Source organism: Lepisosteus oculatus, chromosome 13 (genome assembly GCF_040954835.1).
Source record: "Lepisosteus oculatus isolate fLepOcu1 chromosome 13, fLepOcu1.hap2, whole genome shotgun sequence".
In the NCBI taxonomy this organism is placed as follows: Eukaryota; Metazoa; Chordata; class Actinopteri; order Semionotiformes; family Lepisosteidae; genus Lepisosteus; species Lepisosteus oculatus.
Window position 1 is genome coordinate 13,672,849 of NC_090708.1, and position 279,779 is coordinate 13,952,627.

Below are 279,779 nucleotides of genomic sequence, written 5' to 3' on the forward strand. Positions count from 1 at the left end.
TTCAAATATACATTAAATCTGACTATCATAAAATAAGTTAAATACAAAATTAAAGAAAAAATAGGGTAAAATATAATTCAAAATATTTTGCTAACAATGTTAACTGTTTATAAAAATAAAATGTATTAACTAAGGAATAGGATGGCACAGTTGTTAGTATGTTTTTTATTTTGTTTCTTTTTCATAAATACAACAGTGGTACCAGATGTCTCGGTGGCTTTCAAAATTAAACTATGAATGCAAAAGATAACTAAGATATCCATCCATTTCTAATGGTGGCGAAGTGGTTAGCATTGCTATCTTACACCACTGGGGCCCTAGGTTCAATTATTGCCATCCTGTGTGTGTGGAGTTTGCATCTTTTCTCTGGGTTCTGTGGTTTTTCTCCATATGTGTGATATGATTCCCTCTTGCACTCCAAAACATACTGGTAGGTTAATTGGCTTACGGGAAAACTGGCCCTGGTGTGTGTGTGTTTGTGTCTGTTTGTCTGTCCTGTGATGGACTGGCGCTATGTCCAGGGTGTATTCTGCCTTGCATCAGTTGCTTACTGGGATAGGCTCCAAATCCTCTGTACTGGATAAAGAGATTAGAAAATGGATGGAAGTAAAGACACTGTGTGGATGGAACTACAGTATACAGTGTTAGAAACCCACTATGAGATGGCAGCATCTCACTGAGGATAAATGATTTTATAGTTCTGGCTTAAGGAAATAGCCTTTCCATCTATCAGTAATAAGGATGACTTCCCTTCACTTATGTTGATCTACGAGAACTTGTCCTGTTCACTCTTTCCCGCGCTGTCTGTCTGTCCATCACTGATGGAGAAGGACCGCCAGTTTTCTATTAGTATTACACGTTCATTCATCACAATCTATGTGGTACTGTCAGTTGTGCTCTGATAACAAATAATATTCTGTTATACAATTGTGCACTAACACTTTGGCCTTATATGTAATTTTTATTATATTCATTAGGAATTTGGGGCTCTTGGTAGTTATCTTCGGAAAACAGGGGGATTATATTCGTGTTACGGTATTCTTGCGCAATACAGCCATAACCCATTAGGAATTCGTTACCTATTAAAGTGTTATCAATTACTTTTAGTCGAATAATAAAATAAATACAACACTAGGTATTGGAAAACACTGCAGATGTGTACCTAATAAATGTTAAAGGTATTTTATTAATTAAAAAACATTTTAAATCCAGAGGTGTACTGTATACTACTACTGGGCTGGTTAGTGGCTTGAAATATATTCCTGGAACTACATGAATGGCCAAGGTTTATAGCTTACGCAGTATATAATATCACATCTCCCAACTAAATTAAAAGGGAAATTAAACCTGCACTGGAGTGTTAGTTAACATCTCAAATGTAAATTAACTGCCAGATTACCCTAGGGTGAGTCCAACATTTTTTTATCGATTGTCATCATCGACAACAACTACAGTATAATGTGCAGCATATATCAGAAAGCAAATCTTTTGTTCAGTCAAAGCTGAATAGCTCCTCACACTCTGCACAAAACTCATGTCTGAATTGACATGCTGAATCATGTGAGCACAGAATGAAAAAAGTTCAAATCAATGTTACACCCCGTTTATTATGTGAATCCTCCATTATTTGTTGGATATACCCTTTTGCACGTATGCAGGTGCTTGTGTAAAGCTCTTCGGTGTAATTCGTATGACTTTAATGGGGGGGGAGACGATAAATTTGCCTTTAAGATGTTAAATATAGCCACCACTTAACAGCAACCCTCCACTGTTGAGGGCGGATGCACTCCATTTCCTCTGGGAGTCTAAAATGAAATGGTAGCTGGGAGGGTTTGACATTTTCAGATTGTGTAAAATTATATTGCAGTTAAAAAAATAACAAATAAGGACTATAAAAAAACAACTCATATTAAGGCAATGAATAATGGAAAAGGTAAAAATATAATGGCATTGATGACCTGCTAGCTACAGAAACAAAGATTTATTCTCGTCTTCATCTTCAGAACAATGTGTGAAATATATTAAAACGGTAAAGAGAATGTTTGCCATGTAGTATTTTAAGGTTTGTTAAATGGTACATTGCCCCTGTAAGATCTCATTTAGAATATTGTGTACAATTTATCATGTTACAAATAAAATGCTGCTGTTCTGGAATCAGTTCAGAGATGAAGCAACTTGATTGTTTCCCAGGATTAAAGGAATGCCTCCCTTTGACAGGCCAAAAGTTCTGAAACGTTTTTGTCCTAAAAGGAAAAAGGATACGAGGCAGTCTGATTCAAGCATTCAAAAGCCTAAAAGGCATTAGGCAAGTGAACCCAGTGGATTTCTTCTGAGCCAGCAGTGGAACACAAACCTACAGGGAAGTGCATTTAGACCTCAGATCATGAGGCACATTTTTAAACACAGTTTAAAAGGGCTGTGGGAATCTTGAACAAAACAAACTACCCACATGTATTGCTCAAGTTAAACCCCTGGCTTCCTCATCCTCAGATCAATCTGCTGCTAGCAACAAGTTCATCAAAGTTGACCAGCTAGCTCTTGTTTGTAATCAGTCTTATGTTCTTTATATTCTTATTTATTTCCCCTCGTTATGCACAGTTGCCGCATCCTTTAGAGGGTCTTGTTAAGATGGAGACTCATCCAGTAAACAGAGTGGAACTGCACCCTGGATGGGACACCTGTCCATTGTTGGGCACACAGATACTCAAATAATCTGTACAGGGACAAGTCCTTGCTGGTTAAAAAAAAATTACAGTTAAGAAGTTCCAAAAAAAAATTATCTTAACTGAAGATTGAAAGATCCGCCAGAAGTTTGCTTTTTCCCTGAAGCAAAGAATGTTTATGTTGCAGATTGGTTCAGGTATAGAAAACTGTGAAATCATGGACTAAGTAAATTTCATTCCAGGGTGTTTAATCAAGATGGGCAACTATACACAAGGGTCTATTACAATTAGGAACATATAGAACAGAAAACAGGAGACACTTGTTTAAAAAAGGGTCATGGGAGTCTGAAACTATCTCCCTAGGCTGTTGTTCACGCCATGAGATGACGTTAGCGTTAGATGGAATTCTTGGTCTCTAAGCTACTAACAGCTAAAGGATCATGATTCACCACGTGGCTTGTTTTTTATATAAGTGTTTTAAATAATCTAGGCTTTTAGACTGCTAAGGGAAAAAAATTGATGTAGGAGTAAAAGTTATAAAATTTCTAAAAATGCTATTTGAAAATGAAGAAAGACTGGATTAATCGTATTTAGTAATCGGTAGTTTAATTCCCAATATTCATTCCTTTGTGTGAGATCTTTAAGTTGGAAAAAGAGTTCAAGGGTTGCGTTGTGACCAGTCCCTCAATGTCTGCCTTGTCAGTGGTCTCTTTACTCCACTGATGTTTATATATTTAGAACCACACATTAATTTTCACAAGATAAAAATGTTAAATATACAGTGTATATACATCTAGCTAAAAAATAATGTTTTTAAGGTGCACAAATCAGTAAAATATCAAATGATATCAATGACTTTTTGGTTTGTCACACATGCATTTAATCTATTATATGTATTACTGATAAAGTACTATTTTGCAAACTAAAGACCATGTTTCCATAGAAAGGAAGAGGAAGCTGCATGAGAAGTCCAAGCATAAAGGATATTTTACAAGTTGTTAAAGACGTCCAGTGAAAATAATTAGCCAATGTCAATTTAGGCTCAAACCGTTCTGACAGTATGAGAGGCACGATATGAAAAAGATGATAAGCTGTGTTTGAATGCAGACCACACAGCACATCACAATGAATGCATTAGAATTGCAGGTGCTTTCAGAGATAGCTTCATTTTCAGCTTTGAACTTGTCTCGTGTAAGAAAAAGGTTGCAATACATTCTTAGAGTAAATGGATAATTATATGAAATCAATGTCAAACAAAGTTATATATAGACAGGTGTGCAAAGTAAAGCTTAATCTGCTTGCTTCACTGAATCCAGTGTGTTATATTTTATCTAAATAAAGTGTTTAATGAAAAGGGGAGTGGACAGCAGGAGTTAAGTACATCGGACTGGGGGTAATGGGAGCAGGAGAATCTGGATGGTGCCCTTTTAAATTAAAGAATCTGGATGGTGCCCATTTTGGCAGGGATAAATATAGGGTGACAGGCAATTGATGAAAGTTACACATGGTCTGCAAGGACAGTGAGAGCTCCTTGACTCCCAAGCCAACAGCCATTTGTACAAGGAAGAATCGTGGTCTGTGGGTAAGGAATTGCTGCTTTCATTCACTTCATCAATAGTACTAACTGCAGACAGTACTATACTTTCTTTATGTTCTACAAAATACACATTTTGCTCATTATTATTTGGTAGTTGTTAATGAGTGATCAGCATGTAGTAAATCATATACTGTATATCCACCAAATTATGGTTTGTTATTTGTTTGCAATGATGATTCTCAAACAATTTTCTAAAAGGCCTTTTTATGAGCTTCAGTATTGTGCTTTTTTTCCAGTTTTAGAATAACCTTTTAATAGCTTAAAACTGTAGTTTCTGTTTCACTCAGGAATTGTTTGTGACACAGATTTGATCTGAGAACATTTGTTTGTTCTACATTTGACGTTTGGTATTTCCTGTCTCTAAATGTGGGCTGCTTTATTTGTTTTACATTTTTATTGTTTTGTTTTGAAGTTTTTGCAGACCAGTTTCCTGCTCAGATAATAGAGATCAGCTCACTAGTAAGAGGAGCTGTCCTACAACACTTTAATTCTCTGGCTCATTATCAGAAATTCACAAGTCGCTCGTGAAAAGATCTTGAAAAAAAACAGTAACAACATTACGTCAAATATTTACTTTTTAAAACATAAAAGACCAGCAAGTGTGTGTTGTGGATATTGACTACATCCAAATGAAAATTGCGTGGATAGTTAAGAACCCATTACAGGATATTCTGTTCAGTTATTGTATCGGAAACAATAAGAAATATGCGTTTCATTTCAAACAGCTGATGGAACAGTGTGGGCGTATGATTAACGGCTGGTTATTTTTACCCCCCCACCATGCAGTGCTTTAGTGTACGAGCTGACACCAGCAGCCAGTGGTTTAAAAATAGTTTTTGCTAAAGGAGGTCTTAAAGGAGGTACCTCTGGGTATTCATCTCGTCTAAGAAAGGTGATTTTGCTGTGCAAACTATTTTGGTTTGTCGCAGGAGACCCAGCATAATTTAGATTGATGCTTCTAACCTGTTAAAATATGTTTCACGTGCCTCTTATAGTTATGAATGTGGTGTCTGCTTTTGTGGGAAGGTAAAAGAAGGTATCAGTTTTGTTCTGTACAAAAATACTGTATATACATCATAGTATCTGAAATAATGCCTTCTTAATTTAAAATGATCCAACTACATGGTCAAGGTATTAAGCACATAATTATTCTCTCAGTGCATATAAGAGTTTTTTTGTTTCACTGATGATGTTGTAAGCTCTACTTTTAAAATATTTCAAGGAGGGAGCTGCATCGGCATGCGTAGGCTGCAAAGGAACAAGAAAGAGGTTTACTCCATGCTGAAAAGAGAAGAAAAGAAACGCAACGTTTCGGCTGTGGAGCCTTGAGAGAAAGAGAATTATTAAATATTTGTTCACTTTGATTTGATGGAATTGGCTATCCAGGCAGTAATTGAATATGTCCATTCAACAGCACAGTATCTACACAGTTCCATATGATGGTGAACAACTGCAAGCCTAACACAATAGCTTAAAAAAGGCTCTAAATGAACTACAAGTCCTGCTTTAGATACATCTGCTCAGCAGATACCTTTCAGCATTGATGATCTCTAACCGATGATGCTGGTTACCTACTGTGTACTCAAAGCGTTTCTCCAAGTCACTGAGAAGTGAAATACGTGGGCTTACTGTATGGATGTGGTAGATGCCTAACGGCACTAACCGCAAGTTTAGTAGATAATGTGACTCCTTAACAAACGGTCACTAAATAAGGAACAAGTATTCCAAATATTCTTAAGGGCGGACAAATGAATAAAAGTTATGCAAGTGTACAAGTACTGTACAAACATGATAAAAGTGTCCAAGTGACTGATGCGTCCTACTCCACGCGGCAGGTTCCGAGGACTGACTCCTGTCGCCATGAGGCTGGTCTGGGTGCTGCTGCTTTGCTTCTCGATTGGGGGGGAGCGGTGCTTCTCAGAGGAAGAAGAAGCAGCCCTGTCCCCAGCTGCAGGCCCAGAGGCGGAGGCGGAGGTGGAGGCAGACAGCGCTGTGGCTGACGAGAGAAAGCCCTGTGCAGGCTGGATGGGAGGAGTCCCAGGCACTCCCGGGCACAATGGTGCGCCAGGGAGAGACGGGCGAGATGGGAGAGACGGAGAAAAGGGAGAGAGAGGAGAGCCAGGTAACAGACGGAATAGTCGAGAGACAAGATGCTGGAAATATTTGTATAAGTGATGTATAAATTGTCGGTATTGTGACAACGTGAAAGGGAGATTATCAATAAAAATAAAAATAGACCACAGATATGCTGCAGCCCTATATAAACTGCACTATAATAGAACAGGTTCCAGTGCACCCAAGTCAAGATTGAAGAGAGCGATTGTCTGACTTCTTAAGAAGTCTACCTGTGTCGATGAGCTTGAAACCCCTTATAATTTGAGGCAAAGTTTTGGTGCTTTGGAGGAGCCTGTGGGTTTGTGCAGGGGCACTGGAGCAAGGTACCCTGGGAAGAAAATATGGAAGTTTTCATTCATCTATGTAGTACGCGAGTCTGTTGGCCTTTGCATATACAGGTAGCTCTTTCCTTCACCTCAGGTGCACCAGGAGAGAAGGGAGACGGTGGAGAGCCAGGGGCCACAGGCCCGGAGGGTCCTCGTGGATTCCCAGGGACCCCAGGGCTGAAGGGCGACAGAGGGGAGAGCGCTCTTCTCTACCGCTCTGCCTTCAGCGTGGGCTTGACCGACCGCACGCCCATGCCCAACGTTCCCATCAGGTTCAACAAGATCTTCTACAACGACCAGCTGCACTACGACCCCAGCACTGGCAAGTTCCGCTGTGTGATCTCCGGGGTCTACTACTTCACCTACCACCTCACCGTGTACCTGAAGGACGCCAAGGTCAGCCTGTACAAGAGCGACAAGACCATCATGTTCACTTTTGACCAGTTCCAGGAGAACAACGTTGACCAGGCCTCGGGCTCCATTGTCCTGCACCTGGTGGGCGGGGATGAGGTCTGGCTGCAGGTCTACGGTGAGGACGACTACAGTGGAATTTATGCAGACAACGTAAACGATTCCACATTCACTGGGTTCCTTCTGTACCCCGACATTAAAACTGTAAATGGAAGTCGCTAGAAGACAGGAGTGCACCAGAGGCCGGTGGCCTAACAAATTAGTTTCTTTAATGTTCAAGGTCCTTGCTTCCTCAAACCTCAGTTAGAATACCTGTGGGGACTCTCAGAGTCACAAAAACAAAAAATCCCTTTTAAGGCCTGTTGGTGAAATGTATGCATTTAGAGAGACTGGGTGTTTGGAAATGTGATTTTGGTTTGTTGTTTGTGTATTTACAAAAATCACTAGTGTTTTGTTGTTGTTTTTTTAAGGAAACTCCTGAATATCCAGACATTTTTTTCATTTCAAATATTTCTTTTGTTTACTAATGGGTTTATCAAATTGGCGTAGACCTCTTGAAGAATTTATAGGGGAGGGCTATTATGGTTTGCAAAACAATGAAAAAATCAACACTTTTAGTGCGAGAGTTTGTTTGATCATTCACCAGTGTTTTTCCGAAAGACAATACCTTCCAAGTGTAAGATTTCCATTCCAGAATAAATCCTGTTGGATGGGAGGAAAACATGTTTTTGTGTTTTTTCTGTGCTCCCTGGCAGCGTGAAAGTATTAGAAACACTGTGAATTTGGTGAAAGACATTTTATATTAAGGTAAAACTGACACTTTTCCTATTTGACACAATAAATCACAATATATTTCATGATTTCTTATTTTTAGTGTTGTCACTAGTTCTATAGTTTAAAGCACATCCAGTTGCTTATAATATTCTTTCTTTTTTCAGAATCATACCACACAATTTACATAGTACTTTACACAGTTTAAATTTTATTGAACTATAAATACAATGTCAGACTTAAAATCAAACTGAATACAATGTCAGGTAATATGCAGTGACAATACAGATAACAATACACATCTTAAGATATCAGAGATGCTGATGATTAAACTTCAGACTGAGTTTCCATTTCTACAGCTTTGAATAAATGCCCTAAACCATGAAGATACTTGCTGGACTTCAAGGAAATTAATGAATAATCTTCTTAATAATAAATAACCCTGTTGAAACAGATATGAAAGCTGCAGGATCTGTCGGCTCACCCACAGCCTGATGGGGGATTGCTGCAAGCCCATTACTCCCAAGCCAGTTGGCCCCAGTCCCGGATTCTAGTTGTTTGAGCCTCTCAAGCATTTTTATGCATTTTTATTCAAATGTCAAAGGTCAGGAGAATGCAAATTGCGTTCTCATGCTGGTTACACTTGGAAATTCCCGCTGACACGAGCTCAGTAATGTATAGTGGCCAGAAAAAATGGCTTTGAGGGTAATCTTATTATCTTCATTTGAATAAAGAAATGTGCGGTTTATGCCATTTTAACAGTCGCATGCAAAATAGAAATCATTATTAGTTAACCTAAATTGGAAAAAACTGTGATTTTGCATATCAAAACACTGGAGACCAAACTTGAAGTAGCGCTTCTAAGGGGATTTTCCTGTGCTGTCTGCTGTAAAACATGACTTATTATGGCTAAAGTACTCCCAATGTAACATTGCACTTGTGTGATATTGTAAATATGACATCCCATTTTTGGCACAGGTAGATTTAAATGGACTCTTGAAAGGAACTGACCCATGGAAAGACAAGAGATCATTTTGTCCTAATCCAGAGGACATCCCTCGTGTTTGATAGGATTTAAGTTTTCACACAGGAGTTCAGCTTGTCAAAATGACTCAAGGTTTATAGATGTTGAATTTACAGGTACATTATTCAATGTACATGTTCAGAAGCAATAGTGCTCAATGCAGTATCTTTCCAATACTTGTTTTGTTTGTTTTTAATCACGATCTGTGTCTTTAATTTAATGTTAGAATTTAAAATAAATTGTACTTCAGGCTTCTAATGTGGTTTTTAACCTTGCTGTGGGCTCCTCATTTAGGACAGGGTTCTAAAAACACCAGTACCACATTCTGTGAAACCAAAAATAGATGTTACAATTGTTACAAAAAATGTATGTTTTGTTGCACATATACTGTAAGTAATTTGCAATTTTGTTTTCCTGCAGCAGAGGGCAGCCAAAGGTAGTGCATGGCTCTGATATATGATATGCAGATCATGTGGACATTAGTATCCAGCAATCCAGAGAAGTCTTGCTTTTTTTAGAAGTCTACATCAGGGTGTTCTCTATCTTTGCTCCTGTACTATACCCTTAGGAATTGTCACAGTTTCTTAGTCATTATTTATAATCAGCGATTCAAATCATTAACATATTGCCGCAACCACAAAGCTGAGGTCCCATACTCCTATGCCTGTACACTCCAATTCCCTATTATAACCACACGAAGCTGACAATAGTGGATTGACTTAAAAAAGGATACATCTGTTTTATAGGTGTGGCATAAGCAATTTTTACAACTGATATCATCTGATATAAGAGATAAAAAATAATTGACTTCAGTTTAACTGCATGTCTAAGACAGTAAGATTCATCAGTCAAAATGATGGCACCTCTGACAGTGCAGTATTACAGGTAACCACGCCTCGGTCACTAATTTGGTCATTCAGATCCAGAGGGAAGATTGCAAGCTTCTCATCCATCAACACTACTTAAATCAGCAACTTGGTTTTCGTTAGAGGTTTTCCATCCCCATCTGAAAATAGACTATAAGTTGGCAAATGCTGTAAAAAAAGACAGTGGCTACCTAATCCTCCCTTATATGCTGATGCAGCACAGTGCATCTTAAAAAATTAATTTATCAATCAGATATAAACTATTCTTGGAAGATAAAAATGGCAGACACTGTAAGAAATACAATTCTTCTTCCCATGTCCATGTACTGATAAAATCATGATCTAACTGAACAATTTACATGACTTTTACTTTCACAGTAATAATAACTTATAAATTTCATTACAGTTCAATTACAATTTGAATACAGTTCAAACTTCACAGTTTGATACCCATACACAATGTGGGTGGCATAACCTTTTTGCTTTTGCAAAATATTGCATGAGAACACAAGAAACAGAAGAAACAGTTCAAGGTTGAAAGGAGGCTTTTTTGCCCGTCTTGCTTCCCTGGATGTTTATTAGCTAAGAAAATAAAAAATAATCTTTGTATCCTCAAGCAGTAGCACATCTCAGCCACAAGCCCAAACCACAAGAAGGGTGTAGCAGACCGGATTCTCTAGTTGTGTACAATATTTCGGCTTATTTCTTTATTGATTTATTTTGACAAATACCATCTCTCACTTTAATTTATTTACTTTTATCTTTATTGGAACAAGGGCCCAACAGGCATGTTCTGAATGAAGTCCCCATGTATGTAGGAGGATGGCATATTTAGGGAGCTGTGCATACACGACTATACCACTGGAGCTACACAGGCAGAGGCTGCAGGCTGCAGAGACAACACAGCTGCAAAGCAAAACCACCTGAAACATCTTCAGGGTCAAAAGCCCATTATATCAGATTGAAATGCATATTTAATAGATGTATTGATGTGGACAAATAAGAACATGGTAAGCAGTTTGTATTCTAAGCATTCTAAAGTATGTGATGTATCTAAATAACAAATATTCCATGTTGATGTCTAGTCATTTTATTTTGCTGCCTTGTTATGTCAAGGCAAAGGCTTCTAATAACTTAATATATGTAACTGCAGCCATAACCACCCACCTTCCACACAACATCTGTTCAGGGCAATTACTGACGAGGATCTATGTACTACAGTACGCTACACTGCTTCTGCAGGTACCCCCGATTCAGAAAAGCTTGAATTTCTACACTTTATCAAGATCTAATAACAGTAATGGGATGAAAAGTTGTTTTTTACATAAATACTTATATACAGATTTGATATAATATTCTCCTGTAATTAATACTATTGAAGAGTTAACACACGTCAGCTAAAACCTGTGGGTGTATTCTGGAAGGAGACCTTATTATCTCCATTATGACTCAATGTTTCACAATTATTCACAAGCTGTGGTGGCAGAAGTGGTTCTGTAATTAATAAAACACTGATATCGAGAACATCCTGAGATAAAGTTATTTAAATTAAAAAATAAAATTCAGGTTTAAACAGATGGACAGAATAGCAATTCATTTTAGAATTTAGTACCAAATACTATTTTCTTCTTATTTATTTAACGCTGTTCTACATCTATCATCATGACTCATTGAAATGTCTACATATATTTGACCAGTGAGAGCAATTATTTTTGGAGTAAATCAATTGTATTAAATGTGTGATAATTAAATATTGCATTTGTTTTATCCAAATGAGCTGTTCCACAGGACACGCTGTGATGTAGTTCAGCGACACAACAAAGTAAGACAGGCTAAACCAGAGCTCTCAGACAGCTCTGTAAATTAACTTACTTGTGCATTTCTTTATAGGCTCACCAAATGTTTGAAACTGTATATACCGCACGCTTCTGGTGTATGAAAGCACACAGAAGGTAGAAGACAGCACCTATAATTACAAAATGTTTCCATAAGTCTTTACATGCATAAAAGCATTTACTTGCTGTGAAAAGGTTATTATTAAGTTAGTGCACGCTCCATGAAGTTCATTATCAGACCATCCCCTTTGCAACTCAGTGCCTGAGTTGGAATGTACAGTTGGTGCTGAAAAACAGCCAGTCCCAGCAGCTGTAGCTAAATCTTGCACATGGATTGAATGTCTGTATTTATTTTATTTTTTTATTAAACAAGACTAGGATACAAAGCTTCAGGTGTGGATATCTCATGTTCTTTTCTTTATAGTTCTTCTTTTGGTAAACAGTTTTGGTGAATAAGATATTTTTACATGTTTTTTAGAAACAATTTGAGCGTGTGTGTTTAAGAACATGTGTATTTTTTTTGGAAAGTAAGTTGTTTTTCTTCGATCAGCCAGATGTTACGCTTACTGAGATTTAGGTAACCCACACAAGATTAAAAACCTCTACATACACTCCTGTAAGTTTTTATTAGTGGAAACCCAGGAAACATCTGCCTTTCAGTTATGCTTATAGGAACTTCATGTGTCTGCACAAAAGCTTGTAGAGATCTGTAAGCTATGAAGCTCTGTGTGTGTGTGTCTGGGAGTAGTTTTTGGCTCCAGTGGCTATTTTCCTGAATATTGTGCTCTGTCTGGAGCTGCAGGACCCCATGTTAGCCTGGTGCTAAATAATTGAGGCTAAAAGCTTCAATTAATAAAACAGAATGGAATTAGTGTTACCCAGGTGTGATTCATTCTGCAGGGTATTGAACAATTTCAGGATAGAACCTTTCAGAAGAAAATAAAATCAGGACCTGGATACTGTATATGGATTGAATAAATGATTGATGGAAGATTTATTGCTGAGGCATATGACAGCATTAAGTCTCAGGAGGCCATTTGAAAAGTTTAAAATTTATTTTGGGTGGCAGAAAGCAGGAAACATTGATTCCGGAAAAGACAGGAGCTACAGGATGTCCAAACTGATTGCACAGTGCCGGTGGCTGTTACTTGGTTATTCCAGAATGGTGAGAGCTTGAAGATCTTAAATCAGACACAGTCTTCCAGGCATAGAATAACTGCTGCTCTCCCTTACCATAGGTGGCCAACATGTGTCATACGGTAGCTAACCACCCAGAGCAATCTCAATCTCTGCGTCAGAGCAGAAGTGCTTTAGCAGACTGATCTTCCATAACTGTGAGCTCTGTAGCTACAGTATGTCTCCCAACATAAAGCGAGTGCATGAGATACGCACCCCCAACAACCAAAACCACTTATTATATCTTTGAAACCATACATTTGCATTATTATAGAAATATTAGACTAATTGCTGTCAATAATCACCATTAACTCTCTTCCTGCAGTCAAGAAATGGTTTGTTTAAAACTTTCAAAAAACAGCTTTTATTGTGGTCTGGTATTATATCTGATTATCTGCAATACTGTGATATTGTTGAATATCCTTGAACGTATATAGGCAATTAGGCAATTACTGTGTTAGTGACAAATTCCTGTTACCACTCCCAGTTTACACATTAAAATGTAGAAGAGAAAATATTAAATTGTTCAGATGCTTGAAAACAGATGTAAATCATTTTGGATTTTGTTAAAAACATAGCTTGTTGTGCTGTGAGATAAGTCCTTTGAAGGAACTGAGTAAATAATAGCAGGTTTACTCTAATCATCAATAGTAATATTACAACTGATGTTGATTTGGCAGTAGTTCACTGTTGGTAATCCCATTATTTCTCACTGTTATGTGCATGTTTGTATCTCTCCTGTATCATTCTGGTCTAAGTTTTAAGATATATGAAACTGACATCCCTCATTCTTCACGTTTAAGAAGATGTTACATAACTTGTCCAGAAAGACTTAACACAGCCCTGATGGAGGGACATCAGTGGGTAGTGCACAAGAACATATACAGTAGATAAGGGCTGGTAGAGACTGGCTTTATGAAAAACATCTAGGATGGGGTGCACTGCCCACAACAATTTCAACAAGAGGACATCTTGTGGTTGCCTTAGTAACCTCCTTGTATGACCACCAGTTCCTGTGATGAAGATGAGGAAGACTAGGGAAGAAGAATTATAGATGGGGGGGTAGGTGGGATAGCTAAATGATAAGCGATTGTGCAGTGCCAATTTTTATTAACCAATTAGGGCTAGGAAGTTACAACTGGGGTGGGGAGTAGTTAGCCAGCCATCCCCACCTGAAAGTGTGTTTAATGCCAGACGCTTGCTCCTCTTCTTTGTAATTCCTGTTGCTTGCACACATTAAGAATCAGAAAATAAAGGATGAAATTCACCTCACTGCTGTCTCATTCTGGGGACGATCCTTACAACTTCACATGACAAAAGTTGACTAAGTTGCATAGAAATGTTCTTGCAATAAAATGAAAACGACGTGTCATCTTGTTTTATTCAAAGCCTTTTATTTGTAACATCAAAAAATCTTACATCGTGTAAAAGGGGTTTGTAAATGCAAATTTCAGGAAAATGAAATTTATTAAATATTCCCGGAGAGAAGTACCCACACAATACAAATGGAAAACAAATTAGAAAGAAAGCTCAGTAAAGAGAGCAATGTACGTATTCAAGTACACTGCACATTATATCAAGATAGTACAAAGGCTCTTAACTATGGACTTAGTTTTTAATGGAAACACAAACAAATAGATTTCAGAAGAACATCGCAGGCTGTGATACACATTGGCAATGTTCACCACAGGGGTAGCTACCCATATTATGCAGTAACTCCACAGCATCAGACAATCGAGCAAATTCACAAATTCAGAAGCATTGTCTAATCCCAATCAGGTGCTCGCACACTGCTAGAACATTGCACTTTCCAATGATTGCTCTGTTTTGCAGATGGCATGGCTCACCAATCTGGCTTGTTCTATGCTTTTTTTGTTGGGTTGTTTTTATTTTTTCTTGTACTCCCCAGCGCTGTCATGGCTCGATGACTCGTAGTGGCCGTGCGACTCATCGTATCTAGGATACTGGTCCTCGTACCCTTTCTGGGCCGCTTCGTACCTGGGGTCATGGTGATCTTGCCCTTCGTACCCGGCGTATGGATTGTAGGGATCTTCCTGCCTGTCCTGATAAGGGTCATATTGTTGCTGCTCATAGCTCGGCTGTGGGTCCTCTTCTTTGTGCTCATCAGCTGCTTGGCTCTCTTGGTGTGGTGCATCCTGGGCAGGCTTGGCCCCACTCCTGCGAAGGCGACAGTTGTGGTCGTACTCGGGGTCGCAGTCAGGGTCAGGCTCAATCACCCCTTCTCTGTAACCAGCAGGATTGTGCTCAGGGTGGTAGGTCTCAGGGGCCCTGGGTTGTTGTGGGCTGGGCTTCCGGCAGGAGGGATCATAAGGATGGCACTCGGTGTTTGGGCTCTCATTCATCGACCGTCTGGGGTTGTTTGCACTGTAGTAGAGTGGGCAGCTGGGGTCATAGGGATCACAGTCTTGCATGGTGCTGGCAGCGCTTGCACGGGAGGAACTCGAGCTGTGCACTGGGTAGCACTCTTCATCATAGTACATGTAGCAGTCATAGCCCTCTTTCGTCTTGCCCTTGATCCTGGGGTAGTGCCGAGGGTCATGGTGTGCCTCAGTTTGCACAGCACTGGGGCTCTGGAGGCAGTAAGGATCGTATCGAGGGTCGCAGCCATTGCTGGGTGCTGGCTCATCCTTAGGCCTATACTCCTGCCTGCAGCTGGGGTCATAGTAGGGGTCACATTCTGGTTTGGGGGGCACAACCATCCTGGTAGCAGTCAGGGGGTTACAGTTTTCATCGAAGAGGGGATTGCAGCGATTTAGCTGGGAGGGCATCTGAAGCCCCTGGGCTCGTTCTGGGGTACAGTAGGGGTCATACTCTGGGTCACAGTTTGGGTACTGGTGATAGACTTCTGCCTTCTTTTTCTTTTGCATGCAGTAGGGGTCTTTCTCTGGGTCACATCCAAGATATGCATAGGATGGAGCAGACACAGTGGGCACCACAGTCTTGTACCCATAGGCAGCTCGCAGGTGATACTGCAAGCATTCGATATCAGAGGGGTTGCAGATCCGCAGCAGCTCAGCTTTTTGCTGGGCAGACAGGAGTGGCTGGGGGGCTGGAACATAGTAGTAGTAGCCCATAGGCGTGGACTTGTATGGTGCAGGGAACATTACAGGGGCTCGAGAGGCCTGGCAGTTGGGATCTCTGTATGGGTCACACCCCTTAGTTGGGGCGGGCTTTGGTACCTCGGGTTTGGGTTTGGGCTTGCTGGTGAGCTCAGAGATACACTCGGGGTCGTCAGAATTGGCACAGGCCTTGTACACCTCTGACAGGTGGCGGAGATAGAGGTCATAAGAACGGCGGCCCTCCGCCCGGTTCTTGTTCTGCAGGTACTGCAGGTAGACACGATCCAGCTCATTAATCTGAGAATGCAAAGCAAGCGTTAGGACTTCCATCGATGTCTACAACCCATAAAGGCATCAATTAACCCCTGTCCTTGCCTACCATGGAATGAAGTTCTGAATACTGAGCTTAGCAAAGACTTACAGTTATCAGTCTTCAATTTGGAGGATATTCAAAAACCTTGTGATTCCTTCTGTGTTATTGAGTTTTGAAGAGTATGTTTGTAGATAAATTACTTAAGGTACATATGAAGGTCCTCTTTTGCCTCTTTCCATTTTATTTGAATTTGAAATTCAGCTGCCTTCCAATGTTAAGTCAAATAAGGAACAACCCCCTTTTCATATGTTGTGCACATGAGGTCAAAGTAATAGTTCCTTGGCAGAGGGGAAAGGAGCAATAGACTGACATGGAAACTATACTCACTCCCTCCTGGTTTCCATTGTCCGTGAAGTATTTGTACCAGCCCCAGAAATCAGCGTGCTGTTTATACCAGCTGATATTTCGTCTGGAGCGAACCAGCTTTTTGAGAAAGCCAGATGTTTGAGCATTTTCCTCACCCGCTGTCTCTTTGTCCCCCGCTGTCACAAAAGAAGGGATTTTTAAAATAATTTACTTGATTAACTTTACCATTCTCTTCTATGTATTGAAAAGTATCTGGCTTTCTAAATCCATTTTTTCACATCTTTTAATATTGCTTGTCTGACTGAACAAAAGATGGAATAACATTTTATATAGAGTACATTTTAAAAAAGAATACTCTATTCAAAGTACTAAGCAAAAGGAGAGTATGAAAAGCCATCATTAAACTTTTTTTTTCTAAGCTCTTTCTCCCAAGAGTTTGGAATTTAGAATTTTTCCAGGTCTTGCTTTATATTTGTTCTCCTGAACTGCATTATGATGCAGGGTGTCCATTCCAAAACATGAAAAACACTTCAAAAGATAATACAAAATTAAATATGAATAAAATAATTGGAATGAATACAAACTAAATGGTATACGACAGCCAAAACAGCCTTTGAATTTGTACAGCTCTACATTTACTGAAGTGTTCAATGACCAAATTTTGGAGTTAAGAAATGATCAACATCCATAGACCAAAAACATTGCAAGGCTGTATGTTAAGACAACTTCTTGGTATCGGAGGAGTGTAAAATAAAAGGAGGTTCGTAAAACTATGTTCTAGATTAACCGAGTTGGGGGATTTTTGGCCTCAACAGCTTATGACACTGTGTGATAACAGCAACTGAAATATTTGTTTCAACTCTCACTGGCACTTGGAATGGCAGGAATTCCAGACGAGCTATATTTACCATCCCCCTTGAGGCGCTGTCCTACTGGACTGGCCACCAGCAAGTCTGCGAAGAGAGAAAGAAAATCACACTGTAAGAAACAAACAGATGGTGTGTGTGTTTCAAATGAGCAAAATGTTGGCCTGTTAATCACCCCTCCTAGCACACAGCAGGATTTTTCCGCACTGGAATAATACCAGTAGTGTCACGTGGATTAATCTTCAAACGATACGAACTACAGTGCTTTGAACATGACCAGCAGGGATTGCATATTACTGTGCCTAACTGGAGAAACACCTATAAAACTACAAACACAGGGCAATGTGCCCAAAGGCAGCTCCCATTAAGATTATCTTGTAAAAAGGTGGCAGGGGGTGTGCTTCTGCACACAGCACAGCATTTTCCATCATTTAGTCCCCCCAATGGCTGACTGCAGGGGTTTATGGCATAAGGAAAAGACTGCAAGCCAGCAGTTGAGCTTTAATGTTAGTTTTTACATTATTCTAAACCCATCTGTGAGAACAGATCCTTCCTTTCAAAAAAATTATTGGATGTTGAGTATATCCGTCATGCTACTTTTTACAAGTAGGAAAGGCATGTGGGTCCAATATTACAAAAAAACTAATAGGAAAGCAGACCCTTCTTGCTGGCAAGCAGTTCCTTTCATCTTTTTAATTAAAGACGACGAAGAAGCCCTGGTGGACAATAAAATGATACTAGATATTTTCTACTTTTTTGCACATAATTGGTTTATACTTTCTTTTTCTAGATTCTTGTGTGCTAGGAATAACATTTTTTCAGTTACATTGATAGTGGCGGCACTTCCCGTCCCCTCCTTCACACTTATCACACAAAAGGTTTCATAATTAACTGTAGTCACTATCACTTGGGTAATCAGTGGCACTGGATACCCCTGGAATGTGCTCTGAAATAAAGGCGGATTTCCTGAAGTTCTCACAACAGGGACAATGCAGCTATCCTGCTCTCCATCATTCTGCACTACAGCTCTTGTTCATGCCTGAAAGTACAATTATCTTTCATAGCTAAAACCAACTAACGAAATTAAGAACCAAATTCTATGATGATTAAGAAGATATTTTCCCTATTGTAATAAGTTCAGTCATAAATAGCATATTGGTTGTACATCTGTATTGTTAAGTGACATTTCCTTCTGAAAAGACACATATCAGAAGTGAGTGGCATCAAAGGAAAGAAGGGTGTTATGCTTACACTGCTCAGTCAATACATACACTGTGAGAGTAACAGAAAATGTAATTACCAATTACTGTCAAAGGCACACCAGAGTGGTGTATTTGAGCAACAAAATATGAATTTAGATGAACACGTTACTGTTTATGAACGTTTTATTTTCATTTTATAAGATCTTTAGGTGAATATGTAAACTTTAAAATACATGGAATTGAAATGTTAGAGTAACACTTTACATCTGTTTGTTTTTAAAAACTGTTCAGTGACATCTGTGGTTGTTTATTTTGGAGTTGTGTAGCATGAGTGAAAGGGATATAACCAGCAAGATTCACTTTATATTTAAACCACTTCAGTGACCTTTTTTCGTTTTCCTTGGAAGACTTTCCTCTGTTTACTCGGTTTCTAGTGAGAAACACATTCTTATCTTGCACAGTTCCGGTTCTGTACTGGGTGGCATGGTGCATAGAGATGCATGCAGGTAGATTGAGGGTCCTGGGTTCCACTGTACCGGGGTGGGGTTTCTTACTCCCCGTCTGTGTGACCCAAAGACAGGCTGTCCAGGCTGAATGGTGACTGAACTGTCCTCCCGTCTCCCACTCTGTGTGTGTGTGTGTGTGTGTGTGTGTGTGTGTGTGTGTGTGTGCACTCTGCACATAACCGACATCCCAACAGGGGTGAGGACCAACACAACACCCTTTGCCCGCCAGGCAAAGCTCTGTCTCGCAGTGAGCGGGTATTGTGGAGCTTTTTTTTTTATGGTTAACTTATCGGACTCACCAGGCAGTAACGCAGTTGCCAGCAGCACTCCAGCGAAGACGCAGGAAAAGGCTTTACTTCCTAAACACGCCATGATCTCCGCTCTTCCAAATTCTAAAGACAGCAACGTTTTGAAAAAAAAGTAGCAGTTTTGCCCCGATTGTAAAAATATAAATGCGAGTGAGTTAAATTCTTTGTAACATATGCAACAAAAGAACATTGGAGCCATCATGCTGAAACAACAGCCCCTTTTCGCATCAGTGAACCTATCAAATTATCAATTTTAATCATCTTAATGGTATACAACTAAGAAGAAGCGTTTAATAATGTATTACATTTAAATCTTCCGAGTACACTGGAAGGCGCTCTCCTTTCAGCACCTCATAGCTGGAACACAGCACAGAATGTCCTGAATCCTTAAACCTTTTCTGTAAAAACACTACCGTCGCTATTGAAAATAAATGGACTCTTCATAGAAAGTAGGCAAAAAATCTAAAAGTAATCTTATAAATGTTAAAATTAAAGGTTTGAGCATTATATTGGGTTTAAGATTTCTGGAGCTTTCTAGCATCCTGTTTAGGCACTTGAAAGGCATCTTATAACAGCCAAGCATGGATGTCTTTTTATGTTTGCTATATTTTATGGGAAGTGCTATAGAACAAAATCCTTATTTAATTATTTTAACATGAATCCCATGTAGGACATTTAAGAAACATGCCCTGTTTGGGATACAAGTTACAACCTCAGAAGACAGTTCTTTTGACTAGCTTCTGAGCACTAATGTACATCCCATGCCTACTGATCATGGCTGAAACTAGGAGACCCATGTTTAACATCGTTCTCTACACTCATTTATTTCTGTACCTGTAAAGCCAATGCAGTAGTAACTCAAAACAGAATGGAATATTTTACTGTGCAAAGGTGCTATATTTGCAGATGTTAAAAGAAACCAATCTACTAAACCTGTTTTTGGAAACCTGTTTGGTTTGAAACATCAGAGAAGAACTGAAAAAGTACTTGCCTTCAGTTCTTCACAACAGTTGGTCATACTTCAATCCCAGCATTACACTCATTAACAAAATAAGTATCAGTGGCAGTGCTTCCTTTCTGTTCAGATAGACAGATCTAACTAAAACTTGACAAAAGCACAACGTCTATTAATGGATTCATAAACTCTTAAACTGTCATAGTCACAGCAGTTGTAGTAAGAAGATTGTTCCTAGGTGAACAAAATGGAAAATGTCTATACCGGGTTGTGAACATTTTATCCATACCTTTCAAAGACATTTGCGTATTCAAAACAGAAATGTAAGGACAGGCTAAACATACCCGCGATAGTAATTTGCACAATGCAATGGAGGTCAATAAAATATTGGCTTACCTGCGAAAAGGGAAAATGGATACTTGACTCCTTGCAGATGAAGGAAGAAAACCTTTGAAGAGCCAGTGGCCCTCAAGGTTCAGCTCTGAGGTGTTGCAAATTAAGCACTAGGCGCCAATGTGCTTCCCTCAGACCTTCTGTGTCAGAACCGAAGAGGGGAACATCTTAAATGGCACCTCGTTAATTAAAACCAAAAGGTGCATCACATGGCAAGCCCATGCTGCTAGCCCAAAGGAGATTGGCTCCTGCCATCACATTCATCTGACCAATGAGGTCCTGTAATTAGGCAACCAAGCTCGGGGGGGAGAAAGAAATCATAAAACCGTGGCTTTTGGGGATTAATAGGCTGTAATTTACAATTGCCACGTTCTATACGGAGCTGGAACAAGAGCTGCAAAAATGTGCCACATAAGCGGTTTTGATATTGGTCACCTTCCCTGCAAGGGATACTTAAAACTTAAATACACACTACCTCCTGCAAAAACAACTTTCCTTCAAAAACACAAGTTTCTGAAACAAGTTTTGACAAAGTAACACCTGCAGGTCTCACCGAAGGAATTTTGTTACTCCAGCAGCAAAGACACTTTCAGTGTGCGTTTACAGTCCATGATTGGGGAAAAAAACAAAACAATTCATCGTTAGTATCCTCTAAAGGGAAAAGAATGTCCTCTCTGTGTATTTAACTGTAAAGCAGTGATTGCTATAATGAAATTTCACGTTTCTTGTTTAATATGGAATAAAACATTATTTCTTGGAATATGGGAGTACCAGATTATTTTTAAATGAAAGTTCCTTAATGTCAAAGCCCCTACTGTATATAAAAAACATTTCATTATAAACGCTATTGATAGATGTTTTAATGTGAGGCGTGAAACATGAGCTTTTTATCTCAGACCTTTAAAATATTTTTAAAACATTTTTTCATACACTTAAAATATTCTGGATCATTTTGTTTTACAATGTTAAATCTATTTTCCTTTAGCTGCTTTGTGAAATATGGCTGTCCGATTCCTCCTTAAAAGTTCAGTACAAAAAATAAATAATTGATTTCCAAATTGATACCAAAATAGCACATGTATATAGAGTATATGAAAAAAATAAAGGACTAACAATATTATCTTCCTCCTTTACATTATATATACCTTTATAAAAAATGTTAGATATGCAATTCATGTCAAAATGTACAGTATTAATCATCCACCATCTGTTATATCGAACTGTATGTCTCCTCTGAATACAGCATTCTGGAGCTACATGTATAATTAGAAACAAAGTTCAGCACCTTTACAGGTGTTCTGAAAGACACATACCCTGCAATCTGAGTTTGAAACAGTTTTAGACAAGAAAAAGATAGACTTATAATTTTAGCATAAAACTTTGGAATTTTTAGAATTTTCCAACACCTGGCAAAAATAAAATGGTCTTTTTTTCAATAGTTTATTGAAAGAAAATACAGAGGGAACACAAACACAATCCAGCTCTCCACTGAGCAGAACAGATAGTATCCTTAGCTCGGTCAGCAGGAGACCTTACACAAATTCAAACTCCACTCGCATAATTATAACAAACATGAACAACTGTTTAGTAGTATTTACAAATGTCTTCATCGTACAGAAACTTCATCACTGGATATCATCATCATCAAAGAGGTCTTCAAAATCTGTTAAAACAAAGAATGAAGGAACTTAAAACTACTAAATAAAAGAGTCTGGGATCATTTTTTTTTCTCCGATATGCAGAAACCTGGTCAAACAGAACGCTAACTGTACAAACTCGTGGCTTGCTGCAGTGAAATTTGACTGTCACAACAGTGCTGGGATTTCAGGACATGGACATACATATTTTACAAGATCTTCTGCACAGATCATATCCCAAACTATAAAATTAAAAGTATACTCTTTACACACATTTAAAATAATTAAGGCAAAAACTAAAATAGGTAGGAAGCTGAATCAGGATTCTATTAAACTCAGAGTTGGACCCCTCAGAGAAAGCCTGAGTATGGCTTGTGCAGGCCACGTTGTCAACTGCTTGGATTGAACCCCACAGTTAAGTCAAGACTCCTACAGCAGGACACATGTTCAGCTTTGCGAGCTACTTCAGAAGGATAAATTGGTGCAAAACTAGGAGACATGCTGAGCTCGTGTCTAATAAATGCTTGTTAAATGTTTTACAGCTGATTCTTTTCCTTAACACTTTCAGAATCAGTTTCCCTTCTAGGTCATCATCTCTTAAAAAACATAAGTTAACTCTGGAAACATTTTTTGCTTTCTTTTTGATTACGAAATGGTGAAATTCTAAAAAAACATCCTTGCTTTTAAACACTACATAATGTGTATTTACAGTATATACTGTCTTAATTATATAAGATATTCATTCATTTGCATTACATTATATATATGAAACTGAAAACTTGTCTTTTTAATCAGTCATAAACAGCAATACTGCAGTTGTTCAGAACAGGACTAAAGAGAAGTAAAAAGAGAAGAAAACATTAGACTGATGAGACCCCAAATTTAAACGCAGAATACAAAAATATATTTATAATGAAACAGAAGGAAATACCACAGTCTAACACACCATACCTAACCTAAATAATGAAAAACACACTTCTAGAAATTGTAACTGTGGTTAATACCGACAGTTCAAAACACTACACAGAAGTCATCACAATGTAATGTGTGTGACACAGGGGAACTACATTTTCCCTAAATTAATCCCTTTTATGTTCTTTCGCTCCAGGACAGGGATCACACTACATTATAAAATTCTCCTCACTTTGTAAAAGAAGGAGAAAAAAACATCAGTGCCTCTAATGTTGCAGATGCCTGCTGATCCAAAGCTAGCAGCAACATGTAATTGTAAAGTTCCGGCTTTATCAGGGGAGGCCCAATAGTAGCACAGGTAACAGCTGCAAAATTAAACACTGGTAACTGATCTAATTTTATATTAGCACCTTGCTCTGGTGAAACCCTGTAATGAAACTGAGTAGTAGAAGGGCCAGTATCTGAGTGAAGAGGGACTCATTGTATGAGATATTAACCTGCCCCGACAAGAGTAACACTGCTAAAATGCAGATCCCAACATACTGTATTTGGGTTCGGAAGTGTACTACAGTTAGTGAGAATAAATGCCCTAAAATTTGTAGATTTCTCTGCAGCCAAACAAAGTTCACCAGGTTCATGAGTGCAGAGCCGTTACCCAGATTCCTGTGGTCAGCCGACAGGGGCAGCTTCAATACTGACTTTACTCCATGGGTTAAAACATACAGATCTAGCTTAAACAACAGTAACACCTGGAAGCTTGTGTTACTGTTTTGTAATTTTACTTCATGTAATTGTGTAGGCCTAGACATACAGATTTTTATAATCATGAGAACATGTGGTGTTGCTACATTTCCATACACAACATCTGCCAAGGGATAACACCATTATACTGAACCATAAAATCATTACTAAACCTCATTAACATATTTAAATAATGGAAAGCACCGCAAAAATTTACAAATTCTGAATTAAGCACAAAATCGTGCTTTTTTCCTTTGTGAAAATACCGGATACCCACTGTGTTCTCACAAACCCCTAGTCTCACCAAGGACGAGAGCGAGAGTTTGTGTGAAATTATGGTGACGTGGCCCTTCCTGCTCACTCACTAGTCACCATAATTTGGTGGAGTACAGGTTGTGCAGAAGATATTTCACTGCAGAAATGTTCCAACATGAAACAAGGAGAGATAACATGTAAAATGTATTGTGATGTAAATTTGAGGTTTTACACGTTACTGTGTACATTTTACTTTCATTGTGGTTTGAAATGCAGTCACCAATACCAATTCTACCACTGAAATATAATAGTAATATAATTGTAGCTTTGCTCTTCCCCTTTATGAAACAGTGGAACATGTTCTTGCAACCAAATAAAAAAAGGAACTCATTTTTTCCAAACACTAATTCTCATTTACTGTGTAGGATGTCTCCTCTTTACTATCACACCATGATACACCATATTGCCAAAATTATTTTAGTGTATATTTTCCCTGGAAATGTACTCTCTACATTTTGGTGCACTTGTCCCCAAACTTCAGAACTTCTCCACACTGAAATAGTAAATTGGGGTTGTTCTACTACTCTAAGGTATGTATACCATTCCAGCAGCAACTTTTATAAAAAAAATGTAAAATCATAATTTCACAAATAATCATTCAATAAATGAACACTAGATGAATGCTTACATGAATGGCAGCTACCTACAGCACCATTGCACTGCAGTAGATACTGTGGCATTGCTGTCTTGTAGTGCTGAGGCCCTGGGTTCTATTCCTGGTGCGCTACAGTATATACTTGGAGTGTGTTTGTGTGGATTTCCCCTGGGTGCTCCTGTTTCCTCTCACAGTCCAAAGATTTGCTGGTAAGTTAACTGGATTCTGGGAAAATTGGCCCTGGTGTGAATGTGTGAATGTTTGTGTCTGTGTGTGCCCTGTGATAGACTGGCATCCGGTCCACTGTGTCCAGCGTCAACCTCAGCCAACTTCTGGCTGGTGAGGATCAATCTGGAAAAGTAAACTGCTCTCTCAAAGCTTTTCGGGATTAGTTCTCAATCTTATGTCTTTGATACTTGTAAACCTGTTTGAGAAAATGATCTACATAAATGCATTTCTTTAAAATAAAAAAATAAAATATAGGTAATAGATCATGTAAAAAATGTTAAAAGTGTTACTCCCTGGCATAACAAGGAAGGGGAAGATTTAAAAAAAACATGTATTGCCAGTTATTTTCTTATATCCAATAATGTGTGTTAAAGTTATCAACAAAGGGTTATACAGGGATTGTTAAAAGACCATTGCAGGGCCTCACCGTTGAAGAAGTCAGCGTGAACAGCTTTCTCGTTGGCTGCCAGATCCATTAGAAGTCCTGTGCTTCCCCCTGCCTGTGGAAGTCGAAAGTATACAATTTCAATTTAATTGCTGTCGTGTACCATTTGTCTGTAAGCATGGAAATGAAATGAACTCAAATGATCTGTGAATCAAAGTCAATCAAAATATGAATTCATGTTGACATATAATAACTGATATACCTATTTTCTTATGCAAAAAAATAATAATAATTAAATAATTTAAAAAACCTGATACATTACTGTCTCGGTCATATCAACCCCTCGGTTATCTAGTTCCTAGCGTCAAGATTTCACAAATATAAGCACCCCGTCCTTAAGTTACGCGTAGGTTTTTTGAAATACAAATTTAAAAACAGTACTTTATGATACTAATACAAGACAGTAACAGCATGCCCGAATCCATCAAAGTATTTAATGCGCATTAATAAAATAATTCAAAAATAAACCTCGTCAAGATCGACATAGGGTCCAGCCCCTTCAGGGAACATCTCATCTACAGCAGGCTTCATTATGATCAATTATTTTCCCGGGGACGTTTTCTCTGGAAATAACACAAAATAAACACTCCCGGAACTTATCTTCTAAAGCTGTCCTTCCGTTTGTAACACCGAAATGTCTCCCTCTAGAAACAAATGGCAGTGGGCGACTAACAAGACTTCCTGTAGGTGATGCAAAACCGTTCCGTTATTTTATAATCTGACCAACTGTGAAGTTCGTCAGGATCCACAGGCTTCATTTCTGGGTATTATGGGGGAGGCGATTAAACTAGGATAACCTTCAACATATAAAAAACAATGTAAGAAAAAAATGTTACGCAGTGTATGAAAGACACATCTGTATTTCGACATTTAAACAAACAGAAGAGATCCAACAAAGGTTGCTTAGCTATGAGCCGCATGACTATAAAGAAAAAAAACAGTGTTGTGTCAATAGTTGCACATACAGTGCAACCATTATAATTTAAAAAGAAATATGACTTTACCCAAGGTTGGACGATTTCCTTTTCGGGGGGGGGGAATGGTGTTATAGAATCAAGCAATATAATTGGGGTATGGCAAATCTGTTTTTAATTTAAAATAAACATGGAAGAAACCAAACTAGTTCAAAGAGCTAGACTCTGCTGAGTCGTCGATATTTTTTCCCTCTTGCAGAGAGCAGAAAATGTGCTGAAAGAGATCAGCACACTAACGAGGCTACATAGCAGCAAGCATGAACTACATTGTATAATGTATGTGAACATAATTGTTTACGTTTTCTCACTTTACGAACGTGTGTAGACATGACGTGCGTGTAATGTGCTTCGTAGATCTGTAAATTGATTAACACCTTTCTAATCATGTTGTGTATTAAATATACAACAACGCACCTGCATTTTCTTTTAAAACTTTATTAGTACAGTATTGCATTCTTGTGTCAACACAATATTATTACATTGAATGGCATGCTTTTTACATTTTGTATCAAGCTAAGCGTATAACTGTAAAAATTGTTCTACATTCATTTGTTCTAACTCTACATTTTGTTAGAAATCCTGTACTAAAGCTTCTAATATTATAGCGCCATGAAGCCTATCATTAAACAAGTGGCAAACGTGGTATTAGGTTTTTAAGGTTCCTGCTGTGCCGCCTCGAACCCCAGGGTGTCTCCAAGCGATTGGTGAGCGAAAAATGTTCTGGCCATTTCATCGATGTGCTTGTAGGCCCCTATGGTGCGAAAATATTCCACATATCTCCAGAAGTCACTGGTGCTGTAGGGCCAGTAGGGCACTGCCGGTGGTTCATCATAAGGCACTGAGAGGGGGACAACACAGTCATTCATTCGTCTTAACTGCTTCAGAGTGTTGTACTTCAAATAACATCACTAGCCTTGTGAATACCATGCAATTGCATTGTAAGTAACACACAGCTAGTGATATCTAAGTTGTGCTGTACTTAGATTGCACTACCGTTCGATTGTCTAAGTGGATGTATATGAAAAGGCTAAATTGGCCGAAGTGTGTAAAAAGCATTAATCTTTTCTGCATCTGTCACTTTCACTTTTGTTTCATAGAGCTGTAGTTGTTTTAGTTGTGTCTGTAAAAGCAACTGGTATCACTTTATTAATGCAATGTTTACTGTTTTGGTTTATATCAAGCTATATTTTGAAAAAAATGATATTATATACAATATTACTATATATCTCTCTCTCATATATCAGAATTTGTTAAATTAGCTAAAAAATATTTTTTTACCTCCTTCCGGAATATTCCTGGCATCTGAAAAAAGGGGGAAAATGTGTTTTAGATATTTAGAGCCCAGCACTCACAATGAGGTAATTCAAGTTCTTGAGGTTAGGGTCCACCCATGGGATTTCAAAAAATGTGTGGAATAATATCAATATTATTCAAACTGTGTTTGCCCTGTTCACTGGATTGAAGACCTGCACAAATAGCTTCTTCAGTGCTATTTCATTTACAAATTACAGACCTGCACTCTTTCCTCCCAATTTATAGATTAATTTGAGTTAGCATTAAGGTAAATTAATAAAAATTCGTAAAGTGCTCAGTGTGCCAATGTTTAAGAATACATTTAATTATTTCAAAGTTTCAGAAGATATTACAATAACTAAAACAAGAAGCTTCTGATGACTAATACATGATGTAAACATAACATTTTCCAAAGAAACAGTACAACAACATACAGTTAAATATTTTACCTATATTTATATATTTAGACACATTAATTGAATTGACAGTAAGAATAAGTTTGGAATTTATTATCCAAGTATACTTACAGGCTACATGGTTGGCCAAACAGATAAAGAAGATTCCCACACAGATGAACCACTTCATGCTTCCTAAATTGAAAAATCAGAAAACAGAGCTGGTGACATAGAACTGTTCGCTATCAAAAGACACCCTGTCTGAACATCAGTCAAGAAGAAAACATGCTTACTATGCCAGTTGTTACAAGACAATTACTTAAACCAAAAGTTTCCTAAATAAACATGTCAGATAATGTGTACAGAATCTGGTAAAAAGATTGCCTTAGATTTTTACCTGTTTGCTGCTTTCTGTAAGGCAGAGGAAAATGGTAAGTCTATCTCTGTAGTGCTGAATGGATCCTTGTACTTGGTGCAGGAATGTTTAAACTGGACTGTAACGTCATATATGTCAAATAGCTGCTGTCCTCCTCCCCTTGATAGGACGTTTTCTGTATATGAAATAAAATAGTTTTGGTTTGTGGCTGATCTTAAATTAGTGTCTTTTTTGCAAGTTTCATTGATATTGTTATATATTGTGCATTGCACATATTAACATAGCAAATACAAGTTTATTTTAATTATTACTATCATGCTGTAAGGCATGTTCACAGATAGGAGTCAGTTTTCATGAGCGTTGCTGGTTTTGTTTGCTTCACAGAAATTACTATTTTTGTTAAAATCTGTAAATTGATCCAAAGCCATCTGTACATTTCTGCATATTGTTCTTTTAATAAAAACAAGTTGGAAATCCAAGAACATAGTGTCAATTGGAAATTATAGAATTTTATCATGGATCTTTTGAATGCACTTGCATTGAACACACAAAGTACAACAATTACAGTTTAATGATTTTTTAGGAACAATCTAAATATATTGTTAATTTTTTATAAAATATGCACTAACTAAAGAAAATGTAAAATCTATTGGATTTTCAAAAACATGTTAAAGCCATTTTAAATTCTCCTGTATTTACAGTACATCACCTCCATTTTTAATACAGCCAAATACGTTTTATCAGAAAAGAATCCTTCAGTTGAAGCTATGTGATTATAAAAGTTAGTGTGACCATTCAACGTCATTTATTTTTGTTATTTATTTGCTGAATGTTATTTTTACACAGCCAAAAATAACCAATAAACAGTAACTGGAAAAATGTGATACGAGCTGCATCTGATGTCCGCAAATCCCAAAAACAAACACAGCTAAGAATAAAGTCTGTCTTGTGTTAGTTTTAATCAAGTCCCTGAAAAAAGCTCCCGTCTCTATTGTAATTGCGAACATGCTATACATCATTCTTTCATTTTTGTGTCTGATGTTTCAATTCAAAGTCGATATTTTATTGCCAGTTAATACACGCAGTACATACGGCTTGGGTATTTCCTTTTATTGTTCTATATGTATACATATATGCAGCTTATACAAAATGAAAGTAGTCGCAAAAACAGAAGAATTGAGTTCTGTACTAATAAAAGAAGACGGAGACTAGAACAGACTGATCAGATTCATCATACAATTCTTCTTGGCACCACAAGGTGTCAGATGATACTTCCACTGCGGAGCAGACTCGGCGTACGTCAGTTTTGCAACAGCGTGGTACGTAATTGTTCTTGAAAACATAAATACACTGGGAAACGTGTGGTGCTGTAACAGAAACAAAACCACGAAATGCATTTGGTGGCCCAGTAATATTCAGGGAGACTGTATTTAACCGGACACTGAGGACGACAAGAATAAATTGGCAGGAGCACAACGCGAATAAACACGTTGTCCTTCATATGTTCTTACTGTAGCCTTCATTAAAAGTCACAACTTTTTCCGTGATATGGAACGAGAGGCAGCGAACTACTTTGTTAATGTGAATACATTTACAACACATTCACATGGTTTTGAAATGTAGGCGCGTATGACACCTAAAGTGTACTCAGCATTCGTGATTTTGTGAGTTTCCTTTGTTCTAAAACATGTTGATCTATAAATGTTGATCTAAGGAGGTACTTTAGTGAAATAAGTCAGTCTGACGTAATAGCATTGAGCCTGTTCACAATGTCTGAATGAAGACTATGATGAGCTGAATGAAGCCTTTGTCAGAAACATTTCAATGAGCTATGTGGACACATGTAATGAATGCTTTGTTAACTAAAAGTTTATTTTTCTATGACGCAGTGTAAACAGCAACTTCAGACTGAGGAAAGTACAGTTACATTACAGGTTATAATCTTTTGTCAACTGAATTGTCATCACACAAATTAGACATGGAAAATGTTACTCTGAAAAGCATCATATGGCATTCTGTTATGCATATAAATACAGATATAATGTTTCATGCATAGTTATAAAAGGATTTTCTGGATTTTCAGTTAAGGTCTCATTCACATCAAGAACCGACCAGTAATTTCAGCTAAACTGAGACCTTCCTTTCATCCGTTTCCAAACAAACGTGCACACATCCCTGTCTAGTAACCATTTAAGCTTGTCCACTAACATCCTGTTTTATTGGAGAACTAGATCAGGCATTTATTTACCTCTTCTATTATTTAACTCTTATTTGTACAGCCTTCTTGCACAGTTGCAGTCATTTTGCTAATGTCGATATTATGAGAAGTGAAGTGCGCTTTAGCCGCGGCGATCGTTTCTGCAGGCAGCGTTCGAGAGCGAGCAAGAATCCAGGCGAGGTCGAAGTGAAACAGGCTCTTGACACCAGAGCAGGAGTAGACAAGAGCGATGTTGTCATAGTCGGTAGACAGTACCCAGTATGGACTGTATGGCTGAACTGAAGAAAAAAAAAACAGACAGAATTTCAAAGAGAGGTAAGCACCACAAATGCAACTATTAATATTTATCAGCGTTTTTTTTAATTGAATTAACAAATATTGACTGCAACATGATGGGAACCAGACAGGTAGTTTTCGGTGCCCGTTTGCTGTATGATAAAATTTGCTTCTAAATTTCTGAATTTTTGCTGAATAAATTAGATTTGTTGGTCCTTTGACGCAAAACAAGCCAAATTATTTAAAAGCACCTTTTTTACTAGAAACTATTTATGGAGAGTCCTTGTTTCCATGATTTTAGATTTGGCAACTGAAAACAATTTGTAGCAAAACAACTCATTTTGGATTATGTCTGTTGAGCGTTCTGCTGCTTCAGCTGATGTATTTATTACTGCTTTCTTCCTCTTATGAATTAGTCTACATTTGTGCACGAATCTTCAACTGTCAGACACCCACTTCGTATACTTACAAAAAAAGAAGCTAACTCCCAGTTTTGCCGGTTCGTTGGCATCTTTTACTACAGCACTCCCTTCAATTGAGTTTATCTTGCCATCTCTAAAACAAGTAAGGACAGGTTTGACTTACACAAACACATTATTGACAGTAGCTGAGCATATGTGCATATTTATGAGCAGTATTGGTCTTTTAGACTCTTTTAGTGTGTATTTTAAGCATTTCAAAGATAAAGCACTCAGAAATAATACATTCAGTTAGAAGACCAATATGAACAGTGCTGGTCTTTTAGACTCTTTTAGTGTATATTTAAAGCATTTCAGAAATAATACATTCAGGTCAGAACATACAGTAGGGTCCCAGTTCCAGTCCCGGAGGTACTAAAGAATTTTGTCATTCTTTCTAACTGAGTTCTTAACACCACAATTAAACTAATTATTGGCTTAATTTGTTTTTGTATAAACTGGTGTGGTTTCCCAGCTCTTCTCTGATCTTGGTACTGCTGATTTTAAGTGGCCTATAAATCTTGACAGTGCAGCCCTGCAGGTCCGGAAATGGAAATGGGTACCCCCTGGATTATAAAACAGATACTTACATGAGTTCTTCATTCAAAACCTTTACTTTACCATCTGCTCTGAGGGAATAATTAGCTTGAATACAGATTCCCTTTTCAAAAGACGCTGGCAGTTTCTCAATTTCATACCATCTCCCAAGGTACTGTAAAAAGGATTACACAATTAATTGGGTGTATAACAGGATCCAGGCTGATAATTACAGGTAGATCAATTACTGTAGGTGCTTAGGAGCTCAGGTGGAAGAAAAACCTGAAGACACAACATACCCCTGAGGCTGGAGCTCTACACCCCTGTATTACAATATCCTACGACATGTTTTGTTCAGCTTATTGTACATTCATAATGCTGTTCAGACTCCGAAAAGAGAATTAGGAACAGCAGTGGCTATGTGGATAGCACAAAATTCCAGAAAAGGCCATTTAAATCTGCAGAGGTTAGTTAGTGCATCATTAAAGCAGGCCTTTGGACTATAACAGCAACAGAATGTATAAATTAAAGCAGACAAACAACTCCTTGATACATAATTTTATAAGGAACAAATAATTGGTTTATTCTATGCTGAAATGTATTCCTTCTTACACCTGAAGAAGGCTCCACAGCCGAAACGTTGTATTTCTTTCTTGTCTTTTCAGCATGGAATAAAACTATTACTTGTTCCTTTGCAGCCTACGCATGCTGACGCAGCTACCCACCTGATAATTTTATAAGGCATATATGGAAAGGAAAAATTTCCTGAAATGAATGTAGGACAGCAAATGGCAAATTTAGTGATTGGTAAAATCACAGCATTTAATACATTCCTAGTTATTCTTTCAAATATTGCTTGAAGAATGTACCATAATTTTCACAAAGATAATAGACCCCCTGTGATATTCGAAAAACAGCTGGAAGTAGTGTCATGACTCTATTTCTGTGTGATCATGAGCAGGGTACCTTTTGTAGATTGAAGTCCTTTTGAACAGGCGGATCTGGGCAGGATCCCCAGTGGAATGTCTGGCTTCTGGTCACAGAAACGGACACCAGGGTCAGGAACAGGACAAGGAGAGCCTTCATGTCCACAGGCAATAACACACTGCAAAAATACAGTGACATATTCTTTCAACAGTTTTCTGATTACAACACTGAAATATACTGATAGGTGAAGTGGGAATCTATTACTTATCCATCCATCTATTTTCTGACCACTTCATCCAATTCAGAGCTGCAGGGGAGCCCGATCCTATCCCAGCAAGCAACAGGCACAAGGCAGGGTACACCGAGGATGTGACGCCACACACAGACACTCACACTCACACCATGATCAGTATACCCAGAACCAACCAGTTAACCAATCAGTATGTCATGTCACTGTGGGAGGAAACCAGAGCACCTGGAGGAAACCAACGCAAACGTGAGGACAATATGTAAACTCCGCACAGACAGCACCCCAGGTCTCCTGGACACCCCAGGCCTAAGGGAATTGAACCCGGGGCCCCAGCGCTGCAATGCAGCAATGCTAACCCCTGCAGCCTATGTACCCCATCTGTTAATTATAATTATTATAATACAAAACAATTCATGATAAAACACTCACATATCAGAAAACAGAGCTATTAAAAATCATCCTGTTCTACTATACACAGTGAGTGATCCATTAGTTAAGTGAAAGTTGAATGATTGATTTTCCTGTGCTTATCATCACTGAAAGCTGCAATTAAATGAAGAACCTATTATGTTTAATGTTCACATGTTCCTACAGTGGACTGTTGAGGTTTCAGAGTAATACTTTTTTTTGCTCAGACAATACCCCTTGCTACAGTAAGTGCTTCTTGGAAACTGGGTTAATGCAATAAATGTACTGTGCCTATTTGCACAATTTCAGATCATGAATAAATAATAATCTATTACACTTTTACATTTTAGAAGCATGATCCCTACAAATCCTAACTAAGCTTTACATCAGCAGCCATATCACCCTGCTACTCACAACTGGCAGCCCACTCAAGCTAAGCAGGCGTGAGCCTGGTCAGTATCTGGATGGGAGACCTCCTGGGAAAAACTAAGGTTGCTGCTGGAAAACATGTTAGTGGGGCCAGCAGGGGGACGCTCTTAATGCCCCAGTATAGTGACGGGGACGCTATACTGTAGAAAGACGCGGTCCTTCGGATGAGATGTAAAACCGAGGTCCTGACTCTCTGTGGTCATTAAAAATCCCAGGACTTTTCTCGAAAAGAGTAGGGTTACAACCCAGGTGTCCTGGCCAAAGTTTACATTGGCCCTTAATAATCCCTGTCTATGAATTGGCTTCATTACTCTGCTCTCCTCCCCACTGATAGCTGATGTGTGGTGAGCGTTCTGGCGCACTATGGCTGCCGTCTCATCATCCAGGTGGGGCTGCACACTGGTGGTGGAGGGGATCCCCATTACCTGTAAGGCACTTTGAGTGGAGGGTCCAGAAAAGCGCTATATAAGTGTAAGCAATTATTTTTATTAATTAGTGGAGTGAACTAATGTGCCATGCTACAATGAAAAGATAGTGGTTAAATTTCAAAGGCAGAGACAGTTTTTCCGACTGAATGAAACATCAGCACACTGTAGAGTTGTTCATACAAAAGTTCTTTGTGTTTTGAATTCCTAGCTGGGCTTTCTACCATATCTTCTTATGGGTGGATATCAGCAGCAGACAAAAGGTGATTTCCTAAAAATGTATCAACTCGCATGCATTAACCCTTCTGGTAATTTGATGAGGTTGTCTTAACTTCAAAATAAGATTATGGTGGGGTGTTTATTAATGATTCATCCCAATGGGATTTTTTGACGAAATGAACGAAAATTACTTAACCAGCTGGTTAAGTAATTAAAATTACCTGCATTACACCACATCAAATTAAACCGGGATTAGAATAGTCTAGGAAATAAATGCTGTATGTCTTTAAAAACATCTTCATGATGAAATATGGCGTGTTCATTTGTAAACCATTAGAAACACCCATTCTGTCTCACCTGATTTCTCTATCAAGCTAACTAATAATAAACAACGTCTTTGATTAAAAAGTGAGTTTCATTTCCAATCTTATTTTTAATGTTTTTAGTATAGTCAATGAAGATCTGTAACTTAATGTAAACGTGTTTAAGCATTATGCAATAGTCAGAAGGATGCACTTGATTTCATTCTAATAAAGTATACCTATTATAAGAACATCCATCCATTTCCTAACTGCTTTTCCAATTCAGGGTCAGGGGGGAACCAGAGCCTATCCCAGCAAGCAACAGGCACAAGGCAGGGTACACTCTGGATGGGACGCCAGTCCATCGTAGGACACAACAGACACACAGGCATTCACACCAGTGTCAGTTTTTACAGAAGCCTACCTACCAGTAAGTCGATTAAGTGGATCGTGGAAGGAAACCAGAGCACCCGACAAAAACCGACAAAAACACGGAGAGAACCACTGCATCACCGTGGCTGCTTCAGTATAACTATATACTGTAGGAACATGACAAACTAAATTACCCGAACGCTACTAGCCTTCCTTTTACTAGTGGTGTCACAGCAATATACCATAGAACTTAAATTTTCATACCTGTCATAACTATCTTTCTAGTCACACTAAAAACACAGCGGTTAGATTTTTTTTTATTTGAAATTCCCGCACCACTTTCGAAGTAAGCATTCTGTGAAAACTACGAAGATAGTTTCTTAATGTCAGATGGAGCGTCAGATTCATTTGGCTAAAAGAAACACCTACTTTTACGATCTTTGTGCTTCTAATTTATATGTGCTTTAAACACGACGACACCTTTCATTCTGAGCAGCCAAATCGGTTGTTGAATTCTCCGTGTTTTTATCTGTGGCTATTAGGGCAGAACACAGCATGCAGGTGTCGAGTCCTAGAAGAGAATCACTCCCTTGTCTAGCAAAAGACCGTCATAAAACAAGCTTTTTAAAAAAGGATATTTAAAAAAAAAACCAACACTGTCACACTTTACAGAACGAGACCAGAATGTTATGCTAGGTCACATGCTAAAATACTGTAGTTCGTGTATTGTTTCGAGATTCTTACCCGTCCGTAAAGCTTGGTAGAAAGCCCGTGTAGAATATGCAGCGAGCCGAGTGATCTGCACGGAACAGCAGTCTCTCCGAGATCAGATTACGAAGGACAAGACGCTACTTGAGCCGAGCTGCAGTGTCTGGTACAGCAGCAGCGCGTCCTTATATAATGTGGATGCTCAGTCAAACTGAATGTCATGAGACTTCCCGAAATACAGGTTACAAAACAGTCGTGCTATTGCTCACTTGTTATAAAACATTGGTTTTGCTTTGTGTGCATTTGAACCAGTTTCTGGAAAACATGGGGGAGTTAAGAAATATTTCCCAATCCTTAACCTCTAACACATCTAACAGTCATTGAGGTTAAATGTTGTGTTTGTGATATCTGCAGCCAGCTGCTTATTTTATTTATTCAGTGTACTGTAAGACAGAGTTCTGCATGTTTCAGCAGCAGGGAAGGAATTCCGATTTCATTTCCTGTCTTCTTTTATTCTTCCGTTCTGAGATACTGTATATAAATATTTGACTAAAAGATATTTAATGTCTGTACCAGCCTCAGTAAGAAGATTTTTAAAAATACTTTCATTTTGGGAGTTTATTGTTTTATTACAGCACACAGAACATAACCCTGTAAGTAATAAAATGAATGTTTTGGTTGTTTCATAACCAGATATATTTGTGCCGTTCACCTTTCATAAGAATAAAAAGTCAGAAGCTTATTGTTGTTCTTTGTGTAGTACTCTGTTGTAGAGTTGTGGATTATGTAAATTTGGGCGGTTTTGTAACATGTTTTTAGTTTCACTTTCCGTCTCCTTTTGTAACAAGTTGAGGCCAGTCCAGTCTTTCAAACGAACAAAAACCCAGAAATGCAATGAACATAAGAAAAGTGATTGAGTTGCACATTATTTCTTTTAAGGAACAATTACAGCTTTCACACTGGAAAGTAAAGAAAAAAGACGATGCATTTGCCATGCCCATCCACCCACAGTGCGCGCACACTGCACTCTGTGGTTATGAAATCTGAAGCCTTTCAGCGCAGAGCAGCGCTGCGGCAGGCTGTCAGGGTGAGACCCCAGCGGTCAGTCTGGACACACCACTCAAAGCTCTTTACAGGTAATGGGGACTCCCCTCCACCTCCACCCACGTGAAGCCCCCACCTGGGTGAGGCCTGCCTGGAGAACCAGTCATCAGAGCCAGCTGGATGAGGGCAGCCCAGAAAACCAGACAGCAGGGCAGCTGGACAACGATTGTCCGAGGACGAGACATCTTTTCCTGGTCTGTGCAGAACTGGGTTTTTAGTTGTTGTTGTTGTTGTTGTTGCCTTTTAGAAATCGGAAATTATACCTACAGAGCTGATTGCCAGACAGCTTTCAGTAGCTCACTTTCTGAACAAGAGGGCAGTTGACAGTTGAGCCTTTAAAAGGAGGTTTAATTGGGAGCTTAATTGGAAGACTGGCCGCCTGATTGGAAGGCGGACGGACAGACAAGTCGCCCGATCTCGTTCTCACGGAGCCGACAGGAGGGCGCGCGCTCGCGAGAAGGTCACGGTCTCCCATGGCAACAGCGGGTTGCCAGCCGCTCCCCGCCCGGGCTTAACATTAAGAGGATACAATTTCATTTCAACTCAATTATTTAGTAACTCCTCTAACAAAGCATCGGAAATCCATAGCAAGGCTTTACATGTCCGGAACAGAAAATTATGCTGTAGACGCTTTTATGTTTTTTAAATTTACTTTTTTGGTTGTGGTAAAAGTACTGAGCACAGTCTAATCAAGAAACAGATAATATGTGTTTAATGTATTGCCCAAAGTGAAATAAAGGAAATGCATGCTGGCTCTGTTGGTTTTCTCTTCCATTTATTGTAACTTCATAGAAATGCAACCATAATTACAAGCAAAAAAGTCATGTGGCTTCTTCCTTAATACACATACAATTCCAGACATATTCTATAGGGATATGAACCCCTTACATATCCGTGGGACAGTCGGTCTGATCAGTCATGGTCGTCCTAGCTGTGTCTATGCCATTGGAAGACAGAAGGAGCTTCAGACGGTGTATGGTCTCTGCTGGGAGAGTGCGAGACCTGCTGAGAATCCAAGCAAAGTCAACGTGGAAGACGCCCAAGACATCGGCGCAGGAATAGACCAGCGAGTAGCTGTCACAGTCAGTGGACAACACCCAGTATGGGCTGAGCCCCTCCCCTGAAACAGAGCAATGCCTTATGAGGTGACAAGAGTTTGACATGCAGTGTAACTGTAGCTACAGTAGAACTGCCATTTCTGTCATGTCTGACCCGCCAGCTTCCGTTTCACATGCGTCCTTGCCCCGTACTGTACGATTCTTCCAAGAGCGCCTGTGTGCGATACCGATCTGCTCCCGGAGCACTTCCTGACAGTTAGGCAGGACAGATTGGCCGACAAGTACCGCGAAGTGAGTTTGTGAGTGAAGCGCCAGGTGCGTTTCACAGGTGGTCTCCTCTTGCCCTTCCTCTTCCTTCTGTCACCATTTCATATCACTGGCTTACGTGAAATCGCACAAAGCCAACGTGAGGCCCTCGAAGTAAAATGTGGGTTGGACCCCAGTTCATTTCACTTTATCCTTGTCTATTAGGATTCTGCTACTGTTGGGACTTGCCTCCAAAGAAGCTCACTTCCAGTATTTCAGGTGGGGAGCTGCGTCCGCATGCGTGGGCTGCAAAAGAACAAGTCATAGGTTTATTCCCTGCTGAAAAAAAGAAGAAAGAGAACACAACGTTTTGGCCGTGGGGCCTTCTTCACCTTTTCAGCAGGGAATAAACCTATTACTTGTCATTTCCAGTATGGCTGTGTTAGCTGCATTCTTCAGCTCAGCCATTCCCACAATTTCACTGGGCTTGCCATCAGGCCTATAAAAAGACACAATTCCTTCTCGAGGATTAAAATAGTATTTGAAATATTATTTTGATAATGTTAGTGGTGATATTTATGAATTATGTAATGATGAGGATGAACACCACCCTTGTATTTAATTAAAAAAAAACACGAATTCATTCTGATGAATCCTTAATGTGGCTTTGTCAATAAGAGATTAGCATAATTAATAATAACAACAATAAAAACCATAATCATAATCATGAATAGTAAAAGAGTAACCCTTACAGAATTTCTTGGTTCAAAACCTGAACTTGTTTATTGCTCTCCAGTGTGTAAGGGGCCTGGTTGCACTTTCCTTTTTCAAAAATTGCAGGGAGCTTTTCAATCTCATACCACCTGCCAAGATACTGTTGAAACAGAAAAGAGTTTGCACAGATTTAGTGGTGAGAATTTATCCACACATCATTTAATAACAGCCTCATTCAATTTAGGGTCATGGGGGAGGCGGGGGTCATCCTGGCAAGCAATGGGCACAAGGCGGGTTACACCCTGGTTGTCCCGCCAGTCCATCACAGGGCACACACAGACACAGAAGTGCACACACTCACACCAGGGCCAGTTTTACCAAAAGCCAAGTAACTAACCAGCACGTCTTTGGACTGAGGGAGGAAACCAGAGCATGCAGAAGAAAACCATGCAAACACAGGGAAAACAGACAAATTCCATGCAGATAGCACCATTGTCTGCATCTGAAGACCAGGCCTCAGTGCTGTGAGGCAGCAATGCTAACCACTGCATTACTATACTTCCATTGATCATTTCTATTAATTTTTTTATAATTCCTTTCTTTTTGTTATTCTGTCATTGTGGTTGTGGTAGTATTAGCTACAGTTTAACAGTGACAACAGTTCATGAAAAACAGGAAAAAAAACCTTGCTTAAGTCAAAGTTACGCTGAACTGGCGGTTTAGGACATTTTCCTGTGTGAAATGTTTGACCATTTGCACCCAAAAGAGGGAGGAGGGCCAGGAGCATTGCTTGTACTACTTGCATTTTCACAGCTGATCTTAAACCTTCTGCAAATAATGGGGACTCCCCTCCACTACCACCAATGTGCTGCAACCACCTACTGTAGTTGATACCATGGCAGTCATAGTACATCAGTACACTCACCACACACCAGCTCTCAGTGGGGAGGAGAATGATTAAACCAATCCATAGATGGGGATTATTAGGAGGCCATGACTGGTAAAGGGGTAACACCTCTACTCTTTTCAAGAAACCTCCTGGGATTGTTAATGACAGTCAGGACCTCCATTTTACGTTTCATCTGAAGGATGGCACTTTTTTATTTTTACAGTATAGTGTCCCCATCCCTATACTGGGGCATTAGGACCCACACAGACCGCAGGGTGAGCGCCCCCTGCTGGCCCCACTAACACCTCTTCTAGCAGCACCTTTAGCTTTCCCAGGAGGTCTCCCATCCAGGTACTGGCCAGGCTCGCACCTGCCAGCTTCACGTCAGTGGGCTGCGAGTTGTGAGTTGCAGGACGATATAGCCAGGCCTGACGAGAGGGGGGGTGCGTGACTCCGGGGCCCGTTGGTCTCTGAAGGGGCCTTGGCCTGTCCTGTTATTATTTTATCATGGACAATGTTTGCACTTTTCCAATTACTGACTTTTTGAAACGGCCATCCCTTCGGCAATTAACAAGGTCATTTACTAAGTTTTGACGTTTATCACTCCGGTACATTTAAAACCAATTTTACAACGCAGGGGGCCAGGAAAGGTTGTCTTCCCTGGGGCCCGTGTTGGCTCTCAGCGCCCATTCTATACGAAGCACCTCACACTACTCAGCTCTTTGTCCGTATCGACCTCACGGATGTAGGCATCCCACGACCGAACCAAAACCCAGTTTTTACATTCAACAGACACGCCCGAAGCCGTCAGAGGTGGGGTTTCTCCCAGCACTCCCTTTACGTCACCTATCACGAGGTAAATGCCTCGTTTTTGGTTCAAGTGATCTGAAATCCGCTTAAATCCCGCTATCGTGGTTCGTCAACTTTTTAGAAACATTGTTTTTGAGTTCATATTCTTAATATGCTCTGCACCCACTTCGTGCACTCGAAAAGTATCTAGTGTTAGTCTTAAGTTGACTTTGATAGTATTGTGAGCTTCTGGTCTCATGTACCACGTTGAAATACACTGTGTTAATCTTAAAGGGTTTAATAAACGGGTTTCAGTGTATAGATCAAAACAGAAGACCAGTCCATAATATTCTCTTCTTAATGACCAGAAACAGAATTAGTTGCAAACGCAATAATTCCTCCACAATGGTTTGTAGTACCCTGGTAATATGAAAGCCTCATTATTTATAACTATTTTATTAATGGCCGTGCAGACCTGCTGGCGAATGCTATGCAATGGAGTGGAGACGACAGGAAGTTCACAGGAGGAAAGCTAGAAACGTGAGTTACTGATTTTTTGTCAAGCCCAAAACTGCGCAAATCTTAAAATGCATTCAGAACTGTAGAGTCGGATACTTAAATGGAATAACCATAAGAAAGAGAAAAGAATAAACGAAAAATGTTTCAGACTCTTAATGCCCGAGTTTGGAAATGTAGGAAAATTGCGTTGCGCGGAAACAACTCATCACGGGCATATCTTAAGGTTGTTACAGAAAAAAAACTGGCCTCCTCTCAGCTTCCTCCTTATTCACATCTCTAACCCCCAGTATTCAACTCTCACGTAACCTGCAATCCCTGTACGTGTGAAGACAGGGAGGGGTAGTGTGCTGTGTGGTAGATAGCTATTAAATATCAGCGACCGATTGCATGGTTGATATTCTTATCCTACATCAAACAGAAAGTAATCCAATAACAAGTTATGAAACACTAATGAAACCCATTAATCATTATTGGGATTTTCAAGGAGTGAAAGGCAGGGAAATCGAGAAATACGAGGGTCGCTGACTTAGTTATCGCTGAATAACATACACGTACGCCGGCAGTTTAGATTAACAGTGCACCAGATCAGTTTTAGGACTGCTCATGTTTTATTACCACTTTAGGGAATTGTGTGAGTTCTGCGAATTTGTTTTTTGGTCAGGCTGTTTCGCTGTTACATTCATTGCGAAGCAGAAAAAAAAAAGTAAAGTCCCTGGCCTTGTGTTCCATCATTGAAAGTTAGAAAAAAACACCTAAAACCCATCTTCAATGTATTTTAAAGTAAATAAGTGACAGCTAACATAAATCCATATGGGCAAGTCTTTGAATGTGGTTATTAATAGAATAGTTCTGGCCTTTCTGATATATGTTTTTCATTTTAGATGCAGTGAAGCACAGCGGAATTAATTAAACCGATTACTTAAGTTCACGACAAGGTGGACTTCAAAAGTCGTTACGGCAGTTGCGAGTGACAAATACAACCCGAAAATGTAAGATACGTTGTGAGGTAAGACGTTTAGTTCTGTTTGCATCTGGGAATTTGAGGGATGTATTAAAAACTTTATGCTGGCTCAGTCGTACCCTGCGCGTAGGTCGACGATAAAAACGTATTATGTTTGTAGCAGGCAAAGAAACACCGTTATTAGTTATTTTTGGATGTGGGTAGGGAGACATTGTTATTACTTGTGACGTTACAGTCACAGACAGTATTAATGCCGTATTTTAACGTCATAAAGACAAGGGGTATGTCATAGAAATCCAGTTTCTTCGATGGTTGTGAGAATTTTAAAAACCGTTGTGAGCTGAAATTGTTTCAGGTTGGCACCCGACAGGGCGTCGTTCACGGTCCAAGCGTAAGGCATCAAGAAGTGTTTTGGATGTTCCGCCGAAGTTTCTCTTTTCCGGTTGAGACGCGTCGCCTCCGGATCGGTTTGCTCTGTGGGAATGGAGGACCGGCAAAATCAGTCCAGGACCTGCAGGCCTGTCATGCCGAGAGCCCTTTTCGGCACCTAGCCGAGGACCTGGGCAGCTGGGAGCATCTTTGCCGTCAAAACTTGCCCCCTGACCTCTCAAAACTAAATCTTTCTGATGACAGAAAGGGTTGTACTATGGCACCGGTCTCCATCCAACAACCCAGTGGCAAGTATTGAATATGTGTCTTCATTTGGTTCAGAAAAGGGAAATGAATGCACACCCAAAACTACTGAGGTGCTGTTTAATAAGATGGATCAAATTTAAATGGACATGAGGCACATCACTCCACAATAATTAATTATAAGCTATCAATATTTTTGCCCAAAGAACCATGGCATGGCAAACATATCATGTTCACAGTGTACAAGAAATTATGGAAGGTGGGTGTCCCACTTTTTTCTTTGCTTATTTTTTTTGTTTACATTTTGTAACATCAAAAAGGGACAGTTTACACTGAGAGATGATCGGGGGGGGAATTGGCCGAGAATCGACTCCATCTTCTTTGTAGTTTAAGTTTGTTTGATTTCTGTCTTTTCTCCGGAGCCTTGTACCGATTTCCCCCAGAAGAGATGTTAAATACAGACCCTTTCGATATTCACAGTCTCTCTCTTGCAAACATGTCCTATGAAAAACAGCCAGCCCTTCAATGCCGTGTGGTTTCCAGGACAAGTCCTGCTTTTGGGAGCGTTCGAGACCCCGAAGGATGTGACGGAGGATGGCAGTGACCGTCTTTGTTTGCTGGAAGAGATTGTGGACACAGATTCGAATGGGAATGATGTGAACCACATCAAAGAGAGCAGGTGACGGGGGGGACAGGGTTCATCGGGAGCTGTACATCTAAATTCACATGCTGCTGTAGCCTTTAGATAGATAGATAATACTTTATTAATCCCGTAGGGAAATTGATTTACAGCTATGGTGAAAGATCTCAAGTGCTCTTACCTCACGGAACACTTTTTAAGATGCTCTTAAGAGGTTTCTTGGATTCATTAATTTCGTTTGAGATTAGAAGCAGTACTGTAACATAACAAGCTCAGTCCATTGTAAAGTCAGGCAACCTCTGGTAGCCAGTCAGTTGCTTATTGTTTGGAGATGACAGTCAGCGCTGGAGCTTATACTGTACCTGAGAGTCGACTGAGGTTTAATCTGCGATGGCTAGAGTAATACCAAGGATGGAAACGTTGGAAAATCATTGAATTGAATCACTATCACTAGATCCACTGGTAATTTTCCATTAGTTCTGCTAGTTAAAGAACCAATTGTATTTGGTGACCTATAAGTTAAGTATGAAGTGCTAAGAGACATTTGTACACCATATGCACATAAAATCAGATTCAGGGAGGTAAAGGTTTTCATTTTGCTTAACTGCGTCTGCCTTTTCTCTGTCATCCTTTGTAGGTTTTTAGAGACCATCGAAAGCATCTATCAGCTAGAAAATGGTAGTTATTTGAAATTGCTCATTTACCATCTAATAACCTGCTCACAGTGTTTTGCCTTTGCCTCAAAACAGTTTTATCTCTTTGACTTTTTTGTGCCTGATCGATCACCCATGAAAAATCATTGAACATAAGAAAAGTTAGAAATAAGAGATGCTCATTCAGCCCATCTAGAATGTTTAGTAGTTTGTAGGTAATTTGATTCAATGGGAACATAAAAATACAGACAAAAATCTTTTGTACTGTAAGGTATTCTGTCCTCATACTTATGGTGTTTCTCTTTTTTTCTGTAGATAAACAGAACGATTGTCACTACGATCACTTAAAAGAAAAAGAGAAAGTCGTTAATGAGTCTAATTTGTAAGTCTCTAATTGGTATTCTTTTGTATGCCAAGCAATGTCTAATACATTTCAGATGTGGTCTGGCAAAAAATATTTGCTTGTAATCTTACTGTTTAGTTGTTGTTTTTTTGTTCTATTCAGCCACACTTTCTGAATATCTCAAAGTTGGCATCTTTTTGTTTTAATGTCTGTCCCAAAAGGAGCATGGCATCAAAGAGCTACAACATGGCCGAACTGGTGCATGCCAGAAACCGGCTCGCTGAGGAGAACGCAGAGATCCAAAAGTCCATAGAAATGACAGAGGAAACTAATGCACAGCTCCGCAGTGAAAACACTGCCTTGAAGAAGCAAGTCAAGAGGTAAAACTATTATTTAAACTTGCTTCTTGGTAATTCTAGAACTATTAAGAAATATGCCTTTTTTTTTGTCGTTTTCAGTCAGACATCAGATGTCAATCCGCAGGAAGGCCAGTGTAGCTAGAGAAAGTGCCTCTTGCCAAAAAAAAAGTAAAAATAAAATGAAACATGAAGCTCTCTTAAATTATTTTTTGTTTTCTGAAAAGAGGATAACAGCTCTTAAACGGGGAAATCTTGGAACATTTACACGTTAATGGTACCGAGAAATAAAAGTGATCCTGTACTGTCAGTTCATATATTGCCAAGAGTCGTGTTTTTAATGTGCTGCATTTGTTTGTCTTTCCTTTGTCTCGTGTTGTGTGTATGTGAAAATGACACCTGAAGTATAAAACAATCCATCCTTCAGGCTGAGGAACTTGGAGTTGAGCTAGAGGAAGTGCGGAGTGCCTTATCGGAATCAAGCATCACAAATACCAAGTTAAAAATGAGTGTCAAACAACTGGTAACTGAATCATGATTCATACTCAAACACAGTATTCAAAGTATGTGCTTCTTATTCAGTTGTTTGCTGTTGATGTAAGTCACAGAGATACCTCCCTTGAATTAACGTTCTTTATTCCCGTTAGTTTTTTACTCTCCAAGCAGTCTCTGAATGTGTCTTCTAACGTGTTGTTTAATAATATTGGTAGGAAGAAAATAGCCTTCAGAATTTAGATTGTGATCTGCCATCAATATACGACTTGCCTTGGGGCAAAGATTTTATATTTATTATAGTGGGGAAACAAACTACACAATTGGCCTTGTGAGAGGTGGCAAGAGAAAGACAGAACATCTATTTTTTCATTTGCAACAACTGTATATTTTTCTTCTCCATGACAGGAAAGGGAAAATGAAATTCTGAAAGACAAAATTGATTGTGTTACTGATGAGGTATGTATAAATTAAATCAATAGTCAACTTCAAGATTTACCAGTGTTATGTATCATGTTCATTGATTCTTCCTGTGCATTCATATTATGCAGTGTACCTGTGAGTAGTCCCAGAGAGTTTGTTTTTCTGTAGTGGGCTTTTGGAACACCTTATTGTTGACTTTTTATCAAACATTAGTAAAAAAAAAACAGAAAAATACAGAAGTTAGTGGGAATGTTGCTTTGAAACAGTTTGGTCTCTTCACAGTTAATGTTTCTAAACCAGTTAATGTTTCTATAGACTTTACTGAGAATAAAGTATGCATACTATTCTTTATGTGAAAGGTTTTTTTGTATTACAGTATGTTTGTGTATTCTTTATGTATTAATGCATAAAAAGAAGAAACTAAATATATATATATATGTTTGTTTATATTCTAGATGGATAATATGTTGTCAGAAAGAGAAGTGGATAAGAAGAAAATTATCCATCTTGGCAGTATGTTAAAGGTTTTAGAGGTACTATTGATGTCACTGATTTAACTTAATAAATCAGTTACTGGGGTCTGCTGCCTGTTGTCTTCTGTGTCTTTTACATCCGTCCAGAAACAACATGCACAGAATGTTAGATCCTATTATATTACATTTGCTACAGGGATTTTATTTACCTCTTTTTATCTTGCTCTTAACTTTAGTTATGTAATAAAGGTTATGAAATATAAGCTACTAGGTATCACCGGATGTACTGTAATATCATTATTAAAATAGCATTTAACGTTTTATCTGATTCAAAGCTGGTTAATTTATACAGCCACAATTAACTTAATAGAGCCAGATGCCACAGGACAACAGCTTAAATATTCATGTAATGATGGTAATTATGTAAACCAGGTTTGTGGTATCTTAGGGTGGCTGTGTAGCATTACTTAAATTTAATCAACATCTGTCTGATATTAAGAGGCTTTGTGTCCTTTCAATGACAACTATTAGTAGTGGGCTTTTTCTGATTGTTGTCACATTTTGTAACCATTGCTTTGAAACCTTAAAGCTTGTTGTTTGTTTGTTTGTTTGTTTGTTTGTTTGTTTGTTTGTTTGTTTGTTTTTTTAAGAACCAACTAGAAGAAGAAAGGCTAGCTCTAAACCAAAAAGATGAAATTGTTTTAAAGGTAAATAAAATGATGCTTTCATGAAATGTTGTTTTTTATTATTAAGTATATGGGTATGGTTTACAAATATTTACTTGCAAATAAAATTGTTTATTTATGTGGGCATGTTTTAAATGTGTTTCCTCTTAAAGGAAAAATTGTAAAACATTTTACTTAAATCTGAAACATTTAAGGTAAATTTACAGCAACAGTATCTAACATTCAAAAGCAGTTGGACCCAAATGTTTCAGGTCCGAGTTTAATTCTAATACGTTAGAATTGTATTTTTTCATTCAAACCAATTATTTTCATTCTGCAGAGCAATTCTCTATAAATCAACAGATCTATTGCAGCATTTCATTTATTGTAATTGACATTTCTGGTTATGGGTTGTTCCGTGCTGTTACACAACTGAAAAAGAGGAATTTTCTTACTTTGTCAGATTTTGTGAGAAAAATTCACCTGAGGAATTATGGATCCTCTGAGATTTAAAATGTAATTTGACTCCCCATTTTTTTTTACTAAATTGTTTTCTCTTGAAGCTTTCTTCTTTCACCTCTAGAACTCTGTTCAACTCTTAAGTGAGAGTTTAAAAAAATGAGTGCCTAAGTTAATTAAAAATTAATTTTGGGGAGTTGCCATATGAGGGCGATTAGTAAGATTTTTAAATTTAAATTCAGCCTCGCTTTTTGCCCAGAGAGAAAGGTAAGTGGGCTTTAGGAACCAGTCTTCCATGTTTTTGGAAACATTTTTTATTTCACATTTTCCAATGAGTCAAAAACCTCCCTGGAATATTTTTGTTTGGGTTTTTATTTGTGCTATTTTTACCAAGTTCAATTTGCAGTAGATTGCTTGGGTGGGTCTCTGACACCACCCAAGATTCTTTGGATAAAATGTCAAAGAATTGTAGTTTTTTGGATGGGTTCTGAAGTAGCATTTATCATTTATTTGAGCATTATTGACGGGCACTGTGGCAGAGCTGCAGTAGCAGACAGGGCTCTCCAAACTGCCAGTGTTCTTCATTTCTTCACAGCCAGGGGGAGCTGCAGAGCTGTGCCAGCCTCCTGCTCGTGAGGGGGTTAGGATGGGTTGGAAGTAGTGCATTCTTTTTCCTAGGACATTCTGTCCCTGGCATCTTTTAAAAATAAGGGATTTGACCCATTTTAAAGAAACGACAAAAAGGGTTATAAATGACAGGAAACTATTCAGTCTGTCTAGGACATTTGGTTGCTAAATGATTCAAAGACTTCATCCTGCTGTGTCTTGAACGAAGTCAGGATATCGGCTTCAACACCATAGATGGTTAGTTTCCCAATGATTTGACTGGATAAATCAAATGCAAATTTTCATTTACATGATTTCGTAGAGAGTTCCTTTTTATACAGCAGGGCAAAATGGAGTAATCTGACTGAAGGAACTTGAAGTACCTTGCTCAAGGGCAGACCAGTATTGTCTCACCTTGGATTGGAACCCTCAGGCTGGGGTTATAAGTCTCTAGTGTCCCAGCTGCAACTCCACACTGGGGACCAGCTAGAGTAACACATCACGGGTTACTCAGCCTCAGACAGGAGACTCAGTGCTGTTTAGAGGACGGGTGTCCTTCTCTGACACCACTACAAGCCAGCAAGCAGTCAGGATGTCTCATATGGTACAACAGCCTCTGGGGAGACCTACTGGAAGAAGTGGACGAATAGTGGGGTGTGCTTCCTGCCGCTCTCTCTGCTGTAGAGCAGGCAGGTTATGGCCCAGTCTGTGGGACTTGGGTTTCTTTCTGGAAGCAGTCTGGAGTGACAGCACGAGATGATAGACTCTGAGCTCATTTTTCTGGTCAAGGTTAGCATGACGTTTTCTAGTTTTGCATAAGAATTTTTTTTGGGGGAAAAGAGGAAATATATTTGAGATCATTGCAATTGCTGATTTTTAATTAATTCAGACTGAATATCTGCTGTTTTCCAGGCAAATATTTTTCTTGTTTCTTACCAAGAGCACCTGTTACAGTATATTGTTTAAACCGAATGCTGTACTGTTATTTGACTTTGCATTTTTCTTCTGTTGTAGAAAGATTTCGTGATTGAGCAGTTGAAGAATTCACTGAGTGAATACTCTTCAGTTGTGCAGGTACATATTCAGCATGAGCAATTCAAGAAAGTGAATACCCAGCAAGCATTACACTTCTTGCAGTTTGCACAGCGATGTCTCATGAGAACTTTCCTCTATAAAGGAATATGATACTTTGACTAAAGGAACTGAGTCTTTTTAGCTTGGAACAGGAAGGACTTGATTCAGCTGTTCAGAATGCCTGCATACTTGGCAAGTCAATTCTCAAGGGAGCCTCTTCACGATTAGCAGCAACAGCAAGGCCATTGAAGACTGAAAACAAGAAATGTTTCTTTATACAAAGAATTGTGGGGGAATGGATCAAACTTACATCATGTGGTCGAAGCTTACTCGTGTAATCCTTTTGAAAAAATAGAGAACTCATCAAATGTGAAGCTGCTAACAATAAAATGATTGAGATGGGCCAAATGACCTTTGTTTGTAGCCTGTCTTGTATTTTAGGAGCCTTGTTCTCAATTTTCAAGAAGCTTGTTGAATATATTAAAGAAACACACAGTTAATGTTCATGCTTTGAAATAACTTTCATAGCACATTTCCTTGAATGTAATAAAAGAAATCATAAACTTGCCAGACATTTTTTTAAAACTGCAGTTACAAAAGGTCTGCTTGACCTTAATGTGGAGTTAATGAAGTTATGCGCTGTAAGTGAATACATGTGACTTTTAGGCTTGAACTAAAACCAGACAGTGGAATTTTGATTGGCTGCTGGTTATTTTGTTATTTTGCAGGATCTGCGTGACAAGGTGAAGGACTTACAGAATCAGCTTGCTGAAATGCAACAGGAAGCTGCTCTGTATGTATATGATTTCAACAGTGAGCCTTTGTGTAATGACAACATTCACCAGCTGCCATTGCAGCACAACTTTTCATTTTCATAAAAATAATACAATAAACACTGTTTCTATTGTTACATTTAATAAGCCCGTATCCCTCAGCAAAGTATCATGTCAAAAAATATTTTAGACAGTTTTGATTTAGTTGAGAAACAGGCATGCTGGACCTGAATCAATGGCCAAAAATGGATCCATATGAAAATTAATTGAAATGTTCACATTTTCGAAATATTATTGCACTATAACTATTCTGATAAGTGATATATCCTTGTTACTAAGTACAATACACAGATGCACAATGACATGACTGACAAATTAACTGCATGTTTATGTTATAGATATGCTGATTAATTTAAAGGGACAATGAAAATGAACCTGTTAGAAAAATGAACTAGTCAATACGTAGAAACATACAGCCTAAGGAATTTTGAAACAGCATTACTCTCAAAGCTTTGACAATTAAAGATATTGCTTTGGTTCTCTTTGGTTCTCAACTGGCCATTTGTGCTGAATTCAGTGGCGATCTCAAACGTCAGGTGTGCCTGACACTAGGTAGAAAACACCTAAGCAGAATTCTGACAGGAGTATTATTATTATTTGCTGAGCAGATGCTCTTGTCCAGAGTGACGGAGTTACTTTACATTAAGCGCAGACACGAAAGGAAAGAAAATCTGTGGTTCCGAGCAAGTAAGGTAAAATTATGAGAGAAATTAAAAGGCAAGCACAGTCATGCAGGAAAAGAAAGTGCAGGTGCCACACCAGCACTCGCACAGCATCGGTGCTGTGCAGATAGTGTGGCTCCCCACCTGGAAGAGGAAACGTATGTAGTGAAATACGGTTTAGTAAGAGTGACCGAATGAAGTATTGAGAGCCTGGAAATCACGAGTGCTGTCTGAATGAACGCCTCGTGATACACTGGAGATTAAATTAAGTAATTTGGTCCTTTTTCTGTTCCTTATTTTTCAGAAATGCTGAAAGCGTTGCTTCGGGAGGGTTCAACGATAATGTTGCTTCAGAACCCTCGCTAGGTTACGAGTTAGAACAGTGCACAAAGGTGAGGAATTATCAGTGTGATATACGTTTTTTAGGTAAGGTCCCCTTTTCAGGCTGTAGAGGCCCATGGGGGAATGGGGGCAAGGGCCACCATTTTTCTCAACCATCCAACACTGGAGGTGATGTGATCAGCATCACGCTCCGGCCAGCCTGTTACTCCTGGAAGGATTAACCCCCGGTACTCACTTGGCTCCCAGGTCCACACAGCCTGCTTTCCGCCTGGAAGGAATTAGAGCAAGTTACATCGCCTGGGATTGAACCTGGGACGCCCTTGCCGACTGAGCTACCATGGCTCCTTCAGTGTAGTATCTTCTTCATCCCAGCGTTAGTCCCGCATCAGCAGGGTCCGCTTGTCGGACCGCCCGTCTCCATTTGGTGGTTTGAACCAAATCTTTGAGCTGACGTTGCCATTAACTGCGACCGAGAAATAGTCCAACCGGCATGTCGCTCCACCTGCTGTCGGAGTGGGAGGGGGGGGAGGAGAACAAAGTAATGTAGCCGATTCATGGAGGGGGTTATTAGGAGGCATGGGAAATTTGGCCAGGACGCCGGGGTTACACCCCTACTCTTTTCGAGAAACACCCTGGGATTTTTAATGACCACAGAGAGTCAGGACCTCGGTTTTACTTCTCATCCGAAAGACGGCGCTTGTTTTACAGTATAGTGTCCCTGTCACTATCCTGGGGCATTCATGGACCGCAGGGTGTGCGCCCCCTGCTGGCCCCACTAACGCCTCTTCCAGCAGCAACCTTAGTTTTCCCAGGAGGTCTCCCATCCAGGTCCTGACCAGGCTCACACTGCTTAGCTTCAGCGGGCTGCCAGTTGTGAGTTGCAGGGTGACATGGCTGCTGGCTCCTTCAGTGTAATATATTCTGACTGAATTTTGGGTCCATCTTGTGGCTGTCATTGGAGTTGCAGCTGCAGCATTTAGTAGGCCTTACTACTTGCTGTTTTGGAGGAACACATAAAGGTTTATTCCATCCTGAAAGGAGAGACAACATTTCGGCTGTGGAGCCTTCTTCACACCTCACACCTGAAGCAGGCTCCACAGTCGAAACGCTGTGTTTCTTTTCTTCTCTTGTTCCTTTGTAGCCTACGCGTGCTGACGCAGCTACCTACTTCAACTACTATCCTTTATGAAGTGTGATTGCAAAGACTGAATTAAATATTCAGTTTTTTTTTTACCATAGGAAGCCAAAATAGATGAAGAAGCAGATGACTTTGGCATTGTCAGTGGCCCATTTCGAAGGTGAGACCAATTTTATCCCTTATTCTGTGTGTGGGAGAGGCAGGAAAGTTTTGTTGTACCTCCATCTGCCCTGTGCAAAGCAATAGCACTTTAAAAGCTGTTTGTGAATTCTGTAGCCCATGGCTGACACAGAACCTCTAACAAAGTCTGCTTGGGTGCCATTCACAGGAGAAAAGCAATGTAGTAACATATTAATCCTACTTAATTTTTTTTCATTGCTGTCTGTGGTTTCAGAATTGTGTTTTTTTTCCTGCACCTGGATTTGCATTGACATAAGTCTAGTCTGTTTACGCGTGAAGGACAGGGTTGCATAGTGTGTCGCGTTTAGTATGAGTGTGTCCAGCTTCTGTGTCAGCAGGCTGTGGCAAAGGTGCGTGAGGCTGAAGACGGCGGCGCTGTCTGCAGGCCTGCTGGGATTGGGCTTCCTGCTGCCCCTGGGCGTCTACACTGCCCTGATGCCCACCGTTCAGAGCCACCTGGGGGCCCCCTGTAGCGACTCGCTCTGGAACGCGGCCAGGCACTACCTGAAGCCTTACTGCAGCCTGAGTCACGTAACCCCTCCTCCGTGGTGACTGGCTCACCGAACTCTGAGAGAGAGAGGACCCATCGCTGTGTGTTTTGGATCAGTTCTGGATTAAACCTGTAGTGAACTAAGTACTGCTTGTGAGACAGCTGCCCATGTCCCTTCCCTGCCTCCCCCCACAGGACTTGAATGCTGTAAAGAAATAAAGGTTCAGACAGTAGTGAAGCGTTCTTTTCTTTTGTCATTTTTTTTTCAATTCAGTTATGTGGGGTGAATCATATGAGATGCACTAGATGACTAAATGACATGGTGAAAATTACTAAGCACTATGTAGAGTATAAATGTTAGAATCACTTCGGGGCACAAGAGAAAGTGGGTAAAACAGCGCTGAGTTCATCAGTCTCTGTCCACGACCTGTGAAAACCCTACCGGGAATCCACGTGTCCACGCAATAGCGCCTTTTTTTGGAGGACACACTTCGCCGGAAATGACGCCACATCGTCACCGAAAGGGTTAAGGGCCTTGCGTCTGACGTATTCGCAAAATGGCTGAATGAGAGATTAAAAATGGACCAAACCTTTTATCAGGTTAGTTTAAAAGAGCGGTGTGCATTATCTTCAACGCGAATCTCATTGTTTAAGCTTTAAATAAGTTCCATCGGTGATAACGACCTGGTTGCGCATGGATGAGGCGATAAGTGTATTACAACTTTGTTTTTATAGGCAGTGTCCGGCGTGTCTTTTCGCAATAAGAGCCCTTTGTTGTGGAAAAAGCAGTCTGACCGGGAGACTACTAATGTAAAGGACAGATCTGCAGCTTATGAGCTTTATGAGAGCGGACCATGCACACAGTTGCTTATTCAACATTTTCCTTAAAGCCAGAAAACGTAGAAAGCGAGATTCTGTTACATATGAGCCACATTACTGTTTGTAGCTCTACAATCCAATTTGCTGTGAAAGCTGGATTTCGTACTAATGACAAATTTAAAACTTGTGTTTACATTTAAATTGCTTAAACAATATTGCAAATAACACTGAATGAATCTTCTGTGACTTTAGCTATTGCATATGTTGTATGTAAAGCGTAATGTTTTTTGGCTTTTCCTACAACTTTATGTAGACCACTTTGTGTATTGTCAGTGCAGTGTAAAAATATTTTTGCGTGTCTTTGATTCTTCACATTTCCACGCTGGGTTGGTTTACAATGCATTCACAAGCTTCGCCTGTAGTGTTTTGCCTATGCAGCTGAGGTTGTTACAGCTGCTTTAACGTGTACTCTTAACTTCGGGATTAATATTTACACTCCCTGAAGTGTGATCGACTGGCTATAAACCGTAGAGCCCATGTCAGCGTTTGTGTGTCACTGTTGTGTGACTGAATATTTGATTTTTAAGTACCCACGAAGTTTCCACATTTCATGCCGTGACGGTGCATTTCATTCGCACGTTGTGCTACTCTGCTTTGAATCAGGAAATGTCTAACGGAAGTCTTTGACTCATTTCGGATGCATTGTTATTATTTTTTTTAGTAGCCGATGTCAAAAGATGATTTCTTGATATCCAAAACTGAAATGCCAACATTTTTGTGGATATGACAAATGTGAAAAAATACATTGATATCTAAGTTTGGAGTTTGGCATTGACCTTTTTTTCAACGTCAGTAACTGGTTTTGTTTTTGTTTGTTTTTTTTAAAACAGATCTAACGAAGCCCGATTTTTTTTATTCTAGTAACACCAAATGTTTAGGTCTCAAAACTGTTTTGCGATGTATTGTATGTGTGTGTCTGGGATTGGGAGTTGAGCTTTGCTGCTTCAGAGCTCTTCCATCCTGGTGTATTTCATCCTGCCCCACGGAGACGGCATGTTTTCTCCACGGCTGAGAGGGTTTTCCCCTGAGCGCCCCGTTTTCAAGAGACTGGCATTCCTCTGAACCTTTATAATCTTAGATATAATTGTACCTATTTTGTTTAAAAGGAGAATTTTAAGCTTTATCCATTCTGTTGAGGTATTAAGAACTGGTTGTGTTGTGGTAAGCCTGCATGTACACAAATGTCTGCATAGTCAAAAACTAGTAGGTTATGCTTATGTTTCTAAGATAAAACAGCAATACATTTCCCAACCAAGTATCTTGCAGTTTTCTAAAGCCATAGAAACCCAAGAGTGCATTTTGACATGAATAACTGTGCATACTCCCCAGGTTTAATGGAGTGACATCGGTGCTTCTTTACCATGCAACCCCTACATCACTGCAAGCATCTTCTAGACCAGCTGAACAAGCAGCGCGAGGCAGGGTTCCTGTGTGACTGCACCGTTGTGATCGGCCAGTCCCAGTTCCAAGCTCACAGGAATGTACTGGCAGCATTTAGTGAATACTTCAGCACACAGTGTGGGGATCCAGCTGGGAACAGCGTCATGCTTCTGGACCCAGAGACAGTGGACGCAGCGTGGTTTGAGAAGCTGTTGAAGTACATGTATACTGGGGACATTGAGTTTGAAAGGTAGGCAGCTGTGAAAAATGTTATTAAATAAAGAAGCACTACGGGCTCACCAGTCCTCCTCCGAACTTGTAGCTGATTTATATCAAATGTCATGAAAATTACACCAGAAAATGTCTTGTGTATAGTAGGCGCATCACCGTGTATCTCTTAGTAGAATACAATCAGTGTACTTACGGTTGTCAATTTGTGTAGAACTCTCATTTAGTTGCATTTTTTAATATTCTTAAACCTGATGGTAGCCTCTCTGTGCCAGCTGTTTTTCTTGAACGCGGTCGATCTTTCTGCAGCTGCAATGTGAGAGAAGTCCATAAGGCTGCCACCTTCCTCAAAATGGAGGCACTGGCTGCGCTGTGTGATTTGACCCTGGGCTACCTGACATCAGACGCCAAGCCTGTTTTTACTGAAAGCTTGAGCGCTGCTGGGGAGCACGAGACCGGCGAGCACGAGACCGGCGAGCACTCCGTGGCGTTGACCGGTGACGAGTTTTCCGATGCGGATGATGCATTGATGGATTCCTCACCGGAGAGCCCAGGTTCTGTCCTCTCGGCAGCCGAGAGTACTGAAGTCCACACGCAGGGGCCCGAGAAGATGGGAAAGAAAGCCAGGAAGCCCAGAAACTCGGCTGATGGCGACAGCCAACCAAAGAGCCATCAGAAGGAGAAGAGACAGCAGAAGGCTGGGGTGCAGCCCCAGCAGGGAGAAGCCTTCAGCGATGCCAGTAACAAGACAGCTGATGCCGCTGGACAGGGGATCCAGAGCCGGGAGGGCCCGGATGGTGAATCCTTGTTATCCGTGGACAATGGGACCCCGGCGGACCAAAGTCCTGCTGCTCCCAAACTTTCCTTAAAGCGGGGAAAAACGCGGAAACATTGCACGCTGAAGGAAAACTGTGCCACCGACCCCGCCAGCGAGGAGAACAGTGACATTCCCGAGGGCGCCGAGATGGAGGACTTGTCCGACAAGCAGCTGAAAACGAAGCCGGCCTGCAGCACCTGTGGGAAGGTGTTCTCGGAAGCCAGCAGCCTGCGGAGACACATGCGGATTCACAAGGGCGTAAAGCCCTATGTATGTCAACTGTGTGGCAAAGCCTTCACGCAGTGCAACCAATTGAAGACGCACGTCCGCACACACACAGGTATGGCGCCACTGCACCTTCCTCCTGAGCTGCAGCCTGCCCAGACCTCGGTAGAATAAATCAGGCACAACCTGTTAGTGCACACTTATGAGGGTAATGGATAAGTCTCTCCTTACCTTGCAACGTGGGCGTCCATTTAAAGATTAAATGAAATTATATCCAGTAATTGGTTTGTGTAACATTGGCGCAATTAATAACAGACCCCGTAGCTCAGATACCAGTTCCAGGTCACGCATGGAAGTCTTATAGATTTTCTTGCTTGTATTTTGGTATAGGTTGGTTTTTAGAGGAGGGTTTTGGTAGGCCTTCTCCAAGGCCTGCGATATTCTCTGAAGCCTGCAATTACCTTCTTATCGCTTGCGGTATTAATTTTTTCCCAGTTTGTTGATTTGCGTAGGTACAGGGGTCCTTAGGAGAATGCAGAGTTGCGTCTATAACAGTCCGATTGCGAAATGTGGTTTTTGTAGGGGAGAAGCCTTACCAGTGTGATCTGTGTGAAAAGGGTTTTGCTCAGAAGTGTCAGCTGGTCTTTCACAGTCGCATGCACCATGGCGAAGAGAAACCATACAAGTGTGACATCTGTGGCCTACAGTTCGCTACATCCAGCAACCTCAAAATACATGCCAGGTGAGCCTCTCAACAGGGGGCTTTTTGGGGTCCTTAAGGATAATAGTTCAAGTTATTAAGGGTAATAGTTGTAAACATTTTTCTTTTATCAGCGCTGAGGGTCTAAGGCAGGTACTCTTACCCATTTCGCGGAGGGCCCAGTATTTTCTGGTCTTTCTCCTAACCTTTATTCTAAAAACTTGAACTCTGGGCCTGGACATTATGCTGTCCAGAAGATTGTTTGAAACCCCTGATCTAACCTGAGAGTCAAAACTGGAATGTTTGTGTTCATCAAGATTTTATTCTAGACAGAAATGCTTTTTTGGCAAAAACAAAAATCCTGTATGTTTCTAAAAAGTGCAGGTATAAGCCAGATGCATTTTGACCCTTATCTCACCCTTATTCATAAGTTATTTAATTTGTCTTTAAGCAGTCCTTAAATGTATCCATAGAGGTCATTCTATATGTGATATATGTCTGCATGTCAGGCAGATTTGTTTGTTTTATTTCTTGCTTCAGTAAGAAAGAGCACAGCTATTCTTTTTAGATTGTTCCATTGTGGTTTGTGATGTTTGTAATGTTGGTCTGCTCGCAGAAAGCACAGCGGGGAGAAGCCATATGTGTGCGATAGGTGTGGTCAGCGCTTTGCCCAGGCTAGCACACTGACCTATCACGTGCGCCGACACACGGGAGAAAAACCTTATATCTGTGACACCTGTGGGAAGGCTTTCGCTGTCTCCAGCTCTCTCATTACCCATGCAAGGAAGCACACAGGTAGGAGAGAGTTTCCCTTGCTGTCTTTTATACTCCACATATTGCAAAAGGTAAATCATCTCAGCCAATCACTGAGTTATATTTGGCAAATTATTTTTTAATGACAAAAGTCCATCTTTAATTGTTCTTCTTTCAGCAATAGTGTTATTTTTCTGTGTTTAATTTTGTAGGGGAGAAACCATACATGTGCCGTACTTGTGGGAAAAGTTTCATTTCTTCCGGGGAGCTCAATAAACACTGCAGGTCCCATACAGGTAGCTATGGTGCGATCTGAGTACCTTGTTTAAAACACAAAGCGGGTAAATCATGTGTTGGAACAGTTTTTGTTTTCGTGACTTATGTCTCCAAAACGTATCCTTTTCCTTTCTTTATTTCAGGTGAAAAGCCCTTTGTGTGTGAATTGTGTGGAAACTCCTACACAGATGTAAAAAATCTCAAAAAGCACAAAGCAAAGGCACACAGTGGTAAGTCAAAGCCACTGTCGATAGAGGTGCACTTTTCTTAAATAAATCCAGCTCACTAATCATATTCTAAGTATAGGATGTGTAATAAAAGTGTGGCACAGTGCTGAGTGGTTAGAGTGGCTGCCTCACAGCGCAGGGCACCAGACCTGTTTGTACATTTCTCCCAGTGTTTGCACGGATTTCCTCCAGGTGCTTCAACTTCTTCCCACAGTCCAAAAACATACTAGTAGGTCAACTGGCTTCTGGTAAAATTGGCCTTGGTGTGAGTGTGCGCGTGTCTCTTTTTGTCCGTGTGTTCCCTGCGATGGACTGGCTTCCTGTCCAGGGTGTGTTGTGCCATGTGTGCTTGCTGGTTGCCGGGTAATGCTCTGGCTCCATATTGGATGAAAAGGTTAGAAAATGGATAGATGTTTTTCTGATATACGCATCAGAATATAACTAAGCTGTTATACATTGTAAATGATGTATAACAGCTTAGTCATGTCAAATACATTTAATTGTACTGTTTCAGAGCGATCTTAAAATATTAAAGGTAGAAACTACACCTGTAGAGAAAACCATATTGTGTTTTGCTCTCTTCATTTTCCTTCTGTAGTTGACAGAGGCCTAGACCCCAGCTCGAGTACCTTTGAGGAAGGACACGTGCAGCAGAAAGCCTCCTTGCAGGACACGGTGGAGCTCAAGCCTGCCGACGTACCTCTTTCCCTGACTCTGCCCATTGCCCCTGAAGAGCAGCAGATGCTGCTGTCGGGCACAGACAGCTCCTCTGTTCCTCCCGATCAGCTGCTCCGACCGATGGTGACAGGTTACTCGGAGCCCCAGTACATCTTTCTGCAGCAGCTTTACTGAAATTGCGCCAGTAACGTACCTGAGCTACAGTTCGGGGCAGAAGGACTTAGATTCTGATCCTGTCTGGGGGCATGATGGCAGCTCGGTGCTGCCTTTGAGTTTTGAACAACATCAATGTAAGCACATTAAGTTAAAGAACACCGATACTGTGGGGAATTTAGACATGGGCTACATCCCATTTAGGTTTTCAGCAAGGAGTATAAAACCTACAGTTGCTCCAGCTGTGATACAGTTGAATTACAGATGAGGCCAGAATTGCGATAAAAACATAGCTGCACCCTGCTGACATTTTTAAAAGCTTTTGTTTCATTTTTTGCTGTCGAGAATTTGAGAGTGTTGAGAAAAAACATAGCCAGTAAAATAAAATGTTGTAGCTGGTGTTGGCTACACTATACATTTTGGGAGCCCTGTATACTACTAAAAAGTGAGATGTTCAAATTTTCTCCTGTTGTAACTCTGTTTGTCACCTGGACATTTTATCTCATTGTGGATCTAACCGATTTAGTTTAAATCGAGACTGTGCTTTTTGGAAAGTCTACATGAAAAGCCATTTGTTAAAGGTTTTGGAAAGGTGCTTGAAAAGACCATTCCTGATGTGAAAAGTAAGACCCCCTTTTGGCAAGACACCTTATGGCCTTAAGATTGTCTTGCCAGCATCTTCCTTACTTTGAAACTGATGTGAAAGTTCATTATCTCTTCACTGTGTATCAACGTTGACTGGCATAAGGGAACATGGTGGACTGGAGGTGAAAGATGTAAATGTTCTTATTCTATTTAATCTAGACGCGTAATCTAGATAACAGAGGAGGCTCAGTCCCTGACACCATAACAAAAATCAAGTTCCTAGTTTGAAAGAAGCTTGCACCTGCAGAAAGTGAGCATGGCACCCACTCCTACCTTCAGATGGACAGTGTCTCTGGACTGCTCTGGCCCTCACCCTCTTTATTTTTCTAGATCTTCACACACAAAGTGACACTGTACGCCTTTTCCAGCTTCTGTCTATCACAGTAATGGAATGGAATGGTGCGTCTGGAATGAAAAGCAATGTAAAAGCACGAACACAACCAGTATAAAATGCAACACGCTCTTGATTATGGTGTTCTGATTATATTGATTTTGCATTGAAAGAAAGCTGAAAAATGTTTTGCAGAGGTTAATGGTTTGAGCTCCCAGATTATCACTAAAAGCCTGGAAGCAGATTTCTGCAGCTGCAATTGTTAACATACAGTAATATGTCATATCAAATCCAAAATCTCAGACATTCCCTGTTTTTAATACCTTTCTTTTTAGATTTTGTTTTTCTGTGTTTTGATTTGTGGATAGGCCATCATATGCTGGGGTTCTTTCATCATTTCAACCAGTTCTTCAAGCTAAATGTTTGTGTGTTTTTTAATTCTATTTTCTTTTTAAAGCAGGGGGAGTCTCATCCAATAATGTTCTTCCTTATTTCATTTTCTGACAGCATGTTATCAAGAAAAGGACCCTGAACCAAAGTTTGTGATCTTTGTTTTTGATAGATGACTGATAGGGTGCTCCCGTATGGACTAAATAAAAGTATTTTAATTAGTCAAGTAATATGGAAGAGATATTAAAAAGAATATCAAGGATTGATCCCTCATGTTTTGCTAAAGCATTCATTACATCCAGCGTCATGGTCTGCTTCAATGGTATTGGCTTGAGCATCACTGAAAGCGCAGGACCGTGCAGAACGTCTGAAGCAGAACTGTGCTGATGCTGACCATGCTATCAGGCTGTGAATGTTGTACAGAGACACTACTTCTCTGTGCTGCTTTTATTCTAGTCTGGTTCTGCCAGAAAGCTCTTTCACTAAGTTCCCAGTTTGTCATCGTCTTCTGTGGGGGGTGATAGGAGTATAATGTTAGTAATTCTCGAAACCCAGTGCTGTTTGTGCGATGAGGTTTAATGTGCTGTGACAGAAGTCTGGAACAACAGGGCCAATCTCGCACAAAGAACCTCCATTCCAATATCATCCCAGTGCTTAATTCTTTCATGTGACATCTTGCATTAAGAAGACATGTGTACCATAGATTGACCCTGACATTTTCTACATATAAAGCTAAAACATTCATAAATGTTTGCATCTTGCAAATGTTGAATTGTCTTAAAGGCAATGGAATATTATCAAGTTACAAGGTCTCGAAGTAAGAAAACTTGCTACAGAAAGAGATTTTTTATCTTAAAAATGGATGCCAAGGCACAAGTCTATCTGAGCTGGTGTGGTTTTTAATGCACCTCTAAAGACAAGATAGATTTCTGTTAGACAGTGAGTCTGATAGACAACAACTGACAAACCCAAGTGGCTGAGTGGCTGGGTTTAAATCAAACATAGTATACCAACAGCCATCATAATATTTCTGGAAATATTTCCACTACTTCATTATGATGGGAATCATATCACTCTACCTGCTGTGGCCTAACAAGTCTGACTGTTAGAAATGTTGTCATTAAATCATTGACACCTGGTATGTTGTAATTCACTGTGGTGATGTTGTTTTTGATCTAGATTAACATTAAAATGTGCCGAGGTTTGAAACAAGTGGTAAACCTAACCACTTGTATATGTGGTCAGAAAGGACACTTGGGAAAAAAAAATACATTCCCATTTAATTCCAAAGGACCTGAATAACAATTAAAAAAGGCATAGAGAAAAAGCCTGTCATATGGTATACCAACATTTTTCTGCACTTTTTGGTGAAAATATGTGGATATTTTTGTAATGCAGAAATGACAGAGACTTTTGAATAATCATCTCAGTTTTTCTACTGTCCTTTCAAATGATCACTTATCTGTGTAGGGAAAATTCTCAGTGCAGAGTGTGGATGTAATAGAGGATGCATTTATTTGTTGTATTCCTAGAGCGAACATTGGCGACCCTTTTATTTTCGATTAAATAGCACTCACAGTTATGAAACAGTTTATGGATCTATCTGAGAAACTAGAACTGTCATGCATTCAGCTTATGCAGATGCTTTTTTAAGTAATAAAGTGTCGTGCTCTGCTATTTTGCATTTTACTGTGTAAAGCATTCTAGGAATTCGTGCGGAATTGCTGGAGTACTGAAATTTTCGAACGGAGACTGCAGTGTGTAAGTGTTCGTAAATGCAAATATACTATATGAAATCGACAATGTATTTAAAATAAGCTGTACATATATTTTTTGTTGTCATGCATTCAACGATTTAAGAAATGATTTTGTATATTTTCCGAGCTATTCTTTAATAAACCAGGTTTTGACAGTTACAGAAGGTCTGCTAAAGATTTTGGCCTCTTTATGTTCAATTTACTAACTATAAAACGACGTGAGTGCGCAGCGCTGGTGGTGGTTGCTATAGAGACAGCAAACACTACCGCTGGGTCCTGGGTAATGAGCCTGGAATCGAAGAGCTGACGAGGTAAGACAGAAGGAAAACATTTTATGTACGGAAACTTACTGGCAACTTTATACTGAAGTTTATCATGTTGTAAATTTAGTAAGGAAAGCGAAATAAAAAAAAACATACACAATTTGTCAAATACGTATGCGTTCTCTTGCCAGATAGTGAACCGAATATGATCATATCGACTTCATGGTTTCTGTACGATTAATTTCTTGATCCGCAGTTGGGACAGTCATGAGCAGCATCAGGGACCGTTACTCGGCAGTTTGCTCAGAATCCGAGTTGCCCACAAACCCCTACATATTGCATGTGTTGCATGACACGGACGAACGAGTTTCACGGTAAGCACTTCGTGATCTGATTTCGGTAGTATTGCAGTTACTGCATTATACTGTAGCTATACAGCATGCATCGCTCGTTTTTACTCACTCTAAGCATTATTGTATCATTCTAAAAGTACACGTTTAGTGATTTTCTTGTTATAGACCTTAAAAGGACTTCTACTAATCCTTGTTTAAGTCAGGTTGTCTCCTGAAGAAGGCGTCGAAATTAAACTCACCGGGAACAACCGCCTTCTGCCAGTCCAGAGGTTGTCAGATACAGACGTGCTAGCTTTGTCGAAAGCTCTGGCCGACAATGTGTCTGTGAGAGGTGAGCATGAACCTACAGCTGGCACATATTACCAATCCATACCGGAGGCACAGCATTGAGAGGAGCTGTAAAGCAGAAGAGCAAGTCTTCTATTTTAACCGCTTCTAGTTTGATCTTCTTGAGATTAGCATGTTCCACTCCCTCATTCCTCTAAACACCTGTGCGTGCAGATCTTGCAATGTGCTGTAGATTTGATGCTTCAGCATTCCGCAACATGCTCTTGTCAGATGAGTTATCTTCTGTTGCGCTGGAGCAGTGAATTCAATTTCCCCTGATATCTGTATGCAGTATGTATGTTTTCCCTGTGTTTGTGTGGGTTTCCTCCCACAGTCCAAAGACATACTAGTAGGTTAATTGGCTTCTGGGAAAATTGGCCCTGGTGGGAGTTTGTGCGTTTGTGTTTGTGTCCCGTTCCCTGAGTGTACCCTGCCTTGCGACCCAATGCTTGCCAGCACAGGCTCTGACTTCCCCAACACCCTGTATTGGACAAAGCAGTTGGAAAATGAAAGGTTGGGACACTTTTACAGGATTTGCTTTTTCTTCACAGGCCTGGACTTGAGGTACAACAGCATAACTGATGAAGGAGCAGCTCATCTTGGGGTCCTCCTTCAAGTACAGTAAAACTGAAATGTTATTGTCTTAAATCTCCAAAATGGGTAGAGATAAAATGTTTAATTTATATATTAGGGAACGCTCAGAAAAGAACACACGAAAAAGGAGTAGGAATGTAAACTATTAAGAAAAAAGGCGCTTATGTCAGGAAAGAATCTTTCCAAGGAAAATTTTAGTCAGTAGCTTCTTATTGCATAAGAAGTAGTAGAAGAAATATTCAGAACAAAAATTATGTATTTTTTTCTGCAACAATCAAATTACTGTTAGACACATTTTTCTAATAAAGACACTAAAATGGTGCAGAGCAGCACAGCACTGGGGTCCTGATTTCAATTCCAAACCTAGGGTGATATTATTTCAATAGAGTAAGGATGTTCTCACCGTGTTCATGTGGATTTCATCCCACAGACCACAGACATACTGAAAGGTGAATTGGTTAATTCAAATTGTCATATGTCATATTTCCAAAAATGTTTTTGCCAAAAACGTTAATAGTTATACAGTAAGTTGATTTTTAATTAAAATTTCGTTTAATTTTAGAATTGACAGATATTTTGTATTTCACAAAATAGCCATACAAATATTTTGCGTTTTACAGATAACATTTTGAACTATCCTTTAATGGTCTGTACTTTGTTTAACTTTGCCTTTACTGTAAGCTTCTACATTGAAAGCAGTTGCTTTTCTCTTGTCCAACATTACTAATGCTGTATTTTACAGGAAAATGCCTCTCTCCGTTGTCTTAATCTGATGGGCAATGACATTGAGGTCAGCGGAGCAGAGTTCATTGCAAAAGCACTTCATGTAAGTGAAATGGCACCTGACCTTATTAAAATTAATATGGAGGGGTATTATAAATTAATATTAATGGAATGTGCAACATTCACAATGCTGTTATTTTGTAATGACAAGAAGCAAAAGCATATTTAATGGTATCATCAAAATCATGAAGGCGCCTTAAAAGATGTGATGAATATACAGCTTCTTAAACAATTTCAGGAATGGCTGTGTTATAGAGAACATTAGAGCAAACATTAAAGACAATCCAACACTTTAAATCTGATTCATTTTCAAATATTCAGTTAATGCACAATTATGTATCCATCTACTTATTTCATGGAACTACTAGCTTTTTTGTTTTAAAGCGGAATGAGACTTTGAAGACATTGCAGATGACTGGCAATAAGATTGGAGATAAGGGTGGCATGCACTTCGCTGCAATGCTACAGATCAATTCATCACTAGAGGAGCTGGATCTTGGAGACTGTGATCTGGTTAGTAAAACAATAGAAAGAAGAGAGCATCTGTTCCTGTTTGAATGTTGAACACAATTTACACTGATAATATGATGTACGGATAATGACCTTCTATATTTGTTCTCCTTCTTTTACGCAGGATACACAGAGTTTAATTGCTTTTGCAATCGTCCTGAATCACAACAAAAATGCTCATGTCATTAACCTCAGTCGCCCCCTACTCTTCAGCCAACAGGTATGTGTGATGAGAAAACAGGGCTCCTGGAGCACCTCTTTTGAAAACACATGTTGTACAGTATTACATACTTGCCCTGGATGTGCACTAAATGAAATGCAAACTTCATTATGCATATAATAATAGACTGTGTTTAACACCGTTCATACTGAAAGGAGCTCCAAGCACATTACAAAGAGCAAGAGTTTAAAATACACAGAAAAATGTACAAACTAATACATAATAACTCTCAATGCTAACATTCAAGACATTGATCATATCCTGATATTGCATTTATTTTTTTAATTTAGTTTAATAGTGCAATCTGGCAAAGCTATGATTTAAGTCTTGATTTAAAAACAGTCATTGAGGTATCAGTTCTTACAACACATGCCAGTGAGTTCCACTTCAATGTTAAGGAACAAAGTGGACCACTGTCATTTGACTCTAGTGAATGTGCAGGCTGTTTGGATTTAACATCTTGGATAAACAGGTACCATTACATTAAGTGCTTTAGATGTTGGTAAAATAATTGTAATATCAATTTTATGTACTGTACACCAGTAAAGTGACTGCATTCTGCACAAGCTGTACATGTGACAGAGCGTGACTTGTAATATGAGAGAAAAGAGTATTATGATAGTTGAGATACAATGAAGATATTTCTTCATTTCAGCCCATGTTCATTAGATAAGTAGATAAATTATATAATTTTATCTGTTTCTAACATGATTAAAAGTACATCTCATTTGTTTAAAAAGATCGATGCCAAATCATATGTAGCCCCCACATTTCTCACCTCAGATTTCACATTGCAAGTCATGTCAGTGGAAACTCAGTTCTAAGAAATAGGTTCTAAGAACCTGTTTATAATGTTTTTATGTTTTATTCTAAATGCAGGCATTTGAGATGTGCATTTTTTAATATCAGAAAGACACTCAAAACTGAAGTAGCATTGAAGTAGCCATTTATTTTAATGAGACATAAATTTCTGTTTCATTAACACAAATAACCTCATGTTTACGGATAGTCTCACCTAAAGGTAACAAATGAAAAAGAAAATAATGTATGACCCATAACAGATCCCTGAGGCACACCACAATATTAACTGATTTTGATAGACTCGCCTAAGTAAAGAAAGTACTGCATGTTGATAAGATACTGTATGATCTAAAGCTGTCCAGTACAGTTCTAGACAAGACATTATTTTTAAGACAATTGTAAACAGTGGGTGGAAAGTATTGCCATTTAAAAAACATTTAAGTTCTGAAGGGACGAAATCCTTTTGTAATGTTCTCAGGAGGAGACCACAGTGCACATGGCTAGGATGCTGAAAGTAAATCGGCATTTGAGGGAGCTCCACCTGGGGAAACATGAGATGAAAGATTTTGGTGTGGAGAGACTATGCGACGCGCTGAGTTTCAACTCCACCCTGCGCTACCTGGACCTACGGTGGTAACTGAGCCTCACTTGTTCTTCTTAAAAGTGATGACTTTAGATGGCTTTAAGATGACATTATAAATGTAACATATATATGACTAACAAAGAGTAAAGATGGGGTACATCTAAAACTACAGTACTACAGCCCAATTTCATGTTTATTCAGTTATTTTTCTAGGCAATTTTGGAGATTTATAATTTCTTATTATGATAATAATAATTGCTTACACTTATATAGCGCTTTTCTGGACACTCCACTCAAAGTGCTTTACAGGTAATGGGGACTCCTCTCCACCACCACCAATGTGCAGCCCCACCTGGATGATGCGACGGCAGCCATAGTGCGCCAGAACGCTGACCACACATCAGTTATCAGTGGGGAGGAGAGCAGAGTAATGAAGCCAATTCATAGAAGGGATTATTAGGAGGCCATGATTAGTAAGGGCCAATTGGAAATTTGGCCAGGACACTGGGGTTACACCCCTACTCTTTTCGAGAAACACCCTGGGATTTTTAATGACCACTGAAAGTCAGGACCTCGGTTTTACGTCTCATCCGAAGGACGGCGCCTGTTTACAGTATAGTGTCCCTGTCACTATACTGGGGCATTAGGACCCACATGGACTGCAGGATGAGCGCCCCCTGCTGGCCCCACTAACACCTCTTCCAGCAGCAACTTTGGTTTTTCCAAAGTCGTCTCCCATCCAAGTACTGACCAGGCTCACACCTGCTGAGCTTCAGTGGGTTGCCAGTTGTGAGTTGCAGAGTGATATTATTAAATCCACATTTTTTCTTTAATTGTAAAGAGTAGAGATGCCAGGTGTGCATGATGTGTACAGTGCCAATATCACTCATGTACTGTACATCATTCACATACATCTCTGAAAACACTTTGTAATGTGACTTGTCCAGATGTGCACGTATAAATATAGCAAGAAATATTTTTATTTTTTTAAAGTAACAGCATCACAAGGGATGGGGCAAAATGTCTTGCTGAGCTGCTGAAGCAAAACACAGGACTGGAAATTCTGGACCTGGCTTCGAATCGCATCGAGGATGATGGGGCTGTGTATGTCAGTGAAGCTCTTGCCATGTACAACAATACTTTGAAAGCGTAAGTCATTGTCATGAAATTGTTGAGGAAAAAAAAGTCTAAGATGAAAAGAAGCTAATCTGCATTTCAAACCTGCCCGAAGAAGACAAAATGCACATGCCATTTGAATCCAGTGTACGCATTATGTTGTTGTAAGTGATAATATTTTCTTTTTTTCTTTTTCAAGGCTTTCAATTCCAAGCAATAATATTGGTGCACGAGGACTAGTGTCTCTTGCCAAAGCCTTAAAAGTGAACACCACACTGTCTCACATTTATATTTGGGGCAATATTTTGGAGGCGCCAGCCTGTTTGGTGAGATATTGTCTTAGTTACTGTATACGGAAAATATATCAATAGCAACAGTCAGTTTTACAGTAACAGAAATGAACTTACCAGGTTTCAGCTCAAATACTGTAGTATTGGACCTCATAGTTCCCCTTCACTAAACTCAAAATAAAACTGATGATTCCTTACTTATACTGAGAATACTATTTAAAAGGCAAAGTATTGCCTTTGTAAAGTATAAAGGACGACAGCAATGGGTATGAATGAGACAAACCTTGAAGAAATTGTAGCTAAACTGCTTACATTTTTCAGGATTTTAGGATGTTGGCCTTCCCCATTTTGTTGTTTTCTCTTTTCAGATTGGAATTTTAAATTAATAAGTTAGATGAAGAGAGTGATAGCCTGTTTCCTGTTTTACAGCATGTTTGTTGTTTAGAAAAAAAAATATTGAAAAAGTATCTTTTATCTTTTCGCAATCCCCATTGCCCCACCCCCCCATTCGTTTCCAGGCATTTTCCAAGCTCATCGAAAGCGGGCGGCTGTCAGAGGAAGACACGGATGTTTCTCCGTATGAGGTGGAGGGTCGTGTCTGCCTCTCAGAACTATTTCATGGCCTGAGGCGGCACTATTACTGGACACCCAGTTACAGGCAGGATGGAGATCCGGCCAGCAACTCTTCACTGGCCCTGAGAGACACTGCAAAGGAAGGAGTCCCCTCAAGTTTTATTTAAAAAGATAAATTATTCTGCTAATGTGTATACAGGTGGCTGAATTCAATCAATGTGTTCTATTAAAGCAAATGCAATTGTGCTGGCAGGTCTCCATATGCTTTTCTTAAAACATGAGAGCACCTTACACCCTCCTACAATAGGAATCTGAGTTGCCACTGACTACACGTCCCCAAAATCTCTTAAATACAAGTATTATTGTGTAGTAATATTTAAGTATTATGCAGTATTGGAAACTGCATTGACAACTGGAAACTAAGCTGGTAATACAAAACAGTGGGATTTTATTTTTATTGTACACTTTAAATTTATTGTAACACATTGTTATGCCAGTCATGAGATGACAGTTTGATTTAATTTCATTTCAAGTTTGTTTATTGACTCTTTAAGGAAGCACTGCAGCACATGGACAGAATAATCAGGTCGAATAAAAAATAGCTTAATGTACGTTGTACGCTGCCAAGTGTTACGTTTATCGCGATTGCAAATGATATTATTTGTAATAATAACTCAAGTCGGCAATGCTGAATTTAAACAACGATTTCAAAATAAAGGCAACGAAGTGTTATAATTTTATCGGTAACGTGCACACTTGACACAATACGTTAATCTCCTTTTGAATGAAACGAGTGAGCCCGTAGTTGGATGTTACTAGTCCTAATATGTGTGTAGCGCGGAGACGTTCCCAACTCAGTTGACCTCAACATCGCAGCCGCACTGAAATCACAGCTGCCTCGCCCAGGACAAAAGTGGCAGCTTCCCATCACACAAGTATCAAACCTTTGTGCTTTTCACAGTCGCTGACCGTCCGGATGACATGAGTTGTTTTTTTTAAGCCACTTGTCTTACGTACGCGTTGTACCCATGAGAGAATGTAAACGGTTCTGTCGAGCTGTAGCTACTGAGTGTGTCTACTGCGGCCATGGCGACCAGAACAGCTGAAGGAGGGGCTTAGCGGGGCCGCCGACTGGGCAGTTAGCAACAGTTGACATACTCCTTACACCCTTTACTGACTAACAAATCTAAGATTTAATATTAGCGGAAGAGAAGTACCGGGAGCTGCAGAATTTGATTGTTCAGTACAGTCATTGAGCAGGTGTTTTAGACAATTGTGAGTACTTGACGTTTTTAAAAATGTAAACATCGTTGCATAGAATTCTACGCACTTAAGATGTGGTCTTGGTTTGGCTTCCACAAAATTAATGTTCGTCATATTTAGTTGGGTTTTTTTTTTATTTGACTTCTAGTGGCTACTTCCGGTGAATAACCTATAAGCAGACTATTCCAAAAATAATTTTAAGGTATGAAATTTCTGATTTATAAATGTGATCCATCTGGTAGGTTTTAATTCACGGATTTTTTAAAGTAAACTAGTGAGGCAACAGTTGTGAACATACTGCTTGTAAAAAAAGATTACAATATTTTCTCTATGAATGCAGTCGGTTGTAATCTTTAAATTATTATGCAGGTATACCGAATAATTACAATGAGCAGTATTCAGTATTACTGTTACAGACGTGAGCACAGAATATTATTATTATTATTTTGTAACTTGCAAAGGGTGATTGAACATTAGCACTGAACGTTTTGTGCCATATAAAAATGTGAAAAGAGAAAATATTGGTGTTGTTTGTAATGATTTCATATGGGAAAATGGACAGTTCGTTAGGTGATAAATTTTTATTTTCTATCCACAGTTTTCACATGCTCAGTTAAGTGCATGAGTATTTTCTAAGAATGCGCTCTGTCAAGTTCTCTGACACTGCACCAATGAACTCAGCCCAGTTTGATAACCGGGTGATTAACTGTAATATGCCAGGAAATACAGGGGAGAAGGTCTTTTTTCTGGACTGTTCATCCCAGCAGCTGGAGGAACTCCCCTCTGCGGTACTGCAGTTACAGCATCTGGAGGAGCTGCATCTTGAAAAGAACTTCATCCATACGATCCCTGGAGAAATCCAACACCTGAAAGGCCTTAGAGTGCTGTATCTCCAAAATAACCACTTACACGGTTTGTGTGAGGAGCTGAGCGAGTTGAAGCAGCTGCAGAGTCTGGATCTGAGTGATAACCCTCTGACGTCTGGCCCTGGCTTTTTTCATGTCCTGGCCCAACTGTTTTCCCTCCGTGAGCTGAGACTCTACAACCTGGGCATACCAGCTCTCCCAGCCCAGATCTGCAAAAACATTTACAACCTGGAGCTGCTGGGTCTTTCGGGAAACAGACTGACGATGCTTCCGAGTGAGATCAGAAACCTCACAAAACTCAGAGAGATCTACTTGCAGAGCAACCACTTGGAGATCTTCCCCAGTGTGCTCAAAGAGCTTCCACTCTTGGAAATTATAGATGTGGAACAGAATTTGTTAGTTTCTTTGCCAGGTGAGGTCTGTGGCCCATCTTGGAAGAGACTCTTTCTAGCATCAAATAGACTCACATCACTCCCCACACGTCTCTGCAAATTTGGCAGCTTAAGAGTACTTGATGTCTCCAGCAACAGCTTGAGTAAATTGCCTCGCAACTGTCATGCCTTAACTGAACTCCTGGATCTGGGACTTTCCCATAACAACCTGGGAGCATTCCCACCTCATATCGGTAGGATGTGCTCTTTGCAGGTCTTGTACCTGAAAAACACAGGTCTGACAAAGTTACATCCGAAGGCCACAAGCCTGAAGAGGCTGCGTCTTCTAGATCTAAGCCAGAATGGGTTCACTGAGTTTCCAGAGGAGATCTGTGCCTTAACAGACTTACAGCAATTATCTTTGGATGACAACAAGTTGCAGGAGGTATTGTTTCAACATAACAAAGTATTTTTTTGTTTTTCCCTAAGGACCTGGCAACTTAATTTCTGGCCCTTTGACCTGCAGATTCCTGGGAACATCAGGAGCCTGACCAAGCTGAAATGTATGGGGCTGACAGGTAATAGCTTCTCCCATTTCCCTGAGGCTATCTGTGGTCTGCAGTCTCTAGAGAAGCTGTACATGGGCCAGGACCAAGGGCTCAAAATCCATACTCTGCCTCAAAGCATCTCTCTGTTAAAGGTAAGAGAGTTCTATTTAGAACTACAGTTCTACAGTTCTATTTAAGAGTTTCTGTGCTCGTGTTTTATATAATATTTTGAGAGACTTGTGTATTTAATTGTATGTTTTTTACGTTTTAAGAATCTCAGAGAACTGTACCTGGAAAACAACAGCATAGAGGTTCTACCTGAAACTATAGGGCTTCTGCTGCACTTGGAGACTCTTGACTGCCACAACAATCTGATCAAGTTCTTACCGGACACTCTTTGCTGTTTACAAGGTACCGAAGCTCTGAAGTATACCTCTTCAACAATGTTTAGGCATTGGAATTTACATAGTAATGTAGCTACAAAGCAAGCGATTAATTCACAAATACCCTGTTTTTTTTTTCTTTCAAGGTCTGAAGCATCTCCTGGTTCAGAATAATTGCCTAACACATCTTCCAGAAAACCTGGACAGGCTGCAGGCTTTGGAGACTTTGCAGCTGGAAGACAACCCTCTGTCTGATCCTTCATTGTCAGTGTGTAGTCAGGGCATTACTGCTATACACAAATACTTACAGGACAAGAAATGGAGAAGAACTCAGTCCACAAAGGTAATACTTTACTGCACGGGAGAGTTGCATAGTATAAACAGTTCCCTTGGCCTTTTTGTGTGTGTTAAATTCTAGGCGAGAAGGAGCAAATCACTCATTTCCAGTCTTTGTTTATTGTTGCTGGGCTGTATGGTTTTTGTGATTCTGTGAACCATATAACAGTCTGGCCATGCAGGGGCAATGTCTGAGCTGTGTGTAAATGCTTCCTATGTGACGCCTCACAGATCCAGGCATGGTGGCGAGGAGTCATGGTGCGAAGAAGACTGGGGCCGTTCAAAGGGCTGCAAACGAAAGAGAAGAAAGCAAAAGGAAAGAAAGATGCTCGAAAAGGAAGGAAGAAATCCCCAAAGAAAAAGAAATGAGGGCAAATATAAACAAGCTGATGAAAAGTACATCACGTTACAAACTAAAGTGTCAAATGTTAAAACTGGCTGATTAGTCTGTGCTACTAATATCCATATATGACATATAATAAAAAGTAATAAAACTCTATACTTTGCACTACAAAGGTCTCATTATGTAGTTTCACAATCCTTTTTCCACTTTTTATTTGAAAAGTTCCAAAAAACAATTTGAAATATGATACCTTTTCACTGGATAAATAATGTTGTGATTACAATTTTAGTCCCATAATTTAATTCAGGTAAATAGTGGTATAAAATGCTATCTTTTGGAATTTAAAAACACTTTTAAAATGATTTGTCTATGTAAAGCAGTGGGGTCAAATACCGTACCTTTCAGTTCTGGACCATAAAAAGCAGGCATAAAACCGCCTAAATCATAAATCATTTAACACCCCACATATCATTATACATAAACTATAGAGACGTAAAACCCTATTATCCAGAGCTAAAAAATGACTTAGACCATCAGTTTTCCTTTATTAACACTTGAAGAGCGTTCTGTTGTTGAGCCGCCTTCTGCTGATTCGCACCTGTTCAACAGCCGAAACGGTCTTCTCACTTTTCAGTGTGGAATTATCACTTAAGGAAGACAAGCATCCACTTTTTTGATCATTTCTCTATTGTGCTCCCAAGATGCCGGCTGTCTGGTTCCCCTTCATCCGACCCCGTGGAGGACTGATAGCAGCTGAAAGTGATGTTCCTCTTGCCGTCTCTGTTGAAGGCCTCCAGGCTGGCCCTCTGCTGGGCAGTGAGGACCCAGCGGTGCATGCCCAGGTCAGCAAGTGCAGCGAGGCGGGGCAGGCAGCTCAGCAGGCTGCCCAGCCAGGGGGATGCGTCCCGGCGGGCAGAGGGACGCAGGCTGAGGTCCAGTTCCACCAGCTCCCGCAGACCCTCAGCCCTCTGGAAAAAGTGGGCCCAGCCCTGGTCCCCCACCGTGTCATTGTACGTCAGGTCCAGATGTTTCAGGTGGACGAGCGCTCCTGAACGTGAAACAGATGCTGCAGAAAAACAACGCAACAAAATACACATTGGGTTAGTACTGGTGATTTCAGTACTTGGCACACTTCAGCATAAGGGTAAGACAAATATTCTGCAAGCAACAGTGCTTACACATTTCTGAACAACTAGAAATATTTTTAATAGGATTTCTCAAAACCGTTCCACCATATTAACATAGTCAACTTGAAATGATCATTTTCAGAAAAAAACACATTTTAATTATGTTAAGAGGGTCCAAAGGGGTTATATAACTCATATTAACTTATTGTGTTTGAAGATGTCGGTTTCTTCTTGTATCTCTACCATAGAATTTTCTTCAACAGGTAAAAACCCTCCGGTGTGACAATTCCAGTCCAGTGCAACACTGCTCTTTTCATACCTAAGTGCACCATGTCTTCTGTGGTCAGGTTGCAGCTGCTCAGCTTCAGTTCTTGCAGGCGAGATTTAGGCTTCAAGGAATCCAACAGCATCTTGAGGTTCCCCCCCACACACTTATTCCAGGACAAGTTCAGAGTCTCCAGCTCACACAGTTGCTGCATCGCTTCAGCTAAAACACACACACAGAGCAGCGAATGAACAATATTCTCCATATTTGAAGAGCTGTTGCATCTCACGATCTGTTGCACAGATGCGCAGATATTGTGATGTCTACTGCAGGGCAACCTCAGCATGCTGTTTAGCAATGAGGACAATTCAGCATCTTGAAAGAGGAAATCTGAAAAAATATCCCCTTTTTTCTCTACAACTAAAGACTTCATTATAAACAAGAGGCAAGGAAATGAATGCTGCCCACATGGAATCAACTGTGGTTTCTTGTGCTTAGACTTTGGGTACCTAGGGATCGGTAGGAGTCTCCAGTCAGACAGCAGTTGTACAACAGAATTTGCCTCATCTTTGACAGTGGAAGGGAGGGAAACAGCTGTTGGGATACGCCACCAATCTTCTTATTGGATGATAAATCCAGCACTCTGAGGTCACAAAGGGAAGGAGCCACCTGGTCTGGGAAGAAGCAGAAGGCCCTTCTTCAGCAATGGGAGTGTGAAGGCCTTTAGGTGAAATTCTTTCAAAAGTGTGAATTACCTGGTTATTTAAAGGCATAAAGAGACTTTGTAAAAAAAACTGCCTACACAAATCACATCTTTATTTTAATTCTGAGAGAATTTCTTCTGTTTTCCTGCATAGCTGCAGTATGTGTGCCTCAAAAACTGCACGTTCCTGCATTCTCATAAATGTATTGCTCTGTAAAACTTTCTTTTTGAATGTGGAACAGTTCATAAACATTAGGAAAAGCAAGGTTCAGTTATTACAGAAAGGACTTTTCTTGGTTACCATCTCCTAATTTCCAGTTTCTTTTTTATATCGTGTCTTTTGTATTACCCAAGTTATGGTGAGAACTCTTCCCAAATCTGGCTTCAAGATCACACAGTATGGTGTAAGCTGTACTGTATGTCTCTCTCCCAGCTGTACTCTTCCTGTACCCAGTGCTGGTGTGACTGAAGACTTACTAAGAGCTGCCATGTCCTCCTCTGTCAGGCAGCACAGGTGTAAGTCCAGGAGCTGCAGGTGTTTCAGCTGAATCATCAGAGCAGCTCCCTGGGCAAACCCACCGGCAGCCTCCTTGTTGCACGACAGGTCCAGCTGCTGCAGATCTGGGAGGAACTGGAAAGCGCTGCCTACAAGTACAACAAGGGCTCAGTGCAGTCAGGGAAACTAAGAAACTTTGGGGAACTGAACTGAAACGGTGAGAAGCTGTTTTGTTTGATATGCATAAGTGTTCTCAGAAATAAATCAGTTTATGCTAAATGAAGTTCTAATGAAAGTTCAGGAGGGATGAGGGCAGTTGGACTAAGCTATCAACCCACAACTAATCCTGACGTAATTTTTCTTAGATTCCCATCTCACACCTCACTCGCTCCTCTTCCTCGCTCATTTTGCATCCCTCCTCCACCCTGTCTCCAATTCGCAGCTATCCTCCTAGCCTCCTCGTCCTGTGGCCGGGAGATGGACCCTCAGCCAAGCAGGTTAAGCCAAATTTTCAGACACTCATTCTATTTTCACACAATCTTTGGCTGCCCTCATTCCTCGTGAAGTAATATTACAAAATAAAAATGTAAGATACCAAAGTAATGTTTGTTTTTTTGGCCATTTATAATTTTCTGCAGGTATAATCGAATAACATTAGCAAGGGTTCTCGATGAGTATTACTCATACAAAGAAAGCCACAGTCAGCCCTTGGCACTGTGTTGTGTTGTATGGGTGGGTCCTTACCCAGCGTATGAATGCTGTCCTGCTGCAGTCCACACAGGTGCAAGCGGAGAGCTCGGAGACGAGGGGTGTGCCTCAGTTGTAGGGTCAGATCCCTCAAACCCCCAGCCAGGAGTTTATTGGCAGACAGATCCAGAACCTCCAGGTGAGGCATCATACACAGTACCTGGCCTAGAAAACATGGATGCACTGATGATGCAATACAGCAGGTCACTGCAAGGCTGTGGTTTTGAATGTGACATAGAGGCACTCTTGTGGACCTTTAACAAATCTGTACACTTTTTCTGTAATTAGGGCCTTGTGTTCAGTTAGGAAGATCATTAGACACATTAGTTATTTTTATTTAAGAGTCACAAGACAGCTATGATTATTAGCCAGTACTTAACCTGAATCTACACATTTCTCTAACTACACAATGCAGCTACCCGTACTTAACCTACAGTGTCAAATCAAGAGATCTATAAGAGGTCAGTTAATGACGATGGCAGATGACCAAGTTGTTACCCAGAGTTTCTGCATCCTCTGCAGTGAGCTGACAGTCCACTAGATGGAATTCTTTCACCTTGCAAGCACGCACAAAGCACCTTGCGAGACACTGCAGGTTTCCTCCAATGCAGCTGTTCCAGGACAGATCCAGAATCTCTAGCATCGGGATGTAATCGAGCGCTTCTCCTAAATTGCAGATAGGACAAGGAAGCATTTGAAGGAAAACAAATGGATTTCATTTTGTGCAAACCAGAATTCATCTCCTTCCATCCGTTGCTTTGAATCCACGGAGCAGTGCAACAGCATGCAAGCTTAGAAAGTAAAACTGCAGTTTCAAATTGCAAAATAAGTTTAGAAAGTGAACAGACAGGTGGAAATTCTTTGTCTTAACACTTCAGTTAATTAAAGCTGCTTGTCAGCGATGGTGCCATTTATGGTTTCTCAGGGTGCTGTCTGATCTGGCATGATAACTAAGGGGGATATCGAAGCGTACAGAGCAGGCTTGTCCTACCTAGTGCTGTGACATCTTCAACTGTAAGTCTACAGTTGCTGAGCTTCAGGGTCTTCAGTTTGTTTACATGCTGGAGGTGAAAGGTCAAAGCCTTTAGTGAGCCACCAATTAAATCATTCCAGGAGAGGTCTAGCTCCTCCAATAGTGCCAAGAATGGAAGCATTGTTGCTGTAGGAGACAGAAAAAAAACAACAAATCCATACAGAGTCACTGTAGGATTATAAAAGGTGTTGAAAAAATGAGACATCTGGTTCATTAATGATCTATTTTTTTCATTTCAACATACAGCTTTTCTACTTTGAATAGCAGTTTATAAAACTTGTATACTTCACATTAGCGCCATTTCTCCACAATGCTATTTTCTGACAAATCCATGCAGTGAGAAGGACCAGAGTGTGGACTCCACTGCTCACCCAGTTCCACCACATCTGTGGCCGTGAGGTCACAGTGGCTGAGACTCAGTGTCTGTCTGTCCGGCCTCTTCCCCAGTTTCTGGGCGAACTGCTTCACGCGACCCCATCCCACCACTGAGCACACATCAGAGTCCGCGGGGTCACCACCTCCTGGGAGCGCAGGACAGAATAGATAAAAGGGAGAGCAGGCACAGCAATTCTTTACTGCAGACTTAAGAAGAAAATGTGGTGAATAACACACAAAAAGGTCAAATGTTACCACTATAACTGTTACTGGTGGTTATTTCCTACATTGGGGTTGGTGCTTGAGAGTTTTAGGGGGACCTTTAGATCAGAAACAAAGGTGGCATGAGGAAAACAACTGACTTCATCTCCAAATAACTTCAAGCGCTCAGCTGAAGGTCTGTGGTGGAATGAAACCCTGATGACACCAACCCTCGGGAACTAGAGCTGTCCGTCAGTCCTTTTCATGAAACCCAGATACAGTAGCTTTCATATCTCAAGATCACCTGTTTGTGGTCCAACATTTTCTTTGTCCTCCGCTGGGGAACTTTCTTTGCTCTCACATTCCTTCGTCTCAGGGTTGCCTTTCCCCCTTTTCTCCGAGTTTTCGGATGGCCAGAAGAAACGGCTGACTGAGGGCCGCTGACGGCTCTCGGTGAAGGATTTCTTCCTCCGGATCTGATTCATGATCAAGTCAAAGGGGGATCTCTTCTGGGAGCCCTCATCTCGCCTCTGGGAATCTGCAAGGTGTCGTGCAGTCAAAGGCTCTCTTTACAGAATAGGGTACATGCACTCATTGTACAGAATTGCACAGAGTTGCTCAAAACATTGGAAAATAAAACCATATACAAGAAATTGTCATAACACAGATGGTACAAACACAACTTTGTCCAAATGCATACAGTATGCAAAGGTATGCATTTCACAAAAGAACGTGCATGACTCTTTCATTTTTTCAATAGAATTTTTTCAATACAATTTAACACCCACCTAAATGTTCCATGGTAGGATCTTGCCACAGCAGTCAGGTGGAAAAGGTCTGCACAGTTCTGGAAAGGAATAAGACAATGTGAATCCATTTAAAATAAAATAAAACATCTACAATAAAGAGGCAGAAGCATGTATAATTTGATTTAGGTCTAGCTAGAGTTTCATACTAAGCAGAGTCAGAAATATTCTATTGTCATTCTACTCCTAACTTTTCTTGCATAATTCTCAGTCGGCCACAGATTATAAAGTGATACTTAACTGTTATTTACGTCTTGTCCTGAAATAAAACAATTGTATCTCTTTTAAGTGTGCACCTTTAATAGACTATTTCCATACAGAAATAAAAGAATCAGAATTATGAATCAGCTGATTAGTTTAAAGATGCACCTTAATTAAACATTCGTGCTAGGTATATTTCCTCACTTAAGCGGCACAAAAAATATTCAAAACATGAAAGGTATCTGCCTTGCTTTTTTAATTTGAATCATCAATGATTTTAATTATACGTCCATGCTGCTGTGTGGTTACCGGTTGAAACTTAATAAGACACAGTGAACAAGATACTGTCTCTAACCACTCCGTATAGGAACTGAGATGCCACCTAGAATTCATTAATTCATATTAGGAACGTTTCCATTCAAATTGTATTTTAATTAGCTACAAACAGCGGGCTAAAAGCGACATAACCATTAAATAAATTATCTTATTTGTAATTCGGTCGGTACCTCATTAAATTTGCTTTTTTCTGGTGTTTGTTGTTGATGTTTCCAACCAGGATATAATCCAGGAAGTAAACCTTCCGACGTGCTGTACTTTGAAACCTAAGATCAGGTGAATATTCAAATGAGCTGAGATTGAGACGCACATTCACTCTCCACGTAAGGTAGTGAAACACCCTACTATTTTAGAAAGATCTTCCACTTTCTGATCACAAATGTTAACAAAATGCAAAAACACCGGATTTTCAATATAAGCTTCCTTAAAGATGTATGTAAATGTATCAGTTCGGACTATATCTGTACTAGCGCCTGTTCTGTGCTTGTTGCCACACTGTCTGGCGTTACTTACTTCATACATGTATGTGATTATACGTTTTTTTTATTTTGGAAAAAAAATTGAATTGCTTTCCTGTTTTTTAAGTAAACCGACATAGGTGTAAATCGAATTGGATTTGACACATATCTATGACAATGTCTTGTTTAGTCTAATGTAGCTTTAATTAACGTTATCTTTCTAGTATATCCTGTAATCGATTAATAGTATATTTCCTGTTCCTTTTCTTTAGCATTTTATTTTTGCTTGTGATATATTTATATTTGTAAATGAAATCATTCACATTCTAATGAATGTATTATTAGTATTACATGACTGTTTTAAAAAAATACACGGGGAATGGCAGACGTGTAGTGTCTCTTCATTCAGCTGCAGCAAGTAAAGAATGTATAGAGCTATAGAGGTTAAACCAGCTCTTATCCTTTCTGCCCCATTGTGACACTATAATTCAGAGTACACTCGGAGGACAGAAATCCTTTAGAAAAGATTACACCCTGCAGATGCTTTAATTAGAGGTTTAAATGTCTTAATGCTTTATTGTTAAGTACTATGTTTGCCACTCCGTAAGTTGCACTGAAGAGAGACATCGACTCATGTACATGGACTCCGAATTTGTCCTTTTAAAAATAATAGCCTTTTTTATTTATTTCGAGTCAATAAAACTTTCACATGCTTGTTTCTGCATCCCCCAAGATATATTTATATAGGAAGCGCTTTTCGTCCAGCCTGACCAGCATCTTTTTGGTTTCAGACATCTAATTAACTCACCATGCAAAAAACCTACTTCGTCATCTTTTAGCCTAGAGGACTTCACCAATTCATATTGAAAACAAGCCAATACTCAGAAAAGTGTAATTACAGAAAATCACAATGTCCAGATAACCATGATCAAACTTCAACTCGATCAAGCCGGGCTTCTAAATATTCAGATGATGGCTATAGAGCCGTTAAAAAACGAACTCAGGACTCGGCAAATTGTTTTTGTAACGAGATGAAGTCTGATCACCATTCCTACAACAATGCAATGAAAATATCTACATTTCGGTGTAAGATTGAAAGCTGTTAAAGATCAAAAGCTGATACGTTTAAGCCTTCAGTCCTGGCAAGATCCAATTTGCTTATTCAGCTGTCCAAAGGTTATGTGCTTGGGACATTAGGACCCAGGAAGAATCTTTTTACATTGGCAATAGAGTTACCTTAATCCATCTCCCGTCAAAGCGGTTTTTTTTTTTGTGTGTGGGCAGCTCAGTAATCAGATCAATGTCGTCGAAGGTCCCGAACTCCGAGGGCGTGACTGGAACAGAACCAGGACGAAACGAAACTGGACCTGTTGCTTCTTACATCTTGACAGAGGGGGGAAGAATTCAAAGCTTTTTCTCTTGCAGCCACACATTGTCTTCCAGCCGGCTGCAATGAAGTTTATTTTGGCGACATTTTTTTAAAAAAATACGTTTTTTTTAAATGTTGAACTACTTATGAATGTAGAAATATATATCTTACAACCCAAGAACAGACAGAAGACTGCTGTTTCCTATCTGTCCTAAAATAAACTACTACATAAATATGTTGTCGTTAATTTGTATACCCATATGTTAAAATATAATACTGCTCGTCATTCGGCCAATGACGTTTTACAATGGCGTTATACAGTAAGATGGTACAGTACCTTGTTACGCTTTGTAATAATTGTCTAGTGTGAAGACCTCCACAAAATCCAATAATAGCAAGTTGGAACTCTTAGGAAAAAAAAAACAGGAACGATTTTCTGAACAGTCCATCAATACACGGATATGAATACACTTGCTCTTATTCAAGCGTTCAGAAACGTTACAGGGTTTGGCGATATACTAACTGCTACCGTGGAAGTGGTGGTCACCAGTCTCATGCGTGGTTCTCCACGGCCCCTATACTTTTTTCAGGACCTTAAACTTGCGTTAACTTTACTCTGCCGCGCTGATGAATTTATGGCGTTCAGATCACTTGAACCAACGAGAAGTGTTATACAATCAGCTAGCAATTAAGAAATGTCCCTCGATCTTCTGCATATCCTTGGAGAGTTTGTGCGTTCTTGAGAATTCGTTTTTTTTATTGAACTGCCATTATTACTGAACTGAAATATACGTGATTGTGCAATTTGTCGTTTGTAGCACATCAATTGCACCTTTTTTTGATTGCAACATAATGTTTTGAATGTACTTTTACTGTTATGGTATATAGAAAATATGGTAATAGGCGTAATTACTAAAAAAATTCAAGACTGTGTTTAAAGGCTATGCCCTACGGAAGCGCATTGCAGCCATCAAGGAGAAAAAAAACATTTCATGTTTTATCTCGTAATCAGGATATAACACTGCACATTATCTCGTTATGACTATATAGTAAATTATCTCGGAATTGCGAGATAGTACATTATCTTATATTTTGTGTGATAATCACGCGATAGCACAATTACAATACCTACATTATCGTTAGCTTAGTTTTAGTTTTAAGCAGTGGAGTCTAACATCGCACACTCGTTCTTGTTTAAGGGTAAGCGTGAGAAGCTTCATGGTTAGAATGATTGTCTTCACATTAGGTACACATTGAAACATTTTATTCTGAATAAACCCCAGTTGAAGGCAGTTCCGTGCATATTCTTCAGCGCCGGACATTGTCCGGAGCACCATCCCCAAAGTCCCAGCTTTCCAAAGTCCCAGAGCTACAGTATCAGTAGCTTCTCGGTGGTGTCATTACACATTGTTAAAGGTTGTTCATAAACTCTAATGATCATTGGTATATCGTACTAGAAAATTTACTATCTTGTAATTACGAAATAACATACAATGACCTAATTACGAGATAGCATGGAATATTTTTTTTTCCTTGATGGTAGTAAAGCGCTTCCGTCCTATGCAAAACACAGGTATTAATATCAGAAGGAGAAGCAGACTTGTTGAGGACTGGTGGTTCTCTGAGTGCTTCACTTCTTTTAAACTGCCTTTCGATATCACAGGGTTGAATATGTGCTTGAAGCTGAACTGAAAGATCGCTTTTTAGTAAAAGGCCTTTCGAAATCAAAACCATGATACTAGCATATTGTGTCTATGAGATGGGAGCTGCTTTGCTGGCGTATCCAGGGATGAACTGGGACAGCTCCTCAATCCTACTATATTGTGGGGTTACAGAGGAAGTTTGAGAACTTACCAGGAAGTAGGGAATGTAGAAATGAGGCTCAGTGAGTTGCTGTGTGGTCAGGCAACATTGCTACACCGAGCACAGTGCCTCATATGTCTTTTCTGCAAAAGGAATCACAGCAAAAAGAGAGTTCATACTTCACTGAACAGAACATCTGTTCATTTCTGAATTTTAAAAAAAAGGCAAAGCAGGTCACTGCCGTCTTCGGCAGATAGTGACACAGATAAGTAACAAAGGGAAATGAAAAAAAACCCCGTGATAGGTCCCATCCGGGCATCCAATCGAGGGGGAGAACTGTCATCTTCTGTTTGTCCTGCCTCACACCCTGTGATTCAAGGATAGGCGCTGGTCCGTCACAGTCCTCACCAGGATAAGCTGCTTTCTGATGATGGTGTGGGTGGGTAAATGGTGAAATGGAGACATATTTTACAAGACAAATTCAATAGGTCCAAACAGGGATTCGTGGTCTAGTTTTATACTTTTACACGAACATTAATATTCATAATTTGATAAATATTGTGTTTGTTTTGAGCATCTGTCTTGTATTGACCTAACTGTTTGGGGGTCCAACGTTTCCACTGTTTTTTTAGTCCAGCTGTTATTTTTTGTTTATAGTGATTGATAATTGGAAAGTAAAACATAAAACTGTACTATCTTCACAAATTTAGCTATTGGTTGGGTCAGATCTCTAGAAGCACCTATTAAATAAAGAGCCTGGCAGTTATGCTGTAAGAACATACTCATATACAATCCATTTTTTTCAGGCGGGTGAAAAAAGCAGTTCCACACCACATGCTCAGTCTCTAAATCGGCAAGAACAGGAGCATCTCGCCAAAATCTTGTACACCTGACTATAGACTAATGCTCTTTATCCTAGCAGTATTTTTAAAGAACAATTCTATATACTGCTTGGGGTGCTGTAAGTATTTAAGCACAAACTGTCAGATTAGGAAGTCTGAGAAGATGATCCCAGCAACACATTCAGCAGGATTTTTGCAAACTACCAACCGACAGTCTTAGGCCAGGTTCCTAAGCCTCAAAACACCAGAACTGCTTCTGTAAAATGTATCAACAAGAACATCAATAAGTATAAACAAAACCAAGATTGTTTAGGAATACAAAAGCAACTCTCATGGCCTGTTGTGCTGACAATTGTTTTATTATTGAAAGGAAGCGGTGTATTTAGATGTCTTATACAGTCTTAAGTGCTAACAAGAGATTATCAGGGTAAATGTTGGAAGAGGTTTAACCTTCCAGCTTAGGCAGTACTCATGTAATTACATATTCACTGCTGTGCTCACCACGCAGTTGTAGGGGAGATCACAGTGATGTCAGGAAAGGGAGGGCTTAGCTCATGGGATGAAGCATGCTAATGAAGATAAAACGAATCTGTATTTAAAGGTCTGTTTTTGCTAAGGCAGTTTTCTTGGCATGGAAGGTATAGGCGTGGTTTCTAAGCTGTCAGACCAGCACTCCTTGGGCTCCAAAGCGAAAGTGCCTCTCAGTGGTTGAAGTCCTGGTTTGGGTGTTAGTTTGTTTTTAAGTCATACGGTTCTTTTTTTTTGTTGCCTTCTTCTCTTTTTCACATTTAGATGTTGTGGGGCAAGCTGAATTCACACCACCTTTATCTTGTTGCTGTTGGCAGGCGCTTTAAGGGTGAGTTGAAACCCTGACTTCAGGCTTGTTTGCATCTTTCCTCCTTTTGCTTTTGTGATGTGGTCTAAGCCTACTACTGCACCTCCTTCTCTAGCTGAGGAGATGTTATCTGTGTAAACGGTGTTGCTCCACAAACAGCAGCATCTCTCGGAGGAGACAATGTGTCAGCCTGTCACTTCTGCCTCTTCAATACTATGAGAATGCTGTGGTTGTTTTCTACAATTTAGAGAAAAAAAGTGTGAACCCACTTATTGAAAAGATTTGGAGTGTAAATATATTTATACTTATGTCTATGCATTATATACAGTACATTATATAAAATGGTCTGGGGGCAATGTTTGTCAAAGTTTGAAAGATATGTATCTAAATATTTATTTGAAGAATCTTACGTAATATCCTAGTAATTAGCTGTATGACCCTGGAACTCTGTATGAGCTATTTTAGACTGCAAATATGTCATATGGTGTACTTACAGATAAATATCACTGACCATTTATTTTTTACAAGATGTGTGGTTTGATTGGTGGGGATTAAACATGTTGATTTTATTTGTTTCAACAAATCTTTTTCAGATTGTTTATTCATTTTTACTATTATCTAAACAAATTGGTCTACCTAGAGATTCACATTCTGCTTAAATCTCTTCATAAACACAGCAGTGCTCCATAGTATAAAATAACCTAGTCATGTAGACTTGCTATTACCACTGTATGTACAGACGTACCCCTAACACAAGTTAGATGGCAGTTTGGCGATCCAGCTTTACAAGTTTAAGCAAGCCTTGATCTTCCTGATAAGTGTCACAATGTCAGATGATAAGTAATTCAGAATTAACTGTCAAATTCTCCCTGCTGAATTCTGTTTCAGTATTTTCTGTTGTTTGTTAGAATTTTTGGTTGCTTTGGATTTTAGTGAATCAGTGTTATCTGTCTGAAAGCTTTATGTATTTGAACTACAAAACGGATCATATCACTCAAAATCTTTTATTCTGATGAAAGAATGTGATCTCCTTTAAGTCTGGATAAAGGCAAAAAGGTTTTCTGATGCTTTATAATCTAAATATGTGCCCAGGATTGCCACAATTGGCAGGATTGAAAGAAACTCTTTTAATCTGTATTTTCAGGCTCTTGAAGGTGGTTCTGAGTCAGTAAAGACAGGTCACAAGGAGAGAGACAGACTGTCAGAGACAAAGTAAGAGGAAGGTTAACAAAGAGAGGACAGACACTGCCTTCACCCCGCAACAGGCAAGAACAAAACTAATTAATGGATCAGTTTAGCATTCCAGAACAGCAACTGTACACTCATGGACCATTGAATAGAACACATTTGCTTGATCAGATGCTCAATTTTTTTTCTAATGCAGTTACAGTAGAAATCTTAGACAATGTGATGCACAAACATATTTTAACCACCTTCTACCTTATATATATATATGAAAGACTTCCTGGTATTGTTTTCAGTTCTACAGCCAAAGTGTTGGAAAAAGTGAGAACTGCCTGTAGGCTTTTGAAAGCTCTCTGCTTTTGTAGGCATCGTGGGGGTTTTCCTAGTGAGCAGATCTTTAAGGATCTCTTTATGAGTGTTTGACACGCTTCCCCCTCCCACACACCAAGATATAAGCATCTGTCTGAGCTCCTGCTCGCCGACGAGCAGGGTCGCACTTTTGCAGTGTCTGCTGCTAACCGTCTGTGAGACATGTTTCCATTTACAACCATCTGAAACCAAACAGAAAATCGTACTGTATAATTCCTCACACAGAAAGTCTCGGACGTTTTGTCTCATTTAACTGTCTAATTTACCACTAGTGCAATAAAAAAATACATTGTGTGATGTGTATGCCACATTTTGACACTCCTTACTAATCTGATTACGGCACAGCTTTATCCAAAGGTGTTTTCAGGACGTCCTGGAGGCTAATGGAGGGGGATAAGATTAGCACTTGGGTGTATTGGTAGGGCTGCTTACAGCCAGGGTTTGCTGAGGGTAAAACTCTAAAGGCTGAGATTAACTCTAACACATCTCTTTAAAGTGCTGTATAGCCAGGATTTAACTAATAGGATCACAGGAGAAGTAGGAGGCTGGATGTGGGGTGAGGGGTTGGCGAGTAACAAGACTGTATATAGGGGCTGACAGATGTTACTGGCAGACTTTTGGAATAACAGGGGATTAAGGTACAGGGATTAGAAGGGTTTGACAAGGAACTATGGGACAGTTGTTAACGTGCAAGCAAGACGCCTGAGATAATTACCCTCCTGGATGAATTCTGCATAATCCACCCCAGTCCTAGTTCAGGAGCATGCTTGTGATCTCTTTCACCTTTTTTGTCTTAATGGTGGAAAAAAGGTCTGTTTTTATGAGGTGAAGGAGAAAACCAGTAAGGTTATCGTGTACCCAGTGGCAGAGGAATTGCTGTCTTTTTTTTTTTCCCGACGGTACATCTTTCAGAAAGTGATAGCAGTCCTACCTCTTGGTACCACTTACAAGACTGCAGTGCAAAGGTGTCCCTGTTTCACCAGCACAGTAAGAACAAGCTCGCTTGAACCTGTCACGTTAGCAAGCCAGCACACAGGATGTGTGCTTTTGCACTTCATACAGTCATATCCCAGACATCATCAGCTTTGAAAGAGCCGCATATACCATTACCAGTAGACCACATTATCTGGGTCCTAAAAGAGAAATTAGCATCACTGTTTATCACACCTACTTGACGTAACCTCCTGTATTCATGCTCACATTAAATTTGTATTTTTGCATGTGCATTTGCAACAAGGTACAGTATTGTTTAAGCAGTCTTTCATATTTTCCACTGAAATACATGGGTAAACCTAACCTGGGACTTTCCGTTTGTGGGCCTTCTGATGTGTGATGCTTCAAGACAGAGACCCTGTGCCTTTTATCTCTTCAGCCTCGGCAAGGAGCCACTGCTTCACCTCACGGGCTCCTCTTCACATCTCCGTCCGCCTTCGGCTGTTACTGAGACAGGAGAGAAGCAGCAGCTCTTCTCAGAGTGGAAGCTCTGGAGGAGGAACCAGATCACGGCCAGGCTCCTGCAGGTATGTGACAGACTCTTTCTGCCTCAGAAGGAGAGACCCCAATAATTATGAGAAATAATTGTTATGTACACCAGCTATCGTTCTGGATGTTGGGCGGCACAGTGGTTCACATTGCTGCCTAGCAGAGCTGGGGACCGGGGTTCAATTCCAGGGCTGCTACCTCTGTAACATTTGAGTGCTGTCCCTGTGTTTGCATGGGTTTCCTCCCTCAGTCCGAATACATACTGGTAGGTTCATTGGCTTCTGAGAAAATTGGTCCTGGTGCGAGAGTGTGTTTGTATTAGTATGTACAGTATGTACCCTGGGGTGGACTGGTGTCCTGTCCAGGTTGTATACTGCCTTGAGCCTGTTGCTTGTTCGGATAGGCTCCAGCTCCCCAGCAACCCTGTATTGCCTAAAGAGGTTAGTAAATGTAAGGATGGATGATTAAGTGTTGAAGAGCAGACTGGGTGTAGGAATTCCCTTAACCTTTTCGTGTTTGCACCCGTTTCCTTATTGAAGTTAAAATTATTCCTTTGTTGAGTTAAACAGTATATTATTAGCTGCGTATCTACAGATTGGCAGATAAAACAAGTTTTGACAATGGAAGAACATCGTGGTCTTTCTTGACCCTCGACAGATAGATACAGTAAATAGATACACAACGGAGGCCGGAGTTCGGTCTCTTAATGAAAAAAACTGTGATTATGTGTAAACAAAAATGTAAATCGCCTTCTATTGAGCCTTCAATCAAATTCACATTCGGGTATGTGAGACTGAAAAATGAACCTGGGATCGGGTACTTTTTGACCGTTTGATATTTTTACTTTCACATAAAACATAAATCAGTATTCTAGCTAAGGACGAGAATAGGGTAATATATTGAAAGTTTTAGGGAGACTTTAGCTGAGTTGAAGTTCTTGTGATGTCCATGTAGGGAGCCTTTTCCTGACTGTCATGTGCAACTTTTAGTGACGGAATCTGTAAATTGCTAAAACATTTAGCAGACAGGTAAGGACCTAGCTCAGAAAAAAAAGACAGCCCGTTAGTCTTAAAAACAAACATGTACTGATGGAGTTATTATTGAAATTGCCTAAATGGGCTTTCACAGTAGAATACATTTCGTCTATTTGACAGCGTAGTGCTCTTTCACAGAGCTGTTGGCACATGTCCAGAGCTATCGCAAACAAATGTACAATAGGCATTTGTATAGGCAGTTAGCCAGCTATGCATTGTAAAGGGTAGTATAAGAATGACAGCAGAACTTTAGTTCAAAACCTTCCAGGAGGTGAAACTAGCAAGATGAACAGGTCACACTATAAAGGAGAGGTGGAGTGGGGGGACAATATGTACTGTATAACTGTGAGCTGAAAGGAAGAGATAGATCTTCCTTAATTAGAGAGGCTGGAGATAACACAGTTTTGGGTATCTGAATTCAAGCTGATCAAATGTGGTTTCAATAAAACATTTTGTTGTATGACAGCTATTCTTTTGGGGGACACATAAACGGCAGTTGTCTAGTGGAAAGTGTAGTCTTTGACAGTTAGGTAAGAAAGCCAATAATGTCACACACTTGTAGCGGAGGAAATGGTGAGCCTCCCCCTGGTGGAATTATTGAGCTGTAATCGTCTGCTGAAGCTCCTTCAGGTGTGAAGAGGGCTCACTCGCTGAAAAATGGTGTTTCTTCTTTCTGCTTTTCATTGTGGAATCAACCTTTATGCGATCCTTTGCAGCCAACACACACTGACACATCTCCCCACTTGAGCCTGTATCTATTTAGCTGTATTTCTGTTCAGCACTCATAATTCTACAAATACAAAACCATTTGTTTCTGCTAAATCTATATATATATGCAAACAACATTCTTTATCTTCCCAAACTACAAAACCACTCGCTTGACACAAATTACTAGAACATTCTTTACACGCCTGTCAGGCCCGCAGAAAACACCGTCGGCATATGTCCAGGCGGGCGACCTGCAACGACAAGAGCTGTGAATTTGGTCTGTGAAGTGATTCAGGTCATGCCGCAGAGCAAGCGGTCAGAGATCTTTGTGTTTGTGTGCAGAGAGACGTTTCTGCGCCCGGGAGAGCCCTGAGTGACATGACCCCCCGAGACCAGCTGAGGAAGATGTCGGCACTGGGAGAACAGGGGCCTCTGGATGAGAAGCACTGGTACCGGCTGGTCAACGGCATGTCTGCTGGGGGTACGAGCCGCCCCTTCGACATTTAATCTGCGGTCAAAGAGAAGCCGAGGCAATTTGGCCATGTACCATAAACTCATTTGTAGCTCTTGTGGACCAGACAAGATCATTATGAGAAAAACTGCCATGCGTATGATTGAGAGCACCACAGGTGCAGCAGCTCTGCCATAATCTTCGATTTGTGGTGATATGTTGTTTATGTACTATACGCATGAGCTCAGACTTTCGATCTTTTATGGAAAGAATAGCTTGGTGGAGTTTTCAGATGGTAAAAATCCCCAAATAGTTAATTTTATCTTAAATGGTGGGGGGGCGGGGGTTATGTGCATTGTATCCATGTTATCACTTGGACCTCCTGGGTGTTAATGTGTTGAGTTGGTTTCCTATGTTATTTAGAGTTTCCTGTTTTTTCATCATATCGTTTAGAATGTTGCTTATAATGGCACTCGTGTGCTTGTTATGACGCCGTGAATTTCTCCCCTCTGTAATATTAGGGGCTGTCCTGTTAAGAATAATTGGGATAGCTGTTATTTATTACCCATATACATATTTTTAACCATTCTTCATTTTAATACAAAAAACATGTCTGTGGGCATAATACACAGCTCAGGGACAGAGTTTCTCTTCACAGCTATGGCACTTATCTGGAGCAGAAGATTGGATTGTAACATATAACTTATGAAGGTTTCCTTATTCCCGGATAAAGTGTTCCTGATTTTTTGGAGGTCAGTCTGCACAGAGGAAGGGGTTCCCCATTGAAGGCTCAATCAGCTGCAGGGGCTCAGGGTGCTTCTTGTTTTCCAGCAGAGCTGCGGCAGAGACAAGAGCTGATCATAAGGAACCAGATGGCCATGAACCCCCAGCTGCTGGCCCCTGGCCAGCACAGACTTCAAGGCCTGTCCGCACCCTTTGAGCCCCGGCTCATGGAGAGGTAAACCTGACCCTGAGGCAAAAGCTTCTTTATTTTCTATGATGCAACCATTGGTGCGGTCATGGTGGCACTGAAAAACAAAGACCGACATGCAGCCACAGCTTTGTTACTCTATAAATGCTTTTTTTTTTTCAATTAAAAACAACGCATGTATTCTAGTGTACCCTGTGACCCTGAATTGGAAGAAGCAGTTAGAAAATGGATGGATGGAAAAACAATACAGACCTTCCTTAGGGTGTCAAGCCTTTTGTTCACTGTTTGTGGTTTGAGTCCCAGGCCCTGCAGAATTCGCATGCACAGTGAGCTCTTTTCAAGCCACCTCAGATTCCGTCAGTATGGGCACTCATGTTCAGTGCAAGACCTGGAGGAAATATCAGGTGCTCAGATCAAAATGAGAGCGCCTACTTTTGCACAGCAGTGACAGGAAGCTCTCATGGTGTACCACAAATGCTCTCTACGTTACCTAGAAACCTTTTTTCTAGCCCTCCAAAGCTGCCAATTCAGAATTAACAGAACTATTACCAAATTGTTATTTTCACATCGACTGCACTGTAATCAGATGCATATTTTTATACAAAACAGGAGAGTCTTTTGTTGATACGTAACTTTATTGTAAGAACAGAATCAAGAAATCAGGAAAGTTAGGCCTTTGGGTCCAGAGATGAAAGTTTCTTTATTTTCTAATGAATTGACAAAAGATTATTTTTCATTGTGTGAGAGACATTATGACACATTTAATCGGGTAAATTATTGATAAGTATGTTTTAAAATACTCTGACAGTTTTCATATGGTCTTCAGGGAACTTGTGCCACCATCTGAAATGGTGCCATCAGAGGCCAGGCAGATACACATGAGTGCTCACCTGGGTCCTCCAATCCCTCAACACTCCAGTGTCCTTCCAGGTCGGCCTTATCCTGGGGCAGGTAAGAGGGACTAAGCAGTCGGAGATGAACGTGTGGATTAGCAAACCAAACTTGAGCAGAAGTGGAAATATCCTCTGTCTATTCCACAGCTTGGCTACATGTACAGTAAAAATATAGCAAAAAAAAAATGTAGCTTCTCCTTGTCAGGGCAGTGTCTGAGAAAGAATCATCATAGTTGGAAAATAAAACATTGAACACACAGTCATGTCAGTCATTTAAACATTTACTGCAAAAGAAGTCATGTACTGTAATAATGTCAAGTCCCATGTCGGGCTTCAAGGGTTGATGTGCACTTTACACATGCAAGGGATTGCTTTAGTTAATTCTTGTGGATACAACTTTGTTTTTTTATACCACCTATCACTTTTTAATGTTTATTTAATTTATTTTCAAATGTCTTTTTTAAAATAATCATTAAGGAGCAGGTTTTACCTTTTGATACACTGTATAGCTTATGAACAAAAGAAGGTTTGTTGGAGAAAATGCACAGGCAAGAAGTGTTGACCAACACTTACATTGCTTTAAATGACTGAAATCAAGACCTTATTCCAAGACATTAAGCAACACCCCTGATACAATTAGATTTTTGTAGTTTAAAAATAATTCGTAGTACAATTGCAGTTTAGCTTTCCGATCAGATTTAGCAGCATGAGATTCGGTTTATTGTGAACTGCATTACCTGCTCCGCTGCCTGTTAAGATCTCACTGTCACCTTTCCGCAGGGTATGGGTTCCTGCCCACTGAACCCATCGAATCTGTTGCTCGGCGACAGGAGATGATTCATAAACAGAACCTTGCCAGGTATGTGCTCCTGCTCATGTACAATAGATATGTGCACAGCATGGAACCCATCGGTATCACCACATTGTGACAATACTCTCTTCAAGGAGCAACTAATCACTTGATTAGCCGCAGCACAATAAAGAGAGGCGCAACACTCATAACCAAAAAGATTTTTTTAAACCCTCAAACACCCCACAATCACTTTTATGAAGATATTGATGAGACATTTTATGAAGTTAAGCCAAATGGATTATTTTGACAATGAAGCAAAGTTGTGAGGTTAGATGGCCAATTTTATGATTATCTGCCTTTAAGAATATTATGCGTTTCTTTATGTCAAGACCTGCGGGGCACTGAAACAAACTGCCCAGTTATGTGCTGAAATTGAGACTATGGCATCGGTCCAGAGCAGAAGCAGGTGGATGACATCTCAGGATCAGTTAACTTCCAGCAATTGAACTATCAAGATGGATCAAATGGTGTCCTCTTGCTTTCTCGTGTTCTCATGTGCTTACAGTTTATTCAGAATCCTTGGAACATGTCTGTATTTTTTTCAAGGATGGAGATGAATGCCATTCTTCACCAGAAAGAGCTGGAGAGTGCCCATCAGAAGGGAATGATGGGAATGGAGGCCCCCTTGATGTATCCTGGGATTCAGGCCAACGCGATGGCATTCCGGAGCAGGCAGCGGCTCCCAGAGGGACATCTCCCCAGTGACGTGTATGTCCACCGCACCACTCTGGAGGACCTGCAGGGCAATGCCCTCCTCATGTCCAGCAGCCCCTACCCTCCCATAAGTACTCTGCACAGAGAGAGGGGGCGGAGGCCAGGAAGGAGAGCGACCAATCACAAGAGTGCAGAGGGGAATGCACTTGGTCCAAAGGGCCAATCAGAAGAGAAGGTTGTCGAACAGAGTCCTGGAGGCTCAGGGGAAGAGAAGGAAGTGGACTGTAAAGGGGAGAATGGGAATGAGAATGCGAACAAGATGGACCAAAGTAAGATGGATGTCGAGCTATCATCTGGAAGTGGGAAAAATCACAAAGAGTATGAGCAGGTACTGCGAAAGAACTGCAGCAGTCATGACAGCTGTACAGAAAGTAGTAACTGCAACACTGCCTGCAGCACAAGTGACAAAGATCTTCCAAATCCCTGTTCTCTGGACAAATACGTGTATCCCTCAGCCAATCCGCTATCAAACTTGCCCTACGGATTTCCTGTTCCTGGAAATGGACTTTTACCTCCTGGTGAGTTCTGTGCAAATTTAAAAAATCATAATAAAATTGTAAAGATTACAGGTTCCACAAACACTTTCCCTCCTTTGAATACCCTTTATCCTTTTGAGCTGTAAATACTTGTAGGATAATCCTGACAAAAGTCTCCAGTTACCCAATTAATACTTTTGTATCAGAAGACAAAGACAGTACAGTACCTTCTTTCAGCACATAAAGCACACTGTTCAAATGTAATCTATCCTATAAATGCCCATGTGCCATTCAAGTACTAAATCTCTGATGGGTGCCAATGTCTTAGGGTCTCATGGTGTTTTCCTCAATGGGGAAGAGATGTCCTCCATTGAAGACATAAGGAAGTGGACAGTGGAAGATGTTTACAACTTCATCAATAATATTCCAGGCTGCTCTGAATATGCTCAGGTTAGTTGTTTCTCTCTTTCTTTCGAACTTCTTTCCTGGTAGAGTATGTATGATGTGGATTCTTTATTATTTTTCATATTTAGGAAAACATTTTGTGCCATTTCCTTTTCAGTCAAACGCTATTGCTTACAATCTGGGCTGTGGAATAGATACCACCGATGGCTAAGGGGGTAATGTAACATATTGCACGTGTGCATGGGGAAATGAAATTAACATCACAAAAAGAAGGCAGTTAACAATTTGTTGCCTAAGCAGGTCCACACATTACATTCCAGATTCTGTTGGCAGCTAAAACAACAGAGTGACACCAATATGCATGGGCTACAATTAAGGAACAGAGTGAAATGGAAATTTGTGAAACATGCTTTGCGTTGCTAATGACATAATGTTAACTCTCTACAGACGTTCAAAGATCACATTATTGATGGGGAGACCCTACCACTTCTCACAGAAGACCACCTGCTTGACACATTGGGACTGAAACTGGGACCAGCACTGAAAGTCCGATCTCAGGTAGGATCTCCCTTCAGAAGAATGCCACGCCTTTTCAAAAGCACATGCAGCCCAAGTGCCCAAGCTGCACCAAGCTCCCACCAAACTTGCTATGCTGACAAACGAGTGTTGCGTACCTGGAGACTATGGGGCAGTGATCTGACTGTAAGACGATCCTACACTAGGCGCCCTATTACACACCCTTAAGTCCTTTAGCTCCCTCAGTGACTGATGGGCAGCAATGCACTTGAACAGCACCACTGCAGGATATGAGCATAGACTCAAAGTGCTGCCTCTGCAACACATTCCAGTACCAGGCTAGAAGACAACAAGACAAAAAAGCTTAACAGATCTGAACGTGTCTGTGTACCAAACCCCTGTAGCCTTGTTACAGTCAGACAGGTATTATATTATGGTTTTAGAGACAATGTAGAGTGATCCAATTAACCCAAATGATTTTATGGTCACTATTTTTCCCAACCTATTACAATTTGCGGTACTGATGTTACCAAACCAACCAACAACAAACAGGACATTAAGATACTTTCAATAACCAATTTGTAGACAAGTCCACCATAAATAAGCTAAACTTCCTTAGAGCCTTCTTAGAAAATGTTCTTACATTTGTCCCCTTTTACCCTATGTTTGATCAGTCCCCGATACCTGTAATCACTGAAAAGGTTTACAAACTGATTCTTTATTATAGTGGATTGCAGGGGGGACTATATTTTTCCTAAAATCCATAATAATATTATTCTGTTTCAACAACAGTTACCTCCAAAGAGAACTGATTGCACTTTCAAGTAATCATAGCCCTTGAGCCCATGAAGATATTGTGAGGAGCTTAAAAAGTTGACAAGGGCTTTGTCATTAGCACACTGAATATGTCTACAAGTTTGCTCTCATCATCATTTGTGTCCAAAATATATCGGAAAGGAGACAAGACACAGTGGTATAGGACAATCCAATAGACATATACATCACATTACCACTTTCCCACTTCTAAAAATCTAAAACCCCTCTTTCAACTTACCATTTTATTGGAAATTCTTAAAAGAGTTTTTGCATTAACAAGAGCTGCTGAAAGCAAAGGACAAAAAGGACAAAAGCTCACTAGAAATATCACATAGTTGATCATAGTCACACACATTATCTAGGACTGCACTCTGTCTTGTAAGGATCTTTCGAAACTGCCTGTGGGCCTCTACTTTGCCAATCTTAATAAGCTTCTCAGACTCTGGAAAGGCACATTTACAGCAGGAATAGGAAACATTTAGGAATCATATTGGCATTATATAAACATAGCTGTCCTGAAGTGACAGTATTCTCACACTGTGGTGCTCTTCCTGTATTTCCCGGTTAAAGACACACTGTCTTTTTTTTGTGCTGTTTCATTTTCTTCTTTCCACTTACTGCATAGATCAAAGTTATTCTGAAGACTGCAAAGAAAGGCACACATGCACTTTTGTGAATGTTAATTATCTCTAAGGTTTTAAGCGTATTTGAACTTATTTACTGAGTAACAACACTTCACCGTTTTAGATATAGGCGCTTGACTCTGTTGCAAAATGGTTTGCTCATAGAAACACCCAGGGAGATGTCCGTCACACACAGATGTCGCACTCCTTAAGTGAGCAATGATAGACTGACCGCCAGAGGGCGCCAGAGGGAAACAATCTATATAAAGGAGTGAAGTATTGAACAGGTCTTGCCTAAGAGAAAATAGGAGACAAGTCTTTTACTTTTATGGTTCAACAAATGAAATGGACAATGAAATAACACAGATATGCTTAAGGTGTTTCTAGGCCTATTATTACAAAAACAGCTGACAATAAGATTTTATATTTAACCATAATTTAAAATGATCTTGTGTGCATTTTACCCTTGTTCTCCACAGGTGTCCCGGCGTCTGGGAAGTATGTTTTACATGATGAATCTTCCTCTTGCTGCTACTGCCATGCAGTCAGTCCCAGAGAAAGGGACCGGCGATCAGTCCTCAGACATCAACTCTCCCCTTACCTGCAACACTGTGGAGCTGTTAAGCAGCCCTTGTCCGAGAGAGACTGAGAGCACAAAACCTCCAGAACAAAGTTTAGCCCAGGAAAACACCTGCAATGAATAACACAATCTGTCCACCCTAAATCATGGTTGGTTGGTTTTTTAACTCACTGCGTTTGGTTTCATTCAAGCTAGTTGGATCTTGCTCTCAATGAAGCAAGAGAAAGCTTTTATTTTAAAATGTCCTTTTAAGCAGTGGACCAACATGACACTTATTCTCCACTGCCCATTGTTGTTTTATTAACAGTGCACATATCCTGTCTAGCCTTCCCATTTGCATTTTTGGAGATTACAAAATATATTCCTTTGTCAAAATGGCATGAACTTGCCTGGGATATGAGAAAGGGATATCAATAGGAATCCATTCTCCAGCCCAGCCCTGAAGACAAAGAATTATGTCAATAACAAATCTGAAGAAAAATAAGAGCAGAAATACCATGAATAAGCAGCTGCTGTCTTAATGTTAGGTTGCATAGTTTGGTACCTGTATTCTGTTAACATACTTGTTCATGTACATAGGAGCTGCTGAATGATCCAGCAAAGAGTACTTTATTTTTGTAATATGTGATTTTGTTATTCATGTTTGTCACGATAAATAAACTGTACTCATGTGGTCATTTTTTATGCATGTTTCTGTACCTTGATTTGTCATGATTGTAACCCAGAATGCATTTTACAGTATTATTTCTTTTTGAAATAGGTAGCTTTGATTTTGCCAGTGTATCATTAATGTCATTCTACAGATGCCTGGGCTTTACAATTTTCCTTTCAGAATTCCATGCATGTTTTAATAGCTATATCAAGACAAACCCTTTAGGGTAAACACAGCCACTGCAAATGTAGTGAAGAAGTGCCCTTTTAGTCACTGAACGACTACAGGATACACATGTGCCACTGTGGTAAACTTGAGAGTATGCACTCACATTGCTTTTAAAAAAAAGTGCACCCTGGTTTTTCACTTTGTTAATAATAACCATGCACTGTTGCCAGATTTTAAAATTCTGCGCTTGTCATGTTAGTATCTTGACACTGGTGAGGTCATTCACCCAATCTTACGTTAGGAGCTAATTGGTTAGAGAATCTCATGCATTCATCTCCTGAAAGAAGACGCAATTCGATAGCATAGCTGCGTAGCTCGTTCCATCCTTCTACAAGTCTTTGTGTAAAGAAGAGTCTCCAGTTTTCTGGTTTGTGTAATTGCACTCCCACATGGTTTCCACTTGTGTTCTCTGGTGCGGGATTCACTGCTGATTCTGTGGAAGTCTGCTGGGTTAACGTATTGAGGATTTGGGAAAAAAAAAGGATTGAAAAACACTTTTTGACCTTGAGGTTAGACTTAGAGACAAGCCTTCGGGTGCAACAATTCAGGCTGCTCAACCAGGCAGTTGTCTTTGTCAACAGTTGATTTTAAGGTTGGCTCTGGAACTCAGTAAAAAAGAACCGAAGGACCAGAAATGTGGGAGGCCCATCAGACTGTCATCAATTTGACCTTCACTACATGTCCTTAGATTCATCTGCTGATGGATGGACATGGAGGACCCAGGTTCTACAACAGACGCAAGGCAGGGCATATCCTGGACGGGACACCAGTCCACCAGACGCACTAGTCCACCGGATACACACAGACACTCCCACACTCACGCCAAGGGTGAGTCCTCCCAGCAGCCAATTAATCTACCACAATGTCTTTGGACTGTGGGAGGAAACTGGAGCACCAGGAGGAAACCCACATGAGCACAGGGAGAACATACAAACTCCCAGCACTGCGTCGCCGTGTCGCACTCATCTGGCATATCATCATTGCAAAACATGATTACATAATGAAATGCTGTCCCCTGGAAGAGAGAGTGGAGGAATGAGACATGGGGGCTCATGATGGTGTCGATTTCCACAAAACATCGGTCGACTTGAACTAACAAAGCAAGGTATAGTTATCTGAAGTATACCCTCTTTATAAGAACATACATATTAAATAAGCACAAATAGAAAACATCCCTCTTGAGATATGTAGATTTGATCAACACCGCTGCTAATTGCAGAATTTCACAAGCACAACTAGAGATCAACAGTTCCACCGCGTCTGCAAATGACTTCAGGCTGATTTGACACACTGCGGGGTGGGAGATGAAATGTTACGCTTTGTTAACGGGGACCCCTGGATGGGCGCCCTCGACCCTTCTTTGGGAAAACCCCGCCGAGTGAAACAGGACCCTCTCCTCTCGCCTCTCGCGGGGTTTCGTTTCCTGTCCACGTCACACCGACACAGGGCTGGAGAAACATGGCGGAGCGCAGGAGGCACAAGAAGCGAATCCAGGTATAAAATATAAAAGACAATTGCAAAAATGGGCCTTGTGTGACACGGAAGGTCCAGGTCATGCCGAAAAATCACGAGTTCCTTTTGAGATGGGGAGCTAAACGTTTCTTTTATTAAAGAGGATGAGCCTGGAGGCGGGGACAGTTAAGGGGTTGATATTTTGCAGGAAGTAGTTTAACAATTAGCTGCCGTTGACGAAAATGCTTGGTTTCTGTTTGAGCAGATGGACGGCTGTACTTTAAAATTTAACCGCCCTAGGCACGATTTCGACCATCTAAAAATATATTACACGTCTGTGCTAAGATCTTTGTTGCTTATTTCATCTGCAAATAAGACAAGTGGAGTGCTGGACTACCACTTTGCCGGCGACGAGCGACCAGATGTGTTGGCACTTTTCGGTTTGCAAAACAAATCATAGATGAGCTTGAAAATATTTATCCTAGGTGTCCACTTCCGTTTTGGCGTAAAAGGTGTAGTGTATAATGTATCGGATTTGGATCTGAGATCTTCCCTTCTCCCCCCCTCTCCCGTTCAGTCTGAAAACAGGACAAGAAGAAAACAATTTATTAGGAGAACAGCATTTGCAATGCAGAAACATCTGGCGGCCCGCGAGGGTTTAGTGTCTGCAGCGCATTTTAAAATGTATCTGGTACAGTAGTATCCTGAAAATGTATCTGACGGTAAATGCAGTTTGAAAACACGTATGCAGTAATAAATGCAGCATACTGTTGACAATAAGCGTGACTACCACTCCAGCTACCATGGATTGCAGTAAATTGTTAAAATGTCCAGAGGGATGAATTTCGCTAGGATTCCATTTCCTGTTTCGGCACGTTTCTTAGTATCGTTATTTGACAGCGTGCTCTTTCTTATTGTGTGTTCGCTGAGGTCGATCAGTCCAAGGAACGGTTTGGGTGGTGAAAAGAGAGCTGAGATCTCTGTGATTCAAGCGTTAGGCAGTTCGTGATGCTGCTGAATATTAGACGCCCAGTTTATGTTTGCAAGCTGTGTTTTCAGCTCAGGACTGTTACTTTAAATTGACATCTGCTGCCTTGCTCTCTTTTTTTCCCCCCAGTGGGAACCCTGTTGGTAGTGGAGGTGCCCCTGTAGATGCTAAGGGGCTGGATGTGCTTTGATTAGATCAGTGGTTCCCAGTCCTGCTCCTGGGGGACCACTGGGTCTGGAGGTTTTTGTTCTGGCTGAGCTCTAAATCACCAGAACTAATAGGTCTGTAATTGATCTGCTTGCTTGTTTAGACTCTTGCTTGACTTGTTTCAGCATGCTGGCCTGAGTTTCATAAATACCATGCTTCAGGCTTGTTGTTTCCAACTGTGACATTCAGATCTGTAAGCAGCATCTCCACAGCTTACTTACCCTGCATCCTGACCAAACAGTTCTTAATAGGTGATCACTTTGTGATGAACCGATGATGCACCAAATGTATCCACAATGTGTTTGTTTTCTCTTCTGCGGAGGTCCATTTATTTGCATCTTAGGTAACACACTGGATTGAGAATAGTCCTGCGACTGAGAAATTGGCTCAGGGTTAATACTAATTCCGTGTTTGGCTTTAAAAGTTTAAAACATATTTAATATATACCCCAAATTAAAAAAGTGATCATGTATGGTAATTATCTGGCCTGTTACATTGATTTTCATGCCCTGGTTAAACTATTACAGTCATTTAATGAGAAACCAAGTAAGTAGTTTAGGATGGCTCTGCGCTATGGCTTTAATTCAAGGATTAAGGAGGATGTTTTGGTAAATGTGTGCAGGGCTGGAGAAGTGCTGGATGCGTGGTTTTGTTTGGGCTGCTTGAGCGAGTGAGATCCTGTACGGAGCAAAGAAGAGCTCGTGTCCCGAGAGCACTGGATGGGTCTCGTCATGCCTGAGCAATTCTGTAAAAGGCTTCTTGAAGCAGTTTGCAACACTGTTGAAAGTAAACATGGGTTGTACGTATTACAAGTATTACCTAGCACGTTTTGTATTAAGAAGTTGCTCAAGGGTGCAATCTGGGAATCTTAACTGAAGTTCTCACCAGGATGTTTTCACTTAACTTTTTTTCCCAGTCTTTTCCTTTGACAGGGTAAGTAAGGACAGTACAGGTTTAAGGACTGTCTGTGTGATGTGTGTTACATTTCTGATGCCAGACCGTTAATGAGTTAAGTTCTGGTACTGCAGTGTTGTTTTAGTTCTTAGGCGCTATTCTGCATGTTCCTCCAGACAGCCAGTCTGAGACTAGCACACGCAGCACACAGCACACTCCGCACCTGAAGAAGGCTCAAAAGCCGTTTTTTTTCCTTCTTTTCGCTTCTTTTCAGTGTGGAATTGCCCTCTAGGCTTACTTGTCAGCTTTGCTGTCTGAGAACATGCACTTGCATCGCAAACTTTAAATTTCATTTCCATTAATAGAAGGTGTTCCTCTGATTTGATCTGCTGGTAATGTACGACTTGTGAGCTTCCCGTTTCGTCGCCCCTTGAGAGAGGTTCTTGCTGTGCTTGTTCTTTTCCCCCGATACATAGCAAATCATTCAGGCCCTGCACAGAGGCGTCCTTCTTTGATTCCTTTCCAGGGGTATTAGCACTCTACTTTAACAGCTTTACAAGACAGAACGTAGCGGAGGGAATCAATTATAACAGAAAGTGAGGATAAAAGAACTATAAAAAGAATCTTCAAATGTTTTTCAAAACACACTTTTGCTTACAGTTCTGCATACAAACTTATTTAGGGTTTGATAAATCCTAAGGGCATTGTTTTGACCCAATTCATTTTAATTGCTCAAATTCTGATGGGTTGTAGTGTAAAAGCACGTTATTTTGCTCCTTGGACAAAGGCTCCCTCGCCAGAGTGAAAGAATGAATGGGTAGTTTTCCTCAGTGAAAGTTGAAAATCTCCACAGGTTGAGCTTTTTGGAAAAGCTTTTTGTCTGACCAAAAAGCTTGTGTCTCCTGCAGGAGGTGGGTGAGCCGACCAAGGAGGAGAAGGCGGTGGCCAAGTATCTCCGGTTCAACTGCCCCACCAAATCCACTAACATGATGGGCCACAGAGTGGAGTACTTCACCGGTATGAGTTCTGTCTCCCACTTCTTACTTCCAATCTGTGCCATAGTGTTCTGCTCCTGAAGTGATCGTTTGACTCTTCATTCAGTTGTCTAATTTTTTGGAGGTCTGTCCTTTGGCAGTGTGCATGCAGTATGGCTTCTCTGTGATTCCCTGCTCTAGTTTCTCCAGGGAGTATTTGCAGGGCTGCCCAAATCAATACCTGACAACTGCCCCTCTGCTGGAGTTTGGAGGAGCGCAAACAAGCATTGCACAAAGCGGGCTTCACAGCGTTCAGCACCCGGTTGATTTACACCCTCGCAGTGTTTTCTCCCACTCCGCTGGAATATAGCACTACAGGAGGGTTTGAACAGACAGGGTGGCCAGAAACAGACTCACGAGAAAAGGCGACAGATTTCAGTGGATCCATGTTGGAACATTCAGAGCTGCTAATGACATATCAAGAAAAGGCAGATGGTTACTTGTTGCATTTGAACTGTAACTTTAGATGTAAAGCTGGTGATGAATTTTTAGTCATATTTAGTTGTTACAGGAAAGTAATAACATGCTAATGGAAAACTGCAGATAACAGTATTAATTATTATAATCTTTTATTCTTTAAGGAAATTGTAATGATGTAATCAATCTAGCATTCCAGTGCAATTAAAATGTGTATGAACTTTGATTGAATGGGAATGAAAATGAGTAGCAGAATAGATAGTTATTTGGATTTCTGTACATTCGGCTATGACGATAATGTGTAATAAATGAGAAAATCCATAAAAACCTTTTGACAGCTTAATAAAATGGCTTTTCAATCGGCTGTTTTGCTACTTTGTCTATGCACGATTACTGAATGGAGATGCATAGACTTACAGTTTCTGTGTGTTCACCCCTTTAATTTCTGTGGAATCCCAGCTTCCAAGGCAGTGGACTGTCTGTTGGATTCCAAATGGGCAAAAGCGAAGAAAGGAGAGGAGGCTTTGTTCACTACCAGAGACTCTGTGGTTGATTACTGCAACAGGTAAAGGTGATACTAGATATTTCTTAACATGGAAAAAGCAAATTATTTTAAAATGGCCTTGATTCAAAAATAAAATAACATGGCTTTAGGGTTGTTATTCTAGAATATATTAACTGTCCAGTACAGACTAGCAAGGGTTATCGGTTTCCCTCAGTGTTTTGTCTCTGTGTCTGGAGTTGCTTCTGTGTAGGTTTGTTTCCTGGCCTTTCCTTATACAGATGCTGCATTGTTTTAGCGAGACATAGCACTGAGCCATGAGTCTGAATCAGTGTCTGTGCTGAGAGAGTATCCGTGTGGACAGATTGTGCTGAGTTTGTGCGTGGGGAGCGGGAGGCCATCTCCTCTAGTTTTTTTTATTCGTTCTTATATTTGTTTTTGAGAATTATTAACCACATGGACTATACAGCCGGAGTAAAGTGCTTGAAGACATCCTTCACAAATCTGCCTAACAGGGCTCCAAGAATGATGTTTTTTAAAGGAAGTCATATGAAAGCTAAGACTTTCTTCCCGGTGAAAATACACATGAGTGTAACTTTTTATGAAAAATGTCCCCAGTAGATAGTCTTACTGAGACTAAAAATCTGGTTTCCACGAATGACGTGTTGAAAATACCAGGCTTGCATTTTTATTTCTACTGGACTATGGTTCCAGCCCAGAGGATCTTATTTTAGTGGGCAATATTCCAGTGAAGTACAAACTTCATTAACCATTCTAGTATCTAGTATTTTGTTATAATTCAAAAGCACTATGAGAAAAGCCCAGGACTCCAGATCAGCAGCATGTCTGGCTTTTTGTGTGCTGATTCTGTCCACAATGTCCTAAAACTTTCATGTATTTGAATTTAAGCTGTGTGCCGTTTTTGTAGATTTTAAGTATAACGGTTGTATTCATGCTTGTACTTGCGAGTCTTGTGTCTGTGCAGTGAAATTGTGTACTGGTGGGTTGATCGACCCCCAGCCTCTCAGCACAGACACCCAGCTCTGGTCCTCCTCTGTCAGGCTCCTGAAGAAGCAGTTTTTCCACCGAGCCCTGAAAGTGATGAAGAAGAAACCCGAAAAGGAGCTCAAAAAGGAAAAAGAGAAGGAAAAAGAAAAGGAAAAAACCAAGAGTGACAGTGGGAAGGAGGAGGAGAAAAAGAGCAAAAAGGAGAAAGAAAAGAAGAAAGAGACTGAGGCTGCAGACACGAAGAAAGAAAAAAGTGTAAGAATTTATTTTCAAAATAAATCTTGTGGGTCAAAGGAAAATACATTTGTCACAGCTTCCAAGTCACAGTATAATCACTATTTAGTGTTGTATAGAGTAATGATCCTTAACTCAAAATTTAAAAAGCTTAAAGTACAAAAAGGAAAAGCAGCGCTACATAGTTCTCTTCTTTGTTTGGGTGTTATCAAGAGACAATATTTCATTTGACTGTCTGCCGTTACTTATTTTTATAAAGCCTCTTTAAATTACTCTCAGCTGTTTTTTAATCACATTATATTCTACACTTCAGCTATAGTGTACATATTATATACTGTATACATAGTACTATATAATGACTGTAATATTGTAGTAGACAAGAAGTCTAAACACATGAATCCCTTTAGGATGAAAGTCCAGGAACTCCAAAGAAGAAAAAAGAGACCAAGAAGAAATTCAAGCTGGAGCCACATGAGGACCAGCTGTTTCTAGACGGCAATGAGGTCTGTAGTGGGACATGATGCTATTGTTCAGGGACAAGCAGAGGTGTGTTCTACTTTTAACAGTACAAAGTGAGGGAAGGCAGAGGGCAGAGCAGGCATTGGAGGTGAAGGAGCAGTTAAGGAGAATGAAAAGAGTGAGAATGGGTCTGCTGGATGACAAGAGAAGGGCTGAAGAGATTCAATCTGAACAGTGAAATCCGTGGAAATGTGCTGGACTTTTAAAGCATGTGATGTCACAGGACAGAATGTTCTTGTTTTATGTCTGTACCATTTCATAGTTAGGGCTACACTACATTCTACAGCATTACAGGATCAAAGCTGATTCTTTTTACACCAGGGATTTTGTGACCTTTTTGTGCCACATAATAACTGTTACTCTGTAAGTTATACTCTGTCCACCACCAGTGGATGTCAAAGATGCATATCAATGTGTTTGGTTAGCCTGCTGCACATAAGGAAGAGATCACAGAGCTTTCTGAAGGTGGTTGTGACTTACATATACTTTAAATGAATAGAGTACAAACTCTTGTGAGGTTCCTCTATAATTTAAAGTATGAAACAAAGCATAAAGCACATAGCTGACCAAATAATGGTGAATGTGAATGAAAAGGGCACATTATGTTTTCTAGGTGACTACGGCTTCATGCCACAACAGATTTTTATAAATTAAGTTCATGAAGTCCAAATCCTTTTTAAATCTTTTTTTTTTCAGTGGATTACTCCTGAATTTTTCTCTCTATAGGTATATGTGTGGATTTATGACCCAGTTCATTTGAAAACATTTGCCATGGGACTGATATTAGGTGGGTATTGAACTTACCAATTGAGATGCTTAGTGATTAGTGAATGATGAATCAATTTGGGTTGCTCAGGTCAATTTTAATGTTGTGTTCTATGATTAATGGGTCTGGGTTTCCCTGTGGTAAAACCGCCTACTCCATAATAAACTGTTTAAATGGGTTGTTTTCCTATAGGGAATATCAGTGCCCTTGTGTTGGAAATTAAAGGTGGAATTCTTGCTGATTCCTGTAAAATAATTAAATCTTCATTCAAGTACCTTTATCTGTTTTTTTTGGTATATTTGATTAGGCAATAGTGGTTTATTTTTAAGTTCTCCTTCCTGTTTAAAATGCTGAGCTGCCTGAGCCCGGCTTTATTCCCTCTTTGATCAATGCAAAACCTTGTGCAGACGTCACCAGTATCTCCTCTGAGTAGAGCTTCAAAATGTAGAGGCGAATGAGTAATGAAGCTTTTCTTTGTTGAAAGGCAGGGCGCCCCAAAACCCATCCTTGGGATTCCTGTATCTGCAGGTATTCATTCTAGCCCAGCTCTGTTGCTTAATTAAACCCGAAATTGAATAATTTCGTTGCTTACGTGGAAACCTTCCTGCGGGGTTTGCAGGACTCATGAAATATTCTGGCCTGGCGGGGTGGTGTGAAGAGCAGCGCTGCTGCCTCACGGCTCTTGGGTCCTGGGTTCGAGTCGGAACTGTGGGGTGTTTGCTTGTTCTCTCCGTGTTCATGTGGTTTTCCTGCCATCTTCCAAAGACGTTGACTAGATGAATTGGTATTTCTAAATGTCTCCTGTGTACAAATGAGTGCGTGCCCCGCTATGCACTGATGTCCCGTTCAAGACATGGTCCCACTTAATAATAAGAAAAGTTGCTTACACTTATATAGCGCTTTTACAGGTAATGGGGACTCCCCTCCACCACCACCAATGTGCAGAACTTAGAACCGTATGCTTTCAGGACAGGCTACGGGGTGTCACACTGCAAGCCCTGAGCTCTAGAATTAAGCAGCTCTCTTCTAAGACATACGTGGAAATGGCTTCTGATGGATCTGTCTTGTTTTTGTTCTCTGTGGTAGTGATTGCAGTCATCGCAGCCACCCTGTTCCCTCTCTGGCCAGCTGAAATGCGCGTTGGTGTTTACTATCTGAGTGTTGCAGCAGGATGCTTTGTTGCCAGTATACTCTTACTTGCAGTCGGTAAGCTGTCTCACCTTTTTTCTCCCTCTGTGTAGGCTTAATCTGTACAAAGACACAGTGGTCTTGGAAGTAAGGAACTGAAACAGCAAGGAATATTTGTGAATTGCTCTTTTTGCTGCCTTGTTAACTGTTTAGAAAAGGGATGAATTGATTATCCTGATACAATATTTAAAGTGTACTGGTTTGCTCTCTACCTATAAGGTACATGGAGGAGCATACAGGAAGTGGATTAAAAAATGATAGAAATAGCTGGGGAAATGGAGAACACCAGCTCTGCAAGTGCCTCCACACCAGTGTGAATTGTTAATTAAGCAAACTACATCCCAGTGTGCTAAGAATAATGTCTGGATGCATTTGGTTGACTATAATTATGATTAGCATGTCTGCAAGAGGAGACCTCTGTGACTTTGAAAGAGAGCTCATTGTTGTGGCACATTTCACAGGAGCTTGTGTGAGCAGCACCTGCTGACATTTCACACGAAACGTTGCCTTAAGTGATTCGTGTGTGGAACTGTGATGGAAAGACATCATCAGTAAAGGGCAACATGATGGCCCAATACCCTGATGAGAGACTTTACATTGGAGTTTCATTTCTTTCCCACTCCCTGTAGGTGGTCGCTCATCTCTGTTGCCCTTAAGTTCTCATAACTGTATAGGAGACATCCTGAATAGTAGCTATTCTTTAAAAATAAATTCCGGAAATCGTGGGAATAGATGTTAGGCACTAAGCAGTACAGAAGGGTCTGTTTTCATCTCCTTGCAGTGCAGGAGTTTCCATCCTGTTGGAACACAACCTATTTAGCCAGCAGCCATATTAAGAACGTCCTGTACAGAGCCCTTGAACTGCGTGGTCATCCTGCTGTGCTTTCTGTCTTCGCAGCGCGGTGCATCCTGTTCCTGATCATCTGGGTGGTGACGGGCGGCCGCCACCACTTCTGGTTCTTGCCCAACCTGACGGCTGACGTCGGCTTCATCGACTCCTTCAGGCCCCTCTACACGCACGAGTACAAGGGGCCGCGCTCGGACTCCAAGAAGGCCGTAGGCGACAAAACGGAGGCGGCGGAGGCGGCGGCGGGGGCGGGGGCGGGGAAGGCCCAGAAATCGGACAGCGAGGAGAAGGAAGGCGAGGCCGACGAGGGGGACGGCAAGGCGGGGGTTGTTGGCACGGCGGTGGAAGGCTCGGGGGCCGAGCGGCAGTCGGACACGGACAGCGACCGGCGGGAGGACGAGGGATCGCAGCACAGCAACGGCAACGACTTCGAGATGATCACCAGGGAGGAGCTGGAGCAGCACACGGAGGAGGAGGAGGAGGAGGAAGAGGAGGGTGAGTACGAGGAAGAGGAGGAGGAGGACGACGACGAAGCCAGGCCTTTACACACAAAAACTTAAACAAAAAAAGGTGCTCTCCACTGGGACTGCGAATTCCGACTCGCAGAAGAGAGAAGCTTTCCTATGTTGGGTGATCTTCCAAATATATTGAAACACGTGGCAGTTTTGGCTGAAAATAAAAACACAAAAAAATAATGAAGATATAAAAGCCTTATTGTGATATTGAATTCCTCCCACTGTCAGACCAGTCACACTATTTGAAGTTTGTGGTTCTCCCGGGGATAATGTTATTTTTTTCCTTTAGTCCTGTTTCTCTGTTGTGCTGGTTTTGTGTTCTTTAAAACCGTACTTGTTTTAGGAAACTCGTGAACTTATAGCTGTGATACATCAGTATTCAGTTTTCTTGGTTACTTTGTTCATTTAGCCCCCTCAGCTGGGCACATATGCAAACTTTTTCTTTGTGTTTTTCTTTGTGTAGCTGAGCAACCGTAATTGTACACTTATTTTAAAATGTGTCTTCTGTATCTAAAATTTAACCATTCCGAACACCAAAGCAATTGGTTGAATGATGCATAACGGTTGTTCGTGCATTTAGAAACCAACTAAATGCTTGTGTTTAAGTGATGTTTACATTCTGAGACCCTTTAAGAAGAAAGTGTTGTAGTTTCTCTCATCTTCTCTATTTTGAAATTAACCCCAGAAGTGTGTTAAAATCCACAAAATCTTAGTTAACAGGACAAAAGTGGGTGAACTGAGCTGAGGGGGCTGTATGTAGTGTAAGCATAACGTAGATCCACTTTTAGGCAAATTGGCAAATTGTAATTTCCGTGAGCATGCGAGACTTGTTCATTACACAAAGTGACCTGGTAAGTCTATAAGTGTTAAATAAAAAGCACGTGTAAAAATGAGACAGATTTCTGATGTGAATCCCCTGCCCTCTTACCGGTATAGACCCAACTGTGCAAACTTCAGACGCCACTGCCTCATTGAAAAGATTAGCCATCCTACAACAGCCTGATGTACTGAACAGCCAGCAGAAGGCAGAGTCAATCATGTATGAGTGCATGCTGCATCTCTCATCTGCTGATGTAGTTTGGCTACCTTCAGGAGTTCTAACAGTGGCGCTTAAATAGACGGTGACATTCCATGCAGTTTGGTGAGGCTTATGTGAAGAAACATTTTGGCCAAAGTGAAAAATTCATTAGTGAACTGTTCAGTGTTTCTGGGTGGTCTCCTTGTACCTGTGCCTTATGGTATGGATATAAAAATGGCCCAACGCTAAAAAGCCTGACTCATAGTGACTGTAAATGCAAAAGTCTTTCAAAAATCAGATTTAAGTTATTTACAAAAAAAGTACGGAGACCTAGTTTCCATTTTATATGGCTGAAGAAGGGGCAGCAATGTCAATGTTTGTTGGTCACCAACATTGAAGATCTGTGTTTTTTGTGCATAAGTACATTTAGTTTTTCCATTGCCAATAGATAGGGAGCGTCTGACGTTGGGTATAAATCTGTCTTAGTATAGTCTGGAATTTGGAAACTGTGTTTGGAAAATGTCTTCTGTCCCATTTATACAGGTCACTCTATTGAGAAGTGTGGGTGTAGTTCTTAATCCAAAACAGTCTGGTCCCATGTGTTCAAACATCATTTACTTGAATAAAATGCCTCAATAAATCATTTGGTACTGATGAAGCCCTTTGCAAGAAAGTAGTTTTTTTATCTTGCCTGGGGTTGGATGATCATATTCCAGTTCAACCACTCAGTAAAGAGCATAGTAAGCTGTTTTGAAAAGCTGAAATGGAAAAAAGTCAAGTCTTGACTTATTTACATGTTGAAAATTGGTTCTGCATGGAACAATGTTCTGAATTAAAAGGCAGGATAGTGCCAAACACCAAATGTTATTAAGAATATGTACTGATTTTAATTAAACGTAAATCAAAATCATTTGATGTACCTTCTGATGCACATTGCTGTCCGCTAAAACAAACATGAAATTTATCATTAACTAGAATAATCTAAACCAGTCTCTGAGAGATCACATACCAGAACAGATATTTCATTGGACAGTTGAAATATTTATTCTGCACATTTCCATTTCATTCTTGTTGCACATTTGGGTCTTCATGGCTTAAAAAATCCTCATGTTTTCTCTCCTGTACAGTACTTCAGAATTTGTGATTTAACAGTTTTAAATTGGTGACATTTTAAAAATATACCAGCTAACCCCAAGGAACTGTGGATAACACTTCACAATGCAAGTAGAAAGTTGCCAGTCTGGGAGGCAAAAACTCTAGGGCATCGCTGAAAGTTTTATTTTGACAATATTTTGTTCAAAATATCCTTAATATCAATTGGGTGGAAAGTAAAAATGAGCCTGTTCTTGAAACTGCTGTATGTAAATTTATAATGATTTACCTGCTCATTTTTTTAAATAAGGATACTATTTGGAATATCAAAATATACCTTAAAATTAGTAGCATATTTAATACTGGGGTATTTTTAAATGGTATAAGGATTGCCTGTCTAGAATTTTATTGTATTCATTTTTTGTAAATGGTTCTTCAAATGAGCAAAAAATAATCTAAACCAGACTAACTAACCACAAACTATTACTGCAGACTGTAATAGTGTTTAGGTTCGTTTATAATTGAAACAGCTGGTAATTTTGCAAATGCTGTTAATCTGTTAATGCATTGCTTCCAGAGCAGTTACCATAACTTCATCTTTTTATGACAGTTCAGTCATGGTCAAATAGAACACCAAACAATTCAGGTGTTCAGGTGGCATTTTAAGACCTGTTCCAACAATTTGAAAATATTTGAAAAGTTATAGCAAGTTATATTCCTTCGTTTTCTTGTTTACATCATCCTAGTCTTTGGCAGGTTTTTTTTTTATTTCCATGGTTTGGTTATTTTGCCCACTCTTAATAACTGCCCTTCTGTTCAGACATGCCAGTCAGTGAAGGTGCATGGTCTGGAACAATTCCAATACTTTTCTGTCATCACGTAACACTGCTGTGTGCCTCTGCGGTCTTCACTTGGGCAATGTGTTTATTGTGAAGAAAACGTCTCCACTAAGGATATTATCTGCCTTTATTGCAAAAAAACATGTGCTTTCATGCTGAGAATGAAATGTTTGTCCATGCATCAGTACTTTTTGTGGCTCCTGCTCTAGAAGTACAAAAAAGTTGATTGATTACTTTGCCCGCAAACCGGATATTTGGATGCTTCTCGGCTAGACATGTGAAAAGTATAATGTACTGTTTCCAACATAAGCCTATTGTACTTCAGTATATAAAAAATCCCTTCTCAAGGGTGTAATTTAAAAGCGGACCATACAGTTTGTAGTTACAATAGCACAGAAAGTAGCATTAGTTTTCCATATATTGCTTCTTTTTCTCACCAGACACATGCAATTTTTGTGTTTCATTGTTTCCATTTTGTCTTTCTAAAGGAAAGATTTGCCAGTGTGCCAGTAGCTGTACTGTAGATATTGGCAGAAATACATTTCAAAATCTCAAATTGTATTTGAGTGTTGCACAGTATCAGTATGTTGTATATTGTAGTATATATGCTGCTTCACACATTTCAGAAAGGACTATCCTTTTATCGTTTGCGGTTTTAACTACTTTAACCACTTAGTTGTTCATATTTGGATTGATATAATTTAAAGGATTGTCTTTGCAGTTACTGGAATATAATTTAAATAATTAATGTCTATCTGAAAGTATATCTTATCCTTTTATTGCAATAAAAATATAGAAAGCAATGCTGGTGTTTTTCTTTATAAAATAAAATAGATACAAATAATGGTCTTCAGTGAACTATATAGCATTCTTGTAAACCAAAGAATTCTTGCATTTGTTTTGTGCAGGTCCTGCTCTTGCAGGTAAATAGGAAAACACTTGAACTATTTACTGCAAATATTAATTTGTGTTGAGGATGATCTCTTTAAATATGATCAAATGTACAATATAGTCCTAGATAACTATTTTAAATATTATCACCTAATAGGGTGATGTATTCATTTTTTAATGTACTGTAATTTTCATGTATTCAGCACATTTTCATAGGTGAGCACCCTCTCAAATCATGACATGAGTAAAGCCTAGAAATATAATATTGAACTTGACTGGAAGCTTTAAATTCACAAGGATTAAAAAAAATCAGAAAGGCAAGAATAAAGCAAGCATTTTTAATGTTTGGCTGATATACAGTAAGGTAAATCCAATAATTTATATATATACACACAATAGTAAACATTCATTTTATGAATAGTCATTAATAGTTAAACAGCAATTAATAACAGGCAGCAATGTAACCACTCTCATCAGATGGTGGAAGCTGCACAAGGTTCAGCCTGGGCTGTATGAGAAATTCAATGATTCTGCCAGTGGTGCTGGTGTACTCCAGCAGATGGTACTCTGCCCTCTGGATGAGAATTTCCAAAACAATACCTTGAATAAAATGACCAGAGGATCACATTCTTCAGATGTGATGCAGAGCTGAGATACTATTGGTCATTATACAGCCCATGGTAGAGATGTTAACCCCAGTGTTCTGTGCTTGTATACACGGGCCATCCTAAAGTAGCCCACTCTTCGTTCAAGTGGTGAAACGATTTCTCACTTCTCTGCTTGATCTGCTGTGGGTGGACAAAGAGGGTCCCCTTTGTGCTTCGGGAACCTTTGGGATAAAAAATTCCAAGTGTGAATTTAGCTAAATATAATTAAATTATGTCACTGTTGTACCGGCTTTAACACTGATAGATTTTTTTCTTGAATGGAGTAAAGATTCTTTTTAGCATACATAGTTTAATTAATTATATTATGATTTAACGTGCTTCAAAAGTCCTTTAATATTGTATGTAACACATCAAGTCTAAACTCCCTCGTTGAAGTACTGAAACCATCACTTGTGTCTCCTTCGTTAGCTTGAATCTGGTTTAAGTAGATGGAATGTTTGGTCGATCACTCAAAACTCCAGCATTGTCTTGAAGCATTATAGTTATTTGTCCATTTCTGTAGCTGCTGGTTCTTGTATTTATAAATGCGTTGCTGTGAAGAGAGCGTTTTAAAAAAATGACTTTTTGGGGGGGGCTCTTCGCAGTACAGTACGCCCCACTATGGAGAAACATGGAAAACACAACGTTGGCATCGGTGAATTCCGCATTTCTTCTTGCGGGTTCAGGGTGTGACTGGTGCTTTCTTTCCTTTCCCACTGGAATGGATCTGTTTTGGTTTCGGTAAACACAAGGCTTTCTGAAAGCAGGAGCAGCAATAATAATACTGTGTAAATTCTGCACACTTGGCTACATCTTGCAAGCAGCATATTGGGAAACATCATGAGATGGTAAATGACTTTTGACATACAGTATAGTGACAAACACTCCGTCAATATGGGGCAGACAAAGATGCCCATATCCTCGTACTGTGTCAGTTCTCTGTGTCAGAGGAGTCGGTGACGTCTGTAAGCCTGGTCTGTTTCTTGCGGATGTTCCAGTGCAGGCACTCAGCGAGGCTCTCGAACCAGTCGTACACCAGGTCGTGGCAACAAATGCAAGGGACCGGGTAGCAGGACGTAGTTATTTTAATGCTATAAATACAAAACCAAGTTGGGAATTAAAGAGCTATTCATCCCTTTTCACGGTAAATGAGATCTAAACCAATGGAAATAACACGTGTAATTTTGTCCTCTGAGAGACACCGTACCTGTCACCATGCTGGATCTCCTGTCTCTTTCTGCCGTCAAAAGAAACCCAGGCTGTGTTTCGGGCATCAGGGGACAGCATTATCTGAAGAGAAGAAAACAATGACTGTTATGGACCAAAACATTAACTGACCATGAAATTCCTCTGCTAGAGCAGATGGAACAACTCTTCCAAGTAATGCTGAACCCTAGCCTGTGAAACGGATTCACCTGATGACAAGAAAGAGACACTAGGGGGGTTCAAACTGGTTTAATTTACTCGGCATGCACGCCAGGAAGGTGGCTTCTTTTCTCTTAACGGCCGAAGAGACGTTTCGATTAAGGGAGCTGACCGTCGCTCACCATGAGCTCCACGCCGGCGGGCACCACGATGGGCCGGAAGGAGAGGGAGTGCGGGCAGATGGGTGTGACCATGATGGCCGGCACGTTGGGATGGATCATGGAAGCGCCGGCGGCCGCGGCGTACGCCGTGCTACCCGTGGGGGTGGACACAATGACACCTGCACAACAGGGGCACAGAAAAGGCCGTATTGAAGGAATTCCTCATCCACTGTCAGCACAGTCTTTATCCCTGGATCCCTAGAGAGCTGTGGTGAGCACAAGACACAGGGAACAAGACAGGACTACATTCCAGATGGGACATTAGTCATACACACCCATACATTCATATCCACACACACACACATTCACATACTGTACACACATGCATTCATACCCACATACATACTCACACACACTAATCCCATACTCTCACACAACACCTTCACAATCACACACATACAATCACAAACACATGCATCCTGCCCACACTCATTCCTAACCACATACACAAACGTTCATACGCTCACATACAGTAAATTATCCCTTTTAAATTTCAACAAACATCACAAGAAAATAAACTGAAAGTTCTCCACTCTCAGTAGAAACTCACCATCCCCCTGGACTGATGTGATTAACCTGCCATCCAGATATAGATCCACATTGGACAGGTATGAAGAAGGGCCTCTGTCTACAACCACCTCATTCAGCACCTTAGCAAAGCAGGGACACTGTTATAAATGGTACAGCAACACGGTAGTAAGATTCTGTAGAACACTACAGAATACAGGTCACAGCATAATTAAATCTGAACGTGTAATGAAGGTCATAAATGGTGTGTCTGCATTTATAATGGACCAGAGGGAAAACTATTTGAATCTTGGGCATTTCCCTGTTTTATGTGGGAACTCCTTATGACATTTACTGTGGTTTCTGAGCTGGGCTAATGTTTTAGGAAATGAAAGCAGAAAAAGATCCTCATGTGATCAGGTGAACTGCTGAGTCAGAAGAACACTAAAGCAGAGCTCTTGATGTAGGAGAATTATTAAAGATACAACATTAAAAAACATAACCTTTTTTTTTAAAAAAAAGAAGATCCTTTATGAAGAAGAATCCTACGCACTGTAGGTCCTCTGCCTAAGCCCAGCTGGGTGGGACCCCTGCCAAGTGCTTATTCACCTGTAACTGTAGAGTGATTTTCCCAGCCTCACTGTCCATGTGGCTCTGAGGAACCAGCCCGTTCTCCTCCACTCTGTAACATGGCCCCGTCTGCTGCACGCGAGCTATATCTTTCACCACCTTGACCTTTAATCGGCTGCGCAGGATTATAGCTGCATTTCCTACAGAATAGTCAGCACAAAGAGATCTACATGACTGTTTTTATCTTGACTGTCAGGAAGATTGTCGCCTGAATGCATGTTGAAATAAATAGGTATATATGAATGACATTAGCTTTCAAAACTGCACACAGCCATGAAAAATTTAGAACACAAATTCCATTGATGAACTAGATCAGCAGGGATTTCCAGCTCGTGGAGGTCATAGGGGTCAACAAGGTAATATGGGTTTCTATAACTGAGTACTGAGTTAATTTGTCGTTTTTAAGTCTAAGTAAACTTCCAGCTAGTATTCATAAAACCTGCTGGACTTACAGACATTTTTTAAACTAAGGAATGGGTGAAGACAAAAATCTGGGGTATGGTACAGCCCTCAAACATCAGTCTTTCAGTCACCTATCAAGTCATAAAACAAGGGTCCTCACCAGGTCCAGAGTCCCAAGGTTATACAGAACTCCACCAATAAAAATGACAAGTTTAAAATTTTCACTAGGAGAGGAAGAATAAAGATATGTATGATAGTCTAAAAACACTGAGCTGTAAAATGAGTTATGATTCCTGTCATTGCACCTGTAGTAAATTGAATTTCAAAACTGTTCCGGGTGCTTTCTCTGTCATTCCTGAAACTGTCCAGCAGGTGGGAGTATGGAACGCACAACCACACGTAACAGCTAACAATGCTGATTACACAAAGGATGTGTGTAATGTTGTGATGCCTTTCATTTTAAAAACATTGTGAACCATCACTTCAAATCAACTCAAAATCAAATCAAAGTGTATTCATCAAATGCACAACAATACAGCGTGCAGCTGTATTTATATTATACCTGTATTTGTATTTTAATTGTACTTTACAGTAAAAGTATAATTAGAAAGAATGACAAAAACAATTTGAGCTCATAAAAATGAGTAATCTAATCTAGACAATCAGAGAAAGGAAAAACTAAAAAGATGTGTTTTATGATGGCTTGTATGGCTTGTAATAATGGTCAAAGCCTAATTACACAGGAATGATGTAATCAAACAGACCGTGGCTCTGTGACTAAGGATCTGTGCCTGGGGCCAGAAGGTTGCCGGTTCAAATCTGGCAGCCGGCAGAGGAATCCTACGCTGTTGGGCCCCTGAGCAAGGCCCTTAACCCCAACTGCTCACGGGGTGCCGTACAATGACTGACCCTGCGTTTTGGCCCCAGGCTTCTCTCTCTGTCTGTGTGTCTGTGTCTCATGGAGAGCAAGCTGGGGTATGCGAAAAGACGAATTCCTAATGCAAGAAATTGTATAGGGCTAATAAAGTGATGTGTTATGTTATTAAGGGACACTGAATAATCCATGATCACTAGAACTCGTGGTGTATTATATTATGTCTGCGTGTTATATTAATACTCACACAGACAATGGTAGGAAGCAGGATATTTCAGAATGCAGTTCTTTTACTTTTGTTATGAGCGCACTGACTGAAAACCTGTAATTCCTGCCTAGACCAGTTCAATTTGAATACTTATATCCAAAGATAAGAATTCCTGCTTCGGATCACAGCCCACAATGCCCCCACTGTACCTTCAAAAACCTTGGTGACTTCTGTTTTGTAAGACTCGAATTTGAAGGGTGTGAGGAAGCCGAGAGATCCGAGATGGAAGGCCATGACTGGAGGAACACTGCCCTGTAGAGAGAGCCAGTGTGCGATTTCAACGGTTCTACCGGACAATTCTTAGTTTTGACCACAGAAATGTGTATTGCATCAGTTTGTAGTCACGAGCTGACATTCTGTGCCATTATTTAAAGCTGTTCCCTATTGTCTGTGGGAAGTGAAATTTGCCTCATGCAAACTGCGGAGGTGTTTCGATTTTGAAAAGAGCTAACCTGACATTATGATTAATTACGAAGACAGCATGCTAAACATGTTCCAACACGGTTATTTACTTTAGCAGCCTGGATATAGAAATAACCATACAATACAAATGTTTTCTGTATACCACAGTTTTCATTAGTATGGGTGAAGAATTATTTCCTTTCTTTAACTAAGATGTTCGCTTGTACTGAAAGACTGAGAATGTTTACAGTCATTCTTTTGAATAAACACACCTTTAAAAAGCCAGGTGTGCATACTTACTACCTCTAATGAGATAACGAGGTGGCTGTTGTACCTGAAATAAAGAGGAGGCATACAGCAATGTTCCATCTCCACCAAGACAGATGATCAAGTCTATACAATCTGAAATGTCATCATAGCCTTAAAAAAAAACAGAAAAAAATGATATCAAACAGAACTCCATTAAATGCAAAAACACTCATTAAATGCATTAAAACATTTTTGTATCACCACCAGTTTGGAGGAAAACAGTGTTCTCCATTCCTATATCCGGCCTTTTCCCCGAGTGGCAATGCTCTTGATTGGATAAGCTTCGATTGATTTGCTTTAATTGTGTATGGCACCTTCGCAAAATCATTATCAACGTTAGCATTGTGATGTGTTAGAAGATGAGCCCCCAACAATAATCCTACTGCATAATGTGTTGTCTAAATTAGGTATGAGTGTTTTATTGATTGATCTACAGTCGAATTTTCTATTTGCGATATCGGTATTTTCTTCTTTTTTTTTTGCGTTACTGGTATTTACGTTTTCCCACCACGTACGCCATTTTTTCCCCCCAGTTCCAAACAAAACATTGCCTCCTCAGGTGTCCGCCGTCCTCCATTACTGTTTCATTGTGCTGTACACGGCTGTTTTTGTGTGCGTTGTGTCTGTGTTTTTAATCGAATATTTTTTAAAAGCCTAACATGGAGAGGAAGAAAGAAAGGAAGACCATTTCCCTCGAGGAAAAAGTATCCGTATTTTGTGAGGTGGATCCTCACGTGGGAACGAGGGTTGAATTAGCGAATGGGCTGAATATCGCGATTTCTACATTAAACACTATTGTGAAGAATCGGGCGAGTATAATGAATAACGTGGCGAAGTGTGGACCGATGGCTAAGAAGAGAGAGTATGTGAAGTCAGCGAAGAGAAGCAAAAGTTGGAACCTACATTTTTTCAGACATTAAGTGCTGTGGAAACGGTAAACAAAATATTTGTTGCACAATAGTGGTGAAGACGATTGTATTTTCTTTCATTTATAAATGAAGCTTTTATTTTATATTACTTCTCAACTCTCTTACACAAAAGACGTGCAATGTTCAATGTTTTGTGATTGAATATTTGTCTACAATATTACCTTTTCCCGCAATTTGCATTTTTTGAGAACTTTTAAAAGTGTAAATAAGGGATTCGACTGTAATTCACTATAATACAGATATTTACACACCTACACCCCTTCAGTTAAAAGTAACAAAACTGTACTTAACATAAAATAATTAAGGACCTGAGATGAGCCAATGAGATCAAACTTCTGAAAGTAGGATATTACTCCCAGTTATTTATGAGACCACATTTGCCTATTCTTCACAGCCCAAAGCTGGTATTTCCGCTGCGCTGAGAGAAGAGAGCTTTGGGACTGGTGTGCAACGTTGCAGAGCCGAAGGCCTCCATGATACATCACTGAGTAAGGAGTTCATTATACAAGGATCTAATGTGTTTTGCACCAGATTTCCAATAATTCAAATTCGAAGTGGAAAATAGGGGCAGCTGCTCTTTATAGGAAGGGAAAGGAGGATAAGGTTCTAATGCAGAATTTCTTTGCCTAAATTGATTCTAAAATTGTTATAAACACTGTTATTACATCGTGATATACACAGTATATACAGAATATGGTATTTCTATAGGTTGTGAGCTCTACGTACTGCATGAAAACTAACCATGGGACCAGGAGAACACATTTCCCCAGAGTAAAATCATGGTTTGCCAGATTTTACACATTTGAATCAGACCACGTGTCCTCTGGAGGAAGCTGGCAGCGTTAGTGCCCAATGGTGCGCACTGTCATCGCCCATGCCATGTGTATCACATTCACTGCTCCAGTACAGTTCTTTGAACAGGCCAGGTCATTTTACATGCACCCTTTATTAACAAAAATATAAACGCATCCAAAACCTGTAACTGCTTCATGTAAGCAGTATTTTCAAGAAGTGGCTGATTGAAATATATAGCACGTTTTTCTTAGCTAGTATTAATTGCTGATGACAGACCTTGATATTAAAAAGGTACAGCACTGGTTCTGTTACCTTCTCTGAAAGTGCACAGCTGGTTTTGGATAGTGCCGAAAGCCTCGTCCTTAGACAGAGCAGAGTCCTCTGTCACTTTCTTCTCCACATAAACCACCAGCTGCTTTTCCTGCAGGAGAAAGAGAGACGTGCACGAGGGACTGAGGTGCTAACACTGGAAGAGAAGAGCCGGGAGAGCAAATCCCATGAGGAATGACTGGCAAGGCCGTGAACTGATTGAATCAGTACGGCTAGGCTTCGTAGGGCTCATTTTCTATGCAGACAGTCGAACCCTCTATCCAGCCATCCATTTTCTAACCACTTCTTCCAATTCAGGATGGCAGGGGAGCCATAGTCTACCTTGACAAGCAACAGGTACAATGTCGGATGCACCCTGGATGGGGGACACACGTCCAGAATTGAACCCAGGGCTCCAGCTCTGCGAGGCAGCAATGCTAACCAGTGTGCGACCGTGCTGTCCCAGGCACGCCCTGTACAAGTCTAAATAGGATGTACTATGATTTTTATCTCTAAAACATTGCATGTATCTAATCCAAAAGATAAATCAAGTATAAATGATCTATAATTTGATTATAAATTAAGCTATGCTGTGGAAATTGTCTCCCAAGTTAATATGCCAGGAACACTGTGCAAGTTTCCTTTTGGTGCTCTAACCAGAGTGAGTGCCAGTACCTCGATCAGGAACCTGCAGAGCTGTTTAAAGGGCTCTCGCAAGCTGTCATCCCGGATCTTTTTCATGACAAGGATGTTGACGGGGGGCTTGTTCCAAGTCAGGCGCTGGCTGGCCGGATCCTGGATGTGCCTGGGATGGCAAAGATTGCCTGCAGGTCAGTATCCTCAAAATGAAAATGTGCCCATATTCATAGTCCTTTCAGGTGTTCGGGGAGTGTATGCTTGTTTCCCCCTCCCCCCCATTGAATTAAAAACTCGTTCTGAAATTTAATGCCAGCTCTTCTCATTTATCTCTTATGCACGAGAGAGAACACTTGGTTGATTTCTTTCCAACCTACAGCAGATAAAGCTTTGCATTCAGGGGGAAAGTGGGTCCCCCTAACAAGTCTTCAGCATTTCACTCGTTTTTACTCGCCATCGGGCAAAAACTGCAACAAGAAAATCAAGCTTCTTTTATTGTTTTTTTTGGGCTAACATGAATAAAATTCACTTTTCGATTTCGATTGCACTTCTGTCTTTCTATCCTTCTCCAGATTGGTGTGCCCTGCCATTGACAAGCTATTGAACACCAGGTTGCAGGTGACGGCTTCACAGCTGTAATAGCACTGCCGAACGTATTTGTTTTCTGATCGGGAGAATTCTTTTTTACTGTAAGAAACATCTGCAACAGATTTGATCATGAGGCCAGAGGCCACTAGAAGAAAACTGAGCAAGCAAACTCAGCAGTTCCAGGGTCCAAATTCCAGTAAATTCAAACAAATTGGTTAGATACCACAGCATGCTGTAAGCCTGCATGCATATCCATTTAAAATCGACATCCCTTCAATTGGAAAACTACAGAATATAAAATACATTACCCTTGTCCCATATCCTGTTGGATAGTTGGCATTGTTTAGTCGCAGGACAGCTACAGTAAGCTGACACCTCTGGGGATTTGGGGCCGATATGAAGTTCTTTGGAGACATACACATGGCAGAACCTTTGGAATTCTCTGTACCTCATCCCAAAGCCCTTCAATGAGCCAATCAGATTCTCTGTGTTGTAACTTTTCTCTTATCTTTGATAACAAAGTACTGTACTGTATATTATCAAGGTCAGGGCCTACGTTTCTTGTCACAGGAATACACATGTAGATTTTTGCTTTTATTTGGTCTATAAAATTTTGTTACATATTATTTTAAAATACACTACTTACATATATATACACTTTCACATTTTACTTTTAAAACAAAAAAAAAACCAAAAGGCTAGTATTAATTATTACACTCTTTCTTTCACTCCAGGCAGACATTGACACTAATTCATGTACAGGTACAGTATATATTTGAGAAAAATATTTTTGTGCAGTTTTCTTGTGAAATAATTACTTAAGATTTTAAGGAACTCTTCAGTTTATCTTGAAACAATGTTTAAAATTCCATTACGCAATCTTAAAATTTGAGCATATAAAAGAAAAAAACTCCATGCAGCAATTCCATAACTAACACAAGCTCCCTTCCTAAATTTAAAAATAAAAACTGTTTATTTCTGCAAGCTGTGGTAACTCAACAAAAACTAACGTGTTTGTGGTGTTTTGAAAGAGTCCCATTGTGAAACAGCTGTCAAACCTAGAGACAAAGAAGGATGTTCTGCACACAATCATTCTTCATTCATATGGTTGCATGGCTGCCACCCAGCACTTCAGAGATAGATGAAGTGGTGATATGGGTCCCTTCTTGTGTGTGAAGTACTTCAGGATCAATTTGAATGAAAAGTGCTATATAAAAGTGATGATTAAATGAAATTGTTTCAAATATTTTCATTCTGGAATCTGTGGTGTACGTTCTGAGTAGCAAATTGCCTTACATGACTGATGTGGGGTTGGGCAGGATACAGGCTTTGGGTCCGAAGTGAGTAGCTGGATATGGTCCATGAAGAAAGTGGCCTCTCCTGGAAGGAACAGGACAGAAAGGAATGTAGTCGGAGTATTACATCGCAACATCACTTCCAAATCCAAAGCAAATCAATTTGCTTGAAACTCAAGATACACCACTAGTAAAAAAAGAGAAAAAAATACATATATATGCAAATATATATAATATAAATGTGTCCTTGCACAGCCCGTTCCATATAATGAACAAGTTTAGTTTCCTCACAGTTTCCACAGGAGGAAAAACATGCAGCTCTTTAACAGTTCATCATGTGCAGATTACTCGCTAGTCACATTACCAACTGACTCCTGTGTAGGTACGGTGTGAGACATACAGTACAGTTCCGCAGAAACAAAAACGGGAAACCAGCACTGAACACGTTCTGGACTACTGTTGAATCTTGGTACAAATGGGACTATTATCCCTCCCTGCTGTCCTGCGGTACTTATCTTTACTGCAGTAGACTCAGAAAGGACTTCCAATTTTCCAAGGGGAGTGAATATGACAAGTATGCAAAACTATATACACTTCACATGATGCCGTCATCTTATAGAAATAAAAAGAAGTCACACAGAATGAGCACTATGCTCAGATACTAAATCAACAGGGGAAGCCAAGTGATCAGAATGGGCCACAAAGCCTTCTCTCACTGTAATCTTTCATATGTTCTTATGTTTAGGTTATACATGAATTTATTATTCCCTCTGAGGGACTGGCCTCCAGTCCAGGGTGTACCCTGCCTTACGCCTACTGCTTGCTGGGAGAGGCTCTGGTTCCCACACAGCCCTGAACTGGTTGAAGCGGTTAGAGAATGGATGGATGGACAAATGTATTTAGTATCTGAAGACTTGCACAATATGTATATATATTCTGTGATTAGTATACAAAAGACATCCATGACAATATTATACAGTATGTTTTACAAAAAAAAGTGTGTTTTCTGTCCTTAAAGTCCTCATCTGTTGCTGTAAACTAGAACTGACTTTATCCTTCTGAAAAAAAAAACAGAACTGCTCAGGTCGCAGAGATTCTCCGCAGGCTGTAAAACAGGATGGCAGCGCCGTTTCGAGCGCCAAACCGAGAATGAAGTACAGTACCTGCACCGCTCCCATCTCTTTGGAGACGAGCCAGCGGCCTCCTCCTTGGCAGGCAGGGGCTCTGGGTTCTCCGGTTGCCCCGGCAACGGCTGCCTCTCCCTCCTCCTGGGCGGCCTCTTCGGGTCCCGCCGTCTCCTGGGGGACTTGCCCTGCCTCTCCCTCCGGCGGCGGGGTCCGCCGGGCTCGTCTCGGGCCGGGTCGGCCTCCTCTCTCCCGGGGCTGTGGCGTGCAGCCCGCTGGTGTTCCCTCTCCTCGGGCGCTTCCATTCTGCAGGAGGGTCGGGAACGCAGGGAGTGAGCTTTCACGTACGGCGCTGAAATAACGACCAGCAAATAATCCAGCAACACCACCAATTACGTAATAAGCAAAAATGGAGAAATGGAGACAAGGGGTTAGGCAATAACTAACTTTATACACAGCAAGCTCTCTTACAGTGGGGTGTTTTGCCTACAGACAAGTCTTTCCTACCATTAATCGGCTAGATCCTTTTTCAGTCCCAACTAAGACTCTCATGCTTAGATGAAGAGTCAGGCCAAGAAACAGGCCAAGCGGGTTTCTCACAGGCACCGTTCAAGAGACGTTTGAATGTCGTTCTGATGGGCTGCAACATTTTATGGGCAGAACTGCCATCTGTGATACCAAGATTTTAGGGACAGAGCATGTGATGAGTGAAGTCTGGCCTTTGGTTGCATAGTTGGGGTTGCTGGCTCCAGTCAGACGTTTTCCACCCAAGGGGATATTGTATTAGTACTGTTTTGGCAATGTTTCCCATAAATTATGTATTGTAGCAAAAGTGTTTATAGAAAACAAGGGTTATGATATAAAAGGTCGGAAAGTTCATGCATCTACTTTGAAAAACAGCAACAACAGCGTGGTAATATGTATCATGCTCTTCTCCCTGTACTGGAGCTTGTTTTTATTATAAGTAAACAACCTTTACCAAGAATGTTACTTTAGCATCAGCAAAAGTGTTCACAACACAAAAACTGTAATGAGTACATTTGGGACCAAAGAGATCTGCGGTCTTAATGAAGCTTTGTTGTCGGCGTTCTGTACTTTGAACGTCTTCTTTGTGCTATGCCGGCAGTCCTTCACAGTTAAATTAGTTTCCTTTATTTTTCAACAGTCTTGTTTTGTTTATTTCATGTGTCAACATTTTCCTTTCCGATTTACAATTATATCAATTTGCAGCGACCATCTTGTCGGCGAAGGAACGCGGTAAGAGAGCAAAATCTACCCGGGCACAGGAGAACCAATTACTAGTTCAGTAGCATCTGCTTAGTATTTACTCCTTATCCGAATGCCCGAGGGGCTATTTAACTTTCCTACATTTTAAGAAGGTGTCCCCTTAATATGTTATCTAAGTTGATTTCCCAAAACGTGCCGTTTCTGTCTGAACAGTGCTTCCAGCTCAATTCTACAGTACTGTAATATATTAATAACATCTAATTATTTGCTAAATAATTTATTAGGAATGTTTTACAGAGCGTTCAGATAAATACATTTTAAAGTCTGGTATGATATGAAAGTGCCGGATAGTTCTTATATCGTTTTGCACAAAGGTGTTCTGCAAGCTGAGACTCTCGTGAGGAAATCGTCATTGCAGGAGTCAGCTTGTGGTCATACCCCTGAAATATCAAACAGTCGATTAAGCAGTTCAGCGGAAGACAATATGTGTAGGAAGGGCAATGAAAGAACTGCAATATGAGTGAAAATGAGAAAACGTTGTTGCCATCGATAAATCCCCAATCATGGTGTTTTCCTATACATCAGTATGTTACCCTTTTGCAACATGTATTTCTAGTAGAGAGCAGAAGCCCAGGCGGCTGAAATGGCTTAGCTCGTAAATTCAAAGGTAAACCTACCAATGTCTTGAAATACTAAGTACTATGATAAGCAGATTAAACGCCCTCGTTCTAACGTCAACGACAGAGCGACCTCTAATTTCAGAACCGAAACTTAACCAAGGAAAAATACAAGAAACTGCCATTCACTTCCACCCAGGAACACCAGCATGGGCTGCTTAATATTACAGATACACATCGGATGACCCAGGGGAAGCTTAAAAACCGTCGTAATACGGCTGGGAGACGCGCTCCTGAAACGTCTGTCATGTTTAATACCGCATTATCAAAATTACCACAAAGAAAACGAAACGGCAGCGCCGCTACGCCGCCAAGTACCTTTAAAAATGACACACGCTGCTGTTTCCTTTTACCACCCCAGCGCGAAGAGCCATAGGGCCTCTCGGCAGGAACAGCCGGAGGGGAGGCAGGGTGGGCGGGGATCACAACGGCGGCTGCTGATTGGCTGTCGGAATGAACAGCCGAGTCGCCATTGGCTCAAACGCTTGACTGCAACAGACCAGCCTGGAATTCCAATGGGCGGTTATGGGGGGAGGGTAGGAGATGGTCGGTTGGGTATGACGAGTGAATGGCTTTCAAGCCCATAACATCGTTCCCCAAACCGGTTGGATAGTGGGGCCATCACACCGTGCGCCTTTCAACTCAGAGGAAACCTCACTTAACGATTGTAAAAATAAACTCAGTACAACTGGCTGCAAAAAACACAGCCCCATCACTCGAATCGTTACTTCTTCCACCTGAAATTTTGTAACCCTCACAACAACATCAACCCTTCTTTTACTTTTCAATTTTCCGGGAGGTGAAACGCCCAGCATCTAACCCGGAAAAAAAGGTTGGTTCGTAAGTGAAGCAGGTGTCAAAAACTCCTCTAGTCGTAGTTTTCGCTGACAAGTATGGTCTTCTGTGCAGGTGTGTGAAGTGGGGATATTTGCATTGGCGTGCTTTCCCACTGTACAAATAGAGGCTAAAAACCAGCAGGTTTTGTATTATCGGCTCTGGGATTTTAATGTTTTGTTAAACATATGTTAGTCTAAACAAACTGTCAACAACTCTCCCCACAACACAAACACACAACCTGTTTTTGAATGCCCTGCTGGCTGAACAAGACAAAAAGCCGGGCTCTTCACAGAGATGAAAAAGGACCGACCGTGCTTTCATTCAGCCGTCAAGACTCTTAAATTGCCGTCTTTTGTATTTTCGTCCAACCTCCTCCTCCTTGCACACGAAGACTCCTCCCTTTGATGTTTTATATAGATATAAACGCGAGTAAATCTTCCTGAAAAACATTTTTTTTCCCCTGTCTATGCGATAGGATGCCGGGGCTGTTCGGTAGATGGGTTTTGAAAAAGCAGAAGCGACGCTATCACGTTTATGCGGATGTTTAATGTCCAAGGTAAAAAAGTGTATCTTTATTTTACAGTTGCACTGTTTTGGCGATTTAGTCTTGTGTTTTCTTTTCCGCTGTTTGGTCTTTTTTTGTGGTTGTTAGTACGTGTTACTACAGGGTCGTGTGACGATGACCCGTACAAGGATAGCGAAACCGTCTGTTTGTAATTTAGTGATTTTGTTTACCTTACCTGAGTGGAGGTGGACGGCTTGGAGGCTTTCTCAGTTTCTGAAAGGAGGTCGCGCGTTGTTGTTATCGGTGCTGTTTTTGTTGAAATGTAGTTTACCTTGCAGTCAGAAATGTGTTTTTGTATTTGGGTTTAATATGTATTGGAAATGATCTAATCAGACTAGATATGATCTTATTAAACTGGTCGTTTTAAGGACCAAAGAGTGTAAATAAACTGTATGTTTGCAAGTGGTTTACGGCGTTGTGGTCTGCTCATAAAGCGCATTAGGAGATTCTCCCAATTCAAAAAGCATTGTTAACTTCTACAAATGTCTATTGAGCGTATTTAAATGTCATTAGTTTAGAATAAAGATCGCTTACAAAATGCAAAACTCGTTTGTTCCTGTGTTTACGATATTCGATAATACTTGATCTTAAACACATTTGTCCGCTTGTGTTAAGCCATTTATAACTTTTAAATACCTATTTTTTTCAGGGAAATGAAAGAATGAAAATGGGTTTATGATTCAGCAGTGGGTGGGAGAACTTTTGATTATAATCATTACAACATAACAAACCTTTTAAATGGAGGTTACAGGGAACATCTATTGTTTTTAAATGTATTCTTTGAAATTATTAAACCATGCAATTAGATGAACAAACTTGCTCTGAATTAAGAAAAAAAAACATGATTCATCTGAGTAGGTGACGGGTTTTATTATAATAAAATTATGTGATTTGCAAAAATAGATGATTACGAGGGTTTTGGTCTTTTAAATTCTGGAAATTGTGCATTTTTATTTTTCGTTATTATTACATTTATAAGGCATGCAATTTCCTACATGGCAACTCATTTTTTCTCCTTAATTTCAGACAGTTGATTTAATGAACATAATATGGCAACTGTGTAAATAGACCCACAGCTGTCAGCTGATGGTAGAAGCTCCAGATAAGTTTGTTTTTAAATCTGAAAAGATTTTCCTCCTCTGCAGTCGACATTCACTTACCTGTTGAAACGCCAGAGATAGTTTACTCCTTAACATGTGGGAGTGTGATGAGTTAGTCAAGAGAGTGTTTTTTTTCTTCAAGTATTTGTGGAAGATGCACAACGCAGAGGGTTTTTTTTTTGTAATAAAGGTGGTAGGCCTATTGTTTGGGAGAATCTCAAAGCAACGTGATATTGAATGCAATACAATGCCAACATTCCATAACTTTGGTGATTTTTATTTTCTTTGTGCATCTCTAATTATTTATTCAGCCCCCCTCACATTCGTTTTTAAATACTGGGGGAAGAAAGCCTTAGTTTTCAGCTGAGAGTTTCCACCCTTGTCGTCAAGATTGTCGGATAGTTCAAGTAATCAAGAGAGTAAGAGTTTGAGAATGAAGACAAAACCTAAATGACATTTCCTGAAGTCTGGATTGAAATATCGCAGATTGAAATTCTGGACTTTGGGTGCTATCTGCGTGGAGTTTGCATGTTCTCTCGCATTCACTTGGGTTTACTCCGGTTGCTCTGGATTCCTCTCACAGTCCAAAGACTTGTAGGTTTATTGGCTTTCGGGAAAAACATTGCCCTGGTGTGAGTGTATGTCTGGAGTCCTGTCCAGGGTGGATCCTGTCTTGCTCCCATTACTTAGCAGGAGAGGCTTCGACGGCCTTACCTCCCAGTATGGAATAAACCAGTTAGGAGATGGATGGACTGAAAAAGCTATTGATTCTTGATATGATGTGAATCCAACAGCACTTCATCTTCATACGGTCAGACGGAAAAATTATGTTTGCATAAATTACATAGATAATTATTGGTGATGATTCACAAACTGCTAAACTTTTTTTTTTAATGATTTATTTTTATGCCATTACAGTGCATAATGATGTTACAGTTTTACCTTTTCAGAGAAATCCTACAGTATCAGTAGGCCTAAATTACATTTCTGTTTGAATAGGTATACTCCCCAGTTTCAGGAAAATGACTTTTATAGCAGGTGCACTGACATGCATTTTTTATTAAATAGGGATGACATGGTAAATGTATTAAAGAGATTAGCATTTATCATCCGCAGGGGGTCTGCCATGTAAGAGTGTGTGGCCACTGCTGGAAGCAATAGAAACTGTGCGTCTGTGACACAAGCTTTGCACCCGTTTGCACATGTTTCTAATGACAAGATAAAGCACGTTTTGTTGCATTCCTCTCTTGGAGCTTGGACAAGCATGTGCCTGTTTATTAGTCTCTGAGTCCTAAATGACTGAAAATAGGACTCTAGTCTGGTAAGTAGGATTTCTACAGTATAACTGTCACATTCCCACAAGGAAGTGGGTTACACAAGTACCATGAGTATGTCAACCTGCTGGACTGCAGTCTTGTCAGGATGTGGCCACAGGAAACGCAGAAAGTCCCAGGTTCAATGTAGCGCCGTGCAGTCAGGTTGCCATCAATCATTACAAGTGGGGTTCTGTAGCTGCTGCACACCCCTGGCCAGCCAGTGGCAATTTAACTTCCCATCTGGTGTTTTGGAGGTGTAGTGACTCTTGGTTTTCCAGATTGAGGCTTATCATTGACAGACTCTGCTCAACTATAACGTCTTGCCAGGTTACAATTTGCTGGCTGTGAACAACTTAGATGGCGAGGAGCAGTGTGTGGCTTGGCCGAGCTTCCACCTAATGGCACAAAGGTGTTCTCTTGATAAGGGGGCATATTGATTCCTTTCTGTGGTTTCCTTTCTTGTTGTTCACCTTGCTTAACATGCAGTAGGTAAAGTCACCTCTTCATCTGTGCCCACTCAACATTCTCACTAATGAGGTAACTTAGTGCTTATTGCAGAAGTCAAAGTCATTGGAATGTATAATTTGACTGAATGTATGCCGTGAATGTATCATGACCAGACATGAATAATCAATTAACCATCAATCCAGAGGAGGCCTACAGAAATATTCCATCCCCACCTAGGCAGATGATGAAGTCTATACAGTCCGCAATCTCATCAAAGCCTTTCAAAGAAACCAGAATAACACTATGCTGAAAAAAAGAAGAAAGAGAACACAACGTTTCGGCCGTGGAGCCTTCTTCAGGTGTCACCTGAATAAGGCTCCACGGCCGAAACGTTGTGTTCTCTTTCTTCTTTTTTTCAGCATGGAATAAACCTATTACTTGTTCCTTTGCAGCCTACGCATGCTGACGCAGCTACCCACCAGAATAACACTATATATTAAACAGAACTCATATAATGCAAAACAACATTTTTATATCACCACCACTGATCCACCCATTTTCCAATCACCTCATCCAGTCTGGGTTGTAGGTACAAGTAGGTACAAGGCAGGGTACACCCTGGACAGGATACCAGTTTTTATAATCGTGATCAGAAAATCTGCCTGAATTTAAAGTAACTTAATAAAGGATTTCCAATTTCAGGTTTTGTTTATTGTTAAAATAGCAGAACTGACAGCTTTAAGAGCTTTAGTATAATCAGGGGTAAACTTATTTTATTTGGTTCAGTTAAAAGTCTCATAAGAGCTCCTGTTAGTAGTAAATAAACTTTAGATTTTAAGTAGAGGTTCTTCTGTGGGCAAAATTTGATTTGTGGCAACATGCACACTTATTAGAAATCCAGCTCCCCACTACTTGAGTTTCTTTAACGTGAGTTTCTAAGCTACAGTGGGGTGGGGGTTTACAAATCTAACTGTTCACAATCAACTGCTAGATCTCAGTTTCTATGTTTGCTGTGTGTGCCAAGTCTTGTGTTTTAAATCTGAGAATTACAGCATGAAACATTTGTTTAGTAATGGTCAGTAAATAAGTAACTTTCACAGAGAAGTGAAAAAGATTTGACCTGGTGCAATACAGTTAATTATGAGGTTTTGAGAGCTGCTAGAAAAGGGATGGGAGAATCTGTCAATTGTCTGTTAATTGTTTTATGGCATCATTAACATGAGCAGAAATAACCCTTGTCCTGTACTGCAAGTTTTTTTTTCTCCTGCTTTAGTTTGCAGGAGATACTGATAGCGGTTGTAGATGTGCACCTCCGAACATGCTGAGCTGCAGTAGCTGTAGACAGAGGTGCAGCAGAAGCAATCCAAGCATGCATTGTGCTTGTTATGCCCTCATTTTGCCATGTTTTTTAAACAAATTCAATTTTTCAAAATGCAACAGTCAAGCACAGCAAACGCACACACGCACAAAAGATTGGGAGCCTGCAGACAAAGAGAAGGAAAAGTTCAGCAAGCTTTCATGGTGGAACAGGCAACTGTGCGTGATGTAGACATTTTTGCATGAGCACGCTGGAATCAGGCTTTACTTCATTCCAGAAGAGAAACTTCTGTGTATAAATACAACAGGGAATGTTTGATTTACATTGTAAATTGCACTCGATAACATCTACTATGCAAATAACTACAGCGCGGTAGGCAACCCTCATCCTCCAAAGCTACATAGTGTTACTGGTTTTTGTCCTGTGTTGAATCTTAATGTCTTAAATAAAAACCAAGTAAGTGAATATGAATTTTTAAATCACATCCGTTTCCCAATTCTTAATCTGGTGCTCACTAAAAGGTGCTCCTACAACCTGTAGGAACCTGGACTGGGGTACTACAGTTGTCAGTCCCTGAACCAGACAAATACAAGCAGTTTTAGAGGTTGCCAAGCAGCTGCCTAGTAGTTAAGTGTAATAATAATAATTAATAATAATTCCTTACACTTTTATAGGACTTTTCTGGACACTGCATTCAAACCGCTTTACAGGTAATGTGGTCTCCCCCCTCCACCACCAATGTGCAGCCCCATCTGAATGATGATGATGATAATAATAATAATAATAAACGTTATTTTATATAGCGCCTTTAAAGGTGGCTTCTCAAAGCGCTTTACAGGATGACAATAACAATAAATAAGAAGACTACAATAATAAATAAGAAGAATTCACAAGATAAGACACAATTACAATTACAACAGTACAACAATAACAATAGAGGAGACCGTGGAAGGTGGTACTAAGAAGAGCAGAGGGGTTTTGAGTCTGGATTTGAAGGAGTTTAGAGAAGGTGACTCTCTGATATCCTTGGGCAAAGAGTTCCAGAGCTTGGGGGCATAGCAGGAGAAGGCCCTGTCGCCCATACAATGTAGACGGGCTTGGGGGACAGTAAGGAGGGCAGAATTTGAAGAGCGGAGGTTGCGAGGTGGGGAGTAGGGCGATAATAGTTCAGACAGGTATTGAGGTGCCAAGCCATGTAGAGCCTTATAGGTGAGCATGAGGATTTTAAAGTCTACGCGGAATTTGACCGGACGCCAGTGCAAGGACTCCAGGATAGGAGTAATGTGAACACTTGCACTAGACCTGGTCAGGATTCTGGCTGCTGAATTTTGGACATACTGCAGTTTGTTCAGAGTAGATTTAGATACCCCAGCGATTAGAGCATTGCAGTAGTCAATTCGAGAGAATACAAATATGTTGATCAGCTTTTCAGCCACAGTTAATGATAGCACAGGGCGTAGTCTTGCAATATTTCTAAGGTGAAAAAAAGATGTTTTGACAGTATGCTGTACTTGTGGGTCGAATGTTAAGCCAGAATCGAATATAACCCCAAGGTTTTTCAATTTTGATTGAAGCTCAAGTACAGAACCATCTACAGATAGGGTTACAGGACTGGCTTTATGAAGTTGATGGGGGGTGCCAATAAGCATGAGTTCAGTCTTGTCGCAGTTAAGATGAAGGAAGTTTTGAGTCATCCAATTTTTTATGTCAGAGATGCAATTAGATAGAATAGAGACAGCCACATCAGTGTCAGGTTTGGTATGGATGTATATTTGAGTATCGTCAGCGTAAAAATGAAAGCTGAGGCCATGTGATCTTAAAAGCTGACCAAGTGGGAACATGTAAATGCTGAAGAGCAAGGGGCCCAGTATTGAGCCCTGGGGGACACCAGACTTGACAAGACCAATTTCAGACCTGTACCCATTGAAAGAGACAAAGTGACAGCGATCAGTGAGGTAAGATTTAAACCATTTGAGGGCAGTGTCAGAAACTCCAAACACAGTCTCGAGATGAGAAAATAAGATGTTATGGTCAACAGTGTCAAAGGTAGCACTGAGATCAAGAAGGATGAGTATGGAAACAGAACCAGAATCAGAAGCTATTAGGAGATCGTTGGTGACTTTGACCAGGGCGGTTTCTGTGCTGTGAAGTTGACGGAAGCCAGATTGGAGGGGTTTGAAAAGGTTGTTTGTCATGAGGTGGTTATGTAACTGAAGTGTGACAGCACGTTCTAGAATTTTAGAGAGAAAGGGTAAGTTGGAGATGGGGCGAAAGTTGTTAAGATTGTCGAGAGCCATGTTAGGCTTCTTTGGCACGGGGGTAATGGCTGCAGTTTTCAGGACCGTTGGTACGATGCCGGTGCTCAAGGATTCATGTATTATATTGAGGACAATGGGACAGAGAGAAGAGAAACAGGATTGGAATAAAGTGGTGGGAATGGGATCTAAAATAGATGTGGTGGGTTTCATGCACGTAACTCGTTTGTTTAGGGATGCTGAGTCAAGAATAGAGAAGCAGGAGAGACGGGAACCAGAGAAGTTGGATGAGGAGGGAGGAGGTATGGAAATGATATCCGTAGTGGAGAGAATGTGATGCCGGATGTTGTCAATCTTAGAACTAAATAAATCTAAGAATGTGTTGCAAAGTTGTGATGAGGCAGGTAATGTGGTAGGACAGTTTGGCTTGAGCAGTCTGTTGATTATGGAGAAAAGATGCCTGGGGTTGTTTTGGTGATTTTCAATGATGTGAGAGAAGTAGGTGGATCTAGCAGACTCTATAGTTACCTTATAATCAGATAAGTAATCTCTCCAGGCCTGATAATGTACATTTAGGCCGGAAAGACGCCACCTACGCTCAAGTTTGCGAGAGGCTGCCTTCATGGATCGCAGATGGTCATTGTACCAGGGGGCAGGGCGAGAGAAGGAGATGGTTCGAGTTTTTAGAGGAGCAAGGGTGTCGAGGGTAGATAAAAGAGCATTGTCAAGTAACTGTATTTTGTCCTCTAGAGGGTCAGAGGAAGAGAAACAGGATAAGGAGGACAGAACAGAATTTGCAAACCTCAGGTGATCAATTGATCGCCAGTTGTGGAAATTTACAGAGCGTGAGGGGGAAGTGTTAGAAACAGGTAATTCCAGATTGAAGAGAATGGCTAAGTGGTCAGAGAGGCCTAGATCAAGGGGGGAGCAGTGGGAGACAAAGGAGTCATTTGCAATAATTAGATCTAAGGTGTGTCCTTTGTTATGTGTAGGGGTACAAACAAACTAGTAAGTTTGGTCAAAGCAAGTAAGGTCAAAGCATCCCAAAAGAGAAAGGAAGTCTTTAGGCAGACTGGAAGAGGTTGAATCAATGTGTATATTAAAGTCCCCTAGAATAAGGATCCTTTTAAACTTAAGGGATAAGAATGAGAGAAAATCAGCCATAGAATAATACGACTGCAGCCATAGTGCACCAGTATGCTCACCACACATCCGCTATCAGTGGGGAGGAGAGCAGAGTCATGAAGCCAGTTCATAGATGGGGATTATTAGGAGGCCATGATTGGTGAAGGCCAATTGGAAATTTGACCAGGACTGGGGTAACACCCCTACTCTTTTTGAGAAAAACCCTGGGATTTTTAATGACCACAGAAAGTCAGGACCTTGGTTTGTGTCTCATCTGAAGGACGGCACCTTTTTCTGGTATAGTGTTCCCATCATTATAATGGGTCATTAGGACCCACACAGACTGCAGGGTGAGCGCCCCCTGCTGGCCTCACTTACACTTCTAGCAGCAACTTTAGCTTTCCCAGGAGGTCTCCCATCCAGGTCCTGACCAGGCTCACACCTGCTGAGCTTCAGTGGGCTGCCAGTTGTGAGCTGCAGGGCGATATAGCTGCTGGCAGTTTATAGTAACCTAAGGAGACTATAGAATGAGAATGATCCCTACGATGAAGACTGTATGGGACAAGTTTCCCCAAGCTGGTAAGGAAACACTGCGGGTGTAAAAAGTGTTGCTGTACACATGAGGTATGAGTCTGAAACAAGTTTTTTGCGTGAAGGTATCATGCCTCAAGTCAGTCATTGTAATGGTTTCTATTACTGGGGCAGTTGAATTTTTCAGTGTTAAATGGTGGTCAGGTTGCCAGACTGGTTTAAGCATGAACCCTAAGCATGAATCTATTGATTGTCTGGCCTTACACAGGAAACACATTTTCACATAATAACCATAATTATTTCTTTGTGCTTTAGAGATCATTCAAACCACTTTTGAGCACTTTGCATTATGGGCCACATGTCTCAAAATGTTATTGATAGTCTGCCAAGTTTAAGTTCAATTGTTTCAGATCCTCATAAGAAGGTTTTTAAAGGGTTTTCAAATCTATGGGTCCATTATGATTGACATGGGATCCCAGTGCAATCACAGATTTAATAAAACCTGAAGATAGATGTTAATCAGGGAGACTTGACGAAGAAGGAAACGTCATAGTAGGCACATTTCCAGAAACAGCCTAATGCAGGATCCTCCCAGAACATACCGGCAGGAACACCACTATTTCCAATGACCTCTTCAAAAAGGGAATCCAGGACTGATTTTGTTTCTCTTTGCAGCTGTGTCCTGGCATGTGTCCCGTGACCTTTGACCTGTGATCTCCGGACTTCTTCATGGCTGTCCTGCCGTGTCAGAACTGCTCAGGGGAGCCGCAGTGGCAGCAGGAGCGCACCGACACGATGGTCAACCCCATTTCGTCTTTGCTGCTGGTCCTGGGGGGGAAAAGTCTTCTGAACTGGGCTATTGTGGGGCTGCAGAAACAGCACATGAGCAGAAGCTTCCTGGGTTTCTTCTGCGTTTCCCTGACCGTGATCGACACCCTGCTCTTTCTCTTGTTCTCTCTCATTTACTGCTTGGAGGACTTCTGCTTCCTGGGATTCCGTTTAACCAAGTATCACATTTGTCTCCTGGTGCAAATCGCCTGCTACACCTATGGCATCCTGCACTGGCCCGTCTTCATCCTCGCAGGACTGGACTACTACTGGACTCTGCCCCGCCCCGGTCAGACACACTGGGCCTGGAAACTAGCATATGGAGTGGCCGTCTTCGTTGTTTGGATTTTGGCCCTACTGTACGTCTTTTGTTCTTCAGTCTTCTATCCTGAGGTTGATGACAGTTTCCACCTTCTGCTGTACGAGTGCTTCATCTCCACCAGCACGCAGTGCTTCTCTCTCTCTTTGGGCCTCCTTTGTCTTTTATGCTGCATCCTGGTTTATTGTCTGCCTGAATTTGTCATCTCCTACAAGACTGTAAAATACATGACCTGGACAGGACAACCCATCTCAAATTTACCTGAAACCATGGCCCGTGGAGTTAGACAGTCTAAGAAGCATGTTCTGGGCAAGGTGACTGTGTGTTTCCTCAGTACCTGGACCCCATTTGTGTGCTTACAGGTTGTCATTGTTTTGCTAGGTGCCGAGATCCCTGCATACTTGGACATGAATGTACCTTGGTTGTGCTTTTTGAACAGTTTCCTCATCGGTGGGGTCTATTGGTCCCAGTACCAGGTGTTTAAAGATCAGAAGAGCCTGTCATTTCCTGATGGATTCTGCAGCTGGAATTCCAGCCCATTTCCAAGAGACAGTGAGATTGCTCCAGATGCTGAACTGAGCACCTCTTTAAAAGCTGAGACTCCTTAAGGCATCCTGTCTCCTCCTGACCTCTGTCTGATGAGGCATGCTCAGACAGAAAAAAACCCTTTTCTTTAAAATGATAAAAAGAATTATTACTAAGTTGGATTCTGGTCATTGATTGAAACCAGAAAGAAGAAAATAATGTCTGAGACTGGTTTCACATCCTGCAAATAATTGAAAAGGTTATCCTACTTATACAGGGCGGGTTATTGTTTGTAAGTCCAGCAACAGTCAGAAATTGGGTTTCTATAACTATAGCATGCTCTCTTAGAACACAGCAAGGCAGGAAATTGGGAGTGGTTATTTGGAGTAGCAGAGTATTCGGCAAGAGTGGGATAAAACCACTTAGATTACATAACATTGGCATTTAATACCAAAGCATCCAAACATATTAATCACTAGCTTTAGTGCAATTACAGACCAGTTGCTCAGAGAATGTGGGGAGAAAAGTTGCTATCCTGCGGGCTGTTAAATTCTGTTCTCTGCACCTTTTGGCAGAAAGTGCACAGTAATCTCTCAGGTCTTGCAGCAGCCTTTGTCAGAATCATTACTCCTTCCTAATGTGAATTTGTGCCTTCAGTTTGTGACGCATAAAACAATAAAATTGCTATTTATTGCTAGAAATTGCTAATTCAAGTGGTATTTCAATACATTTGTGAGGTTGTGTCCTTCCAATGAGCAGTTAAGTCCTGAGTATTTAAATCCCCAAGCACTTTTTCTGAGGTGCTCTTGTGTCACCCAGATGGGTGATACTCTTCACCTGCACTTGACTTGCTTATATTGGAATTTTTGGGGGATGAGAAGTATGATTTAAAAAGAGTGTTTTTCAAGGCACTGTTCTTTGCTTTATATCTGCATTCCATTCTTTCAGTGGGTGTGTAGATTTATGGAAGCAGTCGTAGTCTTTTTTTTCCCATTTCCCATATTTCTTTAGTGCTTTATTTCTGTGAGGCCATGAAAATATGCTTTGCCCCGTGATCTTTAACTGCCTTTTAGTTGCTTATCAGTTTGTGCGAGGTAAAATAAGCCCCGTCTTAGAAGTTCTCTTTTGCTCAGAATGTCTTAATTTAATACAATAACTGTAATCTGTTAATGATTCACTTTTTTATTACAATATATTAGACACGATGCTTTACTTGTTTTTAATGTTACTGAAGAAGTTTTGAATTAACTTACTGGTATTATCTGCTTGGGAAAAGGGAGAAGGGACTGCAAATATTTTTGTCTATCGTTCTTGATGATGAAACTTAATATAAAAATGTTTGTTGTATTAAAATCTAAGTCTCTTTGTGTTACATTTTAGCTTGATTATAGACATTTGAAAATACTCACCTCATAGAAGATCAGTCTTTCCAACGTCCTTATTCATTTTCGCCAATCCTCATTGAAAATCTAAACTTACCAAATCTATTGCTGTCAAAATGCATTGAAATAAGTGAAATTGATTTTTTTTATTATGGATGAATGTCTTTGTACTGCTCTGAACTACACTGAAACCATAGGAAGGGCCTCTTCATATTGCAATTCGTGCAAAGTGAACTCTCACTCACTCACCTGTGGTGAGACCAGGGGTTTGCAACACCATGGTGACAGTTCAGTACTTTCACACAGTTCACAATTTTGTGTTTCATTCCAAATTCGTAAACTTTTGTGATACTGTCAATGAATTTAATAACCAGTCTTAGAAATTGGGACTGCAGTTCCCATTTAAAACCAGTTCCCTTTTGTTCATAGTGAAACCAGTGTGTCTTTTATTTTTGCCTGTAAAAATATCAGCTACATGAAAAACTGATGGAACTGTTGCTATACAATGTTGTGGCTACAGCTGGCATGTACAGTACATTAATATTAATTCTGGTGTATTTAGGAATAAATGCTTCAATGATGAAATTATACTTTATTATAATATACTGTGGTAGACTATCATAGTTTTTTTTATTCCACAGATCATTAACCCAAAACTGGAAAACTATAAGTACAAACACTGCCATTTAAACATTCTACTGTGATTATAAGTCTAATGTCAGTGGAGTGCAAACACCGACCATGATCTGCTGTTCCATATCTCCAGTATGTTTTACAGAGCACGGGTCTCTTGGAAGCCAATGTTTGCTTTAATCCTGTACCCTAGATTGAGTAGTAAGCAGATCTAGCTTTTAAAGGGGAACTGCAAAGCTTTTTTTCTATATTGGAGTTAAAAAGAATTGGCATTGATGAGTGCATTTCAAACGGCAATTAAAGTAAAATGTCGCTGGTAATGTGTAAAACCAATTTACATCACAAAATAGGTTTAAACTTCCAGGTATGCACAGCGCCATATTCTGAGATTCAGCACGAGGCAACAAAACGTCCTGTGAGGTGAAGTGGCCCTTTTACATTGTAAGCAAGCAGGTTTGTGAATACATCTCTTTTAATTTAATAGAATTGGATTAAATTGAATATTGCTCTCACCTTTGAGATGATTTTGCTAATAAATGGAATTTACTTGTAATAAATGCAACTCTGCAGCTAAATCTGCAACATACAGCTCACATTGGAACATTTCTGTGGTGAAATGCCTGTTGCACAACCTGTACTTATTTGCTAGTACACTTATTTGCGTATTACATTAGTCATTACAGTGACTAGTGAGAGGGAAGGGCAATTCACACGTACTTTTGCTCTTGTCTGTGGTGCGACCAGGCATTTGCAACACCATGGTGACTATCCGGTACTTTCACAAAGTTCACAATTTTGTGCTTAATTCCAAATGTGTAAAATGTTGTGATACTGTCAATTAATTTCATAACCAGTCTGAGAAATTGGGACTGCTGTTCTCAGTTCAAATAACTTTCCTTTTGTTCGTAGTGAAAGTGAAAGTGTTTTCACTCTCGGGGGGGGCATTTTGTTTGTATCTTAGTGTAACCCTTATCTAGTGTTTAAAATGACTTGAGAACATTATTATCTACCTTAATAAAATTGTGTATAGTCTGAATTTGACTTTGTATTAACACAAATCTCATCAGTGGTGTCTATATGGACTACAATTCTGCAGGCTCTGAGAAAACTTTAAAAATTAACATTAATTTGATAGGTTACTCTTTTTCTTTACTTCTGTATAGGCATTGTAGACTAGTACTCCAAGCCTTTGCAGAATTTATTTACAGGTTCTGACAGTTTTATTTGGTAAATGTTTCACTGAGGATTACTGGCTACAAATCTGACAGACCTTTTTACTTCTTTATGATGTTGTAAAATGTGTGATGAATAAAAAACTGTAGCTTATTTAGTGATAGAGGCAAGGCTAAGAGGGAGATAAAAAGCAAACTGCAACAATGCCATGATTTGACACTACAGAACTTTACTTGAATTTGATCCAAGTTCATTGTCTATACAGGGTATTTACAAGATCTGGAGTTGGAAAACACACACAAAACACAAAATACAACTGAGGTATTAGCTAAAAGCATATATGTACTTCTAGTAAATATCGATCATGAAGAACGGTAAAGAGAGATGCAGTGTCATTTGTTTAAAAAATTGTTTTATCACAACATGAGGTAGGAGGACAGTGTCTTGTTTCATGCAATGCAAGAACAATTGTTTCATCACACTGTATAATATTGGCAACACAGTAACATCATATGCAATGATTGTATAGACACTGTTTTGCTTTGTGTTTTGACAGCAATTAAAAAACATTTTAAAGGTTTACAAAGCCATAATGAGTTAACATTTTTTACCTTTAGATTTTACTTTTTAGGTTTTCTTGTAGTTAATAAAGCCATCCAGCCTGATATTCATAAGCAGAGTTTTATCGATCCAAACAATAAAACTTCAAATCCTTGGAGATAAACTATAACTGATTCAATGGTTTGGTGACCTTTATAGAAATAAACTATTTCATTTTAAAAGCTTAACCAATAGAAAAATATTCAAATGGAAAACGTTTCTTGCTCATATACAGTAGGAGACATTTGTATAGCCAGAAACATTATTAGCTGCTTGAAAAACGACCCGAGATAAATTTAATGCAAACATTTTAAAAACATTTCAGAGATCCACTTAATAGTTAATGGGCACCTTAAGGAGAGAAGTAAATTTAATCAGCACTATTGTGATAGTTAAATTGTAGTTTTACTTATGTGACTTTTAAATATTAATTCAATGTTTGTGAATCGACTGCAATAATTAAAGAACACTCCCCCCCGAGTTAAAACTCTGCTTATTGATTAAGGCCTCATCTGGAGCAACTGTAGCAATATAGACGTATCACACATTTGCAGATATACAACATCACATCTATATTTTCTTAACACTGCTGCTGAAGGACCTGTGCTTTACTTGTTAGGCAGCAGTTATTCCAAAGCAATAGAGCTCTCTAGTCTCCAGTTCTGCTTTATTAAAAACTGCGCGTCAAAAGACCAACGACCGTCACAAAGTTTGTAGGTAAGCCTGGGGCGCCCCCTCGTGTACAAAAGGCGATTTGCACGATTCACCCAGAGTACTTGAACAATGCGTAAAAGCCAAAGCGGAGACGGAAAAACCAACGAGTCGACAAAGTGAAAAGAAAAAAAACCCAAAATATGATATTGTCAGCTTCTGCAGAGGTAATTGTGACTAGATTTTAACATAATACTGATTCTACCTATGGTGCTGTAAACATCAACAGGAATAGAAGTCATTTATTATAATTCTGTTATCTGGAGATGTCTCTCAAGGGTGATTTACACCATTTACACTTACCAGAGTTTTTCATTTTGGGCTAATTAAACGTGAAAGGATTAGTGGCCTGTCTTCTTAGACAATGATTCAAGTTACCTGACAAAACAAACCCAGCAGACAGTCAACAAATCAATTCACAAGAGCACAAAACCTATCTGAGAATGTCTCTTGTTGTATATATATTGCCATGTTTCCAGCTTGTGCAATCCACCAGAGTCCAAATGAACGTGTGAGATTTCAAGCCACTAAATGTCAACTGGACACCCAGGAAGTGCTTTGAGGAAAGAAAAGCATGATTTGTTGTAGGATTGACCCCTCCAGCACACTCTAACGAGAGTAAAGGAGTGGCAGACCAGTGCTGTTATAGTATACACTGATAAAGGTACTGTCCGTCCACGCAAAAAAGTAGGCTATTTAAAGTTTAAATTCCACATGGGAGGATTCATTCGGAAATGCTTTAGTAAAATTGCCAATGGACGTGAAGGCTTTTTAAAAACCAGTAATTGTGAAATCATGTCAAAATTTACAAAAAACACTCACAAACTTCACCTGCTCATTTCGACTAAGTGAGCAAAGACTGAACTGTTTCATGCCGATTCGAATCATACTGCCAGAAGACATCAGGAACTTGGCTTAAGCTTCAAGAGACATTCTGAAAATGTTTGTGCCTTGTATTTTTTAAATGTTATTCTTCATTGTTTATCCATTCTGTATTTCCCCAAATACACAATGTGCGTTACCCAGCTTTTGTTAGAAAGCTGGATAGCACACTGGAACACAAGTTATTTTCTCACCATTTGAAGTTAAACAGAAACACAAGTAAACAAAATTATATTCCTGTGGGATGCATTAAAAAAAAATTGTATCCGAAGTATTTCAAGACAGAATTTCACATGCACCTTGCATTTCACATCTGAACAATTTGAAATATTTAGGGGACCCTCAACAATACATAATAAATTTGTTGTTAAGAAGTAGCAAAACACAATTCATTTTCTATCAGCTTTGTATCATAAGCTTAGCTCTGAGAAGAACATCATCCACTCTCCCTACACAAAACAAGCCTTGACATGTTTTTAAAAAATCTTATATAAAACCATTTTTGTTTTATGAAAACTTGTAATCTGTGGGCATTCTTTTCCCACATCTTTGCTGGTTCTATCTATATAACCTTCTGAAGATTATTTGCACTAATAGAGCTAATATATTAATAACTACTGTATGTACAAAGTTAATATAAATCTTTATTAGTTAATACATTAAATATGTCATGATATAATTAAAAACATTTTATATATGCAGCTATAGCACAGCATGCACTGCAAATTAACTATTGGATCTACAGAACATTTTAATTTGTGAAATGGTAATGGAGTTAATGTCTCCTAGTAAAAATGAACAACTGGTGTCTAGTGTTTGAGACATAATTTAATATACTGTGAAAAGAAAAAATATATATATATATTTGTAACATCAAGATTTTCTATAAAGTTTTCTAAATTTAATCAACTGAAGAATAAGGGAATGTATGCTGTTCTATCATTTATTGCAGATGCATATCCAAGATCATTTTGAAATGAGGCAGATATTTCAACAGCTGAATGAGAATGTGATATAAAAATATGTATACGCTTCAATTAGATCTTCCCTTCATTTGAAGTTAGAAAATCACTAGTCCGGTGAAGCAAAGGAAAGGCTCTGCAAATCCTTCGGCTAAAACCGTCTCACGACCCTCTCCAGGGTTATGCATATCAGCTCATGAAAAACAAAATTGGGTGGAAGAAGATGGGTGAGTAGCACTGGGATCTTAAACTCAATCCCCTGAGCAGACAGACTGTGGGAAAAAAGTATCCCCAGCATTCTGCTGCCACAAAGGAACTCGGGGCTCCCCTCAATCAGAGCAAGGCACCAGTTCTGGCTTTTCTAACTGTGCTGCTTGTTTACTGAAGCAGAATAACTCTAAGTGAGGACAGAACCCATTTCACTTGTGACCTAAATTTTAAGACAAAACGAAAAATAAAAGGTGTTAAATAGACTTACATTTTCAAATAGCAGCTAAAAGTCCAATAAATCATTCTATCAATTTGGCTTAGAAAGTGCCCTGCTCCCTGTATACATAATTAACCCACAACTGAGTGATTTGCTAGACTTTATTCAAACTATATGCAGTAGCATAATGGATCTTTAAAAACCAGCTAGCAAACTTTCACATAAAGATGATACCAGTTAACTGACAGTACCTTAAAGTTTACTGATCACCTTTTAAATGTGAAAATTAACGTTCTTATCCAAAGTTAAGCAGAGTAAAACTGATGGCCAGTAACTGATCATTTGGGAGTCTCAATTGCAAATGTACTCTCATTGTCCCAGTACACTGACCAGCAGCGCTTATTTTGAAACTTATTTTGATGTCCTATTTCTTATGAAATCAGCCCACCAACACACCCCCTGCCTAACCCAATCTCATGAGCACACCTGTCCACCAGAACTGTGTGAAAAGCAATTTCATGCTTTGCAAACTTTAGGAAATTCAAACAGCCTATACCCCTCTGTAAAACCCCTCAGATTTCACCGTACTCTCAATACATGCACAGCGATAATTCGTTTTCAACAGATAAGAGAGGGCTGGTGTTTGGGGAAAAAAAGGAGGAGGAAATGACATGCTAAGCCTACTTTGTTATTTAATTTAGTTTTGTACAGAATCAATTCATGCTTCTCAGCTTCTGTAACACTACTGTATTCAAATCCTCTGCTCTGCATTACTAAGATAACACCACCGCAATGGAACCCCACAATTTACACATGCTCCAGTAAATGGTTTGCTTTCACATGTTGTGAAATTGTATTTATTTTAATAATTATTCTTCTGCATTTTACACAAGAGTAATGCTGTGATGAACCAACTCACTTTTTTGTGTACATTAGCGTCCAGATGAGATAGGCAAGAGATTATACCTTCTTTGGCACACAGCCCTACAGTGCATTGATATTATATTATGGGTCTCAAACTATGTTGTTGTGTCTATTTTTAAAGCAAATGCATGAATAGATTTATTAGCCTTGATCCAAGACAGAAATGCTAGCAGCTGTAACATGCTAAGAGTTTGAGTTCCTGGTAACTGAGAGGCAAAAAAATATATATATACCAGATTTCTTATTTAGATTGAACTTTGTAGGTATGAAAAAAATCAGAGGTGTTTAATGCAAAGAAGTCAGTGAGCCTGAAAGGAATCGGCATTGCAGCCTTTTGTGTATCTGTGTTACTAGAGGTTATGATCAATAGAAATGCTCTCTGCACAAGAATGTCTTTATGTTTTATGATATATACATACATAATTTGTTTTACATCTATAGTAAAAAAAACCTGTCCATGCTTCACAGTTTCTGATGAGGTTCAGCAATGTCTTGATGGTACGTTTCAGGAGAAATCTGCAACCCTGCACCACTGCTTATTCTATGGCTCAGTATGGCAGGTAGTATAAATTGGACAACTGGTAAAATGCATCTGTAACTTTTCAATCAGTCCATTTAGTTAACCATGTAGAAGATGAAGTGACAATGTCGTCTGGGGTAGTTGGTCTTTTTCATGTGCCATACACACATTCACAGTTTCATATACAGATTCTCAGTTCACCGTTTCAAAAACAGGCAGGGCAGGTCAAGCAGCCACTTGTAGGTACAGTAAGCACCCAGAGACCGTTCGTCTGAGGAAGGAAACCCAGTCTGTGCTGTTTTAGGAGCCTCAAGCAGCCTTGGAGTAAAAACTTTTTAAATTAAAAACATTTTTTTTTAGAAAAAAAAAGTTTAAATACTGTCAAGATATTTAAAAAAAAAATCATCCCTCACTCTGCTTGAAAAATATGAACGCTGGTAACAATATATATTAAATAACAACAAGCAAAACAAATCTAAAAAACAAAACAACCTTTTAAGCTTCTCAGAGCAGTTCCGCATTCACATTAAAAAAAAAAACCTCCCGAGGGTTCCTTTTTTAGTCCGAATTTGTGTTTTTGAAGTCGGTTTCCTGTCTCTCCCAGCGGGCCGTGTCTAGTTGTCAGCGGGGGTTACCTCGCTCCCGTCTGGGTGAGCCTCAGTGTCCTTGGAGACAGAGGAAGGGGGGCTCCCCGCAGCGCCAGACTCGGATATCTGCTGCTTCAGCTCCGAGATCATGCGCTCCAGCTTCTCCCGAGCCTCCCTCTCTCTTTGCAGCTCTTCCTGCAGCTCCTGCCGGTCGGCTTCCGCCTGATCCAGCCTCTGCCGCAGCTCTGACAGCTATCCAGACAAAGTGGGGGAGGGGGACGGAGGGTGTTTGTTAGTCACAGGCACTCAGACAAAATGCATTGCCAGACAGTCTGAGCCAGCGGCCAAAAACCCAATCAGGAGACAGCGATTCACTGTAACTTTTATACTGCAGAACAGGGACCATGGAAATTTCCAAGGCCAGAAGTCTCATAAAGTACTGTGTGCCCATCTGTATAGACGCACACAAATGGTTGTTTTAGTGCCTGAACCTTGTGTACAGCATACATTTATTTTCTTACAGTCACACTAGCCAGTGATTTTCAGAGCAGAAACCCTGTTGATCAACCTGGTTGATGACAAATACTGAGCAGCACGATGAATGTGTCTGTCCAATAAAATGTCAGTCCACCTTCTCCAAAAACTTCTTTTGTGAATATGTTGCAATTATAAATGACCAATTTCTTTTGAGGCTTAACAGCATTATGCTTGTGTGAACTAGGAACTGATGTCTTCTAATAAACGTGGATGTGTTTGTTTCATCAGCAGTGTGACAGAGCATCTCGTCAGATCTCAGAAGCTAAGCAAAGCTGGCCCTGACCACTTCTGGGATTGGAGACATCTGAGGGGCACCAGGTGTCTGATGGAGCAGTAGGTGACAGTCTTGCTTCTGTACAGAGGTCTCAAACCAATGCCACAACTATAGTGACTTGGGACACTGTGCTATCTTTTGGATGAGAGGTTAAATCAAATACTAAGGCATTAGAGATCCAATGGCACTTTTAAAAAAAGTAGGAGTGTTATCTCTGGTGTTCTGGCTAAAGTCCATGCTGGGCTTTTAAGATCTGGCCACCCGAGAGCTCTCCCTTCATTTCAATTTCTCTCTTTTCTACTTGGCCAGCTGTGTGTGGGGCTGACACTTGTCACCTGGTTGAGGCTGCACTTCAGTTGTATGTAAGGTGCTCTGATAGCTTAAAAAAATAAAAAATCACTATATTAATGCAAGGAATTATTATTACTGCTTTTAAAATGTAAATACATAAACCATATAAAGTACACCTAATATATGATGATAAACCCATATTTTGTATACAAAAAGCCACAGGCAAATCAGGTTTTTTATTTGTGAAGGTATTGTAATACATGTGCATTTGCTGTAGAAAAGGAACAACATGCACCACTATTTTCAAATATACTTGGATAAAACTGAAACCATGTATACCCATTTTCAGAGACGAAATTCGAAATGTGACTGAGGAAAGTATTCACAGTAATGATTCAAATCTTTCACTCTACGACTGACTGCACAACTATTCTTTTTCTCTTTGAAGGAACTTGCAAATTCTGCAGTTGAATGAACCCTGTTTTAGGCTCTGCAGAAAGGGTGGTTACTCTGCATTTAAAGCATTCAGATCCACCTAAACAGGCCTACTAATCAGGCAGCTTTTCAATTCAGCTGAAAGAGAGGACTTTATTCCATGTTTTCATTAATCCACATGGATGTGATACTGTAATAAAGGAGCTACGTTTGACAAATGTAACAGAATGTGCTAAGGAATGTTACAAGAAAAAGTGATTCCAATATTTAACGGTTGTGTAAACTAACAGATGCATAATAAGCTAATTTTGCCATATTTCATAGGAATTAAACACCCTCCACTGGTATAAGGGCAGAAATTGAACGGATCACTTTAGTCTTCAAGCAACAAGCCTATCACATCTACCTCAAATCATGAGATCAAAAAACTTTCAGTTTTATTTTTTTGCAGTTAAACCACGTGCAGCTCTCAAGTCAGCGGATCTATTTCGATCCCCTGGCCTTAGCGCTTGTTATTGCTTCATTCCCGCACGCGGGGGTGTCCCGACAGTCTGGATAGACCAGTCCCCCCAGCCCCTCCCGTACCTGGGTTGTGTAACAGGCCTCCTGCTCCCCCTCGCCGCTGGGCCCACAGCTGCAGCTCTGCTGCCTCAGCTGCTCCAGCCTCTGCTCCAGCTCCCTCTGCTCCTGCCTCACCTCGCCCAGCCTCCGGGCGTGCTCGCTGTGCACCGCCTCCAGCTCGCTCTGCAGCTCGCAGCGCTCCGCGGACAGCTCCCGGAGCCTGGCCGCCTCGCCTCCCTGCAGGGCCCGCAGCTCCTGCCAAAAGCACGGAGGATCAGTTCCCTCCCCTGGGCACCCGCTTTCACACGCAGCTGCCAAGAACCGGGGGGGTGGGGGGGGGTGGGCACTGCCGCTCGCCTCCTCCGGCGGCTCAGCGTTTCTGCACCGCACAAATTCGGACGGGAAAGAGCCATCTCTCAGCCTGCGCTGGAGGGATCTAGTCTGTGGGCGTTGGTAAAGATCAGCAGAAAAGGCATGATATCCGAACACTGGCACTGTCACTTGGTCTTCTTGAGTGAGTGACATCTGTTATCTGTACTTTTTTGATCATACGCATCCTTACTTTCACATTTCCGAACAGGCTTCAAAACTGTATAAAGAAGTATTACTTGATTTCTACTCTTTCAGTGCCATTACGGATATTTTTGCTTTTTGAAGGGGGAGTTAAAGTTCAATTTGACACAAGAATGTTACTTTGAGACCAAAGAAACTAACATAACTACTCTTCTCAAGGAACACTGAAATGACTTTGGAAAACTATGAGTCAATGTACCTTCCCTTAAGCCTAAAAAGGGTAAATCAACAAAGCTTAGTTACCATTTGTAGCTGCGTTTGCTTCTGCAATGTGGCATTGAGCTTCTCTTGCTGTTTAGTGTACATTTGCACAATTTCCACCACAATTTTGTCCTTGTCATCCTCCAAGCTCATGTCCTTAATGAAAGGCATGTAGGCGTTCTCGCGCCGGTCTGTTTCCATGGCAACAGCCAAGGGGCCATGCTCACTGACATGCTTGGATTTCACTTCATCTGCAGAACAGCTTGTAGTGCGAAGCTCTTTGTTGGGGAAAGAAGACAGAGAGAGAGAAGAAAAAGAAAAAAAAAGATAAATACGGGAACATGCAATGGTCTATGACTAATACTGATGGCACCGTGGGTGTCTTTCATACTGGAAATGCTTTCTGAACTAACATAAAATCTCACGCTCCTCTTAAAGGTCTTCCAGTCCCCAGGCTTGATCTGTTATGAGACATCACACCAAAGCAAATGAGAGTTTGTCAAGGTGTGTTTTTATCTCTGAGTCTTCTAATGAACCTGATATTTAAGATAGGTAAAAATGGGTTTTAAACCAACTTGATAGTGACTGATATAACTACACAAACACAAATAACAAAAAAAATGAAAGAAAATGATTCAATCTAAGAAAGGCAGCTGATAGAGGAAACTCAGTCTTCATACAGTAAAAGTTAAACACCTAAACATTCAAAGCTAAAGAGATACATTTCATAAAAATATGAAAGATCAATGAAAATGCAATGCAAATTACTAAAAAATAAAAGGTCTAGATGTGCATTATTTAACATGCTTCCTACTTTCAAGACATTTTTCTCAGTGAAAAGTACTTAGACTAGAAAGGCAAGTATTAATGAACAATATTCTGTCTGAGGGTGTTTGGCGCTGTAAAATGAATCTGTCACCAAGTTATAGGTGTCAGGGAAATTTAGCGCGACATGGAGAATATAAAAATCACACTTTGTGGGGAATTTTTGTGTCATATTGTTGTAAAACCTAAAAGGAAAAAAATATTCTGAAAGTCTCTGAGGCTGTCAGATATGATCGATTCCCAGAATGACAAAACAGTATTAAATAATACTCTCTATCTATCTTATTTATATGACTTTTATTGTTGAAACCGATGCACATTATAGAGAAGCAGCTCTTGATTCATGGTCACTTCAACTTGTCTATACAGGTGCATAAAGTAACGAAAAAGAGTTGCAGGGTCTTAGCAGCGAACGTCAGAGGCCTTGCAACTGTCACACACTGGTTCACGCCATGTGTAGCTGAAAGCTGTTTCAGGTCTTCAAAATCCTCAAAATCACTGACGACGTCAGCCCAGCAGACCACTTTCCAATCAACAGTGAAACATGACCCACCAGAGACAAGTGGAAGCTAAAGGGAAGTATATTAAAACAGAGAAGTGGAGGCACTTCCTTACACAAAGTGTGGCAGGAGTCTGGAAGAAGCTCCACATCCTTGATGTTGAGACCATTATGCCAGCTGGCGTCTTTCAGGAAATGGCCAGGTGAGCTCCTTGGATCAGTTAGCTACTAGCAGCCTAATAAGCCACAGGGGCCGAACGGCCTCCTCTCGTTTGTAACCTTTCATTAGATTTCTGACTCAGGCTCGCTGGCTGTTTTGGTGAAAATGACAGAAGTGAGTCACCTCCCTTTTTTGCTGAGAGAGACCGTGACAAAGCCGATCACGCTGTGAAAAAACCCGCGGAGGAGTAGCAGACGCGCTGAGAGCTGCAGTCTGGCTGCTCCGAGCCGCCCCCGCCAAGAGAGACCGGACATGAACAGGCACATCTCCGTCAGCACAAGAGTGTTCCCAGACAACACTCCTCGACTTGTCGTTTTCCCCAAAGTCACATTTCGATTAACTGTCCTCCACAACCAGCCACCCCAAAAGCTCATGTACCCCCCCGCCACCAAACCAATCCTTTAATGCTCTCTTTTAAGAAATATATTCCCTACTCTTGGAACAAACCCCTGGCAAACATGTAGTCTCTGTTGGAGGTGAAGATGTGCAAATGAGAAAAGGAGTCATTTCCTGGGGCCAGCGGGGACTCAGTGTTACAGCAGGGAATATGCATTTCGTAACACACGCGCATGTACGCACAAGTGCACAGAACTTTTTTTCAGACATTTCCGGAAGAGAAATTGATTCACTGATCTACCTTCATTTATTAGGCTTCCAACTGAGTAGTGGAAGTCTAGAGGGATTTTTATTATTTTTTCTTTTCACTTTTGAGCTTTTGTGTTCAAGAACTGGCTGCCAAGCAGCTTTATGCAAGACAGGTGTAGCTGAATAGAGCAATCGTTTGAAAAGTGAAACACAAGCCAGAGGACACAAACAGAAACTGCAAGGAAATGATTTAGAACCGACAACTGGTGGCACTTCTTTATCTAAAGGGTTGTGGGAGTATGGAACAAGCTACCCAGTGATGTTGTGGAAACCCACATCCTGGCGTCTCTCACGTTCCTGAGTAAACCATGAAGACTCCCGGGATGCCATTTTTCAAATTTCAGACTACCACTGTCTTATGAAACACTTCATCCAAGGCAGTAGGTTTCATCACACTAACACCTGCTTCAGGATGAACCTGATGTGTTAAGAGTGACACTTTGTACACCCCCAATGGGTCATCACCTGCTTGGTGAAACACCCTATACTGCTAAATGCTCTTCTTCAGAATCCATGAACTTCAAGCCTGGTAGGTATCTTTCTAGTTCCCACTTGGCGTACTTGAAGATTACTGTTCTGACTGCCACGTAAGCAGATAGAAACCTGCCTGGAAGGTTTAAAAAAGCATAGCAGGGTTCTAGTGACTGAATTATTGCTACCTGTATAAATTAAAGCAGACATACCAGACTTACTAGGTTTGCCACCTGTCACAAATCCAGTTATCCGCTTCTGTGTTCGCATGGAAGCAATTAACAAGCTGCAGTGCACAGTGATCTGGGGGCATTGTGTTCAGTCTGGGTTGCCTTACAAACATATCTGGGTTTCTTCCATGGAAAAAGGTGCCACAGCTTTATGACCTATGACCCTATGGTACACAAAAGTGCGATCAGCAGTCCTCCACTGACCTGTAGCTGCATGTGATCTGCTAGCTGTCCCCAGTGGCATTTCTTCTTCCGATAAGTGGGTCCTCCTTTGGGTCTCGGTGTAATGATGGCTCAGCAGGGTCGCTGGCGCGTCATGACTCTCCTCCTGATCTTTCCCAAATGCCTTGCCAGACTCCCGGCCATGCGTCAGCGAGTGAGGGAGGGAGACATTGGGGGCCACTACTTTATCGTACATATACAGGTAGTAGCTGGGATGTAAAAAGAGAATTGGAAAGATGAGGTTTTTCTTATAATTCAGTGATTTCAGTTCTGCATCTGTATTTTGATCTAATATGATTAAATACAAAATAAAAACATGTTTACAAAACAAACAATCCTGGAGGATAACAAACAAGATCCGAGGTATTCTTTTTTGCTGTTGGGTTTGTTGTGATATCTAGAACTCAAAACACTTCTTTGAATATGAATCTGAAGTTTTATGATCAGCAAATGCAGATAATGAGAAAGAAACAGGAAAAAATACAGAGACACTGAGTCTTTTACAACTTGTAAGAAATTCTATTTTTTAAAAATACTGACGCAATTAGCATATTACACAGCTAAAAGATAGTAAAGAAAAGGTCACAAAGTGCTACAATTTCTAGGACTTTATCCTTCAAGTAGGCAGCCTCTTTGCTGAGAAGACTGGAAGAGCACTAAAACTAGAAAAACAGGTCAAACCTGCCATTGCGAGGTAGGTGTGATTTCAGAAATGCAAGTAGTCAAAAGATTCAAATGAAATGAAATTGAGAAAACAATAAGTGAACGAAGGAACAGAGCTTTTCCCAATCTGTGCCGTCTGCAGTAAGTACATTTCATGGTCAGACAAGTATTAATTAATCCTGCCAAATCCAGCAGTCTAGCCGTGTTAGCTTGTCATTAAGTGATGACTGCCCTTACTTTTCAACTGCATTATCAATATAATCCTGCTAATTCTATCCTAATCTGTATTTGTTAAGATTACCTTCCACACACCAGCACACGCTTGCATTCAGGGAAATCAAATAAATGCTTATTCTTGGTTTAAAAATGAGGGGTGTATTATTTTCAAAATTGTCAATGTAATATCATATTAACAAGAGTTAAATGAAGCAGTTGGTTACCTTTTATTGTTGGAAAAGAATTCAAAATAAGGGTACATTGAGCGGATTGGTCGGCGCAGTGGTTAGCACTGCTGCCTCGCAGAGCTGGGGCCCTGGGTTCAAGGGTGCTACAGTGTCTGCGTGGAGTTTGTAAGTTTGCGTGTGTTTCTGCCAGATACTCCAGTGTCCTTCCAAGGTCCAAAGACATACTGGTGGGAACACTGGATTCTCTGAAAACTGGCTCTGGTGTGAGTGTGTCTGTGTCAGTGTCTACCTTGCAATAGACAGGCGCTCTGTCCAGGGTGTGCCCTGTTATGAGCCTGCTGCTTGCTGGGATAGACTCTGGCTCACCCAAGACCCTGAATTGGATGAAGTGGTTGGAAAATGGATGGATGGATACATTATGCTTACAAATGTCATGACAATTGTAACTCAGTGTTACATGTAGCCAAGACCTTTATTTAAAAAGAGGCTGCCAAACTTCATAAGCCCTAAAGTGACGAATAGACCACTGAATTGTGGACAACAGCACTGAAAATGGTACCTTGGGTGAATGACAGCTGCATTGTCAGGGTCTTCTTTGATGTCTGCATACAGGTGATTAAAGACAATGGCTGGATGGGATTTCGCCTGTGAAAAAAGAACAGTTTATTCAAGTTTATTGCTTCCATTTAGGAAAGAGCAACTACAGTGTATGATGACCCAGTAAACGTAGTGATAAAATCTTAATGCTGCTGTCATTATTATCGTTACTAAATCGTTGCAGATTTCAGTTTAGTTACTTAATTACAACAGCGACAGATAATTAATGAGAAAATAAAACCTGTTGGTCCGTGGAGTTGGTCCTCGCTGAAAAACACTGATTTAAAATAAGCAGGCTTGACATCCTGTGTGTTGCACTCTCTGCTATGACATGTGAAGTGGTGTGCTAGACGAATTGAAGGGGGAGTTATGCCTATCAGTGTCGTGTGGGGGGTGGACTGACTCATCAGGAGAGCTGTGGGGGTTGGAGGGTTACCTTTCTGACAGGGCTACTGTCAGACAATTTGCCCTGCAGGGTGCAGTGATCTGAGCCCGGCCTCTTCACTGGAAGATCTGCAGATGGGTCCTTCTGAGGGGGAAAAAAGACAGAAAAGGTTTGTAAAATGCTTTAAGAAAATTAAAAGTTCTGTTTATTTGTCGTGGCCAGCCCAATGGGATGTTAAAAAACTCAAAAGAAAATATTCACCTGTCCATCACAGGACAGACACACACACTCCCACCACGGCTAATTTCCCCTGAAGCCAATTAACCTACAAGCATGTCTTTGGACTGTGGAAGGCAACCCACACAAACGCAGGGAGAACATAAATACTCCACACAGATAGCACCCCAGGTCCAGAACTGAACCCAGGGCCACAGTGTTAGACACAGCAATGCTAACCACTGGGCCACAGTTCTACCATGGTATTACTGGTATTCTTGGTATTACTGAAAACAACACTACTTTTCTCATTTTCCATGTTTATTTAAACATTAACATAAAGAAACCTATCATTGGCTTACTTAACTATAAAATCAAGCTTCAAGATGTTTGCATGAAGTTATGAGAATATCTGGAACAGTAAAATCAGGAGCAATGCACAAGGACACATGGCTTAGATGTTGCTATATACATATATAAGAGAACATAAATAACAGCTCAAAATGTCTAATGCGGCTTGTATGAGGCTGCTTAGTCGCAATACTCTTGAAGGGCTGCCACAGTTCAAGTATCATCTGACCAAAATCTTGTTGTCTGATAGATAAAAAAACAACCACAGCACATGCTGCATAATTTCCTCTCATGTTTAGGCCTATATCACTACCTTCTAAATAACATTTCAAATTAGACAAAATAATTGTAACATTGTATCAACTTAAAACATCTGATGAATAACATTACAGAGATGTGATTATAACTACCTTTTTGTAACACATTATTATTTTAAAGTATTTCACAATTATGTTGTGTACAAAGCTTGTGTGTGAACTGAACAGCATTTCTGTGCATCTAAACTCTGACCCCTGCACCTCCGACTTGACAGTTACTCATCTTGCTCTTGACTTCTTGGCATTCTGTACCCTCCATGTACTGTTTGACCGCAGGATGACAACCCACACAAATGCCACCATTTGATGCCAGATAAAGCCAACAATTTAACCAAAGACTTCCTTTCCTATACAGTTAATTACTGCTTGTCTAGACCATTCCTTTCCTTTAACTGACTGAATATAACACGATACCTCAGTACTGAAACACACAAGTTGTCAACCTGCTGCATATTCATGACATCCTAATCATGGTGTGTTCGCCTTTCAAAATACTTGCTCTTAATTGGTATCTGTATTGCTGTGACTTGGATTGTAAAACAAGGCAACATTTCCCACAGAAACGTTTGCTAATAAATTGCAGAAACCTTTCCAAGGTCGGGCTGAAAACAATGATACACTGCATTAAAAAAAAGAGTTAACAAATAAAGCACATTCCTACAATTACAGGTCTCATGTAGGGGTTCCCACAGTTCCACGCGTCATGCTCTTTTTTCATCTGAATTTGCAGAATGTGATTCTGACACGATACGGCAGCAGAAATGGAGATAAACCCAGCTAGGACTATTCCAGACAAGACAAGATAGGGTTCCAACTATCTCCTGAACCACTGCACAGTACTATTTAAAACACAGGCTTGGAAACGTAGAGCAGGGTTAATGTACAGCTACTGCACATTAACCGTGACAAAGATCAAGACAACGTAAAAGGACAGGTGAAATTTATCCTCACTCCAGATGTAGAATGCAAGAATGTTTAGTCTTTTAAATGCATCAATATCTACCATATAATTTTCTCTGTAATGAGAAAAACAATGTTCTTTCCTCATTAACATTTAAGTCACTCTCAATTCTCAAACAAACTGGTTGAGCCCCTTATTGGATAAGGCCTGCCTATATCTATGTTAATCTGAGACTCCTCTAGGGGACTGATTATTATCTCCCACAGACGGCCCTTCTGTCATTGTAAACTGCAGAATGTAATCCTGGAGGTCTGAGCTCTGCTGGGGCATTTGAATACACACCTTCATCTGAGCGCCGCTCATAGTTCAACTCGCATTACAGGCTTCCACACAACCGCACCATATAATTTGTGCTGATGGGTTCACATCTGCCTAATTTAAAGCTGGAATTTTCCAGAACAAAGTAAGCCCATGTTTTGTAAACTAATGTTGGTTAAACAGGTAACACAGGAAGTGAAGTATCTTGAATATCTCAGACCACTGAACAAGATTTTCCAGCCACGCAAAAGACAACCTCCTCTACTGGAAGAATTCAAGAACTGTAGTCTTTACATCTCGACAATAATATGTATTATATATATATAATTATATTGGCAAAGGCCATTATACACAAAAGTGTTCTTCTAAACTTGGAAAAAAACATAACAATAGATAATATATTTTAAATGGAATATGAGAGGACAACCATAGTGGAAATAATATTGTTTCTTTATCTCTTCTGAAAAAAACAAGACATAAACTGCGCACTAGGATAACACATCAAACTCACTAGAGAACACAAATAATGAAATACCTAATAAAAGGCAACATTAGAATAAACAATGTTCTTTAGATTGTGAGAAATGATAAGTCATTTATCCAGATGCCATAATAACATCAGAGCTACCGAGATTTAAAACAAATGTTCAAACACCACTATACCAAAGAAAATAAGTCATGACTGAAACTGCTGCAGCTGTGGAGCACCGACTATTAAGTTAGGAGGGAATGAATTCCCATTAAGCTTTCATGTCCAATTCAAAACTCAGCAGGTATGATTGTAAGATTAAAGTTGATTTTTTAAGAATTCCCTCAGAATGTGTTTGTGAAACCTCTGCAGGCAAAAAAAAAAAAAAACACCTAATTGTACATTGTTTTACATCACCTTCCAGGTCACTATGAAAGGAAAACATCACATTTTGATTCTAAGTTTGATCAAATCTGTGTGGCAAAAGTTCTTTTGTGCAGTGTAAGTTCTAAGTGAGGATTTTGTTTTTTTTTCTCATGAGTTTCTATTTTTTTTTCCCTGTGCCTCTAAGATTTTTTTTGTGTGTGCGTGTGTGTGTTAACCAGGGCTGCTTGTTTCGTTCGGCAACATCCTGACAAGATCTTGCGGGGCCTCTTGCCAGTGCTCCTGTGAACCGAGCTTGTTCACGGTTTCTTGACAATGATTCATAATCTCTCGCTCTCTCTCACACACGTGCTTCAGAAAACCCCTCTGACGAAGTTCCCGTCTTGGGCTTGATTTTCAGATTTTCAGCGGCTGGGGATCCTTCAACCAAACTTCAGACACCTGCCATCTCCGCAGATCGCCGTCTCGGACCCTTCGTCCAGGGGCCGGAGACACATCTGCTCCAACCGTCAGCACAGTTTGTTTTATTCATGTATTTTCAAGTCAGGTAATTCTGCGCTGAAAGCAAATGCCTATCAAACATTTCAGTTAAAATGGGCCTTTATTAAATGAAGTTGACTTATTTTTCTGCATTGAAAAGCTTTTCCTAGAATCATTTTCAATTCCTGTGTTTTACACCAGGGGAGCCAGCATGCAATGGACTCTGTAAAACAGCACTGGCACATTTTAAAGGGGTGAACTACTGCACACCCCGTAGTACAAAGAGAATGGTGTCCACATTCAGCTCATGCACCTCACAGAAGAAATGTGGTACAAGGAATGCACAAACTATCCACGTTCCCTTCCAAACAGTAATATTGTCCAGCCTGCCTGAGTTTTGAGACACCACTCTGTTTTGAGTGCAGGTCAACAGCTTTGGCGGTAGAGAGGCTGAATCTCAACAACAGTGTCCCAACATTTTCCGAATAAATCACACCACAGTGTTTCTGCCACTCCACAAGCCATGATAAAAAAAGTACATACGGGCAAAACACGCATTCACCCAAATCTTAAACTTATGACAATGTGGATTAGCATTCCAGGCACTCAGTCAGCCTTGGCAGAGTTTGAACTCTAGCCCCCAACAGCACTGTTCTTAATCCATTGGCAGTCTAGTCCATACCCCCACCCCCCCTATTTACAAGGACTACATGAGGTCAATTGTATTCATGGCCTGTATCCACATTGCTGTGATGAAATGCCTACAGCTTAGAAGAACTGCGCAGCCTGCAGCAGGGGAACCAAATTCATTAGACATGATTTTTTTATCATTGTAATTAGTCAGGGGCCAGTGCAAGCAAAGGAAGTTGTGAATTTGTGAGAGGCATAAATCAAGGCCACATGTCTTTGATATAATGGTCAAGTCTGAATCTTGGACAGCGTTAGGTTGCTATACAGTTATATATAAAGATGGATGCAGGTTACAGAGCTGCTCGATATCAGCCATGATTTAAAAATGCATCGAAGAGAAGAAGGACACAAAGATTCACTGTGCTTCACACTGAAACCATTGGCATTCCAGCCCCCTAACTGAGGGGTACCCATCTTTGTACTGCCGACGGAAGGAATGCCACAATCGCTTTGAGAAGAGAAGAGCTGGAGAGGACATTTTTCCAAGATGTAATCTGTTATAGACAGAAAATACTTAGATCTATCTCAATTATTACCCATTAATTAAGCAATTAGTTTGGCTTTGGCTTTGACCCTTTAAAGCATTATCAGAAAAAAAATGTGTTGGTATCATCATAGGAAAAAAAATGTTAGTACAGAACGAGATGTTTTTCTAAAGAAAGCCTTATTGATAGTGTTGCGCTTGAATATTCTGATGCTTTCAAACTCACTGTAGAATAGCTTAATTCAGTTTGGAGTCTGGAGACTTCTTGTAACTGTGGGATGTTTGTCTAGCATTGATATAGCTGTTACCATGGAAAACAAAGGACAGAATTTCCTTTTCAAAAGATGAGTGGAAAATTAGCTTGATCATAATCGCCATCAACAGCAGTCCCAAGTGCAGTGAGGAGTGATGAAAAACAGTAACTTCTTTCACCACTGCCACCTACTGAGAGTGTATGTAGATATTGGGGATCCCAACAGTGTAGCTGGATATCACTGTGGTCACTTGCCCACTGGCTCAAACCCATATGCGAAAGCAGTTCTGGAGAGTGTAACATGAGCCTATTTTTGTAATTTTATCTCTCAGATGCAGACCTGACACTGACAGCTACCTCTTTTTGCATAGTCTATCATAGACCTTTAGATTTGAAACAAAGGACAATCACCCCATTTCCCTCAACTTGCAATTTACTGTTCAGGCGCTTCTCTGTGATACATGGTCAAACCATCCAGGAAGAAACTACTGGAAGTTAAATTCTGATGAGACCACTGCAAAAGAGGTCAATACTGTGTTACTGGAGGCCTATTTTGATTATTTGTGCACAGCAAAAAACAAACATTATTTTCTGACGTTAGAAAATATTGCGAACAATGTTTAGAATATATCATTATGATTCTCCGTGTGAGAAAACTGGGCAGTCAGCACATCTAGCATTTAGACAGCTACCGTATGGAGTTGGACCTTTGCTACTTTAATCAGTAGAATGTTAATGTATATGCTTACAGGGATCTTTTGTACTTACAGTACAGTTTATTGAATACAGCCATTGATCCCAGGAACACAGCTTGTCATTCTGGGATAAATAGCCATTCAAAGTATTTTCCAAAAATCAATATTTGCAGCATGATTGCTTCTACCTATCAGCCAGGGAAAACCCACAGAACTGTCCCATCTGTGACCAAATTTGGCTGTAAACCAGACTTTCTGGAATGCATGGGTATTCAGTCTAGACATCTGTCGTAAGCAGCACATGAACTGCAGCTTTCTGGCGCCGTCTCCACCACTGAGCCAGACAACTGACATCTAAAGTGCACTCCTTTTTCCTTTTTTTTTTACCAATCCAGACGTCACCCAGTCAGCAGGAGTGGATATCAATATGTACGTTTCTATCTACGTCACTGTGGGCTGCTTGAAACTCCAGACATTGGGACCTTATCAGTAGCCGCTGCTGCAGTGTGCAAGTCACTGCCGAGAGCCGGAAAATGGAGAACACAGAGCACACAATTTCAGATTTCAAGACGGCTGAGTCTGTTGAAATGCGATCACAAGAAACGGCCAACGGGTCAGTTCAGGGAGCAGCCTACCAGCTTCACTGTGCATGGCACAGACCTGCTGCAAAGTTTCTGCCCTTACATTGAATTTAACCACATTTCAGGTAACTTCACTGTCACTCTGCTGCACCTGATTATTCTAAGGCTGAAATGAAAGTGGCGAATAAGTTCAGTCTTTTTCTAAACTCCAGTTATTTTATAAACTCCCATGCCAGCTGTTTGGCTAAATTAATGAATCACCTGGCTAAACTGAGTCGGAGTCACAATCAGCATTGCATATTCACATGAGTGTGAGGGCTATCTGCACAGCTGTCGCATACTACTGTAAAATAAACAGCACCGTCAAACTACAGGCACTGAGCAACAATCTGAGTACTGAGGCTTTTTTTTCGCACTATGCCTGCTACAACCAGATACAGCAGTGAATCTAAACTACCAAAAAAAGGGAACAGTTTCATCAGTTCTTTTCATTAAGGTTGAAGACTAAAAGCACCTTCGGCATTCCAAAAAGCAATATTTCGAGATGCATCCTGAAACAGTGGCCGACTTCTTTGATACCTCACAATGTACTTTATGCAGCAAAGCTCGTCACAGTAATGAGCAACAGGGAAAGAAGGCATCCTAATATAGAAAAGCCATCTCTGACATTACTGTGACATCGGTGAGAAAAACATGATGATTCTGAAGCAACACGCTACAGGAGTTTATAAGAAGAAACAGCTGAAGACAGTCAGCCACCACCACAGGTTTCTGTGGTGATAAGTGGACCTGGAGACATCACCACCCACCAATTCTGTGCTCTTGTTCAGGCTGAGACCTGGTTTTTCAGGGCTGCTTTACCTGCAGCACTTCTTACCTGCTCTGTTGCAGTATTTTGATATAACCCACTCCTTAATTGTTAGATTGATCCTGGTAATTGTTGCTTAAATAATTAAGGTGCTGGTTGTGACACAACAGCATAGTGGTGTGTGCTGAATGGCCACAGGCTGTGTAGCTCGACTTTAGACGCACATACATCTTGTACATTTTGTACGTTAAATGTTTCTGGGGACCTAATACGACACTGTTTTAAGGAAATGGTGATAAGAAAAGGCTTACCACATCAAGGCCTCACATATCAGAAACAAACTTTTTAATTACTTAATATGTATGCATCTGAAATGGTATTTAGGCCTATTGTGTATATCTATGACTATAAGAAAGATCAGTGAATACAAAATAATGTTTTATTGCATTTCACATATTTCACAAATGAAGACAATAAATGCTCTTTAGCGCCCAAAAACTAAGCCAAGTCTATTCTTCAACCTAAGGTGTTACAACAAATAAAATTGTTGACTTGAAAAATGGGCAAATAAATTCAACAGTACAAATAGCACAACAAAATTCTGCCTTGCATACATTTATGAAAAGACAGATCAATGAAACAAAGTAACTAGTTCACAAGATGATTCAAACAAATGTATCAGGCAAATCTATAATGTACTCTTACAATCCAAAATGGGTTAGTAATAGCAGGATGGAAACAGAACACATTTCAGATCTTCTCCAGGAATTTGTTAATAAATGAAAAACCTTCCTGTGTAAAAACCTGATACTGGGAAGCATCTCATTTCTACCTTCTGCTTATTAGTTCACTGAAAAGTAAATGAAACAAAGCTGGCAATAGTATATAGTATATAGGTTCATATGTTGTGTTTTCAATTAACAGTATTTGAGAGTCACCAAGAGGTCCCTAATCATATGACTCAGTTCACAGTAAATTCCTTAAATGAAAGAAGCCAGTGTATCATTACAAACTACACAAGTTGGTTCTAATATTTCTAAAGACATTTCATTGTTATTAAATATATGTTATAGTACATTGTGGCTATTGATTTTTTAACAGTAACTCTTTTCTTCTTTTAACTTCAATCAAGTGTCATCAGGCTGTGTAGGCCTCAATGACAAAACCTAAAATGACACACTATGCTACATACTGTATTGTTTTTCAAATGACTATGCTTTGTGTTCATTCAACAGCAAAAAACATGACCCTGTCCAACATAAATCTCCTGTATGTTCCCTAAACCAGTTTTATTTATTTTATCATGTGTTACACACCAGACTCTCATTAGATACTGCCCTCACAGCACTAGTCAGTCACTTTTCCATTACAGAACCTTCTAGAGTACTAGAGTTAGACAACAGGCCACAGTACTTAAAAAGCACTTTTAATCCATGCACTACAGATGAACTGTGCAAACACACACACACACCACAGGGACTGTTGCAGACACACTTTGTCTCGTCCCATAAACAAAACATGAACAAAAGCAAAAAAAAACACAATTCCAAACATGTAGACAATGAAACCACAATAGAACAGCAAAAGGAGAAGTAGGACAGTTCACTGTGTTTGAAAAATGATAAATAATGGCAAAGATGCCTCCTATGTGTCGTGAAGTGATGGCAGAAAGTTCGAAGCACAGGAAGCAAGACGCCATATCCTAAAACTGTAATTTTCTTTCATCTCCATAGAGCTTTTAGAAGTTTGAGCCTCTTTAGTACAGTGTTAACATCTCACTGTGAAGCCCTACCAAGCAAATGAACTGCAGCCACAAGCAGGCTTCTAGTGGACCACTGGTAGAGGACACAACAGCTCACACAGTTCCCTGTGGGCACGCTACTGCAGATATAATCTTGCCCAGATGGCCTTAAAACAGCTTTATATTTAAAAATATCATCAGATAAATTCATTATTTTCTCCAAAGCCTATAACTTTAAATTCATGGATTTATGAGCACAGACGAGGTTTCCTACTGCTCCGAAAATATCTTCAATATTCCTCACCGGGCTAGAATTACAAGGGATATCTTAAACCACACATACACACACAAACACGTACACAATCAATGCTGCAGTCACGAATAAAAAGCTAAAATATATAATCTGGACTCGGTGCCCAAAGGTAACTCTGGATCACAGAACATAGTTAAATACTGTGTGAAACAGTATTTTGTTCCTCTGCAGCTAGTGACAGCTGCAGGATTGATCTTGCACAGAACAGAATACAGTGTGCTACAAGGCTCCTAACATTGATTAAGGAGAATTAAAGGGAGAAAAGAATGAAGTGGCCTGGAAACATGACATTGCTTTGAAGTTTAATGGCATTCCCACAGTTATGGGCTTGCTGAAAGCCCCAGCTTTCTTGATTTATTTCAACATTCATCACATGACCACAGGGGAACTGGAAAGAGGAGGCGATCATATACTCAACCAGACACATGTCGCCAGAATGTTTTCTACTATACTCTCCACAAAAAAACTCAACCCAACTATCAAGAATCAGTTCATTCATGAGTAATCTTTCTTTCCATATGTATTGATTGAGATGTTTAAATTACTAATTACTAAATTACTAACTGCAAAAAAAAAAAACCATTATGAATGGACTCACCTCATATGCCTCACCTAATATTTTATTCTGCATGAAATAATGAGTTGAGTTAATGACATCTTCAACAGATATTTCTCTAGCACCCCTCCCGCCACCCCTTCTACACCCTCGCAGCAGCTCCCTGGCTCAATCGTCACAATAGTAGCGGGGGGCTCAGGCGACCCCATCCTCACGGCTAGGCTGCCATTCCCTCAGCTCGGTGAGTCACGCCAGACACCCTCCACATGTGCCATCCCTCCACTGCATTTATTAGGATCTAACTGAACTACTGAAATAAAAACGACAATCTCCATTTCTAGTGTCATGGTTCTTGAAAAACGAATTGTTGAGAAAACAAACAACATGCACACTGCACAGGATAATACTCTTGCACATTATCTACAGTATATATATATACATATTTGCTCATGGAGTTTCCATATCACTGGGTCCATAGAACATTCAATTTAAATCATCTGTGCTTTGCTACGGTACTGCTGCACATTAATTCTGCTTTTTATAGCTAAGGTCTCAATTGAGAAAGCTATTTAACATTTGTGAAAACCGAAGCTTGAGGAACATTTTTTTCAATGCTTATTGGAAGCAAGAGTAAGGGGGGAGCACATCAGTGCTGCACAAACATTTTACTGGTGGAGTTACAATATTTGCAACTAAAAGCTCTTGCACCTCCCCCAGTCTCTCCCTCTCTGACAGTTTTGAGGGGCTCTTAAGAAACCAGTTTCACTGGATTAGTTTACAGAGGGAGTTAACCTGACAATTTTAAGCACAAGAAACAAGAGAATAACCCTGGACACCCGCAGTAACAAGGACCTGCATGGACGACACAGCTCTTTTGAACAAGCCGCAACTGAAAGGTTTGGGAATGTAATTGACCCAGACAGAAACAAGACACAAGAAGCAAGCTGGACAGAATATTATTTACAGCTCTGTTAAGGGTGAAGGTAATGGTACAACACACCAAATGGTTTGAAGAAGTTCAAGTAGGTAGCTGTGTCAGCATGCGTAGGCTGTAAAGGAACAGGTACCCATGCTGAAAAGAAAAAAAAACAAAGTTTTGGCTGTGGAGCCTTCTTTTCCTGAACACAAGAAATTCGCAACACACCAAATTCTTTACTGTTATCCTAACTATCCAACCTACTGCCACTCATTTAGTCTCACTTTTCATTCAGACCCAACTTTACTATTTCCAAGTAAAAGGAGGCTTGGCTTATATATGTTATTAAAAAGCACTTTGCTTACTTGGAGTACCGTACAATAAACCAAGCGCAGAGACAACTGTCGTGAGACACTGTGGAAGCTGCTGTATCAGCAAGCAGTGAGGGATGTCTGGGCCTCCATCTTTAGGAGATGCCTATTGAGGTTAGACCGCATCCCTTGACCAGGAGAAATCCAGACGAACCTGGTCTAATCAAGTGTTTTCTATTTATTTTCCCTGGTTGCTTGCGTGCCGTCTGCAACATCGCCGTGCCAACTGACCCGGACTGAGTCCCCGGACTATCAGAACAGCAGCTGCCTTCCACAGATGGCAGCCGATTTCATGGGCTGAATTTTTATGTAATGTCAGGGATACGGCAAAAAGCAGGCAACACCTGGGCCAGCGAATGCTTTATTTCACATCCTACAATCCCATGCAATGGTCAAACAATCTATATCACGGCGACCCCTGCAATTTATCACAGACCCAGACAATCAATATTTAAGTCCCTTTCCTTCCCCTCTCTTTTAAAGGTATGTACAATTGACCTTTGTTACTGTAATTGTCAGTTTATCTGGTCATTTGCCTGCTATTTGTTACTGACAGTTAATTGGAGCCAAGGGTATTGATCATTAAAGCACGTACAGTAAGGCCTCTTTGGGGCTTCTACATATGACTGGAATTTGTGTGGGGGTAAGGAAAGAGAATCGTTTTGGGATGCCCACCTTTAAAACACCACCTTTAAGAATGTGGGCAATATGAAGGCAAAAGACTCCTGCCAGCAGTGGCTCAGGAAATCAAACTTAGTGCTTCCTCAACACACACAGAGAAAACAAAGACATATCAATTGTTTTTTGGGTCATTCGTTTTTTTAGAGCAACGGATGGAACGGAAGGAATCCTCTGTAATGTGAATCTGCTCTGACCTCCATCATGCCGGAGTGTAGTGGAATTGCCAGTGATGTCAGATGAGCAGCAGGGAGTGGGAGGATGAGGAGAAGGAGGCCTGTGGTAATGAAGTCACTGGTTTCCAAATAGGAACACAATTATGCGGCTGTCTGTGTCTGTACCGCAGCCTCTCAGACAGCGAGCATGTTTTCTTTGCCTTTTTTTTTAAAGGAAAACCAAAATCTGTAAAATGCCGAACCAACAACCACAGAGGCACAAAGACAAACTGCCTGGGCAATTTTTATATTTTTCTAGCCCACAGACAGTGTAAAGGACACTTTGCTATTAACAGAAAACGGAGAGTAATTTTACAAAAAACTCAAGAGCCACGAATGCTTTTTAACCTCCCCCTACCTGGGTCTCCAAAGACTCTGTTCTTCTAATGCCTAGTGAGTCTTTCAGACTATTCAAGTCATCAGATGCATTTTAGTAAATGTGGTTCTCTTGTATTTGTGCATTTCTGCTCACTTCTTTATTTTTGGGTGTCTGGCGGCCTGTGAAACTATTATTGGGGTAACACATGCAGTCAAGGCTTAGTAAGGACTAACCATAACCGCTGCAAATAACCTTAAGTCAGCTTTCTTAAGGATATGTGCTATATCACTTTTCCACAGGGCTGAAAAAAACAGACACATGCATGCATGCAGTCTCACTCACTAAATCAGTCATGTATGTCTTTGTATGTACATGTTCAGGTGGGTAGCTGCGTCAGCATGCGTAGGCTGCAAAGGAACAAGTAATATGTTTATTCCATGCTGAAAAAAAGAAGAAAGAGAACACAATGTTTCGGCCGTGGAGCCTTCTTCAGGTGTGTCTGACAAACGTTGTGTTCTCTTTCTTCTTTTTTTCAGCATGGAATAAACCTATTACTTGTTCCTTTGTATGTAGATGCATATTCTTCACATAAACACAACACAATCTCACTGAAAGCATGCATTTTAACAACATCCACACATCCCATCTGAAAACAGGACTGGAAACTGTGACTCAGAGCTTCTTACCATGAGTCAGGGCTAGTCAAAAAGATAATTTCACATGATGAAGAGTGCTTACGTAGATGGCTCCCCTTGTCCTGTCTGGCACAGTTCAACACTAAGCATTTTTTTAAAATTCCCTGTAAACCTATCTGTATCTTCAAAGAGAACAGATTGAAGGAATGAAAACGCAACACTACGAAATAACTGCAAAACTACAATATGTATACTGCTCTCGTCTTCTGCATCCCTTGACTTTTCAAATCACAAAGAAATGCAAAGACGCTTGCGACTACGCTACCTGATTTTAACACTGAACCAGAGAACACAACTGGACATTAAGGCGGAGTGAATTTAAAGAAGCACTTATTTTAAGACACAGTTGTGGGACTCTGGAACCAGTTATCCGGGGCCACACCGTTGAAGCCGATACTTGAATTCCTTCAAGAAATGCCTGAAGGAAATAATTGGATGAATCATCTACTAGCAACCAAATGAGCTATAAAAACTCTAAAAATGTCCCTGCTTTTTAGAAACCTTTCTATGTTATATATTCCTATGTTCTAACTAAATTATGATGCATTTGTTTACTCAAGAGTCTCACTGTTTATTTACCACTTGGCTCTCACAAATACCAACATTTAGACTGCACGTACTCCTGCATAAGATCATATGTTGATGATGACTGCAAACCCCCATTTGCTGGAATTTGTAACATTTTCAACATTTGGTACCTAAAAGGGGCAGCACTCAGTGGAGCCTTTTGTTTCAAACGAAGGTGTCCAAGAAAAACTATCAGGAGGGACAGGGTGGAGAATTAAGTAAAAGGAAAACAAACGCTTCCAGCGCTCTGCTGCAAAACCATGCCAGGTTCTGAAACGCAATAATCAGAAGGGTCTTCCCAAGGTGTGAGACACCGCCAGACACAAATGTGTCACAATCCAGCTGTTAAGTGCTCATTATGCAGTGAGAGAGTAATTGCTTCACAGACCAGCATGGTTCACATTTAAACTGAGGCCCAGCCTGGGGGGTAGAGGCAGGAACACTCTGCACTGAATGAGAGCAGAAACTGCAGATAATATTGGCTTGTGTCAGTCTACGGCAGACAGACTGTTTCACAAAAGGACCTGCATGTCTGAGCAAGGCTGTGAAGGCTGTGATGATCAAGGTACAGCAACAGGAATGTGGTTTGAGAGCTAGACGAGACACCAGACGGTATTTCCGGAACACGTTTAAAACTAAAGTACAGAAGCTTCCCTGCTCAGCCAGATTGTGGATGAGAGATTACAGCATCGTGCACCTGCATATCTAGACATAATAACAGCACTTGCAAGTCGCTCTTGCAACATGAAAATAAACATCTACAATAGCTGTTTAGAGAAGAAAACAGTATTATTTTTTGCCTTAAAAATTCCAGCTTTGCGTGGTGTAACAGCAAAAAAAAAACAGTGCTTCATTGAAAATCTGTGCGAATTATAAGTATTTTTGACACATACGCTGTCTTCCTGAACACCCAAGACAGTGAAAGTGACAGTCACCTTGCTACACTGTATTTACTATAATCAGATGGATCTTTTTTCCTGCACTTCTCATCATACTAGTCATGTGAGGGGCTGTCAAACGAAACTCACAGCGTAGGCAGTTCACAGTGACACAATTCTGTTTCTATCCTTTCATTTGGAGCTGGTCTTCCCCCTAGCTCTTAGTAACTTTTCAGTTTTCAGTTATGACATACAAAAGGCTACAAAATCTCCCCCTTTTCACTTTTTTAGGGCTAACCATAACCCATGATACTGCATACTACAGTCAGGAGAAACATTTATAGTAAATCAGTCTTTTGAAGAGGAACATATAAAAAATCATTCCAAAATGTAGGCCTGTTTTGCCCAGATCTTGTATCCATTTTATTATTTCAACATATTGAAATAGATTTTGTCCAGACTTTGAGTGTTCACCTCTTGTAAGCCAGGTCCACAATTTCATTAGACAACACCTCATATGGAGGTAGCAAGGACTGTTTTAAAACCTCCTTCTGTACTGACTGTCTATTTCTGGACTAAAAACATAAAAATTAGATATATGGGTACCTGTAAGTCAATTAAGGTTTTATGGAATGTCAGACATTTCACAGTAATGCAACAGGTTACGTCTTTTGTTGAAGATATTCCTATGCTACAAGGGTTCTTAACAGAAAACTGCTCACATAAGCTTAACATACAGACATTATGGCACAACCAGTCTGCTGTGGCAATGTGCTTTACCTTACTGAGAAAGGGATCTGTTGTATTCTCCCTACACTGTAGTCTGTTGCAAATAAATGCTAAAACAAGATGTAGTAGGATTACCTCAATGCAATTTCACAGCAGGGAAACAGGCTGGCTCATAATGACATGTATGTGTTGTATGTCTGAGGTGACAAGACAAAAGCTGGCCCTGGCCTAGCAACCTCTACGGCACAAAAGCAACGCCTGACCCCCTATACCACGCACAGCAGACTCATAAACCATTGACATCCCTGTAAACCGTGGCATCCCCCAGCAGGTGAACAGCTGCCAGGAGTGTCCCTTCAGTGAGACCCCTCCATGGAACTACAGAACACAATCTGTCAGATGAAACACCGCCCGCCTGTACAGCCAGCCCAGGCGAAACATGTGAAGAGCAGGCCGTCACAAGAACGTCAGGTACAGGAGTGCTAACCCCAGCTTACCTTCTCCAGAGCTTTTTTCGGCTGGCCGTGGAACTTCTCCTTCATCTCCTCCAGCAGCTGCTTGAGCTGGCCCTCCTTGGGCGTCTCGCAGTACCTCCTCCCGAGCTGGAGGTAGCAGGGCCACTTGGCGGCGTCAAAGCCCCAGTGGCAGGTCCTCTTGTCGGGGGACTTGTGGGAATGCATCACAAACTTCTGCGGCGAGAACATCAGCTGGCACTCGGCGCACTGGATGCACGGCGCGTCGGGCTGAGTGTAGAACCGCGGCACAAACAGGCCCCGGCACTTCCCCAGGCACTCGTGCTCCACCGCGAAGCTGCCCTCGCCCTCCTCCGGCAGGGCCTTGCCCCCCAGCTTGCAGGAGCCCTGCAGGGGCGCGCCGGGGCGCAACAGGGCGTTGCACAGTCTCTGGGCGTCCGTCAGCGTGATCAGGCCGCAGGAGGGCGCGTTGAAAGGCAGGATGCCCAGCACCTTCAGGATGTGCAGCTGGTCGGCGTTGCAGCGGGAGCAGTAGATGTACAGCTCGTCGCAGACCAGGTTGATCTGCTGGAGGGAGAAGTCCCGCAGGACGGAATTGAGCACCTGCGGGAGACACAGCCTCTTCTCGCCGCCCACCACGAAGCAAGAGATGGACTCGCCCTCCAGCAGAGAGTGAGTGAGCTCGGTGGAACTGTCACAGGGGATCAGGAGCGGGCCAGGCAACGCTGGCGGAGAAGGAAGGGGGACAAAGACACTGGGCGACTCCTGGGGGTTGCGTGCAGAAAACGCAGCTGGCCCACCCAGGGAGCTCTGGCTGCTGAGGTGGAACTGGGCCAGCGTGTGCTTGAGGCCCGGACTGAGGTCCAGGGCCTTTGATGGTGGAACGGGCAGCTGCCTGCCCTGTCTCTCCCTCTCGCAGACAGCTGCTTCCCCGGGGTCCTCCGTGTGTTCCTGCTTGACTTTTGGCATTCTGGGGACTCCTTCCAGAGTCCGGCGTTTCAGATGTATTTCTGCCACCACCCTCTTTTTAATAGGGGCGTCTTCCAGTCTCTCTCTGCACAGCCGCTTCATGCTTCCTTTGAGTAAGGCCACGTCTTTTAAAGTGTGTTTCAAAGTGGTCGGCGTGCCAGCCATGCCTTTCCTTTGAGTTTTTGTTGTTATTGTTGGCGTGTGTCTTTATTTTTTGTTCCTGAAAGGATGTGCTCCTTAACATTCACGGCAATCGTAGATTATCATCTTTCCTTTTACATACATGTTTGTGATGGACTGCACACTTGTATACTAATCCTAAAAAAAACAACCAAGAAGAACAGTCATCTTAATCCTTTTAGGCATAATACAAAATGTTACACCAGACATTCTTTTCAGCCTGTGTCTTACATGTTGGTATAAATCTTATTTCAAGCTCTTCTCCATATTAAAAGAACAACCAGGTATATTTGCACTTATTAGGAAAAATGCAGTCTTTTACAGACTGGTGCGTACAGAACCACAGTTTCTAATGAGACGTGACAGGGTCCAATATGTATGGAATTACAAAACATACAATAATAAAATAAGTTTCTTAAATTAGACAGTGGCGTTTAAATGCTCAAAGTAACAGAAGGGGGAGTGTTATACAGATCATATGATACAGGTAAAGAAAAAATAAATAGATACAAATTATGACCCAACTAAAAATTCTCTCAAAGGTAAAGGATGAAGATGTCTAACTTACACAAGCCTTGAATTCCAGTATCGTCTCAGTTCCGCTTAGATCCAGTCAGGTTCAACTGAAGCACCGCCGACAGCATTGACCTTCTCCGATATGCACCAGATGGTTCGGATGTAGAGCAAAGTATAAAGCTGCAATCGAGGTAAAAAAAAACAAACATGTATCCACTGTAGCGCAATAACAACGACAGTCCGTGCGGCAGAGTGAATCCCCAATTCAGTCGACCAGAAGCAGGCTACCCCTCGAGTCCCGGCCGATGTTTCAGCGTGAGCTAGTCGCGGTGATGCCGCGTCCACAAGGGCTGGCTGATGACTAAACGGCACAGTACGCTGGTTCACCCGATATCTTAACGGTTCGTCCCAAATTCGCCCAAACGCCGCTTTCTCCTCCTAGCGGATAGTCACCGCTCCGCCCGGTCCCCCTGTCCGCTCTGCAGTGTGCTCGGACACCGATGGTTTTCAAGCGCAGCGCTCAGCGTTGTTGTGGCGGCTGCTGTATCTTGACATTTCGTTACTCTGCTCCGGGTGCACCCCCCCCCCCCCCTCCCTCCTTTCCTAGCAAGGACAGCGTACACACGACTCTCACTCACTCGCTTTTCTCCCCACCTACCTCTCTTTCCTTTATTTCCTCCACTATGTTGTGCCACCGGCTCGCCTGTGTAGTGTTCATGACATTCACTGTATCGTACACCTTTCACGGGACTCTCTTCCTGCCTCTCACCCCCACCCCCCACACACACGCTACCGCACAGCCAAACCCTTGGTGCCCCCGTCCTAAACCGAGTATATCCCCGAACAGAGGAAGGGCAATCCTTGAATAATCAGAATTGCACTCGTCGACCAGAAAACGCGTTTTAGAAATAATACTTAGCTAACAGATACCCCGATACAGAGGGGAAATACCTTACTGTGCTTCAGTTGCTACTTTTATTTCGTGTTTTTTTAAACGCAATATTTTTTTTTTTTTGGTGTGTGTGTGTGGCTAAGAACAGCAACCCAAAACAAATTAACAGCGTCAGCGAAGCGACCTCCCTTGATAGCATGCGTGCAATAAAACTGTATCGCCCCAGTGCAAACTGGTCAATTCACTCGCTAGCTACACACCTTCAGCTCCCATACCTTGCCATCAGTACAGTACAGCATGCTGTTTACAGGGTAAACGTGCGATTTTCTTTTCGTGGAGGGGAGTGGTACAGAGGCCCGGTGACAGTGACTAATTACCGTGTGTAAATCCTGGTCGCCCGCGTGTAACCTTCTTTTTTGTGTGTGAAAAAAATCCACCTCTCTCGCCTCTCCTCCCTCCTCTTCTCCGTGTCCCCTCGCTCCGTGCCCGACCGTCAACAAAATGCAAGCAGCCAGACACATCACTACACACAGACTCACCACGTCACTCCACAACCCAACAGGCTACGTCACCCGGCTGCTCGGAGCACACGGGCTTGTCACGGAAAAACGAGACGTGGGTGTCTGTCTCGCAGTCTGGGCTTGTGTTTGTTTCTGCAGTCGGGCACACGGCCCAGCCTGCGATGTCACCACCAGCCGCCTGTAACTCCGTTGACGCCTGAGGCGATGGTGCCGTTTCGGTTGCTACGACAAACGCGTTACTTGAAACGGAAAGAAGAAAATGTTCTCGACAGAAAAGTCTCAGGAAACGCTAACTCCCCTTCTCACACAGACAAATCTCCATTGAAGTCCCGTTTCTTTGATTTTTTTCTTTCTTTTTCGTATTTTATTTCCTTTGTCTCAATTATATGAATATCTGCATTTAATTGTCTTTCAACCCGTACCGATTGTCTCAGTGTAAACTGTTTAATGATGAACTATATATATATATCTTTATGCATAATTTGACTGTAATCGTCCTTCCATACACGGTCAGTTTACCATTGTAGAGCAGGGCGATTAAAATCACTGTAGAAATACGTATTAAATTATTGTCAAGGAGACATTTAAATCTCAAGGTTTATAATGTATATTACGTGATAGTACTATTGTAATAATCAACAATTTCAGTTTATCGGCATATTGATCTAAAATTGTAAACGACAAAAGAGTTCTGTTTTTCTGACATGAAAAAAAATTCTCGGAACAAAACTAAAAGCCTTACTTAAGGCTTACTTAAATCTAAATCTGGTCAAATGTGTGTTTAACTGCAGCCTACTCTGTTCCCACGGAAACTCCAGACACGGAACAGTTCACTGTGGTGACAGATATGTAGTATTCGTGTAACTTTCTGCTTTAGATGTCAAGAGATTGCCTGTTTCCAGGAAATAAAACGGTAAAAAACACTACTCCTCTTGCCATTTCAGGCAAAATATAACGCTTCCAGCTAAAGAGCCGGACACAGCGCATTACATTACGAGAGATGTCTGAAGTGTCTGAAGAATAAAACATGTACAACATATTTCATTACATCAGGTGATAGTTTTATTTTCACTGCTTCTGATGACATCCTTCTTAGAACGGACTTAATACACACTAAGTTACTTTCAATATACATACATATTTACGATATGAACTCCTAGCAGGAAGCATTAGTGCATATTTGCAACGATTTATTATTCATGGACTGTGTCAGATCTCATCTGGTGCCTAGACAATTAAGGGATATTACATTTCCCTCTGTCAAGGTCAGTGCTCAGTGAATTGAGTGTTGTTAGAATATTAACATTATATTATTTACTTTGGCAGATGAAATGGCAAGGCGTTTTTGGTGTGTGCATCGGTGAAGAGTTTAACCGAGAAAAGACCAAAACCAGAGGTTCGTGAATGTTAATGTGAATTTACATATTCCTAGTAATTAGAAAAAAAATAAACAAAAAAGTCAATTCAACGCTGATAATACACCCGTGTCTCATCCACACAATTCTTTTTCAGAATGTGAGCAGGGTCAAATCTAAGGGTGTACTGTATCCACCAACCAGATGTAAAAAATAAATTCCCAGTAGGTGATGGCAATTTTTTGCTTGAGAAAGCTTCTTGTCTTCACCGATGAAAAAACGCAAATGTATAATTTTAATTTATGTCCGACTTCTGTTCTCACGGAACCTTGATACAAATAAGGCTTTGACTGTTCAAGAAAAGGCAGGCAGAAACAACGTTTGAAAGGAAAATGGGAAACTGTGAAGAAGTGTTCAGAACACATAGATATGTAAAAATGTCTAATGAAACATACGTGTTGTGCATTAGCTAAACATAAAAAAAACAGTTGTGTTTGAGAGCTTACTTCATCTCCACTATAAAATCAAAGTTTATTGACAGGATAAAACCCCTTGAGTTGCACCATGTCCTTTTCAAGGGGGCCCTGTTAGAATATACACTGTACATAAAATAGTGGGAGCAACAGTATTATGGACTCGTTACAATTCAGAGATACTGGAAAATGTCTGTTTTACTCACCAGAAATCAACACAGATCTTTTTTTTATTCGAATGAATTGTCTTTTCGAATAGCTAGTACTTACCGTAATTGATCAAGCACGGTTGCAGAATAAATCATTCCACAAGGTTCACGACTGGGTATACAGCGTAATACTTTTGTGGTGCGAAAATAAAATAATTGTTTATGAAATATTAGATTTTTGCCTCAAAGGCCTGGGAACATGCGCACAAAAATTTGTCGCTGTTGTCTGACAAATATTTTATCGTCTGCAAGCGACGATATTGTTTACCATTAACTATTCCTAAGAAAAATGATTCATAATACTTAGCTATTCGCTTCTATGTGACCCTGGCCTCTCCTCTATACAGATCTAGATTTTCAAATTACTCAGTCTGAAAAACTTTAAATCTTTGTGACTCACAACCTTGCTATGGGCAGTGTTACTATGTGCTGTGTGAAGGACAAAATTAAGGAATGTTGAGTTTGCTTCCAGCAATAGTGATTCACGGTTTGGTGGCTTGGGCAGGAGTTTTAAATATAAAACTGACTTAAACAGCATGAATGTTCTGGTTTAAATATTTAAAAACCGTGTCATACAGCGATTTACTTATCAAGACCAACTTACGGGTATGCGACTCCAAAATTCTGTCAAGTGTAAAAACCGCGTCATGGATTTCGTTATACTCAACGGATTTTGGGAATCCCCGTTTTAAATCCTGGCGCCGAAGAACTTCCTGTCTTCTATTTAAAAGGAAATTGTTAATGACAATGTACTATCCCGAAACGTTTGTGTTAAAGGGAAGAAAAAAAATACAAGCAGTTTTCTTTATCAAAATAAATCTTAGTTCAGGCTGGTCACTGCAAATTATTAGTCGGTGATTTTAATTTTATTGCCATTGGCTCCTCCGAGACTCTAATTGCACCCTCAAAAAGTGACTTTTATCAAGTGTCGTATATACATGTTATGGGATAGCAAACATAAATTGTGTATATTTGAAAAGATGGTAATGAAAATTGGTAATGGCAAAGTGGGTTTAAAATAACAAAAACTGGCCTTTTATTTTATTTTTAAATATTTTGTATTCAAATCGTGTTTCTTTCTTACAAGAACAGTTTTCAAGGTAGTAACCTACTGTACTGTCACTTGAAGATGAAGTAGTACGTGTCCATGTAGGAACGTTACAAATAAATTATGAATAATACTGTTGCCAAATCGAGCTTTTATGCAATATAAATGGAAGCAAATAATGGTAACATTTTTAAAAATGACAAAGCTTTAACCACGGATTGAGAATACATAATAAAAAATGTTGGAAACCTTACTGAACTGTAATTAATATGCATAGTAAATCAATGTTTTACCCCATCCATACTCCTTGGCATGCAATGGATTTTCACCAGGAAGACGCGAGTTTGTTTGAATGCTTAATTAATCCTCTAAGGGTACCACCTCCAGATAGACTTCTGCAATTAAAGAGTGAGTGTGTTCAGATCTTCTGCCCTTCAGATCATTAACACAGACCCTCAAGGTTATACAGGTTTTGTGGCTGGTGATTGTTTTGTGAGGAGTCAGAGACATTTGCTAGATGGGTCACAGGAAAGGTCGGTTTTCCATCTGCCCCTCATCACCCAAATGTTCAATGTCTGAATTATACTTTATCCAACCTGTGTTAACTGCTGTGGCTCATTAAAGAGCTCTGCCCATCCAGCCTCTGAGCACCTTTGTCATGAGACTGCTGATAAACATGAAGTGCAGAATTGTGGAAGTAAGGATATTTGTTAATTTGTTATCTGGGGGTAATCTGACATTTTACCTGTGCCGTTCTGGCTCTGCGGCTGGAATGGCCTATGTTACAGGTCCTGAGAATCCATCACCATCTAACTTCATATCTACCGCTACTTTGAATAACAGTAGAAACCCCCAATTTGTCAATTATCTGCCACAGCTCTCCAGGGTATGAGATAGCTCCCTTGAAGTTCTACATTCAGAACTGCCTTTTTTTAAATACAGAATATTGTAGTGGTTCAATTTTGTTCTTAACATAGTGATGTACAGTATATCACACTTATTTCACAAGAACATTGCTATTAGAAATGCAAAGGTATAATGAAAAAGGGCACTGGAAATCACTGTGAGATATACTCATGGGGAAAAAATCAGAACTTGTTATCATGCAGGGAAGGTGACTTGAAAAGTATTTTGTTTCCTCACCTTAATGATTTAGAATTCAGGGCATGTCAATGAGAATGAAAGAGGTATAGTGGTAAAAGATAAAGCCTTGGTACTTAGTCTTATACAGCAGCAACATAAATGTGCAAACTAGACTTTCTTCATTCTTTAACACTATTTTGAATAGATCAAACAGCAAAGATGCCTCCTGCGTTGAATACTTACAATTCACCCCTTAACAAGTGTTTTCAATTTAAAATGGCACAGAGGCCAAAAAAACAAAACAAACTTGATGCTTTTAAGGAAGCAAAAAAAATGTATTTGGCATTGATGATATTGTACAGCACCATTTCCACAGCCTAATTTACAGACATACAAAAACATATTGATGCATTAATTTATTACTCAGATCATCATAAGCCATGGCCATTGCGGTTTTGGTTTCTACGGAGATGCCCACTTTCCCCATTACCTGTCTTTCTACCAGTTTCCTGGAGGACATACAAATATCTGTTATTCATTTTCACTTTGATAAAAAAAAACAGATACATTGCTTTTGTATAATGTACTTTTTCATTTAATTAATATTGTTTAATTACAGCATATCATTGCGGTATTTCACCTTACTCTCCAACTTTGGGTTTCCACATGCTGAAGACTATATTGCTTCAAGTACTCTTTTTTTTTTCCTTTTCTTTATGGTGATCATTAGCTTCTTTTTCACCTCTCTTTCCAAACTACTGAGCGACTGCTGCCTCCTTCCACAAAGACAGGAGACATGCAGCTGCTGGGCCTCAGATTCGGTTTCCTCAGTTCAGAGGAACAGCTCCAGACTGTCGCTTTCCAGCTACGTCTGTATCACTTGCTAAAACAGGACCACGTCCTATAATTTTACTGGTATCAGAAAACAAAGACAGCTGCCAAAAAAAATCCCATAGTTTTTGTGAAGGCTACAGTACAGCAAACGGTAAAAGATCTGTGTGAAGGTAAAAAACTGAAAAAATAAAATTATCTTAAGCAGTACAGTCTTTAAAACCGTAAACGAACACAGTATTTTATTTGGGCACTCTTTAACCTCCCATCTTCATTTCTTCAGCGTTAAAGTGGTCTCCACATGTCACGATAAATACAGATCTGTCACTTGATATTACGAATTCCACTCTATTTTCTCTGCAAAAAGTTTATCAAACTCTTCAACCCATACAAAATACTAAATAAAGTCATTTAAACAATGTAGTGTTATAGAATATGTAACAGCTTGTAAACAATAACAAAAAAAACTCAATAGAAAAAGTGTAGAAAAAATACCTTACGTTTTATTTCTCCTGCCACTGTGTCCCTAACATTTGATCATGTAAAAGGAGAAATAAAGATTACAAAAAATGTTCAATAACAGTTCCCTGGAAAGACACACAAAAGAGAAACAGCCTTCCTATAGCCTATTGTTTTTTTTATAAACATCACTTTAAATTATTAATAAGAATTCACTGGCTAATGCTTTTCACACTATACGAGTGGTCCTTGCAGTCCAGTGGTCTCGAGCAATCATACACACTTCCTCTTTTCCTTGATAGGTCCTATTCATCATACACAAGACAACAGTGGTGAGAACAACAGCACTTGAGTGTTTAAAGATGTGCGGTAGTTTGGGCTTTTAAATACTTTAAAGGTTCCTGCAGAAGGGACCTGCTTCTGTGGCTGAAGTACCTTTATCACAGAAATGGAACCAAAAGGACACAAAAAGATAGAGATGAAGACCTTTTTCTGTAACAGTTATGTAACCATGTAATTTTGACATTAAGCTTCTAAACAGTAATACACTGATATAGCTCCAGTTTGATTTTACATTGTGTCCGAGGATGTACATCTGATAAGAAAAAAAATAAACGCAGGTTCACCTTTCTTTTGTTTATTTATGTATACTGAACCAATTGTTTCAGACATGTTGCTCTGAAACTCATAGGGAAAGACAGGTTCTCCTGCAGTCAAAGGAAGACTGGAGGCTGTTTGTTTAAACTTGCTCCCTACAAACTCCTACTAATAAGATGTGTGTGATATTCTTGTCATCTAGCAGGATTTGGGAACCCTCTTAAGTTGATTCCGATAACTTATCTTACTAGTCAGATGAAAGGCTGGTTCTTCAGAACCAGAGGAAAGAGACAAAAAACAAATTCCACCTTCAGCTTACAGAAAAAAAGAAAAAATATTAGCCCCTTCCTTACAGTAATTGTCTTATTGCCAAGTAATAATAGAAAAATAATACATATAGTGAAAAAGTCTATTGGCATCCGAAAGGTAATAATTACTTTAAAAATGCGATAAAAACGAGGCTTTGAAATTGAAGTCTTTCCCTTGGGGCTGTACAATTTTCTACTTGACAAAGCAGCCAGACTAGTGCGAAGTAACGAGTAATTTAATTTTGTAATGTCAAAAAATATTTTTGGTCCCATATGGATGCAGATGTTCTGTAAATCTGCAATATCATTCTAATCCAGAGTCAGCTGTCACTCGCAGCTTTCACAGTTTGCCGACACGTATGTGAATAGTTACATGACTAGAAGGTACCTTCATTCAATGTGGCGGATTTTGTTATCCCCCGTCTCCACAACACAGTCCATCTTAACTAAAACGACCGATTCTACCACAAAAAAAAGGCATGCCATTTGGGCTCACTGTAGTGTTTTTGCTTTTAGTCAAAATTTTGTATGGGTTAGAGCTGGGTGCCAATGAAAACTGGTGTGTCTAAACATTACAGCTAGCTACCTTTAACGTGCATGTTTCCAGTTCCTTCCTTATGTCTGATATACATTTCAAGTGAAAATTCAGTAAGAGTCCATTCCTCTGAACTACCAAACTTCTTCAACTGTTTTTGTGACGTACAATTTGGGCAGAGTGAACCCTGTATTAAACACAGACATTATAGAAGAGACATCTCCTAGTTCATTACATTTTCCTTAATTCTATAGCTTGGGCATATAGGTACAAATTCTCATTGGTTGCCGAGATGTTTGTTATAAGATGCTTTGTCTATATTAATGAGTCAGGGTGTCAGTGCATATAGGTTACATGATAAAAAATAATACACTTAAGGTGTAGTGGTTATAAATGGCTGAGTATGAGATCAGCTTGCCAGTAGCAGCTTGTGACAACCTTTAAGACGCATTTAAAAGAATGACAGCTTCCAAACGGTACGATGTTTAACCATGCAGAGTTTTAAAAGGCAACAGCAATGACTTAAGGAATACTGTCTTCCATTCAGACACACTCCTCGGCTGACATCAAAAGAGGGTTGATGTATTCAAAGCCCTCAAATTCTGACTGGTCGATCTTTTTCACAGCATCACTGAGAAAAAAAACAAACAGAAAAATGAGCAACCAACAGCAACCAACAACAAAATACCAACAGTGAGCAGTAGTATATTCTGAACTGCACATTAAATATAGAAACAAAATCATTTAATTGTCATTTAAATTTTCTAAACAGAAAAATTACAAGGTAAATTCCTGTCAGGAAGAGCAGATTTATTTAAAACCAAAGTTAAGCACTATATTAAAGCATTAAAAACTTGAACGCTTCAACATTATCTGTGGATCAGATGCTTCCATTTTAAAGAGATGCCGTGAAAAGTCATCACAGATACTTACTCGTCATCTGGCGTAAGTTGAATAGGCTCATTGGTAAACTGCGCATCAAAGTTATCCAGTCCATACTCCCCAGAAATGTTGGGTTTGAAGGGTGGGACCACTTGTTTCTGCTCCATCTGGAACAGAATTATCAAGGACAAATCATAATCAGCAAAACTGACCATTTAGAAATGTGCAGATCAGGAGGGGAAAACTATTTCTCAATTGTGCCCTTCATTACAATTCATTTCAAAATTTAAACTGTCGTCTACGCCTTTGCTTGGATACTTATGAAAAACCAAACCAAAGCAGTGTTTCATAGAAGCTTTGGAAAAAAAAAGCCGCAGTTGCATCAGCTCAGCAGTGAGTGCAGACATCTGGCAAGCAGAGCTCCATCTATAGGCACGTTGATGAATTTCGAAAGGAAAGTGAGAAAGCAGAAAAGAGTCAAGGTTCTTCTCTCTGGTACAAACAACGTCTTCACTCAGATGTCACCTAACAAGGCAACAATGTGTCTCAAAGGGTAAGCAGAGGTAAATTCCACACCACAAAGTAGAAAGAAAAAATGTTCCAGCTGTTGGGCCTTCTCAGAAGACAAAAATATTTGACAGAAAAGTCAAAAACTACTCACAAGATCCCAGTCCACGTTTCGGAAGAAAGGATGACCCATGATATCAGCAAAGCCCGTCTGAGGGTGGCAGCCCAGGCGTTCTTTAGGGTCCTACAGAATTGACGACAGAGAGCGTCTGTGTTTACACCAGTATCAGATCAAAGTCTGAAAACTCCTATATTCCCATGGATTGAATTCATACCTTGTTTAGGAATCCCTTCAGGACGCTAGCGGCTTTGACAGACAGGGATCTTGGGATTCTTATTTGTTTTTCCAATATTACTAAAAAAAACAGATCAAATCAAACGGATTGATTAAAACAGGCTTCTCAACAACTCGTGTTGCTTATTTGTTTTGCACTGAAGCAGCAAAAAATAAGTGTCTGAATTTAACAATTATTCCCAGGAAAAATGGAATTGTTGAACTCTACTGATGTATCAATGACACTGTTTTTTAACAGAATACTTCATTCTTAGTGGTGGGCATTTAACATTTAACTGCGAAAGTTTAAATCCCATCACCACTACGCCCATATACCTTGGAAGAGGTAGTCCTCTGTGTTCTGATCGGGATTGTCTGAGCTGCCAACGATGTCGAATGGTGATCTTCCTGCCATCATCTCAAACATGAGGACCCCCAAGGCCCACCAGTCCACACTGAACCCTACACCACAGGATAAAAACCATTACAGGCAAGTCTGAAACCAAAGCGATACCAAAGCGATACATACACACGCATTGTATGCAATTAATACAATGCTGTTCTGTTTTTTCTGTGGATTTACACCTAGATAAAACTCACAAATACAAAATGCAATCCTTTAACAAATTTACATGGTTTTCTTTTTTCAAAAGTCACAACTGAAGGAAGTGTCAAAATATTTCAAGCACTCTACATCGGTACACATTAAGGAGCAAGATGTTTGTTTCGGTCTTTTTTTGGAGGTTAGACATAAAGTGGTTACCATAATCCTCTCCTCGCAGGATCTCGGGGGCGATATAATTAGGAGTGCCGCAGAATGTGCTAGTTGTGTCTCCAGGACGCAACCCTTCCTGTGACAAAAAAAGTCTCAATCAGCACAGCTCTCCACAGTCCACACTTAGCAATTTAAGTATATACCCAGAACACTGAGCCTTATCAGGCTCACACTACTCCTGTAATTTATTTTTTTAACTGCAGGTTAAAACGCACTTAAAAGTATGAATTTAGTCAAATTTGTTCTTCACACAGACCCTGAGAAGTCTATACTGAGGTTTTCACAGACCTTTCATTTCTTACAGATCACTTAAATTCTTCCTGCACCACCACAATAGTGGCTTCATAACAGAGGAAACCAAAATAAAGATACAGCTTTATACAGTCCCATACCTTAATTGAGAGGTCTAGCTAGTTCAGACAAGGTAAATATTGCCATAATATGAGAATCAACACTTGAAGGTAACGCACTTAACAAGGCTGATAGAAAGAAAGGAAAGACAGGATTGTTGTCCTAAATATTGCTCACACACCTTACACATGCCATAATCTGTCAGTTTAATGTGTCCTTCTGATTCCAGTAACACATTGTCCAGTTTGAGGTCCCTGTATATGATGCCTCGCTCATGAAGGTAGTTTAAAGCCAAGCTGATTTCTGCAGAGTAAAACCTAAGAAGGTAAAATAAAACAGCACAGTTCCATTAGTTGCTCAAATATCACAGTTATGTATTCCTAATGGGTGGGGGAGGCAAAACTTCACAATAAATCAAGAGAAACTGACCTCATTCCAACCCAGTATAATAAAGTATACAAACAGCAGACTAACATTAGAAATTGCTTCCAAACCAAATATGATGAGCCTGTTTAAGAGCAGAGTTCCTGAAAATTATATTTTTATGTTCCATCTGTACTGGGTTGGTTAATTTGTTTTCCCCAGATATAAGATTTTAGGCAGTTACAAGTACTAAACATTGTTAAAGAATGAAGAATGTCTAACAATGAAGTTACAGTTTTACCTGGCGTGCTCTTCAGGAAGTTTTCTCTGTCGCTGCATGTGAAACATGAGGTCTCCTCCATTCACATACTCAATCACAAAGAAGAGCCTAGGTGAGAAAAATTCATTTTGTAAAGAAACGTAATTCAGACACACAACATGATCCAAAACAAAAAGCTTACAGGATCCCAAATTTGTCCATTTTGGAGCACAGGAACATCTGAAAGAAATGCTTAGAAATTCTTCCATCCATTCATTTCCTCACTGCCTTATCTAATCTCAGGTTGCAGGGGAGCTGGAGCCTATCCCAGCAAACACAAGGCAGGATACACCCTAGACGGCACGTCAGTCCATCGCAGGGCACACAGACACAAAACACACACTCACACCAGGCCAATTTTCCCTGAAGTCAATTAACCTACCATTATAATCTTTGACCTGTGGGAGGAACCTGCACATATTAGCACCTGCACTTTAAGGTACTGCACTGTTTGACTTCTCTTGGCTGTATTATAACGTACGTCTATTGCTAAATTTATTGTCCATGTCTGTTTGTCATTTGTGCCTATTTTTGTGTCTCTCTAATGTTACTGGGTACAGCCGAACAAGTAAGCATTACAATACACTTGTTCTAAATGGCAAATAAAGAAATCTAGAATCCTGAATCTTGGAAACACGGAGGAAACCCGTGTAAACACAGGGAGAACATACAAACTTCACACAGATAGCACCCCAGGTCTAAAACTGAACCCAGGGCCCCAGCACTGTGAGGCAGAAATGCTAACCACTGCATTTTGTACTGCAGCACTGCCATCCTCTGTATTTCTTAAGTTAATTATTTTTTCTTGGCTGTCATTTTTTTATTTGACCGACACATGATAAAGGAGCAGACATTTTAAGGCTGTGATAAAGAGGAGTGCAACCCTAAACACCAATTTAGAATTGCACTGACCCCTGGCTGAGGATGAGAAACATCAAGAGATGTGCTAAATTACTGGCATTGTCATTACATTTTTGCTATGACATTTGCCTTGTCACAGCACTTACCTCAGTAGGATGTAGTTACAGTACATTTCACAGAGAAGTGAAACCACACATTCATCACATTACTAGTGAAAAGCTTATTAGCATCATTTAAGGGTTCACAAGTTCAAACTGTAACAAAAGTTGAGAAGAAAATACAGCCCAATGTTTGATCATATATCTGAAATGAGTGGCTTGAGAATGTACAGCATTTCAAAATGGTAATGGGTTATTAAGTATCAAAATCACTAATATATATATATTAATTATTTAAAGAAAAAATGAATGAAGGTGCACTAGTAAAGGAACGTTTAATCATTATTAAAAACAGAAAGAGTCCTGTATGCTGTGCCACATTTTTTAAACACTGGCATATACTGTCAATTATAAAAAGCTTTGTAAATACTCTAAAACATGGAATCATATACTAATTACGATATTACACACAATTTATTCTGCAGTCTCAATACTAATTCGCTTCCGTGTCTAAGAGCTATAATTAACATCTCCTGATGAATTCCATTTTGTATTTTTGAACAGCATTCCTATAGTTGTAAGGCTGCTCTCTTTTTCAAAACCCTTTTGAGTGTAGCACACTGCTCCTGACAAACACAGGAGCAGAGCAAAGATCAGTAGTCCTGAAAAGTGATTAATATGTATGAGAAGAGGTAAAAAGCTGTCAGTTGTACAGAATGAAACAACTCCTGTAACAGCTTACCTGCTCTCTGTTTGGAAACATGAGTGCAGCCCCACAAGAAAGGGGTGGTTTGACGCTTGCTCAAACACGTGTTTCTCTGTCTGAACCCAGTCAATATCCTGAAAGCCAAGAGCAAATAACATGAATCACACAGAAAAAAACCTGCTTTGAAAAACAAGTACTGCAAAGTGAAAGGCGACAGTTCAGAAGGATAACCTGTGTATCACCACAAATGAATGAATAAAAAGACAGGTGCAGTGGATTTTACCAGAAACAGGACACGAGAGATCCCTGTACCAGTGGATTCAACTAAAAAATTCCCTGACAAGATGATCAGCCTTGTTCTTGGCATACAATGTTCAAGTCTCAGGTGGTGGTAAAAATCACAGTCGTGAGAGAAGCTCGAGAGTTTGAAGGACATGAAGATTGGCCTGTTCTTTAAGCCTGCGAGAGGGCAACCACCGCAGCACACTGACAGCGAATGAAGGGAGAGTTCCCTATTCAGTAACAGTAGCGCGTGCCACAAACTGGTTTAGGAATTCAGGATTTAAGAAAAAAACAAATACAAAAATGAGGTAAATTCGGAGATTTCATTTTGGAAAGGACGACACCCATGTGGACAATTCCGACGGACAGGGGCAACTTTTCACCTCGTCGTCGTTCACAAGCTCCTTTTTCACCACTTTCATTGCATAGATACGCTCCGTCTTCTTCAGCCGAACCAGCAGCACCTTGGCGTAGCTACCTCGCCCAATGACACGGATCAAATCGAAGTCCGCCAGCCCTAAACTGGTAGGAGCCTTTCCACTCTCTCTGCTGTTCATGGCCTGTGAAGGGGATGAACCAGAAATCAGGCACAAGACAGTAGAAATAACATATCTCTTCATACCCATCCCCCCCACCCCCAAAATGCATCAAGGATGCAACTAAGCTCTAACTTAATCCACGCTGCATCTAGCTACAGGGCGCCGTCCCTCTGTGGATCCATGATGCATCATGCCATGGATGTTCAGACTAGCCAGTTAATCGCTCAGTGGTGTTAAGAGTGATGCAAATGTTATGTTATTAGCTTCTTTAACGGAAATCAATAGCACAAGGCATATCTTTTCATTTTTTACCCCTGAAGCTTTCAAAGTGCAAGGACTGTCTCCAGCATTATTAGAGGAAAGCTTGACCTACTGTTTTAATTTCCCTGACATTTCCCTGGCTTTTGTTACGAGATTGTCGAGGATTTAGGTTTGAAAGCAGGTTTTCAAGTGACAAGCAGAATGGCAAAGGACCTCATTTAGGCTCCAGAAAAGACAACAAGACATTTCTCATCTATTTTAATGTATCACTGAGCATTAAGCTTGCTCTTTCTGACATTTTATCTCTTCGTGGTATTCACTGACAAACTGTGCTATTTGAGACAAACACGTGAAGTGGAGGAATTTATTAGGAAACAAACATAAGATGTCAGAAATGTGGTAAAAGACATTGGGATTGCAGTAACATATTTTTATACCCTCAGAGTTTTAATTTTAATTATTAATTTTCACACTGTCCTAATAATATGATAAAACCTGTGAAACCTGTAAGAAAACAATCATACAAATAAATTTGTTTAATATTAACACTGTGTTAAGCAGCTGTCTATTACAAAAGCTATCTTGGCCTGCTTCATACAGCACTGTCTCAGCACAGACAGCTGAGGTCTCTCTGACAATTAACTATACAAACACCGCAAAAGGAAAACTTACCTCTTTTTCCTCCCCAACATGATTCAGATTTTCATGACTTGATGCTTTGTATGGAATAACTGTGAATTCACAAGAATCAAATTCAACAGAATACAGGCCGATAATGCACTTTGTGAGTCATGATGCTTTATGCTGTTGCAGTTTACCGAATAATTCACAAATGACACATTTACACAGACAGCATCTTCCATGTTATTTGCTACAGACAACCTGTGTGGAGGGGTCTTAGCCCCTGTGTCACTGCCACCTTCAATGCAGACCAATAAACTTTGTACTACTCGATCTGCCTTAACACCTCCCACAAAAACAAAATCCTTAGCAGGTCCCATTAAGTGTTCAGCTTTATTGTCCTGGGTTCACACCTTGTTGTGGTTCAGTTTAGCTGAATACATGTTGTGCTCCTAGAGAGATATGATCTTTGACTCAGCTGTGGCATTTCTGCACACTGCAGGATCTGTGACTGTGAATAAAATCCTATGAAGTGGCCTTGGCTGTTAGAAGCGACCAGATAACAATCAATGACCACTGAGGAACCGGATGTGTACTATTAAATTATCTATAGGCAATTATTAAGGAAGAACTTAGCATGTTTATCAGGTCAACTAAACACTAACTTTCTATCAGACCTAGGTGCTAGAAATGTGGGTCTTAGAGGCTGCCATAGCTAAATATCCTTCACATGCCAAAAAGACCTAAGTCAAAATGCAGGATGCATTTCCTTTTCAACTCTTTGACCTGAATGATCCCATTTTAAAGTGCCAGAAAAAAATCTCTAAATATTCTCATCCCATGGACTAGACATGAACCCACAGACCCCATGGAGACAGTATATCTGTAGTAACTCTAGGACAAACGTTCTGAAGGGAACAAATCAACTAGTTAAGAGCTGCCTTTTCTGGTGGGATGTAGTTATTGAGTAGAGAATGCCATTCATTTGCAAGCAAAGTGTAATAAAATTAATAAACTATATTAAAAAATACTTTATAAATGATAGTTAAACTGCTGAAACTAAGTTAAATCAATTGCAGTTTAAGTGGTTTCTACCTGGCTCCAAACGATCCAGTGTTGTAGATGCTGGACCAATAGGCACCACAGGGTCCTAGAAAAAGAACAGTTGAGAGTCAGTGCTTCAGAAACAGAACAGGCTACTTGAGTTAACATTGGCAATTTCTTGTATATATATATATCAGTAACTGAATTGATCTACTGGGAAGTGTAGATTTATTGGTGGTATTTTAATAATGTGAGTTCTCAGTCCCTTTTTCTATTTGTGATATGGTTGTTAAAAAAGCTTCAAGAAATATAGGGCATTTATTTACAAACAAACAACAGGGGAACGATCCTCTTTTGGACACTCCTCAGAATCCTCAGAGCCTTCTGAAGTCACCCCCTCCCCCTGCCCCCGAATGCAACTTTGAATTCCCCGTGGACTGAGAGGACACTTGGGAAGGCTTCCCTCCTCACCTGTATCACCTGTCTCCCACACTCAACGGTGACCAGCTTGTGACACTTCTTGTGGACAAGCAGCTTGCAGTTCAGGCACTTGCACCCCTGCCGACCCAGTCCCCAGATCCGATCGGTACAAATAGCACAATTTGCTCGCTAAACACCAGGCAAGAAGAAAAATCACTAACACAGCCCCAGTGATTAGGACAAAAGCAGTAAAGGAAAAAATGAATCGGGTAACGTTATACATACAGTATATAATAGCAATATGAAATCAATAATTAAGATAATGATTTGTAGTATGTTTACCAAAGCACCAGGTATAAAAATTAGAACCTAGATTCTAAGTAGGAGTAATATACCAAATGGATGCTGTTTGGCTGTTAACTTACAAAACCGCAAACTTTCTGTACTTTGCATCTTACAGAAAATACTTTACTGTATTTACTGTATCTAACCGACAGCACTATGCTGGTAAAAAAACACAAGAAGGAAGAAACAATTGAAATGTCCCTACTATATGCCGCATTGCATGGTTAATGACAACTGAGAAAAAACAATGGCAGTGTGACAATATAGTAAGGAAGAACCAAAACAAGTTTGTGAAAGAAAATTCTCCTTTGCAAACAACTTTAAGAGGACAGATAGCAACTAAAACGTAATCACCCTGTTGAATCTCTTGGCTTGGAAGGTGTGTCCATTCGCACAGTACAGTTTCCTCCAGCGCCGCGCTCCCCTGCGGTATATGGATTCTGTCAGGAGAAAATGGTTGGTTACATTCTGGCCAACTCAATTTCCTCATGTACTACCTGCTCTGCCTCATTAAACCCTCTCTGCAAAGAAAAACTGCTTGTGGGGCCTATTATGTTATTGTCTTAAAAAAGGAAAAAGGTTGCCCAATTTGCCTCCAGGCAAAGCCAAACCATTAATGTGGAACACAGACTAAGCTAAGAGGCTAAATACTGTGCGTGGACTGCAAAAACTCCATTTTGTTTTGATCTCCGCCAAATCGAAGATGGATGCGCTCGAAAGCACTTGCTTAGACAGAATGAAACAAAAAACACTTTGCGAGGTATTCCTTCTGCGAGACCGCCTCCAAAAAGCCAATGCAGATGAGTCTCCTATACCTATTAGTGCAGCACACACATTGGCGTGCTAGGTAGATGCACTGAACGTTACATTTTTAATAGACAGTCAAGGCTCAAGAGTTTGGTAGTGTGCTCTGGAAGAACCAGTTCCAGATACACTAGCAGTGCTGTGTCAGACATAAATACTCACCTTAGTAACAACTCCCGCTTTTTGTGTTGTTGCAGTGAAAACCTAACAAAGGTTCTCAGCAAAGATCTGACACATTTTAATTTCTCAACCGACTCATTATACTCCCTACATCATCAATAAGCAAATTCATTTTCATGGTTAATCCTAAACCAACACAAATTAATGTGTACTTTCAAGCAAAAGCCACAGTAATATACATAAAAATGAGTGAATAAAAGAGAAAATAAACTATTTGAAGCATAACATTTTGGCACAAATTATTTCAAATTAGTTTGCATTGTGAATATGGGTTATTAACAGTTCGTATTTAACCTGAAACTGTCCAATGCAGTCACAAGCATGAAGGTTTCAACTGGACGTGGGCAGTCGAGACAAATAAAAACAAGAGACACAAGAGATGTACTCACTGTCTTCTCCTGCACAGGGCATACCAGGCTTTTCAGGAACAGATGGAAACACTAAAAAGGAAGAAAAAAATAAAGTGAAGTAAGAGTTAAGGGGGTATATTTCAGGTAGACATGACCACTGCCTCTCACAATTTCACTTCTTTTAAATTAAGACTTCAATTATACACATTGTTAGTAAAACATGCACAAAATACCTTTTCAAAAAGACACCTGTGGATTCTCAAGATACGCACACATCGATCTAATGGTTTTACAAATATATTGTGTAAAACCTCTTTAGTCATTCACAAACTAAGCTACGTTTTTAAAATACCTTATTACTTCTTCTTGATACCGATTTTTTTTTCTTATTCCTGTTAAAGCACGGCTTTTAAAAAGTCTGATTCCTTTCCTGACTAAGGACCTTTTTTTCTGAGGTCACAGAGGTCAAACAGCTTACACAGATCCTTCTCGTGTGGGTGACATCCATGACTGGGATTGCCTGCCTCCTTCTAATTAATGCTCTGGCATGGGTCTCTTTTTGTACATGTCTCTCTTCTCTTCTTCTCCATCCTGCTCCCCTCTATCAGCAGTCCCATCACAAAGATGATACTGCTTTACTGTACAAACAAACCTCGATGGCATTTTGCGACTGTAAATAAAGGCAACATGGGCAGCAAAGATATCTGTAATATTTATACCAGGGACAGTCAGTGCTCCATCAGACATGCTGCAAGAGCAGAATGAAGATCTTCCCTGTGTGAAAGTATTTTTGTAACTGGACTCAGTGATAGTGCTTGACAATTTTACCTAGCTTGGAAAATTACAAATGTGCCTTTATTTTTGCGCAACTGTATCAAAGGACACTGTGGCCGAAAACTGGTTTCCAAAGAACTTTGTGTAAACCAATAAACAGTACACTGGAAGTCAGCCAGTTTAACTAAATCAGCATAGAGCACATTGGAAACCAGCCATTTTATATCTGAACAGATCTTGGTCTAGGCAATCTCCAGCTCAAGCCTAGACAGGAAATAATGGAAATCAGTTTCCGATACAATCTTTAATTGATCCTATCAATCTGGAGAACTACAGTGTCAAACACGCTAATCTATTGCAGGGCAATACTTGTTTCAGGCATCTTTAGAGTAGCTATTACTTCACTCTGACTGCTGGCTGGGAGAGGGAGCGGGTGCACTTCACAGTTAAGGTCGGTTCATGATAAAAGAATGATTTTTGTGATCATAGTATTCTTGTACAACACATTCTCGTTTGATGGAGTTAATACGTTGAAGGTAATAAAAGAGCCAGCCAGAGAAGGACAACCACACCGACTTTACCTCAGGGTCAAATCAGACAATCAAAGGAATAAAATATTAATGAAGGCTACAGCTAGGGCTGTAGAACACCTTCCTCCTCATTTTCTGTCCCCCAGACCACACATCCTACCAGAGGCTGATAATGTTCACAATTTCTAGTATAACATCGCCCTCTGCATGCCTCTGATGATCAGTGATTCATCCAAAACTATCATCCATTTTTTTTATCTTTCGACCTTTCGTTACCTTCATTCTGTGATTACAAATAAAATAACTGAAGAATTTTTCTATCAGTTTTTTATATAATCAGGTAGGCACAAAACATCTGTGCCTAAAGGATTTGCTTTTTGAAAAGCTGTTAGCGTTCATCTTCGGCTTGGAAACATTTTCTCATTTCGTGAATATAAGGAAAGCTTCTGCAATGAATTCAGTGACAGCTTAGTTGTAAAGATTACCGGGCTCTCGGTAGAATCCTAAACTAATTATAAAACATAGTGTTCCAGAGGACCACAGCTCTTAGGTGATTTTAAAGAACGAGATCCACAGACACTCATGAAACACTCACTTAAAGCTACGCTGCATAAATAATGTAAAGAATTCACAGTTGTACTTCTGAATTACAGAATACCAGAAGGAGGGAGGTTAAAGGAGAGCAGCAGGAGATGAAGACTAAATGTGCAAGAAAAACACAGCAATTAGGAATAAAGCAGAGTTTCACCAGTGATGGGCCAGACTGAAAGATCAGAGCAAGAGAACATAAAGCCAGTCTAGGTTACAGTCATGTATATTGTGTAAGAATACATATCCACACAAATATATGAAAAAGAAGAATTTTTGTGCAAGCAGCAATCATCTGTAGCAATGATTTACCATGAATGATCAACTCAGAGTCCTTGTTTAATTCATAAAGACGTAAAGCTTCTTCCAACTCCAGCTGAGATGACACTGTGCAGGGGTCACCTGGAAAGACAAAACAGTTCCCATTGTGTTTTAGTCTAAATATAGCATTTCCATACAATGCAGTGAAAAAGTATTGCAGATTTTCGAGTTCTTATTGTGGAATGCAGTGTTTTGTTTTCGCCAGACATAACAGCACCGGCGCAGCCCTTGAAAAGCTCCACTTTCGACATCTGTCATGTCTGGGGGGCTCATTCATCCAGAATGAACATTCATCCAGATGTCTGGGGGGTCACCCAGGTGCTTTCTGGCAAGGCAATGGTTAGAGGATTGCTAAGAGAGTAATGGTTTCCGCCTTGCAACTCTCCCACAAATCCTATTTTTTATCCAGTGCTTTCCCAGTGCTGTCCCCTAAACCTCTGTCAGGTCTCCTGCTGTTTTTCCCCGACTGAGCCTTTAGTGCGAACAGCAAAAGCTAAGGCATCAGGCAGGTGGAGGACGGAGGTAACTTTGGACTGATAACACTTTCCAGCTCACATGGTCTCCCAGCGACTGTCTAGCAATTATAGCCAGCCCTAGTTCAAATCAAACGGCACCAGAATCTGGCAGCTATTGGCCAAATGCGAGCCACTGCTCTGGGGATCAAGTTCACAACTGGTTGATGACACGGGCACATTCAAAGAAGCAAACTTTCGACCAGCACTGTATTTTTTAAAGACGGCTCTGCTAAACTGAGCCACCGAGGAGCTCTTGAGTAGAACTTTGCCTCCTGTGTTAAAGTCATTAATCAGTGACGAGGTTCTGAAACCGCCACCTACTACTGAAAATTTGCCCCAGGATAAAGAGGAACTATATTCCACCTATTTCAGTGCCTACAGCTATTATTGCTAAAGTGTCTCATTTTGATATAAGACACAATGATTTGCCTGTAAATAATAAAAGGGAATGGGGACTTTTAATCTGTATGAAACAATAAATATTGCCTAAAATTAAGCAAAAGTCTCCATGTATTTTAAATGAATGTACTGGAGATACGTTCCCAGAATACCTGACAAGCAATTCATTCTCATTGATTATTACAGCTTCAAATTATTTTTTTAATCTTTGTATGTTTTCCGCAAAACAGGTCACTGCAGAGACAATAACTGATAATCAAAGACATTTCTCCTACAATTTCTTGATTACCATTTAAACTGAGCTGTATTTTTCGCACATTGGGTGTAACTGAGCTAAGCAGTTGTTAACTGTTTAAAGCTCTGAGAAAAAAAAACTTCTGTAAAGACAGCATGGTTCCTGCGCTTTATAATTCATAACTGCTCTGGATAAAGGTGAGTTTGTTATTTGTCTAGCATGCTCCTTTTATAAATTAAATTACAGAATGCATTGTGCAATTCCCTTACAAATGTGCTAACCTTATCTTGAAAATAATTAAAAGATGTGGGTACACTGAAATACAATGAATGTAAAACAATCACTTTAAATGTGTTTAATTTGAGTTTTCAAAAAGGTGTACAAGTCTACAGTCCGGTATATGTTAAATATTAAAATCAAGCAAAACACACTCAAAGAAACAGACATACTGTATATCATGTTGTTCTCGATGCTGCAATAACATATGGACAGTACAATTTAAACCGTAAATAGGACACTGGAATTTCAATAAAATAGCCATTTGTATGTAGCAACAGCTGCTAATTAAATACCTTCTTCATCAATCCATTTCATGGTGAAGAGCTGATCATTGTCAAAGCTGCACATGTCCCTGACTTCACTGTACAGCCCTTCGTAAGAGATGGATGGCTCAAAATGAGTGATCATGATGTCTCTGGAAAGAAAAGGAGCACATGGAGTCAGTAAGCCAGGACCTTAATCATCAGTTTACAAAAAACAAATCATCAACACAACTGACCCCCATTTTCAACTCAAAAACGTCCTCATAGCACAAAAAGTCCCTGTAGTGTTTACAGATTAATTGTATATTTTATATTAAAAAAGTGATCTCAGCCTACAGTGTAGACAAATTAACATTTTGGATTCAATACCTACATGCCAGCAGCTATATCACCCTGCACCTCACAACTGGCAGCCCACTGAAGCTCAGCAGCTGTGAGCCTGGCTGAGCACCTAGATGGGTGACCTCCTGAGGTTTTGTGGGAACAAGTGTTAGTGTGGCCAATAGGGGGCGCTCCTCCTACAGTCAGTGTGGGTCCTAATGACCCAGTACAGGGACACGGACACTACACTGTAAAAAAGATGGCTTGTCCGAAGGGTGGCGCAAGACCAAGGTCCTTACTCTCCACGGTCATAAAAAATCCTAGGTTGTTTCTTGAAAAGACTATTGGTGTCACCCTGGTGTCCTGGCCAAATTTCCCCCTGGCCATTACCAATCATGGCCTCCTAATAATTCTCATCTATGAATTGGACTCATCACTCTGCTCTCCTCCCCAGTGAGAGCTGGTGTGTGGTGTGCGTACTGGTGCACTATGGCTGCTGTCGCATCATCCAGGTGTGGGTGAAGGGGAGTCCCCATTGCCTGTAAAATGCTTTAAGTGCAATGTCCGGAAAAGCACAATGTAAGTGTAAGGATTATTATTTATTATTTAATGCAACATGTTTTGACACGTCGGCCTAGGGCATTGTAACAGCAGCTGAGAAAGAAATTGAGTAAAAGCCAACAGTTCATCTACACGTTCACTCATTTCTGCAACACTATCCACCCATGCCATAGTGCATGTCAGGCCATAAACTTATCAAGCTCATCTAGTATGACGTTTACAACATTACCAGGCAGAGGGTGATTGTTTTCAGTGAACACACATGACAAAAACACCCATAACCCTTATAAGAGTATTAGGGATGTTTCTAAAACGTAAGTTTCTCAAAAGGTATAGTAACCCATTTATAGAATAGAATGAATACTTTTAACCAATTATTTACTCAAGTCTTTGATAAGAGACACAAATCTCTAAGGTTTCTTTTTCCCAAAAAACTATTTTCCATTAATAGTGACAAACGGGGAGGGGCTGGGAGACCAGGGTGCATCGTTACTGTATATTGTGTGGACTGAGAGAAGAGGGTTTGCAGTAAGATGATGATGATTTTAGACTATTGGTATTATAGATTTTTTAACATGCTTCTATAGAATTGAGGGACAGAAAGTCAGAAAAATGTGAGTTTATGAAAACACGAGATAACAGTCCTGTAATTTGATGAAAATGGGATATATAGAGTACATATCATGCACATCCTGGATTGTCTGTGTTATACACTGTACCCATTTGTTCCCGAAACCCGAACAGCAAGAAACCCCTTGAATGACTCACTGACCAAACCTCTGGCCATGCCTACAGTCCCTTATTCACCTTTGTGACTCATGAAGGCAGAGAAAACATTAAGCTACACTTCCTGCATAGGCAAAACAGTAAGACCACAGACTGAGACAAGAAAGTGGCTTCTATATCAAAGTGTCAATAGCATGTGTGAAATTTTTATAAGATCATATCAATAAAAAAAATCAAATTTCCATTCGCAGTATATGGTAAAGGCTTTTTAAACTGCAAAAAAAAACACAGAAAGAAGTTAATCAGTCAACGAAAAAGTAAACACTCAAATGGAACAGGAGGAGAGTAAATATAGTAGGTCATAACACAAAGGCAATTATCTATGGGCAGATCCCACATGCTTTTTATTGCTTTCATTAGAGAACCATGAGTTTCAGAGACAAGCAGACTTAATTAAAGGAAGAACAATACATTATAGTACACTATGAAGTGAACAGAGCCAATTTTGCTTGCACACAGGAAAACATGGAAACACTAATTGTACTTGAACAGCACTACACCACTCTGTTGCTTCACTGGGAACGTGGCTCTATACAGTGATAGATGATAAGCAAGGCCATTGGAAAGAAAAAGGCATTTCTGCGATTGTCATACTATTGGTATACTGCAAAATGCAGTCTAGCAAGTTATAGTGGCACCGATTTGATAATGCATTCAATCTTTTTCAGAAGCACACGCGGACTAGCGAAAAAGAAACAGATAAGCTCAGTGTGCACTCCATTATACGTGGCACCTTTGCAGCTATGTACATCTACTCCAAATGAGGAAATGGGTAGAGGTAATAGTGCCTAGACAAGCAAATCTACTCTACCCCTATCTTTCACAGGAACTATTACATATACCTATTAATTCAAATAAAATCTGGTGAATAAAGCACCAATCTGACATTTTTGTTGAAATGCATCAGAGGAAAAACTCAATGCATCATTAAAACACAAAGGTCAATCTAATATATTACCTGTGACATCAGGCTCCTGAGTCCTGATGTCAACTCAGCCAGTTTATTAACTAACATTTCTAAATTGCCTCTTATCTCTTACTGGCATCACTGGTTTTGTTTTCTTTGCAAGCACACACTCCCAAGGACTAACTGATAAGCACCCTGGTGTTCAAGAGCCAAATTGAGGCATTCAGAAAAATAAACTTAAAAGTCTTAAGGGAAAGTAGTTAAAATGTTAAGGAGAGAGTTACAGAATGCAAACATTATGTGAATAAGCTTGCACTGCAACCTACTAAATGCAAAAATAATATTCTCACCTGGGGTATTATGACAAATTTGAATTTTAGAAACAACGCAGTATCAGAACACACAGCACAAACTGCATATTAATGCTTGAGCTGTATTTTGGCCTTCAGAAACAAACAAATAGAGCAGGACAGTCTAGTAAAAAGCCAGTATAACCTGAGAACTAATATAGACAAGGTCAGCAATGAACAGAACTGTGTCCAAACAATTTTTATCTCTTCCTATTAAATTCTGTCTAAAACATCTCTCATTTCACATAAGTAAATGAGTAAATGTTTTGGATTTACGGGTCCTCTGACTAGTACTGGTGAATGAGAACATTAAAATGTTCTTACTCAGACCCTTCAGTGCTGTGTTTGTCAGACCAATTAGGTCTAACAATCACTGTTAATGTGAATACAAGGTCAATGTTAACTGAAACAATTTGGAACCAGTCACCTGTATTTATTTCTTGTCTTTTAAGGCAGGACAAAGATCCATGTTTTCCTTTTAAACTCTTGCCTGACTGGCACCCACACCCTCTGCACTGTGAGAGCTCCGTCTCGACACTATCTGCGATGAGCACGATACTACTGGCATATTTAATATAGTGGGACCTTCTGAGCAGGCTAGATAAGCTTGCTAAATAAATTAAAAAGCCAGATATCACACCCCAAGTACCTAAATCGCCCTCTGAAGCACCATCAGCCCATCTGCCAGGCAGAGAGCAACCTATCATTTCAAACTGTGCTCCCTAGTGCCGACACCAGAATTAAATGAGAAAAGATCACTATCGGGGAGGACGCCAGTTAGGTCTTACATACACTTCAAAACTCGGACCTGCCCGTTACAGCAACCAGCTCTTCGATTATGCAATCAGAAGGCTCCTGGACTCTTTGGATTAGGAATGTCCTGTGTAGATGCAGAGCGAAACAGCTGTAATGCTGGCTCTCTTCTAAAACAGAGGCATGTGTCAATTTCTGATGGCGTTATGTACGAGGGGAAGTTACACAGATGTGTATTTCCCTTTGAAACTGACAGAACATTCGGAGTAGGCCATGCCAACGTTAAAAGAAGTGTTGAGCAAAAAAGAAAGAAACCTCCTCCTCACATTGATTTTTTGTTTTCCAACGGGGGAAAAATATCAAAGACGAAGATTTTCTGGATTTTGTTTCAACATATGCGATTGCAGCAGGGCTAGGTTGTGGTAACACAGTGGTAACTCATTAGAGCCCAATGCAGATACCCGTCTTGCATTCCTGAGCAAAGCAGTTAAGCCCAGATACCCCAGCCAGTGCACCTCTACAGCACTGCTCAGAGGGTCGCTCGGCAATGGGCTGCTAGTCTCACGTGCAGGAAGAGTTTTCCCATTCTCAATTTGCTAGTACTACAACATCCAGAACAACCTCTGACCCTAGGTCTGCAAAGTCCTTTTTAACTGCTGTTGTCAAAACAATTCTCTTACTGAAAACACATCGACCAAATATTGTTTACAGTGTCTGTGAAAGCACAGATGACCTCATGAACTCTCTCAAGCCCAGTGGTGCTCAAAGGAATATCTGCTGAAGGCACCCACCATCAGCAATCTACACTTAAACTATTAAGGGTCACGTTTTTATAGCAATACACTGAAAGTCAGTTTCAAACTATCTTCAGGAAATATAGATGTATAGATACCAGGACTGAATATGATCAATCAAAGGAGGAATTGAAATAAGGAGATTGAAAAGGTTTACTAAAATGAATAAAACTTCATTTGCTTACTAGTTCCTTATGTCATGAAATAAAAAGTAATAATTCTGTAGACAGATTTCACACACATTACTGTAGTCTTACTATAGTCTACTAACGTTTATCAAGGAGATACACCTCCATCTCTGCAATTGCACTTCATGTCCCAGGTCAGGTCCTGCATTTCTGTAGCTCAAAGGCCTGACTAAAAGCTAACTCTTCCATGCTTAACATTAAACAGATCTTTTGTCCATTCTTGTGTAAAGTTGCCATAATGCCAAATACTACAGATCTTATTGGTAAAGACAACAAGAACAAAATACACCGGTTAAATGAATTCAATGTTAATCTGCCAATACTGGGGTAGATGAAACATGCAGTTTTTCATAATGCTTCATTAATTTTTTTTTATTAAGTTCTGTTTCATGTCCAACTGTGTAATTTTTTATAGTGCAGGAAAATCGCAGGAAAACCTTAAGGTCTCCTAGTTGTGGCAGCTGTTTTTCATAGGGAATAAACAACTGCTTAATTTTGTTTCTCTCTTAAACTGCTTTGAAAACATCTTCAGTGCTGGTTTTGGGGCTGATGCAACAGAGCTACAAATTGTTCAACAAAACAAATGTTTTTTTTTTTACCATACCTCCCACTCGACAGCATAAGAGTGGGACATTATGTGTACTGCATAGTGTGTTTCATCTTAGCTGGAGAAAGTGGTTTTCCTATTACAGATATTATAGATCGAGATGAATTTAGTATATTCTTTGTAATTTTATATGCCTTCAAATATTTTGTGACTAAGTATTTCGATCTGCTGCTAAAGGATGTGTTAGGTGTGGTCACTACTGCATAACGAGCTCAATGGGTCACACCTTTCCCTCAGTGAAGCTTACGACAAAGTGAGTCTTGCCATTCTCCCACTCCTCAGGGTATTTTAGATTTCTCCTGCTGGGTGTATGGATGGAAATGCAGGCTTTATTCTTAAAAGTGAACATGTGTCCTGCATTCACCCACATTACAGAAGGCTATTAATCTAAAAACATCTATTCTGACGCTTCAGTCCAGCTCTGATGCCTTCAGAAGCCTTCGCCTCCATGCTTCTCTTAGAGTATAGTTGAGAGTTATTCTATAACCCAACTAAATACGTTTTTTAAAAGAAATCAACTTCATTTAAGCTGCAGCAGTCATGGGGTCAAAACAGTGCCACCGCTGAGGTCTGAAAGATCGGAATGTCAGAGGCAATAAAATCCTTTTCGTAAACGCGGTTTACATGTTTGTGAATAACCGTAAATCATGGCTATGCATTAATGTTGTGCGATATTATCCAATAATAATCAAATAAAAATAATAACATTTTTTATTTGGTATAGCTCCTATAAATGCATCTTCTCAAAGTGCTTAACAGTAAGAAAAAAAGGGGAGAAGATAACAGAATTAAGACAAGTAAAAATTAGCTTTGGGCCATTGCAAGAGAAAGCCCTGTTACCCCCTGTACGCAGACCAGTATGAGGACAGACAGCAGAGTGGGGTCAGACAAACGAGAACTGCGAGGTGGGGAGTAGGACGATAATAAGTCAGTATATGACTACGCAACACCTACAGTACAATACGATGTTTTATTAAAAAGAATACTTGAATCAAGTGTCAGTCAGCTACTGCGAGTCTACTCCTTTCAGAAATGCACAATTGGAAGCTTCACTTCAGTGCGGTTTGTTCTGTGCTGTTTATCTTGGCAGGCATGTGCTTTTTCTCCACTCCCTATCTGGACAATATCAAGGTCAGCGACTGAGATAAAACCCAAAGGCCCGAGGCAGACGTTCATGACCTCAGGTGAATACAGAGCTGTCCTACAGTGTGCTTTCACCAAGCATCAGTTTATTTCAAAATGTTCTGTTTATGCACAAGAACAAGACATTTTTTGGCAATTTTTATGAATTCAGAAATTCATGCAGACATGTATACAAAGGGGCTTCTTTTTTTACTGTTAGCATTTCATAAGCAGATATGGTCCTGTAAATATTTCAGAAATACTCTGCATTCTTTATTTGAAAAGAAACACTTCTGAAATGTCAGAAATGTACAACAGCACACATGCAGTGACAGTGATTGGGATTGCGAAAGGTCAGAAGAAACTCATCTGACAGGTTTTTCATGATTCAGCACACCATTGTTAGCGCCTTCCAAAATGTAAGGTAAAGTACAACTTCCACATAAAGCTTTCCATCTTACAACTCAACTGACTTACGCAAACCTCAAATTAGCAAACCGTTTAGAAGCACAGATAGATCTTAACAGGTTACAGTATCTCATTAGATGAGTCAAAGACAGAAATCTAAACAAAAAATCAAAAATGGCAAAGAGCAATTATTCAGACTGTGTTTTCTGTGAGAGTAACAGAATACCTGTGGCTCAGGAGGATGACACCTGAAACGGAACAAACCTCTTCATACGGTATGACATCAACAAAATTCTTCACATTCTATAACTACATGCTCGAAAACTCTATTTTTCGGTCCTAATCGCTTGAAAATAATCAGACGTCATTGCACTTCAATGATGGAAGTGTATTCTCTGCTATATATAAAGTGCTCTGGGCACCTCTGGGGTGAAAAGCAATATATACAAATGCAATTAATCCTTTCTCTTACTGCCTTCATTAGAATAACCTCAGTTTACAAACAGGAATTGCTACAGGACTCCACTGTGCCAGGGCTGCCACCTCTCCGCACAAATCTCACTAAACAAAAAGCAAAAACAGACAACTCCATCCACACGTCTTTACTACGGCGCTAGACATCCCCGGCTCTCACTTGAGACACAGTTCACCGAGCTAGTGTGCAAAGATCTCCCTTGATACTTAAGATGTTTTTTTTTTTAAGCTGCAAGAGAAACAAGGTGTGCCAAGGCGTAAAAGGTTACTGCTACTACCGCAGCCGCACAACCTGTCCGTGCGGGTCTCGGGCTCCGCGCAGCTTCACTCTACGGCAGCTCCGTCAGTGGTCATCAACATGCGACACCAACACCTACATTACGCATTATTGAGTAGGTGGCATTCTGTTAGCCTTAAAACACGAGTCCCGTCCAAAGCCAGTGGCTAAGATGAAAAATCGTGTCCTGAAAATGCCCTGATTTCAATTGTTTTCCTTACACGAAACGGCTTCAAATTCTGAATGAAAAGAACAGCGCATCGGTACCATTGTGACCATTCCTCGATGTGTACTCATCGGTTAATCACACAGCATAGTTAAGAACATCGTAGGTGTAAAAACGAGGCTTGTTGCGACTTGACTTTAATATTATTAATGGCGAATGAAGGATACCATACCCAACGAATTTAAACAATAAAGCTCTGAAAAGAGTTCACGATCGTAGCCCTGGGATCGCATTCCTTAAACCAGAACTCTACCAAGTTTGGTCTGTGGGAGAAAACTAAAAAAAGGTTTCTGATCTGCCATATCTTTAAAACATGAATGCCCTCCCTATCAAGTTAGGTCTCCGGTGACGTCCGTCACCTCCAAACATAGGTTACAAACAAGAATGGTAGTTATCCGATCCAAGAAGATTTCACCTGCTAGGTCGCACACCGTGTGGCTAAAACCATTCCTCAAGTAAAACACTCCTCGTTTCTTTTCAGTACAAATTTCAAAACAGCCACCCTAATCCGGACCGATCCAGCCAATATACTGATTTCCACTCACCCCTTATAATAGGCTTTCACCCGCACTTGGTTAGGATTCTCTCCTGGGTGGGACATAGTACTGTCCCGCAACGTAGGCATCATAAGCTCCGGTACCTGGACCCCCGCTTTCACTGAACAAACCACGTCTCGAAATCGATTTCAATGCCTCTCCTCGGTCTTCGCGTGCAAAGTTGTAGTAAAATGACATCAAACTTAAAACATTTCCCCGTTAACGAGTATCAACTTTCGTGGTCTTCCTCTAAAAACACTCCCTACTGCAGAGGCCTCGCAACCGACCGTGCCAACCTCGGCATGTAGGGGGGGGGGGAGGGGGGACACCCTTCACGCGAATGAAGGGATAAAATGAACACAAAAATGATCAACTACAAACGAAAATATTTCATAGTTCAGGCATCTCCTATTTCAGGAGTACACAGAATGCAAATATATAGTTACGCTTTTTACGGTTCACCCCTACTAAGAAAAATGGACGTGCTAGCCGGCATTCCGATTATACCATGCCAAACGTAGGTGGAGCTTAGTTGATCAAACAATAACAAAAGAAATAAAAACTGAACACTCCGCGGCTATATAAAAATCGGTTTATTTTATACTGCATTAGAATGGTTTAACTAACTTATTTTTTCGTGCTGCAACAAATTACACAACAGACAGTTTTATTGCTTGATCATTTTCAAGGATGAAAGACCCAGAACCAAAACATTTCCTTGCCATGTCGCAGAGACAAATACCAGCCGTCGCTCATGGGAAATGTAGTTTTTTACATAAGGAAGCTCATTTGTTATTTCAGGGATCACATTTTTATGGATCATATGAGGTCGAACATTTTCACCGCAACCGCTTTCTGTCGGGGTCCTCATTAATATATATGGCTATTTGTTGCTCGTGTATTATGGATGGCACCGCCATTCTCTTGTCAATAACATCCCGATCTGTTTGCAGAAACGTTCGGTAAATGTCATAACTACAAACCAGAGAAAATAACCACTGTGATTTTTAAATACTCCCCATTTTCGTTTAAGCTTCAGTTTCAGCAGCATTTTTATTTCGTATATCTGATTTTCAGAAATATATCCCATCCGGTACAACTTGTTTAACCACAATCCACGGTTTATTATCCATTGCGGGACAAAAAAAGATTATTTAATTAGCATTAAATGACAATAACGTGTTCAACTAAATGGTTTTCGCATGTGGTGGCTACAGCACCAGAGCTGCCGTTTCACAAAATTCTTAAAAACACGAGTAACTTCAAACATACAGTAGGTACAGTAATATGTTAAAAGTAGTGATAATATTTTTTATTAACCGATAAAGTTCAGCAAACTGGAATTACGGAAGAAAAAAATGGAAAACATGTACACCGTGAACCAATTTTAAAGATGATGAATGTTTATATGTGTTAAAATATGTAATGTATGTGATAATACAAACATCAATATACGGTGTATTCAAGATAATCCCCAGGTTAGCAATGGTTATATATTAATAAAACATGTTTCTTCTTGATTTTCATTCATCACTACATTTACTCGTGGTAACTAATACGTTTTCTCCTATGCCTCAATATAACAGTGAAAAACCGATCGTTTCTGGGTGATCCCCCTAATTTGCAATGATACCGAATCAAAGATTATGCCAAAACAGTGCACGATGTATTTTCTAATTTCTAGTCTCAGGTCTCAGATGGTGAAGCTTTTTGCATGTTTTCATCTGCTCCTCCTGTTTTCTTCTTACTTCTTCCAATGTTAAAGTTCCCCCTGCAAAATATTTACACAATATGGAAATAATTATATTTCTTCATTAGAACAATTAGAATCAAAGCAAAACAAAGCACGACTACTGTGCCATAAAACTTTCTTTAGGACCACTGAGGACCCTTAAACATGGAAGAAGGAAACCCTATTTTCATCCAAGCTAAATACAGTAAAAATAACAAATATGATGTTACTAGAGGATCTTATTTTCTTTTACAAGAAACTCTTTAGTTTAAGACAAGACCTCGGTCGGGTTCTGAGAATAATGTGCTCTACTACGCCCTGTAGTGGTCAATTGCAACACTGCAGATTATATAGCTATTGTTATTACTAATATGAGATGTACTGAATATGTTAACACTGTCTCACCCAAATTGCCTTATATAGCACGTGTGACTGATTTACACAGAGAAGGGGCCTACTTAATCCTCCTCTGAAGCTGAATTAAAAGGGGCATCTTCAGGAAACTCAGATTGCACAATCCAGTCACTGGGATTAACACTCTACCCCTTTGAAAAGAGAAATGGAATCTTAAATGACCAACAAATCTGGACCCTGATTTAGCTTCTCATACAAAGGACATCACCTCCAACAGAAAAGCTCCTCTGGTCACTCCAGGTTTGGAAATTGGTCCAGAAGGGAGATTATTATTATTATTATTATTATTATTATTATTATTATTATTAATAATAATAATAATAATATTAAATACAATGAAGACATACATTTCAGCTGCTTGTGACCGGATTCAGAGAGTACTCACCTACAGCACTTGGGACAAAGGACACATGGCGCACTTTCTTATTAAGTTTGAAATTTTCCAGCGCTGCCAGTTCAACTTCAGCTCCTTTGTCAGCCATCATAAAGAAATGGTGAGAAAAATGTCTAAGTCATTTAGTCTGTTCAGGATCCCCAGTATCAGATGTTTAGACATTTTTTTTAAAAAAAAAGAATAAGAATAAGATATTAACAAATATTTTTTTCTTTTTATGTTGAATGTGTGGATGTTTGTCTCCTATTTATCAAATAACTGACAGTGTTCTTGTTTTTTTCTGCATGTTGCTCCAAGAAAAAGAAATAAAATGTACTTTTCTGTAGTTCATCCCTCTTCTTTGGATTGGGAGGGATCATTGTAAATGCCCCGTAACTGCAACAAACCAAACAAAAATCATCTCTTAGAATTAGATCTTTGGTGGTAAGCAGAATCTAGAGGGGAATATTTTCTGTCACACCTACTAGCATTGAAACACATAGGGATCAATTGGATAATTATGCTCAGAACTATATCAATGATACTATTTTTAAACGACACATTAAACTGATCGGTACACACAGTTCAGATCTCTGTTAGGAATACCTGTTTGTTTTTATTACGGAGAAGGACCTCTTTTACAAACTAACGACGCGACTTGGGGGTTAAAAGAAGAGTAGGATAAACAATTATTTACCTTTGTGTGGCACTTGGAGACTTGTCGTGTTTTTTCTGAGCACGCTGATCGTTCCCACTGCACGTTATAGCTTTAGGCTTTGATGTTACTGCGTTCGGTTTTGTTTTTCTCCCATTTGGGGTCTCATAACTAGCACCTCCGCTGGGGTCACGGGCGTTGCTATGGTTACCTCCGGTACAGCCAGTGGCTCTGTTTCTTTTGGAAGCGCAACAAACCGTCGGTAATTTCGGTTTGGCTTCCGCAGTCCTCAGTTTTACAACCCCGGAGTATGACATGCTGCACCACAAACAAAAAAGGAAAAAAATATCTAAATGCAACGTACCGAAACGTTTTAAATTACTTAGGGAAACTACTACGAGCAGTCACAAGGCTGGAGCTAATGACTTGCCACCACTACCTAACATTCAGATTTTTCTACTTATCACGGCATGAGATTTTTAGTCTTGTAGACGAAAAACAGCTATCCCGTAGAACTAAAGGAGAGTCACAGTTTTAGGCAAATATAGACATAAATACCCAATCCGATTCTAATAGATCTTGACAGGATTGATCCGATTAGAGCTCGGGTTACATCTGCAAAGAACTCTGGGAGCTGTAGTCAGTGCCGTGTAATTCTCTTGACCAGCTCTGATGTTGTTTACTGTCTCAGCTGCAGCACCTTATTCTAAGAGTTAAATTGCCTAATCTTAATGGTATCCAACAGATACCAATGATCATTTTGAAACATTCGTAGGGTTTTAGAAACGATTGTGGAAGTAAAATGATTGCCATTTATGAAGACGAAATGTTCTTATTTCAGAAGTTGTCACATAACCCTAGGACGAAAACTAAAAGGGAAGCAAAAGGGGGAAAACTATGTGGTTACATTTGTACAAAGGTGAAATGTGCTGGTGAAATAGTTTAAAGTGTACGTAAAAAAGGCCTGTTGTATGTCATGTGCTCGTTTGTGCATGGACACATTGCTGTACAAAACATTTATACATTTGAGGGGTAATCGGTAAGGTACATCATAAAAGGTGTGTCCTGGGGTTGAGTAAAAGACTTTTGATATCCGAAAATAGCGATATAAATAGTCCTTTCATTTTCATATTTATTTGCTGGAGAAATATGATGGAGATTTGTTGCAGAAATCGCCGGCGAGAGAAATCAGAAAATAGGTATATCCATTTATACGATAGCAAACAATCATCCTCTTCTTGACGATACTGGAGATAACACTTTGCAATGAAACATGTTTGTCGACTTGCATTACTCTAGAAATGCATTTAAATCTATAGATTTTGTTATATCAATTCCAAACTGACTCAAACTGATATTCACACAATTCAAAGAAACGCCAGACACCCAGAGAGGCATATATCGTACGCTCCCCCAGGTGGGCGACCGTTAAATACTATGCGAATGGTATTTTACAGTTTGCGAGTACTTTCTGTCAAAGGTGGGCGACATAACAGAAGCTTTACTGTCGGGTATTAACTGTCAATACATGAGGCAGAGAGAGCGAGAGAGCTGGGTAGAGGGAGGGAAGGAAAGAGAAAGAGAGGGAGAGAAGGAGAAAGGTGTTCTGCACGCCTGTTCTGTAAATACAGTAAAGACTTCACAAAAGAAATCTGAAAAGTGTCTGGTTGTGTAAGGTCCTCCTACACTGCAAGTGGTGCTGTATCTATTTTTCCTTTCTGTCTGTACGTAGCTTTTTGTTTTTATCTCCATTTTAGGGAGCATTGACGCATTAAGACATGACTGGGACTGTAGCAGTCTGAATCTGTGGTACGGTCACTTCGAGATGGGTTATGCCTAATGTTAATTCCAGGCAGGTAAATAGATTACGAGAACAACTTAAATTCGTGCATGTATGAGATGCGTAGCCGTTTGAAGAGGAACGGTTATGCAATGACAAATAATTATCTTTCTGTAGCTTATAACTGTAGTATGTGAATGGATATGAAAAGAGGAAAACGCTGTTTACGGCATACCTGCGTATTTCTTTGAGAAACAGCCGCGATTGCACCTTCAGTTGACATGTTCATTAGAGTAGCAGTAAGTGAACGAGATGCCTATATATGCTAGTAAACAGAGCAATCCGCCTCACTTACGCCCTTATAGTAAGATGGAAAACAAAGCTTCATAAAATAATAAAGTAATTCCTACTACTAAAGCTGTGCGTGTTTTAGGAGCTTTTTTTGTGTGTGGAGATTTTGGAGAAGCGGTCTGTGTCCATTGTAATATGTCAATGTTTGACATTAAAAATGGGAGTTTGTAAAGGCGGACGACTTTTCTGTGAGGTGGTCGTTTTCTGTTTTATTTACCGTTTTTAGATCTATTCTGTATCGTGTTATTTTTCCGGTCCATGGTAATATATCGCTATTGTTTTCAGAACAACACACAGTATAGCTAAGTATTTCGTTTGCTTTTGGGAAGCTTATGGTGTTGTGCATTATTTTGCAGTTTTTTATCGGCTTTTGACACATTCGGGTTACGGTAATCACTTAAGTGATTGGTTGATTGATATTCATATAAAAGACGCATGACTAATACGGAGTGTTTTCTTAATCTAGACTCGAGGTCTAACTACCATATGTTTCAGATTTGTTTTTTCAGGCTGTTAACCTTTATTCTGTATTACTCTGGGAACTGCTGTTTTGTACCATCTGTACTATGTCTTTAATGTTGTCTTTAAAATGACAGCGCGGAAGTCTAATTTATAAATAGCATAAATATTAACTTGGTTTGTGTGTGTCTGTCAATAAGTGTTGTCAAATATAGATGAACCAGTTTTGCTACACTTATTTTTAGGTCTAAAAATACCGTTTTAAGTGCTGCCTGTGATTATTAAAAGGTGTTGTATTATTTATTTGATGTGTACTTCTAATTAATCTGTCCATCTCCAAACGTGTGTTCATTAAAAGAAAAGAATACGTAACTTTATATTGAATTATTTCATTGTAAATACCAACGACTGAGTATACAGCGAAGTGCAAAATGATCAGGTCATCAAAGATAAGATGGTTTTTGAACGCAAATGTGACAATGCAAGAAGAATGATTAAAATGGTATTCAGTCAGATACAATTTATACGATGGAGAGAATAATTGTATCCATATTTAGGCTTTTTTTGGACAGAGTTTAATAACTAACTCCATGTTGTACAGTATGGAGATTGAATCAAGCCTGCAGAAGATAAAAGACTCAAAAGACTCCAGAACTAAGTATCAGTCAATGGATTTTAATTGAGTGGAATTTCATTTAATTGCTGATGTGTTCTGTTAATCAGAGATTACGTTTTAAAAAAAAGTGATTTAGCGTAATGTATGAATATCTGGATGATGTAGGCCTTGTTTTTGCCTTGTCTTCTTTTTAGGAGGCAAAAAGCAATAGCATAAAAGTTCATTTTCGGGTTTTATTTTCTCCAGTCAGCAAAGTTAATATTAATGATGAAACCCCAAATTATACTGAGAAATACGAGACAAAAATGAACTGTTTTCCTGAATATAGTTAATTAGACTTGTAATACAACATTTAAATTATATTGTATATTCCATGAAGAATAAAACGTTTTTTCAGTGATTATTAAGAAAATTACATGCATGAGTAATGTTTTAATTTTCATCTGTAGTTTATTATTTTTCATGAATTGCCCTTTTCCAAAAGTAGTTGGTTTTGTCAGAAAAGGGTCGCTTGTTTTTTGCTTCTTGCACATTTTGTATTGATTATTTTAAAACATTCACATATTTTAAATTTCTTATGGCCGACTGTTGTTCAAACCTAGGAGAAAATGGTAACTAGAACTGATCTGTCTTAGCTTTAGCTGTGTTTTGAGAACTCCATGAAAAGATAGTGAAGAAGAAGATTTAGTTTAGATAATAGATTTAGTTTTATGTATTACGTTAACAGCTACATTTTACATTCACGAGTACATCTGCTACAGTTTGCAAAGTTCTTTTCTTGTTATATAAATATATTATAACTTCCAGCCGTAAAGGTTGCTGGTGAGGGCAGCGACAACACCGCATACTTGTGTTATGATCCGGAATGTTTCAGATAAAATAAAACGATTCTTTTCAAAGATCAAATACCACTCTGGCTGTTAAGAATTCTAACAACCAAAACGTCTTTGGTTCTTTGATGAGTGTAATTTTAATTATTTTTAGGGGCCTGGCAAAAAAAAGTAGTCTATGATACCGAGAGATTCTCAAAGCATTCTAAGACGATTCCATACAAAAAAAAAAACATAAGAGGCCTGTGAATGTTCCATGAACTGAAGGCACAGGCAGTACTGTGATCTACAGAATTACAATAAATGGCCTACAGAGACAGACATAGCAAACAGGAGTGTAAAATGTGAACAGCACTTGCAAATTGCAGCTTTGTTGCGATCTGAAACCGCACTCCTATAGTAATTTCAAACCTGTCACCCTAGACCGATTAAGGATTCAGTGCTTCTCCTTTTATCTGTGCGATTCAGATCAAATCTTGCATTAATTCATTGCGTTTGGAGATTTACATGATTGCGTTAGAATTCCATAAGTATTAGTATAAGAATAAGAATAAGTAAAATGCCAATATTTTAAAATGAAACGTCAATGGTCGTTTTAAGTGAAGGAACTCCAAAGAACTCACGTTCAAGGCGCTCTTTTGAATGTTTCGTGTCTTAATAGATTATTAAGTTTTAAAATGTGTGTTATGAATACAGAAACATTAAGAGATTTTAATATCTGTTTTTCAGAAAACAGGTAACCCTTTTTAAGTTCTAAATTACATAAATTCACGTTTTACAAATGTTTATGCCACACAATGAAATAATGCATTTCTTATTCTCCTTTTTATCTGCTTTAACGTAAATATCAAAACACAAACATTAACAATTGTATCCAAGTGACAAAAATTACTGAAAGATCCTGATATTCGTTATGGTTATAACTGCTTAATTTCTATATACGTCACTGACTCGGAAAAGCGGATCTTATTAGGATAATAACGTACAGTATGGATGTACTGCACGAAATCGCATTCCTTTGTCACTTTAAAACAAGCTTCATTAAAAAAAGAGTTTTAAAATAAGATGAGCAATTAGTGATAAATCTTAGATTTTCTATAGAGACAACAGGAATCATGCATATTGTGCAGCACGAAATGAGAAAATATACGTTTAGTACATTTGGATCACTCTCAACTTAGTCGTTCTTGACATTTTAGTTGATAAGTAAATCAAGGTTATCAAAGTCCATACGTGTTCAAAGACTCGATACACTGCTAAATCCTTTGAAGAAAAAGGTTTAACTGGGTATTCAACTGTAATAAGTTCTCATAGCCTTGAGCTAGATTTTGACGATTTATTATCTCTTGTCGCTATTTACCCTATTCTGCAAGGGTACATTTTATCAGTCTTCAGAGGCACCAGATACCATTTCTAGAGTTCTCAGAGGACTGATTATGTGCAAAAAGAAGAAAATTGAAAATGTTTATTGTTTTCATGAGTCACTTGCCAACTCGTTTTATACCGTGGTATTATTCTGACATCTGAAACAAATTTGTTTTAAAAAGTAAACACTTTCCTCCATATCCGCGTAAATGATAACTTATGTATGGGAATGATCACTGCATTAAAAGGCTACACTCTTCCCCAGCCGCCTTTATTGTGGAACTTTAGCGCATTTTCTTTAAAAAATGAAAATGCGCTTCAAGGTAATTCGTCTGTTTTTCAACTGAGATTGTTTCTCAGCATGAATTCATACACGCTATCACGAGCAAACACGAGGATTTGAAGATGAAAGTGGAGGGACCGCTCTGAGATACATAGACTGGTGACTCTTTGTGACATATTAACACAAAGGTTTATTTTTTCCTTCCTCCGCTGAGGGGTTTTCTGTCTGGCTGACGGTGGTGTGTCAAACTGACACACCGTGTCAGGGCTGACGACTCCTCTGCTCTGTAAGCCCCGAGGAAATGAACTGACATGGCGGACACGTCAGGCGGTAGAAAACAGATGAGTTGATCAGAGCAGGGTGTGTTAGATATACATTAAAGAAGTACAGAACTCGTATCTCTTTCCATCACCTATCAAATCCCTGGTATCGTGTTTTTATTGGCGTCTTCATCAGCACAGTGCTCATGCTTGTAAAACGTTTAAGCGATCATCTACATTGGAATTATTGCATATTATCAATACAGTAGATAATGATTGAAAATAGATTTTAATTATCGCACACGCCTGAATCGCAGCGCAGTACGCCAATGACCTGGGTGTTTGGTTAACACGAGACGGTGCCAGAGGCTGAACGCTGAAAACAGTATTTGATTCACCAAGTAGATTTTTTTTTAATTGATAGAGGAACACCAGCTGCACTTTGGACGCCTATTTGTAGAGTGCCACGGTCCTATCTTATTACCAGATATAAATTCATTTTGTCAAGTGAGGCTGAACAATTGAGCCAATATTTTTAATTTTTATTTCCTAAGGCACTGGGAAAAAAAAACAACAACCCCACGGCGCTCCTTGTCGCTCTCCAGGACCAGGGTTGCATACCGCTTTGCTGCTCTCACTTCACCGTCTCTGTACCTGCAGCTTCTCAAGACAATTCACCTAGGAGGGCACACGGAGGGGCTGAAGTAAGATGGAGAACGAGACGAGCACTACCACCTCTGCCCCTGCTACCACGACTGCCAGTTCGCCGTCGTCCCGCACCCAGGCCCCCCCGCCACCTCTGTACAGCGCCCCCACCGACAGACAGGCTGTGCAGGTAACTCTCCCCTCGCGATCCCGCGCCGGCACGCTTCCCCCGGAGAAGCAGTTTAGAAGATGGCAGGAGACCTAATGTTCACCTGACGTGTCAAACGGCGAGGCCCATCATTCCCTGTACAGCTCAGAACACATCTTTGGGTTCGCCCCCAATTCACTTTTTTGATCTCGGAACTAATCTGACCCCCCCCTTTCCTTTCTGTAAACGAACAGGGCCGACGCTGGCTTCAACACACACCAGCCGTTTCGTTCGTAGAAAATAGGATTACTTGAAAATAAGAAAAAAACAACCTCGGATCTTATACCCTCCTTGCAGGATGTCCAATTGTACAATGCATCAAACATAAAGCCTGATCTGGTGAATTTAAGAGAGATCAAAACATTCCTTAGTTCTGAACCCTGTTCACACTACTTAAAACGTGTTTTCGGGTCTGTTTTGATCCAATTGGGATCTGATCAATTATCCTAAAAGCTACAGAGCTGCAAACTATAAAATATGAACACATCTTTAACAGGAAAGAGGAGATGTTGGTGCGTGTTGTGTACAGTGGACAGTTGTGCAGACATCAGGACACTTGATCAGCTGCTGGATGGGCAGTTATACTTGGGCTGGTGAGAGGGGCCTCTCTGAGATGTGTGTCAAAACACTGAGCCCAGGCAGACATACTGTGTAGGCAACCTTGACTCTCCGAGCCTTTCTGCAATGGGTCGATTAAGCAATTGAGGAGCCATTCGGTAATTCAAATTCGCCAGATCGGGCAGAGCCCAGACGGCAGGGAAGGGAAAGGTCTTCCACGATCGGTGTACAGCACCGCAGAGGGACCTGTCTGCTGGCAGGCGGAAAGCAAGAGAAGAAAAGAAGCCCTTGACACAGTGGTGAGGTGACAACGAAGGTTTTGCACCTCCCGGAACCTCAGTGTCCGATTTCATTAATCCATTACAAGCAGCATCAGTACATCCAGAAAAGGGGATGAATTTATTCAATTCAGCACAGAGCTCTCGCACTTGGAAGAGGCACCCTACAGGTTATTGTTTTCCTCCGGTTCTGTAAGAGCTCGGTTGTTAGAGAAATGCTCAGGCCCCTGGTAGTTTGCTCTTCTCAGCACAGTGCCCCAGGGGGATAAGGTCATTTCTCAGTGCCTGGTTGGGTGCCGTTCAGACACACCTGTGGAAGGGGCTCCTCCACACACTCGTCTGGGTGGGTGGGGGGTGGGAGAGTGGGGGTGGGTGTGACTGCCGTGCTGTAGCTGGTGTTGCTCTCACTCCCACAGGTGATCCAGCAGGCCATCCACCGGCCACAGAGCATGGCTGCGCAGTACCTGCAGCAGATGTACGCAGCTCAACAGCAGCACCTCATGCTTCAGACAGCTGCCCTGCAACAGCAGCACCTGAGCAGCACCCAGCTCCAGAGTCTGGCCACAGTCCAGCAGGTGGGGGAACGTTCCAGAACCCCCCCACCCCCAGCCCTCCCTCCCTCCCTCCCACCGACCATCTTTACATCACAGTGAAACTCGGGACGTAGCATGTGGGAGGTGTCACCACCTTCCATCTTCAAAAAAAAAAAAAGCTCTTTGGGGGTTTTGATTTGTGCCCAGATGAAAACAGAACACCTATCAAGATTCTGGCCTCAATTCAATAGAATCAGTAATGCAAGAGTGATTTTTACATCATTCCATATAGCCACTTACCATTTCTAACCATTAAGCCTTATGCAGAAAGCCTGTAGACATTCACAATTAATCACACTCTGCCTGCCTTTCTAATTTGCATATGCTCGTCACATGCTTGCCTCTGCTACTGCTCATGTGTCCATCAACACTTACTTTCATATCTTTTGACACATCATCGCCACAGAGTAATAAAGTGAAATGGGTGAAAAAATTTTCCCCAATGCTCAGACGTGGCTTGCAGCATACGTTTAATGGCCATGACTCGTGGCAAAGTGGTCAAGGGTAACAGTCAGCAGAGCAGTGCTGTTGGTTTGTCACACACACACAGTTTGCTGCATCCCACATCAAACAGTCAATTCTCTCCAAGTCCCCTTTCAGTGCATTTCTTTGGGCCCCACCTCCAGTGTAGCTCGTTTTGAAAGGGCAGACTGTGTGGGTGTGTGCGTGTGCGTGCGTCTGTGTGTCTCCAGTCACAGGCTAGGTCGGTGCCCTCTGACTTCTCACTTCGTTTCACTTCCAGGCGACGCTGACAGGAGGCAGGCAGTCCTCATCCCCCAACGGCAGTGTGTCACAGCAGTCGAATGTCTCACAGACCTCGGTAGGTACAGTAGCTGCACCGTCACTGATGGTCTTTCTGCTCACATGACAGAGACGCTCTGGGGCTTTCACACTAGCAACTGACAGCACGAGCCCTCTGCCCCGCTTACTGCTAGCCTGTGGGCCTCACAATTAGCTCTCTTCTTTTCAAACAAAATGGATGATTTGAAGGTGAGTTACCATAAATAGCATTTTAATATCATTTTTCAGGTTTTATTGATGACCTGACCCTGCCTTTTGGAAAATGTTGGAGTGAAGATTGTAGTTTTTTTTTCTGTTGCCTTGAGGTTAAAATCAGGCAGAGTGATTTCTTTCGAAAGCTTCAGTTGCCTGAAACCTAACTTTTATTTCTAATGACTAGAAATGTTGCTTCTTTGAAATAACTGCAGTACCTTCAGTTTCTCACCTACTGTGAGAACATGTCTGGTTTTTATTATATTAAATTTTAGAGGACATCTTTTTTACAAGTACTGTGAGTTCTATTCACTTTAATGACAAACATTAAATAAACATTTAACATAATTATGAATGGATGGATACTAAGGAAAAATTAAGTCAATGTGTATCTTTGTTTTTGCCATTTCTGCGTTGTTGTATTCATTTGAGTAAACCATGTGACTTCAGAATCTCCTGAAAGAGGGTGCTTCATATCTCTTTTTGCTGAATGATACAATCTGTTCATAGTGACTTTTAGGAACAAGTAAAACACTGCGGTAATAAATTATATTTAAAAAATACATATCAAGTCAGAGCATATGAAATAGCTAGTAAAGGTTTTGAATAAAAAGTAGCACAAAGAAATGAGAAACTAAAAATATCTTAAGTATTTTAGTACTAGTGAATTGTTTTAATACTTTAGAATTGCAATCATAAACTATGAATCAAGCAGCAAGTGGATGACACTAAAATCATTTTCACAGTAATAATTGTGTTCTGGGTACTCAGTGCAAAGTATAGTTCTGAAACGTAAAAGTCTTGCTGGTACGATTGAGGGTTGAATATGCTTGGTGTTTCTCTTTAGTACATTTGACATTCTGTATTTCTTGCTGTTTTGTTAACACCATGAGTCTCATTTCTTAATTCTGACAAATATAATTGTATTCAGAAAAATCCCCAACAGTTTAGAAATGAGTGTGCTTGTCAAAGTCAATCTGCACGCTGAAGTGCTGTTTTTGTGCTGAACTGAGTGGAAGACTGTGTGAATGCTAATGTGCTACCGGCAGTGCTATCCAATTTTGACCTTTTCTATATACTGTAGTTATGTTAACAATACAGTCTAAAGTTCTAAAAATACTCTCAAAAGCTTTGTTGTTTTAATCATCTACTTTGTATGTCATGTTGTTGTTCTAACATGATCAAAACAGTTACAGGATCAGTACATATTGCAATAGGAGTTATTAAAATCACAATCACAGGCACTTAGGTTTTGACTGCTTCCACAGATCACCTAAGAGAAAATATCTCTGTTCACAGCTGTCAAATGAAGTCCTAAAATGTAATGTAACATGTTTAAGATGTACTGTATGAATGTTGCTTTTACAGTTTAACTTGTGAATATATTTGTGGACTGTTGAAGTGTATAAAAATAAATTCCCAACCTCCTATCACCTCAGAGACACCCTTCCTCTGTGCTTTTTATACAACAAGCTTGCTTTCCCTCAGTCCCTTGCATCCTAGTATTTGATGATAGTGCACAAATTTGATTCCCAGGGCATTCCTGGCTATTTTTAGCATTACACTTTTAACCATAATTCTTACATCCAGGCAAAGAGTGTAGTGAGAACTTGTTTGGGGCAGCTGTCCATGCCACCTGCACCCACTTGACAGGTAGTTATCTCAACAACAACAACAGGTCCACAGTCAGATGCACTACCATTGAGCTTCCTACTACTTTAGGGAAGTGCTCCTCACACTACCTAGTATTCCTTCAGTCCAACTGCCCGATCTCAATCTCTAGACGGAAATGCATGGCCAGCCAGATCCCCGTCTGTCTTATAGTTGCTACGCCTCCACAGCAACCAACCAGACCTGCAGGGCTGCACAGCTTTCCTGTTCTGCTCAGCCCTGCCGTGTCTTTCCTGTGCTAGGGACATGCACTGTGCATTCACTGTTTCATCCATCTTCTGTCTGCTTGCACAGTGCATCCCAGCCCTCCACTGGCAAGTGGATTCCAAAGCCTGTCGTGCAGACGCGGCACTCTCCAGCTCAGCACAGTGCTGTCACAATAACAACATGGTACTGGAAGCCATGAGGTGGCCCAGAGATAAAGATCCCTTAAGGAAATTTGGAGCACCCCCCAACTCTCGGTGTCTTTCCCCTGACAGATCAACCTGCCCTCCTCTCCAGTGACAGCCCAGATCATCAGTCGCACTCAGAGCTCCAGCTCCACAGCTGCAGGGGGCGCAATCTCCCAGCAGGCCATGCTGCTGGGCAACAGCTCGCCCACCCTCTCCACCAGCCAGGCTCAGATGTACCTGCGTGCTCAGATGGTAAGGAGGTCATGGCACATAAAGCTCTATAGCCATTTTCTTCTGTACAGGAAAGTAACCATTTAAAAAAAAATGTGTATTTTATTAGTAGTTTATTTGTTCTATTTTTTAAATGAAGAACTATTTAGCTGTAAAAATGGATGATATAACCCAAAACTTTGTGACTTTACTAGTCATGATGCGTTTGATAGTTTAGTTACCTCATGCTATCGCAGCAATAGACATAATGCAAGTCTTTCAGGTGGGTAGCTGCATCAGCATGCGTAGGCTGCAAAGGAACAAGTAATACGTTTATTCCATGCTGAAAAGAGAAGAAAGAAAACACAACGATTCGGCTGTGGAGCCTTCTTCGGGTGTGCACACCCAATGAAGGCTCCATAGCCGAAATGTTGTGTCTTCTTTCTTCTCCTAAAACAAGTCTTTATGTTCTTGTTTTTTAATGTCTGTCTTTTTTTGTTATTACTAAGAGCTTGGCCTTTGCATTTCAAAGCAAATTTACAGTGTGACATTTGCTTTACTAAATGCCACTGCATTACAGAAACATTGCCACTTTTTGAAATTTATTCCTGTTGTTTTTCAAGACTGCACACGCTTTTTCTTTAAAAAATGAAAACATTAATCACTTAAATTAATACAATGTACATGAAATGGACATGAAATGGACTACATTTCTTTGCCATAACGCTAACAATTTCAAACACAAAATCGCTGTTAAAGTATTGTAAAAAAATATGCAATGTTTTACGTTTTCTGTTGAGACTATCCAAAATGGAATACTAAAATAAAAATAACTGGACAAATCATTAGACCTGCTCTAAATATTAGCTTAGCCACATATGAAATGAGGACTGTCCCCTATGGTGCATTAAAAAGCAGCTTTAGTGAAGTCAGAATCTAAAGCTCGCATGGTATGCTTGGTAAAACAAATATATTCTTAAATCATGTGGACAGCTATCTGTTACCTCATAAAATGTGAAATGTCACAAACATTTGGAAATAATACAGAAGCAAATTGTAAAGAGCCTGCTGTCCACTGCAATCTGTTTAGTCTTGGCCCTGTGTGCACCCATGAGGTACAGTATAGGAAAATACTCTACCTGTGAAATGTGCCTGCTAGTAACCTACAAACAAAAGGCAGACGCTCTCCATACTAAGTCAGCAGAAAGGGATTTTAATGATACTATATGTCAAAGGCGAAGACACTTACATATGGACTGGATGCACCAGAGGTACATTCTCATACATTATGATGTTCCTCTGTCCTGCACTTTTCACCTTTTCACAGTGACAATGACTTACTCACCCTTCAGAAAAATAACTTCAAAGGAAGGTGACTGGTTAGGTTTTCTGTTTTTTCGTTATTTAATAATCATTAGAAATGAGTCGCGATATCAGAACAGTGCATTGAGAACATACTATACCTTTTACACCTCCATCCAAACATTTTTTATGTTTTCAAAGTTCATGTCCTTTAAAAAAAAGTAAACAAGGTATTAAAAATGGAAATGGCTCCCTACTTACCAGAAGACTGCCTTTTTTTCCACTGACATCCTCCAGCATCTCTCCCCCTCTCTCTGTGGTTTCTCTCTCATAGCTCATTCTCACCCCCACTGCCACTGTTGCAGCTGTGCAGTCTGAGCTGCCTGTTGTTTCTTCAGCATCCTCTCCGTCTGCTTCCACCCAGGTGAGCTGATTCCAGGTGTGGGGCTGGGGGCAGGGGGGGCATTTCTGAGGCTGTTTTACACCCAGACTTAGCTGATTTCCCTATAGACATGAGGTAGGGTGTGCTGTTCCCTAAACTACCTGCGGTTTAAATCAGACTGGTCCAACCTTAATCCTGAAGGCTGATGTGTCTGCGAGCTTTGTAATGATGTAAATAAGGACCTTCATTTCTAAAGCAAGTTTAATCCTAAGGATCCCAAAGCATTTTACATCTAGGAGGAGACCCACTTCATTCATCACTGAAATCAGCAACATTACTACCCCTAAAAGTCTTCTATTCTAGTACTGACCAGTCCCAGCTTTTCTGAGCTGCTGAGATCTGAGAAGATCAGGTTATAAAGATGGTAACACTGCAGTGTCTAGGTTTTAGCAGTAACTGAAGCGCTGTTAGCGGAGATGTTAACACGTTAGTCCAATTAAAACAATAAAGAGCAGAGGAAATGTGTAATGAAGCCTTTAGATAGTGAAGCCCTGCAGGTACACCGGCTCTCCAGGACTGAAGCTGAGCCTCCCTGGTTTAGATCATTAGGACACCTCACAGTTAACATTTTCAGGGCAACATAGGATAAACACACATGAAAACAAAACTTGAGAGAAGAGAAGTTGAACAAAATAATGACCTGTGAAAAATTGTTTTATTGAAAAAAAAAACATTTACTTACCAAAGCAATTGATGCTAAATGAACCAAAAGGTGTCTAACACATCCCATTTCTATTTTGAACTGTATTTTTAATTTTGTAACCTTGCCCAAACCAGACTGAGTGACTTCGAAAAACCGGGATCCTGCAGCTTTCTTTGAGCTTTCAAAAACGTTTCAGAGTGATGATGTTAATCTGAGGGCTTTGATGCAACACAACAGGAAACCAGATGCGAGGTCAATTTAAAGGCACTTCCTCTGAAAGCCCTGCCTGACTCCTGGTCCTGTTCTTGCCAAGGTCCAGAGCCTGACGCTGAGGGCCCCACCCAGCGCTCTGCCCTCAACACAGACTGTGCCACTCAAGGCTACCACTCAAGGACAACCTCAGATACCCACACACCCCAAGATGTCCCTATGTCCCCTGAAGTCCACTCAGCAGCCCGAAGCCCAGGGGGACGGGGGGAAGAAAGGGGACAGCCCTGGAGCCGAACCCCGAAACACTCCTGTCTCCCGTCTGCCCTCTGCGCATCAGCTTATAGCCCCAGGTAAGTTTAATGCAAAATACAGGAATATGATTTCGTCAAACAGAAGTTGGCTTACCTGATATGACCTCAAACGTTCCTCTCAGCGTCCTGCAGCATAAGGTGTTTTTAATATCTATGTATTAGGGTGATAATTGGCTACCAAATGATAACATGGTCTGAAAACAAAACAGTATTTCATACTGAAGCTGATGTTGTCCTCGCTGGAAATGTCTTTGCCAAAGTTTGTTCCTGACCAATGACATCACAGGGATTTAGGGTAACAGCAAATATGTGAATTGTGTGAATTGGCCAGCAACAGATCTAGAAAAGGCCAATGGGAAATAGTTTGGTGTATTGTTAACTATTAGTAAACTATCAACTGCAAAAGCTAATGCCACAGTTGTAGAAGAAATTTTGGAGACATGAATGTCTCCTTAAGACTGCAGGCTAGAGCTGATTTGACCTGTGCGTGTCTGAGTATTGTCCATGGGGACTTTTGCAGCACCATTCCCTCCAGTACAGCCTCACGCTCTGATGAAGCACCAGCTGCATTGCCCAGCCGGACACAAGGGGGCGCACCACCAGCTCATTATACAGCAGCAGCCAGTTGCTCCTCACAGGCAGGTCCAGCCAATCGCGCTCCAAGTCACGACGCAAGAGACTCCGCCCCCCTCCCAGCACTGCCTGTCCGTTCAGCCACAGGTGGCCCCGCCCACCAACCTGGTTTCCGTCCAATCGCAGCACTGCACCTCCATCTCCTCCGCCGCCGCCCCCCCGGCTCCCTCTCCCGAGCAGTCACAGCCTGCCGCTCAGCCGACAGTGGTCGTCTCCCCTCCGCCCACGCATTCCCCCACCAGCCATTCCCCGACCATCATTATCCAGCCCCAGGCACTGGTCGGGACCCAGGCTCAAGCCCTGGTCTCCGCCCCCATGCAGCTGGGCCCAGCTCAGCCACCGCCTCTCAGCTCCGCCCAGGTTCCTTCCAGTTTGTCCTCCCACCTGTCTCCTTTGTCTTCCTCGCTTGCGTCGATTGACTCCCTGCCTCAGTCTGCGTTGGTGCCCCCGGCGACCGTACCTACCCCTCAGCCCCCTCAGCACTCCCCCCCGCCTCAAGCAGCCGCCGGGCCCCTGTCATCTCCTCCTCCTCCTCCGTCTGGCCCCCCGGAGCTGCCCCACCCCTCTCCCACCTCGCTGCAGCCTCTGCCCCTGCCGTCGGTCCAGGCTCTGGCGGTGCAGTCTGAGGTGCTGCCCGCGGCGCCAATGCTGCTGTCTGAAGAAGAGCTGCCCGTGGCTGAGGCCTTGGTCCAGATGCCTTTCCAGACGCTGCCCCCTCCACAGACCGTCGCTGTCGACCTCCAGGTCCAGCCGGCCGCGCCGGTGGAAACCCCAGTGGTGAGGTCTTTGGGTTTCTGTGTCACACATGTTCCTCACACACCCCACACCCTGTCTCCCCCTGCCTTTTAATTCCCGTACCAAGGTGCTTGGAGGGAGGGAGGGGAGGAGGGGGGGTGGATGTGCGGAAACGTTGTTTGGTTGTGTTATTGCTTTTTTAGTACCAGGAAATTTTTAATGAATAAACGTTTGTTCACGAAAAAGATCAAGAAAAGGCACATCTTTAAAAGTTGGGGGCTTCAGCTGACCATTATTGTAATTTCCCAAAGTCAGTGAATTGTAAACATGGTAAAGCAGCACCCAACAAACAGTAACATCCGTGGTGATGAATTGAAGACTACAATTGGTAGGTCCTGGACAATCTCTTTCCTGGATGTGCTGTTGTGTGTGTTCACGCTTTGTGTATTGTGTTGGGTGGGGGGCCAGGTGCAGCAGGTATATGAGATGGAGGGGATGTGTGCAGAGGAAATGAGAGAAGACGGATTATCCTGTCCACTAAGGGATAGGACTCCCACTCCCCCTGCTTTGTCGCCGCCTGCTATTCCCGAGAGGCACTGCGAAGACATGTCCATGCATTCAGAGAACTGCTCAGGTACCTATTTAAACTTCTGCACTTTGTAACAAAAGATGTGTTTTTGCCTGATCTATATTGTGTGTAACCAAAGATATAATACAATATAAGCTATTGGAACTCAGAAGGTTCCCTTTCCTAAGTCTCAGAGCAGTGCAATGACATTCATGTGCTCTCACCTACAGCTGTTACTAACCTGCCCTGTGTAACGTCAACTGGCAACGCCTCCGTGATCAGATCTTCTGCGGATCCCACTTACGTCAACAGCTCCCCCCCTCCCCTCCTGCCAGCTGTGGTAAGAAGTACCAGCAAGCCCCCCCAAGCAAGCCTCCCGGGGGTTCCTGACAGCAAGCCCCCGCAGGCGATCGTTAAACCCCACATCCTCACGCACCTCATTGAGGGCTTCGTCATCCAGGAGGGGCTGGAGCCGTTCCCGGTATGTCCACAAGAGGAAGCTGCCGAACTACAGAGTCACTGCCTCTGAGGGGTGTTAGTGCAGCCCAGGGTGTCCGATGGCATGACACCCCTTTAACTAGGAGCTGAAGGAGGGCCGTAGATGTCAGAGAAGGCATTATACGTGAACTTTCACTATTGACAGAAGTGTTTGTCTCGTACCAGCCCTTGATTTCCATGGTTCATATCCATTGACACGGTCCACATTTTTATACCAAAGAGCTCGGTATTCTCAGAACATGCTTCACTCCAAGTGCTCTTTAAACACGGAGGTGGATGGTTTCAAATTCTGACGCATTAATGGCTCAAAAAGAGGAGTGTTTTGACGTATGTACATGTACATTGGAATTCTTATTTGCGCTGATCTCTTACGAAACAGCAGATGACACAGTACAACGGACAACATAGATAGTACAATACCACACAAGAAAGAATCCAACCAGAACAATAAATATGTATTGGTGAAAGAAAAAAAAACATGGTAGACCTTAGAAAAGTCTGGCATAGTGGAGACGTGCATCGAGTCTGAGGCGTTGGATGCGTTGAGTGGTGGATGCGTACTGGAGTAGGGTATAAGCTGCCCTTCAGCCTAGTGGTCCGTGCTTTAAAGGTGTGGTACCGCTGGAAGAGAACAGTTTGTGGCCGGGAAGGCTGGGATCCTGAATGATGGACTGGACTTTGTTGCGACAGCGGAGGGTGTGGATCCCACCGATTGATGGGAAATCACATCCTATAATCCTCTGTGCCATTGCCACAACCCTTTGTAATGCACCTCTGTCGTGCATGGTAGTCTTGCTGTGCTACACAGTGATACCACTAGTGAGGACACTTTCTACTGTGCTGCGGTAAAAGTTCACGAGTAGCACGTGCCCCTGAAGTACAGTATCCCCGCCTCGTCTTCGGTGGCAACAGATCTGGCCGTGAGCTTCACGCCCCGTCGGCTGTCTTGTGCTGCAGGTCAGCCGCTCCTCCCTGATGGTGCAGCAGCAGGTGAAGCAGCCCGAGGCCCAGGTGCTGAAATCGAACGGGGGGCAGCCGGAGGCCCTGCTGGAGCCCGAGCAGCCTGAGAACTCCAGCGACACCGACATGGACGACATGACTGCCGAGGGTGAGCAGCCGAGCTCTGCCGGAGCCAGGGCGAGCGCCCTCGTCTTGATTTTAAAAGACGCCGCCCACCGGAAGAGGAATGTCATGAAGGCCTCCTGTAGATCTCTGTCTTCCACAGAACAAACACTACAGTGTTTTGTTTTTGGTCAACGACAAAGCTCAGCGGGACTCCTCTTTTTCAGAGACACATTGCATCTTGTTTGCAGCCAAGAACAGTTTAGATTTTAAGAATGTGTGACGCAAAAACAGCTTTGTTTGGGTTTCATAGTTCTCAGAAATATTCTGGTAAATATTTCACAGGCAATGACGTTCTTTAGTTACTCGGGTAAAGCAGACACAGAGAGAGATGGAGAGATGGCTCTGTGGTTCCCAGAATACTCTTCAGCGGTTAAGCCCAACCATCACGGTGGGTGGCAAGTATCTCTGAGAGTTTGTCCTCTCAATCTGAAACACTGAAGCACTGCAGCTTGTCACTTTTCCTTACAGACGGCGTGGAGGAAGCTGCTACAGAGGTGCTGAAGTGCGAATTCTGTGGGAAGAGGGGGTACGCTCACAAGTTCCTCAGGTCAAAGAGGTTCTGCTCAATGTCATGTGCCAAAAGGTAAATGACCTCCTCATTTTTAATATATGAATGTTCAATTTTGCTCATTTGAAGAGAAATATTTTTTTTCCTCCTCCTACATGCTAAAAGAGTCAGGGATCATAATGAAATTGATGCCTCTTTCAAAGTGGTGTAACAATCATACAATTATGGACAGGATATGTATGTGCTACATATATTCTGTATATACCTGGTATATGAATAACCGTTATCATCTACTAATACTGAAAGATCGCTGATGACTGTAGTTATACCATACAACGTTGGCAACAGGCAACAGGCCACAGACATACAAAGCTTTTAGAACTCAAAATGTCACGCATTTTTCCATTTAGATCTCAGTTATTCCTGTGCATGTCTAAAAACTCAGAAATTCTCTTATTTTTAAGTGTTTCTTTGTACCTGTAATCTACCCAATTTTAGTCCAATAAATTAAACTCCTTTCTAAGGTACTGAAAGTTCAAAATATTTACAGATTTCCAAGCCTTTTGTGCTGCTTGCTAATATCAAAAGGGAAATAAAATGTGATTGATTAAAACATATATATATATCAAATAAATGATTTATATATACTTTATATATGAAACAGGAGTCACTGTCTTTTGATAAATTAACACATAGTGGTTACCAGAGATTGAATTATATATTTTGATAGTTTTAATCCTTATAAAATAATTGTGGAATGTAATTCATCTGGATTAATTTAGCGTTTGTTTTTGGAGTGTGATTACACCATGAAATGTGGTTGCAACTACTTACAGTAGTAAAGTCAAGAATTATAGCAATCACACCACTAGCTTGTCAGGAATGTCATTCTGAAGCATAGCCTTCGACTTTCCTAAGAAACAATTTCAGAAGAACCTGCATTCTCTCGTACCCTTCCATGCTTCAAAAACTGAAGTCCGTCCACATTCACGCCGTATAACATATAACTTCTTAAATCAATTGAGCTGACGTTTACTAAAGATCAGAAAGACGTCTTTAATTGTTTTGTTTTTTTTACTTGTGATGACGAATATCCACACAGAGTACACAGAGTACACCGCAGGTCACGGGACAAGCCTGCAGAGTATCTATGTGCTAAGCAAGACACTCAGGAGGTTCTTCCTTCCTTCTGTGGTGGGAGCAGAGCTAACCACAGAGCAGACTCAAGTGTCTCAGCAGTGTGGACTGTGTGATACTGTCAACACCTTGGCCGGGTATAAAATACGACTGGCTCAAAACATTTTTTAGGCTGGTGTTTGAGCTGAAGTCTAAACGAATTAGGCTATTTGCAGTTTGACTGCCACGGTGAAGCATCTCCTCCTGAATCATTTACAGCTAGCCTCCAGATGAATGCAAGGGAGCTGAATTTCAGTTCAGTTCAGAATTCAGAGTTTGACGGTTACGGTTTTTCAGTATGAATCAATGTCAGTCAGTATTGGAGGGAGCGCCGGGGCCCACCCTGGGGCGGGGAGAAATGAATCACAGCACGGTGAAGCTCCTCAGGAAGTGCACTCCGCCTGGTCTTCCCCTGCCTCAGGTTCAACGTCAGCTGCACGAAACGGGTCAGCATGATGAAGGCCGACAAGGTGGGCCGCTGGGCCCGGAAGCCGGACGGAAGACGTGGTCGGCGCCCCAGTGGGGTTGAGGGGGGATCCAGGGAGCATTTCCTCCGCCAGGTCAGAGACCCGGGGGGCGAGGGAAGGAACAGGGCCCGACACATCCTTTCTTGCCTTGTATCCCTTGACAAAGACTTAAATTCATGGGGAATGCTGCTTTCTAGGTGGCGCAAATCACGCTTCATAAGTACATAACAAGCAGTTGTTGACGCTAATAGACTCATTAATAAAGTACTTACAAATGACAAGCCTCTCACTTTACTTAATAAGTATCCAATCAAAAAGTAGTCACTTCCCTCCAGGTTATCGACACGATTATGACTCTTCGTGTGTTATGGCTTTTAAAGGCTTTATATAGTTTTTCTACCTCTTGTATTGAACCGCTACCTGTTCTTTAATGAAAAAAATACACGACACTAGACTTATACTCATTTGTTGGTCATATCAACACCACAGTAATGCTGGCCATACTCACACCCAGGCCTGAAGTTAGGGGATTGTGATGAAGGTGAAAGGATGTCCCTCAGGGCCGCGCTAACACGGGCCTCACGTCTCTGCGAGTTTGCCCCCTTGAGCTCTCTCTTCCCTCCGCCAGCTGCCGGTGCCGTACAACAACACGGAGGAGGTCCAGCGGGGCGCCAGCCAGTCCCCCCGCGAGGAGGAGCCCCCCGTCCCCATGACGACGAGGCTGCGGCGCCAGAGCGAGCGCGAGCGGGAGCGGGAGCGGGACGTGCGCATGAGGGAGCCTTCGGACGCGGCGGAGAGCCTGCCCGCAGCCCAGGCCGACCCCACGCAGTGGACCGTCGACGACGTCTGGGCCTTCATATACACTTTACCAGGTATTCAAATGAAGTGCAGGACCGGAGCCGCCCCGTAGTGATTCTAGGGTACGGGGCCTGAAGGACAGGCTTCCTGTTCCCCGACCGCAGTGTTGAAAAGAAGAGCGCCCTGCGCTCTGGTCCTCGGCATCTCCCCCTCGGGCTGCTTTTCCCGGGGAATGACATGTTGAACGCAGCGCTGTCTGCAGTGGTCTCTGTGTGTCACGCGCCTGTCTCCTCTCCGCAGGGTGTCAGGACATTGCGGAGGAGTTCCGCTCTCAGGAGATAGACGGACAGGCGCTGCTGCTGCTCACGGAGGACCACCTCATGAGCGCCATGAACATAAAACTGGGGCCTGCCCTCAAGATCTGTGCCCGTATTAACTCCCTGAAGGAGGCCTGAAGAGGGGGGCGGCAGTGACGGGTCGCCTGCAGGCGCCCCACCGCCCAGCTCCGCCACAGACCCAGCGCTCATCTCTGCAGAGATGCTACACATTCCCCGTCGCCGGTACTCGAGCTCCGGCCCCCCTGCGCTCCGAACCTCTCGTTTCTGCTAGGGGACAGACAGGCGTGCCCCAGCCCTGCCGGGTGTGTCGGACGTCTTGAATTTCAGTCGTTTCCGAATTGAGCGAGGAGTCAAAGAAAGCGTTTATTGTCATGCACAAAAAGTACGTAAGCACCTAATGATCCAGTTTTTGCCAAATTCACCACAATGTAATAACGTCGTGAACCGTGTTAACAGTATACAGGGGTCCAGAGGAAATCACAGTCAGTTATTAGTTATATCAAATGGTGAATGATAATTCATGATGTACAGTAGTGAAACTGTAAGCCAAGCTCTATTATGTTCTTTGATCTCCATCAATGGTTCATACAGTATAGAAATGAGGGGATCAGATCCAATATACATGCCAGCAGAGAGTATTAACGATATTTAAAGCCAGTGAATAGGTTTCTGCTATGCTGAGGCCTCCCCCTGTTCTAGTTTTATTTGCGAGACCTGTAGCTTTATTTGCCTTAACTACATTTGTTTTGGGATTATAAATTTGAACAACTCACGGTTTTGGGAGTCAAGGATAAGGCTTTCACCGATAGACCAAGTGGAGGAAAATATGTTTTCTCCATTGACGGGCAGTATTGGAATGTAGTTGAACGCTGCTGCACTTGCCCGCACAAAAGCTTTTCATTCATCTTGGACGCAATGCAGGCCACAAGTGTCCACATTATAATGAAGCTACTAGTGCTTGATTAATCGTGACAAGCTGCACTTGGCCACTTCATTAATACAACTGCTGTCTGTCCTGCCACAGGTTCAACAATGTAACACTGTGTTAAACAATTGCTCATTTGCTTTCAATGCAATATACTGTGCTATATGCTTTCTCAGCACTGAAGTCCAAAAGAACAAAAAGTGAGTTAATATATTCAAAGCTGTCATTTTAAACGCACAGTTCTTTACAAAGTGTGCATATATTTAAAAAATACTAAGTAGAGGTTGCTCATATGACAAATATGTAATTTATACTAAAACAAACACAGAGGAAGATTTTTATGGCCCACAGTCACTTGTATATTTTGAGTGTCGAGTGACTGTGCAAGGAAGTGTTGTCTATTTGAGCTTCTTGGTTGTACCAGGATATAAGCAAAAAGTAAGAAAGAGTCCTCCTGCATATTCTATTGCAGTTATTATTTTTTTACTAGATATATGAATCTGACAGTGTTTGAATGTAAAAAAAAATTAACAAAGGACTTCTAAATTTGCTAGTTTCTTTTTAAGAAGACAGAAATTAGTTCCGTTTAAACTTAGTTGCATTTTATACTGTATTTCCTCAAAAATAGTTTTAGGAAATGTAAAAATTTAGAATTCCACCCTTAATTGCTAAGTGTCTGTTTAAAAAAGTATAAATTGTAATTCAAAAGAGAAACAAGAATTCTGGATAAATTCATTAGTTCATAATGATTGGGTTTAGCTGATAAAACTTAGAAACTGCTGCTGAGCTATAAGGCAGGCTAATTAGTTCAACGGGGAAGAAAAATATAGTGAAACATTTTTAGGTCCTTTGAATGTGATAGTTCTTCCTTCCCAAACTATTTGAATTTTCATAAGCAGTATTAAATGCCCATGCCAACAGTCATAATTACCTATACCGTCACTTACATATTGAGTTTTATATCAGTAGAGAAGGTGAATTACTTCTGTCTTCACATAGGAATATCCCATCAAAGAAAGCAAGGTGCTTTAAACTTATCTTGCTGCATGTGAATGCCATACAGGGACACCATCAAAATATCCACCAGAGTAAAGTAAAATGAGGTGAGCTACTGCTGCTACAGTTCCATGCTTTTGCAACATTTCAAATAGTGCTTCATTTCAGTCCACCCTTGAAAGACAGTATAGCACTAGAATCCAGGAATGAGCATCTATAGCATGTTTAATACATTACACATTTGCATGACTGAAGCTTTGTAACCCAATAATAGTATATTTTCTAGAAGGTTCAAATAGCTTAAGAACATAAAGTGGGTTGGCAAATAGCCACACTAGTTCTTTAAACACCAGAGCCAAGCCAAATAAAATTGTTAGACATTTAGTAAAGCCAAACATTCTTGCACAATAGGCTCATGTGCTTTGAGAAAAATGGGTATAGGTCATGTGCAAACCAGCTTTTCTCCTTGCGTTGTGTTGAACAGAAAACCTTAGTGTCCAAAAATGGTTCATACTGCCAACAACCAGTGTTAAATATTCTATTTTAAACTCTATTCCTGTAAAAAAAAAGGGATTTTTTAACATTTAAGGTTTAGGAAAAAAAAGGTTATTTTTTAAAACTATGCTGACAGTACGATAAAAACCAGTTTAATTGGTAAAAAGGATTAAACTGAATAAGGTGATTAATATGCTTTTGTTTCCTTTTGCACTATATAGTAAAAAGAAGTTGAAAGAAACAATATTAACTCAGAAACTTCTTGCTTTTGTGCCAAAGAAAAAAAAAACAACAGAATCCTGTAAGGCACAAGCCTTCCCCTGCAAACCAGGAATAAACACATACAACTTTACTTACGGAGAGAATGGTCACTTCAATGATAAAGGTGCCAACTTTCAATATTCCTAAAGACTGATTGGCCATTGCTCTCTTTTTTTTTTCTTTGAAGCAAAGACAACAAATCTGGAGTTTGTGATTTGCAAGTATGGTAGTATAGGCCTGAGCCTAAGTTTAACTTTTCGTTGTTTCAAGAGAGGCCAGAGGATACCCGTGTGTGTGAGAGGATGCATGTTGAGGTTTATCACTGTAGGCTTTATTACACACTGAGAAGAAAGCTCTGCAGAACAGCAAAGTAGATTCAACATCTGTCCTGCCCTTTCAAAATAAAAGAGAATGTTATCTCCACTGTGCTATACAGTGTTAATAGAACATGACGTGCGTTCTGCCACAGACCTTGCATTTTTCAAAGACTTTGACAAAGCAAATTTTTATAAATGCCAAAGAATTAAGTATCGCTTACAATCTAGTTCTGAAAACATTGGGAAATCGTACTAAGGCAACATTAACCTATTTCACAAACTAGCATGACATACTGTTGTCAGGAAGTACATGAAGCAGTTTCAGATAGTTCATGAATGAAAATAAAAGCATTTTTTCCCCGTATCACCAGAGCAAATTTAAACAGACCAGTCTGAGTCATTACGCAGTAGGGCTTCTACAGATGTGGCGCACAAACATTTCTAGCATGCATCAAGACAAAATGTTACAGATTTTTTGTCTTTAAAGGTTGTACAGTATATGGGCTGAAGGCCTCTTCTTGTTTCTACTTTTCTTGTGTTATGTTCTCAGTGTCCTTGAATGGAATCATTTGGATCATGATCAGGATCTAGACTTTCCATTACAATGTATGAAGGAAAACTGATTAGAAAGTCTGAAGGATTTTTTTAAACTATAATTTAAAACCAACTTCACAATGTTATTCTGTAGTAGTCAGATGCTTAATATGCTAACTTATCATCTTGTAAAGACTTGCATTCAATCTCTGTCCATTATAAACCTTTTAAAATACGCTTTGTCTTGTCTTGCAATGGCATGAACATTTTCTTTCAAAGACGACAGAAACTCTGAAAGGATTCTAACTCGGTCATAGACGTATAGTTTTAGAAAGATGTCACTCCTAGCTGATATGAAATGAAAACTTAAGGTAATCTCTTATTATTATCTAAAGCCTATGATGGACCTACATAGGCTAAGAAAAAACAGAATCACTGTTGCATGTCTGTGTGCAAGAAGGAGATTTCAAGTTAGAATTCGTGTGGTCAGAATCGAATGGACTGTGTGCAATATTGACAGCTGGGATAGATTGTCCTGGTCTTAGTTGGGAAAGCTGGGGGAAATACACGTGTCAGCTCTAAAATATAAAATAGCAAAATAAAAAAAAATGGCAGGAAAAGATGTAGGATGTTTTTGATATAGGTTGAAGCAATGGAAGTTCATGGACTCAAAGATGGGAAGTGGTAGATAAAACTTTGTTGCAAACACCTTTGTTGCAAGCGGAAGTGAAGGTGAAGAAAATACAGACATGGCTCATCTCGCAATTCACTTTCAGCATTGGACCTGGAAGGAATTCTTTTCGCTTTGCCTTCTGTACCGAACGTGTGTTGCCCTCCGACAGTTGCACTGTTTTTCAATTCTGTCTTTAGATCCTGCTGATCTTAAAGGGAAACCAAACAGCTTTCTAGAGTTTATAAGATCGATGAGATGCTCAGGTCAGCATTTTAGAACTGACAGTAGTATATTTTCCTAACAAAACGAGTGCCCCTCCATATCCTTTCTATACAATTGTGTCATTAAGAAACTTATAAGCATCCATTTAATATACCGTTGTAAGAACCTGCCAATGGCCCATTTTAAAACCGCTTATGGCCAAGGCTCTCTCTAGAAAACAAATGCTGGTCAGTTTCCCTTTTAGTAAGGCACCTTATAGCTCAATTAACCTGCTTGTAAGTTTGCACCTCTGTGTATTTTGCACATGTTTATTCTAACTGAACATTTTGTTGTGTAGTACATTAATCTTCCCACTGGGGGTTGAATGTAATAAAAGAAAGTTTGAAATTGTATTTATACTGCAATTTATAAAGCATTAGTGCTCTCCGAAGTAACTGTGAGCTTCAAACAATTAAATAGACTGATACACTTTCTGCATGCTGTGTGCCTTCATTGTTTTTAAGGATACTTTACTTGATCAGTTCTTGAATGCAAATTGTATAGCTAGAAATATAGCATAGCTAAAGTTACAAAATAATGTTTATTTTTAATAATACTATTTATACAGCCATTAACACTACTCACTTATCAAGCAATTCCATGCTATTTAACTTTTATTCTATTTAACTCTTCTTCCATGAATAAAAGATTATCATAAACTTAACTCATTCATTCAAAATAATTGAAACAAATATACTGTCTGTAATCAAGACAGATATTTTGTTGTTTTTTAGTGTTCACTGTTGACTATAACACACCAGGTTGAAAATTATTCCTAAGAGTTGCATTAGTTCAAAATGTCATTAAAACATACAGCGATTTCAGTTGCATATGAAATATATTTTAACATGGAATTTTCTTGTTTATTGACCTTTTTTATAATAGTATTCACGCATGATCACTTTTTGTTTGCCTGTGTTATTCTATTAAGCATGTGTGTGCTTTTCTGCATTGCTAAAAACGGTTATTTCTATTTAAATTTGAAGGTCGAGCATATCTGCAGCAGACTTCTCAGGCAGAAAATAAGAAATCTGAAAGAAATCTTAAACGAGCAAGATGGGACGAATAGCCTTCTCAGATTTGTGAATGTTTTTTTTTGCGTTCTTTCGTAGAGTTTAGGTGTGGGTCTGGCGTCTGTCCACGGACGTAATTCGAATTTCTTAGTTTAAAAAGTGTACTAAGCACTTTAATCACTAGATGGCGGGAAGGTTCCATAAACAGAAACTCTTTGTCTACCGAAAAAGTCGCAAATGCAACAGAATAAATGTAAAAACAAATGGATATTCTCATTAATTAAAAAGAACTGTTGGCACGGGATGGCGTTACATTTATTAAATAGAGAAAATGAAAAAAAGAAGGTTGTCGTGAGAACATTTTATGATGGATCCCATCATACTACCAAATAATACCGTTATATTTTGAGAAACGTGGAGTGGTATTAAGACCTTAATCTCTAGATTCAGGTAATTATCTGTAAATAACTAACCCCTTTCAGTAACAACAACGACAACCACCAATAATACTACCACGACTACTACTAATAATAATCACTGTTGTATGGATAGTTTTATTATCTGTTTTTATTTATATTTAACATTTATAGCTCACCTCTATGTAATGTTCGTTGGACACATTGACAAAGCCACAATTATCTATCCAGTTCACCCAACACGCAACACTGGCTGACTAAAAAAAGACGAACTGGTAACATTTCCTCCCATTCCTGTGATTGGCTGAAAGTTCCCTGGGCTTTTTGCTGACTTTAGATTGGCTATATAAACCCATGCTCAGATTTTATTTTTAACAAATGCCATAACCTTTTGGATCTAATGTACAATATGGAATCGCTACGAAATAATACGAACATCCGCTAAAAGTCCCGCCTAACTGGATTTTTCCCCCTCTATTCAATCTTGATATTCAGTTTTTGCAGTTATTACCGCTATTTCATTATTCGTATTTTCGGACACACAGAAATATCATATTTAATTTTCGTGTTTTTTTTTGCTTTCTTGTTTGCGGCACTCATCATGGCTAACACCTGCCTGCAGTTCTGCGGGTTTGTGGTCAGCTGTCTGGGCTGGATTGGGATCATTGTTGCTACAGCCACCAATGACTGGATCTTCACCTGCAAGTACGCCGTCACCACCTGTAAGAGGATGGACGAATTGGGCTCCAGAGGCTTGTGGGCGGACTGTGTCATTTCTACTGCGCTCTATCACTGCATTGCACTCACCAACATTCCTTCCCTGCCAGGTGAGATTGTGGCATTTCAGTTACATCAAACCATTATATTGGTGTTTTTTTTTCCCTTTAATTCTTTAAATGATCACAGTGCGTCTGCCCCACCTCCGTGCTCCAATAATGAATTTGACGTTCGTCCAGTGGTATTCCAGTGCAATATATTCGGACCACTTTCACAAATGCAAGAGTAACAACATACTGTAGTATCCTGTCGCTGTGAATGTCTCCCCCCGTCAGTGCAGTATTAAAGTACTTGGACTAGTTGTCCAGTTTTAGAATAGGGGAGAGGAATCCAACAGTGAAAATATTACTTTAAAAAATTTAATCCTTAATCCTAGTTATGTCTCATAATGCTCCATTATCCCTTGGACTGTAGTACAGAATAAAATTAGGCATGCTTTTCATTTTTTTTAATAATATTGAGGCTTTCGCAGAGGTTTTATCACATAAAATTGTCTAGACAATGCTGTTTAAGAAACTTTGTTTTTAGTTTTTCACGTTTTTTCACGCCTTTAATGTTGTTAAAACATTACATTGAATAATTTTGAATTCGGTTACCGTAGACTGTGTAATGTTAGATATTATGATTCATCCTAGTCATTATTTATCACGATTAATCTAGAATCAATGTTAGTCCTCTTATTTGATCTATATTATAATATTATTTATACTGTTAATTCATTTGCTGCTGTGAACAAAAGCGTGCAAAAGGATAATAAAACAAGAGTTTCAGAGACTGCAGATCATTATGAGACTTCATGGGTATAGATATTTTGTGTACTTAATCATAAAAGAATAATATATAGATATGTGTTCTAAGATGATGGGCTTGTTGGATGTTAAATGTTTACAGGCTCAGCATAGTCATTGAATTCAAAGTATTTAAAGACTTTGTTTTTGGAAATGAAAAAGTCTTGCTTCTTTGACTGTTAAGAGTTTATCAGAAAATACTTGTTTCTAGCAAAGTCACTGATATACAGTACAAAAAAGTGAATTTACTACCCCAAATAGAGCAGGAAAGTGGTGCTCAGTAGTCACTCACAGGTGCACACCCATCAGGTACATTTTAATGTTCGGTGTTTGAATATTATTGATCGATTAGTCCAAATTATAAATTAATTGCTTTTACGCGCGTATAATATATATTATATGTAGAATAACAGTATGAAATATTTCATCCCATTATGAACATAACTGAGTGAGTCAAATCACCGCCAAGGTCGATATAATATTGATTAGTGCTCTGTAACCCGCCACGCCGTTTCAGTGTGAAAATAAAGGTGTGGGATGTAGAAAACCACGCAGTAGAAACTTTTCTCGCGGCTTCGCTCTCTTGAAAACCGAGCGCGGATCAGCTGTGACCTGTTCGTGTCCCTCCAGCTTACATGCAGGCGGCGCGCGCTCTGATGGTGGGGGCCTCCATTCTCGGGCTGCCGGCGGTGGCGCTCGTGCTGATGGCCATGCCCTGCATCAACCTGGGGAGCGAGCCCGACTCCGCCAAGCACAGGCGCGCCGTGCTGGGGGGAGTCCTGCTGCTGTGCATGGGTGAGCCCGCATGTCCTACACCAGGGAGCAGACGTTTCACTGAATACGTCGCCCGCCTGTTACATATGTTATTATTAACTGAAAATAAAATAAAACAACAACAACTATAATAGTAAGACTAACAGCAGTAATTTATTTTGTTCACGTTTATTTTGTAATTCATGTTATTCTTATTACTGTGTATTATAATATATAACTTATCATGTGTATTATAAGTAGTTTGTATTACTGTTATTAGATCAACTATGATTAGAATTACTATGATTATTTCTAAATAATAACCTATACAGTAGAGCAGAGATAGTGATACCAGTTCCTGTCTCTTCTCTACTTGATTTTTACGAGAGGATTTTTCACTATGAGCTAAGAAGTCCTATTTCTGGAAAACGAAATACTTTTTTTAGTCTTTTTTTTTCTTCCAGAAACATTCAGACCAGTGAAATCTACCAATGGGTAGTAGAGTGTAGTGACTAACAGTTTGCAGAAACAGTTTGAGTCATATGAAAGCCATTGATTGAATAACTACTTTGAATATATCGTTAAAATGTAATTCCTTTTCATTGTTTTCTGCAGCTGTTCGGGAGGAAGGGCTGAGCAGCCTCTTTCCTCTTCTGGCTGCAATATCAGCTCTGAAAGAACCTTGAACTTTACAGCACTAGTTCCATGTTACTGATATACAAACTGCCCGAGAAAGTTTTACATGGGAAAAAAATCCCCAACCGCAATTAAGTCTATCCCTCTAAATTAAATTACAAATCCAAATTAAAAAAAGATGAACTTAATAGCTTGTTGGGGGTGGGTGGGCCTATTTGGCTTCTGGACTGTTGTTTTCTTATCTCCTAGATATTTGCTGTAGTATCATGTCAGTGTTTCCCAGCAGTGTAGTTTCTCCCCAGTGTGTGTGTTTCAGAAGTCGTGAGCTCTAGAACACTCATTGGTGCTGACAAGTGCTGTGTCTTTCTGTCGTTCTCCAGGGCTGTGTGGAGTCGTGTCTACGGTCTGGTTCCCCATTGGGGTGCACTACGAGGTGGGCCTGATGTCCTTCGGCTTCTCCCTGTACGCGGGCTGGGTGGGATCAGCTTTCTGTCTGCTCGGGGGGCTGATGATCAGCTGCTCCTCAGGCGGGTCCACTCGGCGCACAGAGGAACGCTTCTACTACTCCAAACAGGGAGCCTCCAACCCCAACCCCTCCTCCAACCACGCCAAAAGTGCGCACGTGTGAGGCCAGTGTACAGCCAGAGGCCAGGACCGAAAAGTGGCCCTGGGGAACCCCCAAAGGCCAAAGAAATGTCCTTCCACCTGTCACGATGACAATGTCTCCGTGGCATAATGGATTATATTTTTTAATATGGTGCGTGAGGTTAAACCATTTAATAATAACAAAATTCCTTGCATTTGCTTTAGCGCTTTTCATCCCAAAGGAACCCAAGAGCTTGAACTTTTACCACTTTGAAGATCATTTGAACACTATCGGGTTCCAGGACCCACAGTCTAAGGGAGAAGAGCCATCCAGCATTCCATAAATATTCATGCTCATTTGCTGTTTTCACCTGATGTAAGCACTGGTTAAGAGACTATTCATGGATTTTAAATGGGAAATTTATTTTTTATTTTTTCTACAATAAAGAAAAAAAACTGGAACAGAAATGTTGATCACAATACTTAAATGTCTGTCTCTCTGTATATATCAGGTTTCTGTCATTAATATATTGTAGTATGACTAATTCTTGAAATATTCAAACTTCAGTGCTTAGCTGCCAAATTGTCACACATGTAAAAATTGATTTCTCATAGCACTTAGAAATGTGGTACAGTTCGTGCCCTGAAATCTAGTGAATTAAATTTGTGTTAAAAGCAACAAAATGACTTTGGTTATCAATACATGATGTGAGAGCAGTAGCCAATAACCTATTATTATACAATATATTAAAACAATTATAATCTAATTATATATTATATAATAATATAATATATAATTATATAATAACATAGGTAACCCAGAGACAGCAACACTTCAGCAATGTCATAACCATGACCGTACGAAGTATTTCATGACATTTGCATTTATACTCTTGATTATTTATTACCATACAGGTCTCTGCTTTTGAATTGCTACTAAAAATCCCATCGTTGTTGGGAACCAGCTCCTTGCATTACCTTCATAAATGTTTCATGGGTGTTTAACTTAAATAAATGTTTATTTCAGTTTGCTTTGACTTTCAGTGTATTTATTTGGAAAACTATATACATTATATCAGTAAAAGATCAGTCCTGTATTTGTCCTCCTATTATTAATTTGTGTGAGTGACATCTTTTTTCAAAGCAATTTCTATTTGTGCCCATTTAACCTTGTGTACCTTGTGTACCTTACTCAAGGGACCAACAACAATACCCTACCCAAGATTTGATCTCAGCCTTCCAGTTATCATGCCTTACTCAGCTACTCCACAATAAAACCTCTACTTCTGTGTAGCCAGTATTGACATTTGATTAATGTTCCATGTATCATCATTTCTGCTATTGCATTTTAACATCATAATAAAGTTTGCATAATGCATTATGTTGTTGTTGAACAGAGCAAGCTATATGATGCAAAGGTGGGCAGTATGCTATTCTATCATCTTAGATTAATAGATACTATCAAGCAGCTTGTTTTCCAAAATTTGGAGTGTTAAAAACTCAAAATTGTAATATGTTTGAATATATAGTAGGAGTTTTATATTTAATAATATACTTTTTAAAAGTTTGTTTTCAAATGACTGCACAGTTCTACTACAGTGTTTGATGAATTGAATGCACTTCTGCATCACAGTTATATGAGCTGCGATGGGTACCATCTGTGTATTGATTACTGAGCTGATACAATATAAGGAAAGAGAACGTCTATTATGGTTTATTTAGCATTTGGTGAATGTCAACAGGCATTGATTTAGAGTAAACATCATCGAAGAGCCATAAAAAAAAGATTTATGGCCTTTGTTTTGCTTCTTTCAGTACATAATGAGTCCTGTACTTCTCTGAACAATACAAAGCCCACATGCAGTACAGAAAGCACTGTTTCACTGAAGCTAAACTGACTATATATCCACAAAGCTGTGAAGGGCTGATGGGGGCAGGGCTGTCTAAAGAGACTTCTAATTCCTCCTCCTGGATCCATATATTTCAAATTAGAAGCCATGGACAGATGTTTCGCCCTTATTAGGGTTCATAATTCATAGCAACTGTACCTGCTCTTGAAACACATCTAGCTCACTAGCAGCCTGTCTGCCTGCTCCTAACGGGTTGACATTTTAATCAAGCATTCTTCAAAAAGACTAAACATTTTCAAATGCTGCACACCTTCCCCACCTCTCAAGTTATTTGTGAAAGGCCTCTCAATTTTCTCACTTGTAATTTTGGATGGACTGGTTACTCCATACGCCTTGAAATGCTGCCCCTCCCTCCCTAATCCCTAATCCAGTAAAACCATTCAGGGTAACATTTAGTGCATAAAATATACATTTCTGGAAACTAAAAGAAACAAAAAATCCTGCCCCTGCCATTGACATCGTTTGGAATGTAATCACCTCTCATTAAATAAATGATTACAACAGAAAGACAGGAGGTGACATTCTCACCTGTCAAGGAATGGTCTGCTCAGAAGGCTGCAGGTGTCAAGCCCTTGGTGTGGTTGCTTGTCACTCTTGGCTGGGCATCTCGCTGTGCAGTTGGCTGTTCCTGCTTGTTGAGGTGTGGTTATTGCCTAAAAGCAAGACCCTTCTACCAGGAATGAACCCCCTAGGTTCTGGTCCTGGGGTCAGGAAAAAAATGTTCAAGTGCCAGCATGCCAACTGGGCAGCCCCAGAAACAGAAAGGACTCAGGATGAAGACAAACTGCCTGAAATACTAAAAGATAATAACAACAAGAAGAAGGAGAAAGAGAAGGGTTGGTCAGGTGTGAAATGTGCAGGGCACAAGTATAACAAACCTAGACCTCCTATATAATGTTTTAGTTCCACGGCATTCACAGGAGAGCTGGGCATTTAGTGTTCAAGATAATTTAATCTGCTCCCTTCATCCTCCACCTTTTCTGTCTTAACACACACACTGTGGACTATGCCATTGGGACACTTGAACAACATTGTTGCAGCTGCATAACAGTGTCTTTTTAAAGAAATCTGAGGCACAACCTGTTAAAAGTTTGTTATCAAAACACTACACCTGTCTAAGCAGTCACAACTAAATACTGTGTGGTACACCAGTAAAATGTCTACTCTCTCTCTCTCTTTCTCTCTGGATGTGTTTAAAGGTGAACGGGGATAAAGAAAGCAGAAAAGCAGAATTGAGAAATATTTGTTTTTTGTATTTGGTCCAGGAACAGTTTAGCGTTTATCTTTACCTGACTCTCAAGCTTATTTGAATACTATAAAATACTATATATTACTTACAGCTACTGCAGTGTGTCAGAATATTGTACGTTTTAAGAGCAACATTCTGTTCTCTGTGTAAATGTAATTGCTATGTAAAATAAATGATCAAATATCTTCTTCACACTCTTTACAGATCAGGAATCTCCCAGGAAAAGCTTGTTTTGTACCATTAAAGAAATCCACCATGAGAGGAAATTGGATTGTGTCTAATTACAGTGACTAAGCTCTTGATTCCAGTAAAAAAAAAAGAAGACTGACACTAATACCGACACTAATCCCTATGGATATGTTTCTCATAACATCTAAAGTGAGAGAAGAAATTAGAATATGTTTACAATTGATGCAAATAACATGTGGATATAGGTTACTATTTAAAGTAATTTCAGTTACTGCTGAGTCTGGACATCTAATTCTATATTCATGCCAGACTACACACAAACATGCTCAGAATTTACCTCTATGAAAGAACTGAAATTTGGTAAACCTATTACTACGTATTGTAACTGTCATTCTGAGAATTACGCTGAAAATGTTTTTTTACTCTATATATTCAGATAGCTTATATCAGATAGCTTTTTCACTGAGTAATTCATTACAAAAGGGTGGACAAAAAACAAAGACCTGAAAATAATTTTCAAACTTTCCCTTATAGTGATTTTACATTTCTTGGCTGATAACACTGCCTGAAGCATGATGAATGGTTTAAAGTGCGTTATGGAGCACCTGAGTAATTGTCAACCAGTGAGTATCCTGAAAAACAAGTTCAGATGGAATTCTACAAACCTCATTTGCGTTAGAAAGCTCTTTAGGTGCAGAAAAAGAAGTTTGAGGATGTGACTCAAGATGCCTCTGCACAGGTCCCAGTCATTAACAGTCATGGATGATGACCATTAATAGTGGTTGTGTGGCACAGGATTAGGCCATGAGCTTCTCTTTATGTCTTTTCTTCACAAGGTTTTGCTTTACAATGTTAATTCAATGAAAAGCATTAAACTGGAGAGACAATACCCCTCACAGTTGACATTGCACTACTGTATAATCATGTTCATTCCAGGTGGGAAGTTTTAACGGGAGTCAAGTACAGTAGTCAAGGCATGCTATCGCAGAAGAAGAAAGACAACTTGCCCGCTGTTTGCATTTAGTAAAATATACACAGGAAGTATTTATTTTAAGTGTCTTAAATCATGATATATTTTGTCATCAGAGCAACAAAAACAAAATAAGAGTCACTGTATAGTATATCTGCAATAAATAACTTTCATTGTTGCATTAGGCAATATCAGTAATTCATTCTACACCAAAGGAGCAAACCACACATGTAGAATAAGCAAACCATAATACAGGAACATCATACCAGAAATGCAAAATATACACCAGAAATAGAAGTATTCAATTTGCAGGATAAGCCAGTCTCAAACAAAGATAAAAAAACTGGAATGACTCAAATACAGTATACAAGTCCAACTGGATACTCCTCCCCCCTCCCCCCCCGGAAAGGAAATAAACAAATAGTAGCTGACTTTAAAAGCAATAGTGGCAACATTTGTATTCTCTTTTTTTGTAATATCGTATCTGTAATAAAATAGTCTTTACACCTTTTCAGGTCTGCTAATCAATTCTACGTTGTTTCGTATCATCTCCTAGATCTACGTTTTGCAATCTTAAAAGAAGAAAAAAAAAGTCTTGAGCCTTAGAGCTCAAAAGGCTTCCTTAAAAATATAAATATATATATTTGTCACTGCTTTGCAGAAGTCAGCCCCAGAGATTCTGCTCAAACAGCTTGAATGAACCTGTGTAAAAATTTGCCCATGCCAGGCAAGAATATTACCCTTTCTGAGGGAAGACAGCATCAGAATTATTATGAAACACCTGTAAAAAAATACATCTTTATTTTTTGTGTCCATACTGTCATTCTAGAGGAATCTAATGGTGAATTTGTCTAGGTACAGTAAACAAAACAAAAAATTGCAAACTTTGGCTTGCCTTGTAAACAGACTAATGCAGTATGGGCTCTGAACTCTCTCAAGAAGCCCTTATTTACTGCATTTATTTTAGATACATATCTTTTAGTAGCCAGACATGCAACATTTCAAGGAAACATCTATTCTGTACTTTGTGTTTACGAACATGCTACAAATTCAACAAAAGTCCCAACTGAAGTGGTTATTCCAAATGCAGCTAAGCACACACCAACTGAGGCCCCAAACAAGCACTTTTTAATAAGTTTTGACCAAAATCCTTGTCTCCCAATGGGTATATGATCAACTAAAGCATAAATATTAGTATATTAAAATAAAATTCTAAAGTAAAAATGCTTTTAGATGTTCTGTTTTGAAAAAGACTGGAAGCGACAACTATCATTAAAATACAACGCAATGTATATCACCTCCGGCATTTTCTCTCAGCTCTGCCTTGTGTGTGGTCTGTCTTTTTTCAGTACTTCAGAAAGACATTTTATAATATTGATTGTGACTTATGAAAACAGTTACATAACATCTCCTTTTACTAATGAAAAATGGAACAGGGACTGTTCATTCTACACTGAGGTGTTGCAATAGCTTGCTATGTATCCTGTGGGATGTGAACATTTAGCAAAAACGTGCCGGGTAGTTTTAAATTGTGTACTACATGTATATGGGGTAATGAATATAAATTAGTGATATGAATGTAGTGCTCTTCAAATATTAGAATTCCTTAAGGCTTCCCTGACTACGACAGGGTTGTGGTGCATCAGAGTCACTTCAGGGCCTCATCTGGTCTTGCTCAGAACCACACAAACTCCGAGAGCCAGACATGACACACAGAGAAACAGGTAGGTGAGGCTGATGGGAAAACACCTTAGCCACAGAGATGAAAGTACAACAGGACGCTGCACTCCAAAAAAGCATTCAGCAAAAGCAAAAGGGTACCCATTCATGCTTTCCGTTTGTTCTGTGTGTGGTTTTGTTTTCTCTTTAACTCATTTAAGAGGGGACATCAACAAGCAAATGTAGGTTTGATTACATACATTACATGGAATAGCCTGCTTGCAAAGGTTGAGTTCATTCACTGTTACAGATGTAGAGCTAGAGATGAGAGGTACTACATGACAGACAGCTGCACAAAGAAACCAGTACAAAAATTACACCTGATAGACTCCCCTGCCTTTTCCCTTGACACAGTATAAGAAATCTATAATGGATACTGGGAACAAGTTAAAGCACACTTTGACAGATGAAGGCACTATTGCAAGCAAAGTCCAATTACTATTTGTTTTCACATATACCCTTGGGCTAGATCTCATGTGAAGGCAGGAGAAGAAAAGTATTTTAACTTTCCTTTATAGTAAGAAAAAAATATATAGGGTTCTTATTTTGGTGCACAAAAAAGCCAAAGAAAAATCTGAACTTCTTCATTCTTTAAGTGTTTCAAAATTCCAATCAGTTGTTTCTCCACTAAATATTGTCTACCATAAAGTAACCATCTATTAAAAGGATCACATGAAACTTCCGGAACTGCATGATTAGTGTTGTAAAACATGAAAATATATGTAATTCTCCAAAGGGTAATCAGAGCAGGTTTAACCCTCTTCAAAGTTCAGGATACTCTGTAACTCTAATTAAAATATATACGGTCAGAATGAAATTTTGTTTTCATAAAATAAGGTTTGTTGCTTGAGCCTGCCACAAATTGCATGATTCCACATACAACATCTGTAGACTGCTACACTTTCTTAATTCAGGTTCCCAATATTCTGACATCTACTGCACTTTATGCAAGTTCATTACCTGTCTGTTTTCAGACAATTTGTTTTCTACAGGTACCTGAGCCAGATACTGTAACAGGAAACCACCCAGATTCCACCACTGGAAGAGTATCCTGCCAATGACAGTCACAGGAACAGGAAGAGCCTGGAGGAAATTCCTTACTAGAGTACTCTGAGTCACCAGATTAAGCAGAAAAATACAAACCTGTACTGTTCCAGATATACACAAAGTTTTCAAGAACTAAGGTTCCCTGGACTAAAGCATAAATTAAAGAATGAGTAATCCCTGAATAATCCCTTCTTGTTTTTAAACAACAATGATTTTGTTTTACAACCCCATTTTCTTATCTTGTGGTTACTCAGTAATAGACCTTCCAGGTGGCAAATGCAGGCCACTTAAATAGCACAAACTAATGGCGAAAAAATGGAAATTAAATACGACAACATCACTTTAAAATAGAAAGCTGACATTCTAGCCCAAGGGTTTCTGCTTTAACAGATCCATTCAGATCCATTCTCATTCCGGTGAGTAATCTAACTCGTCGTCCGCGATCAGGGCCTCAAACCCCTTGCTGGATTTCCCTTTGCTTTTAGATTTACTACTTTGCGAGGTCCTGTTGTGATCTACAGCGTCAGGCATGGCCTTCTGCTGGTACTGGTAACCCCTGTCCTGAGAGGGACCCCAGTCCTGGTACTGCCCACCCTCCTCCTGGGGATAGGAGAAGCCATCGTCCACAGTGAAGCTGTCGTCCACATCCATGTCATAGCGTTGGTAGGTGCTCTGGTGAAGAATCTCTTCTCGGGCGCTGATCTCCAGCGTGCTGTTCCACATACCATAGCCGAAGTATATCAGTACACCTGCAGAGGAGCACAGACAGATACACACACACAGAAGAATGGTGAATAGCTACGCTTGTAATTTACTTTCATCTACTTCTATGATTTATTCTGTCAGAATAGGATATCCTGTATGCAGTGCTATATCCAAGAGTTTATAGTCTTGCACTGTCTCGAATATATCCAGCTTTACAGAGTAACTCAAATAGTTTGTCAGGAAAAGAAAATGTTAGGCAAATCCCCACTCCTCTTTTGGAAGCAGGTTACATCTCATTTTAGCAGAGATTTATCCAAAATCTCAGAAAAGGATTGCTAGTAAAGATGAAAAGCATTATTATGTAGTTAACATGTATCTTTAGAAGGGCAACATGAAGTCTAACTATAAAAAATACAGTCTGAATATCTTTGATTCACTATAACAGCATTGCTGTTAAATAAGGATCTTGAAACATAAGGCAATAGTATTTATACATAGATCATTTTCAGATTATATCAAAAAACAAGGTAGATTTACTGTGGCCTTGTTCTTATAAAACACTTTAGTAAATTAAACTTCTTTCCATTGCCAAATAATGCCAAACACTGCAGTCCAAATGGGAACTTAAAATGTTTCTTGTTATTGACAACTTTAACTATAACATAACTTGAATTTTTGAATCCCTTCTGGTGAGACTTTATTGTGAAGTTCTGATTTTTTGTAGGGTGACAAACAAAATATCTTGGTCTTGGTCTAAATTAATTTTAAAGGATATTTAAATATCCTTTAAAATTAATTTAGTTTTTAAAATGTCCTTTTCATTATTACCAGATTATATCTAGCGTGGTTTTGCGTCACCATCTTCGGAGAATATTGTTACTATGCAACCCAGAGACCAATAATTCCTAAGCAGATGTATTCCAATCGCGGCCTGAGGATTTATTCATTTGAGAAATAAAATATAGCCTTCATCTTTAACAAACCTGTAAAAGAACTGTAGGGCTGAAAGAAAAGTTACTTCTTACTTTATTTTAACCAATTTAAAAAGGAAAAATTGTGTCTGTATACTGTATTGTTTGTGTACTCATCAAGGCTAGATAGACCCCGTGTGACTTGGAACAAGTAAGTAACAATCAACCACAGAGCAATTCTCCATAATGGCCCATAATGAATTACTGACATTTAGACTGTTTTAGAAATCACTATGTTCTGGGTAACGTGACTTACATTTCACTTTTCTTTGAGTACCTGGCAACTTCATATGCTGTATTATTTTTTTTAAATTCTCCTGTCGTCAGGGCTTATCCTATGAACATAGTACATTTCCAAGGCTAATGGGACAGGACATGTCTGTCAACCGCTCACTCACCCACAAAGCACCACACTGCAAAGCGGATCCAGGTGATGCTGGAGAGTTTGAGCATGAGGTAAATGTTGACAAGCATAGCAAAGGCAGGGACGAAGGGGACACAGGGAGCCATGTAGGGGAGCTTCTTGGGATTCTCCGGTTGCTGAAGGATGACAAAGACCAGGGCGCAGATGAGCAGGACCATGAGGACTACCAGGAGCACGGCCCACCAGCTCTGATCCGAGATGTAGTCAGCCCCAAAGATGATGAAGGAGCAGAAGATGAAGATGAGGATAAAAAGTAGCAAGACACAGGTGGTGACGGTACGGCCCGTGGCGGCAGTGGGCCGGTCCATCTTGCTGGGGAGGCCCAAGCGGATCCTTAGGGTGTAGTAGCGGGGCCCGATCAGCTTCTTGAGCTTGATGAGATAGATGTTCTCAGACTCGTCGGCTTCTATCCCCGAGGTCATGTCCACGGTCCCGTAGTTGGGGTGGTTGGCGTTGTACGCAGACTTGTCCGACTTGCCAATCAGCATCTCGTTGTCTCCCAGTGAGGGCAGGTTCTTGGCCCCGCAGGTGTTGGTGGGTGGCCCTCCGTACTCCTCGCCCTCGCTGACAGGAGAGCAGATCTCTTTCTCGCACTCGGCCAGGATCCCCTCCTTCTTCTTGGTGTTCTCCTCCGACAGGAACTTGACGAAGCCGTCGATGTCGCTCTCCGGCTGGTAGCGCAGCAGCAGCACGCACACGGACACCAGGGTGTAGGCCAGCAGGGTGCCGATCGACATCATCTCGATCAGGTCCCGCAAACTCACCAGCAAAGACAGCAGAGCTGCTAGGAATCCAGAAACCACGCAGGCCACGGCAGGGGTCTCTGTGTAAGTGCTGACGTGAGCCAGGAACCTGAAAACATTCATCAGAATGGTGAGCTGCCTTTCGGTTCTTCAAGGCGTGACGAAAGACAAAAACGATTCTGTTTCAGAGGTCCTACGGGCTTCTAACAAAATCAACGTCACTTCTCAGCCATTACTTTCTTCAATTATTATTGTGTCCTGCAGAGCTTTTTGCAATCTTTCGTGTTTTATACCTCGGTTTGGAATTACTTATAAACACAGAAACATGCCAGTCTCAGCAGCAGAGTTTAAACTCACCTGAAGAGCAACCCATCTCCTGCCATAGCGTATATGACTCTGGGCATGGGGAACAGGGAGCCCAGCAAGCTGACGGTCAGCCCAGCGATGGAGCCAATAGCCACAATGTACTTGGCAGCCTGGAAACCATGGACTACAAACATCTCCATGAGGGGGGACTCAGCATCAATGTCATTGTAGGGCACCATCAGAGTCAGAATCACACTCACCTATAGAATGAGACCAGACAGACAAATAAAATTGGCACAGCCTGTACCAAGTTTGTATAATGTAAGTTACTTGAAATAATCTTTGCTGCTTGAATATTTAATGTATTTTGGCCACAACAGCTAATTTAAAAAAAAACCCAAATACAATACATTGCAGGAGGCATTATAGGTCATGAGGGAATCCCTCTTCAAATGATTGCTTTCAGACTGTATTATTGATATGGACAAACACAACAAAAAGAATTAAAATCCAATGATTTTTGCTATTAAAAGCCATCATCCTTAATTTAAATGTCTTCTGAGGTTTGAGTTTTTTTATTTTTAACTGATTCTTTCCTGCTTTTTTCCATCACGATTAAAGCACTAACGGCAAAATGAGGCGCCACAGGCAGATTGCCACAGCGGGGTTGCAAGTTCACAGATGGCATTATGTCGGTTGGTCACCGTGATGACAATCCAGAAAAATGCTGCTCATTTTTGCTGAATTTGGGGTTCAGGTTGCTTAAACTATGACTCTGGACATCTCAGCAAAAATGTTGAATCTTTGCTCAATTTGGATGCCAGTGATTGCAGAGAGACCATAACAAGCCTTGGCGCTGTCTTATTAGAGTGATTTCAGCCTCCAGCACTTTCATAGTCTAACCTCCTGATGAAGCATCACACTGCAGATACCATATCAGGTAACTTTATTCAGAATCTTTGAATGACATGATAATGTCTTAACCATCCCCTTCTGCAGAACCTGGTCTCTTCATCTTATCTGTGCTGTATGGAGTGCTTTTTCAAAACACTTTAAATAATTGTTTTGTGAGGCAGGAATTCTCCATCTGTTCATGGGCTCTGTTGGGCAGTGGGATTAGGATTGAAAGATTATGAAATTTAAAGTAGCAACAGAATAAAAACAAGCAGAATTTTGTCAGCAGCAGGAACAAATCCTTACACTTCAGAGATGAAGCAAGGGAAGTTTTGGTTTAATTAAATTGTACTGAAAATACAAATTATGAGTCACAGTAATTTAACAAAAATAATCTGATATGCAAAAATCAAAGAAAATGGCTCACAACATGATACATGTGAACTCAATTCTAGATTTACAAGAATCTAGGATTTATAGCTAGTTTAAGAGATGTAAGGAAAATGATCTAATTGCAGCCAAGACAGTTTTATAATTTTAGGAGGTAAGGTGAAGACAGACCTACTGAAATTACACCTGGATACATGTATGTGCATAAATTACATTTAGTGTATACAAAGTGTAACAGTGTTGTTAGAAGATTTTTCTCATCTTTGTGACTTGTTTAATTAGCCCCCTTTCCCCTTTAGTGCAAGAATACCCTCTAAGATCCTTCTTTGTATTGTGAGACATATTTGGGTTAACATATTCAGTATTTTGTATGTGGTAACTTGTTTAGCATGAGTAAAGTCTTGTTTAATCTCTGACCCAGGGGAAAGTGCGGTGTAGACAGTTGAGGAAAGAACAAAGGTTCACGCTGTGTCCGTTATTCTTTTTTCTTTTTCTTCTTTTTTTGGTCGTCTAGTTTTTTTTTTATCAATAATGTTTGATAATCAGCCAGTGAAAGCTCCGTTTTCCTTCAAATGAATGGCAAAAAGCCTACACCGAACCCAGGATTTTGCAATAGTCTCTTTCTATTTTTTTTGCTGAATTTCGATGCTGTAAAATTGTTAAAAGCAGAAGTGCTGGGAAAGAGTCAGAAAATGAATTAATCGGCACTTTCCAGGTACACTTCAAGGACCCTATCTTCTGCTCCACACTGCTGCCCAGTTCCAGGTCCTGGAGTGGAGGAAACGTGGCTGGACATGCCGAGACAGAGAGACGTATTGTTGTCTTTCTCACAGCCTGGGACCTGTCAGCTTTCCCGTGTTTGTACTCTGAATTGAGTCCTAGGCCTCCTCGAGTGTGGGATTCTCCCGTTCCTCCTGGTGGTCTCCAGCTGCTTATTGAACAGTGCATCCACCTTCTCATGGAAGAACCACTTTTTTGCAGCTGTCAGGATGCTCCATCAGTGGCACAAGATGTAAATCACGAGACTGAGGACTAAGCTTAAATGAGGATTTACAGGATTTTTTTTACTGTAAGAAACAGTAAACATGTATGATCTCACACTGATCCACAGATGTTTTTGTAACAGAACAGCAGGTTCTCTGCAGCTGTTAATACGCAATCAGCCTGCCTTGCTGCCTTAATTTACAGCACATCAGCTTTATCTCAGAAAGACATTAAGTTGATAGCAGATTTTCACAGCTATCGAGTTTCCTTGGGGATCGCATCTCCATGAATGCCTCCAGTACCATATGAGACACACTTGAGTGTGTACACATTTCCTCTAAAAGATACATAGATCTTAATTAAATCTAAATTCAGTGTAAAGCTACATTCAAATATTTAATAGGCTGAGTTATGCACAATTTCCATGAGAGGTGCTGTGGGGAAACACTGTGCAGACCTCAGAGGAAAGGTTAGGTAGCTGAGATATATACTCACGGAGACATAAGCAGTGAGACAGGTGACAAGAGAAGCTGTGATGGCATAGGGGATGGAGGTGTTGGGACTCTTGGCCTCCTCTCCTGTGGTAGCGATGATGTCAAACCCAATGAACGCATAGAAGCAGGTGGCTGCCCCTTGCAGAACCTGGAAAACACGTTGCCATAGTTACCTTGCTGTCAGGCCTTTGCTTCATATCGGGTTGAATACTTAAGAGACTGTAGGGATGAGTGTGAAAGAAAGACATGTGCAGAAGTGTTCATTCTGGACCTCTAGGAAAGACAGTTGAATAAAAACAGGATATCTTGTCTATCTAGTCACCTAGTTCTTTGCTGTCCCATTTTCTAAACAGAAGTAGATCAATCATTCCGCAGCTTTTTTAGGTTTGCGAAGCATTTCAACATTTTAGTTAAAGTACATATGTGCACATACACCAACTATAGTTTGTAATCTATGTTTAATAACATTTAAGAACATTTAAATCACATAATCACAATAAACTGCTTTTCTTGCTAATATGGCAATCACATATGCTAAACTTTCCACAAAAAACTCAGCATAGTGTGTATAAGCAGAATTGGCCTATTCCTATGATGAGAGTTTCAAAAGTCAAACAATACTGCATTTTTGGGGTGACAGCAGGACCACCTCCTGCATACAGACTCTAGTGTGTGACTTTTAAAAAGTATTTTTTTAAGTAGAACAGGCCTCAGTTGTTTAACTGAACTGACTCAGACATCTGGAAAGACATTAATGACTTCGATGGAATCAGTATTTCTCAGTTTCAATGCCAAGTACTGCTGGCTTGACTGGAGGAGGCAGAGTTGGAAAAACTCTCCAACGTTTGGTGTTGATGAGTTTTTATTGAGTTTTATTCAATTTGTATTACATCTATTATTATGTAACCTTAATTTTTTGTAACCTTTTGTAACCTTAATTTTGTGATTTTTGTGAGCTCGCAGAAAAGACATTTCATTGCCAGCAACTACTGCTGCACGCTGTATTGTTGTGCATTTGATAAATAAACTTTGATTTGACTTGATTTGCTTTTTAAAGTTAACAGCAGATCCACTGTTGAATTTCGAAAACTCACCCCTGACCAGCCATAAGGCAGGAACCTGCCGTTGTCCCAGTTTGAGCCGCTGACAAAGAAGAAGCCAGCGATCATCATGAAGACCCACACCACCAGGTTGATGACGTTGAGGACGTTGTTGAAGCCAACTGAGTTCTTAACCCCCAGCGCCACAATCACCGTCACCAGAATGGCGATCACCAGGGCTAAGAGGTCAGGGTAAGACTCCTCTCCTTTACCTAGAGATGAGGTGAACACAATGTGAAAGCCAGAGAAGAAACTGTCAATGTAGGGAGAGTGTTAAAAAACTGAAGTTCAATTATATAACACAGACCCAGAGGAAACACCCTCAACGTCTCAGAGCACTAAATCTGACAAAACCCACAAGGCCACCATCTTAAAAACTGAAGACACGCTCAGCCACAAAAAAATCACTTAAAGAATATTTTATTCAGCTTCTGTGAACAAAGACTCAGAGAACAAAAACACAAACCAGAAAAAAGATCCCACAGAGAACCTTTCTACTATTGGGAAGGATATGGCTTTGAAAACATTGTTTACAAAAAAGAAAAATCTGATTGATCTCTCATTTGAAATACTGCAATGATCCTTTGGGATATGTAATTCACAAATCTTTAAATCACCTTTTGGTTTTATATCCAAATTAATTTTGAGCCACAGAGATCAGAGGGGATGCTGCAATTAATGAATTCTGACACTTTTTATTACTTCTTTTTCACAGGAAAAGGAAAGAGAATTGCTTTCCCTCACTGCTCAAGGATGGCTGTCACATTACAGCGCATGTGAGCCCGGGGTCGTTTCTCAAGTGATAGTTCAGGAAATGTCTGGATGACAGCAAATTCCTATGCCTGTTGTAAATTATTGTAAGGATATGGATACAAGGAAATACACATAGTTATATTTATTTTTTACATAGTATAAACACTGGTAGCTTGCCTGGGATCGACTGAAGTGGAAGTTCTCTTTTGCCTCAAAGAAAGGTAATTGACAAAATGTTATCAGCTAATGGAGGACAGGGGATTGCCCAGACAAACCGAGCTTACGTGCTCAGTTCTGGTCAGGCACTTTCCCCTGGGATACAGTAGGTAATATTTTGACTGATGACTGAAGATTCCCATACCAACCAGATAGGATAAATAGCAATGGATGTATTAGCCCTGACTAACTCATAACATACTAAGGGAGCTATACCGGAATCTTCTCATCTGCATGCTCAGAATGTATTACATATTCCACCTGCAGCTCTGCACTGAAGCAGAGTACATTTGTCATTTTTAACCTCTGCTTAAAAACCGTAATTCAAAGCCAAGACAGAAAGAAAATAATTTGATCTGCATCATCTCTAACTCACGTACAAGCAGGCAGACCACAACACCAAATATTCATAAATATGAGATGCTAGCTTGAATGGAATCATTCGTCTTTGTAGACTTTAATCACCTCCTGCCCAAACAAACCCTCATTATGTCACATTCTGTAAGGTTTTTCATTTTCTTTTCGTAAAATGTTATTTCAGGGCACCACGCAATTTTCCAGCCACCACAGTAAAACATTTGATTCTAGCCTGTACCACAGCAGAAAGTTTTGATGGTTCATTTTCGAAGTTAGTAGATAATTATTATGTATTACCTTAAACAAATGAATCAGACTTCTCAAACGTCAGCTAACAACAAGCTGCAAGGGTTGTTGAGTGTTGCAAGGGTTTGGTAGGTTCCTACTGGTCAGAGTATCCTTACGACAGCTTGGTCTCCCAGCTGTGATTTCAGTGCCATCAGGAGCAGTTGCATCATTGCCCTCTGATTTGGCTCTGTTGTCGACTATTTAGACTCTCAGTTTGGAAATAAAAGCTGAGGTTAAACTGGAGGCCTGCTTATCATCTTTCTCCCTCTTGCCAAAGTGCAGACACTCTGATAGTGAAACAAGCTGACTGAGAACTGGCAACTCCCAACTAGTGGATAAATGACTTGCAATTAAAAATGCATACACAAGACATTTTAAAAACTGTTAATGAGGTATTGGGGGAATTTCATCCAGTGCAGAACTTTCTTTTTCATTTTGGCTTCATTTCACCACAGGACATACAAAAAATGTTTTATATTGTGAGTGTTATGCTTTCCAAAATAGTAACAAGAAATTTAGATAAGCACCCAAGCACTGTTCAAAAGGTCTGCTAATTGAATTTTGTGTAAGCCAGCTATTATACAGTGCTCATCCTTTAATCCCTGAAAACTGATTTAAACTGCATTTTATTGTGGAAAGGGGACCTCACATGAATGAGGACATCTGAACTCATCCCAAGCTATCCATTCCCTTTTCAATACAAAAAAATGCAAAGTGCACTCCACTGAGAGTGCAGACAGCTTTTAACACACACCTTTAATCACCTGCTGCTGCTGCCAGAATAAAGCATCTCTTTAAAAGCTGGAACTGTTTGCAGATTCAAAAACCACACAGGCACAAAAAGGAGCAAAGGAGACAGAAGTATGTATGTACAGTGAAAAGCTTATGAAAATAACCCAAATATTTTTATAGTAATGTTCTAATTCAGTGGGTCATTGCTAGGAGATCTCTGTAAAGGAATACACTTACAAACAAGTAAAGATCAAAGTGTCTCAGGAAAACCTTCAAATCTTGGAGACAGATGGAGAGTCCTATTAAAGAGTATTTCTGTAGTTTCCAAATGTCTGTTTCCTCTTTGTTTCCTTTCATAACATTACCGAGCTTTGATGAGCGTAAATTTCATATGCTTAAATTGATACCAGAGATTTTGTAACTGACGGAGATATTGGCGTAGAAAGCAAGGGAGTGCAGCATTCTTCCAAGCAGGTGTAACGATCCCAAAGCAACGCAAGGAACAGCCCGTGTGAGGAAAGGTAATCTTTCTTACCCAGCCCATTCAGAGTGCCGACGTTGTTGATCATGAAGCGGCTGATGCTGTGATTGGCCAGGGAGTCAAACATGCTGCTCAGGGCGCTGGCGCCGGCCGCTGTCCCAATCAGATACTCCAGGATGAGGTTCCAGCCGATGAAGAACGCCACAAACTCCCCAACGGTCACATAGCTGTAGGTGTAGGCGGATCCCGTCGTCTTCGGTACGCGGACGCCAAACTCGGCGTAGCACACACCTGAGGAAGAAATCGCAGTGAAAAAAAAGGAAAAAAACAGCAGTGACTTAAGGGTAAGACAGCTGATCAAGGAGTTTAGCTGAACATGGATGTGCTTTACATTTTGCAGGAGAACTTACATTATTAGTGTGCTTAAGGAAAATTTGTCTGACTATTGATTTAGGATAAAATGACCTCTCTCTGACACCTAAATAACATTTCTTGCTATTAGGTGGTAAGTATAATTGGGAACCTTTGAAAATGTCTTTTAACTTGCTTTTTGCCAAGGAAGAGTTCTAGTGTCATGATGTTAAATTAAGGCCAGTATGCATGACCTCAAACACCAATACAGCTGTTCCAATAAAGCTGTGACAAAGTTCTGCACATTGTTTGAACATGTAAGTGAAGAACTTGTCCTGGACAAATGCATTACAGGATTTTAAAGCTCAAATCTCTTTCAACCTTCAACTGTTTTCTTATGTCCCGTTTACAATAAAAAGCAGAGAAGGTCTTCCTAAGCACTGTTGAAAAAAGCAAGTGTTGAAAAAAAGAAAGTAATTGGGGGTACATTAACAAGTGCATGAACACTGGATGACACTTGATTACACATAGCCTGCATAGGCTAAAACAAAATCATTTGCTCATTCAAAATACCTTTTTAAGTGGAACAATGGTGGTTAATATTGACCGGCCAAGCCATGTGAAAAGATTCAGTAATAAGGCTTTTGCTGAAGATCAGCAAATCTGAGTGTCACACACAGTCTATCTAAAGTGAATTAAAGCTCCCTTGACAAATGACCTACTATTAAACAGTTATCTATCTTGCAGGAGGGCTCTTGCATTTAAAGAGTGTTGATATTACCAAACTGAGTTTCCGAGGAGAAAGTGGAGTGATCTGTATCAGCTGTTCTGAGCTGCCATTAAAAAGGCTCTAGCAGGGCACTTCATGGTAGATGGAGCATGTTATAGTGATTGCCACATAATTGGGCAGGACAGGGAGGCAAATGCCTGAGAGCTTTCTTATTTACATGGAGCATCACGTGTTCCAGTAGGGGAAATTAAAATAAAAACCTGATAGACTCTACTTCAATTCTAGAGTGCAGGCTGAATTTCCTGTCCATAAATATAATGAGAAGCTTCAGCTAGATGGTAAGAGAAAATACATCAGAATTGTATATCTCTTGAGCTGATTTTGGGTTTAGTGTCTGTGTCTTTCACAGGTCACGAGTAGCCTTAAACTGGTATTTAAATGTCACCATAAATGAAGTAAAGCAAAATTGATACATTGCGCTTATATTTTAGAAAATGAGAAGAGCTCTTTTGAAGGAGAATATAATTACAGAGCTTATAATGTTCTGAGGTTATTCTGGTACCAAAAGAACATGCTGAGATTTCTGTGATCTAAATTTTAACCATTTTAAACGGTTATGAACATTAAATTGCAAAAGTAAAAGTAAAGTAAAATTATCACATACAAAACACACAAAAAAACCTTCTTAACAGATCTGTGATCAGTTTTAATTGTTTTGGACATTATTTAGATGACTTTTTCAAGACAGTTTTTTTTGTTATTTTGTAAGAACTTCTACAGACCTGGTACAAACAAATGGAGAATTCTACAGTTTCATGCTGTGGAAAATGGACTCAATAATCCTTCATTATCAGAAAACCACTTAAGACACTCCTGGTAAGAATCTCAGCAATGTGGGGGGGATTCCAAGAGCTTGGGGAGCAAAGCAGGACTACACTCTGGATGGGACATCAGTCCATCACATCGGTCCATCACAGGGCTCACAGGGCACACTGGCAGTTCAGAGACACCCATTATCCCAACAGATATGCCTTTCGAGAAAAACAGCACATTTGGCAGCAATTCCCGCGGAGAATAAGCAAACCACACAGACAGCACCCACCCGAAATCACACCCAGAAGCCACCGACTGTGAGGCAGCAGCAGAGACCGCCACATCATTGTGCAACCCTACATGACAACCAGCGGCACAGAACCGTTCACTCTTTACAGGCCACTCAAGAGAGCTACGGTACCTGACAGAATGGAGGCCACCGCGGCGATGATGAAGGACACGATCACTCCAGGCCCCGCCATTTCCTTAGCCACCAGGCCAGAAACGACATACATCCCCGTGCCCACGCAGCTGCCCACCCCCAGGGACACCAGGTCCACCGTCGTCAGCACTCGTGCCAGCTTGGTGCTGTGGGGCGCGCCGGCGCCCGCCCCGTCCAGCATCGATTCCACCGGCTTGGTCCGCAGGATGCGGGAGTGGAAGGCGTACCACGCGGCCCCCCATTGGATCCTCCGGGGGTCCAGCTTGGCGAAAACCCCGCTCATTTTCTACCCCAGTGGCAGGAGGCACACGGGGGGGTTGCGGGCAGTGGAGTGGAGAGCCGAGTGGATATCCGCTGCCGACTACGAAAGGAAAACGAGAGGCGCTCTCTTGGAGTCAAACGAGCTGCTGAGCGAAGGGTCCTCCGACTTCCTCACTTTCACAGGAGACACCCGTCAGCTAGGACCCGCATGGTGCGATGGGCCGTCCCTCTCTTTAATGACAGCTCTCTGGAAAACAAACAGGATGACATTAAGTGCTGTTAACGGCCGGCTGTCAACACTCTTTACAGCTTTTACAGTGGCAAGAGTAGGAACGGGCCCCGCGGATTCAATTACACCTGCAAAGAAGGGGTCGAAGAAGACGAAGATGCATTGCAGGCTGCCGTGAGCCCCGTTTTGAAAGTGAACAAAAAAAACAACACGCACGTGAAAGAAAGACAACAGACAAAAATATTAACTAGATCCAATAAAATCAAAATGCTAAAAAAATTAGCTATTAAGCCCCAAAAGTTTTTTTTTCACATCAGAGCCAACACCGTTAATATGAACGGCAGCTTGCTACTGCTGTCTCATCGGCGCTACAGATAACTGCCTGACAATTACAGGGTGTAGAAGGCAGTACAGCTAAATCAATGGTTGCAAAGAATCCGAATCCACATTTCTAATTAGTGGGTGGTAATTATGTGAGGTTGTGCTGAAGTTCCAAAAGCTGGACTAATAACTAAGGCATAGTGGACGCTTGCCTTTTTTGTTTTACAAAAATCCACACAAAACCAACATCATATGTGAAAATATTTTACTTTGGGTAAGACTTTACTTGAGACTTCCAAGCTGCGAGCTCCTGCCTAATTGCTAACTGCTGATTTCCAACCTACTCAATTATCATAATCAATTTTTGTGGTGTTGAAACTGCCAGCCTTCCGTTATTTCAACTGATTGAACTCGGGATACCCAACCAAAGGGTGTCTTGTTAGGCCTGGGAGTAGCTCCATCTCAGTATGGCTTGCTCTGTTGGACCAGGAGCAGGATAGGCAATTAGCTGTATTTAAGTACCTGACACAATATGCCAGATTACGACAGTACTACAAATCACCTTACAGCTCACAACTAGCAACCCACCAAATCTCAGCAGGTGTGAGCCTGGTCAGTACCTGGATGGGAGACCTCCTGGGAAAGCCAAGGTTGCTCCTGGAAGAGGTGTTAATGGTGGCCAGTAGGGGGCGCTCACCCTGCAGTTTTTGTGGGTCCTAATGCTGCAATATAGTGATGGGGACACTATACTGTAAAAAAAAGGTGCCATCTTTCGGATGAGACAGTAAACCGAGATCCTGACTCTCTGTGATCATCAGGGCATTTCTCGAAAAGCATAGGAGTGTTAACCTGGTCTCCTGGCCAAACTTCCCCCTGGCCTTTGCCAGTCATGGCTTCTTACTAATCCCCATCTATTAACTAGCTTAATCACTCTGTTCTCCTCGCCACTGAGAGCTGATGTGTGGTGAGCATACTGGTGCACCCTGGCTGCCATTGCATCATCCAGGTGGGGCTGCACACTGGTGGTGGTTGAGGGAAGTCACAGTTACCTGTGAAGCTCTTTCAGTGGAGTGTCCTGAAAAGCACTATTTAAGTATCAGGAATTATTATTATTAAATGCAAAGGAACCACCAACTAAGGTCATTGCTCTCCTTCCTGATCCAAAGAACTGCAACCTGACTGAACTCAAACAGGAATCATTTTCAGATGAAGGAAAACAACACACTTGAAATTTAAAGGCAGAAGAAGCCGTGTAGCAGATTTAGATTTTTTTAATGCCTCATTCTTCTATCCAACGCCTCTATACATAAATACAGATCGCTCCCCCGTAGTAGATGATTTATCCATGTTGTTTTAGTAGGATTTAATAAAACCTCTGGGGTCTTAAATATTTATCATTTGCACCTGCTTCATTTGTAGAGCTCTAGATGAGTGCAAATAAAAGTAACTTTGCTAGATAGCACGAATCAACATTGAAATTAACCTAATATAATAACAACTAAGACTTTTACCTGTCTTAAAGAAGCACTGAGACAGCTCAGTAGAGGTCAATTTATTTTGATAACAGATGGAAAATGTACTTCTGTCATTAATTCTGAGCTACCAAAATCCTCCTAATTTAAAAGAAAACAAAGACAAATCAAAATATATCTAATTATAACCGTGTTGCACAAACCCCCTGTCACTATGGTAACCCTCTTCATTAGACTTGGAAATAGATCATTGCAGCAGCTCATTGCTGAAGAAGGCACACAGGCTTTGAAAATACATCAATAATAGCAGCACACCGAAACTTGAACAAAAGGGCTGCTTTTCATTCATATGATCCTTATTTTTCTGTAAGAAAATGCAGAATATGACAAAAAATGATGAAGTGTATATAAGAATATTCTCTTATAAACCAGAACGTTTGACTGATACCTTACTTAAACAAGAGAACAAAGCATCTATACACCTTCTCAGTACATAGCCCAGCAGTATGCACAAGTCTTCCAGCTGGGAATTACTTTTCAGGTAGTCAAGTGATGGAGATAAACCAGGGTACATGCTCTGTGCCTGGCTTTTAAACCCACACATCTAATTACAGACATTCACTAATTAGTACTGCTGTCAACTGAGAGAAAACGGAAATCCACAGATTGTGAAGTGCTGTGTTGTCTGCGTTGTAAATAATTAGTGGTATTTTGGATCTGCCAGAGCAAATAATTGTGCGTGAAAAAACTCAGCGGGTGTGTTTCCCAGCATTATCGTCCATATATGGAGCATTACTGTATATCCATGTATGGTAAAACCACTTAACCTCAGTGGGAAATTCACAAGTACAATACCTAATCAATATTTTAGATCATGAGAGCAAATCATATGACATTTAATGACTTCTCAGAGCTTTCGATTTCAGACATGTTCTCATTTTTCCTATCAAAAGCAAATACGCATGAATGAGATGCTGTCTGACAAGTTTGTGTTCAATTGTGTACAATTAGGAATAACAGTATCGTATTGTAGTAACAGGTGTATGCAAGTTTGTCTAGATTGATTAAGCTGAAGTATCTGACACACAAATTGTTGTTACCTGACAAATATCCAAAGTTGCTTTCCCACAAATTAATTAAAAGCAAGTCATAAGGTAATCTTTTCTCTGACTGTAATATAGCAGCTGCCATTTTACACTGAAAATACGTTGTGTCTGATCACACTTCCTCAGAGCATTCTTTATTTATTGATCATTCATTATTTGCAAAGTGCCTCAGCTCATGTCTGTGGAGGACAAGAGGTTTTTATAATGTTAATGAATATGCTAATGTAAACTTTAAAAGCATAAGACAGATATTAAAAATCTTAAGCTGCATGTCTCATCAGCCTATTGAGGATTTCTTTGCAATTTTAATTAGCAATCAATTACATGTAGAATAGGAAGCTTAGGTTTAATGCATCCAGTTTGTAGTACTGATAAAAACAATAATATAAAAGATTTCCTAACCATAAAGAATCAAGATATTTAATCATGCTACCATTATTTTTCTTAGAAATAACAGAATACCTACTGTATAATGATTCATGATGTGTTTCTTTTACATTCTTGACCTAGAAGGTGAACATTTTGCAAATGATAAAAAAATAGATCCAGGCACTGCAGACCATGAACAGCACAATTGTCTTGTGAGCCCCACACCACTCTATTTATAGACAAAAAGCAGATGGTCTACCTTAGCCTTTGGAACTGCTTCAAGATTAATTGATTACAATGTAAAGAAAAGGTCTTTATAGCATTGTATTGTAGCTCACATATCAGGAGAGAAGTAGATGATGTCAGGCTATGGTTTCCAAAAACCCTTTGATATTGCTAAATGCATGTTCTTGATAGGCTTCAGTAACTGTCATTGACATGGAGGAGAACAGAAATGAATAACATCAGTCAGAGTTCAAGGCACAACTGTGCTGAGAAGACCGGCACAGCAGTCAGCCTCCTTAGAGAGCAAAACTCTGATCTTTCACCCAGAAAATTAATTTCTGCTGAAGGAATGAAGAAAGGAACAGAAACATTAGTTGGGAAAATCTTTGCAAAAGTAACTGGTAATGGAAAATCCATGTGGCAATATAGCTTCAACACCTTTCAGTGACTTTTTCAGTATGGATGTATCCGAGGATGTCATTGCTGCTCTTGGCCATTTTGGGAGCCAGCAGCTAAACGTGAATGTCTTATTGCAAAGATCGGCATTGGAAACACAAAGAGGTGTGTTTTACAGGAGACCAGTTTGCTGTGAATGAGTGTTAGTTTTTACTGGTTGTAGGCAACATTGATGATCTGTCTGAACTTGCACAGATTTTTTAATAAGAAGAGCTGTTCTTGAAAAACATGCAAAATAATAACAGAAGGAGAGTAGCTAATAAGAATGCAATGAGAGCTTAGAAACATGATTAGTAATTTATGTTTTAGGTTGGGTTCACTGCATACACCATAATATAATCTCTGCAACTGTGCATTATGTCAATTCTTAACCTCAACTAATCTCATCCCCTTTTTACGGTAAACTCTCTCATAGCGAACATATTGAAATAAAGCACCTGCTTTCCTCCGTGATAGAAACACAGGCTAGCCACAAGGGAAAACATGCTTCAATTTCCATCAGTCTCAGCTCCTGTGGTATTTGTGTTGCGAAATAATGTGGGCTGTGTTTTAGACAAGAAAGAGAATTTACTTCTGCAAGGTTACAAGTGCATATCACCAGCACCTATCATCTGCCCCATCTTTGAGAATATTGAGAAATATTTCTATTTAAGCTAAGCCAGCAACAAGAGTGGGTGGATTCCCAGGCAGCATAATAAATGGGAAGCAATTTTAATGAGAGATAACTGGCCTTCCTGTAATTCACCTCTCTGCTGTTATGTTCTATAAGAATACAGGATGGAAAAATAGAGGATGGAAAAATACAGGAAAAAATAAAGGTAAAAAGATAAAAACACATGATGTGACAAAACACCAACTAATTTTGGATCACGAGCAGTCTTGTGAAATTTCTGAACAAACATTGGAACTTATAAAACATGGTTTAGAAACAAAGACAATTTTGGGAAAACAAAGACCATATGGCAATAAAACTGCCATATCTTCAGCACAATGTTTAGCATTATTGCATGCGTGAAAGGCATACTGCTCATCGATATCCTTGAGAAGATTTAAGGGGGCATGAATTTTGAAAGATGCCAAGAAATGTCACTGCAAAATGCCATTTTACAGCCTGCACAATTACTTAATATTTTTACACAATCTTGCCTTAATCTTTCAAAAATTAATGCTTTCTTAATAAAGATGTGATAATTTCTGTTTTCATCCCATATGCAGACTTCTGTTTTAGAACTGAGGAGGTAATTACCTCACCTAAGAAATGATTCACATTTTTCCAAGGACACATGCCCCATATTTTTGGCAAGGACAAATTCATTATCTCACAGATAGCATTTCTTTTTGAATGAAATTAAGTGTTAATGTATCCAGTCTAGGAGACAGCCCAGCCCAGTCTGCGCATGAACTGAGCAGAGTATTCATTAACAATGGAGCCTTAGTCAGGGAAAAGATCCATTTTCCTTAGCTTTGAGTTTTATGTAAGGAAACACATGCTGCCAATTACAGAGAAAGTGAATGCCTCCCAAGTTCCTAATGCTGATTTCATCTATTCTGTCAGTAGACACGATCCTAACTTGTTTAACAAAGACCTCAAAAACACTAAATACTATCACATTCCTTCAGGATAACATGTATGCAACAAACTGAAGATTTTATCAATCTGAAGGGTCTAGTTATTTGTGAGAATCTAGTGATATTTCAAATTATTGGTAACTATCAAAGCATTAAGGGTTCTGTACAGCTGGAACTGCACCTGCAGAGAGTACCACACCATCTTCCACAAGCAAGAATCTGACAAAGCAAAGAAAAGGGTGTAGCCAGAAAACTGTACTTCATTAGCGTGGTTCTGAGACACTGTCGGCGCTTGTTTGCAGCCTCTTTCGAATGTTCAGCGGTGTGACAGGCATTGTGAAAATGCTAGAGGCCGCTCAGCAATTAGTTCTCCCTATGATTCTGCAGTTTTTTTAAGGGGTGGGGTTTCTGTCTTCTCTGTGAGAATGGTTCTGTTCAAACCGTTCCCAGACGTTTTGCAATTACTGATATGTAGTTTTTGTTTAACAGATATTGAAACATTCTGCCTTTCAAAACATAATACTAAATGCAGGCACTTTCCACTAACAATTCCTACTGTGCCTCATTTTAGGCTTTATTTCAGGTAAAAAGGAGTGCTTTACAGCCTTAATGTTATGTCCCTGCCTGTATTTCAGTGCACATTCAAGATCATAACTAAATTGATTAAGCATACCAATGTGACTCATTTTGTCTTTGGTTCTGGGCTTTAATATGCACAAACTGAAGGTCCTATTTGACAGGAAGGAAAATTAACTCTCTTGAATTGTAGTGCCAGTTTATACTGTATGAAAGCTGGCTTGAACACTGTAAACCTAAGCAAATCAATGAGGTCAAGCAATATTATTGCAGCAAAGCTGTGAGTTTGTCTACCACTCAGGCTTATCAGAGTCTTGCTCCTCATGCAGATGCCATCTGAAAAAAGTGAAGGCCTGAAACGTCTTCTCATAGTGACGTCAGAAATGGTTGAACCTGACTTCAACTGTTATTAATGTAATGGCTTCACATGAGAGTTTTTGATACCTTTTTTAAACAGTGTTTTATAATGATGCCACTTTGAGCTATACACTAGACAAAGCGGCACCATTTAACTGAGCACTAGTGTGATAGCAGTGGAATTGACCGTGCTTGGTCTTCACAATACAGTTTAGCTCATTTTAAGTAGTGTTTAATAAATGGCAAGAATTCATTAAAAAGCAAAAAAAAAAACATAAAAACAGTAAAGAGCACCTCTGATTTCCCTTTTTATCTTGACTCTGAAATGTACTGTAATTTGACAATGGAGTCATAACTATTAAAATGGGAAAACAGAGAACTGGCACACAGTGCTCATCTGGTCTCTTTATTTAATAAGTTGCTGATAGAGATACAGATGGGCTTGGCTGATGAAGAGCCGTTGATTGCATTAGACCTTTCTCTGCAGACAACCTGCTGACGTCACTGCTGGGGTTTCATATTTCAGTCACAGACACAAACGGGTGAGTCAGCCACTCGCTGCTGACATAAGCAGGGTTAAAAGATCAGCTGTGAAAAACATCCGAAGATTTTCATAAAAGAAAATGCAGACGGAAGTTCTTGTTTTTTTTCCCATTCTTAGAGAAAAAACAGATGACTTATTTTTCTAGTAAACTGGCATGGGAGACTTTTTCTTCCCAGAAGTAAAACATTTAGGATAATAAATTAACCCTGTTACTTTTAAAACATTGAACCTCAAAACAGTAAATCTTCTGCCTCTAGGGATCTGCATTGTGTACCCTTCAGAAAACAATGTGGGTTGTGTGTTTCTAGCGAGATAAACACAGTTGTATTGTACCATGAGAAGACAGTGAGCATTCCAACAAATGTGACGAAGCTGTATCCTTCATAGCTTAGCCTTTGTAATATGGTTCTCAAAATCACTGCATTTAACATATAAAGTATTTTATGTTTCTCAGAATAACATAACATATTATCTGAATGTACAACACAACAATCATGGTAATAGTAGGTACAAGTGAAAATATGGTACAAAATTAAATGCTGTTGTGAAACATTTTCCATGCTCACAAAAATCCCCTTTTCGTCAAATCAATAGGAAGTGTTCGTTGAAGACTGCTCTGATGTCAGTTCTAACAAACGTTTAAAACTTTATCACGAAAGCACAATGGGTTTAATTTAGCTTTTGTATTGGAATCCCTAACGACCAATTCACAAAAAATGGGGTTTAATTTAGCTTTTGTATTGGAATCCCTAACGACCAATTCACAAAAAATGTTTTGGTTAGAGGAGCCACACACCTGCATTTTTGCATTTTGTCTTTTTATTAGCAACACTAGATTAACTCACAGTAATGCCTCCGATATAGGTCTTACACCTTCTGTCCCTGAGAGTTCCTGATCAATGAACAACAGCTTAGGAAACACCAATACTGCTTTACACTAAAAAGCATACCAGGTTCTGATGGCAGTGCACAATAAAGCCAAATAAAACGCATTTTAATTTTCTGCAATCAGTTCTTCATTCTTACAGGAATAGTTTTGTGCCCAATACAGATCTCTCAAACACATAAGCATTCAGCTGTGATTGTTGTTTGGTCTTCAGAAGTGAACACCTTATTAGTCAGCGTTTATGTCAGAGTAAATATGCGATTTTAATCAAGGAAGCACAACATTTTTTTTACATTCAGAAAATAAAAGTTGGAATCCTCCGCAGTGTTAGTCTACAGATATCTTTTTAGAAGCAAATAATTGGTTATTCTAATGGAAAGACTGGAGGGAATCCAAGGGCAGGCAGTGCATTTAAGTATTAACATTGACAGCAAGGCATCACCTTGGCTGGCACGATGCATCCAATGCTATGCCTATTGCAGCTGAAGTTGACACATATTAATTAACCTTGAGTCAGATACGCTTAGCCATATTCGGAAGACGAAAGCAACATTTCTCAGCACGCCCAAACCCTCCAGCAGTGATTGTCTGGAGAGACTTGAACAACGTACCCCTGTTCTGCAGAAAGATAATTACAGTGGTGTGAAAAAGTGTTTGCCCCCTTCCTGATTTCTTATTTTTTTGCATGTTTGTCACACTGAAATGTTTCAGATCATCAAACAAATTGAGATATTAGACAAAGATAACACAAGTAAACACAAAATGCAGTTTTTAAATGAAGGTTTTTATTATTAAGGGGGAAAAAAATCCAAACCTACATGGCCCTGTGTGAAAAAGTGATTGCCCCCTAAACCTAATAACTGGTTGGGTCACCTTTAGCAGCAACAACTGCAATCAACCGTTTGCAATAACTGGCAATTAATTTTTTACAGCACTGTGGAGGAATTTTGGCCCACTCATCTTTGCAGGATTGTTGTAATTCAGCCACATTGGAGGGTTTTCGAGCCTTAACCACTTTTTTAAGGTCATGCCACAACATCTCAAATGGATTCAGGTCAGGACTTTGACTAGGCCACTCCAAAGTCTTCATTTTGTTTTTCTTAAGCCATTCGGAGGTGGACTTGCTGGTGTATTTTGGATACTCTTGGATGAGTTGTCGCTGCGCTCTTGGGGTAATTTTGGTCGGCCGGCCACTCCTGGGAAGGTTCACCACTGTTCCATGTTTTCGCCATTTGTGGATAATGGCTCTCACTGTGGTTCGCTGGAATCCTAAAGCTTTAGAAATGGCTTTATAACCTTTTCCAGACTGATAAATCTCAATTACTCTGTTTCTCATTTGTTCCTGAATTTCTTTGGATCGCAGCATGATGTCTAGCTTTTGAGGATCTTTTGGTCTACTTCACTTTGTCAGGCAGGTCCTATTTAAGTGATTTCTTGATTGAGAACAGGTGTGGCAGTTATCAGGCCTGGGTGTGGCTAGAGAAATTGAACTCAGCTTTCCAAAGATGTGATAAACCACAATTGATTTAAGTTTTAACAGGGGGGGCAATCACTTTTCACACGGGGCCATGTAGGTTTGGATTTTTTTCCCCCTTAATAATAAAAACCTTCATTTAAAAACTGCATTTTGTGAACTTGTGTTATCTTTGTCTAATATTTCAATTTGTTTGATGATCTGAAACATTTCAGTGTGACAAACATGCAAAAAAATAAAAAATCAGGAAGGGGGCAAACACTTTTTCACACCACTGTAGATATGAATCTAAAACTATACCATTATATCAAATATTTAATATAGCTTTAACCTGCACGATTACCCGTATTCATTTTATATTAAGGAAAAGGTACGGGCGGAATTATGGAGACATTTGCGTCATATCTTTGTTACGGATTAATCTTTAAAATAACTTACGGTTCAAACAAGCGTTTTCGCGAACTCTAATGGAGGAGCAGTTCAGAGGTTCTCCTGTATTCGTTTTATATTCACTTTCGGAATGAAATCTCTGAGCGAATCGAAGCCTTATGGTAATTTAAAAGAAAATCTTTCCTGCACCATTCATCTACAGCTAAAACGTACTAAAATTATTACTGCATTTGCATTATATATATATATCTTCTTATGGGACTAAAATAAGATAATTTAAAGTTTATCAACAATACATAATATGGGCATGACAATATATTAAGACTTAAGTAGAATAAAAAATAAACATTTAAAATAAAATGTCAATTCAAATAGAACCAAGTGACCTCTTAGGGAACTCTTGTTCTGGTATTCATTTTAGAACGATTAAATGCGACATATGATTAAATAAAGTAAATCTGAGGTTGTGTTGTGTACGACATTATTTAGTTAATACGTCCTAGACACAATAAGCGAGCCCAATCACTATACAGTATATAGCTACTGTCCAACGTGAACTGTTGGTAACTTCTAATTACAAAAACCGTCAGAAGGTTATAAAAAGAATACTGACAGAGGGGATGGTTTCACTATGTATAAACTTGTGTCCTCTGTGTGTATAAATATGTCAATGCCCACAGATGAAAATTAAAATCTTACATACATAATAACTCTATGTATACTGTACATACAGTTTAAACTCGCTCTTCGAAGAGCTGGTTACAACATTCAGCACCACGGTCAGCTCCTCTTAAAAGGAGATATTTAAGAAGCGTCGGAAAACAGCAGGCCTGCGTCTGGTCAACTCCTGCTACCAAGGCTTTACTTTTAAAATACTGATGACACTTATATTGTCCTTTTATCCAGAGAGTCCCATTTTTCTTAACCATTCAATAACCAACCAACCCTGCACTGCTGTATAGAGCTGCGGAAATGATATTCCATCGTGGAAAACAGCGAAGAGATCTATTTTGTCCAAGCGGAAACCTGAGTATTAGGTTCCTAGGGATGCTGCCGTACACAATTGAGATACCTGAAAAAAAAACCAACTGTCCTAAACACTGAAAGTAGAGATCTATCCGCTTTGAAGTGGGTGTGCACAACAATCCTCTAGTAAGTCGACAATAGATTCGTCATATATTTATGCTATGGGAAATTTGACGTCAACACATCTTGTTTTACAGTTTTATCAACGATAATTTTTACATCGTAAACGTGTGATATGATCACTGTTTTAGGGCATCAGGGCTATACCCCCTTTGTGCAAAATTGGTAAACGAGACGCTATATCAAATTTCATTCCCCACAGAGTTTCAACACTCGGAGCTCTAAGTTTAAATAATTGACTTTCCCCTCTGTTGAGATGTAATTGTCCACCACAGTTGGGTTAATAAAAATATTAAATAAAACTGAATTCAACCGACTGCATTAACTGCATTCAGCAAGGTTATATTTTTTGTAATACAACAGTATTTCTCTCTAATACATACTCAAAGACATACATATTTACAAGCAAAGTAACACAAGTACACCTGTTCAGCTTTAAAAGCGCAGCTTTAAATACCTTCATTAATTCCAAACATCAAGTCTCAAACTAAGGCTTCTGCTGCAGTTCAGTCAAGCATCGCCTCAGAGAAGAGCAAGCCAAACCCAAGCAAGACTTATTGCAGGTGCCTTTTCAGAGGAGATTCTGTGCATTTCCGTTCTTGTATATGCACAAAAAACGCCACACGGGTCACACAATCGTCCGTCTGCGCCATTTTCACATTAATAGACAAAATCCTATTTAGAAAAATAAAATCACTCACGTTTTTCGCCCAACGGATTAATGGATTACGATGATTTTGTCAAGATCCATTTTCAAGGCGGTATTTGCCCGCATCCGGGGATGGCAGCTACAGTCGGGAGAGATCGCGGATGCAAAAAGATCCTGAATAATTTAGAGGCTTTCTCACGTGATCCGAGACAAATTCATTATTTAACAAGATGCCCCCCATTCAACAGCTGCATACGTCAACGACGTTCTGATGTCAGCTACCCTGGTTAGTATGATCTGGTTTATGTCTTTGCAGCGGAGTACCGAGGGTGTATTGCTCGAGCAAAGCAAAAGGATTCAAAAATCGCGAGTCACATCGCGTGGATCATGGGCACTGTTCCTGCAGGCAGGAGACAGAAAGAACATAGTTCAATAACGAGTTGAAGTAGGCAGGTTAGATTGTGGTTTAAAGCACGTACAGTTCATGAAGTCTATGCCCTTTGTCTTTGCCCTTTGATAGACAAAGCGACTTGTTAACTCAGAACGGAAATCAGTGACTTTTAGAGTAAACTGTAGCCATAAAGATAATAGATAATCTAAGGAAAAACAAACCATCAGACATCGTTAGAGACAATATTTCCAATGATTTGACCTGATGGGTCCAGCTCCAACTTTAGAAACAGACATATTAACTAGTGATGCTTTATTCTCCTTGGTACCGGACTGCTTGACTCAGCACTTTTCCTTTGAAACCTGAAACGTTCCTATGGAAAGTATTTGATGTGCTAGGGGAAAGCAATGAAGAGGAGCAAAAATACTCTTTGAGTTACATCCTTTTCTTTGCCTAAAACATGGGATAATACTGATCTTCTTTAGAGTAAATCTACTGACACCACTTTCCAGAAAAAGCAATACCCAAGGAGCAAGGATGGCTGTTGATATTGTGCTCCAAGTGTGCACAGGAGTAAAAAAAGAAGTAACCCAACCTATACTGTTTGCATATGAAAAAATCAAGTACATGGTCCAGCCCCAAAGAATGAGCTTGAGCTTCCTGCTGAGGTTGCAATGGCTCTTCGGCTTGTAGACTTTGTGCACTGATGGTTTGTGAGTAACAGACTAATCTCAGGTGTAGGGGAGATACATGGGTGAGTACGTTCACAGCCCAAGCATTCAGCATAGCATGGGCACTGTACACAAAGCTCCTTTTCCCTTGTTCACTTTACTAAGTCATGCTGACAGAAATCAGTTTGTTGACTCTTCTACACAGGTTTAAACAGGAGCTTCCCTTGTCTGTCTGGGGGATAATTCTGTACGTAAGTAGACCAGTCTTAAAATTAAAAAGGTTAATGGTTTGTTCATTAGCAAACAATGCAACCTCGAATTATTTTGCACAAGAGCATTGTATAGTTTCCTTCTGACAGCCCGTATAATTCAGGATGAAAAATGTGCACTTAAACAAACAGCTGTCCTCATATCTTGAATGTTTTTCCTGGCAATGATTAATCTAGTCCCAATTGTATAATTGATCTTTTACTTTCCAATCAAATGGTTCAGTTCTTCTCTCATTAGCACAGACTGAGAATTATAATATTAGTTGCCTTTGCAACTGAACATATTTCCTCTTCCTTACTATTAAATATAATTGATATCATTGTAATGTTAAAAGTTGAATTTATGTACTGTACATACAGTACATTAATCAGAAATGCACAGAATCCTATTAAAACATGCACCTAAAACAGCATTTCAGTTACATTTCATTTGTACTGTCCGATACGGTGTAGGGTGTAAGACGTCAAGATTCTATGTACAGTAGTTTCCAGCCAGACCTATGAATGGTTCATGCACTATGTATGCTTCCTCCAGCGATGATGAAGGACAGTGCAAAATCACAGTGCTCCTGGTGTTCCTATAAGACATGATCTGCAGGTGCAGCACTGCACTCATGAGGAAGGGAACATCCACACTCCTGATAAAGCTTTGGTCTGTATTTTTTCTTGCACCAAAAACAAACATGGACATGGATGCTGGGGTCTAATTCAGCCTGCATGTCCAGAGGGCCTGAGGTTCATAACTGGTTTCCTTTAAACACGACAGTATAGCGAAACTCCATGTCTGCTTTCATTTAGTCCTTTGAGTTACACAGGTGCACGATGCTCCCCTGACCTGAGCTCACACTGGTCCTTTGCTAGCTCTGTGTAAACTGGAGTTATGGGAGGGGGAGGCAGTCAGAAGACGTGTTTAACTGTGAGCTGTCAGGTACAAGCAGAACATGTCAGGATGAGACTCTGAGATGATTAAATAATTGTGTCGTCATTTTTTTTTGCTTCTGTAAATGTTCATTATGCGCAAATTTAACATTTGAAAATACACATATTGTGCAGTATGTGTATGTTCACACAGGACCTCTGTCTTTTGTGTATATGTATATTAGAAGGACTGTAAATTTAAAATCGATCTCTCTCTCTCTTTGTAAGTCGATGGATATCACGAGTTTGATGTCTGTATTAATAATTAAATTTATAATGTTTGGTAATTCCAAAATAATTACACATGATTACACCTGGTTTACTATATATGATGAGCTACGTATGAACTATGAACAGTGAAATAAAGATATACTCATGGCATATTCTACATGAATTCATGTTGTTGTCCTTATTAACCACAAATTGGGAATTTACTGCCTTCAGTCTTTTACATATTTTGAGTGGAGTTTCACAAAGAATTTGCTTGGGGTTTAACAACAAATTTATGTGAATAACATCAAGGACTTCCACAAGAGCTCATCATTTTGTAACATGTGAATTTGTACCTAAACAAGTTTAGAAGCTCTGCTGTTAAGAAACCCCCTCTTAGGCAGTGTCATTGCAAGTATAGGAGTTGCTGTGAATAGAATTTAAGGTTGCTTTTTATGTACATAAAATGAAAACATATTTGCAAATAATACCTTATGTGATCTGTATACATTTTTTTCCTATATGTCATAGATGTTCTTTCTACCTCCGTACTATTGGCTTTTCACCTCCATGGCAAAGTGCTTTGAAACATCTTGACATGATGGATGAGATGTAAAATATTAAACAATCTTTTTAGTAGTAATACTATTCAATTTGGAAAACGCCTGGGATACATTTGAGTTTTGAACTGGTTTGGTTAAATAGGACTGGCCAGCTGTCGTTCTTGAGAGCTACAGGGTCTTGATGGTTTCATTTCACATGATTTCACATGTCTATGAACAAATCACCTTCTTAACTGTCATATTGTTTTAAAAGTTGAGGGTAAGCTGTGAAACCTGCTGGTTTGGGGGTCAGTCACATCTGTTATAAACCTTCTGAAAGAAGGTGAGTTAAGGTACATTCATCCTATAAGTTCACTGTTGACATGGTATTGTTCATTTGCTGTAGATTTGTTCACATTTTGCTTTGAAAATGATTAATAAAACATATGTAGTGACTATACAACTAGAACATTTCTATCCTTCTTTGTGATGATAAATATCCTCCACTAACATAATATGTATATGACAAGATTTCTCTTGTCAGCAAAAACTGGATCATAGGACTCCATGAATCAAAAAATGCAAATGGAAATTAAAAGTATAGTATACTTTATAGTATAGTAGTATATACAGTATATATAAATCTAAACATGAACATGGAAAAAACATCAAATCACATAAAAAGTCTAGCTCATGAAGATTTCAAGATTCATAATTATGTAACGCAAATATTATGACACAAAACCTCATAATGACAAATGAACTATCTTAAATCTAAGTTCTATCTGAAATAGATGATGCTTCACAAAACGTGAAATAATGTGTGTGGAAGTTAATTATTCAGGAAGCCAATTTGCATGCCAGAGGTGCCAGGATGAGTGTAATTCCAGCAGTAATAGTTGAGTTTTTAGCCTAATTAAAACTGAAAATGCCATTAATTGGAACCATTGAGCTGCCACCTTTACCCCAGTACTGCCAACACATTTGCTCCCTTTAGGTGGCCTGTCTCATATACCTCTCATTAGCAGCACCTGCAGCTGCACAGCTAAAGCAGAAAAGGTGTCACATCTGGATAAGCGCCTTATTCTGCAGAGATGTTTGTCTCTTGTGGGTGCTTGCAGGGATCTGAAAGAGGGGAGATCCAAGTGACCTTTAATAAAAGGTGACTGCTTGGTGATGAAAAGGGCTTCTGATGACTTCCTGGTGGGAGTACGAGCAGCACCATCAATCAATTTCATGGAAATGGAATTTAACTCAGTGTGGTGGAAGACCTAGAGACAAGGCTGCCTTGTGCTTGAGAGTGTTTGTGAGGTGAAGATAAAAGTTCAAGATGCACTTTATATTTCACTTCCTTAAAATGTGTTGTGTTTTCTTAATTCTTGCAGTCCTGAAAGGATAATATTGGCTGGTAACCCTATCATATTCATAAATATTACATTCTGCCTTTTTGAGAAAACAGAACAGGTGAAACTATCAACTAAAATCTTACTACATAAGAAAATCCAGATGTTACAAGTAAGAAGAGGCTCAGTTTGTTGCTAACAGCTCGTACTTCAGTTCTGAGACTCACATTCATTTTTTCCCCCATACAGGATCCTGAGGAATCTGCATCAACTGCATAGCTAGACAGCTAATGACAATTACAGAAACAAACAAAAAATAAGAATCTTGTATGTGCCTGCTTCCACTTAATTTCCTGGGAAGCCACAGCAATAACACAGACGTGCTTTTATAAATAATATATATTTAAACAAGCTATGCGACAGAACTGAGGTGTGGAGCACTGCTACAGTGGAATGCCTCCAGCTAGATCATTTTAATTTCTAGATACATGGGTTTTACAGCAACACAGTACAAAAAAAAAAACATTCGACAACAATCTGACAGATTGTCATTTTCATAGCAAGATGCTATAGATACTAACATTTGAAAGACTGCAATTACTGAGTCATTCTTAGAACTCCGAAATGCTTGAGGGTTTTTATTTAAAAAAATAAGTGTATGGTATGGAGGGATCAAATCATCTGTGACAGAAAATAAGGTATTGTATTTACACCTAGTAATTTTATCTTTTGTACAACTGAGCATTGATTAAAATGTATTTTCAGCAAAGAAAAAAAACATTCATTGACTCGCTTTGATACAAGTCAAAAGTGAAGACTAATGGTTATTTAAATGACATACTGTATACAGTAATAGTAACAAATATGTCAAATACAGTGAATAACTTGTACAAAGAAAATCTTTCAGTTCTCTTGTCTCAATTCAGATTTTTTTGTCCTTTTAATAGCCTGAGAGCTTGAAAGAAACGTTATGGAACTCTCATGAGATTCTCTTACTCATCCATTCGGGGAACATACTGTAATTGGCTTTTTTAGAAACAGAAATTTCATCTGTTGAAAAATTCACAACTCAAATATGGTATAAAAACACCCGGAATGGGACAGCAGTCCATCACAGGACAGAAACACACACACAAGCACATGGGTAACGAAGTAGACTGGACAGTATGTCTCTGGGAGATGGGAGGATACTGAAGCATTCAGCAAAATGCCACACAAACAGGAAACTTCATACAGAAGGCATCCCGACCAAGAGTTGGGAGACAGCAGCACTAATTTACAAGTCACAATTCCCCCCTGTGATGGCATAAGTATCCTTTGAAGCAATCTAGTGATATCATAATCATAGGCCTGTTAATGATACCACTTCTAGGTGTGCACTAGAATTAATTAATTAAGCACGAATAGCTGTATGGGGCTTTAAAAAGGTTAAAAAAGCTTTTCAAATGATTACACATAATACATAGAGTACACTATTTCCACAGACCCTTTTTCATAAAGAATGTTTAGAGAACTTCAGGGTGAATGCAATTTAATTAGCTCTTAATACATTTTTAATGAATGAATAATCCCATCTACTCTCAAAGGTATTATTTTGATACTAAATTGCGATTAGTTTGTAACCTAAGCTTCGCTTACTCTCTGTAAGGAGAGGCTCCATTAAAAACGGGGGTTCCTTGAGGCTTAATGGAATAATAACAAAAATAAAACAAAAATGTCAGTCTGTATCCATTCTGACTGACAAAAAGCACACGTATGATGCATTGATATGCTATGAGATGATGACAGTCCTTTGTCATAAGCTGAGTCACTCTTGAGAGGCAGCATGAAATCTTAAGGAAAAAATATTTTTGGCACTACTCTTCTCTTAAGAGCTGCAATCATTCTGCTATACAATGAGACTCTAAGGAAAACCAACAGGCTTGCCCACATACTGTTTCATACACTGGAATTGATATGCACAAGCACAGAGATGCCAAAATATATACTGATCCATATCCAGCACAAAAACTGCCATTTGTTCCTTACACGTGACATTATATTTTGTTTTATGGATAAACATTACATAAAGGCTCTCATTTATGATGGTCATCATTTTTGCTGCAATTCTCACCAGGATATGCAGACTGAAAATGGACGCATAATTAATTTTTGTGAAAATAACTACTGTGATATTCAACAGCGTACAGAATAACAAGAGTTTAAAATAAACAGCTGCTGATTGTACATATTTAGATATACAGTAGACTAACAGTGCAAGAGGATAAAATGCTCTTTATGATTCCTTACCTCTGGGTAAAAAGCTAAAGTTTAATTGGGAAAATAGTGTTTCCATGCCCACTCATGTCCTGTAACTGCAGGTAGCAGGTGCACTTTTATATGCAGATCTGCTATCCTTCACTGAGTGTTTAGCTTCATGTTTGCCTACATGCAGACACAATGAAGCTTTAGAACACTCTATTGAAAATTCTTAATCATGCAGCCCTATTAATCAAATATAAACTAATTAATAACATGGAAAGTAGTGACATTAATTGAATGGGGGGTTGTCTCCAAAATGGATTAGATGTGTGGTTTTAGCTACTCAGCACTTTACCCTGTGGCTGTAAAAGTATAGGCTGTTGTTCAGCCTGAATGACTGTGACAAGGTGGCTGAGAGCCCTTTAGAATCATCTCCAGGGCAGGAGAATGCTGCCTAATTTCAAAGTCACAGATTAAATTTAAAACTCATTGAAAGCACGAAGCCTATCAGGTTTTCCAAGACATTTCTATGGACCTTCTCATCATAGTGGAATACAGTGTAATCGTAGATCTTTCAAGGTTGATACAAACCTTATTTAAACTCTGAAACATACATTTCTCCCTTTCTTTAGACTTCTGTAAAACACCAAATACAGGTATTCTGCCCCACAAAAACTGGTATTTGACTACATCAGTTTGTTCCAGCATTATTGAGGTTTCAGAAAATTATGCATAATTAGTTATATGGCATAATATACTGTATAACCATATATACTGTATGAATACACCACTGTTCACCCATACCATCCCTAGTTATTGCTTTTAACATATAACAAGGATGTTTTATATTTTACAAAAATGGTTAAACTGCTCAGAAAGAGAAGGCAGAGTTCTCATCTAATTTAAACTCACTTTTTGCAAGTGAACACACTGTGCTTCCCAATATTTTGCTTGTATTTGAATGTGCTTTTATTTGTAAATGCGTGGGTACAGATAAATACAAGAAAATGCACTTTTGTGTTTTACTCTTTGTTCTCCAGAAATGGCTTTTTTTGTAACAAACTAAGACTCATTTTCAAACCATCTGCTGATCTGCGCTGCGACTTCTTGCAGCCCTACAAGGTAATTACTTGAGATTTTTAGTTGTTCTTTCATTCAGTTGAAGTCTTCCAAAAGGAGAGATCTTTTACACTCTGAAGTCCTCTGTACACAGGAGCGCTGGGCATTCTGGAAAATTAAAATGAATTTATTCTGAAAAAGAAAAACTCAATTACAGTGTCAATTACATGCTTTTTTCCCTTGAATAATATCTTTCGTATAGTGCATATTGTAAGCCTCGAGGTAATTATGCTCAAAGATTTATTGGAAACAGGATACAATTAAATATTTACATTGCTGAAGAGGTCACACTATTCTCTTTACTCATTCAGTTGTACAGAGGGAATACAAATTGAGCCCTGTTCCTGCGAGAACCCTGCTGCCAGTATAGTCTGTTTGGAGAATAAGCAGAAGCAGCACATCAAGTTATTTTAATATAGGAAAACCTGTAATACTCCTGTGTAAGCCCAGAGAGGTTTCGTTGAATCTTATAGGTGATTTGCAGCCATTTCTTGGAAGTGATACAGTTCAATAATTCTTATCAGTGGTTTAGCTTCTGAACTCTAGTTTTCAGATCCTTTCCAAGCTTACTAAATTTCTGTGCCATTTCTGTGACATGGAATTCCAGGGCACTGCAACATCTCTGGTCCCCTCCTTTCTCAGTGTAGCAGATCTGATATCCTCTAAATGTGAGAGAGTTGTGTGATGGTGAATTAATAATCCTGCTTGAGATACAGGTAGAAAAGAAAAAAACAACACTATTAAGAGGCCATTTAGATGTTTTTTTTGCTAACCCTCAATTTCCTTTTTCCTCCACAGCAGATTATAATGCACATAATGGAGGGTAGAATACCTAACCACAGAACTACTTAAAAAAACAGCAGTAGCACTATGCTTGGAATCGATAATGTATAATTTGAAACAATTAAGCAGTAAGATGGGTCAGAAAACGAAACTGTTTAACATGGGCCATGCAATTGCAGAGACACTTTAAAACACAATCTCATACATCTGCATCTATCATGAAGGTTTGGACACCTTGAAAGTCAAGGCCAAGACAAGGAGTCCCACGCATTCAAAACATACATTAGCTCAAGACATGAGTTCTGCTGACTGAACCTTGACTTTTCACCTGCCACCCATCCACTCGGCCAAATCAAGTTATATCTCCAATATATTCTTGAACAAACCAGCACCCCTGCTTTTTAATGTTAGGCTCTTAGGCAAGAGCATATCAGGGACAATGCTTTAAAGCCTTTGTCCTAACTAATCCATTTAGAATATTCCACACAGCTTGCGAAGGAGGTAGTTATGTGAGGATCTTTGAAAATGTGACAAAATGTTTTTTAGTCTGGAATTCTGAATCTTAATAATCTTAATTTCAGTATGGAATTGAGCATTGTACTTCAATTTTGTACAAATAATTTGCTCAGTCAGTGTAAATCTTCAATCGGGTTAGGTGACGATTTCTAGTCAAAAAGAATTTTATAGCATAACATTAAAAATCACTTATGAACACTTTTTACATTTCCTAATCTTAAACACATCTCCTCTGAAAGTACAGTGAAATATGATTCAGTTTTTATCACCCTTTGCACCAAGGCCAAGCTTGTTTCATGATGAAACACAAGAGTTGCTATGGTAACAGCCTAGCTGACTACAGGAAGCCTCAAGTGTTTGTTGACAAAAAGGCAAGGTATTGAATTTGGGTAACACTGTCCAGCACAGACTCAACTGTGATAGCTTTAACTCTGAAACAGAAGAGGTTTGGTAATAACACAGATAAAAATAGGAATAAAAATTCCTCACCCAGCAAAGGAGCCTTTCTCTGCCCTGGAGTTAACACATCCATGTGAAGTACAAAACAAGATTAATTAATAAATATTTTAAACCAGTACTATTTTTTGAAAAGTTAAATTGTATGAATACAATTTTCCATGTTGAATCCACACCACCAAAAAAAAATAGTAAATGAAGAAAAGCTACGTACTATGTAAACATTATGGGTTATTTTCCCATTTGACAACCTTAGCCCTAAATCCATCCATCCACTTTCTATCTACTCCATCAATTTCAGGGTCACAGAGGAGCCAGAGCCTATCCCAGCAGGCAATAAACACAAGGCAGGGTACCCCCATCCACCACAGAGCACGCACAAACACAATTTTTCCCTGAAGCCAATTCACCCACCAATATGTCTTTGGACTGTTAAAGGAAACCATAACCCACACAAGCACAGGGAGAACATACAGTACAAACTCCATGCAAGTAGCACTCCACGTCCAGAACAAAATCAGGTCAGGATTTTTCTAGGAAATCAAAAGATCAAATCATACTGTTTTAAAAGAAGTTCATTATTATTTGGGTTTTTTGGATTTTCCTGATCTAATATAAAATAAAATAAAAATACTAGGTATTCTACCCTAGAGCCAAATAGTATATTAAAAGTATCTTAACAATTATTGTTTCACTACATTGCCTGGTTAGTTTCTAGTAAAATCCCACTGGCATTAATGATTCTTTTAATAGCAATGCAGCATGCTAATGTACAGTACTGTACAACATGTTCTGGAGATGGAAAACAAAATACAATTGTGCCCAGGATCTGTGAGAGACAATTGACATGCAGTCCCAGTTTGCAGGTTTGCAAATTTAAACTGTCTGAACACCCTTTTTTATTGTAACAAGAGCCCAGTGCTTTCAGGTTAGCAAACAGTGGCTGTAACTGACAGGCCAGGTGGCACCAGGCTGCAGCTACAGACAGAAAAAACCTGCTCTCAGGGGAAAAACTCTGCAGTTTGATTTATATCCTCTGCTTTCGACTATGCCTGTTCTGCCGATGTCTCACACAGGCATTAATAAGAAAAACACCCTTTCTTTTTACTGTATTCTCTTGCTTATTTACTGTTAATATGGCTACCTGCTAATTTATACCTGTAGAAGACCAGGGAAGAAAACATGTGTCAACTAAAATTGTTAATAACACCGGCAGATAATACTGTATACTATCCGTTATCACACTGAATGAGACATTGGGTAAAAAAAAACACATATTAAGTTATAGTCCTTATCGCTTTGCAGCTCAAGTTGTGTTGATTATCACTTCTGTTGCTGCAATTGCTTTTAAAGGTAAAAACCTGTACTAGTTAGAAAGCAAATGAGGTCTTAACAGATAGAATATGGGAGAATATAGCCAGGGCTCACTAGTACATGCTTCATGTGTGAACAATGTCTTTAGGCAAGATTGAGTCACAGACAGCACTAATGAGCTGCTTTCTTCTTGGGTAACAAACAGCAAAGGGCTGTGTCTTATTCATTGAAAGGGCAACACAATGCATTTATTATGTACTATGTAAAGGAGAATATGAAACACATGTTTAGGGATCAGGTTACAGTGGGAAAAGAAAAGCCCTGCTGAAGCCAAAGCTCCAATATTGTGTGTAGCATGTTGTTTTGCTTTCACTCCACTTACTGAATTTCAGTCCAAGGGAAGGGTTCTGGAATTTGAAGGCGATCTGCATCTAGCTCGTTTTAAAACTGAATCAGAACATTCTTCACTCCTCCCAAAAGAAGTTTAGGTGTTTTTTTTTTTTGTTGTTGTTGTTGTTGTTGCTGCTGCTTTTGCGTAACATATCTCATTCATGTCTTTCCTGCTCAGAAGCTCAGTAATGGATGGATTGTATGACAAGTCTTTGAACGAGCCACTCTCCTGGAGAAAATGTAGAATATGGCCAGTCAGGCACAGGCTGCCTCTGCTCACATCCTGTCAATTATGAGATCCAAAGTGGCATAGAAAGACTGAACCAATCCCTGTCCGGTGAGGAAAGCTATCGCAGCACTTCTTGAGAGAGACACATTCGCACCTTTCTTTACCAACCGAAAAAGGACAAAGAATGTGAAACCAGTGACATCTACAAAATAGGGTATGATTTACAGGTAAAAATCTGGACTTATGGGACTTTGGGACTTCGAGATCTCAGCAAGGATTGGAATGTAATGAGATGGACAGAACAAGAAGTCTACAAATTTGAAGGAGTAGCAGGACTTTACACCAGCTTCACAAAACGTGACAGGCACTAATTTTGAAATTTTGACAGTTTTCTAAAACAAACATCTAAACTTGTCAGATCCATTTAAAAAAGCATTCAAAATAAAATAAAATCCCATGATATGTGATGCTGCTTGAATTCATGTGCTTCCCCTGTCGTAACTCACACTTCTCAGCCTTTAATAAATGTCGTTTCTAATACTCTTTGAGGTTCAGGTTTCTCCACACTTTCCCTTTTCTTTCCTGTGACACATTAAATCCCTTTTAATAAAATATAAAGGGAATCCTTGATGCCACTTCTGAAATGGCCACCAAAAAGATTTGAACTAAAAAGAATTCCTTGCGTTTGTATAGTGTTTTCCAAAATGGTCCCAAATCACTTTACATAGACAGTATGTATTCACCCACCACTGAAATGCAACACCCACCTGGGTGACACACAGTAGGCATTCTGTACTGCTTCGCAGGCAAATTAGATTATTGTCCACTAAAAGTGGAAATGTGACAGCACCTTGAGAATTAAATGAGAATTATAAACATATTTGTTTGTCCCTGATCTCCTAGTACATCTACTTAAATGCAACATCATCTGAAGTAAATATGCATGCCCTATTTGTACTTTATTTTTTTAGCTAGCCAAGTCTAGAAAAATCTAAGCCTTATCAACCATTTCCCAATGACTATTTATTGTGTGTAGACTGCATTCCTTAAAATTAGACTAAGGCCACATTGTTCAGACTTATCAGCATACTAAAATTCTGCACGATGTTTCTAGCCAGGGATTGTAGTCTACAAAAATAAGCATTTTTGTTTGTAAAACCATGATGAAACTGGATTAGAAATGTACAGAAAAGTAAGCATACTGTAGGTGATCAATCTAACTTTACCAAAGAGAGATTGATACAATTCTTGGATCACTAAGCTACTACCTAGAACACAAGGAAAATGCACTGAAAGGTCTCCTCTCACCTTTAACCTTATGTTTTCAATTCCAAAGAATAATTTGCCAAGCAATTTAAAAATTCAACTACGGATTCCATATCAACCCCCAAAAATTTAAATGCACACATAACTATAACATCTAACATATTCATGAAACCAAATATTTTTCTAGTTATTCAGTAGATATGGTTTCAAGTATCGATTACACACAGGATGATTTTAGCCCCGAAAGCTTAGTGTGTCTGAAGCAGATGTAGGTGTGAAAAATGTGTGTCAGGAGTCACAGATAGAGTTCAATGATGAGACAGTCCCATCCCACTGTGGAGAAGGCCTCACATCTGTGTCTCATTCCAGTCCTAAACTCTTACCAGCTGGCAAAGTTGTAAAAACATGTGTAATTTCCCCTTTTCATCTGATATCTCGCTTGGTTGGCACTTGAAACGGCACAGATGCGTCCAGATCTTTTTTAATGTCCCTGTAATTTGGTGCTCACTGGTGTCAGAAGATACAAAGAATTTTAGAAAAAACAAAACAGCTACACTGTTTGCCATATTTCATTCATTTTTGTCAATTACGTCTTTTGCTGACCAAAGCCGAACATTGTAGGCATTCAAACTGATCAGTATTCAATCTATATTAAAAATACTTTTTTGTATTGTAGAACAAATGTCATGTCTTTGGGTGCGTAAAACACCTAAAGTACTGAATACCTACCTTCTTAATTATAAATATGGGTTCATTTCCCCTTTATGTGTCAATATGACCAACCAGCCTCTGGAATTGATTTTAGTTTTAATTTTAAATGGGCACAAACTTGTGCTTTTATGCTGTGCACATTTCTTGGCTAAAGCATACTTACCAAAGGTTCCTGGATTCTGAGGTTTTGTTTTCCATTGTATTCATGCGGCAAATTTAGTTTATCAACTTCTGGCCAAGATCAACCACTCAAAGCTGATCTTGCTGAATTTCGCTATCTGGGTTTCTTTATTTCACCGGCAAGTAATGCGTCGTTAGTCTGCACATTAAAAGTGCATAACCTAAGAGAACCCTAGTATGCCTATTTATGTTGGAACACTAGCTTTCAGGAATTAAAGTATCTTCACAGCACCAGCGCATTGATTCAGTTGATGCACAGATGAAAAACACAAATAAGCTTTTCGACTTCACAGAGGTTGTTTGAATTCCCTGGATGTGCTGGGTGGATTCTGCACAGGAATATAAAAGGCATGTGCTGAGGGAATGTTCATCCTCTGTATGGGGAATGCGCTCAACACATGTGAGCTTTTCCTGTG

General features: G+C 40.1%; 20 protein-coding genes and 3 long non-coding RNA genes across 50 annotated transcripts; 11 read left to right on the forward strand and 12 right to left on the reverse strand.

The window, feature by feature from the left end:
- Positions 1 to 4,138: 4,138 nt before the first annotated feature.
- Positions 4,139 to 7,833, forward strand: adipoqa (adiponectin, C1Q and collagen domain containing, a). The gene is made up of 3 exons (XM_069197341.1): positions 4,139 to 4,245; positions 6,096 to 6,382; positions 6,796 to 7,833. Exons 2-3 carry the CDS (start codon positions 6,121 to 6,123, stop codon positions 7,332 to 7,334), a joined length of 801 nt encoding a protein of 266 aa, XP_069053442.1. The 5' UTR covers positions 4,139 to 4,245; positions 6,096 to 6,120; the 3' UTR covers positions 7,335 to 7,833.
- Positions 7,834 to 14,164: 6,331 nt separating this feature from the next.
- and1 (actinodin1) lies at positions 14,165 to 20,949 on the reverse strand. Its single transcript, XM_015361079.2, has 5 exons — positions 20,777 to 20,949; positions 19,417 to 19,509; positions 17,452 to 17,496; positions 16,565 to 16,719; positions 14,165 to 16,161 (listed from the first exon to the last, which is right to left on the reverse strand). The coding sequence occupies exons 2-5, from the start codon at positions 19,487 to 19,489 to the stop codon at positions 14,671 to 14,673; spliced, it is 1,764 nt and encodes a 587-aa protein (XP_015216565.2). The 5' UTR covers positions 19,490 to 19,509; positions 20,777 to 20,949; the 3' UTR covers positions 14,165 to 14,670.
- A 1,248-nt stretch (positions 20,950 to 22,197) lies between these two features.
- Positions 22,198 to 26,287, reverse strand: cops9 (COP9 signalosome subunit 9). The gene is made up of 3 exons (XM_006637685.3): positions 26,115 to 26,287; positions 25,629 to 25,701; positions 22,198 to 22,436 (listed from the first exon to the last, which is right to left on the reverse strand). The coding sequence occupies exons 1-3, from the start codon at positions 26,175 to 26,177 to the stop codon at positions 22,399 to 22,401; spliced, it is 174 nt and encodes a 57-aa protein (XP_006637748.1). The 5' UTR covers positions 26,178 to 26,287; the 3' UTR covers positions 22,198 to 22,398.
- Positions 26,288 to 27,052: 765 nt separating this feature from the next.
- On the reverse strand, positions 27,053 to 28,896 carry otos (otospiralin). Its single transcript, XM_006637787.3, has 4 exons — positions 28,706 to 28,896; positions 28,441 to 28,503; positions 27,899 to 27,922; positions 27,053 to 27,458 (listed from the first exon to the last, which is right to left on the reverse strand). The coding sequence occupies exons 2-4, from the start codon at positions 28,496 to 28,498 to the stop codon at positions 27,274 to 27,276; spliced, it is 267 nt and encodes an 88-aa protein (XP_006637850.1). The 5' UTR covers positions 28,499 to 28,503; positions 28,706 to 28,896; the 3' UTR covers positions 27,053 to 27,273.
- A 1,639-nt stretch (positions 28,897 to 30,535) lies between these two features.
- Positions 30,536 to 36,396, reverse strand: LOC102692231 (apolipoprotein D-like). The gene is made up of 5 exons (XM_006637788.3): positions 36,250 to 36,396; positions 33,140 to 33,278; positions 32,227 to 32,348; positions 31,648 to 31,733; positions 30,536 to 31,180 (listed from the first exon to the last, which is right to left on the reverse strand). Exons 2-5 carry the CDS (start codon positions 33,257 to 33,259, stop codon positions 30,945 to 30,947), a joined length of 564 nt encoding a protein of 187 aa, XP_006637851.1. The 5' UTR covers positions 33,260 to 33,278; positions 36,250 to 36,396; the 3' UTR covers positions 30,536 to 30,944.
- Positions 36,397 to 37,266: 870 nt separating this feature from the next.
- LOC102692434 (apolipoprotein D-like) lies at positions 37,267 to 40,140 on the reverse strand. The gene is made up of 6 exons (XM_069197734.1): positions 40,021 to 40,140; positions 39,374 to 39,495; positions 39,041 to 39,120; positions 38,871 to 38,927; positions 38,206 to 38,437; positions 37,267 to 37,408 (listed from the first exon to the last, which is right to left on the reverse strand). The coding sequence occupies exons 1-6, from the start codon at positions 40,138 to 40,140 to the stop codon at positions 37,267 to 37,269; spliced, it is 753 nt and encodes a 250-aa protein (XP_069053835.1).
- A 1,308-nt stretch (positions 40,141 to 41,448) lies between these two features.
- Positions 41,449 to 53,193, forward strand: LOC107079122 (myosin heavy chain, cardiac muscle isoform-like). 4 transcript variants are annotated; one of them, XM_069197400.1, is made up of 15 exons: positions 41,449 to 41,553; positions 42,414 to 43,170; positions 43,607 to 43,805; positions 44,404 to 44,444; positions 44,735 to 44,801; positions 44,984 to 45,142; positions 45,524 to 45,641; positions 46,019 to 46,069; positions 46,489 to 46,566; positions 47,157 to 47,213; positions 49,251 to 49,310; positions 50,039 to 50,103; positions 51,110 to 51,197; positions 52,387 to 52,445; positions 52,801 to 53,193. In XM_069197400.1, exons 2-15 carry the CDS (start codon positions 42,909 to 42,911, stop codon positions 53,015 to 53,017), a joined length of 1,521 nt encoding a protein of 506 aa, XP_069053501.1. In that variant the 5' UTR covers positions 41,449 to 41,553; positions 42,414 to 42,908; the 3' UTR covers positions 53,018 to 53,193. The 4 variants fall into 4 exon arrangements, with proteins under 4 accessions (XP_069053501.1, XP_069053502.1, XP_069053500.1 ...); XM_069197401.1 differs by having other exon boundaries at positions 52,804 to 53,193; XM_069197399.1 differs by having other exon boundaries at positions 41,450 to 41,553; positions 52,789 to 53,193.
- A 261-nt stretch (positions 53,194 to 53,454) lies between these two features.
- On the forward strand, positions 53,455 to 59,734 carry mynn (myoneurin). Of its 2 annotated transcripts, none has more exons than XM_015361333.2 (8): positions 53,455 to 53,555; positions 55,164 to 55,464; positions 55,752 to 56,599; positions 57,067 to 57,226; positions 57,801 to 57,979; positions 58,150 to 58,233; positions 58,357 to 58,443; positions 59,039 to 59,734. In XM_015361333.2, exons 2-8 carry the CDS (start codon positions 55,196 to 55,198, stop codon positions 59,290 to 59,292), a joined length of 1,881 nt encoding a protein of 626 aa, XP_015216819.2. In that variant the 5' UTR covers positions 53,455 to 53,555; positions 55,164 to 55,195; the 3' UTR covers positions 59,293 to 59,734. The 2 variants fall into 2 exon arrangements, with proteins under 2 accessions (XP_015216819.2, XP_015216820.2); XM_015361334.2 differs by lacking the exon at positions 53,455 to 53,555 and adding an exon at positions 53,583 to 53,667.
- A 2,892-nt stretch (positions 59,735 to 62,626) lies between these two features.
- Positions 62,627 to 69,053, forward strand: lrrc34 (leucine rich repeat containing 34). 3 transcript variants are annotated; one of them, XM_006637791.3, is made up of 11 exons: positions 62,627 to 62,705; positions 62,914 to 63,031; positions 63,214 to 63,341; positions 63,889 to 63,953; positions 64,674 to 64,757; positions 65,099 to 65,227; positions 65,349 to 65,444; positions 66,724 to 66,878; positions 67,822 to 67,977; positions 68,144 to 68,270; positions 68,753 to 69,053. In XM_006637791.3, exons 2-11 carry the CDS (start codon positions 62,925 to 62,927, stop codon positions 68,972 to 68,974), a joined length of 1,269 nt encoding a protein of 422 aa, XP_006637854.2. In that variant the 5' UTR covers positions 62,627 to 62,705; positions 62,914 to 62,924; the 3' UTR covers positions 68,975 to 69,053. The 3 variants fall into 3 exon arrangements, with proteins under 3 accessions (XP_006637854.2, XP_015216822.2, XP_069053503.1); XM_069197402.1 differs by having other exon boundaries at positions 62,691 to 62,730; XM_015361336.2 differs by lacking the exon at positions 68,144 to 68,270.
- A 608-nt stretch (positions 69,054 to 69,661) lies between these two features.
- Positions 69,662 to 73,073, forward strand: LOC102693038 (leucine-rich repeat and IQ domain-containing protein 4). Of its 2 annotated transcripts, XM_015361342.2 has the most exons (7): positions 69,662 to 70,082; positions 70,219 to 70,272; positions 70,669 to 71,752; positions 71,834 to 72,007; positions 72,128 to 72,266; positions 72,385 to 72,581; positions 72,806 to 73,073. In XM_015361342.2, the coding sequence occupies exons 3-7, from the start codon at positions 70,709 to 70,711 to the stop codon at positions 72,941 to 72,943; spliced, it is 1,692 nt and encodes a 563-aa protein (XP_015216828.2). In that variant the 5' UTR covers positions 69,662 to 70,082; positions 70,219 to 70,272; positions 70,669 to 70,708; the 3' UTR covers positions 72,944 to 73,073. The 2 variants fall into 2 exon arrangements, with proteins under 2 accessions (XP_015216828.2, XP_015216827.2); XM_015361341.2 differs by lacking the exon at positions 70,219 to 70,272.
- Positions 72,569 to 83,244, reverse strand: lrrc31 (leucine rich repeat containing 31). Of its 3 annotated transcripts, XM_015361338.2 has the most exons (14): positions 82,889 to 83,244; positions 81,372 to 81,441; positions 80,902 to 81,048; positions 79,378 to 79,473; positions 78,653 to 78,711; positions 78,169 to 78,402; positions 77,660 to 77,809; positions 77,247 to 77,414; positions 76,754 to 76,921; positions 76,253 to 76,420; positions 75,490 to 75,657; positions 74,819 to 74,983; positions 74,364 to 74,531; positions 72,569 to 73,983 (listed from the first exon to the last, which is right to left on the reverse strand). In XM_015361338.2, the coding sequence occupies exons 5-14, from the start codon at positions 78,663 to 78,665 to the stop codon at positions 73,595 to 73,597; spliced, it is 1,791 nt and encodes a 596-aa protein (XP_015216824.2). In that variant the 5' UTR covers positions 78,666 to 78,711; positions 79,378 to 79,473; positions 80,902 to 81,048; positions 81,372 to 81,441; positions 82,889 to 83,244; the 3' UTR covers positions 72,569 to 73,594. The 3 variants fall into 3 exon arrangements, with proteins under 3 accessions (XP_015216824.2, XP_015216826.2, XP_069053698.1); XM_015361340.2 differs by lacking the exon at positions 79,378 to 79,473; XM_069197597.1 differs by lacking the exons at positions 81,372 to 81,441; positions 82,889 to 83,244 and having other exon boundaries at positions 80,902 to 81,156.
- Positions 83,245 to 84,101: 857 nt separating this feature from the next.
- Positions 84,102 to 97,238, forward strand: samd7 (sterile alpha motif domain containing 7). Of its 5 annotated transcripts, XM_069197596.1 has the most exons (11): positions 84,102 to 84,535; positions 85,659 to 85,779; positions 87,441 to 87,588; positions 89,635 to 89,773; positions 90,575 to 90,701; positions 91,501 to 91,625; positions 92,348 to 92,426; positions 92,967 to 93,652; positions 93,939 to 94,060; positions 94,463 to 94,573; positions 96,450 to 97,238. In XM_069197596.1, the coding sequence occupies exons 4-11, from the start codon at positions 89,671 to 89,673 to the stop codon at positions 96,672 to 96,674; spliced, it is 1,578 nt and encodes a 525-aa protein (XP_069053697.1). In that variant the 5' UTR covers positions 84,102 to 84,535; positions 85,659 to 85,779; positions 87,441 to 87,588; positions 89,635 to 89,670; the 3' UTR covers positions 96,675 to 97,238. The 5 variants fall into 5 exon arrangements, with proteins under 5 accessions (XP_069053697.1, XP_015216830.2, XP_015216831.2 ...); XM_015361344.2 differs by lacking the exon at positions 85,659 to 85,779; XM_015361345.2 differs by lacking the exons at positions 84,102 to 84,535; positions 85,659 to 85,779 and adding an exon at positions 85,805 to 87,305.
- LOC107079165 (uncharacterized) lies at positions 90,630 to 92,376 on the reverse strand. Of its 3 annotated transcripts, none has more exons than XR_001480138.2 (4): positions 92,305 to 92,376; positions 91,565 to 91,635; positions 90,927 to 91,062; positions 90,630 to 90,771 (listed from the first exon to the last, which is right to left on the reverse strand). It is a non-coding gene; the product is annotated as an uncharacterized lncRNA (long non-coding RNA). The 3 variants fall into 3 exon arrangements; XR_011191447.1 differs by having other exon boundaries at positions 91,565 to 91,719; positions 92,305 to 92,361; XR_001480137.2 differs by having other exon boundaries at positions 91,565 to 91,780; positions 92,305 to 92,350.
- A 1,616-nt stretch (positions 97,239 to 98,854) lies between the features above and the next one.
- sec62 (SEC62 homolog, preprotein translocation factor) lies at positions 98,855 to 109,881 on the forward strand. The gene is made up of 8 exons (XM_006637686.3): positions 98,855 to 98,924; positions 101,880 to 101,988; positions 102,882 to 102,987; positions 103,986 to 104,187; positions 104,574 to 104,669; positions 105,412 to 105,472; positions 106,538 to 106,657; positions 107,538 to 109,881. The coding sequence occupies exons 1-8, from the start codon at positions 98,889 to 98,891 to the stop codon at positions 108,044 to 108,046; spliced, it is 1,239 nt and encodes a 412-aa protein (XP_006637749.2). The 5' UTR covers positions 98,855 to 98,888; the 3' UTR covers positions 108,047 to 109,881.
- Positions 109,882 to 112,165: 2,284 nt separating this feature from the next.
- nadkb (NAD kinase b) lies at positions 112,166 to 125,453 on the reverse strand. 3 transcript variants are annotated; one of them, XM_006637795.3, is made up of 13 exons: positions 125,365 to 125,453; positions 123,182 to 123,448; positions 122,020 to 122,103; positions 120,175 to 120,304; positions 119,503 to 119,611; positions 117,492 to 117,577; positions 116,905 to 117,007; positions 115,191 to 115,351; positions 114,625 to 114,724; positions 114,036 to 114,193; positions 113,696 to 113,778; positions 113,416 to 113,579; positions 112,166 to 112,670 (listed from the first exon to the last, which is right to left on the reverse strand). In XM_006637795.3, the coding sequence occupies exons 2-12, from the start codon at positions 123,445 to 123,447 to the stop codon at positions 113,420 to 113,422; spliced, it is 1,440 nt and encodes a 479-aa protein (XP_006637858.2). In that variant the 5' UTR covers position 123,448; positions 125,365 to 125,453; the 3' UTR covers positions 112,166 to 112,670; positions 113,416 to 113,419. The 3 variants fall into 3 exon arrangements, with proteins under 3 accessions (XP_006637858.2, XP_015216669.2, XP_015216671.2); XM_015361183.2 differs by having other exon boundaries at positions 112,166 to 113,579; XM_015361185.2 differs by having other exon boundaries at positions 112,166 to 113,579; positions 123,182 to 123,494; positions 125,365 to 125,442.
- LOC107079148 (uncharacterized) lies at positions 118,070 to 120,674 on the forward strand. Its single transcript, XR_001480108.2, has 3 exons — positions 118,070 to 118,400; positions 118,790 to 118,883; positions 119,618 to 120,674. It is a non-coding gene; the product is annotated as an uncharacterized lncRNA (long non-coding RNA).
- A 129-nt stretch (positions 125,454 to 125,582) lies between the features above and the next one.
- Positions 125,583 to 137,565, forward strand: gpr160 (G protein-coupled receptor 160). Of its 3 annotated transcripts, XM_015361186.2 has the most exons (3): positions 125,584 to 125,878; positions 126,359 to 126,439; positions 135,216 to 137,565. In XM_015361186.2, the coding sequence occupies exon 3, from the start codon at positions 135,270 to 135,272 to the stop codon at positions 136,293 to 136,295; it is 1,026 nt and encodes a 341-aa protein (XP_015216672.2). In that variant the 5' UTR covers positions 125,584 to 125,878; positions 126,359 to 126,439; positions 135,216 to 135,269; the 3' UTR covers positions 136,296 to 137,565. The 3 variants fall into 3 exon arrangements, with proteins under 3 accessions (XP_006637859.2, XP_015216672.2, XP_069053760.1); XM_006637796.3 differs by lacking the exon at positions 126,359 to 126,439 and having other exon boundaries at positions 125,583 to 125,878; XM_069197659.1 differs by lacking the exon at positions 125,584 to 125,878 and having other exon boundaries at positions 126,072 to 126,439.
- Positions 137,566 to 139,609: 2,044 nt separating this feature from the next.
- Positions 139,610 to 171,676, reverse strand: skila (SKI-like proto-oncogene a). Of its 5 annotated transcripts, none has more exons than XM_015361181.2 (9): positions 171,379 to 171,676; positions 170,162 to 170,289; positions 168,469 to 169,731; positions 153,098 to 153,190; positions 152,624 to 152,709; positions 150,980 to 151,206; positions 147,928 to 148,163; positions 147,136 to 147,366; positions 139,610 to 145,265 (listed from the first exon to the last, which is right to left on the reverse strand). In XM_015361181.2, exons 3-9 carry the CDS (start codon positions 169,576 to 169,578, stop codon positions 145,041 to 145,043), a joined length of 2,208 nt encoding a protein of 735 aa, XP_015216667.2. In that variant the 5' UTR covers positions 169,579 to 169,731; positions 170,162 to 170,289; positions 171,379 to 171,676; the 3' UTR covers positions 139,610 to 145,040. The 5 variants fall into 5 exon arrangements, with proteins under 5 accessions (XP_015216667.2, XP_069053758.1, XP_069053757.1 ...); XM_069197657.1 differs by having other exon boundaries at positions 171,439 to 171,502; XM_069197656.1 differs by lacking the exon at positions 171,379 to 171,676 and adding an exon at positions 171,277 to 171,368.
- Positions 171,677 to 176,004: 4,328 nt separating this feature from the next.
- On the reverse strand, positions 176,005 to 201,106 carry prkci (protein kinase C, iota). The gene is made up of 18 exons (XM_006637687.3): positions 200,686 to 201,106; positions 192,397 to 192,518; positions 190,667 to 190,756; positions 188,502 to 188,552; positions 187,483 to 187,568; positions 186,835 to 186,972; positions 186,415 to 186,469; positions 185,371 to 185,429; positions 184,282 to 184,458; positions 183,653 to 183,750; positions 181,934 to 182,020; positions 181,451 to 181,586; positions 180,907 to 180,994; positions 180,480 to 180,605; positions 180,145 to 180,224; positions 179,964 to 180,053; positions 179,354 to 179,469; positions 176,005 to 179,051 (listed from the first exon to the last, which is right to left on the reverse strand). The coding sequence occupies exons 1-18, from the start codon at positions 200,766 to 200,768 to the stop codon at positions 178,964 to 178,966; spliced, it is 1,770 nt and encodes a 589-aa protein (XP_006637750.2). The 5' UTR covers positions 200,769 to 201,106; the 3' UTR covers positions 176,005 to 178,963.
- A 604-nt stretch (positions 201,107 to 201,710) lies between these two features.
- Positions 201,711 to 204,476, reverse strand: LOC107079146 (uncharacterized). Its single transcript, XR_001480106.2, has 5 exons — positions 204,409 to 204,476; positions 203,893 to 204,168; positions 203,533 to 203,591; positions 203,208 to 203,291; positions 201,711 to 202,447 (listed from the first exon to the last, which is right to left on the reverse strand). It is a non-coding gene; the product is annotated as an uncharacterized lncRNA (long non-coding RNA).
- A 1,117-nt stretch (positions 204,477 to 205,593) lies between these two features.
- phc3 (polyhomeotic homolog 3 (Drosophila)) lies at positions 205,594 to 229,996 on the forward strand. 5 transcript variants are annotated; one of them, XM_015361154.2, is made up of 15 exons: positions 205,594 to 205,706; positions 210,455 to 210,629; positions 211,900 to 212,058; positions 212,819 to 212,896; positions 215,220 to 215,384; positions 216,979 to 217,068; positions 218,043 to 218,289; positions 218,771 to 219,660; positions 220,087 to 220,252; positions 220,417 to 220,526; positions 221,642 to 221,792; positions 222,278 to 222,392; positions 223,915 to 224,053; positions 224,589 to 224,832; positions 225,059 to 229,996. In XM_015361154.2, exons 2-15 carry the CDS (start codon positions 210,504 to 210,506, stop codon positions 225,211 to 225,213), a joined length of 2,835 nt encoding a protein of 944 aa, XP_015216640.2. In that variant the 5' UTR covers positions 205,594 to 205,706; positions 210,455 to 210,503; the 3' UTR covers positions 225,214 to 229,996. The 5 variants fall into 5 exon arrangements, with proteins under 5 accessions (XP_015216640.2, XP_015216637.2, XP_006637861.2 ...); XM_015361151.2 differs by having other exon boundaries at positions 205,594 to 205,702; positions 220,417 to 220,667; XM_006637798.3 differs by having other exon boundaries at positions 205,595 to 205,706; positions 220,417 to 220,667.
- Positions 229,997 to 231,351: 1,355 nt separating this feature from the next.
- Positions 231,352 to 235,557, forward strand: cldn11a (claudin 11a). Its single transcript, XM_006637688.3, has 3 exons — positions 231,352 to 231,814; positions 233,183 to 233,347; positions 234,322 to 235,557. Exons 1-3 carry the CDS (start codon positions 231,589 to 231,591, stop codon positions 234,567 to 234,569), a joined length of 639 nt encoding a protein of 212 aa, XP_006637751.1. The 5' UTR covers positions 231,352 to 231,588; the 3' UTR covers positions 234,570 to 235,557.
- Positions 235,558 to 236,835: 1,278 nt separating this feature from the next.
- Positions 236,836 to 266,159, reverse strand: slc7a14a (solute carrier family 7 member 14a). The gene is made up of 8 exons (XM_006637689.3): positions 265,867 to 266,159; positions 253,764 to 254,292; positions 251,503 to 251,739; positions 248,616 to 248,833; positions 247,523 to 247,669; positions 244,811 to 245,019; positions 243,685 to 244,562; positions 236,836 to 242,359 (listed from the first exon to the last, which is right to left on the reverse strand). Exons 2-8 carry the CDS (start codon positions 254,065 to 254,067, stop codon positions 242,019 to 242,021), a joined length of 2,334 nt encoding a protein of 777 aa, XP_006637752.1. The 5' UTR covers positions 254,068 to 254,292; positions 265,867 to 266,159; the 3' UTR covers positions 236,836 to 242,018.
- Between the last annotated feature and the right edge of the window lie 13,620 nt (positions 266,160 to 279,779).

Bases quoted from the DNA above. Each gene is read 5' to 3' on its own strand.
- adipoqa (XM_069197341.1), top strand. From the start codon at position 6,121: ATGAGGCTGGTCTGGGTGCTGCTGCTTTGCTTCTCGATTGGGGGGGAG. The intron at 6,383-6,795 runs GTAACAGACGGA...CCTTCACCTCAG, and splicing joins GGGAGAGAGAGGAGAGCCAG to GTGCACCAGGAGAGAAGGGA.
- and1 (XM_015361079.2), bottom strand. From the start codon at position 19,489: ATGGCGTGTTTAGGAAGTAAAGCCTTTTCCTGCGTCTTCGCTGGAGTG. The intron at 17,497-19,416 runs GTGAGTCCGATA...CTCTCTTCGCAG, and splicing joins GGCAACTGCGTTACTGCCTG to ACTTGCTGGTGGCCAGTCCA. The intron at 16,720-17,451 runs GTAAATATAGCT...CTTTTGTGACAG, and splicing joins ACAGCGCCTCAAGGGGGATG to CGGGGGACAAAGAGACAGCG.
- cops9 (XM_006637685.3), bottom strand. From the start codon at position 26,177: ATGAAGCCTGCTGTAGATGAGATGTTCCCTGAAGGGGCTGGACCCTAT. The intron at 25,702-26,114 runs GTTTATTTTTGA...CGACTTCCACAG, and splicing joins CCTATGTCGATCTTGACGAG to GCAGGGGGAAGCACAGGACT. The intron at 22,437-25,628 runs GTGAGGCCCTGC...TTGTTTTAACAG, and splicing joins TCACGCTGACTTCTTCAACG to ATTTTGAAGACCTCTTTGAT.
- otos (XM_006637787.3), bottom strand. From the start codon at position 28,498: ATGAAGTGGTTCATCTGTGTGGGAATCTTCTTTATCTGTTTGGCCAAC. The intron at 27,923-28,440 runs GTAAGTATACTT...CCCTTTTTTCAG, and splicing joins TTTGGCCAACCATGTAGCCT to ATGCCAGGAATATTCCGGAA. The intron at 27,459-27,898 runs GTAAAAAAATAT...TCCCCCTCTCAG, and splicing joins CAGGAATATTCCGGAAGGAG to TGCCTTATGATGAACCACCG.
- LOC102692231 (XM_006637788.3), bottom strand. From the start codon at position 33,259: ATGAAGGCTCTCCTTGTCCTGTTCCTGACCCTGGTGTCCGTTTCTGTG. The intron at 32,349-33,139 runs GTACCCTGCTCA...TCCTTTTTACAG, and splicing joins AGGACTTCAATCTACAAAAG to TACCTTGGGAGATGGTATGA. The intron at 31,181-31,647 runs GTAAGTATACGA...TTTTTTCTTCAG, and splicing joins GGGAGTTAGCTTCTTTTTTT to TTCAGCCATACAGTCCATAC.
- LOC102692434 (XM_069197734.1), bottom strand. From the start codon at position 40,140: ATGCAAGTAGTACAAGCAATGCTCCTGGCCCTCCTCCCTCTTTTGGGT. The intron at 39,121-39,373 runs GTAAGGGTTACT...GTCTTTTTATAG, and splicing joins GTTTTGAACCAAGAAATTCT to GCCTGATGGCAAGCCCAGTG. The intron at 38,438-38,870 runs GCAAGTCCCAAC...GCTCTGTTTCAG, and splicing joins GGAAGTGAGCTTCTTTGGAG to GGGAGGGGCTCAGCCCATAC.
- LOC107079122 (XM_069197399.1), top strand. From the start codon at position 42,909: ATGTTCCGCCGAAGTTTCTCTTTTCCGGTTGAGACGCGTCGCCTCCGG. The intron at 45,642-46,018 runs GTAACTGAATCA...TCTCCATGACAG, and splicing joins AAATGAGTGTCAAACAACTG to GAAAGGGAAAATGAAATTCT. The intron at 49,311-50,038 runs GTACATATTCAG...GTTATTTTGCAG, and splicing joins AATACTCTTCAGTTGTGCAG to GATCTGCGTGACAAGGTGAA.
- mynn (XM_015361333.2), top strand. From the start codon at position 55,196: ATGCAACCCCTACATCACTGCAAGCATCTTCTAGACCAGCTGAACAAG. The intron at 55,465-55,751 runs GTAGGCAGCTGT...ATCTTTCTGCAG, and splicing joins GGGGACATTGAGTTTGAAAG to CTGCAATGTGAGAGAAGTCC. The intron at 57,980-58,149 runs GTAGGAGAGAGT...TTAATTTTGTAG, and splicing joins CCATGCAAGGAAGCACACAG to GGGAGAAACCATACATGTGC.
- lrrc34 (XM_006637791.3), top strand. From the start codon at position 62,925: ATGAGCAGCATCAGGGACCGTTACTCGGCAGTTTGCTCAGAATCCGAG. The intron at 65,445-66,723 runs GTATGTGTGATG...TAATGTTCTCAG, and splicing joins CCCTACTCTTCAGCCAACAG to GAGGAGACCACAGTGCACAT. The intron at 67,978-68,143 runs GTAAGTCATTGT...TTCTTTTTCAAG, and splicing joins TACAACAATACTTTGAAAGC to GCTTTCAATTCCAAGCAATA.
- LOC102693038 (XM_015361342.2), top strand. From the start codon at position 70,709: ATGCGCTCTGTCAAGTTCTCTGACACTGCACCAATGAACTCAGCCCAG. The intron at 72,008-72,127 runs GTAAGAGAGTTC...TTACGTTTTAAG, and splicing joins AAAGCATCTCTCTGTTAAAG to AATCTCAGAGAACTGTACCT. The intron at 72,582-72,805 runs GTAATACTTTAC...GACGCCTCACAG, and splicing joins GAAGAACTCAGTCCACAAAG to ATCCAGGCATGGTGGCGAGG.
- lrrc31 (XM_015361340.2), bottom strand. The intron at 77,415-77,659 runs GTGAGCAGTGGA...TGTCTCCTACAG, and splicing joins CACAGATGTGGTGGAACTGG to CAACAATGCTTCCATTCTTG. The intron at 76,421-76,753 runs GTAACAACTTGG...CATGTTTTCTAG, and splicing joins AGAGGATGCAGAAACTCTGG to GCCAGGTACTGTGTATGATG.
- samd7 (XM_069197595.1), top strand. From the start codon at position 87,394: ATGTGTGATGCTTCAAGACAGAGACCCTGTGCCTTTTATCTCTTCAGC. The intron at 87,589-89,634 runs GTATGTGACAGA...GTTTGTGTGCAG, and splicing joins TCACGGCCAGGCTCCTGCAG to AGAGACGTTTCTGCGCCCGG. The intron at 91,626-92,347 runs GTAAGAGGGACT...ACCTTTCCGCAG, and splicing joins TCGGCCTTATCCTGGGGCAG to GGTATGGGTTCCTGCCCACT.
- sec62 (XM_006637686.3), top strand. From the start codon at position 98,889: ATGGCGGAGCGCAGGAGGCACAAGAAGCGAATCCAG. The intron at 104,670-105,411 runs GTCTGTAGTGGG...TTCTCTCTATAG, and splicing joins TGTTTCTAGACGGCAATGAG to GTATATGTGTGGATTTATGA. The intron at 105,473-106,537 runs GTGGGTATTGAA...TCTCTGTGGTAG, and splicing joins TGCCATGGGACTGATATTAG to TGATTGCAGTCATCGCAGCC.
- nadkb (XM_006637795.3), bottom strand. From the start codon at position 123,447: ATGGAAGCGCCCGAGGAGAGGGAACACCAGCGGGCTGCACGCCACAGC. The intron at 115,352-116,904 runs GTACAGTGGGGG...ACTATTCTGTAG, and splicing joins AGTCACCAAGGTTTTTGAAG to GAAATGCAGCTATAATCCTG. The intron at 114,194-114,624 runs GTGAGTTTCTAC...CCTGTTGTGCAG, and splicing joins CACATCAGTCCAGGGGGATG to GTGTCATTGTGTCCACCCCC.
- gpr160 (XM_006637796.3), top strand. From the start codon at position 135,270: ATGGCTGTCCTGCCGTGTCAGAACTGCTCAGGGGAGCCGCAGTGGCAG.
- skila (XM_015361181.2), bottom strand. From the start codon at position 169,578: ATGGCTGGCACGCCGACCACTTTGAAACACACTTTAAAAGACGTGGCC. The intron at 147,367-147,927 runs GTAACTAAGCTT...TGCTTTTGGCAG, and splicing joins AGCAAACGCAGCTACAAATG to GAGCTGCGGGCCCTGCAGGG. The intron at 145,266-147,135 runs GTACGGGAGGGG...TTGTCTGGATAG, and splicing joins AGGCCTGTTACACAACCCAG to CTGTCAGAGCTGCGGCAGAG.
- prkci (XM_006637687.3), bottom strand. From the start codon at position 200,768: ATGATGCCTACGTTGCGGGACAGTACTATGTCCCACCCAGGAGAGAAT. The intron at 187,569-188,501 runs GTGAGTACATCT...TTCTCCTGACAG, and splicing joins GCCCTGTGCAGGAGAAGACA to AATCCATATACCGCAGGGGA. The intron at 186,973-187,482 runs GTGATTACGTTT...CCTGGTGTTTAG, and splicing joins AAGCCAAGAGATTCAACAGG to CGAGCAAATTGTGCTATTTG.
- phc3 (XM_015361151.2), top strand. From the start codon at position 210,504: ATGGAGAACGAGACGAGCACTACCACCTCTGCCCCTGCTACCACGACT. The intron at 212,897-215,219 runs GTAGGTACAGTA...TTCCCCTGACAG, and splicing joins CGAATGTCTCACAGACCTCG to ATCAACCTGCCCTCCTCTCC. The intron at 219,661-220,086 runs GTGAGGTCTTTG...GTGGGGGGCCAG, and splicing joins CGCCGGTGGAAACCCCAGTG to GTGCAGCAGGTATATGAGAT.
- cldn11a (XM_006637688.3), top strand. From the start codon at position 231,589: ATGGCTAACACCTGCCTGCAGTTCTGCGGGTTTGTGGTCAGCTGTCTG. The intron at 231,815-233,182 runs GTGAGATTGTGG...GTGTCCCTCCAG, and splicing joins CAACATTCCTTCCCTGCCAG to CTTACATGCAGGCGGCGCGC. The intron at 233,348-234,321 runs GTGAGCCCGCAT...GTCGTTCTCCAG, and splicing joins AGTCCTGCTGCTGTGCATGG to GGCTGTGTGGAGTCGTGTCT.
- slc7a14a (XM_006637689.3), bottom strand. From the start codon at position 254,067: ATGAGCGGGGTTTTCGCCAAGCTGGACCCCCGGAGGATCCAATGGGGG. The intron at 248,834-251,502 runs GTAAGAAAGATT...CCTCATCTCTAG, and splicing joins CGGCACTCTGAATGGGCTGG to GTAAAGGAGAGGAGTCTTAC. The intron at 244,563-244,810 runs GTGAGTTTAAAC...GAATGTTTTCAG, and splicing joins GGAGATGGGTTGCTCTTCAG to GTTCCTGGCTCACGTCAGCA.